At 32.7% G+C, this 264,250-nt stretch overlaps 12 protein-coding genes and 1 non-coding gene across 24 annotated transcripts; 6 read left to right on the top strand and 7 right to left on the bottom strand.

Moving 5' to 3' along the window:
* The first annotated feature begins 8,498 nt into the window (after nt 1–8,498).
* On the top strand, nt 8,499–18,517 carry LOC115876451 (akirin). Its single transcript, XM_030892231.1, has 4 exons — nt 8,499–8,941; nt 9,289–9,443; nt 9,509–9,671; nt 17,206–18,517. Exons 1-4 carry the CDS (start codon nt 8,725–8,727, stop codon nt 17,214–17,216), a joined length of 546 nt encoding a protein of 181 aa, XP_030748091.1. The 5' UTR covers nt 8,499–8,724; the 3' UTR covers nt 17,217–18,517.
* Nucleotides 18,518–20,870: 2,353 nt separating this feature from the next.
* Nucleotides 20,871–32,912, bottom strand: LOC115876450 (male-specific lethal 3 homolog). The gene is made up of 9 exons (XM_030892230.1): nt 32,710–32,912; nt 32,587–32,655; nt 32,422–32,531; nt 32,093–32,336; nt 31,830–31,993; nt 31,620–31,775; nt 31,328–31,537; nt 28,801–29,025; nt 20,871–21,135 (listed from the first exon to the last, which is right to left on the bottom strand). The coding sequence occupies exons 1-9, from the start codon at nt 32,809–32,811 to the stop codon at nt 21,069–21,071; spliced, it is 1,347 nt and encodes a 448-aa protein (XP_030748090.1). The 5' UTR covers nt 32,812–32,912; the 3' UTR covers nt 20,871–21,068.
* Nucleotides 32,913–40,609: 7,697 nt separating this feature from the next.
* LOC115876446 (ankyrin-3) lies at nt 40,610–69,258 on the bottom strand. Of its 3 annotated transcripts, XM_030892221.1 has the most exons (10): nt 69,052–69,258; nt 67,781–67,862; nt 63,435–63,655; nt 63,135–63,301; nt 56,889–57,001; nt 56,681–56,832; nt 54,211–54,451; nt 51,462–51,794; nt 45,478–45,581; nt 40,610–41,589 (listed from the first exon to the last, which is right to left on the bottom strand). In XM_030892221.1, the coding sequence occupies exons 3-10, from the start codon at nt 63,609–63,611 to the stop codon at nt 40,828–40,830; spliced, it is 2,049 nt and encodes a 682-aa protein (XP_030748081.1). In that variant the 5' UTR covers nt 63,612–63,655; nt 67,781–67,862; nt 69,052–69,258; the 3' UTR covers nt 40,610–40,827. The 3 variants fall into 3 exon arrangements, with proteins under 3 accessions (XP_030748081.1, XP_030748082.1, XP_030748083.1); XM_030892222.1 differs by lacking the exon at nt 67,781–67,862 and having other exon boundaries at nt 40,828–41,589; nt 69,127–69,258; XM_030892223.1 differs by lacking the exons at nt 67,781–67,862; nt 69,052–69,258 and adding an exon at nt 67,391–67,443 and having other exon boundaries at nt 40,828–41,589.
* Nucleotides 69,259–71,091: 1,833 nt separating this feature from the next.
* On the top strand, nt 71,092–79,664 carry LOC115876447 (mitochondrial uncoupling protein Bmcp). Of its 4 annotated transcripts, none has more exons than XM_030892227.1 (6): nt 71,092–71,314; nt 75,518–75,575; nt 75,636–75,915; nt 79,001–79,119; nt 79,176–79,236; nt 79,291–79,664. In XM_030892227.1, exons 1-6 carry the CDS (start codon nt 71,236–71,238, stop codon nt 79,498–79,500), a joined length of 807 nt encoding a protein of 268 aa, XP_030748087.1. In that variant the 5' UTR covers nt 71,092–71,235; the 3' UTR covers nt 79,501–79,664. The 4 variants fall into 4 exon arrangements, with proteins under 4 accessions (XP_030748087.1, XP_030748084.1, XP_030748088.1 ...); XM_030892224.1 differs by lacking the exon at nt 75,518–75,575 and adding an exon at nt 72,732–72,879 and having other exon boundaries at nt 71,094–71,314; XM_030892228.1 differs by lacking the exons at nt 71,092–71,314; nt 75,518–75,575 and adding exons at nt 71,557–71,800; nt 72,732–72,879.
* Nucleotides 79,573–81,013, bottom strand: LOC115876448 (membrane magnesium transporter 1). Its single transcript, XM_030892229.1, has 3 exons — nt 80,842–81,013; nt 80,714–80,766; nt 79,573–80,659 (listed from the first exon to the last, which is right to left on the bottom strand). The coding sequence occupies exons 1-3, from the start codon at nt 80,921–80,923 to the stop codon at nt 80,483–80,485; spliced, it is 312 nt and encodes a 103-aa protein (XP_030748089.1). The 5' UTR covers nt 80,924–81,013; the 3' UTR covers nt 79,573–80,482.
* Nucleotides 81,014–82,092: 1,079 nt separating this feature from the next.
* Nucleotides 82,093–98,439, top strand: LOC115876445 (probable serine incorporator). 5 transcript variants are annotated; one of them, XM_030892218.1, is made up of 10 exons: nt 82,093–82,165; nt 82,273–82,328; nt 82,580–82,744; nt 82,807–83,003; nt 83,063–83,357; nt 83,414–83,597; nt 86,352–86,528; nt 95,758–95,796; nt 95,996–96,137; nt 97,979–98,438. In XM_030892218.1, exons 2-10 carry the CDS (start codon nt 82,293–82,295, stop codon nt 98,112–98,114), a joined length of 1,371 nt encoding a protein of 456 aa, XP_030748078.1. In that variant the 5' UTR covers nt 82,093–82,165; nt 82,273–82,292; the 3' UTR covers nt 98,115–98,438. The 5 variants fall into 5 exon arrangements, with proteins under 5 accessions (XP_030748078.1, XP_030748077.1, XP_030748079.1 ...); XM_030892217.1 differs by having other exon boundaries at nt 82,111–82,165; nt 82,242–82,328; XM_030892216.1 differs by having other exon boundaries at nt 82,116–82,328.
* A 5,252-nt stretch (nt 98,440–103,691) lies between these two features.
* On the top strand, nt 103,692–114,909 carry LOC115876443 (succinate dehydrogenase [ubiquinone] iron-sulfur subunit, mitochondrial-like). Its single transcript, XM_030892215.1, has 5 exons — nt 103,692–104,082; nt 107,016–107,159; nt 109,571–109,763; nt 113,198–113,437; nt 114,702–114,909. Exons 1-5 carry the CDS (start codon nt 103,832–103,834, stop codon nt 114,837–114,839), a joined length of 966 nt encoding a protein of 321 aa, XP_030748075.1. The 5' UTR covers nt 103,692–103,831; the 3' UTR covers nt 114,840–114,909.
* LOC115876442 (EF-hand domain-containing family member C2-like) lies at nt 114,851–142,989 on the bottom strand. The gene is made up of 14 exons (XM_030892214.1): nt 142,823–142,989; nt 139,572–139,748; nt 137,191–137,341; nt 134,873–135,174; nt 130,599–130,771; nt 130,203–130,357; nt 125,626–125,896; nt 124,010–124,152; nt 120,888–121,084; nt 120,623–120,747; nt 120,301–120,414; nt 119,797–119,976; nt 118,158–118,260; nt 114,851–115,054 (listed from the first exon to the last, which is right to left on the bottom strand). The coding sequence occupies exons 1-14, from the start codon at nt 142,877–142,879 to the stop codon at nt 114,902–114,904; spliced, it is 2,301 nt and encodes a 766-aa protein (XP_030748074.1). The 5' UTR covers nt 142,880–142,989; the 3' UTR covers nt 114,851–114,901.
* Nucleotides 142,990–144,606: 1,617 nt separating this feature from the next.
* Nucleotides 144,607–205,946, top strand: LOC115876441 (extended synaptotagmin-2). Of its 2 annotated transcripts, none has more exons than XM_030892212.1 (20): nt 144,607–145,036; nt 156,890–157,087; nt 160,466–160,507; nt 160,572–160,712; nt 163,669–163,745; nt 164,674–164,740; nt 164,874–165,019; nt 165,087–165,207; nt 172,321–172,491; nt 179,795–179,892; nt 190,487–190,535; nt 190,616–190,705; nt 190,837–190,923; nt 192,191–192,502; nt 192,562–192,655; nt 197,680–197,848; nt 197,905–197,997; nt 201,904–202,000; nt 202,066–202,209; nt 205,602–205,946. In XM_030892212.1, exons 1-20 carry the CDS (start codon nt 144,947–144,949, stop codon nt 205,683–205,685), a joined length of 2,370 nt encoding a protein of 789 aa, XP_030748072.1. In that variant the 5' UTR covers nt 144,607–144,946; the 3' UTR covers nt 205,686–205,946. The 2 variants fall into 2 exon arrangements, with proteins under 2 accessions (XP_030748072.1, XP_030748073.1); XM_030892213.1 differs by lacking the exon at nt 179,795–179,892 and adding an exon at nt 177,339–177,424 and having other exon boundaries at nt 144,608–145,036.
* Nucleotides 205,947–209,246: 3,300 nt separating this feature from the next.
* On the bottom strand, nt 209,247–212,664 carry LOC115876440. Its single transcript, XM_030892211.1, has 4 exons — nt 212,539–212,664; nt 209,908–210,063; nt 209,622–209,775; nt 209,247–209,566 (listed from the first exon to the last, which is right to left on the bottom strand). Exons 1-4 carry the CDS (start codon nt 212,629–212,631, stop codon nt 209,460–209,462), a joined length of 510 nt encoding a protein of 169 aa, XP_030748071.1. The 5' UTR covers nt 212,632–212,664; the 3' UTR covers nt 209,247–209,459.
* Nucleotides 212,665–215,537: 2,873 nt separating this feature from the next.
* LOC115876572 (odorant receptor Or2-like) lies at nt 215,538–223,278 on the top strand. 2 transcript variants are annotated; one of them, XM_030892388.1, is made up of 7 exons: nt 215,538–215,653; nt 216,968–217,129; nt 218,746–218,990; nt 219,057–219,156; nt 219,578–219,682; nt 222,852–223,007; nt 223,076–223,278. In XM_030892388.1, the coding sequence occupies exons 1-7, from the start codon at nt 215,591–215,593 to the stop codon at nt 223,118–223,120; spliced, it is 876 nt and encodes a 291-aa protein (XP_030748248.1). In that variant the 5' UTR covers nt 215,538–215,590; the 3' UTR covers nt 223,121–223,278. The 2 variants fall into 2 exon arrangements, with proteins under 2 accessions (XP_030748248.1, XP_030748249.1); XM_030892389.1 differs by lacking the exons at nt 215,538–215,653; nt 216,968–217,129 and adding an exon at nt 218,677–218,707 and having other exon boundaries at nt 218,819–218,990.
* Nucleotides 223,279–254,285: 31,007 nt separating this feature from the next.
* LOC115876552 lies at nt 254,286–254,951 on the bottom strand. Its single transcript, XM_030892362.1, has one exon. It carries the CDS (start codon nt 254,949–254,951, stop codon nt 254,286–254,288), a length of 666 nt encoding a protein of 221 aa, XP_030748222.1.
* Nucleotides 254,952–257,897: 2,946 nt separating this feature from the next.
* Nucleotides 257,898–258,006, bottom strand: LOC115876575. Its single transcript, XR_004049168.1, has one exon. It is a non-coding gene; the product is annotated as a U6 spliceosomal RNA (small nuclear RNA).
* Between the last annotated feature and the right edge of the window lie 6,244 nt (nt 258,007–264,250).

Raw genomic sequence — 264,250 nt, 5'->3', positions numbered from 1 at the left:
AAAAGAGAGAGAACCGATTACCCGGCACCCAACTATTACCCCCCCCCCAAGAAGGATAGCTATCCCTTGCCGAGGATAGACACCTCACCACATCACACGACCACTGGCGGGGTAACCGATATCTTTACGTTAGATCTCGAGAGACTGGATATTGGCACCCCTCACACTTGGGCCAGAAGACAAGAGAACGCACAATTCTGGCGTCCGTGGCTCCGGAATGTGGCACTCCTACGTCTGCGCCTTCTGGATTGGCAATCGCGCCCGCTACCTTTTGAAGAGACTAATGGAGTCCCGTGTTAAAGGGATATAATGGACTACCTTTTTAGTGTACCTGGATGAAATCATAGTGGTTGGGAAACCCTTTGACCATCATCTGAAAAATTTGGAAGAAGTTTTCAAACGACTAGGGAGTTTTCTTGGTTTGAAAACCCTTTCTCCGCCCCCAAGAATGCTCACTCGCTGTCACAAAAGTACCTACTGGGCCACCTGATATCTCCTCCAAGAGTTTGCGGCTCACGCACTCACAGCCAAGACCCAAGACCAAGTGGAAGATGTGGCCCGAACCCTAAAGATATAAAATCAGAGAACTTGACAGTAACTTTTTGGGACTGAAGACATCTCTCGACGTTATGTCAGGGTTATTCGGGGTCCACCATGCGCAAAACCATTGAGCAGACTTATCGAAGGCGAGAGGCGTTTTTCTTGGGATTCAGATTCTGACGAGGCAATCCGAAAATTGAAGAAAGCCCTGACTAGTGCGCCCATACTTTGCTACCCTCTTGGCAACGAAAACATTATATTGGATACCGACGACGCTAGCAGAGTGGTGACAGTGGATGTTAAACGATCTCAAGAATCCCAGGAGGTCGAAAAGTCATTACAGGGTTATTTACACTGTAGATTGTCAAAACCGGATAGGAACTACTGTGTAACCCGACGAGAATTACTAGCAGAAGTTAAAGCAGTGGAACACTTCTAAAAGTATCTCTATGGAAGATAGTTCTTGTTAAGAACAGTCCATGCTGCTTTGAAATGACTGTTGGAGTTTAAGAATCCTGAAGGGCAGGTAGCTAGATGGATTGAATGATTACAAGAATTTGACTACGACACAGAACATCGAGCTGGGGCAATCCATCGAAATGCCGACGCTCTTTCCAGAAGACCTTGCGCTTAGGACTGTAAGCATTGTTTCCGAGCAGAAGAGAAAGAAGGGAAACTCCTAAGAACAACTGTGTTTAATGATAGTTGGCAACCCGGAGATCTCGCAAATGACCAAACCACTGACCCAGAATTAGGTTTAGAGTAATTAATTGGAAAAACACAGGCCAAGGACCAACGTGGGAAGAAGATTGCAGATATTCGCCGAACGTAAAGTCGTCCTGGGCCCAGTGGAATTCACTGGTTATTGAGAATGGACTACTTCGCCGTGTGATCGAGAGACCGGAGGGACAAGAAGAGAGAAGATAGATCGTCATTCCAAAGAGGAGGGTCCCAGAAGTCTTGTAGGAAGTTCACAATGGAAGCGGAGGACATCTTGGTGTTACCAAGACACTTGGCAAGGTGCGTTAACGGTTCTACTGGGTGAACTGCAAAGAAGTGTGCAGGCCTGGTGTACAGAATATGTGAACATTTGCGCAGCCCAATTTAATGGGGACAAAAGCAGTGGTAAAGCCCACGCCAGACTACATATGTTGGTAGCCCTTCGAGACGGGAATAGCGATCGACGTGGCTTGTTCTTTCCCGGAGACGAACGTTGGCAACAAATACATTGTTGTAGTAATGGATTACTTCGGCAAATGGGTAGAGGCCTACGCGCTGCCAAATCAAGAAGCGTCCACGATAGCTATCCCCTTGTTAAAGAATGGATCGGCAGGTTTGGGTCCATGGAGCCTCATTCAGATCAGGGAAGAAACTTTGAGTCCAATCTGATCCAAGGCGTCTGTGAAGTCCTGAACACCCGCAAGACCAAGGAACGCCTGCTCTGACACACCAAATACCGGATGGACTGTTCGAACGCATGGAACAGAACTATCATACACCTGTATCTGGCAAAGTGTTTGACCACGACAAGAACTGGGACAAATTCCACCTGTTCCTGTTGGCCTATCGTTCAGCCGTCCAAGAATCTACAGGGCAAACTCAGGCCAGCATCGTTATGGGAAGTGCGCCTACCCTATGATCTGAAATTTGGTTTCCGACCGGGAGAAGAAGTAGCCGGAGAAGATTATGTCAACACACTAATACGCTCAAGGAGCACGTGACATTGTCATCAGAGAAGCCGCACTAAAATATTTATAGGCTAGCAGACTCGAATTGAAGGACAACACTATACGACATTCAAGCTGAGCGTGGAGGATACCAACCAGGGAAGTTGGTGTGGCTATATAACCCGCAGAGACGTCGTGGGTTATCTTCGAAGCTACAATCCTCGTGGGAATGGCCATACGAAGTCATGGATAGAATTAATGATGTCGTATACTGTATCAGAAAATTGCCAAAGGAAAACCGAGGATAATCCATTTCAATCGTTTGAGCCCCTACCAAGGCGAAATAGAAGATCGTGCTTTGACCGTGAGAACCTGCAGTTTTGATCCCCCTGATTCGGAGAGGTCCTTTGACGATTTCATAGCCCGATACAACAGCAGTGAGAAAGCTCGCTATGGTGTAACCAAAGAAGATCAACGATAACTCTTTTCCGTGCCTCCTGATTGTTCGCTCGCTCACTGTGTAGCCCGAGATTTGCGAATGTCAGAGGAATGTGCCGACGTTCATTGAGAAGTTTGGGCGTGTCTGAGAACTACGCCGACAGGCTCCAGAGGTTGGAAGCGTCCTGAGGCTAACCGACAATGCACATGGTCAAGCAAGGCACATCTTCTACTTGGTCACCAAGGAATGATCCCCGAGTAAGCCGACTATCTCAATTCTATGGAAGACCCTTGTTGAACTGAGAGAAGCCCTTCTAAACAACAACATTGCATGATTAGCCATTCCGAAGCTAGCGTGTGGACTCGATGGTTGAGTTGGCGTACAATCCGGAAGATGATTGAAGTCTTGTTCAAGATTTTACGGGAACCGAGATCCTCGTTTGCTGCTACAACCGAAACCTGAGATCGGGAGAGAAAACAGTAGACTGCTAATTTTTACCAGACTTCTCAATGTATCAGGGGCCAGCTTTGCAATACCTTCATTCACCGTACACATCTCGGGACGAGCATATACCTAAGAAGGGGGCAGCGTTGCGAGCTCGGCTGTGGACTCGACCCTAACCTCAAATATGGCCCGCCCTCGGATGACTTTAACATCGCATATACACCGCAATGATTCATTCGTTCGAAAAGAATCGAGACCCACTAGAATGGACTTGTACATACGAGAACATTCTAAAACCTTCTCTATGCGGCCTAACGATCTTTGACTATTCTTAAGAGTTCTCTTAACCTGCGGATAAAAGCCTGGCGGCAGTGGGCCTAGAAGAGGGCAGTTTATTAAATAACAGTTGACGCGCGCTAAACCATTCAAAATAAATAGTCTTAGTTATAAATCGTTTGTAAATAGTTCTATAAGTCTTTTATCGTTATTATTTTGTTCATTAGTGTTAAATAAATAGTGTTTAAATAAATTGTGACTTTCTATCCACACGGAACCGACGAAAAACGTAACAATATAGTATATAATAATGTATTTTTTATGTGGTTTATATCTCTATTTAGTGAAATGTCGACTGTACATATTATTTTTTAAAGTTTATATGATAGGCGAAAAGTAGAGTAAAACAGACGACATTTCGACTAAATTAGAGATATTAACACATAAAAAAAATTATAAAAACGACATAATCACCATATTCTAATTTAACAAAACATTGAAACTCGAAATTCAGAACGAGAGAGTCATAGACACAATGATGACAATACACAATATAATACAAATTGTACACAAAACTTACAGCAACAGGACGGGCAAGGTAAAGCGTATGCAAAGTCCAGAAACTAGCATGCGTTTGCATCAGAGGAGCCATGAGAACCAGTCCAACAGCAAGCAATGGAGGTCATTCTAAATCTAACACCACTGCACATTGGCATTGGTAGATATGCCAAATGCGACAATGGATAGAATCGTCATTACGGAATTAGTACCTGGGAGCAAAAAATTAAATAAGAGTTGGAACACTCAAAAAGGAAATACCACTCATACACGATATGCAAGAACGTACAACTTTGACAAAAACATGTCAATGTAATTGAGCAATAAGAAGGATTGGAAGAGGAAACGCTTGCCGAGAAAAAGAGCCTATACCATAATAGGTATGCCTGATGTCTCTCCAAAACCAATAGCGGGAACAGGGATCGGAGTGTTGGGCCGAGAGCTAATTCCTCCGAACCAATGGGCACTTACCCTAGTATCCTACAGGAAGAAAAGTCTACTCTATCGAGAGATGCGTAAACTTATCTTAGATAGGAATATAGGCAAACAAGAAATAGCCATCTATCTGATAGTCAAAGGCAGCGTTAAAGGTCCGATCAACTCAGTATCACCTCAATTCGAATTCGGTCAATAGAAGCATCAACAACAGGCGTGAATAAATTAGAAGAACAAGCCATCCTAGCAACTGGGTGTCTGCTCAGCAAGGGATAGAAAGGCAATGAAAAAAGACAATAACTAGCTAGGAAGGAGCGAACACTCCACAAAATGAACCAGAACCGTTAATGCCTCTCGCCAAGTGGTAAACCAACTCAAGGCGACACTCAACGAACATTGGAGAAGAGTCCATTCTGCAAACCCTGGAATGGAAATCTTGAATGGTCTAAGACACTCGAAGAAGTTTCTGCGAGGGCTTAATATCAAGAAAAATCAAGATTTTTCTGGATCTGAGTAAAGAAACAATCTCGGGATTATCACTGGGTTTTAATAGGACACTGTCTTCTTAAAGAACACCTCAGTAGAATATGAAATAAGAAGAAACGTGAAATCAGATTCTGTGGAATGATGGGGAAACACGAGCTCAACCATCATCACTGAGTGCGCCGAGACGACATACATACTCGTGGCCATGACATTTTGGTTACGACTGATTATTGGAGATGAGAACTAACCCTTAGAAACGCCCAGATACTGGCTTTTGTCAAAGCCCTGGGACTGTATGATTAGTTATGATTCAAGAAAGGGGGACAAAATGGATCTGTAAGGTCGAAGTGATTAACCCCCCTCCCACTCATTCTAAATTCTAAAGCAGTGGGACACTTCTACATGTATCTCTATGGAAGAAAGTTCTTGTTAAAAACAGACCATGCTGCTTGGAAATGGCTGTTGCAGTTTAAGAATCCTGAAGGGCAGGTAGCTAGATGGATCCATTGTTCCCAAGCAGAAGAGAAAGAAGCGAAACTCCTAAAAACAACTGTGATTAATGATACCTAATAATAATAATACAAATTCTATAATTAATTTTATAATTTCAGATTTTTCTTGGTATCAAAAATTAAGATAAAAAGGATAATGAAGATTGTGAACTTAAGGTATTATGATTGTAATCGGAGTTGTAAGTAATATAATATTCGAAGTTGTAAGTAATGTAATAATAATAAAATTTATTTATATATTTACATTAGAATTAAAAATTATCATTTACGGATTTTTTCTTATTGGTTTTAAACATATTAGAATTATTTTGTATCATCAATATGACCACAGATAATATGACACAGTTATTACCTTGTTATTACATCCATTGTAGGTTGCAGACTTGGGTCGAATACTGAAATCCGGTATTCGAATATGAATCCTGAATACTGTGTTCTAAATTGTATTCGAATACTCAAGATTCGAATATAAAGAAAAAAAAATATTCGAATACTGCTGTATTTGAATACCTGGATTCATTTAAATATGAATACTTTTTGAATATTCCAACAAAAAAGACATATCCGTACTTTAAACTTGATTTTTATTTATGTGCTTAAGTTATAAAAATATGGAACACAATAAGGTAACAAAAAATAACTGTACATATAGCAAAAAAAGCTTATCTTCTAAAAAAAATCTTAAATAATAAATAAAACAATAACAACAACAACAACTTTTTGTTAAACGGACATTAAAAGAGTCAGGAATTAGCTTCAGTCTTTTTGCGCACTCTTGCTCATAATCCGAGTCGGACGAACCTCCAACGGCTCCAACAAACGGTTCTTCTGGCTCTGAACCATCAGAAATAGTTTCCCGGGTGACGATATCTTTCTCCATCGGTAATCTGCAAAAAAATCTCTACGTTAAATTTATAATATGACAGGTGAATCCATTACTTAACCATACATATATAGAAACTCCGGAATTAACCATTTGTAAGATATTTATTTAATAATTTTTAATTTCCTTGATTTTAAAATCCGAATATTAATTTGAAATATTCATCAACCAAATAAAAATTGCAAAATAAAATTATAAAAGGCTAATCATTGTTGCTTAGTGAAACAAAAGTTGACCTTTATCCAAATCTAAAATCTACAGAAAAGGAAATTTACAATCTCCACAAAATTGCTGATAATTTAGAGACCCGATTTTTTGAAACACCATGTATATATTTTTAAAAAATCCTAAAATATATCAAAAATAAAATAAGATACACATGTTGAAGCGTTTTTCCTAAAACTAACGGTTCTTCAAATAAAAAATATTTTAATATTAAAGGGATGATTTCAGTGAGTCAATCAAGCATTTTATATATTAGTATAGATTACTAGAATAAAACTTAATAGGAAAATACATGAATCTTACACAATGCACCCACTTAATTAAAAAATTAACTTACCTTTTCATATACCTATGTACTTCGTCTGGTTAGTCTGGTATCACACACAAATTATAAAGGTGCGTATTCATTATTCGAACGAACGAACGAATGGGATTCGGTATATTTGGACGGTGGACCGAACGCATGCGGTCGTTCGTTTGTTTGTTCGCTCGGCCATCAGTTTCGAGTCGGTACATCAAAGGCGTTCGCAAACGAATGGGTTAAGGTGTTTTCGTTTGGTTCTAAAATCCGGTCCCGTCCATACTACTACCGAACGAACGAATGAACATTCGTTCGTTCGTTCGGATAGTGAATACGCACCTTAACAGGTATTAAAATTTATAATAAAATACCTAGAATGGCGATACTGCACAAGTGCACACGTAATATCTAATCGTGATCCTTGAGCGACCTGTCTCGTCTCACGATTTGGCGACGATTAAATCATCCTATTGCTGCTAAAAGTCACTAACTAACATTTTTCCGAACAACCAAATTCAATCACTAAATATGTTTTGAAGCGGAGAATCGATTGCAAAAGTCATTAACTACGATTTCTGGCTATTTATGTTTTATTTTAATACAGAATAGTTACTAACTATAACATCTTTATGCAATGCAATTCATCTTTAGACGCAATTTTCTCGGAAGTAGTAAAAAGTAAGTTAGTGACTTTTGGCAGCAATGGAACGAAATTTAACCCGATTGTCGGCATCGCGAATTGAGAACCGTCCGCAACCCCCGCGAACGTGTTTTAACAAGCTTAAGTTGCGTAAAGCGTAAGGCAATATTCATAAACAAAATCAAACAGGATTCAAATACCGGGATTCCAATACAGGATTCGATACAGGATTTGAATACTGGGATTCAAAAACGGTATTCAGAATCCAGAATACTGATTACTGACCAAAAAAGTATTCAGTCGAATAACAAATACCAAATACACAAATGTATTCGAATAGTATTCGAATACCAGTCAAAAGTATTCTGAATAGGATTCAGAATACCGAGTATTCGAATACTACCCAAGTCTGGTAGGTTGTAGGCATATATATTTTATCGAAGAATGCTGATAGGAATAAAATATGCTTTATCTTTTTCTCTTTAGAAGTTATATGGTTTGTGTCGTAGAAGACATTACAGGTATTTAATATCCTGAATTTTGATTTGATATTCTTTTTCTAAATTTTTTGTAATTTCTTTCCTTTAATGCCAAAATCTTGATAATATGGCGAAGGTTCGATCATTTTTGATCTTATTAGATTTATACACAGACCAACTTAAGACTATAAGGTCGCGGTCGTCGCGGTGATTAACTCCCCCCTAGATATTCTACATTCTAGCCTATGACAGCCTATGATTCTAGCCAAAGATATTTAAACTCAGTTTAAACTTGAGTTTAGTTTTGTTAAACTTGAGTTTCACATCCAAACTTGAGTTGAAATATCTTTGATTCTAGATTCTAGATAAGGATTCTAGCTATAGGTGAAAGAAAGAAGTGTATAATAGGTTGCCTACATGCACTATGGAAAATTTGTGTAAACTGCTCCGTAGACGCAAATTATATCTATGGCATTCTATGGCCTAAAATCGTTCGGGATATTTCGACATGATTCGTCGAAACATTCAATCGACCGCCTCATTTTGACCAATAGAAATGTCCAGAATTCTAAATTTAGACATGCGTAGTGCGATTTTACAGTCCTTTCCCAAAATGTCAGTTTTGTTTTGTCAGTTCTCTGATTTCATTTCGCCATATTGGACTTCCTAGTGTTACATACCGAGAAACTTTCTTTAAAATTGCTAGCAGAGCATATAATTTTTTAATTTTTCTAGTAGTTTATTAAATCCTATGAATTGTTGGCAATTTTAGTGTTGCCTGTGAAAACAAGTGAAGTTTCTTAGTTTATGTGTAACCGTTGGTGACCCTACTACTAAAAATGGCGTGTGCAACTTTGAAGAGATCGCTGGAATGGGACTCGTACCTCGGGGGCGGCAGACCAGCAAAGAGGAGACGATGCGCTCCCTTTTGTACCAGTCCGACAAACCGAGAAAAACTCGGAGATCGGTCAACATCTAGTTCTCCTAGCAGCCCCATGTGCAGCAGTTCTCAAAAATCAGTTTTCCCAGATGTTCTTAGTAAAAAATTAACCCCCGGTAAGTGGACACTTCGGACATTGATGTTTTTAGAAGTTTATATAAAGGTTAACGACTTTCGTTTAGTTTTTTTTGTAATTAATTTTATTGGGTAATTAGTATTTTGTTTGTTTATATTTGTTGACATTTTATCTGTCATCAGCTGATTTAAGACATGCCCGTAGCATTTTCTTTTTTATTTGAATCTGACAATCTCTAGAGATGTCTGATAAAGATTTTTGTTTCATTGCTTGTTATTGAGACTAAAACCTTTGTAATTTGTGTACTTATATTGACTTTTATAAAGTTTTTTTTTCTTTAAAATAACTTGATTATAAACGAGTTTTAAGTTGTTATGGTTGTTTCAGAATATATGGCTGAAAATATTAAAGCCGAATTGAAGAGGTTACAGAGACGCAAGCAACTACAATACAGTATGATGGAAAATTCAGATAGTGGAAGTGAAGGATCTAATGATGTATTACCATCTCGAGCAGAGAAACCTATTTTTACATTTAAACAGGTTAACATTTTTCCACAAGTTCAATACCAAATTATGATAAGACGATTGATTTAATTTTTATGTAGGTTGGATTAATATGTGAACGAATGCTCAGAGAACGAGAGTCTGAAATAAGAGAAGAGTATGATAATGTCTTGACCACAAAGCTTGCTGAGCAATATGATGCTTTTGTTAAATTTACATATGATCAAATTCAGAAGAACTATAGTAGTCAAACTGCTCCAAGTTGTAAGTATTTACCTTCTAATTGATTTATCTATACATACACATAATATGTCTAACAAATCAACACTATAAAAAAAATTACAGTGTGTTATATATTTTAAATTATTTTATTCTTATTTAATTACATGAAACACTTACCTTTTAATTTATATTTTTATTGTTTATTACATATTACACAAGTGGTACATGGATAAGTACAAAATAACAGGAGAAACTTCCTTCCACTGAATAATGATAAAAAGTAGTGTTCAATAATAAAGTTTGGTGTATGGTTGTAACACCAAAGATTCCAAAATTGGAACTTGATTGGTAAATTGATCTTTGTAATCTTGTAAAAGTAATTCTTGTAACATCCTGCCAAGAAAATCAAAGCCATAGATCAAAGATTTCTTCTGTATTTAGTATTTTATACTAGGATAATATTCTTTTTATCCAATGATGGCTACTGAGTGACCCATTTTTGGTTTTCATCTACTTAGTACACCACAATTGGTTTTAAATAGAATAATTTAAAATGAAATATTTGATAATTAATTGAAATAATATCTGAAAAATTATTCTTTTTTACTATTGTTATTTATTTATACCAGGAAACTTATATAATACTTGCAATTAAAAATAATAAGAGTTTGTAGCTTTATTATTTTGGGAGAATTTTAAATCTGTACATACAAATACATCTCTAGTATACAAGTATGTATCACCTATTTTTTATTGTATAGGGTGGCGCCTCTCATACACTGCTAGTGATTTTATCTAGTTTATATCTAGTTTTAATTCTGTAATAATTAAAATATGTTTTAAACGTGTATTTGTATTGCCGTTGAATATTAATCTACAATCTTTACTTTTTGTTAAATTAACAAAAGTTATATCACAGCCACCCTAGATTTTTTGAAATAAAGATCTACTGACGCAAAATCATAAAAATTAAAATATCTAGGAAAATCTTTGTCTGAGGTAGGCAACCTTAATAATATTTTGAAAACGTATAAATTCCCCATTGAACACCGGAACAATATACTGGGTGTTCCATTTAAAATAAAGGAGTAACTTGCTTTTAAAAGTGACTAATGTTCCATATTAATTTTGTCTCGCCCTGTATAACTTTTCGGGTCAAATTTCAATTTGGTTTAACATACAATGGTTACTGTAATTAAATATCAGGTCAACTAAAATTTAGGTAGCTGTTATCGAAATTAAAAATTTACTCTTCATTTTCACAAAATGTGAAATACGCCAAAATCCTTAGATTTTAGGTATATCTTCTTTAACAAAACTTACCTTTATTTTTTTTCTAGAATCTGAAAATCAATTAATATATAGGGTGTTTCATTAGAAAAAACACAACACTGATGTGTAACTTTTCTGGGGGACACCCAGTATAATTTTATATATTTTTATAAAATGCTTTCAGTTAATCTACATATGCTGCCAAAATTTAATTTCGATATAAACTACCGTTCTCCTTGGGGCTTCCGCGGCGTATGAGAGGCGTCACACTGTATGTTAATAACGAAATTTTTGTGCTGCCATCTATTGTCAAACTTGTTCAGATCAACCTCATTCAAGGTCAATATAACTCCCCACGTCCCTTACCCGACCACTAGCTGGTTATTGAATAAGTTGTGGAGCTACGATTGCTGACATGGGGATAAAAAAGATTGGAATGAAAATTTCAAAACCAAAATATTTTGAACTACTGTATTAGGGATGTACCGGAATTCCGGCGGCACTACTAAATCCGGCCGGATCGCCAAGATAATTTCGCTGCAATTTTCAAAAAAAGAATTGGGCTAAATCTAAGTAGAAATCAAGAAAATAATTTTGAACTTTATTAAATTGAAAGTCTTTTTAAAACATAACATTATTTTTAATCTAAACATTAAATTTAGGAAATAGTTAATTATAACAAACTGCATAAGAAATAGATGAATGTTTTACAAACATATAAAAAATATAAACCAAAAACTAATATTCATAATTTATTTTATTCTGATTGTGGTGTATAAATAAGAGGTTTTCTGCATTTTGAAAACTTAGTCTACACCTTTTGTCAACATAATACATAATATACCTATGTTACCAATTTCTGAAATCTAATTCTTTCTCAATACACACAAGTTGCAGAGTTAGAAAAAAAGGAAATGTTCCATTGTTCCACCAATCAATAGGGTTTAATTTTTTTATCAGTTCTCGGCAACTTCAAGTTAATGACGTTGATGTAGGATGTTGCTTTTTGAACGACTCATAATAAAGATGTGGAAATTGGTATAAAGTTAGCATTTTCACAGTGTGAAAAGTAACTGTTGATTTATTTGGAAAAATATGCTTTATATCTGGGATATAAAATAGTCACTATAGTGAAGCAGTCCATATCCGAAAATCTTTTGTTCAAGCCGTTAATGAGACGTTCTTTCATAGTTCCAATGTTCTTTGAAACTTCCATACCGTGCTGGCAACTGTTACTTTTGGGTCGGTATTTACATGTGTGGAAGTAAATCGCATAGGGATCTTATTAAGTCGGAGTGAGAGAAATGCGACGGTGTGCTGTTGCGGCGTTGCCGGTACGCCTTTCCCTATCAAGTACAGTAAAATAACGATCGCAAACCGCTTATTTTTAAAAGACTTTTTCGAAAAGATAACTAGATAAAATCATTAGGTACAGTACGTCTGCTGGATCTGTGTCTATGAAAGGAATGCGGACAAAAAACATTTAAATAAACAACAATATATTTTATTCGTCGACTTGACGAGTACGTCACCGCAAATCGCTACGCCCACTCATTTTATTGGCTACTTGCAAATTTGTCGAATTTTTATTGATGAGACGCGTCGTCTAATTTTTTATGAAAAACATCGAGAGAATATCATTTCCCCTCTCACGGATACCGCGTTGCTATAGAACGGACAGACAAACTGTATATTTCTGAGCATCTGAAATGGAATTATAAGGATATTGTTAGAGTGTCCATTTTTTTTATAACGAGAGCGATAATTTAAAAACTCTACTTTTTAACACGTAACGCGCGATAACTTAAGAGCCACTTTAGACATTGAAACTTTTTTTATTTTGAAGACCGGTCTTTCACATACTGTCTGCGAAGAAAATATAGCAGAAATGTTAAGAAAGTTTTTGAAAAAACTACAATCAATTATTTTTAATAGATTTCGAGATATCGATTTTTGAATTCAGAGTTCTAATAGCGCGACCACTGTCGAACACACAAGCGTTTCTAACTTGCACTTAAAATTTTCAAGCTATAGGGAAAATTACAACGACTGGTTAATAAATAAACAAATAATCACGAGACGTAATTAAATCGTGAAGCTGAACCAGAGAAATAGAAGGGATAGAGAATGAGCGTCAACATGCGCAGAAGGTCTAATCAAGTTGGGCGCCATATTCCAGGTCTTCCTGTCATTTTGTATATAGGTGGTAATCTATAAGTAATCAAATATCAATTTGCTGTTTTCAACCATACGGGGGGCAATTTAAATTTAATGAAATTATATCATTTATTATGGTTAGTTAACATTAATATGATTTATTTAATTATCAGTTTCAAAACTGCGTACAATATTGGTATATAATACACTAAATATACGAATATTCTGACAAAAGACGCTACGGACAGATGACCTTTTCGTCGTAAAACACTCGAAATGATATTAAATAAGTATTTACAATATTTCATGTTTACTTGTACTGAATTACGCGTTTCAATTTAAAATTTTTGCAAATTTGGTAAAAATTGTTCTAAACAACTTTTTGTTCAAGTTGTATATTCATAAAAAACATTTGGTTCATAATTATTTTTGATGATTATCTACCTTGTATTTTTAATATAAACCTAGAAAAAATATGTTTTTGTTTTATTTTTTTTATTCGTCCCTTCAAATTATGTTTCAAAAACTGTTACATAACATGTCCTCTAACAAATATTTTCATAATACATAAACATCATTGATTTTATTAAGGGTATTATTATTAGTATTTATCCTGGTTTTTGTCGACAATAAAAACTCAATCTTGTAATAGAACATCAATTTTATATTTCGTAAAATTATTTTGATACAAATTCGATTTGTCAAAATTCAAGTCATTAATATATTGATAAACAACCCAAATTATTCCTAAATATTTTATTATAAACAAAAACTGTTACCGGTAAGTTTGTAAAACACATTATGGTTTGTCGTAATACTAGAAAAAATCATTTATTTTTTGCACAAAAGAAGCTTGTCGATCCTTATTTGTCCATAACAAAATTCTGTATGTACATATACCTAATTTATTATTAAGAAAATTAGATTATATGATCTCAGAATTTTAAGAAATTTTTTTTTAAGATAAAATAGTTTCTTCTCAACTGTAATATTGTCAACTTTGGCCTGTATTTTATCTATTTAAAAACATGGGATTGACAATCCCCTTACTAAAATACATACTGGAAGGTACCGATTAAGTTTCATTGCATCAAATACCTTTACTATAAATCCTGGCTCACAACTCACAATTTAAGGCCATTGCAAAATGCTTTTGAACTTCATCATAGATTTTACAAGAATAAAAGTGTAATATTGAAACAAAGTAACACTGTAAGCTTCATGACTAATAGTCTCATTTTTAACACTCTTTAAATATCATCTCGTTAACAATTATGAATATTATATGATTTTTCTCAGTGATTTGTGGCACAGATACAAATTAATATATGCCCCATAACAGTTTTTAAATAAGAAACTTCTGCCTACAGATTTAATTTTCTTCTTATTGGCATAATACCCTTTCTTCCTATATAAATCTTGCCATTTTTTCAGTCCAATGTTCCTTGTTTTTACAGTTGTAGGAATACTAAAAATGTTGACTATAGAACTTGATACTATGTTTGAAAAAGCCTTCATACCTGTAACTGTGCATAAATCTAATTAACTGAATTCTCCTCCTCTTGACACTCTGAACACTGCTGCTGCTAATGTTAGAAATATTTAGCACAAAACTACAACTACCTACAACAAACTTTACAATAAAAATGTTAAATTTCCGCTGTTCAATTAAAATACCCTATCTTATGTTTTCTTTTCCTCCAAATAATCTTCTTGTCAAGTAAGGACCAATCTTATTTGACATATTTCTGGTACACTTGAACTTGTGCTTTCATGGACACTATAAGAGTGCACTGTTTTACAGAAGCACGAACATTGATTCGAAGCATCTTCTTCCTCCACACGTAATAAAAACATCCTCTTTAAATGGCCACATCATACACTTATTTTTGACGATTCCCAATTACAATCACGATTTTTACAAATCGCCTTTAGGAAAACTAAAAATAAACAGTTTTGGATCATCTGTAAACACGATTATGTTGTATGAACTTACACATGAAAACTAATCATTTTTCCCGGCGTATTAGCTTTCTTAGAATGACTATGACAATATACAACAACCCTTTTTTGAATTAGTGTTTAAAATAATTGAGATAATAATAAATTTTAACTAGATAACAACACAAACGAAAAAAAAACAAAACAAACAGATGTCAATTAAAGAGGGGAAGTGACAGCGAGACCTGGAAGATGTCTGCCATCTTGCCGTCGACAAAAATTTGGATGCGCACTCGTCGAAGCTCATTCTCCCACTTCCATATCTCTGAGCTGAACGCATGATGTACGCCTTTCCCTAGAACTTTAAGTACTGACAGAGGTACTGATTGGGTCGACCAGTCGACTGCGACAAATGTGCTATATAATAATAATAATAATAAATTGTCTTTATTTCCTAAATGGGCGAAGTCTGGCTAAATAGCCACTCCACTTAACCCATAATCACCCTATATCCCCTAACACGTCTCTTAGCAATGTGCACAGTTTCTCGGTTTATTACATACGTTTGGCAAGTGTTTTTTACTGTTCTCTCTTTATTCAGTACATCATAAACGCATTGTACTCTTCTTTCACACGGAAATATCGACCCAAGACTAACCTTTGCCAGCCCTTAGTGTAATTGTTATATATTATTGGATAAAAGGAGAAGTTTTAAGACAGCAGTTGTTGGAATTACTTCTGAAATTACTCAATCCGTGCACCCCAAAAGTTTTGGTATCTCCTCAAAAGGTTTTAACAAAATTCCTCAGAATTTTATTTTAAGTCTATGGGTCTAAGTAATTCAGGGGTGCAACCTTTGAATAAGAAGACTAAGGAAGGAGCATATCAAAAATCTTAGGTCCACCGCGATGGGCCTCAAATATGGCCGACTTAATTTCCGGTTTATCAGTGCCGTTCTAATTTTATTTAAAAAATGTAAAACTATGATGTAGGGTAGACGTGGGGTAGACTCAATAATTTTGTTTTTATTTTACGTTGTGAATAAATGTTGGTAGTTATTAAAATTCTTATAAAATATAAAATTCTAATAAAAACAGATAAGTTATAATAATTATTTATAACCATAAACATCCGATACGCTACTGAAGCAGGTAAGTCAAATTGACGTATCTAAATTCTTTGACATCTAATCTTTGACAAGTAGTAAATAAAAGCAAAAATGCAAGAAAAAATATATAATTAGTTAATTTAAGTGAATTTCATAAACGATCGGTTTACTACACGTATGTATATTATATAGTCACCTACTAGCGAAAAGTTGTTCCATTATTTCACTCGATTTTTGCCGAGATCTACCGCACGCTACACAACCAACTATTTTAGAGTCATTTTTAATAAATCGCGATAGTGTCACTGTTAATTTAAGTTCTGCCACAATTTCCATCTAGATTTACTACCTTTATACAACTATTAGTAGTAGAATAAATAAATAACATAAAATAAGCTCCGTAAAGACTAACAAATCCACAAAATTTCAAATCAAATTCAATTGTGAAATGAATCGTCAAACAGAACTGTCAAGGATCCCCACCCTAGAGTCCTTTTTCCGCCCACCATGCATAAATACATGGATAGCATTATGCTCCTTCCTTAGTCTTCTTGTTCAAAGGGTGCAACTTTGTTCAATTTAGCAACCGATCGTTTAGAAGCGATGTCGAAGCCAGATCGGTACTATGTTCATTGCAAAACTATTGTCGCTCAAATGCTGCGAAATATGATATCACTATCATACTCTTGCACACGTGTGCGACACGGTCTAAGCTATGTCTAGGCAGTCGCCTCGACACAAAGCGAGAAATCAGAATATCGCTACGAATCGATGTTGCTATTGAACATAGTAGCTACAAATTACTTTACTATCGCTTTGAAACATGAACAAAGTTGCACTCCAGGGACAGAAATTGAAACAACATAAGAAATTAATCAAATAAGCCGAAATCGCTGCACTGTTACATTAATAAATATTGGAATACGACGGATTGGCCCCGATATGGAACCTGATCCGGCCGGAATACCGACATCCGGTCCGGCTAGCAGCCATACTTTCTGTTCTGGCCGGATCGGCACAATACCCGATCCGGTACATCTCTACTGTGTATTGATGTGGTGTAGTAATTTTTTTGCTAACGTTATATTTTTTTTCCAGATCTGTCGTAAATTGTAACAATCACATCAGAGTAGCGCTGTGCTCTACGTTAGATTTATATAATATACAGTCATTTATACATATACAACATAATACGGATGAAACAGTTGCATTTCAAGATGCCTTAGAATATAATTATTCAATACCTGGCGTTTTGTATATACCCCACTGTCTTTATTTTGTAACTCTAATAGGAATTGACATATAATATATTTGTTATTTCTTGTAAATATCGTTTCTTTATTACTTCTTTCTCTGATAATGGCGCTACAAAAATATTTAGATGTTAAGATTTTTTCAGTGATTGAGAAAATGTAATACGATTTTAAAATATACAGTATGATTAAGAAAAGGCTTGATTGATTAATACTGGATAAGGTGTGGTAAGGCCACATTTGAAATTTGATTTGATATGACTGATTTTTTCTAGATATTTTCTTGAGTGTATTGTATATTTACAAACAACAAATCGTTGATATTTTTTCTATAAATTGTTTAACATAGGACGGTAATATTAAATATTAATTTTTTCTTACTTTTAAAGAGGTGATTTAAAAAAGAACATTAGGTAGGTAGGTATGTCACTTTTATATTAACTAGTTATAATATTTGTAATTCTTTTCTGAACTGAAATTTTATATGTGAATTTTTTAAATTTCCTCACAATAATTGCCATAGATTAAGATGGCTTTTGAACTTTTTTATTTATTTAAATATTGTTTCACTGCTCGATGATAGTTTTGTTTCAATGATTGTTAATAGTATTATAAAACCATTTACCAATCATATTAGAATTTAACTGCATAAAAATGCTATTTTTTCTTTTAGTTTACAAATCTATAATTAGTATGTATCTTAGTCCCTAGATATTGAGCATTCAGTTTTTTCTAGTTTTTAAGTTGTTCACTATTATTATTGCAATAATTTAAAGAATTTTATATTCAGGTACCAATTGAGTCTAGGTACATATTTTTATTTCATATTTAATTGATATTGTTAATAAAATTGTTAAAATTCATAAATTATTGCTATAATCGCTTTAATTTTTATTTATTTACTTATATATAAATGCATATAACCTTTATTATCGTACTCTCTTCATTGGAAGTGAACTTTAATTTTCTAAATAAGATTTTTTGATCGAGAAATAATTAACAAAAAAACTATCACAAATTTGGTTACTCAGAGTATGTATGTGTAACGAAATTGTTGATATTTTTCTGTAAATACATAAAATTAACTATCTTGAAATGAAAAAGGTAAATTTTTATAGTTTAGTTACTTATGTTAGTTAATAAACAAGGGCTATTCATTTTAATTGTCTTATTTATGTTCCTATATATCTTTCTTTAAATCAGATTCTCTTTCTGATTTTTTTTCATGATCAACTCTTGAAACGATAAAATACAAAACTTTTGTGATTATTCTACTAGTAAAAAACCAAATAAATTCGGGACGCTCATATATAACAGTAATTATTTTAAAATTGTAAATCGATTTTTGAGCAAAAAATCGATTTTTAATTTTCGGTGTGCGGTACCGTTTAAAAAAGATTCCCAAGCTCATAATTTCACCGAAACTTGAATGAGGAATTAAAAAAAAATAGTTTCATATTTTCACGGTTATCGTAACATGGTTAAAGATTAAAATTAAGAATAAAACCTCGTTTTTTTAGGTTCCTGCGGACGGATATTGTTCTTATTTTTTTTTCGAAAAGCTACCATCATGCTCCAAAACATATCCGGTCGCTAGATTATTCGATACATAAGACGCTGAGAATAACATTTTTTACTGATTTTCAGTATTTTTTTTCGATTTATTCAGACAGGGTTATAGATAAAAATATTTCCTGAAGTTATGAGCCCAATTCCTTTCTGGGACCGATTCGGTATTCTTGTCGTCCCAGGGCCTTTGTCCTGAATGAATTTAATTATAATAGTTATTAATTACAGACAAGGCTAAAATATTTGAAAATTATAAGTATATATTGAGAAAAACAAATGTTTTATTGCCTCGAGATCATATTTGCTATGTGAATCAGTGCTAACAGAATACATCTGAGCTGCAGGCGATTTTTCGTAGATATTTTATTTAATTTATACAGTGTGTTTCAAAAAACATGTGCAATCTTTCGTAGGGATTGCCACGTTTTCATTTTGTCTATTTCGATTTCCTTGATGAGATAAACTCAATTTTATCCAATCACAATAAACTTAAAATGAAAATAAAATTAATAAATTATTTATTTTATCTAATTTATTATGAAATCATATTAGTTATTATTACTATTAATCCAAAATATAGTAAATTCAAATAAAAAAATAATGGTATTTAAAATAATTGAGGCTACCAGTGCAAAAGCGGCCTTAGTGTGGGTTTACATGCATCCGTAATGCGTCGTCCGTCGTTGATTTTATGTAATTTTATTGTTTTTTTTTTCAAAAATCACAGCTCATACTTGAATATGATTGGACTAACGGAACGACGGACGACGCATTACGGATGCATATAAACTCACCTTACAGCGCTTTCATGGAGCGGACCATCCGTCGTGTTTTTTCAAGATAGCCGTCTGACGAATTCCGTCGGAAAAATTCTCCTAAAAAAATACAGGGCGAATTTGTGATGCGCAGTAGTGAAGAGACGTTGAATACAGATATTATACGCAGTAGTGAACGCAAGGTAGTACCGGCAGCCAGACGGTCCGCACTTTGTTGAGGAGAGCATAGTAAAAGATAGAAAGTGACTCCGCTGACGGCTCCGGTTCCATTGGCGGCGGAAAGTAACGCCTGGCTATAGTCAGTTTTGCAAGGGCAGCTGTGGCTCCTGTGTTTTTACAACGGTTTCATTCTTTTTGGTTGGATTGGTTTAGTTATTTGGCGGGTTGGTTAGCGTGGTTATTTGTAGGGTTTTAATTCATTGGTTAGTTGGTTATTTGGTGGGGTTGGTTGGTTTTTACTAATTTATATTTGTTTTTTATATTTTTTTTATCTGTGTCTAGATTAGTTGCGTTGGTTATTTGGTGGGGTGGATAGCGTTGGTTAGTCCTTATAAAATTCATATATTTAATAAGGACTAACCAACGCTTTCCGCCGACATGAACGACGTCACAATATCTATTAACGGGATTTTAGTAGGCTACCGTTTAACGGCTGTTTAAGTACATCGTTTTTAAAATCTGTGTTTAAAATCAAGTAAACAATTTTTCAAATTAGGTTAAAAGTTAATCCTCAAATTTAACAATCAAATCTTTTGACTTTTTATGTCAAATAATTAAAAATTGAGTTATTAGAAAAATATGCGATTTCGCAATTCATCTTTTGATATACTGTAAAATCGACAATGAAAAAGGTACAGAAGAAAAAAAGCAAAAACATCGCTTCAGAAAAACCAAATTTGATAGGCTTTCATAAGTTCGATGTAAATCCGCGCATAAAGAAGGAAATAATACAATTATTTAAAACAAACAAGAAAAAAGAATCCTCAGATTATAAAGACAAATTGCCAGTATGGAAGAATTTTGAAGAACCTAGCGATTTTGAAAGAGGAGTCAAAATGCTAGCGTATTGTATGGATATACAGGTGGATCGTTTCTTCTAAAATAAAGAATTTTTGTATTATTTTATTTGAATTTTGAAAAATGTAAAAAATAAAACAAAATTTGGTGAGTCTTGTATATTATTGTATTATTCTAGTTTAAAAACTAAAAACTAAGCTTAACAGTCTCATTTTAATTAAAATACTACCTACTACAATGTTATATTTAATCATATTCCCTAGAACTACAATTTAATCTTACTGATATAGTCTTAACTTTTAAAATTTTATAATATATTTACACAATAATATGTATAATCCTGTCATTAGTTTGTACTGGGGGGGTCTTCATAGTACTTCTCTCCGTACCAGTCTTTATGATCATTCAGAAAACTGAAAATGATAAATAACTTTATAGTATTGTAGCACGGCATATAAATCACACGCAGGCTAAAGGCTGATTCATGGTACACCGGGCCGTACCCGAGCCGGGCACGTTCCGTAAAGTAGACACCGAGCCACGTCCGGGCCTTCAATATATGCTACACCGAGTGGACAACGGGGATCATGTCCGTGCCGATTATATTCTAGAAAACAGTGTTGCCGCAGTGGTACATTTGTACCAAATTTGATACTTTTAATTCTATTTGGTACAGTGGTACTACATTTTTAAATCCAGGATGATTTGGTACAATAATTATTTTCCACGCGCACCGAAAATGAATAGATATTTAATAATTATTGTCGTTGATATTGCATTAAACGCGCTTACCGATACCATTCGGAGAAAATCCGCATTAATTAACGACGTATTATAAACGTTGTAATGTCCATAGCGTTGCCTATATTAAATAACCCGAAAAAAAAACTTGAAAATTTACTGTTTCTAACATGCTTCTATATTTGCGTTTTTTTTTAATAAAATTTAAGTTTTCCAAGTATTGTGTGTAGTATTAGAATTACTTAGATTTCTTCAACCTATACATACTTATAATTGGGTTTTCTGAATTTCTATTTCATGTTTTTCGTCTCGATTTGTGTCTTTCTCCAGGAAGTTTTTTTATGTAGAAATTTATGAAGAAATTCACAGCGACCAAACCGGTTAAAGTCATATGCAGATGTATTTTGTTGTGCTTTAAAAAATTGTACCAAAGTGGTACATTTTTAGTTTATAATGTGGTACGCGCTAAAAGTTGGGTGCGGCAACACTGCTAGAAAACAGTCGCTATAGGCCCGTAGACGAACGAAGTATTTAGCCCGGGCGACTCATTTATGTTTGCCGCAACGGGGCCGGACCGTAGCGGATCCGAGGAAAAATGTACACCGACATTTCTCGGACGGGGCACGGACGCGTTCCGGCAAAGCTCGGCCCGTGCTCGGCTTAGCATGAATGCATAAGTATATATAACATTTGACAATGTTTGGCCGTGCCTTCACCGTCGCACGGCCCCGGCCCGTCACGGTGTACCATGAATCAGCCTTAACTCTGCCCAGGTCCCATTGTTTTAAATTTCTAGAAAATTTGACCTTGAAAACACCATTATGGGTGCCGAGTCAGGGCCGGATTAAAACGTATCAAAAAATTTCCCAGAAAATAAACTAATGATAGACAGGGTTGTATTAAAAAAAATACTGTAATTGACTGAAACTGAATTTTATTTACACCAATACTTTTATCTAAACAAATGAATCGTTAACCGCGCATACTCCTCGAAAAGTAACAATGAAAAAATCAATTAAACATTTAACTGTAGAGAATAAACAATTAAAATTAAAAAACATGCCAGGAGTTACAAACAAGAATTAAAGAAATACCCAATAAAATATCTATTGAACAATGTAAACAGGCTACGTACAAATTATGTCCATCAATGGACATAGCAAATTTTGTTAACATTCATCATAATATAATAATAATATCATCAAGTGCAATTTATTTTATAATAGTGGTCGTGATAATATTGTAGGTTTTGAGGACCAGAAGGGGAACAGAGAGTTTAAACCAGCTCGGGTGTCTAATGTTGTTATTGTAAGAGGTATCTCTACCAATGGAAAGCAGTTCCTAGCTTATTTTACAAAGCTTTTATTTAACTTGCTTTGTATGTATGTTTGTTCGGGGCAAATCTTTAGAAGCACTTCCTTTCATTGTAGGAAATTGAATTTTGGCATGTATGTTTTTGGTTCAGTCCCAATGACAATACATTTTCTTGCAAAGCATGACCCGAATTTTTGACAGCTGTCAAAAAAATTTCGAAGTTGTCCGATTTTGATAAAAATCGATATATAGGATGGCCATGGGCAAAAATGAAAGAAAAAAAAATTTCAAAGTTGTCCGATTTTGATAAAAATCGATATATTGGATGCTCCCTACCCCATAGTCGGTTTTCATTTTATTTGTCTCACATTTCAACTGTCAAATTTGACAGCTGTCGTTTTTTTTAAGTTCTCCTTTTTTAATGAAAATCGATATACATATTATTAGGATGCCCATAGGAAGTTATTTAAGAAAAAGAATTGAGTTTAAGTGTGTGGCACTGAGAAACCAGCATAACTAAAAAGTAAAAAATAAATTTAAGAAAAAAAACTTTTTAAAAGAAGGTTTTATTTAAGTACATTAAAAAGAAAAAAAATAAACTTTTATTATGGACTTATAACGTCATTACAGAATTTTATATTATATAAAAGCTTGTCGCGAGATTTGAGTGTACAGTTGCACTCATAAAAATCTGGTACAACTTTATCTTGTAATTCCAATATCTTGTAAACCTATCATTATTCCCATCCAGGATAAATTCATCCAGTTTAGAAGAACATTTAAAAAACTTTGTGTCCGAATATTACACACGGGTACTGAAAATTGCCAAAATGATCTGGCAAACATCTTATTAAAAACGGCAGACCTTATTGTTTACGTCGGAATCCGTAACATTATTATAAAAAAACGAGACCTCTGTTCTTTTCTCTCTGAATTGTCATGAGCTATCCGTAAAATTAAAAATAGATACGGATAATCAGAAAAACAGTAATTTAGAAATGAATCTTGTTTGTCATTTTGCAGGATACCTAATAATAAAAATTACTTTGAATGCCGTAGGCAATGATTGAGTATTAAAACTAAAAGAATTTCGGACTTCCATTGTACTACTAAACTACAAAAACCAAATATATCACACACAATAAACAAAAATAAAAAAAAACAAAATATATCACTCAAGAAAAGAATGAAATAAATTAAGCCGCACGCTACTGACTCAACGCTGCCGTAACTGTACGTTCTCGATGACAAAGACTACGACTGACTACGACACTGGTTAATTTCTGTTGCTGGCACCCATAATGGCGGCGTGCGCTAGGATATGCGCGTAGCGTTCCCGCCAAAGCGAGTTGGCCTGCCCTGTGATTTATATGCCGTGATTGTAGTTTATACTCTGTTTTTTTTCTCAGGTAAGATTTCGACAGACGATGACAGAAGAAAAGCAGATGACGTCCCATACCAATCTATTTATTTTACCAAAAAAATTTCTAATAATTTTTAAGTTATCTATGGATGGGTTTAAATATAAATCCGTCATACGTCGTGTCTTGTTGTTTTAACCAGTTTTATTGGTTTATTTAAAAAATGACAGATCGTATTTCAATTTTATTGGTTTGACGGAACGATGAACGACAAACGGACGCCGATGCGTATGAACTCGCCTTTAGATTTTTGTCATTTTTGACGCTTGTCAAAGTCTTGCCAAATTATAGGTTAGAATCACGGTGCAAAAACTTAAATGGCAGGATTTGGAACAAGAATTGCCAAATCCCGCTGTCAGAGGGCGCCACTGTCGATTTAAAAATACATGGGCGGAGTAAGAGGGAAGGAAAAGTTTCTTCCCGCCACCCGTCTCATCGTAATATTTCGTCATTTTTTTTGGGCAGCCATCAGTGCCTAACTTTTTCTGGAGCTGAGAGGTATGTGTTTTGTGGCTGTGAGTGTCGTAGTGTTCATTCCCAAAGTAAAGACGTTTTATGTTGTGTGCCCGGCCTTTTATAGTGTATTATTTTAAATTAAGAACTTTTATTTTGTGTATCCATTTAGAGTGAATTATTCTTTATATGTAAGTACCTAGAAATTAGTTTATAATAATATAACCTGCTCGATAAAAGCTAGGTTAGGTTAAGTTAATTGTACCTTGGAAATGGCTATCGATGGAAGATTGATATTCATTAATTGGTTAGATTTACTAATATAATTTACATTTTGAATGCCATCAATTGTCATTCCTAAGGTAGCTTGATGCAGCTTTTCGTAATCGTATGGTACAATATGATCGAAAAAAAACGGCGTCACCGTTGGCTATGAAATGAATATCGCTGTCATTCTCTCTCTATATGTAAAATTTTATGAGGAATGTCATCGACCGCGTCATTTCCAAGCCAACTTGACTCCGTTTTTTCGATCATACGGTATTACTTTAGTATTACCATGTACCTAGGTATAGAAATTTAGAAAACAAAAAAAATACAAAAAGAGTTGTATATATTTTATCCGAGCAATAATTGTAATGTTTAATTTTTAGTTGCCTATAAATTTAATGAGCCGCACTTGTATTGTAAAATTTCGAAATCTACAAAAAAATTAAAAAATAAATAAAAATTTATAACAAAAAATAAATGATTTTTATTATAAACTTCCTTGTCATATCTGGTATATAATCAATTCACATGTGTTATTAATCATACACCTATTATTAAGTTAAATCTGATAGTACTTTTTGATTTTGGTATAGAAAATATTGTAATGTGATTTTTACCGCATGTGTATTGTTTAACGATTATAGGCTAGATATTTGTTTGGCAAGTATATTAAATCAAACATCTTTTACAACATATTTTTTAAAAAATATATTGTATAAGATGTTTATTTAACTTTACTTGAAACAAAATATCTGGTATAAAATCATCCTAGTTTAAATATTGTATGATCGAAGAATACGGCTTCAAGTTAACTTAGAAATGACTATTGATGACATTAACCATATAACTTTACAAAGAAAATGTTATCGATCGTCATTTTTAAGTTAACTTGGAATCGTTATTTTTCGAACATACGGTATATTAAATTAATTAGGTGTAATATAATACTATAGATGGCGCTGCCAAAATTGCTTTGAATGCAATGTAGATTTCTTTTTAAAATTTAATTGCAGATTTCTTTTTTTTAATTTAATTTGTAGTTCTAAATCCGTGCCATAGATGGCGTATCAAAATGTTGTCCTAATTTTTTGTACGGAAGATTTCGTTCTGTTTTAATCTGTTCTGTGGTTAAATTTTGTGTCAACTTTTGTTAAATACCCTGCGTTTTGGAAGATGCTGCATTTTGATTCGTATTATTACGTGTGTTTTGTGTCTTTTGAAGTCAAGTGGAGGAAAAATCGAGTGAAAATTAACTGTAGACCCAGAGCACAGTTTATGGTTTATACTCGCTGCCCAGGCAGAAAGTTTTATACACCAATGAGGTTGCCATCGATAAAGTTTGTATACCATTTCGTCGTAGATAAGTGCATCTCGTATATGGTAGAAGGATCAAACTAAACACATACTAAAAACTGGAGTAGCTGTAAAATATCGACATCACACGATAGGTAAATAATGGATTTTAGTACTGCAGAAAAATAATGTCAAAAGGTACTGGTTTAAAAAAATTAAGATTAAAGTTAATTAATCCACCTTTAAGGTATAAAATTTGGTAGGTGTTATTATTAATAAAATAGTTTGTTTTATTTACCTATGTTGTTTTATTTATTCCTGTGGAATATTACAAATTTGTATTTGTACATAAGTTATATTGATAAATATAATCATAAATGCGGTAGTTTCATAAAGCTTGAAAGTAAATAATAGTTCTTTTTATATTTTTTGGTATGTAGTGTCTTGTTCTTGTTTGTTTTGTATTAACACATACCGTTTTTATTAAATAAAATAACTCGATTACATTTTTTCAGTTTTATACAGTTTTTTTCACAATATTTTGAAGTAATCACTTGTCATCTTGTCAATCAAATTTTAAATATATCCTGCCATGCGTTCCAGTTGTACCAACTTATTTCTTTGTAAAATAAAATAAACTACTTTGAAATTAAAATGACAGACACATCTATCACTGTCAAGGATCTTCTCGTTGGACAGACTATAGGCTTTCGCGGCCATCGTTTGAAGAAATTTGTTTTTTCGGGTTTTTAGGCCGTCGTCGGTTAGAATTGCTTATTTTATAGTAATTATAATATAGTAACAGAAAATCTTAGCTAAAATAAGTGGAAATATTTTTCAGGGTTGGTAGATCTCTCTCGATAAAAAACATATTTATAACAAATGGGAAAAAATATGATTGAGTGAACAAAGTTTATATGGAATCAGTTCAGAACACTCAATAACAATTTTGATAAAGGTTAACAAAAAGTGGGGCCTAGGTACAATGCAAAATATCCGATAATATCCAAATTAAAATTAATATTAAAAAAAAATGTTTTTTTTTATCATTTTGAAATTAGAAACCTTTCACTACGACTCTCATACTACTTAAAAATATAGTATAGTAAACGCCACGAATGTTTGAAAGTGATTCATCAGTCGCTACCATGTGAACTAATCTGTTCAAGGTCACATAAAACTTAATTCCAGTGCCGTGATGTTTCAAGTCATATAATAATCAATATATAATCTGTTGTAATTTGTTGTTTTAACTGTCAAAGTCTTGTCAAAACATATATTTGGTTCACAAAACATCCCCCTTTAGAACTTTTTCTTTAATGGCCATAAGCGGGAGTAAAAGCCCAACCGCCCGAACAAACACTAGAGGCGCCACCGGTCATCAAATGGTGTAAAAATTACGAAAATTTAATCATCTAATTTTGACACAAGGGATCGCGCTTAACTTTTTCAATTTTAATTCAATATTCATTGTTTTCAAACTATATTATTAGACTTTGTAGTATTTTGTGAATGTATAAATGTTTTCTTAGTATAAAGTTGCATAATAGTAATTTAAATTATATTACATACATATTTAAGATTCAAATATTATGACATATATGTCAGTTGCCGTCTAAAATATCATCTTGATATCAAAAAGTTAGTTATTGTCAAAAGTAGTTAAAATCATGTTAAAATATTAAAATTTACAAGTTATAATTAGATATTTTACATTATTTCAACAACAAACACATGATAGTACAGCGTAATGTTGATATGCAGGTCCAAAACAAAAAGTGCCGTTATATTTTTCAGTTTTCGTTGTCAGCCGCGGAAGTTTCAGTAATTTTAGTGTTGTCGGATATTTTTAATTGTGAAATAGAAATATTGCGTTTGGATTGCAAATCTAAAAGTGGAAGTTTTATTGCAATGTAAGTAAGCGTTTGTCCATTTTATATTTTACTTTTTTCATACCTACGACAAATATACATATATTGAAATTTTATAATTCGTTTTATTTAAAAAAATGTTAGAAAACAAGCTTGTAATCCTGTAATTGACATAATTGTTATGTAATATATTCCATTTAAATGTAATATATTACTTTACAATTAAAAAAATGTAAATTTAAAAAATATATTAAAAATATATACAGGCATTAATTGAAATTTTTAAGTGCGAACAAACACGAGAGGCGCTTTATTATTTACTTTCATTTCTTAACATGACAGATGAAGTTCTAAAGGGGGATGTTTTGTGATTTGGTTATAAATATAAACTGGAATGCCCCATTGGTCGCACTGCAAGCACACCAATGGACTGGCGCACAAAAACGAATCAATCAAAGAAACGCGATATAGTATCGTCTTTGTCATTCACGCTAACATTTTAGAATAAGTAGGAGGAGCGCAGGCAGATGATTAGACCGGGCCTTTAAAAACCTACGTCTGCGGTAAAAATTTACGTTTTTAATGTAAAAATGATAGCACGCGTGTCTATTCTAACTTCATTAAGCCATGAATCACTCCCAAACATTCGTGGCGTTTACTATATCAGAATTATAATCGTTATAACCGTTATCAGAATGATAATATAACCACTTACTCGATAATACAATCCACATGTCTCAAAATAATTTTCATTTTTGCTTCTGGAATACTGGAAGCAGTGAATAGCTCAGGTAACTTAACAAATAACCTTGTAAAATGAATAGCTCCATATGCCAAACATGGCGGTGGAGGTTGCTGACTGTACACATGTTCGGGCAATAAGCGCCACGATAGAGCTTTTGCCAGCGGACCATTTATATCAGAATTACTGCTTCCTACACTAAAAAAATACTTATTTTATTAAATACAGGCAAAAGATCGAAGAGCGAAAGTCATCTTCATACCCAAAATAGGCAAAACTGACTGGGCTAACCCCAAATCATTTAGGCCTATTAGTCTCACATCGTTCATATTAAAAACGATGGAGAAAGTAGTGGACAACCATATTAGAGTAAATCATCTACAGGTTAAACCACTGCACAATAGTCAGCATGCGTATAGAGCGGGCAGATCCATAGAAACTGCTCTGTACCAGTTAACTGAGCTAATACAGGCAAGCCTGGATAGCAAAGAAACAGCACTTTGTGCCTTCTTGGACATTGCAGGGGCGTTTGACAATATACCTCACAAGGTGGTCAAGCGATCTCTTGAAACAAGAGGGGTGAACAGTACGATAATTCGCTGGTTTTGGGAAATGGTATAAAAAAAAAATAGGTACCAAAACTGTAGTTGTTAAAACAACGCAAGGAACTCCACAAGGTGGAGTGACCTCCCCCCTACTGTGGAGCTTGGTAGTGGATGAACTACTGGAAGAATTAACTCTAGCGGGAATACACTGCATAGGGTACGCAGCTGACATAGTCATCATTGCACGGGGGAAACATGAAGGCACCCTGTGTGATATTATCCAAAGAGGACTCCGCAACGCTGAGAGATGGTGCAGGACTGTTGGGCTGAGTATTAACTCAGATAAAACCGCAGTAGTGCCATTCACCAGAAAGCGAAGTTTGAAAAACTTGAAAAGAATCCATCTAGATGGAAAGGAAACACTGCCATCACAGGAAGTGAAATATCTGGGAATAACCCTGGATAGTAAACTTCTCTGGAACAGGCATATTAAGAACATTACCAGCAAAGCCACAAAGGCTCTCATGATATGCAGAAGACTGGCGGGAAATAGGGTGGCTGCGCCCCTAACATTTTGCGCTGGATGTATACCATGATAGTAAGACCCATGATTACTTATGGAGCAGTTGCTTGGTATACAAAACTAGAGCAACGTACAGCAAGGCAAAACCTGTGCAAAGTACAGAGACTGGCATGTATCTGCATCACAGGTGCCATGAGAACATGTCCAACAGCAGCAATGGAGGTCATTCTAGACCTAACACCACTGCACATTGTCGTCGGTAGTTATGACAATGATTAGAATGGTTACTGACGGAAACAGTACTGGGAGAATTTTCAGGTCAGGGGCTTGGAACACCCTCAAAAAGAAAATTCCACTTCTCCAACTCCCAGTGGATGACATACCAAGAATTTACAACTTTGAGAAACACCTCACTGTAGTATTGAGTAATAAAAAGGATTGGAAGAAAAAAACGCTTACTCAGCATATAAAAGACCATACCATCACGTGGTATACTGATGCTTCCAAAACCAAAGCAGGGACAGGCATAGGAGTATTTGGGCCGAAAACTGAATACTCCGAACCAATGGGCACCTACCCCAGTATCCTTCAGGCAGAAATTTGCGCCATCGAAAGATGTGTACAATTTATCTTAGATAGGAACTATCGGAAACAGGAAATTGCCATCCTATCCGATAGTCAAGCAGCACTTAACGCGATCAACTCAGTAACCATCAATTCGAAGTTGGTCAAAGAATGCCTAGAGAAGCTCAACAAATTAGGCAAAGAAAATAAAGTCCTCCTACTCTGGGTGCCAGCACACCAAGGGATAGAAGGCAATGAAAAAGCAAATGATCTAGCTAGAAAAGGAGCGAACACTCCACTAACTGGACCAGAACCGTTCTGTTTTCCAAACGGGAACCAACTGAAAGCGGAACTGAAGAATCTGGAAGACTCCATCCGTAACTTGGAATGGGTGTCCTCCAACGGTCTAAGACACTCGAAAAAGTTCCTTAGAACTTATGACCGAGAAAAAATCAAAGGTTTTCCTTGATTTAAGTAAAAACAATCTTCGGATTGTCACGGGGTTTCTAACAGGACACTGTCTCCTCAACGAACACCTCAGTAGGCTGAAACTGAGAAACAACGGCGAATGCAGATTTTGTGGGGAAAATGGGGAAACACCAGAACACCTTATCACTGAGTGCGCCGAGACGACGACCATTCGTGCCATGAACCTTGGTACGTCTGATGTCGAGGATGGAGAGCTGGCCTCTGTGGAGCCGTCTCAGATACTGGCTTTTCTTAAAGCCCTGAGACTGTATGATGAGTTATAACTCGTTATAACTCAAGAAAGGGGAACACACAATAGATCTATAAGGTCGCGGTGATTAACTCCCCTCCTAAACATTCTACATTCTACAAGGCAAAAGATTCACAAATTTCCAAATACCTGGAGCATGGCTTTGAATAGTTTGTTCCATTGGTTTCTTCAACAGTTGAATTCCCATTTGTTTGTGGTTCGTTCTTGTTCGATCTCAATGTTCTTCTTCGAGCATTAACTGAAGAAGCATCGCCTACACCATTTTGATTTACCTGATCACTATTTTGTATGTTGTTTGAATTGTTTTCTGTACTATTGCTATTTGATTCATTTTTAACTCTAAAATTTTTTTACATAATATACTGGTCAGTAGTATTTTACAGGGTGATTACTTGGGTACTCTTGATTTAGGAACACTTACTCCAATTTTACTTCTGATGATCCCGGTGGTTGAATTACAGCTGTAGCTGTGACAAACTGTCCAGCATCTTTTTCTGCTCCATATAACAGTAGATCATTCAAGGTAAAATCAAAATATATTCTCAAACCATCTACCACTTCTCTACAAAGAGCTAGACTACAAAAAAGAGAGATAATAAAGTACAAAGAACATCTAACCTAAAAACTTTACTTTTTTTGTATGTCTTCTGTTTTAGGCTTAGAATCTTTATAAAAATTATTTCTGCAGCGATAATTTTGTTTTTCTTGAAGTCCACATATTTGATTAGTTGCATAATGTTTATAGTATGATTCCAAAATAAAAACTACATTTGGTTCTGCTGGTAACTTAACTCGCTGTAAAGAAAAACAACAAGAAATAAGCTAGTCATAGAAAAAGCTATGAAATAGATAAAGTCTATCCAGCAAAAGAACATATGATATCGAAGATCTTACTTTATTCTTGCCATTTATCAAGTAATAATCTTCTTCTAAGATCGCCCTAAGTTCTGGGATAATATCAATTTCAATACTTTCATCGTCTATAGAAGAATTTTCATCTGAACTCGTACTCATTTCGTGATCATCAGTATCAATTTGTGTGGGGCTTCCTGAACTACCTTCCTCAGATGATCCTGCTGTTCTATCTCCACTTTTTTGATTATGTTTCTTCCTTTCTTTTCTATAAAGATAAGCCCCTCTGAAAAAAAATAATAAAAAAATAAGTCTTACTAACTCTGATAACACAAAATGGTGTTTATATTCACAATAGAAGAATGGCTTACAACTGCAATTGCGCCTTTTCTGCTAAATCTTTCTGTAGTTGTCGATTCTCAGGTGTATCTTTTAAAACATACTCTTCTTTGACACATCTATCCCATGAAGAATTCCAGCCCTAAAAAAGTGTACATAAAAACGATATTTATATCAGGCAAACAAAAAAAAATAACCTGGAAATGAATCAAATATTCTACAACTTTTTTTCCTGCTTGTTCTTTACGAATAACAATATCTAACACCTAAAATATACAAGTATTAAAAATTCAAGAAAATAGAGGCACTCAAAAATTAACCTTAGAGTCGTACAATACTTTAGCTTTTGTCGGATCTGGTTCATAGCATAGCACTCTTTCTCCGATAAAAAACTTTAGTTTGATTCCTCTGGTTGAAACCATTTTTTGAGTATTTGCGATTTTTATAAACACATATTCGCTTGTTTTATTTGTGTTCCACCATTGTTCCCTCTTCTCTTCTCTTGTCTCTGGCTCTTGTCTTGTTCCACTAAAAAACATGACCACAGACCATAAAGAAATATAACCACAGACTAACCTAAATAAAAATAATTAAAAAAATTAGTTTGTGGTTGGTTTGTGGCATGATCAGAGATAAGGCATATCAGTTATTGGTTGTCTATGGTAAACTAATAAAAATAACAGCCTAGTCCGCCTAGGTGCCGCCTAGTCTCTGGCTATATCACTGGCCTAGTTAATTATAATTAATTTTTGATAACAGCTAATGGATAACAGCTGATAAATTTTGAGTTAATTATTTTGACGATTTTATTTTAAATGCGAAAAAGGTGTTTTTAAAGTTTTTAGAGCTATAGAGTTTATAAATACGTTCATTTTGTGTTGTGGATTGTGACTAAGTGCCTACGATATTTTTATTAATTATTTTAAAGCAAAACATGGAAGTAGGTACTCTAAAAATAACGCCTGCAAAAGGTGAAGCTGGGAACTGCTGTTATTAAAAATGCATTATGCGAATATTGGGCGCATTCAGTAAACACACCAGTTAGTCCAACGGTGCAGAAAATTAAATTGAATGCCAGTGGTAACTCACCGGTTGATTCACTGATCACTTGAGAGCCTACCCAGTGCCTTCTATTAAAAGATCAGCCTGGGGGCGAGATTTATGACGTCACGCTAGTTAGATATAATGGATTAATAAATATGTTGTAGAATACATGGAAAACATAATTATTCCTCGGATTTTTGGTTTGTATTTTAAAAATGATATAGTTTAAATTAAATATACATAATATACAGTTAATAACTACAACATATATACCTATTTATAGTAATAAATACTTTGGCAAATAAACTATGAACCATACAAATGCAGCAAATGTTTTACAATGTACAAATAATGTATAGGTACATAAGATAATGGGTAAAATGTAAAAATATTTTAAATTTTGGGGTTTGAAAATCGATCTAGTTTAACAAAAAACATTTAATATCTACTAATAGTGATGTATTATTATTTGCATTCACAAAATTTATATGTATATTTTGCAAGTATCAATGTTCGAAAAATTATATTTACAAATAATACAATATTATCTAAAAAAGGCGTCAGCGATGGCTATGAAATGAAGATCGCTGGCATTTTATATGTTAAATTATTCTAAAATTTTTGATTTTCTTGGGATTTTTAGGTTCGGGAAAACGCTGATTAAGTTTTCATTTGGGTTTTCATTATTTTTATTTGGTATAAACGTTTCGGCTAACTATAGCCTTCACAGTGTTGTGTCATATGAGAAAAAATAGTGTCGAATATAATCCAAAAATTACATATACAATATAATTCACACCTCATAATGTTTACTGCAATTAATAAACTAATATAAACTTATCAAAAGATGACCACATATTTTTTAAAATTATTATTCTTAACACTAAAATTATCTACATTGACTATGGAGTACGCAGTAAACATTATGTGCGTGGTGTGAATATTTTATATGCAATTCTTTGGATTATATTCGACACTATTTTTTTCATATGACACAACACTGATGGAGGCTATAATGTTAGCCGAACCGTTTTTTTTTAAACCAAATAAAAATAATGAAAACCAAATGAAAAATCAATCAGCGTTTTTCCCGAACCTAAATTCCAAGAAAATCAAAAAATTTAGAATATTTAGAATCAAGGTTCAAGAATATCAAATTTTCCAAGATTGTAAAATTCTAGTTAATTATTTTATGTGTACAGTTATTTAGGGAATGTCATCGATGTTCATTTCAAGCCAACTAGACGCCGATTTTTTCGATGATACGGTATAATTCTTACGTAAAATGTAAATAACATTAGACCAATTAAAACAAAGAAATATGAATTTCTTAGTATTTTTAGTAACACCTTTATTCTTAAAACTTAATTTTGTATTATGCAAATATACCAATTTTATTGTTATTTTATTCATATTGTATTCAGCCATCACTTAAATATTTGATATTAATTTGGTATTATAAATAATCAATACTATTCATTAAAAATTACTGAACAAATATATGTTATGCTTAACATACATTATATATTATCAAACAAAAACACATTCTTCTCTTAAACTGTATCAGTCTTGTCTTTACAAAAATCTTTTTAAAATTTGAACTCAAAATAATAATCTTTTCATGATCTCTAATACACATATTCTTTATTTTTCCCTAGATCATAATACCTACTTACGTGTTTGAATCTATCGAAGCTGAACCAGCAACACTTGGAGTGGAGATTCCACAATATGAATAAAATAAACATAATTGTCCAGTTTTCATTAATACCATCATGGGAGAATATTATTTTTAAATTTATTAAAGATATTTTCAATAAAATTCTCTTGATTTATAACTCGTACCCACTTTTCTTGCTCTTCCGGACACTTTAGGCTGCCTAGTATAATAACTATCCTTTCCACCAGGAACACAACAAAGATGAGGCATAGCACCAAAAACACACTCCACTTAAGCTTTATTGATGAATTGTTAGAGTCTTAAAAACACACACAAAAATCACGATAAGTAAAAAAAATGTATGGGCACTTTTAGGTTAAATCACTTACACAACGTGTAATTTTTAAAATTTCTATTTTTTATGCGAAACCGAGAGTGACCATATATCTGGTAGTAGTTTATGTCACTTCAACACCAAAATAATTAGTTTTTTGCACTACAATAATAAATAATACAAAAAATCAAAGAGTTAAAACCAAAAATCAACCGACAAAATATGAAACGGAATCTAACCCAATATCTAAGTATGTACAGCTGATGAAGTAAACAAAAGTCCGCCCGCAGGCTGATCTTTTAATAGAAGGCACTGGCCTACCGTCAGGGTTCGGAAAACTACATGTTACATTTAAAAACTACATAAACTACATTACATGTAGTTAATGTAGTTTATGTAGAGGATGTAGTTTATGTAACCTATGTATGTAACTTTCAAATATCAAAGGTTTGAGGTGAGGTTATAATAAGTTGAAGCTTTAAAAACACATAATGTATTTCAGAAAACAAAAGAAATATAGCTTTAAATATAATATTTACATCATATTATCTCTATTACACCTTATACAAAGGAAAATTATTCAGAATATCAATACATAGTTTATTAATGTAGTTTTCATGTAGTTAATGAACGGGAAAAGCCGTAGTTTTTGAAGAAAAACTACACGTAGTTAATCAGGTAAATTACGTCTTAATTAACTACTTCCGAACCCTGCCTACCGTATTTTGTTTCCGGTTTATTTACGTACCGGTAACAGAGCCGGTAACTTGATTGTTCAATGAAAAGTTATCGGTAGGTCTTTACCTTGGGCTGCCTTGGGTCTTTACCGGTTAATATCGGCAATGACCGACAGCCGTCCCGAAAGGATTAAATAAAAAATAATAACTCTAAAATATCTGGGGTGCGTTTGCACCCCGCACTGATTTATGCAGGTTAATTATGAAATAAAAGACGAAAGTAGAATTGACAATTTTTTATTAAAAGGATATAATTTCAAAATTTTATGTTCAACAAAATTTTACATACAAAACAATCAGATCATTTTAACCCAGGTCCACACAAAAAGCAAGTAAAGCGATTTAGCGTGTAAAGTATTTAAAGCGCCTCTTTTGCGACTAAAACTTTGGACTAGAAACAAAATAACACGAATATATACGAGTGGTTCAAACCAAAAGAGTTCTAGTCGCAGAATACGATTTAAACGCTATTCACCTATTCACGCTAAAACTTAGTATACTCTGTTTTTTTTCTCAGGTAAGATTTCGACAGACGATGACAGAAGAAAAGCAGATGACGTCCTATACCAATCTATTTATTTTACTAAAAAAAGTTTCTAATAATTTTTAAGTTAACGATGGATGGGTTTAAATATAAATTCGTCATGCGTCGTCACTTGTTGTTTTTAACCAGTTTTATTGGTTTATTTCAAAAATGACAGATCGTATTTCAATTTTATTGGTTTGACGGAACGATGAACGACAAACGGACGCCGATGCGTATGAACTCGCCTTTAGATTTTTGACGTTTGTCAAAGTCTTGCCAAATTATAGGTTATAATGTTGTGACAACTTTTGTCAAATACCCTGCGTTTTGAAAGATGATGCATTTTAATTCGTGTTATTACGTGTGTTTTGTGTCTTTTGAAGTCATATGGAGGAAAAATCGAGTGAAAATTAACTGTAGAACCCAGAGCACAGTTTGTGGTTAATACTTGCTGCCCAGGCAGAAAGTCTTATACATATACACCAATAAAGTTACTATCAATAAAGTTCGTATACCATCTCGTCGTAGATAAGTGCATCTCGAATATGGTAGGATACTAAACACATACTAAAAACTGGAGTAGCTATAAAATATCGACATCACACGATAGATAAATAATGGATTTTAGTACTGCAGAAAAATAATGTCAAAAGGTACTGGTTTAAAAAAATTAAGATTAAAGTTAATTAATCAATCTTTAAGGTATAAAATTTGGTAAGTGTTGTAAATAAAATAGTTTGTTTTATTTATCGACATCTCCAGTGCGATCGAGTCGGCCTACAAACACGTAAACGTTTACGTACGCATGCGCATTTCTTATATTTTTTATTTTTTATACACGTAAAAGATTCTTTACGTCTACGTATACGTGCCAGCAGCGGCCGACTCGACTGTATACCGTTGTTCTCTATTAACGACTGAATCCTAAGTTTCTTTTTGCTTTCATATAAATGTCGAACACAAATATTGTATTGACTTCCAGCTACTTTTTCTGAATAGAACTTTAAATAGAACTTTTCACCCTTCTATTATCGATTATAATTACCACGTCCACACACCTACCGATAAATCGATGACTGTCAACTGCGGCAATACCACTCCGCTACGACAGGCGCCGCCGCGCGGCACCGTCGCCCCCATAGACAAACTAACAAAAGCAAGACGCGTCAACGCTGTACTGCAAAACGGTAACAAGTTTGATAAGAGTTTATTACCGCGCTTGCGTCAACTGGCCTTTTAGACGAGGACGGTTTACTTATGGATTGTGTATTTTGTAGTAGCCTTTTAGACAAGGATGTTTAATTAAAAAGCGTTTATTAAAATCAAATAAATTTATTTCCATCGGTAAAATAAACAATAATTTCTGGACATAACAGATATAAAAACAAAAGTTAAATAAACGAAAACGTATTCCTCTTATTAAAATAACAAAAAAGATGATAAAAAAACAACAGTTATGGTAAACGAAATAAAAGCATTATTCTTCAAAAGGTACAAAAAAATAATTATGCATATTATAATATTAATAATAACAAGAAACAACATCTTAAAAAATATACAACTTTTTCAAATATAAAACAAAAACATAAACTTCACATTTTCACAAGAATTTGCAAAAATATTAAGAGTCTATTATAAAATATAAAGCACGAAAATTCAAATCATAAAAAGATTAAAAAGATAAAGATTCTTCTAACTTACAGTCAATTTGTAGGACCTTCGTTTTGTCTACGTTAGCGATGTAATCACAATAATATGTATAATCACAGTAATTATTATGTTCTTCATAAATGTAAAATGTATTAAATTATTTGTTTTCGTTTTGTACGCTAATAAAATAATAGTAATAAGCAAACAAAACGCAAAATCAGGAATTCAACAGTTCGTTCAAGGATGGTTCAAGGCAAAAACGTTTTTCGTTTTATTTAGGTTAGGTTTAACGAGTGCGACTGCGCGATGATTTCTGACTCAACTGGCCAGCGCAAAAACAATAGTTCGACTTCTTCAATCCTTTGAAAAGTCTTGCTTTTGTTAGTTTGTCTATGGTCGCCCCTGAGTAGGGGGCGTAAAATATCGATGAAATACATAATATATACAATAAAAAATATCTATTTTTTATTGTTTTTTTCTCATACTATACACTATTGGGAACATAAAATATTCCTTTAATAAATTTGATTGACAAAAAGTGAGAGATAAACATTTATTGACTAGTATGATTTTTTCCGTATTCTATTAAAACTATTTTTATATACTATAATATTTTTAAAAACTCGGAAAAAGACAATTTAAAACTTCGAAATATATCTGCTGAGTGAAAAAAGATCCACAATTTCAACTTTTCTCGGGTAATTATCAACGATGCTAAATAGTTAGGCCTCCAGTTGGTGACGTCACGAGATTTTTACGTCACAGCAGTCCGGCCTTGTTATTACGGTGGTTACGTTTCAAGTCAGTTTTTGTGTTCTCCAAGTGTGTCGTCAGAATTCAAATTACTTTACTCGTGTAAACGCGCCTTTAGTATATAAAAAAGACGACAAATAGCTTCACAGACAAAAATCGCTTTCTGTGTGTATAAAGTGATTAAAGCGTATTTTTCCACTAATCGCAAAAGGCGCTTTACACGCTAAAGCGATTTACTCGCTTTCTGTGTGGCCGTGGGTTTAGGTTAATAATGGTTCAGAAGACGTACAACTCAAGAATTCAAGAAGGGCTTTGCAAAGATGGAACAAATTACATTTCAGAATATTTTTCATTAATACAGGACAACCTTGAGACCATTACTTTTTTGACATTATATAAATAATTTATTTATTTTAACATTTAACATTTTTGATTTAACAATGATTATTCAGTTTTAAGATATAGGTACATTTATTTTCTTTAATTTCGGTATTTTTTTACGCATGAAACGTTCATTTTAAAGTGAAATTGTACTTTGGCTTATCTAAGGTTAAATATAAAATAAAAATGAGACATTTCAAGAGTTACATTCGAGGTTTATACTAAGGGCTGGCAAAGGTTAGTCTTGGGTCGAGATTTCCGTATACAATGCGTTTATAATGTACTGAACAAAGAGAGGATAGTAAACACGTTGCCAAACGTATGAAATAAACCGAGAAACTGTGCACATCGCTAAGAGACGTGAAAGGGGATATAGCTGATTTGTCGCAGTCGACCCAATCAATACCTCTGTCAGTACTTAAAGTTCTAGGGAAAGGTGTACGTCATGCGTTCAGCTTCACGATTTAATTACGTCTCGTGATACTTAATTTGTTTATTTATTAACGAGTCGTTGTAATTTTCCCTATAGCTTGAATTTTTTTAAGTGCAAGCTAGAAACACTTGCATTTTTGATAAAAATAAGTGGAATTGAGTGGGTGTTCGATAGTGGTCGCGCTATTAGAACTCTGAATTCAAAAATCGATATCTCGAAATCTATTAGAAATAATAGATTGTAGTTTTTTCAAGAACTTTGTTAATATTTCTGCTGTATTTTCTTTGTCACAGTATGTGAAAATCTTTATCAATAAAAAAATTACACGATTGCTGAAAATTGCTATGCTTTAAAAGTAAATGGATGGATTGTTTACAATTTTTGAATGGAAAAAACAACCTTATCGAATTGTTCTTATGTAAACATATTGTAAAATATCCGATCTTGAAAATAAAAAAAAAAGGTTCAATATCTAAAGTGATTCTTGAGTTATGGCCTGTTATGTGTTAAAAGTTAAGTTCTTAAATAATCGCGATTACTGACGTTTTCTCGTTATAAAAAAATGACACCCTAACGATATCCTTATAATTCCATTTCAGATGCTCAGAAACATGCCTAATGATTTTATCTAGTTATCTCTTGAAAAAAAAGTCTTTTAAAAATAAGCGGTTTGCGATCGTGATTTTACTTTACTTGATAGGGAAAGGCGTATCGGCAACGCCGCAACAGCACACCGTCGCGCGTCGCGTCGGTCGGTTGCATTTCTCTCACTCCGACACATCTCTCTCACTCCGACAAATAAGATCCCTATGCGATTTACTTCCACACATGTAAATGCCGACCCAAAAGTAACAGTTGCCAGCACGGTATCTCCAAAAGTACAATGCCAACATCCCCTTTTACTGAACAAAGATCATATTTTACGGATCAAAGTTTAACAGGTAATCTTTCAGTTGGTTGGGTAAATTCAACTTGTTTATGTAGAGTCCTGGACGTCGATCCAGACAATTGTGTATCCTCACTCTACAAATCTGTTTTAATGATCGAGGCCTATTATACAAGTCTCTTATAATACAAGTTAAGGGCTCGGTCATTTTACCAGGCACCAAACTCAGCTGCTGTGTATGCAAAATCTTCAAGCACTCGAACAACGGTTTGTGCTGCATCACCAGATAAAACAGCATAATTATTTTTGAAAACAACATGTTTGGATCGGTCATTAAGTTTTCCTTGCGCGATATTAACATGATATAGTAATACAAGATGTAGTTCTTTGTTTTCCAAATGCTTTGGGAGTGAAGAGAATGGTTTTTTATTGCTTCAGACATACTGAGCAGTAAATCTGGATTAGCTCCGTACTGAATTAAGGTTAGGGTTAAGTCATACACATACTGGATGTCCTTGCAATCACGGACGTTCTGAATCATGTCCATACAAGATTGGAGGATGTGTTGAGTGCGAGTGCTGACCCGTACGTTGGGGTCGAGTCCGTAGGTCAGCAATAATATGAGGAGATTCTTGATAAATTCAAAGTTTGTCTGCTTTTGCACATCACAAATGAGGGTTATGTTTTCGGACACTGTAAACACTAGAACATGTAAAGGTGTGAGATTGGCGCGGTAACTGCAATTTGGATTGGCGCCTTGTTTTAGCAGGAGTCTTATGCAGTTCAAGTAACACACCTGAAAAAGAGTATTAAAATTATAATGTTATAAATAATTTAATAGAATAGCCATTTATAAGCCGATTATACACCTAAAAACTTGTTACTATTCGTTCTCATTCAGTAGGAAATCTTTCTCAGGTTGTGCGAATGGGTTGAGTGCGAACGAATGCTTTCCATCTTTTGTCGATAAAAGCGAATAAATCAAAGAAAAATGCGAGCAGCGTGAACGTAGCAGCGAAAACGTTGCAGCGCGAACGTACTGATAAACATGTAAAAAGTTCGAATGGTTGAAATATTAGCGACAGAAAAGGATTCGTTCAAATGTGTCACCTCACCCGGTGCGAGCGGTCAGCAATGGGTACAATACGAATGAATGGCAACATTCGCCAGGTGTATCGACGCACAGTGGGGTATTTGACACAGATAGTTGATCGAAATTTTTATATGTAGAGCTTATATAAATTATTGCTATTTTCAATTAAAGAGGAAATAATATGAACAAAATAAAGGATAATTCGTCGATTCTAAAAAAAGAAAGAAAAATCACTGTTCCAGTGTTTCCACGGTTAATGCCACTAATGCCAGTAGTAATATCGCAACTAATACTACTAATGCTACGACTGATCCGCGAGCAATGCCCATGCCACTAAAGTCGCTACTAATGCCAAATTTTGCTATACTGCTAATGGCACTAATGCGATCGCTTTGTACACAACAATGCCATCGCGGTTTACACCTCGCATTAGTATATCACTGATTGGCAAATTAGAGGAAACCAAGAATGTTTTTCTCATTTTATCAGCAAAGTCGTAAAAAGTCGCAGTATTTTATTTTACTGTATGAAAGCCCAATGTTTACTAAGTAAAACGTATATAGACAATATGCTGAATTCTTTGAAATGCGCAACTAAATCTCTAAGTATAATAAAAATGTCACAAATTTAATCAAATTTTCTAAACGCCTAACTTTTAGTTGCAAAAAAAATCGTTAGTATAGAGAATATCAAAATAAATAATACGTTTTTGTAGAATACATACCTGCAGCTTGCTGAGCCATTTTCAATCAAAACAATAATATAAACGTAAAAAGAGCACAAGAACAACAATTTATAATTTTAAACATAAAATTTAGCCATTTACCTTTTATTTGTGAGAAGTAACAATTTTGACGTTTCATTGAAACAAATGAATGCAACTAAACACACCCATAGCAACGTCATTCATGGCAGAGATGATTTAACTTATCATTTATCTTTTTTTGGGAAATCTTAAACACATTTGCTTTTTCGAATTTCGATCACCTTTTTCATGCTAATACCCCACCGTGCGACGGCTTTAAAGAGATCAATTTTCAAACTACTTTTAACACTTACAAAAAAACTACAAGATTTTCCAATCTTTAACGATAAAATATGCCACGCTCTTTTAAACAATTGACGATCGCGCCATATGCGTCAAAACGAACGCGTGACAGTTCGATCGCAATGACGGCGCTGCAGCGACGGACGACGCATTACGGATGTAAATAAACTCACCTTCACGGTACGAATTTATTACAATATCCTACCTAATACGCCTCATATCAACTATACTATATGTCGTCAGTGAAACGTGATAACCTGATAACTCCATTTTTTACGTTAATAAGTTTTTTTATACCATTTTAGAATTTAGAATGAGTGGGAGGAGGGTTAATCACTTCGACCTTACAGATCCATTGTGTCCCCCTTTCTTGAATCATAACTCATCATACAGTCCCAGGGCTTTGACGAAAGCCAGTATCTGGGACGGTTTTATAGAGGGTAGTTCTCCATCTCCAATATCAGTCGTACCAAAATTCATGGCACGAATGGTTGTCGTCTCGGCGCACTCATTGATGAGGTGTACTGGTGTTTCCCCATCTTCCCCACAGAATCTGCATTCGCCGTTTCTTCTTAGTTTCAATCTACTGAGGTGTTCATTGAGGAGACAGTGTCCTGTTAAAAACCCCGTGACAATCCGAAGATTGTTCTTACTCAGACCCAGGAAGATTTGTGATTTTCTTCGAGTGTCTTAGACCATTGCAAGATTTCCATTCCAGGTTGCGGATGGAATCTTCCAAGTTCTTGAGTTCCGCCTTGAGTTGGTTACCACTTGGAAAGCAGAACGGTTCTGGTCCAGTTCGTGGAGTGTTCGCTCCTTTCCTAGCTAGATTATTTGCTTTTTCATTGCCTTCTATCCCTTGGTGAGCAGGCACCCAGTGTAGGAGGACTTTGTTTTCCTTGCCTAATTTATTCACCTTCTCTATGCATTCTTTGACCAATTTCGAATTGATTGATACTGAGTTGATCGCCTTTAACGCTGCTTGACTATCAGACAAGATGGCTATTTCTTGTTTCCGATAGTTCCTATCTAAGATAAGTTGTACGCATCTCTCGATAGCGTAGATTTCTGCCTGTAGGATACTAGGGTAAGTGCCCAATGGTTCGGAGTAATTAGCTCTCGGCCCAAACACTCCGATCCCTGTTTCCGTATTGATTTGGAAGCATCAGTATACCAGGTTATGGTATGGTCTTTATACCATTAGAAAGAGAAAAAAATACTCTATAAATAAGAGAAAAAAATACTCTATTCAAACCCAGTGATCTGAAATAGCCACCGAAATGCTGCTATCTCCATAATTTCCGTTACGATCACGCTAAAGCAAACACATGAATTCTTACTCGTATGTTTCTTTAGTACAGTACGTCGATCCAGGGTCGCACTAGGCCAAAGAGGCCCGGGTGGCAACATAATCTAACCTAACCTAACCGTTCTGTAAATACGGGGTATCAGTAAAGGGTAAGGGGAAAAACGAAATTCTCTATATACGAGCAATTCATCGGCGTGTTATAAATAGTTTAAATAACATTACTTAGTTGTACAAGCATTTCCATAATACCTAATCAATTGTTTTTTTTTCAACGTTTTTCCACGTAAATGATACATAATTTTTATAAAAATTTAAAAAATAAGGAGAAAAGTAATAACAATTTAATAGAATACGCACTGTTTTTCAAGCTCGGTCTACTACCGTTGTATAAAAATTAGGATAAGCATGGAAGGATTGATTCTACCATATCTTCTAAGAATTATAAGTTTAATTTTTAAATTATTTTCATATTCATTAAGTCCAAAATGCTGCGTCTTCAGTTCTTTAAAAATGCATTAAAAATTTATTCGTTTTTTGACTTGTATGTTTTGCTTCTAGACCGACCATATTCTAAACATATGGTTATGAATATCATATTTTTTAAATTTAATTCGTTATTTCTAAATCTGTTTGGGTAATATTCAATTCCATTTTCAAAATTTCAAACAATAAAGGTTGCTATCTCCAGAAGTATATTTTTATTTCTTATTTCTGCAAGACGAATATCTGCTATCTCCATATTGTGTCTGAAAAAAATTATGTAACACGAAATATTGAGTGTTATTGTTCCCCAGCAAATAAAATTCTTATCTCTGTATCATATTAACGCATGAAAATACTTCCTACATGTGTACATATATTTTTGTACCGTTTTTTTGCTCTCCTGTAAAATTAGGGATAATGGAGTTTAGTGGTTTATCACATTTCACCGACGATATAATCTCCTATACATGGGGGCGAAGATGACAGTTTGTATTGAAATAAAATTTTGTGAGCATTTTATGCATAAATTAATGTATTATTACTTATTCTTTTTTTTTTTGTTTTCACTCTTGGGTTTAGGTCGTTTGGTTTGGCGACCTAAAGCCAAGAGTGAAAACAAAAAAATATATAGTATACAGGTCAAAGAAACGAAACAAAAAAAAAAATTACTTATTCTTAGATATTATTTTAGATTTTTCTTAATTATGGATCAATTACTGAAAAATATAAAGAAAAATTTGTAAAGGATTACCTTCATGTTATGGGTAAAATGGTGAAGAGGGTCTTTATTTATTAAAGGTACCAAACAAACCATCAATGGAACTGATCCATCACGGCCGACTTCGTTAGGATTACCTATATAAAATAAAAAAAAATCATTACCTTGTGTCAATATTTTTTAGAGAAAAAAAAAAAGGAAATAGTGTCATAAGTAATCTAAGATATATAACTATGTATCTCACTCTAATTCATGTCCTGACATAATGTTTTTACAAGACATTTTTAGAAGAACAAGCTCAATTTTTTATGAAGAACGCATTTTTTATCAAAATAAAAAATGTTTTCTCTTGTAAAGGCAGAAAATCGGCGGGGACAGACTATATTTTTTGATTTCATTACGAATGTATAGTTTTCAGATTTTTCTCTATACTTGGTAGTTTACGATGATACAAAGAAAAGAAGGTATGATATTGCGCAGGTCGGTTGCTACGTCACAGGTGATATCGGCTCCGCGCGCCAATTTCATAGCGTCAAACTGATGACACATAATAAAAATGTGAAAATGACTTTTCAAATATCAAGCTTAATGATTTGACATAACTTTTGAGGTTATGTCCTAATTCTTCCCTATTAGCGGTCTTTTTTATTGGTGGTAATTGAACAATATGGATATTTTTGTATGGCGTACTGATGTCACAGGTGATATGCGCAAACTGAATGAAATTAGAGTCGCCATCCATCATACCTTGTTTTCTTTGTATCATGGTATAAGACGGTATTATTTGCCAAATTTCATAGTTCTAGGTCAATGGAAAATACCCAATAAATGTTGATTCCCTTGATCCGTATCTTTTTTTAGCGTCAGACACCAAATGGCACAAACTAATTCAATGTGTAAACAAAAAAAGAGGTTTACCTTTGAATTAAAATTTTAAGGAAGGAGCATATCAAAAAACTTCGTCGAGTGCGATGGGGACCAAAAATGGCCGACTTAATTCCGGTTTATCAGTGCCGTTCTAATTTTATTCAAAACGTGTAAAAATATGATGTAGGGTAGACTCAATAATTTTTGTTTTATTTTACGTTGTCAATAAAAATTGGTGGTTATTAAAATTGTTATAAAAATATATAATTTTAATAAAAAACTAATAATAATACAAACATCCAGAGGTTGGAAGCGTCTTGAGGCTAACCGACAATACACATGGTCAAGCAAGACACATCTTCTACCTGGTCACCAAGGAATGGTCGCCGAGTAAGCCGAATTATCTCAATCTATGGAAGACCCTGATTGAACTGAGAGAAGTCCTGCTAAACAACAACATTACACGATTAGCCATTCCGAAGCTGGCGTGGGGACTCGATGGTTTGGGTTGGCGTACAATCCGGAACATGATTGAAATCTTATTTAGATTTACGGGAATCGAGATCCCCGTTTGTTGCTACCAAAGCTGAGATCGGGAGAGAAAACTGTAGACTGCTATTTCTACCAGATTTCTCAATGCACCAGGGGCCAGCTTTGCAAATACCGTGTTCTAGATAAATAGTTTGTATATAGTTCTTTAAATCTTTTAATCGTTATTGTTTGTTACTTAGTGTGAAAATAAATTGTGTTTAAATAAATTGTGACTTTCTATCCACACGGAACCGAGGAAAAATATAACAATATAGTCACTTAGTAGCTAAAAGTTATTCCATTACTTATCTCGATTTTTAACCGAGAACTACCGCACGCTACACAACCAACTACACACACCGGAAAAGTCTAGGGATATTACAATTTTATCCAGCCATCGTCAGTAATTTTATTATTTGCATTTCTGATATAATAAAATTAAAACAAATAGTTTACAGGACGTATTGGAAATAAAAATGCGAAATTTACCGAATTTTTCAAATTTACCTTGATTTTTATTGAACTCAAAAAAATACACACATTTTTTTTTATTCTAAACTGTGAATTAAAAAAAAGATAAAACCATTTTTACTTAATAAAGGGTATGGCCTCCTCTACTGTTCATTACAGCCCTACATCGTCCCTCCATGCTCCAGATCAGGTTGTCGATCTCTTCTTGAGGTACAGCCTGCCACGCTGCATTCAAGGCCCGAACCAGATCCCTACGAGTTTCACGAGGCATACCCATTCTCAAAATTCTTCTTTGGACCGCGTCCCATACGTGCTCGATGGGGTTGAGGTCAGGAGATTGTGCCGGTCAGGGTAAGATGTTTAATTGAAGAGCATTGATAAACTCAGTTACCACTCTGGCTGTATGAGGCCGTGCATTGTCATGCATGAGAATGAAGTTTCTCCCAAAATCATTGGCATATGGTAACACGACAGGCTCAAGAATTAAATCACGATATGTGATTCCTGTTAGAAACCTTTCAAGAAAAACGAGATCGGTTTTTCGGCCTAACTGGACTACTCCCCAGACCATAACTGTTCCATCTTGATAAGGGTGCACTTGAACATGATCCAACCGAATAAGATTTCCCGGTTCTCTCCATACCCTAAGCCTTCTCGAATCCAGATGAATTCCAAAGCGTGACTCATCCGTGAAGAGATCACTGGCCCATTGTTCATTCGGCCACTGAACATGATCTTGAGCCCACAAATATCGTACCTCTCGATTTCCTCTCGTTAAGGGTTGAGCTCTCCAGAGGCGTCTGCTTCTTAAGTTGACCTCTCTTAATCTATTGCGAACAGTGTCAGGATTAACGGTTACATTATGTGTTTCCTGGAGAATTAAACTAAGCTCTGGTGCTGTAAGAGTCGGTCGGCGTCGAGCATTTAATTGTAAAAATGATCTTGCTGAGGGGTAGTAATGCGATGTCGCCCTGTGTGCCTTTCAGCAACATCGCCACTTTCACGGTAGCGTGCACTTAATCGCGATATTACACTTTGCGTTGTATTTAATGCTCTAGCTACGTCGATTTGGCGCATTCCAGCTTCGAGCATACCCATGGCCCTTAGCATTTCGTCTCTGTTAAGATGTCTACGCTCCATAATGTCATTTAATACTAAACAGAGTTATTTGATTGAATTCTGGCCAGTTATCATAAAAACATAGCCAGTACAGGTTAAATTCGAACAATTGATGCTAGGTGCTTTTTATACATTTGACAAAAAATGCACAGACACTTTTGCAAATATCCCAAATTTAGAAATAACTAGTGTGACTACTTCGTTTCAATCGAAGTAGAAAGAATCGGCCTACGAATATGTGGTTGTTTATTCAAAACATTTATTTTTAACTTTAATAAAATGATATCCCTAGATTTTTTCGGTGTGTGTATTTTACACTTTCTACCACAAAAAAGTTTCGTTCTAGATTTACTAGCTCTAAACAACTACCAGTTGTAGAATAAATAAGAATAAAATAAATAAGTAGGCTCGTAAAGTCAGACGACAATCCGCAAAGTTTCAAATCAAATTAAAATGTGTCAAATGAATCGTCAATCAGAACTGTCAAGGATCCCCAACCTAGACCCCCACATCCGTCTACCATGCATGAATACAGGGATATAGTAAACGCCACGAATGTTTGGGAGTGATTCATCGGTCGCTACCATGTGAACTAATCTGCTCAAGGTCACAAAAAAACTTAATTCCAGTGCCGTGGTGTTTCAAGTCATATAATAATCAATATATAAACTGTTGTAATTTGTTGTTTTAACTGTCAAAGTCTTGTCAAAACATATATTTGGTTATAAATTTAGTACAAAGTAGTTAGTTGCAAATTTAGTACAATTTAGCTTGCGCAAACCAGTTTGCGTAAATTATGGGTTTATGCTTCTGACCTTAGCCTTAACACTAACATTAGCCCTAACCCTAAGAATATGATTCAACGTTAAGGAACGCTAGCGTTCATGCTTCCGTTGTATCGATCCTAACATTAGCCTTAGTCCTAACAGGTTGGGATATTTTCTATTCTTAGGGCTAATGCTAATTCAAAACTGAATCGCGCATGCTCAAAACTAGAGGTTTTAAAAATTCTCGAAATAATGCCGACATGTTGAATATGACGGTTTATAAATGTTAATAAATAATGTATTTTTTGATCTAGAAATTATTAATGTAAAAATTAGTTCCTCTAGTATTAGGAATTTTAAAAATAATTGTGAATTTAGGTTAGTTCAAAACATATGTTTTAAATGAGCGCAAGCGCTTACGAGAATATCGATTATTTGGCTAAGGCAAGTAGAAGAAGTATGAACGGCATTTCCTTTCTCAAGGTTAATTTCTTAGGGTTAATGTTAAGGGTTTGGAATTTGGAATAAACTACAACGATGGAAGGAATACGTAGAAGAACTATTTAATGATAGCAGACCGAACACTCCACCGAAAGCGGATGAAAGTAATTCACGCAATAAGATCCCAAAAAGACGGAAAAGCAACTGGCCCAGACAATATTCATGCCGAAGTTATAAAACTGATGGCTGAACAGGACGGAAGGGGGTTGCAACTGCTGGTATTCATATTCAATACAATCTACCATACAGGGACTATCCCAACGGATTGGCTACGCTCGACATTTATTACCCTTCCAAAGAAAACCCACGCTTCGAACTGCGATGAATACCGCATGATAAGTCTGATGTCCCATGTCCTCAAAATATTACTCAGAATAATTCACACCAGAATTTATAAAAGATGCGAATACCAACTAGACGAAACTCAATTTGGATTTCGCAGTGGCCTAGGTACTCGTGAGGCGTTATTCGGATTAAACGTTATCACTCAACGTTGCAGAGACATGAATGTCAATGTAATCGCTTGTTTTATAGATTATAGAAAAGCCTTTGACTGCGTTAACCATCAAAAACTTATAGAAGTCCTCAAAACAACCGGAATAGATAGAGAAGAAATTCGATTTATTACAAATCTCTACTGGCAGCAAAACGCAGTGGTTAAAATTGAAGGAACATCGTCAGAAGAAATCACGATTAAACGAGGTGTAAGACAAGGCTGTGTGCTGTCACCGCTCTTATTTAATATATATTCAGAGGCTATCTTCAAAGAAGCTCTAGAAGGAATCGAATGTGGAATTAAGATTAACGGGAAAGTGATCAATAATATCAGGTATGCCGACGATACAGCTGTGCTGGCCGAGAATGAACAAGATTTGCAGAGGCTAATGAATGAATTAGTTCGGCATAGTGAAAACTGCGGTCTCCTCATAAATACCACAAAAACGAAGGTTCTTGCATTCACCAAAACACCTGTGCAGATTCACCTGGATATCAACGGTGACCCAGTAGAGCAAGTGTCTTCATACAAGTATTTGGGGTGTATTGTAAATGATCAATGCGACCCGAAGAAAGAAATTAGAAGCCGCATAGAACAGGCTAGAAAAACATTTATAAATATGAGACAATTTTTCACAAGGTCAGATTTGAGTTTGGAGCTACGGGTACGCATAGTCAGATGCTACATTTTTTCAGTTCTCCTGTACGGGTGTGAGAGTTGGACTCTTGACATATCGTTAGAAAAAAAAATAGATGCCTTCGAAATGTATATTTACCGCCGTATATTAAGAATATCATGGGTCCAAAGAGTTTCAAATGTGGAGGTTCTTAATCGAATGAGAAAACAGAAAGAACTCATGGTTACCATCAAAGAAAGAAAAACATGCTACATAGGCCACATAATGAGGGGTAAAAAGTATGAACTTCTCAGATTAATAATTGAAGGCAAAGTCCAGGGCAAAAGATCTATCGGCAGACGCCAGAATTCCTGGCTAAAGGACATTCGTAGATGGTTTGGTTGCTCATCAATCGACATATTTCGTATGGCTGTATCTAGAATGACGTTAGCTATTTGGATCGCCAACCTTCGAAAGGAGACGGCGTCGTAAGAAGAAGAATGTTAAGGGTAAGGTTAGAGCTAATACTCGAAGTATGAACCCACCATAAACCACCATTAATACATGAATATAAAAATAGTATTACAACTCCTTCCATAGTCTTCTAAGGTCTGGTTAATTGTATGCCATATCTGCCATCATTACTTACCCCCTTCCTGCAGCAACATGTTCAGTAGCTCATAACAAACGTCCCAATCTCGCACGTGCCTAAGAACACAGGCAACCGCCGAGTTCCCTGTGTGATTTATCGACTGTCTGGCACCGGCCTGGATGAGATACCGCACCAAATGCAGTATATCCCACTTGTTCCATTTGTCGTAACCGTATTGTGCTTCTTCTAGCGCGTAGCGGACTATCAAAGCGTGCAAGGGCGTGTTTCCTAAACTATCTGGAGTATTGATGAGTTCCTTGCAGCCATGTTCCAGCAAGAGTCGGACGGTGGCTATTGTGTCTTCGGCGGATTTGTGCGCCACTAATAAAACTGCAAGAAATATGTTGGTTATACCCTTGTATATGAATTTTTAAAGTAGCTCAACCTAAGACGTTTATGGATGTAAAGCACCAGATGGCGGGGCGTATTTCACGGTCTTTTACTACAGAAAAATATTTTTTGTTACTCTGAATTTTGAAGCGACCAATAAAAACAGAGAAAATAAAAATCGATAATTTTCGGACTGTGCCAATTGGTTACTAATCGACCAGATACTTTTTGTCTATTAGATATGCTATAAAAGCTGGTAATTATACAATTCGACCATTGTAAATACCCGACAAATTCCGCAAAGCCGAGGCCGATGTTTTTCAATGATAAGAAAAAAAAAATGTTTGTTTAGATAATTTTCGAGATATTTTTTCTTTCTGAATGCACATTTTTAAAGTATTTTATATTCTTTGTCCGCTTGATCTATTATACTGGTCGCACGTATCGAAGTTCTGTTTCTTCTAGTTTTAAAAAAATGTTCTTATTTCTTTGTAGTTGTAGTAGTTGTAGTGTAAAATAAGATTAATTTTATTAAGTTTAATTATAATGTTTAGTGTAGAATACCAGAAATACTTTAGTAGTAGTGTTTTTATAGTTTATTTTGTAGTTAAGTAGTAGGTGAAGGGATAATTTGGTTATTTTTTCTTTTTGTTTGATTAATTAGTAAGTTTGATAATTTTTTCAGTGTAGAATACAAGAAGTAGTTGTGTAGTGTTTTTATAAGAGATTGTATTCGTTTATTTTGTAGATGAGTAGTAGGTGAAGGTATTTGGGTATATTTTCTTTTTTTTTTCTTCTAATTTTAGTAATTCTATTAAGTATTGTGATAGATACATATCTTCCTTCAACTTCGTTGAAAAGTGCGTTATCATATAATTTTGATTTTCTGGTAGCAGAATATACGAAGAAAAAAATCTGATCAAATTTATTTCAAATTAAATTAATCGAGTCTTATTAATCAAATTAATCTAGTCAAATAATACATAATAATAGTTAGTTTCTAAATACTATACAGGGTGAGTTTCCTACGATGTTCTCTTTGGGTATCTCGGAAACTACTGGAGATAGAGAGTCGGTTAAATGGGGAAAGAATTGCAGTTTCGTGGGGTCATTAATATGCTCCTTACGGATTTTTCGGAGAAGTTCAAGGCTTATTAGATATTTCGAAAAAAAAAACAAATTTTGGCTATTTTAAAACTTGTCTCTAATTCCATTATAATCTACCGTATGATCGAATAAAAACGGCGTCAACGATGGCTATGAAATGAAGATCGCTGTCATTTTATATGTAAAATTATATGGGAAATATCGATCGTCATTTCATAGCCATCGCTGACGCCGTTTTTATTTGATCATGCGGTATTTTAGACAAAAAGTTTTCAGATGAAGTTGTAGATAATCACATACCTAATGAGTTTGTGTTTTCTGTTTTTTTTTCTAAAGCCTGTTATTTTTGACATATGACACAAACATATGTTTTTTTTTTAAATCGAAACCATAGTTGGCCATGACTTCATAAAAAGCGCCATTTTTTAAGCTTTTCAGCGATATAGGTAGGTATAATATGTTTTTTTTTCGAAAAATTACAAGTTATAGACAATTCTTTTCATTCTTGGCTAATTTCCATACCAATAATACCATACCAATTAGTTGGCATCAAAAATGTAAAAAGTTTTATGTTTTCAAAAAAAAAATATCGTAAAATTCGTAAAGCACTCAATTTAGAATAAAATAATCTAAGAATGAAATGATTCTTTTATAAACCTGCATTAAATCAAATTAAAATAGGTATGTAACTTTTTTTTAAATATTAATTAACAGCAATTAGCATTATCATAAATTATATATAATGTACCAACATATCGAAATAATAACTTCTTTGTTAATACGGTTTAGAATTCTTAAAATAACAGGCAAAAATAATCCATAATTTACAATAAAATACAAGTTTCGTTTAAATTTCTTAATCAGTTGATCACTATTAAAGTTCGCAGAAACCCGGGCTATATTATTACATTACTCTGAGGAAAATAACGAAAATAATCGATATTTTTGACTCCGCCCCGAAAGGTTCACGATTTGTCTTCCAGTTGGCAGCACATTTTGTCTAGTCGGTTAAGCAACTTTAAGAATATATAAACAAGGGATATACATATTATGTATAAGCTTGGTGCATTTCAGTTGATTTCAAAAAATTCCGACCGCAGCCCTCTATCGGCAGAAATCAGAAGATTAACATTTCATCTTAATTTAAATTATGTATAATCTTAAGGACATCAAAGTGTTTATTACAATAAATAAGATTAATTAAATTGTTTGAAGTAGGATTTAATTTTAATATTCACATATATATATGTATATATTTTAACATTTCAATATTTAGCTCTACGTATCTATGGTATCGATAAGTACTTACCGACGTGTAATAATGTCATTTGCTGAGTTGTGGTTCGTACGGTAGTGTTAGCCCCAGCCGATATTAGAAGTTCTAAAAACTTTAGGTCATTGGAAGCGGCGTAATGGATGGGATAATACTCATCTTTCAGAATGTGTATTTCTTCTGACCTGACATTGGTGAGAAATCTGGTACAGCTCCATGCTCTACGTTCGCATGCAGCGTGTAATAATAAGGGTTTCTTTCCTCTGAACATTGAATTCTAAGGGAAACACAATGTATATATTAGTAATAATTACTAAAATACATAGTGCAATAAAGAGATAATTATTATCTCTTTATTTTTGTTAGATTTAGTAATTTAATTTTAGACGATATTTTTTTCTTCATTCTTCTTATTTTTTTGGCCCCAGACGACCACATTTATCCCCGTTACGAAGTATCTTTTGTTGGTTAGACAAATTTGTACAGAAGAAGCCACTGAGGGTAAGTCCATACCCTCGTAGGAAAAGCAGTGCCAGCGCCAGCGTAACGGCAGTGAAAGTTGTAGCTGTCCATATTAGCGATGGGAACTATCGAATGAATTAGACTATCGAATGGTTAATGAATGAATGATTTCAACTATCGAATGGTTTTATTCGAATAAAATCATTCATTCATTTGTATACTAAAGCATATGTGACAACCTCGCCGTGCGACTAAATGGTTATCGTTGAGCCACGACTATCGAATGCTTTTGATAAATGAAATTTAGTATTCGTTTGATTTTTGTATGCGTCAGTGCATTATTAGTTCTTCCAAATTTTTATAACTTCACCGTATAAATACTGTGCTATTTTTGCGTTTACTAAAATAGTTAAAATACTAAAATAGTAGTTATTTTTTAATTTTATTTATTGACGATTGTGTGCATGTGCAGGTGGTCAAAATTTTTCCGAAAAGTTGTGTGGTTTTCCGTAGTCCGATCTTTCAATTATTTAATTTTATATGGTATATGGTCTATTTTTTAATGGGAAATTTTGAGAAGTAGCAATTTTTAAGAGAGATGAGATGAACTTAAATTAATTTTAAAAGTACATATTTGTATTTTAGATGTTTTAATAATATGAATTAGTTGAACTTAATAATCATATTAAAGTAATGTGGTTAAGTAAATGGTTATCGAACTCAAACTATGGGGTGAGAAAATTAAAATGAAAGTTTTACACGTGCCAATTTAAAAAAAAAGTTAACGATGTTTGTATTTTGTTTATGCTAATTCTCTTACATGTAGTTTTTGCGAAGAAATATTTCATTTATTTTTTAAAGTAAATGCCAGTAAAAGTAAATATAATTTTTAAATAGTAATATAAAGCACCTAATATAAATAATTTTGATTTCTAATTTTTATTTATATTTTCCTTCCATTACACTGCATGCTTAGAAAATTAATAAATGTTTATATTTCATGATTTTAAAATTTGTTGTTAATATAACAAATTAGTTCTGTAATTATTATTATTTAATAAACCAACGTTGCCAAAAAATTTAGAGACTATATTATTTTTAAATAGGATCTAATATAAATAATTTTGACATCTAATTTGTTGTTTATATTTTGCTACTACTTATATTTATATTAAATGATTTTAAATTTTGTTGTTAATAGGTATAACAAATTATTACTGTCATTATTATTTATTAAACCAGTCTTTGCTTAAAAACATTAAAAATAATTTTCCTACATCTAAAATAACAAGTATTATTGCAGTGTAACAACAGAATATTAATAAAAAAAAATGCAGAATATATAGACATACTATCCCTAATTAACTAAAGCCAAACAATAATATTCTTTGCTAATATCAACTAATACCAAAATATGGCAACAGCGCCTTTCATAATGTATTTTCTGTGTAAATACTAGTACCTCAATAAAAAATAATGTGTCCTTATCTATATCTGACTCCGCAAAAAATCAAAGATGCCGGCTTCTTTCATAGCATTGCCACCGACCGCTGTCGGGTTTCTCGGAAAGAAACCTACGTCGCCGGGCGACAACTAAAATTCAGTTAATATTTTATTATAATCGATCCTGACGAATAAATGAATTTCATAAATGAATGAATTTTATAAATGAATGGTTTTTGCTGCCGAATTACTAGAATACAATATTCCAAGGCAGATGACGGATCTATTCGATAATTTTTATTCGAATAGTTTTCAACGAATGTTTTCTTACTAACTATCGAATTATTCGAATGAATTGCAACTATCGAATGTTTCGATAGTATTCATTCGATAGTTCCCACTACTAGTCCATATCATCACTTAAATTATATGTTAATGTTGTCAATTTTTATACAGTTTAAATAAGGAAAAAAACATATAAAAATATATCAAAATGATTAAAACGAAAACATAAACATAGGAGTGAGATGGAGGTGATAATGAAAAAGAACAGAAAATATTTAAATGTAATATCTGTCAATTTACGCTTCTTGAAACTTACCCAGGGATCTTCACTTTTTTGTATCAGCATCACTAAAATGTTGACTTGATCACCGTCCAATGCATAGTATATCGCCGACTGCAGTTTGCTCAAAGGTCTTGTATCTCTGTTGTCCCTTTCGATGCACGTTTCTTCTTGCTGTATAGTTTGTGCTTGAAAAAGGAAGTCAAACTTTTTATAGTGATTTGTAGGAATCGGGGACTCTTACCATATTTTCCTCTTTCTTCGCAGTTGCTGCTGTGGGGTCCAGGCCAACACATTCGCGCCTCCACGTCGATCTTGGCACCGTGTTTGAGAAGTAGATCAACACATTCATCGTGACTAAAGAAAAGACATAAATAATGGAAAAATCTCACCATATACACAATGTATACAAGCTCAATATCACTCATGCAACAAAATCCACGCAAATTGTTTGCGTAGCTCTTAAAAGACCTCCAATAGATTTCATACAATTATGATGCTTTGTTGCTCTTTGGATGTCAATTGAGTGAGGGTGCAGCCACACTATCCTAAAAACGGCGTATCGGCGTAACGGCGTAATGACCTTGAATAGATTTCCAGTAATTCTATTGGCTGAAACATTCATCTGTCAGAAATTTTATCTGTCAAATTCATCTGTCAAATATTTCAGCCAATAGAATTACTGGAAATCGATTCAAGGTCGTTACGCCGTTACGCCGTTTTTAGGATAGTGTGGCTGCACCCTGAGTCGTTATTTTATTAGAGTTTTGTGGAAATTAAGAAAGTGGAAAAATTTTTCGTTAAAAACGGCTGGGAAATGACAATCCATGATAATTTTGACGGGGTCAATCTCTAGACGTTATTTACTAAAAATTGACATAAAACTTGTCAAAAATTAATATTAATTATAGAAAGATTAAAATAGGATAGAACGTTTCCAGACCCACAAATCTAATTCCAATAAACTATTTTTACTGGAATTTAAAAATAATTTTAACACAATATAAATAAATTTTATAAAAAAAACTTTTTTAAAAACAAGCTTTTATTTAAATACACTAAAAAGAATAGAATAAACTTTTTCTTTAAAACTTTTATTATGAACTTATAACGTCATTACACAATTTTAATATTATATAAAAGCTTGTCGCGAGATTTGAGTGTCCAGTTGCACTCATAAAAATATGGTACGACAACTTTATCTTGTAATTCCTGGTCTAGTGGTCTATCATAACACAAACTTTGAAAATGAGACAGGGTAGACACAGGTTTTAGTTAATTTACTTGATTATCGATGTAGAGAAATCTCGCGACAAGCTTTTATATAATATTAAAATTGTGTAATGACGTTATAAGTTCATAATAAAAGTTCTAAAGAAAAAGTTTATTATATTCTTTTTAGTGTATTTAAACAACTTGTTTTTAAAAGTTTTTTTTATAAAATTTATTTTCTACTTTTTAGTTATGCTGGTTTCTCAGTGCCACACACTTAAACTCAATTTTTTTCTTAAATAACTTTCTATGGGCATCCTAATAATATGTATATCGATTTTCATTAAAAAAGGAGAACTTAAAAAAACGACAGTTGTCAAATTTTGACAGTTCAAATGTGAAAGAAATAAAATGAAAACCGACTATGGGGTAGGGGGCATCCAATATATCGATTTTTATCAAAATCGGATAAATTTAAAAAAAATTTGACAGCTGCCAAATTTGACAGTTCAAAATTTTTTTCTTTCATTTTAGCCCATGGCCGTCCTATATATTAATTTTTATCAAAATCGGACAACTTTGAAAATTTTTTGACAGCTGTCAAATTTGACAGCTCAAAATTTTTTTCTTTCATTTTAGCCCATGGCCATCCTATATATCGGTTTTTATCAAAATCGGACAACTTTGAAATTTTTTTTACAGCTGTCAAATTTGACAGCTCAAAATTTGTTTCTTTCATTTTAGCCCATGGCCATCCTATATATCAATTTTTATGAAAATCGGTTGACTTTGAAATTTTGACATGTCATTAAACTGTCATTTTTTCAATATGGCCGCCCATATAATTTTTTTCATATGTATATACCCACAATATACCGTATGATCGAGAAAAAACGGCGTCCAGTTGGAACCTATATTATATAATTTCAGCCCGATCCATTCATAAATAGAATTTTAAAAAACCAAAAACCTCAAAAATGCCGCCATTTTGACAGCTGTCAAAAATTCGAGTCATGCCCAGGGCTGCCGAAGTTGCTACTTTAGTACTTTACTTTTATATATTTTCTGCTGCTCTACTACTGTTTAGTACAAATCTACTACTAATCTATAGTATCTACGTAATTTACACATTTACACATGATCGAATTTATTGTGTGTAATTTGGCAACATTGACAACCTGTAAGTTACGCCCTCAACGCCGAACGCGATCCATGCCATGCGCCCTTCACGTTCATGCGCCGAACGATGAGCAGGAGATATTTCATTTTATTTAGGTACTCTGATTTTATTACTCCGTTGTCAGTTATTAGTATCAGTAGTACCACAATTCTCCGACACCAATGACTAAAGAATATAAGGACATGTAACGCCCCTATACGGGCTGCAGCAGAATTTGTGACCTTTTTTTTGTTTTGGTGGCAAACAATGAGTCATCATTTGGACACCAGCGACAATTTTAGCGATTTTTAATAGTTTGTGTGTAGTAAACTTTGTATAATAGCTATTTATGTAACTAGTACCTAAAATGATGTTTTTTAGGACGAATCATTACTGTTTGCGGACGAGGCGTTAGCCGAGTCCGAAATAGTAGATGAGTCCTAAAAAACATAATTTAGGTACGTGTTACATACACTATTTTTTGTCATACGCTTTTTACAGTTTTTTAGAACGCATATTTGCAAATTTTCCATATTTGAAATTATAATGTTTGAAAAAGTTGGCTTATAAATTCATATCTTAGTAACGAGTTTGTTTATTTCATCGCATTTTGACATGTCATTCATAGATAAATGCAACAAGTTTAGATTGGAAAGCCCGTAAAAATTTTAGGTCGCGAAATTATTTTGGGTCGCGACCGTTATACGCGATCTGGCGCTGCTATAGCGGTCGCTAAGAACAACGGCAAACAAAAACAGAAATTATTTTCTCTTGTCAAAGTCAGAATCTTCAAAAATCATAATAATCTTTCAAAATCTAAACCGCTCTCATTAAAGAAATTCCGAAAAGTGTTTATATAGCGTCCATTTTCAAAGTAATTATTGCTATCTTGTGAGTTTAATTCAAGTTTTATTTACTCCAACCGGTGATAATTGTGAAAAAGTGGCATTAAAAACTTAAAAAGCTGTGCTGTGAACTGTGAACTGCAAAAACCATCGTGGATCGTGGCATAACATCGATTTCCAATGTTTCATAGGTATTTCATACATGCGTCCTTATATAAAATAAAGTTTCTTGTATGCAACACACTGTATTTTATTTATAAAATTAAACGAAAATTATAATAAATTTGAATAAACAATATTTGGCGATATAATTCCGGAAAAAGCCGAACCGCTCCGAAATTTTCAAAAGTTTTGGGTCGCGACCGTTGCAAGAATAGCGCCAAATAGTGTTTACATTGTCCTTATGGGCACTTTCCAATCTAAACTTGTTTCATTTATCTATGATGTCATTCGAAATTTGTCACAAAATCACACAAATTCATCAACAATTTTAAAATGTTCCAAAATCCCGAACATATTGCTAATAAGGCCAAAGAAATCGTGTTGGATTTACTTCCTGTGAAGTCTCGTGCCATTTACCAGAAAGAATATGATGTTTTTAATGAATGGAAAGACAAAAATGGCGTATTCGTTGTAAATGAAGATGTATTGCTAAATTATTTCCACGAAAAGTAAGTACCTAGGTACCTATTTAAAAGAGGCTTTAAATTAAAATATTCTTAAATTACAGTCACAAACATTCAAACCATCGTCAATTTGGTCGAAATATTCCATGCTGAGAGCAGTGTTAAGTGTTAAAGAAGATATTTATATTGACAAATTTCCAAAACTTATTGCTTTTTGAAGAGGAATTCGGTTGGTTACGAGCCTAAAAGTCTAAGGTTTTGTCCATAAAAGAGATCGGTGATTTTTGGCCACGGCTAGTGATGAAACTTATTTACTTACTAAGGTAAGTTTGCGATAATGATTTTTAAAATATATAGATGGTTTCTTATTCCATTGTATTTGATTTTTAGGTAGCTCTTGTCATTGGCCTTTGTGGAGCATGTAGAAGAGAAGAATTGTACTCTCTACGAGTGCAAGACATCATAGAAAAGAGACAACAGCTGCCTTTTAGTTACCCTTGCGGATACAAAAACTAATATCAAAAGAGTGTTTCCGGTGGTGAACGAAGGGAACGTTGTCAATCCAGTTGAGTTGTATAGAAAATATGCTTGTCTTAGGCCAAAAAATGTACCACATGATTATGTCTTGTTTGTGACTGTAATTTAAGAATATTTTAATTTAAAAGCCTCTTTTAAATAGGTACCTAGGTACTTACTTTAAACAAATAACTTAGCTTTTGATATTGTTAGTATTTAATAATTTAATTATAAATATATGTATAATTTTATGTGATTTTGTGACAAATTTCGAATGACAAAATAAAACAACCAAATAACGAATTTAGACATTTTAGTCCATAAAGGTTGCCATGACGACCTTTACGGCCTAGGCCGAAAAAGAAACATTTTACGGACTGAAATGAGTCCGTAAAATAGCTGTTTTTGGGAGCGTATGACAAAAACTTTATTACAATGGTGATGAGTTGTTCAGCTTTCAAGTGCAAAAGCAGCAGCTATAAGAAAGAGCCAGGAGTTACCTTTCATAGGTAAATAAACAGTCCACTCCAACTTTTTGGCGTTTTCTTATCGAAAACGTCGATACTAGTTTTGTACCTTTTGTTAACATTTTAATACGTTTTTTTCGTAATTAATTAGGATGATACACCATAGGCGTAGTCAAAACAATTATCAAAAATATAAATATTGCTTCAAACCTTTGAATAAGAAGACTAAGGAAGGAGCATAATGCTATCCATGTATTCATGCATGGTGGGCGGAAAAGCCACCATAAAAGCTCTCTAGGGTGGGGATCCTTGACAGTTCTGTTTGACGATTCATTTGACACATTTGAATTTGATTTGAAATTTTGTGGATTTGTCAGTCTTTACGGAGCTTATTTTATGTTATTTATTATTTATTCTACTACTGATAGTTGTATAAAGGTAGTAAATCTAGATGGAAATTGTAGCAGAACTTAAATTAACAGTGACACTATCGCGATTTATCGAAAAAGACTCTAAAATAGTTGGTTGTGTAGCGTGCGGTAGATCTCGGCAAAAATTGAGTGAAATAATGGAACAACTTTTCGCTAGTAAGTGACTATATAATATACATACGTGTAGTAAACCGATCATTTATGAAATTCACTTAAATTAACTAAATTATACATATTTTTCTTGCATTTTAGCTTTTATTTATTACTTGACAAAGATTAGATGTCAAAGAATTTAGATACGTTAATTTGACTGGCTTCAGTAGCGTATCGGATGTTTGTGTTAATAAATACTTATTATAACTTATCTATTTTTATTAGAATTATATATTTTTAACAATTTTAATAACTACCAACATTTATTCACAACGTAAAATAAAACAACAAATTATTGAGTCTACCGCACGTCTACCCTACATCATAGTTTTACATTTTTTAAATAAAATTAGAACGACACTGATAAACCGGAATTTAAGTGGGCCATATTTGAGGCCCATCGCGGTGTACCTAAGATTTTTGATATGCTCCTTCCTTAGTCTTCTTATTCAAAGCTTCAAACAGCTAGGTTAAGAAAAATATGTGCCACGGCACTGTTTGGTGACATCGTCACAATTTGCTCTCGGGTGTTATTTGTCCTTGGATTCTTTAGTCATTGTCCGACACGAATTTTGACAGATGTCAAGGATTTAAAAGAAAACGAATACCCTATGTTAATGCTAAGGTTAATACCTTATGGGCCTTAATATCGTCTATTTACTATTAATTTTTTCGACATTGAGAAAAAATAGCAACCTACTAAAAAAGGTTAATCAGATTCGCAACTACACTGCTACTACTCTTCCGCCTTGATCTACTACTCTTTTTTTTGAGGATCTAGTACTATTTCAATTAGTGTAGTGGCAGCACTGGTCATGCCTTGCAAAAAAATGTCATTGGGACTGAACCTACATGCCAAATTTCAATCTCCTACAATAAAAGGAAGTGGTTTTAATTTAGCTTACAAGATTTGCCCCGAACAAACATACATACATAGATAGTTACATACAAAGCAAGTTAAATAAAAGCTTATAAAATAATTACAACCTTTTTAAGGCCAACTCCTCAGCTGTCTTTGGTGCCGTTTTTATTCGATCTTATAGTACTTTGAAGATGGTATAGAAACAAAAAAATATATTACCCTTTCATGCAAGCTATATGAAGTGGCAAACTGCAGGGAAACCTGTTGACATCAGCAGCAGTGTGTCTAGCTAGTAACCAACGGACCAATTCCACGTTGTTGGCACCTACACATTTTTGTAATAGGTTGTAACCAGCCTCATCATGAATTGCTAGTATATTTTCATTCTGTAAATAATATCAATTTTAGTTAATACTAATAAATATAGAAAATAAAACGGATCTTCTAAGCCAAATCTAGTTAATAAGTTTCCATAATGTTAAATATGATAAAGATTTATTAATGTATAGGTATAATTACTTTTGGAATTTGTAGCAATAACCCCTCTAGTCTTTGAACTCCAATTTTCGGATTTGCTGTCAGGGCGTCAAAAATTGTTTGAACTTTTTGTCTAGTTGAATCAGTTACTTTATGACCATGACCATTGCTCAATAGTGCACTGCCAGATTGAAAAACTTGGCTCACCGAACCACCCATGATATTGATTGTTGGTCTACCTATTCATGTTGATCGTGTAACACCTAGAAAAATAAAAAAAATCCAAGGGCTAAATACCACAGTTGGCCAAACATTTTTATGATCAAGGACACTTAGTCGGAATGACAGTTAAAAATTTCACACAATGATTTTCTGATTTGGTATTACCCTTAAACAAGGGTATTACTATTCATATTTTTGGAGTTTTGGGGACTAAACTAATAGAAAATCGGTGTTTGGTTTGGTTTTTATTTATTGTTTCAAGGCTAAACGATGACCGATGGACGAAGTGAATAATAGAATGAAAACCTTGTTCATAAAAGATATCTGTGTTTCATAAAAGAAATGAAACGCAGATATCAAGGTGGACGGAACATTGCAATGATGGCTGATGACTGCTGGTCAGTAAAAAGGGACAATCTGGCTATGGAATACATAAGAAAATCCACTACAGGAAGTTTTTCTTTCAAGATAGGGTCCAAAATAGCCCAGAGCCTATACAGGCCGAGGTTCAACAAATTAGCGACAAGCTGCAATTTTTCATGGAGCTTCATTTTGTAGATCTATAAACATCCTAAAACCCCAGCGATGAACCGTTGAGCCCGTCACCCCAAAACCACCCCCACAAGGGGTAAAAATGGCCTTTTTTTACTTTTTCTTCAATAACTCTAAAACTACGAATTTTAGGAAAAAAGGTCACGAGTAAAAAATTGAAGAGAAGAAAATTTCATACCACACAGGTAAAGAACCAAAATTTTTAGAATTTCAGTGGCACAGGTGCGAATTTTTTAATTTAGGAGGATTGTTTTAATAACCCACTTCAAATGAAAGCATTTTTGAGATAAATCTCCAAACCAAAAAATGTATTATGATACAAGTTCCTATAAAACGATCTTTTTAATAAAGGTAAGTTACCAGTGGCGGAGATAATTTTTTTAAATGTGCGTTTTTTACCTTTTAAAAACATTGAATAAGAAAAATTGCGTTTAATAACAAAATAAGAAAAACCTTAGCTCAAAAATAGAATAACTTATCTTAAGGGTAGTCCTCACTCACAGTATCTGCTGGCGGAACGAATAGATATGTTACTAGTGATATTATTTTGTGAGTTTTATTCAAAATCTGAGCCAGATAGGTATAGGAAAGCCCAATATAGTTTGAAAGAGCATTTAAATCTGCTTCGACTTATTTAAAAAAAATACATAGTGTTGCATTTGAAATAACGAAGTTTTTATGTAAAATAAATATTTAAAATAGACCAGCAATTTTTGCTACCCCTGTATACATTTAAGGAAGGAATAACATTTTTCTGTAAAGTTTATTTCTCTACCTTTAAACTCAGCACAAGAACTAATTCTGAAAAGTCATGTACAGGGTGTTAATAATCTATTCTATTGTACGAGGCATGTTTTTTAAGTAAGTACCGTTTTGGAATTAAAAAAAAACGTGCTGAGATATCGCAATAATTTTATTTTTACATGAAAGCCTGTACCTTAATCTACTTTTCTACATAATTTCCGTGAATATTGAGGCACTTGTCATAACGTGGCACCAGTTTTTCAATACCCTCCTCATAAAATTCTGCCGCCTGACTGGTTAACCACTGTATCACAACTGTTTTGACTTCGTTATCGTCTTGAAGACGCTGACCGCCCAGGTGTTTCTTCAAATGCAGGAATAAATGGTAGTCACTGGGCGCCAGATCAGGGCTGTATGGAGGATGATCTAGAGTTTCCCATTTAAAAGATTTGATGAGATCTTTGGTCAATGCAAATCCGTCAACATTTTCGGAACCCAACGTGAACACAATTTCCGGTAATTCAAGTTCTCGGTCACAATGCGATACAAAACACTACGAGAACATTGAGGAAAGTAGTCGCACAATGATGAGATTGTAAAGCGTCTGATTTCTTTCACCTTTTCGTCCACTTTCTGCACCAAATCTTCATTAACGACCGAAGGACGCCCACTTCGTTCTTCATCATGCACATTTGTGCGGCCATCTTTAAATGCTCTCACCCATTTCCTTACCATTCCATCACTCATAATGTTTTGTCCGTAAACTTCACAGATCTAACGATGAATATCGATCGGTTTTACGCCTTTAGCACTAAGAAATCGTATGACAGCCCGTACTTCACAATCGGCGGGGCTCACGATTGTCGGAGGCATCTTAAACACTCAATAAACAACGTATACAATGAAGAATCAGACTGTACTGGCGTCTGTGCATAGACAAGAGATGTAGGTAACCAGCGCGCATGCGCGGAACGCCGACCGTAGCGCTGCGGCGGCGGAATCGCAAAACGGTACTTACTTAAAAAACATGCCTCGTAGCATGCAAATTTAAATATCTTTCAATATCTCAAAAACCAAAGATTTTAAACATATTTAACCCTTATAATAAATATCTTTTTTTGGGCCCAAGAATCCAAAAATGAAATAAAATACCGGGTGTTCCATAAGAAAAAATATAACTTTGGTATGGATCTTAGTTCTGAAACACCCTGTACATTTCAAAATAATTTTAAATTGTGCACATTCCCTCCCCACATATACCCATAAAATATTTTGTTTCTACATCTTTCCGTTTTCGTATAATCAACCGAGGCGAATGAGGTGCGCCACCCTGTACAGTACATCTGCTGGATCTGTGTCTATGAAAGGAATGCGGACAAAAAACATTTAAATAAACATCAATATATTTTATACGTCGATTTGACGAGTGCGTCACCACAAATCGCTCCGCCCACTCATTTAATTGGCTACTTGCAAATTTGTTGAATTTTTATTGATGGGACGCGTCGTCTATTTTTTTACGAAAACCATCGAGAGAATATCGTTTCCCCTCTCACGGATACCCCGTAGCTACAGAACGGACAGACGTACTGTATATGTACTTGACCTTATATGCTAGACGTCGATACTAGTTTTGTACCTTTTCTTAACATTTTAATACGTTTTTTTGCAATTAATTAGTATGAGACCACCTAAATAAGCAGCATACACAATAGGCGTAGTCAAAACATTTATTAAAAACATAAATATCTCTTCAAGCAGCTAAGTTAAGAAAAATATGTGGCACGGCACTGTTTGGAGGTATGGTAACAATTTGGTCTCTGGTGTTATTTAGTCAACTTTAGTCATTGAAAGAAATATTAAAAATTTCACCAGTAAATTTCATCATTCAAAAAAGTGACCAAGAAAAACAATAACATACTACCTAATTTTCCTTGTTTTTGCTTTATTGATATTTTGCTTATCAGTGTATTCACATATTGACATTTTTTTGTATATTATACAAAAAATATATTAAAAAAACAATACTTATTGTAAAATGTTAAGAATATTTATAAGGAAACCATTTTTAGCTGTTTATATTTCTTTCTAAAACTTATATATTTTGATTTCCAAAAAAACAATACACTTTATCCCTTATTTTTATATACTACCTTACTGGAGTTATAAAATTAAAACTCTCTAGTACATTATAATTCCAAAATATTGAAAAAATACTTATTCTCAGTATATTTTTGCTTTAATATAATAATAATAGGTAGGTATATAGTACCACTAGTACCCTTATTATATTATATCCTTCCTATTTTATTATTAAAACCTTTACTAAATAATTTTTGGTACCTATTTAAAAAAATAAAAGATGGCACTTTGCCTGTTCATCCCAGTGCTAGATTTTCATTTTCATTTTGCATTTAAATACACAAATTTTATATATTATTCAGATTTAATAGACATTGTAAATTTACTTAAATACTCACTGTTTTCCTAAAAGCCATAATCATAATTTATTTTAAAAACAATAAATAACTATTATTAACAATTGACGTTCTATCACACCAAACTATAATCAATGCTTGAACCCATAAAATAATAGCTTGAAACAAACCATAACACAGTTTTGGGGGCATTAGAATTATTCAACCATTTATGTCCACTAACTGTGAAATATGTGGTGGTATTCTTAATTTGAAAACAGCCGTTTGCATGACCAACTTAATTATAAATTCATTATAGAAAATCAAAACATTCTATTGGACATTTAAAGAGAACGAAAATGTATCCATACATCTTTCCAGTTGACTTCAATATTTATATACGAGACTAATCAAGTTCAAATTAAAAACAATCTATTTTGGTAAGCAACTTACGTTTCAAAGACAATAATTTAAAAAAACACCATGTCAAGGACCAGAGTTAAAACAAAAAGGAATGTAATCTCTATAATCAGTATAGTCTGTCCAACGAGAAGATCCTTGACAGTGATAGATGTGTCTGTCATTTTAATTTCAAAGTAGTTTATTTTATTTTACAAAGAAATAAGTTGGTACAACTGGAACGCATAGCAGGAAATATTTAAAATTTGATTGACAAGATGACAAGTGATTACTTCAAAATATTGTGAAAAAACTGTATAAAACTGAAAAAATGTAATCGAGTTATTTTATTTAATAAAACCGGTATGTGTTAATACAAAACAAACAAGAAAAAGACACTACATACCAAAAAAATATAAAAAAGAACTATTTTTTACTTTCAAGCTTTATGAAACTACCGGCATTTATGATTATATTTATCAATATAACTTATGTACAAATACAAATTTGTAATATTCCACAGGAATAAATAAAACAACATAGGTAAATAAAACAAACTATTTTATTAATAATAACACCTACCAACTTTTATACCTTAAAGGTTGATTAATTAACTTTAATCTTAATTTTTTTAAACCAGTACCTCTTGACATTATTTTTCTGCAGTACTAAAATCCATTATTTACCTATCGTGTGATGTCGATATTTTACAGCTACTCCAGTTTTTAGTATGTGTTTAGTTTGATCCTTCTACCATATACGAGATGCACTTATCTACGACGAGATGGTATACAAACTTTAACGATGGGGTGTATAAGACTTTCTGCCTGGGCAGCGAGTATTAACCATAAACTGTGCTCTGGGTCTACAGTTAATTTTCACTCGATTTTTTCTCCACTTGACTTCAAAAGACACAATACACACGTAATAATACGAATCAAAATGCATCATCTTCCAAAACGCAGGGTATTTAACAAAAGTTGACACAAAATTATAACCTATAATTTGGCAAGACTTTGACAAGCGTCAAAAATGACAAAAATCTAAAGGCGAGTTCATACGCATCGGCGTCCGTTTATCATTCATCGTTCCGTCAAACCAATAAAATTGAAATACGATCTGTCATTTTTTAAATAAACCAATAAAACTGGTTAAAAACAACAAGACACGACGCATGACGGATTTATATTTAAACCCATCCATAGATAACTTAAAAACTATTAGAAACTTTTTTTAGTAAAATAAATAGATTGGTATGGGACGTCATCTGCTTTTCTTCTGTCATCGTCTGTCGAAATCTTACCTGAGAAAAAAAACAGAGTTTACAACAAAAACGGGATAACATGCAACGCGTTGTATTTTAAACGAACATAAACAATCACTGACAACAATTATTGTACCTAAACGCGTATTCCGAATATTATTTAATGTTTTTAGTTATTTATCATATCTTCTCTGAATAAAAACAATTTAATTACATTTACGCAAATACGAACGTCGTCTACCTAACACTCCCCTCAACCCACAATCGATATTTGACAAACGGACTGACAAGAATAACAAAACGTAGTTCCATCTCTTTTTACCATAGTTTATTTTTAAAATTTTTTTAAATGACATATTACTAAACAACTAAATTTACCATACCTTCAAATAATTATAATATAAAACAATTTGATTTTATAAATTTAAATAATTTATCAGATTTCCTCAGATCCCAATCTGATCAATTATATCGGAAAATCTCATATAAGTATATGGAAATCTCAATAAAATTGTTTTTGTCTGTCTCTGTTCACAGCTCTCTGTCTAACTTATGACTAATAACAAGTGCTTCTCATTCCTATTTCTTATTCTCATTTTATTTGATAAATTGGGAACGTAATTCAAACAGCTGATTGCGGTAACCAGGGTTGGCACCTGGCAAACATGATATAATTATTAAATGTATGTTTTTTATCCCAGAATCTAGTGATCAATCAGAAAATATGATAGAGAGTATTTTCACAGACAAAGTTAGTTTAAAATTGTGGTATTTTCAGAGAATAGGTACATTAAGGTAATAGGGTATTTTTTTAATTAAATTAAGGTATTAGGGGTATTTTCTATTTTGACATATAAATAATTCTTAGGGCGGATTTACCCAATTTCTTAATTGCTATTCCTTAATTCTTATTTCTTAGTCTCTAATTTGTAATTCTTAATACACAATTCTTTATCCCTTATTTTTTTAGAGACAGTTATCCAATGTCTTAATCCTTATTTCTTAATTCTTAAAACTGACACTAGTAGATCAAATCAAATCGTTTTTATTTCGCTGTGTTATTGTGTGCAATGAGGTCCATACAAAAAAATGCAGCACTTTCGGGTTTGTTTATAACCATGGCTTGTTGTGTCGCTACTCTCGTGAATCGCCACCGAGGTTGTAGGCGATTTGGGGTTCGCCCCCTGAATAGAAGAAAGGACATGGAAGGCAATTTTGGAACTCTAATACAAGACATGCCTTCCTTGGAATGGGACAAACAACAGTTCACAAAATACACAAAAAATTAACATTTCAAAATTTCACGCATGCGCATCTACACGTTTTCCTTAATCGCTAATTCGTAATCGCTAAAAAGTTAAAAGTTGGGAACTTTCAAAATAAAGAATTACGAACCGTGGTTAAGAATTAAGGATTAAGACATTGTATAACCAAACTAACTGCATAACACGTATTTTATCTTTTTATAATTTAGCGAATAAGAAATAAGAATTAAGGAATACCAATTAAGGAATTGGGTAAATCCGCCCTTATTCTTATGAGAGATTGCATTAAAATTTCTGAAACGGTCAGGTCAAATAACTCCTCGTCTCATAAAACATTTTCAACTAAATATAATATGTACCTATATTTATTAAAATAATACCGTATGATCGAAAAAAAAAGGTGTCCATGTTGGCTTGGAAATGACAATATCGATGCCATTCTTGCCCATATTAATAGGACACCATGATAGCTAGAATAAAGTAAATAAAGTAAAATATATTCAGCATATTTCATTTAAAAATAGTTGTAAAAAGTCCAACTGAAATCAAAATCTTTAGATATTAGTTTTTAATAGACTAAAGGCAACTAAAAGGTTTCTATTTTTTATGCAAGAGTTTACAGAACATAGTATTTTCTAAATATTATACCATTAATAAAATTGGCTTTCTTCTATTAGAAAAATATCTCAGTATATTTGGTTTAGCCGTTTAGCTTTGATTTGGTCTGAGAGAAATAGGTTTTAAAAAAATATCAGAAATTTTCAGTACAAAATTATTGTACAAAATTCTGTACAATTTTTACTGTGGACATTCTTGACGTTTGTCCACGTGTGCGCTGCATTCTTCCCCTACTTTGCGCGAAAAAGTACAGTTCACTGTTTTCCTTGCGATCGTTAATAATTTAATTGACCTTATCCCGCGAGCTTTTCTTCTAACTAATTAATTCCTTGTAATACTATTCAATAAACTATTTAAATTCAATGGTTAAAAGTGGAATGGGAGATCGGGATTGGCGTCCTTTTATATACGGAGGCCTCGCAAGTTGTGTCGCAGAGTTTGGTGAGTGTCGTTTTTATTTTTGAAATTTGCGGAGGTGGTTTAAATATATTTTTAATTTTATTTTTATCGTCCCTTTTTCTATTTATACTACAATACAAGTATTATTACTTTCTTTTGCCTTAAATTAATTGATTTGTTTAATTTTTAGGTTATGATTTTTCTCCAAATCGATCTAATTTGCATTCGTAGTGTATTTTTTGTTTTTCATTCTAAAAATACATTAATATTTTGAAAAATATGTTATTTTTATGAGAATTAAGGTATTTATTTACGGCGTATACAAGAAATTTGTAAGTTCTATTTAAAATCCCCTTGGTGTTTTTATTTGTATCATGATGTCCTCAGACCAACTATAGATTTGTATCCCTAAAAATAAATTACAAAGGCATTCTATTTTTAATTAGAAGTAATTAAGTGCAATATTATGCCAAGAACAAAATAGAAGTACTAAAAACTAATAAATTTTGATTATAAACAGGTTTATAGGTACATATAAATGTTATATATCCATTCTTTATTGTTAAACAAGTTTTAATGTTGTCATTAGTGATGAAATATTTATTTAACTTTTTTTGTATTCTGTGTTTTATATAGATTTTTAATTTCAAAATGGCATGTTTTGATAATAACATTTATCTTATCTATTACTAATTATGAAATAATTACAAAAGCTTAGTGTTTCATTATCAAAATCAATTTAATTCTCATTAAGGTCATGTTACATATGGCTTCTGTTGACGTATCAAACTTCACAGGGGGTAAATATATAGGGTTTTTCACACAATAATTAATTTTTTTATGGTCTAGATACAGGGACGGATACAGAAATTTATTTTAGGGGGGCCCAAATAAAAAATAATGCAAAAAACGCGTTTTAGGACGCCATTTTTAATCCAAAAGCCTAATATTTAATCCAATTCACAGATTTTAGGGGGGGCCGGGCCCCATGGGCCCCCCCTCTGTATCCGCCACTATCTAGATAGGTACAAATCTGATTGTTTTATGTTTGGATTTTAATTATAAACATTTTTTTTTAATTCTATATGAAGTTCTATACACACTCTGTGATTTTGGACTTATGTGATGGTTCAACTTACCTTAATGTAAAATTAAAATTTGATAGTTGGCCATTTGGAGAAAAACCTAAAACTTCCATAATTTAATCTTTTTTCTAAAAATAATATTTACTGATTACTGATATAGAGCTATTGACTTAAAATATATGTGAATACCCTGTATATCTCCAATTATTTTTTAACCTATAAAACCAGATTCTAAAAAGACTTGTAAAAAATCTGTGTTAATAATTACATTACTAATAATTGCAGAGAAAAAATCCAATTTTATTAAACAATTTTTTTACAAAATTCCAATGGATGATTAAACACACTTACATTATTGTTTATTTCATTTTTAGGTACGTTTCCTATTGATACTACCAAGACCAGATTACAAATTCAGGGTCAAAAACTAGATTTGAATCATGCACAGCTGAAGTACAATGGAATGATAGATTGCTTTTTTAAAATAGTTAAACAAGAAAGTTTCCTAGCATTATATTCAGGGTAAGAATATAGAAATACAGTGAAAACTCAATTATCTGGCACTCAGTTATACAGATTCGCATTCCAAACTTCATACATATACCAGGTGACCAACTAAGAATGGATGCCGGCTGTATCTCAGAAACTACATATCTTTATTATAGAAACTACTTTGTAGTTTCTATAATTTTATATATTGTGTCAATAATATTATGTATGTAGTTTTCTTGGTGTAGCGCATTTTGCTCTATCTCATAAAATAAAGTGGTGGGGAAATGTTAAATTTACTTTTTTTTAAAATACAGGGTTGTTCACCACATACGACACTGAATATTGTAGCTAAACGATTAGGTCTTTACAAATTGTAAGTTTTGGGTTTGGTTTGGATTAGTCAAAATGTTAGGGCTTCATTTCTCCAAGGGTATCAAAGTTTTTAATACTAAATATTTACTGAAGTTTATTTATTGATCAGTTATTGTGTTGCAATAATAAAAATTATACTACCTTATACAGAGAGCTTGTACCACTAGCCAACTCGCATACCCAACAATGTTGCCGTTTGTTGTCCCTAAATTTCGCAGTTCGGAACGCGTATAAACGAAAATCGGTCTGGTATGTCGCGTGCAATCTTAACAAAAAAAAGAGAGGGAGTAACCAAGGCAACTAGACTAACCCCAGAGACTAACCAAGGCAATCAAAACATGCCTACAGCGTTTTTTGATTGCTATTACCGACAACTGTAAATTAAAAAAAAATAAAAAAGTTTGGTTTGGGTTGGGGCACGATCCTGGGATCTCTCGTTCCCGAAGCGACGGCCTTACCACTGGATCTACAGCTGCTCTTGTAAAATTGGCTATAGCTAGGCGTTACTTTCCGCCGTTCTTAAAACCGTAGGCCTATTATTATTATAGGTCTATAATAGTAATAATATCATAATAGTATAATTAATTAATCTAATTATATTAGTTATACAGGGTTGTTCACCACATACGACACGGAATATTGTAGTTAAACGTCGAAAATCGACAAATATGAAAATATGAACCCTTCCTGGACACAAACGGTACTTTGTGAGACAGGAAATTGTAGAGAGAAACAAGCCCTATAACATAGGATACAACATTTTAATGAACAGTGCTTTCCATAAAGTGAATAAAATGAAAAATATACGAAATAATATACATGTTCTGATTTCTTTCAAAAATCGACATCTATGAAACTATGAACCCTTCCTGGACACAAACGGTACATTGTGAGACAGGAAATTGTAGAGAGAAACAAGCCCTATAACATAGGATACAACATTTTAATGAACAGTGCTTTCCATAAAGTGAATAAAATCAAAAATATACGAAATAATATACATGTTCTGATTTCTTTCAAAAATCGACATCTATGAAACTATGAACCCTTCCTGGACACAAACGGTACATTGTGAGACAGGAAATTGTAGAGAGAAACAAGCCCTATAACATAGGATACAACATTTTAATGAACAGTGCTTTCCATAAAATCAATAAAATGAAAAATATACGAAATAATATACATGTTCTCATTTCTTTCGAAAATCGACATCTATGAACCCTTCCTGGACACAAACGGTGCATTATGAGACAGGAAATTGTAGAGAGAAACAAGCCCTATAACATAGGATACAACATTTTAATGAACAGTGCTTTCCATAAAATCAATAAAATGAAAAATATACGAAATAATATACATGTTCTGATTTCTTTCGAAAATCGACCTCTATGAAACTATGAACCCTTCCTGGACACAAACGGTACATTATGATCTAATCGTTTATTAGATTTTTACAAATTGTAAGTTTTGGGTTTGTTGAAGTACTATTAGAGCTGCAATTTAAAAATATTTTTACAAGATACAGAGTGTCCCAAATAAGTAAAAAATATTATAGTTGTATTTTTTTAAATGGAACACCCTGTATATTATTCTATTTTTGGATTCTACGATTTAAATAAAGGCAAATTTGATTAAAGTTTATCACACTTAAACCTTACCGTTTTTGAAAAATATTTTCAATTTTATGAAATCGCAGTAAAAATTTTAAGGCTTCATTTCTTCCAGGATATAAAAGTTTTTAATACTAAATATTTACTGAAGATTATTTATTGATCAGATATTGTTTTGCAATAATAAAAATTATACTACCTTATACAGAGTGTCCAAAAATGTATTTTAAATAATTACTAGCTTTAAACGACAATAACTTGTTTAATTTAAATAGATTAGAAAAAGAAAACACTAATTCACAACAATACACCAAAACATTTTACTTTTGCACTGGACACGCGTTTTCCTAAACTATCGAAACATCGATCTGTAAAGTGGGTAGTTTAATCATCTACTGATGATGTGTTGAACAAGATGCGTTCACAAATCGCGCGGCCATTGCGAAAGTAAAGTGTTGTGGTGTATTGTGGGGAATTAGTGTTTTATTTTACTAACATAGTAACACGAAAAGTTCAAAAAATGAGATAAATAATAGTAATTTCTCATGTAAAGTAAACAATATTATGTTTACTATATTTTTTTGATTGAGTAATATTTGATTTATTTTTATTTTGAGGATATTAAAAAAGGGAGCATGTTACTTACTGAACCTCAGTAACACTCTTCTAATAGATTTTCTTTCTAGACTTTTGCCTGGTCAAACAGTCCCTTTATTTGGGATATGTGGCTCATTTCTCTACGCGGTATGTTATCGAATATGCAGTTATTAAAACGATCCTGCCTGTTTTCGATTATTGTTGCAGTATCTGGCCGGCAGTACTAAGGCAAGCCACTTATGGAACTATCAAATTTGGAACGTACTACTCGCTGAAGAGGATAATTTTGGAACATAACAAGGGCAAGGAACACGTCAGCGTTAATATACTTTGTGCTGTGATAGCGGGCGCATTCTCTAGCGCCATAGCAAATCCTACCGATGTGTTGAAGGTGCGGATGCAAGTGCAGGGAACCACCGGGAACGTAGGCCTAGTTGACTGCTTTAAGGAGGTGTATACCCATGAAGGAATCTCAGGATTATGGAGAGTAAGGAAATTATAGAGTAAGAAATAATACAGAGGCCTTCCTGTTTACAAGTACAAAAGACAAAGCAATAAGACTCTAACTCTCGGTCTCAACATATTTTTCATTTTATTGTGAACATCATCAGACAAATATACTGTTAAGATCACACCACACACGTTCACATCTTACATATTAAAACAACACTAGTCAGTGTTAATACCGAGACTTAGAGTCGTATTGCTTTGTCTTTTGTATTTATAAAGCAGGTCTCTTTGGGATTAATGGACGTCTTTTTTAAACTATTTACAAATGTTTGATTTTAATTATCTCCTATTTTATACCGTGCTGGCAACTCTTACTTTTGGGTCGGCATTTACATGTGTGGAAGTAAATCGCATAGGGATCTTATTAAGTCGGAGTGAGAGAAATACGACCGACGGTGTGCTGTTGCGGCGTTGCCGATACGCCTTTTTATTGATAAAGATTTTCACATACTGTCTACAAAGAAAATACAGCAGAAATATTAACAAAGTTCTTGAAAAAAGTACAATCTATTATTTCTATTAGATTTCGAGATATCGATTTTTGAATTCAGAGTTCTAATAGCGCGACCACTATCGAACACCCACTCAATTCCACTTATTTTTACCAAAAATGCAAGTGTTTCTAGCTTGCACTTAAAAAAAAATTCAAGCTATAGGGAAAATTACAACGACTCGTTAATAAATAAACAAATTTAATTAAATGTCCCTAGAACTTAAGTACTGACAGAGGTATTGATTGGGTCGACCGGTCAACTGCGATAAATCTGCTATATCCCCTTCCACGTCTCTTAGCGATGTGCACAGTTTCTCGGTTTATTTCATACGTTTGGCAACGTGTTTACTGTCCTCACTTTGTTCAGTACATTATAAACGCATGAAAAAACTGCCTGTCGAAAAAATTTCTATAGCCTAAAAAGAAAGGCGTATCGGAAAAATGTGGCAACGCCGCAACAGCACACCGTCGCATTTTTCTCACTCCGACTTAAGATCCCTATGCGATTTACTTCCACACATGTAAATATAGACTCAAAAGTAAGAGTTGCCAGCACGGTATATGTATTTATGTTTATATTATTTGTGGAATTTTAGTTATAGTATATGAGGGAATATTTAGTGCTTTAAAACTTAAGAAACATAATTTAATGTATATAAAAAAATATTTTAATCTCCTGCATATTTATGGAACAATTTTAAATATTAAAAAGATTAGAAAGTAATAAATTTTGTTTTTACATATTTGTAACATTATTTATTAATTTATTTATTAATACCAGTTAATTTACAATGTAGAAATACATGATAAACCGCAGAGAGACAGAGCTCTGTACGCGGACCGGTTTAACTTAAAAAATTAACAACTAAAAACTAAAAAACTAAAAAACTAAGAAGTATGAAACAAAAATAAATATAAATACAAACAAAAATAAAGATCAATTACTTATAACAGGCGATCAGTATTCCGCTTTAGCCAAAACCTGATAGTTCTCTTCAAATTTTTCTTTTCCACTGTTAAATTTTTCAATTCAGTTGGTAAGAGATTGAAAATTTTTATCGCTTTAATGTAACTGTCTTTATCACTTATTCTTTTGCTATTTTTTGGTATAATTATGTTTTTGTTTCTTGTAATACTTTTGGAGTTTATATATTTGTTTTTTAAGATCTCATAGTGAAAAGTTATTGCTTCTAAGTTATAAATTTGTTCAATACTTAATGGATTTTTGTCTATTACAAAAGAGTTGTTGTTGATTACTTTCAGTATTCTTCTCTGTAATGTATTTAATAGCGTAAAATAGTTATCATAAGCACCACCCCATGCTATAATACCATAACTAATAACACTTTGAAAGAAGGCATAATAAATTGTTCTAAGCATTTCAACATCCATGTATTTTCTTAGTTTATAGAAAACAAAAATTAAATATTTAGTCTTGCTAATCAGATATTCAATTTGTTTATCCCATTTTACATTAGAGTCAAAAATAATACCCAAATATTTACAACAATCAACTCTTTTTACATATATGTCTTTAATTTTTATTTCAACTAATTTAGGAACACTATCTGAGTAATTTCCAAAAGTCATGAAAACAGTCTTATCAATATTTAAAGACAGTTTATTAAGTGCAAGCCAATTTGCAACCTTATCTAGTAGTTCATTCATTTTTTTAATACTTTGCTCCCAAGTGTCCTCAGTAGCAATGATTGCAGTATCATCTGCATACGATATTATACAACCATCCTGTATGCCAATTAATAAATCATTTACATATAAAATAAACATCAATGGCCCAAGGATAGTTCCTTGAGGCACTCCAATAGTTACATCTTTATTCTCGCTTATATAATCATTAATTTTAACTCTCTGCTTTCTATGCTCAAGATAACTTTTCATTAGTTCATTGGCCTTGCCTCTAATTCCCATACATGAAAGCTTATCCAATAATATACCATGATCTACCGTGTCAAAGGCTTTTGCCAGATCTAAAAAAGTTATTAATACTGGTTTGCTTTTGTCTAATTTGTTATAAATGATGTTAGTTATATGATTTAAAGCGTCTGCAGTTCCTATTCTTTTAATAAAACCAAATTGTTTTTTAGATAAAATATTACAATTTATAATAAATTTATAAATTCTTGAATGAACAATTTTTTCAAAAATTTTTGCAATATTCGAGATTAAAGAGATAGGTCTGTAGTTAGATACCATAGATTTACTTGAACTTTTATGTATGGGAACTATATCAGCTAATTTAAGTGCTACCGGCCAAGTCGATTTCTCGATGCATAAGTTGAATATGTAACTTAGTGGCTCTACTATAAAATCAGCAATGGTTTTTAATACTTTAGTATTGATCATATCGACTCCACCATTTTTGAATTCAAATTTAGTAATTATATTATAAATCTCTATAGGACTGGTAGGTTCTATGAATATAGTTTTCTTATTTAATTTTGGCATTCTCAATGACTGATCCAGTGGCTTTACTATTTTATTACTCAATTTTCCTCCAACTGATGATATTTGTAACATTCAATATTAACTTTTTTTAAAAATTCTTTAGGGTGTTAGTCCGACAGCTCAGAGAGCAGCAGTGATAGCAGCTGTAGAATTGCCAGTATATGACTTTTGCAAGAACTATTTATTGCATTTGTTAGGTGATAGTGCTTCAAATCACTTTGTGTAAGTCATTATACTTTTTTTAGAATTTCAAATTAGATAATTTCTTACAATTCCAGGTCTAGTCTTTTTGCCAGTTTAGGGAGTGCTGTTGCTTCGACTCCTATTGATGTTGTACGAGTAAGTTCGTCATTTTTAATGAAATTTGGTTTCTAATGCTATTTCTTTTCACAGACACGTTTAATGAATCAAAGGAAACTTAAAAACGCAGGTGTTGCAATACCTCATCACATTTACAAAGGCACTTTAGATTGTTTTATTCGAACCTTTCAAAATGAAGGATTCTGGGCATTTTATAAAGGATTTGTTCCAACTCTGTTTCGGATGGGACCTTGGAACATTATATTCTTTGTGACTTATGAACAGCTCCATCTCTTTTATTGAACGACTTAACTTTTTATTTTAAAAAAGGATTGGAAATCATTACTTAAATCTTTGAAAGAGAATTGTTTACACTTTTTTTATTTATATTTTATTTATTATCTAGCTATAATTCTGTATATAAATATGTGTACATTAATAGCTACAAATAAATATAATTATGTGAGTCATTGGTATAATTTTCTTAATAATAGAAGAATGGCTACAAATGTGACAATGCATCATAAAATCACTAAAAGTCTGTCCAACGAGTTGGGTAAGATTTTGATAGATGATATCCAAAGAATGACAGAATACAATTTTCCCAGGAATTAAGCCCCATTCTTAGAACTACATTCTGTCGCTGGCGATACTGTTAGACACTTCAAACAACCAATGAGACCTGTACTAAATTTAAAATTGACAACTGTATGAATTTTCTACAAATCTCATTGGTTCCTTTGACGTGTTGCTGGCGATAGTATGAAATTCCGAGAACAGTGCTTTAAGCTGGGAGCCATGTTCTCAGAACTTCACACGTAAAAAGGACCAATCAGATTAGTACAAAATTCAAACAGCTGTCAATTTTAAATTTAGCTCAGCACTCAATGGGTGCATTCAGTACACACACCGGTTAGTCCACCGGTGTAGAAAATTAAAGTGAATGCCAATGGTAACTCACCGGTTGTGGTCACTGATTACTTGAGAGCCTACGGTATTCTGTCATAATTGTCATCTGTGTCATAATTGTCATCTGTCACATTTTTTGTTGTCTCGATCATTCAATAAAAAATAATAAAAGTAATTGGTAGGTTTTTACCAGTTGATGTTGATACCGGTGTGTTTACTGATCGCGCCCATTGATTGTTTAAGTGTCTAACGGTGTCGCCGGAGACAGAACATAGCTCTGAGAATGGGGCTTTAAAATGACAGACTGTCACTCTAAGAGGACTTCTTGTTTGACAGACCATACATGTTTTTGCTTAATTCCATTCTATGACTATTCTTATGTTGAGAATGACTGTCCTCTGTGACAAAAAGTATAAAAAGCCTGAACATTCCTAAATGTTTCCCAAGATTTGTTTTCTAGATCTGCTGATGCTTTTATTTCTTTGAAATCTCCAACAACATGAAGGACTCCATATATTATTACAAAAAGACTGATGAGTGCTTGAATAAAAATCTAAAAATATTTAAATATTAACATCTATTATTTAAATATTTAAATTAATCTTACGTCTGTAGGCAAACGGGTAAAATCTAATTCGTTAAGCCTCAAATATGAACGATCTGAAAGAAGAAACTGATTTATAGTAGAATAAAATTGTTATTGATCTAGATAATAAAATAAATGGGTTTACATACGTTGTGCTGCCGAGTATGCAGCATGGAACAGTGATAGAAAACCTAGAGTTAAAATAAATTTATACAGCGCATTAGAACTCATTTTTATATAAAATATATCAGACGATTAAAACTAATTATTTAAACGATTTAATTTACCATCTGTCATGCAGTAATAACCTGACTTCTTCTTTTAAGTTTTTGGCTCATAGACTAACTTTTCTTCTATTAAAAAAAGTAAAGTTTCATGTACGTTTCCTTTTTGCTGCTAGGGTGATTCTAGACAGACCTACTTTGTTTACGCGGATTCCGAACCGCGATCCCCGACCACTGTCCTTGCCCGCTGATCATCCCTAAACGCGCCCTATATCTCTGGTTTTTACCATTAAAAATGAAAATAATCTTGTCATCTGTCATATGTCTGTCATCTGTGATTGTCTGTGAAGCCCCGTTCTCAAGCCCCGTTCTCAGAACAGCGACTGTCGCCAGCTACACGTCAAAAGAACCAATGAGATTTGTACAAAATTCAAACAGCTGTCAATTTTAAATTTAGTACAGCTCCCATTGGTTATTTGAAATGTCAAACTGTGTCGCCCGCGACACGACGTTGTTCTGAGAACGGGGCTTCAGAACTGCGACTGTCGCCAGCGACACGACAAAAGAACCAATCAGATTTGTACAAAATTCAAACAGCTGTCAATTTTAAATTTAGTACAGCTCCCATTGGTTGTTTGAAATGTCAAACTCTGTCGCCCGCGACACGACGTTGTTCTGAGAACGGGGCTTGAAGCCCCGTTCTCAAGCCCCGTTCTCAGAACTGCGTCGTGTCGACAGCGACACTGATTGACACTTCATACAACCAATGGGAGCTGTACTAAATTTAAAATTGACAGCTGTTTGAATTTTGTACAAATCTGATTGGTTCTTTTGTCGTGTCGCTGGCGACAGTCGCAGTTCTGAGAACGTGGCTTCAGAACTGCGTCGTGTCGACAGCGACACTGATTGACACTTCAAACGACCAATGGGAGCTGTACTAAATTTAAAATTGACAGCTGTTTGAATTTTGTACAAATCTCATTGGTCCTCTTGACGTGTCGCTGGCGACAGTCGCTGTTCTGAGAACGGGGCTTGACTGTTTTGGAATATAGCCCCGTTCTCAGAACAGCGACTGTCGCCAGCGACACGTCAAGAGGACCAATGAGATTTGTACAAAATTCAAACAGCTGTCAATTTTAAATTTAGTACAGCTCCCATTGGTCGTTTGAAGTGTCAATCAGTGTCGCTGTCGACACGACGCAGTTCTGAGAACGGGGCTTATTTTTGGAAATATCTTTCTGTCAAATAGGTATTGTTATTAATTTTTTTTTAGTGTTTTGATACATTAATCTTGCGTTGTTTTTATCCAAATCTAATTATTTTAGTGCACCAATTATTATATGATATTTTATTTAGAAATTGCAGTTTGAGAAATAATGGGAGCTGTTTTGGGTCTTTGTTCTGCAGCACAGGTACTTTTTTTTATCAATTTACGTTTCAAAGAAATTGTTACTTTGTCGTGATTACTTGAAATCTGTAGTAGTTTGAAATATATTCAAATACTAAATCCAAAACGACATATTGACATATTATATATCTGTATTAAGCCAGACAATAGATTTAAGAGTAAATAAGGTCCTCTTTTAACAGTATTTTATTCATTCAACATTATTAAATTCATAGGCAATAAGAACCAACTCATTTATATCTCTTTTTTATATAGCTAGCCTGTTGTTGTGGTAGTGCAGCATGTTCACTATGCTGTTCTGCTTGTCCATCATGCAGAAACTCAACCTCATCACGTATTATGTACGCATTAATGCTATTGCTTGGTACAATTGCAGCCTGTATTACTCTAGCTCCTGGATTGCAGGATGCTCTTAAGAAGGTCTGTATATTTCACAAGTATGTTTATTTCTTATAACCTAGTTTACTACCTTCAAAACACAGGTTCCCTTCTGCGCTAACAGTTCAAGCTCAGGACAAGCTGTTTTACCTGCATCTGTGGTATTTGATTGTGACAAAGCAGTGGGATACTTAGCGGTCTATAGAATTTGTTTTATATTAACATGTTTCTTTGCTCTGTTTGCTTTGATGATGATTGGAGTTAAATCATCTAGGGATCCGAGAGCTGGAATTCAGAATGGGTATATTTGAAGTTTTTTTGGTTATTATGTTCCTTTAGTTAATTTAATATTTTTACTAGATTCTGGGGCATAAAATACCTTCTAGTTATTGGTGGGATAATAGGAGCATTTTTTATTCCTGAAGGAACCTTTGGGATAACATGGATGTGGTTTGGGATAATAGGTGGCTTTATGTTTATTTTAATTCAGTTAATATTGATTATTGACTTTGCACATTCATGGGCAGAAGCATGGGTTGGCAATTTTGAAGAAACTGAATCAAAAGGATGGTATTTTGCACTGTTAGGTGTAACATTCTTGAATTATGTACTTAGTATTGCTGGTGTAACTTTATTATATATATTCTTTACTCAGGTAGATATAAAACACAGTAACAATCGATGTACATTTTTAACTATATTATTTTCTAGCCTCACTCCTGTGACCTAAACAAATTCTTTATTTCCATCAATTTAATTTTCTGTGTGATTGTTAGTATTCTTTCTGTTCTGCCGGCAGTTCAAGAGAAGCTTCCACGATCTGGATTATTACAGTCATCTGTTGTAACATTATATGTAACATATTTAACATGGTCAGCTGTTTCTAATTCAGCGAGTAAGTATAGTCTTAAACAAAGTTTATAAATTTAATTACAAATTACAATATCACTTAAAAGTTTACTTTGATTAAATAATCATATACAGTGACCCAGTATTCTGAAAAAGTTTCATATATCAGGATTCCTATTTGACATTTTTATATTAATTGATTTAATAAAATAAGCTAATAAGCAATATTATTACACATTTTTAAAAAATTAGATAAGACCATTTAAATTTATTTTTACACTAAAGTTGCAGTTTTTTTAATGAAATGCTGTATATTTTGTTACTTATTTTTTATAAAATTTACCTTCCAAAAATTCTACGGTGTCATATCATAATATCCTTGTATATGAATTTTTAAAGTAGCTCAACCTAAGACGTTTATGGATGTAAAGCACCAGATGGCGGGGCGTATTTCACGGTCTTTTACTACAGAAAAATATTTTTTGTTACTCTGAATTTTGAAGCGACCAATAAAAACAGAGAAAATAAAAATCGATAATTTTCGGACTGTGCCAATTGGTTACTAATCGACCAGATACTTTTGTCTATTAGATATGCTATAAAAGCTGGTAATATACAATTCGACCATTGTAAATACCCGACAAATTCCGCAAGGCCGACGAGGCCGATGCTTTTCACTGATAAGAAAAAAAAAATGTTTGTTTAGATAATTTTCGAGATATTTTTTCTTTCTGAATGCACATTTTTAAAGTATTTTATATTCTTTGTCCGCTTGATTTATTATACTGGTCGCACGTATGGAAGTTCTGTTTCTTCTAGTTTTAAAAAATGTTCTTATTTCTTTGTACAACCACTACAACGGTTATAGCGTAAAATTAGATTAATTTTATTAAGTTTAATTATAATGTTTAGTGTAGAATACCAGAAATAGTTTAGTAGTGTTTTTATAGTTTATTATTTTGTAGTTAAGTAGTAGGTGAAGGGATAATTTGGTTATTTTTTCTTTTTGTTTAATTAATTAGTAAGTTTGATAATTTTTTCAGTGTAGAATACAAGAAGTAGTTGTGTAGTGTTTTTATAAGAGATTATATTAGTTTATTTTGTAGATGAGTAGTAAGTAGGTGAAGCTATTTGGGTATTTTTTCTTTTTGTTTTTCTTCTAACTGTAGCAATTCTATTAAGTATTGTGATAGATACACTATATCTTCCTTCAATTTAGTTGAAAAGTGCGTTATCATATAATTTTGGTTTTCTGGTAGTAGAATATACAAGAAAAAATCTGATCAAATTTATTTTAAATTAAATTAATCAAGTCTTATTAATCAAATTAATCTAGTCAAATAATAATAATAGTTAGTTTCTAAATACTATAAGGGTGAGTTTCCTACGATGTTCTCTATGATCTCGGAAACTACTGGAGATAGAGAGTCAGTTAAATGGGGAAAGAATTGTAGTTTTGTGGGGTCATAAATATGCGCCTTTCAAAATATGGGAAATATCGATCGTCATTTCATAGCCATCGCTGACGCCGTTTTTATTCGATCATACGGTATTTTAGACAAAAAGTTTTCAGATAAAAGTTGTAGATAATCACATACCTAATGAATTTGTGTTTTCTGTTTTTTTTCTAAAGCCTGTCATTTTTGACATATGACACAAACATTATGTTTTTTTAAATGGACACCATAGTTGGCCATGACTTCATAAAAAGCGCCATTTTTAAGCTTTTATCAGCGATATAGGTATAATATTTTTTTTTCGAAAAATTACAAGTTATAGCCAATTCTTTTCTTTCTTGGCTAATTTCCATACCAATAATACCATGCCAATTAGCTGGCATCAAAAATGTAAAAAGTTTTATGTTTTCAAAAAAAATATCGTAAAATTCGTAAAGCACTCAATTTAGAATAAAATAATCTAAGCATGAAATGATTCTTTTATAAACCTGCATTAAATCAAATTAAAATAGGTATGTAACTTTTTCTTTAAATATTAATCAACAGCAATTAGCATTATCATAAATTATTATAAATAATGTACCAACATATCGAAATAATAATTTCTTTGTTAATACGGTTTACAATTCTTAAAATAACGGGCAAAAATAATCCACAATTTACAATAAAATAAAAGTTTCGTTTAAATTTCTTAATCAGCTGATCACTATTAAAGTTCGCAGAAACCCGGGCTATATTATTACATTACTCTGAGGAAAATAACGAAAATAATCGATATTTTTGACTCCGCCCCGAAAGGTTCACGATTTGTCCTCCAGTTGGCAGCACATTTTGTCTAGTCGGTTGAGCAACTTTAAGAATATATAAACAAGGATAATATGTATCACTGATTCAAAAATAACTATTTTTGACTATTTCTATACATTTAAGCTCTCAAAATTATAAAATTACAAATAAATATTTTTTTCAATTGTAAGTACTTTATAAGCAAAACAGCGTATTAAATTTAATATACTGTTTTGATTGGTATGTACAGGGTGAGTCAAAACTAGATGTAATTTTCTCTATTACTTTAAATTCATTCTGCATTCTGAATTCTATTACATTAAATAATGTAGTTTTTATCCAACTTTATGATTCAATAACTAATAATATTCAAAATCGATGTTTGTTCACTAATATTGTTATAAATATGAATCAATAAATATGATTTATTGTGCACCAGTCATTGATTCCTCAGGTGCCAATTATTTTATGAAATTAATTGAAAGTCTTTATCTTATTTATATATTCAAAAAAAATCAAATTCTATTTTATTTACTATGTTAATTTATATTTTTTAGAGGAATGCAACCCTGGATTATGGGGTATTTTTGGTGGAAAATCAAATGGAAATGATTTTGATGTTGTAGGTTTATTTATTTGGATGTGTTGTGTTCTGTATTCTTCTTTGAGATCTGCTAGCAAATCTTCGAAATTGACCATGTCAGAAAATATGTTGGCACATGATAACGGAGCAGGTATGTATATTCTTACATTTATTTTATATTTTGGTTGTTCCGCTTTCTATGGTTATTTAACATTGCTGTATAGATACCATGGCATTATGTAGTGAATTATTAAAAATTAATTTTATTGTATTTATTTTAAATGTTTTTTATAGTGTATTTGTGAAAGTGTAAATGTTATAGCAAGTGGTTAGTTGTCATGTTTTATGTCTTTAAGTGAATGATAGAGAGTTATTTAATAAATAGGAATAAGGAAAAAGGGCACTGCATTTAATAATTGAAGGGTCCAAGGGGAAAAACTTGATAAGCGATAAGTCAATTTCTTAATTTTACGATTTTACAATATATTGTTATTACAATTTTGATTTTACAATATATTAGACTTACTATAAGGTCTGACTGGTTCCTAAAAAATGTATAAACTCTGCAGGGCATTAATTTGTTAAATGCTATGATATATGCCATATAGATAGTAAAAATATAGAATACACGGAAAGAACCTGATAACCGCCAGCCGTCCAGTGCTCTACTGTAACGTCTCTAACTCACTGACGACCAGGTCGCAACGACCTGGCCGTCGCGTCGGCTGGCCGGATGTATTGCGTTTATAGCTGCGGCCAGATGGACGACCAGTTTCAACAGAGTTGTCAGATCCATAAAATAATTAACTAGAAAGAAGTGTCAACTCTGTGTTAAATCGTGGAAACACGATACGCCACCGAAAGCCTTCGTTGTCTTCTGGAGAACTAATTTTCCAATTGACAGGTTGACATGATAAGGACATGATGGCTTAATTTTCATTTCCGTTTCCGGTTATTCAATGGCGGGTCCTCTTTCAGTTCAAATGTATTTTGTATTTTTACTTTTCATAAATAAAACCAAAAAATAATTTATTCACATATATTTATTTGAAATATGGAACAACGTGACTAAATAAATATAAAAATATAGAGGATTGTATTGTTTCAATACCAATTAGTTAATTATATGTACTTTTAACGTAAATTAGTTAAGGTATAAGTATGACTTACAGTAATTTGTAAATAAACACACGTGTTCGCAGACTTCAAGAACAGAAAACGGACACACGAACATGAAAACGGGAGCCTTATACAAAAACCTGAAAACAGAAAAACAATTTTTTTTATACTAAAATTAACAATGTAAAAATATCAATAGGTATAAAATATAAATATACTGTTTAAAAAAGCGTCCATTATTCCCAAAGAGGCCTGGCTTATAAATCAAAAAGAAGCAAAAAGAGACTTTTAGTCGGATACCATAATCAGATTATCAGTCCGATTTATTGCATTATTGACAATAAATCGCACATACTGGAGATAACTAATGTTGACTATAGTTAAAAATGATCTTACCTTGCTGTAAATTGCTTCCATTTTCAGAAAAATCATCGATCAAAGATATTATAACACCATTTTCTTGCATCTAAAAAATGTAAAAACAGTGTTTATTTACTACCTATTTTTCATATACATGGGACATACCTACTACTGCAGAAACGTCGTTTTCTCCAGGATTCTTCATGTAATATATATTTTATATACTTTATTACCATTATATTTATAAATTTCAGCCGAAATATTAAATTGAACTTCCAAAACGAAACTAAACGGAATGAATTAAAATGGCGTCGAATATTTTCGAATTTGTTCTAGAACAAATCTGAAGTTGTCTCTGAAACTGAAATCTGTCAATTCTAAACTGTGAAGTTAGACAATAGTTAGACAAAAACAATGCTGTCCTTGTCTAGGCGGCCATACTTGTCGTGAGGAGAATGACAGGAATGACACTAATGACTGTTTCCAATTTTCCTATTTCACTGTCACCCCCCTGGTCAGATCTAACGATTTTTTACGTTTTACTTTTACCAATTAGAAAATATTGTTTCAGAAGGAATTAAGTTTCAGAAATGTTAAAATATCCGAGTTAACTAAAAAGCGAAGTTGCTATTCATGAGCTTATTAAATGTTCTAATATTAAATAATGCATTTAAAATATTCTTGGATTTTTCGTTAATAAATACTGGTGTGGTAAATGGAGTAAGTAAAATCTCCAACCCCGACTACACGATAACGTCGTTATTTCCATGTTTTTCAATTCCGCGATGCCTGCTTTTCCATCAGTCGTTTCATAACAGAATATTCTACATCCTACGTCTATGTAATTTAATATGTGTAGAGTGAGACATGTAACGCGTGAGATGTTCAGCATTATATCAATAAAGGACAAAAACAGTATTGTTCCTAAAGGCGCGTCCAGACTTTGGCATTTTAGCCCGAACGAACCGAACGCGCACGAACAAGCAGAACAAAAAGGCCGAACAAAAAGCATTGTGTACGCGCAACCGACAAAAAGGGAGATATTCAGTTTCTTTTTTCTACTGATATGGGCTTCTACTGATGGCTCTTATCGACTTTAGAAGTAAACATATTAGGGCCATCGTAAAAAAAAGTCGTTAGACACTGGCTCTAAATATAAGCAGGTAGAAAGTTTAGCTTCCACTTATTTCAATGTTTACAATATAAATTCCTCTTTTTTATTGTTACTGAGAACCTATAACAGTAAATATTTCTGTTTTTATGAATGTTTAAGTTACTTTTACTCTTAATTTTTTTTTAAATAATGTACCTAGTAGAAATATAGTTTAATGAACCCTGTTTGAAAAACGTTAAATTAAATATAATATTTAAAATACAGTTGTCCTCCTTGTACATGACTACAATACAACTAAAAATAATAATTTAATAAAAAAAATAAGTGGTTGTAGAAAAACTTTAAATATGATTTTTTAACATCGAAACTCGAAGGTATAATAACAGGTATCATACCGACCATAAATATAGTATGTCATATAAAAATGTTTTGAATTTTTACTAGAATCGACCCTTGATAAAAAAAAGGGACTAGATTTAAGTTTCCCTTTGATCCAGTCTGTATACTATTTCTTTGGATTTTCTGCACGTGTGCAAAAACTACACTAAAACACTATATCTTATAGAAAATAAAATATTGTGCATTGATTTTGAGGGATTTCATCTGAAAAATTATTAATTTGGAAGAAAACCGGCAACAAGCGTCAGAAAATTATAATATTTTAGTGCAGTCTACTGGTCGCAACCACCAACGGACGGCCAGGACCTTAGTGTGCGCGGTATCATTTGATTTAATGGTTTTAGAGGTAGAAGCGGCCTGGCCGGTGCGACCTGGGCCCGTATTCTGTAACTTTGAAAACGCTAAGCGCTTTTAGACGCTCAGCGTATATGACGTTAATTTTCGCTGAGCGCGCACTTTATCAACGATATCGGTATTCTCGTCTGACGTGCTTAGCGTCTTTACTGATTGCGCTGAGCGCTTTGAAAACGGTTGCCTTAAAGGATCGTTTTGCTTGTCGAACTGTCAGTGAAAATCGAAAAAATTGTGATTTTGTGCGTCATCTTGCTCTTTAGTGAAAATTACTACTTTTTTTATAAATTCCTCAATAAGTAATTGATAACTTACGACTTGACAGCTATAAATATTGTTCAAAACATCGAAAATGCTGAGAAGCGTCTTCAACACTTCCCTCGTATAATAAGAATAATGACATATCCATAGAAAAATAGCTTGACATAATTCAACAATAGGTTATGGAATTCACGTAACATTGACATTTTTCATTGTTACATCCGTCAGTTATTAATTTTGGCTATTAGCTACATTAGAAATTGTGATGTTGCCAATATGTGCTCAACGCGTATCCAGAACACGATTCGCATGGCAACGAGAATACCAAAATCGACTGCCTTGCGTTTCGCTGATCGAATACTTGCGCTCACCGCTTTGACAGCGTAACGTTTTCATGTCAAAGTTACAGAATACGGGCCCTGGTCGTCAGTGTGTTCGAGTCCTAAAATTAGTAAAATGGCGCAATCATGTTTTTCCTCTGGACCTTCAATTGAAAGGCTTATTGTAATAATATATGCCACAAATCCGTAATTCTGAATTATTAAACTTTGTAGTCTTTGAAAAAATGTGTAAATTTAAATATTAATAAATATAAATTTAAGACGTTTTAGAGATAGTTAGAGTTTAGTTTAACTGGTGTGTTACTAAGTATTTATCTTACGAATTTGTTGGATAAAAGGCAAGAAAAACGCTACTTACTAGTTAATGAAACTGATTTCTGGTTGAGTTGCTTATCATGTTATTACAATAAGCCCTTCAATTCATAACGTTTGTATTTTTTATGTTTTTAGAACGGACTAGTTTTTTGCTATGTACAGGGTGGACCATTTTGGTTGTTTCTATAGGGTATCTAGAAAATCGTGAGAAATATTCAAATTTTGATACTGCAGTCTCGGGTTCTTTTTTTGAAAAAATTACAATGGCGCAAACCGATTCCCAAATTTTGTACTTTTTGAAGATGTTCGATAGTATGTTTATTTCAGCAACCACGGAAAAATGAATTATACATTCTAAAGGCACTTTTCTGTGTAGAATGTAGTGGCGTGGTCAGACTTTTTTCGAAAAAAATATTTTTTGAGATATTAACCATACTTATGTTTTTTTTTAAATAGAACCCCCTGTATATTTTTAAATTTTCTAATTCAGCTTGGCATGGGCTTCTCGAATATATAACACTCTATATTTATTTTTACTATTAACCTCAACATTTCAAATTTTTCTTAAAATGCCCACTTAGTAGATAGTAGGCCGCGCCGAGTAACAAAGTATTCGGTTGTCATGGTGATCGGGACATACCTTTGATGGATGCGTGACATTTCATTTCAACCGATTGAAGTGTGTGTATTTTAAATAATAAAAAATGAGTAAATTTGAAAATTTTGAGAAATATAATGTTAGAATGTTATATTCAGTCTAACAAACATAAGCAAATGGCAGCTGATTTATATTTTGAGCGGTATCCAGAGCGCGAGCAACCATACCCAGCCATTTTTAAAAGGTTAGAAGATAGTTTAATCAATTTTGGATCTTTTCAAAAACCGCGTCCGAAAGATTATCAGAAAGAAGATGAAGAAAATCATTTAAACTCTGAAACGGGGCTCTGGTGCACAATAGGTCCCCACGCATTTAACACTTTTTTGGGATTTTTTTGCAAGATTATCTTAAACTGAATATTTTTAAGCATAAAAATTGTTGGATGAATGTGTTTTATCTTTAAAAAGCGGCAAAAAACGTATTTTAGGTACAGGCGACGGACAGTAAATATGTTAAATTTTCTACTCGGATTCAGTAAAAACATCACATATTAGTACTTTATTACCTTATATAGACGTGGAATGATCTAATTTAAGCACAAAATGTAACGAATCTTCTTTGTAAGCATAAAAATTAAGAAAATATATTTATTTACATCAGCTCAAGCTAGCAATTTTATGACTTTTTCGATTGACAGTTAATCGATCATCGGTATGTCATCTATGGCCTTCGCATAGAATTTGCGACGTTGTCAATAAAATTACTTTATATGATTTTCTTCTGAAATAAAGTTGTGGAGGGACTTAAAACGGTAAGTTATCACTTTAGTGCAACAAAAATTGAACTGTCTAGTAGCTTATTCGTTAGTGTGGATTATTTTAAAGCAATTTCTGAAATAAAATTTGCGGATTTTTCAGGTTCTACGAAAATATAAGTTTTTTTAATATATAGTGTTTTTCGACGCGTAATCAATGAAGTTTTGTCATTAGGCTCAATTAGGTTAGCCTGGTTATTTGGAGGGTGTTAATGCATTGGTTAGCCTGGTTATTTGGGGGTGTTAATGCATTGGTTAGCCTGGTTATTTGGAGGGTGGTAATGCATTGGTTAGCATGGTTATTTGGAGGGTGTTAATGCATTGGTTAGCCTGGTTATTTGGGGGTGTTAATGCATTGGTTAGGTTAGGTTAGATAGGCTGGTTATTTGGAGGGTGGTAATGCATTGGTTAGCCTGATTATTTGGAGGGTGTTAATGCATTGGTTAGCCTGGTGATTTGGAGGGTGTTAATGCATTGGTTAGCCTGGTTATTTGGGGTGTTAATGCATTGGTTAGGTTAGGTTAGATATTCTGGTTATTTGGAGGGTGGTAATGCATTGGTTAGTCTGGTTATTTGGAGGGTGTTAATGCATTGGTTAGCCTGGTTATTTGGGGGTGTTAATGCATTGGTTAGGTTAGGTTGGTGGGGAGTGTTTGGAAGTACGCAGATCACATCGATTTCGGAATCTTACTGAACAAATCCGGGAAAAATATATTTTTAAACAATTGTGCTAAATACTGTGTAATGATTTTATTGTCAATTTATTTTTATAGTGTTTTTGTTTTGCCTCGTTTATTATATTTTTAATTTTTCGTGTTCTTAAAGTGCGTACTAAATGTAAAAAAATGAATAGAAAGTAGAACGTTTTCGTCGATTTTACACAGGGTGAGTATGGCAACACTGTGCATAACCTTGTATTTTACTGTCTTTATGAAGGTTATAATAGGGAGTTTTCGCATTGAAATGTAGTGAAAATTTGGAATTTTCAATTATTTTTTTTCGTAGAAAAAGTGGTTCATCCAACAATTTTTTTCTTTTAAACCATTCCATTAACTATGGGATCCACATTAAAAATTAAAAAAACCACGATTTCGTGGGGACCTGTTCTGCACAAGACCCCTGAAACGGTAACGTTGATGTGCGGTTTTCACCGTCATGTTTTTGATGAAAATTGGGCTCCAGACACCGATATTAGTTCTCGTCTATCTTCTATAAAAAAACGGTGTTTCCCTTTAAAAGCTTTCAATTTGACCCACCCTGTACATTTAAATATTAAAAATATAATAACGATTATATAACTTAATATCATTTTTTCTATTTGTTGCAAACCTGGTGGATGACTTTACATGAGCACACGAATTATAATTATAATTTTATTTGCAATATACTCAAAAGTTTATTCTGAATTTTTAATCATTTTTATTCATTCAAGAACAAGCTTGTGGAATTTTAGAGCTTTTAATAAATAATGGAAAAAAATGGCGTCACTTGAGGAGCCTTTAAGATGATAATCTATAATAATTTGTGATATTGGGTTAAAAATAGCGCCTTAAAAAGCATATTCTACATTAATTTTTTAAAAAAACCTCATAGACTTATGCGAAAAAAAACTCAAAGACTTATTAAGACTCGTCCTATATAATTTATTAACAATTGATATAAAAACTTTTCAAGAATTAATAATTAAAACTTAATATAGAAAAGATCTTCTAGTCATAAAAAATCTATTTTCAAAAAACACCTCTCAGCAAACTTTTTGCTTTTTTTCCATATAGATATTAATTTTAGGAAGTTCTTATGTCAGTTTTTGATGTGACCCAACGAAATTATGACAGATTGACTCCGTTTTCATTTGATCGCATGGTCATTTGGCGATAGAAGTAGTTGCTAATATAGGAATAAAGCTTGATTTTCATGCATCCGTTGTCCGACGATGCGATGATACGATTTATTAATTATTAGACTTTAGCATTATTTGTATATATTATACAATATGGCATATTCCTGTCAGAAATGGAACTATTTCTATCATTTAGAGTACGTCCCCGGATCGTCTTTACAAGAGAAAAGACTTTTTCATCTCATGGTCTCGTATTTCTACAAGAAAATACATTTTCAAATTCCCATACCGTTTTTGAGAAAAATAAAAAAGATGAAAATACGGTGAAAATCTATTATAGTTCTTTTTTTTAGGTTGGCACAAAAAGGGTTCTCAAAATTACTGCATCTATTTTATTGCATCCTATACAAAAAAAAAACTGTAAATTGCGCGTGCCTAGGGTTTCCATACTTCCGGATTTTTAAAGTGTCCGGTCTGTTTAAAGTGTAAGTAAACTTAGTAAAATATTTTACCAGTTACAGTTGAATTAATTTCTCTGTTACATTGTTGAATATTTAGTATCTACGATCACAGATTAGGTATCCTATAAGTATACAGATAAAAATCTTGTCCCTAATTCGTGGTACGAAAATTGTTTTTTATGGCGATGTGCAAACGAGTAAAATTTCCTGTGCGCAATAATAAACTCGCGTAAAATAACGATAAACAGCGTAATAGAGAGATATCGCTAAACCGAATAGCGTGCATGGACGTTAGGGCCAGGTGTTATTTCCTTTACGTGGCGTGAGGTGGTATTAACTCTCTTCATTTATAGTTATCGGATCGGAAAGAATTCTGTTCGCGTCGCGTCCGCTATTTAAACTTAACTTAACTTTGAGTTTAAAACTTTGAAATTGTTTTGTTTACAGGTATTTTAAAATTAAAGGGCTAAAGTGCTTATTTCCAGTGCTTTATTGTTCAACGTCTGCCAGTGGGTTTAGGACAACAAGCAACAAATTCTCTTAGAAGGGCTAAGTCGTCATCTGCTGTAAACCTAAGCCTCTTTATAGGTTCTTTAATATTGGAAGAGGTGGAATCCATATTTTGGGCTATATTTATTTAATTAAAACTAATCCCAGCTACTTAAATATCAAATTACCTAATAAAACTAAAGTAACAATTCAAAACAATTCAAACATAACCTAAAATAAAAGATCTCGCCGGTCGGCCCCGGTTGTCAAATACCCGCACATGCCCATTTCAGCAATTTTAAAACGTTATTTAGAAATAGCGCTTGGTGTAATTGATCCGCAGACTACGTCAGGCGGTAACGTTATTAGCGGGTGTTGCGTTAAAAATTGACTCGCGCATATCGTAACCATGATAAGGTACGCGTAAACACTGCATGACGCTATTCGGTTTTCCGATATCTCTCTAATAACTGTGCCGGTCAGGCGCTGTGTACAATTTTAGAGGCCATAAGTGGGCGTGCTATGTGCGCAAACTAGTAACCTAACTAGTGACCGATTCAGAAAATTGGAACCACGAAAAACAATAAAGAAAAAACAAAGTTTATAATCTGTGCTACGATGCTACAGCTCTACGCATGTTCGAAAGTACCCATTTCTATACTTTGGCGCTCAAAATTTTCGCTTTTGGTGCACTCCTGGAAAGCGAATGTTTTTTTGGTTTATATTTTGTTGATTCATTGGACATTTAGAAATATTATAAGGGGATTAACTAGCAAATTTTTTTATAGCAAAATACATTTTTCTCAAGATGTTAATAATCCTTACGTTAATAAAAAAAATCCTCTTGCAAGGACGATTCGGGGACCGACTGTATGTAAAAAGTATTCCTCTTTTAACTTTAACGTTTTTTTTATTCAGTTAGAGGCTCTGGAACTGATAACCTAGTCGAAAACGAAGGTATGTTAATTTGTTTTTTTGGTAAGGAAAGTGTATTTTTTTGGTTATATTAGTTCACTATAAAGTAATTATTGCATACATTTAGATCTGATATTCACCATAATGCCTTGGGTGATTCAAAATTTTATTTTTTCGATATATTTTCACTAGTTTTTTTTTTTAATTATTTATTGTGAAGACGGCTATACTCCTATCGCAGGTAACGACGGAGGCGAAGGCGGTAATGGCAAGAAGGTCTGGGATAATGAAGACGAGAGCGTCGCTTATAGCTGGAGCTTCTTCCATGTCATGTTCGCTTTGGCCACCCTGTATATTATGATGACGTTGACAAACTGGTACAAGTAAGTACAAATACAGTGTTTTTAAGAAAAACAATAATTTGTTCAAACATTTTTATTGCATAACCATTTCCAAACAGCTTTTAGTACGTGAAGTTCGTACATAGTTTTCTTATCTTATTACATTAGCGTACACAAACAATGTGAAAAGAAAATAGAAAACAGTAGGGGAAAAAGGGGGTTTCTACATCAGGAGCAGGAGCAGAGCGCACTGCGCATGCGCGTAAATCAGCTAGGAACAGGTAAAATACGCTAAAAAACAAGAATAAACAGGTTTGAACCGCTTTGAACAGCTTTTGAACAGCTTTGAACCGCTTTTTAGCTTAAAACAACAGACCTGTTCATTTTTTGTTCATACCTGTTTATTTCTGTTCAAAAGCTGTTCAAAGCGGTTCAAACCTGTTTATTCTTATTTATTAGCGTATTTTACATGTTCCTAGCTGATTTACGCGCATGCGCAGTGCGCTCTGCTCCTGCTCCTGATGTAGAAACCCCCTTCTACCGCTACTGAAAACTTTACCGTAACGCATATTATATCGAGCGTCTAGAAATGCATGACAAATGCGATAAAGTTCGCCCGATATAAAATCAATGTTCGCATTATTTCGGGTAGTTTCGGTTCAACATGTCTTGCGATAGCATACGTTCTTTACGAAAATGCCACCCGGCATAAATTATTTATGACAAAAAATATTTTACGTTTTTCAGAAATGTTTATGCTTGACAAAAATCTATGCAGCTCAACCTTTGAATAAAAAGACTAAGGAAGGAGCATAATGCTATCCATGTATTCATGCATGGTGGGCGGAAAAAGGACTCTAGGGTGGGGATCCTTGACAGTTCTGTTTGACGATTCATTTGACACATTTGAATTTGATTTGAAATTTTGTGGATTTGTCAGTCTTTACGGAGCTTATTTTATGTTATTTATTATTTATTCTACTACTGATAGTTGTATAAAGGTAGTAAATCTAGATGGAAATTGTGGCAGAACTTAAATTAACAGTGACACTATCGCGATTTATCGAAAAATACTCTAAAATAGTTGGTTGTGTAGCATGCGGTAGATCTCGGCAAAAATCGAGTGAAATAATGGAACAACTTTTCGCTAGTAAGTGACTATATAATATACATACGTGTAGTAAACCGATAATTTATGAAATTCACTTAAATTACTTGTCAAAGATTAGATACTACTTGTCAAAGATTAGATGTCAAAGAATTTAGATACGTCAATTTGACTTACCTGCTTCAGTAGCGTATCGGATGTTTATGGTTATAAATAAGTATTATAACTTATCTATTTTTATTAGAATTTTATATTTTTATAAGAATTTTAATAACTACCAACATTTATTCACAACGTAAAATAAACTAAGAAATTATTGAGTCTACCCCACGTCTACCCTACATCATAGTTTTACATTTTTTAAATAAAATTAGAACGGCACTGATAAACCGGAATTTAAGTCGGCCATATTTGAGGCCCATCGCGGGGACCTAAGATTTTTGATATGCTCCTTCCTTAGTCTTCTTATTCAAAGAGCTCAACAAACTAGCAATAACTATAGTTTGTCCAACTAAAGATATTTGACAGTGACAGGTGTGACACTATTGCACATGTAAATTGTATTTTTTGTAATTTTTTGCATCTCGTTTATCGAAATCGTTCTTTCTTTCGATAGACAAGTTTTAGTGCAGATATGCAGATGTTAAACCTAGTAGAAATTTCAATAATTTATATTTACACAATGCAATTTTTGTTTACTTGTAACACGTAAGATTTTTTCGTTTGTTGAATTTATTTTTTCATATAGCATTTAATTTTTTTCAATTATTTTCAGGCCAAACTCTCATATTGAACAATTCAATTACAACGCGGCTTCTATGTGGGTGAAAGAAATATCAAGCTGGCTATGCTTGGCTCTGTACTCTTGGAGCTTGGTAGCTCCTGTTTTGCTTCCTGATAGAGAATTCTAAATTGTGATTTGTATTTCTAACCTTAATCCTATCTTCAGCTGTAATCTTAGCGTGTACATAATTATACTTACTCAATGTATCGACACCATGTGATCAAAAAGTTTTATAATCAAGTATTCTTTGTATGATGACAGATAAACGATCCTTATGAGAAATACATTAAAGATTTTCTAACTGTCAAAGTCAAAGTTCACTTGACTATGAATGTTTTTGATCCAACTACGAGCCCTAACAACTATATGTTGGGACAAGGTCTTTTTTTGCAATAAAAATAGTAATTTGTTAAAACGAATCAATTTATTTTGTTTATTATTCTAAATTCAAACATTACAATATGATCTAGACAATTTTACTATATTTTGATAACTTTGCAAACAAATCACTTTTGATAATAGCTTATTTTGCCAAAATCAAGCCAAATTTGCTGGCAACTATATATTGGGACAGCACAACAAGAAATTTGTTTAATACGGAGTTACATCACCTTGCGCCTTAACAACTGCCTGAACTCTTAATGGCATTGTATTTACCAAAAATTGGCACATTTGAGGAGAAAAATTATTCCAAATTTCCTGCAGTTTTGTCCGCAAATCAAAAATTGTTCGTTGAGGGTGGTTTCTTAAATATTGCTTCATTTTATGCCACCCAGTTTCTATAACATTGAGTCGGGACTACTTGCAGGATGGGATAGAACTTTTATATTATTATTACCGAACCAATTTTTAGTTGATTTTGCTGAATGGCACGATGCTCCATCTTGTTGGAAAAGATAGTCTTCGTTTGGAAACAATTCTTGAGCACTAGGCAAAAGTGAGGTCTCAAGTATATGTTGATATTTTTGGGCGTTAACAGTGCCATCTATAAAATTTAATTTGCCCATACCTCTTGCTGACATGCAACCCCAAACCATAATCCCATTAGGAAATTTAACAACCCTCTTTAAGCAATGTTTATGAAAGGCTTCTGCTTTATTTCGTATTATTCCTTTTCGATGATCTCCAACGCAAACATCAAATTTAGACTCATCGCTAAATATGACCTTATTCCAATCATTTTGTGTCCACGATAATTTAGATTTTACGGTATTTTTTTATTATATTAAAGACCGTGGTTTTTGGAATACCTAAATCATCAGAAATTTTTCGAATTGTTTTTCCCGTACTATATTGACGAATGATAATTTCACGTAGTTTTTGATTTGTAGCTTTTCCACGGACCATTACTTTAAATTAAATATTTAACAAAATTGAAAATTAAAAAAATTAAAATTACTTACAGTAAATCTCACTACTCAAAGTATTGAGTCACTTACAAGCTGTCAATGCTGAAGTAAACAGTTTGCGACATTTGTGACGTTTATAGCAAAACCGTCTATGATGATATTATTTATTTAAAAATACTTGTCCCAATTATTACTGTTTCACAATTTTATATGATGTGATTCACCGTTCTTTATTTTTAGTACACTCAAACAAATATAAGCCCGTGTCAAACAGAAATTGAACCACCTCATTTGAAGGTCTTTTTCACATCTTTTTCGAATGTTTTTAACTTGCAACACCAATATATATTTTTTTCCTTAAATTTGGGATTTTTTCGATTTTTTTTTCGTTTCTTCAAAAATAATCTACTACCATGTTGTCATATTATCGAGATTTTAAAAATTTCGCAAGCGAATTTAACATTATTTATTACTCCAAGCACCACCGAGTAGAGGAATATCAAGACAAGTCAAAAATTATAGATCTTTAATGCCGGATCCACACAGACCAAGTAAACAAAACAGAAACATTCATGTTTTACGACAAAATTGCGACAAAGCCAATATATTTCTGCGACATTTTTGTCTCATTCCCCGTTTCGAGTCGGTAAAGATCAAAGTGTCTATGTTTTGTTCGTATATTTTACGACAAGTTGTCGACGCAGTGTGGATGGCGTGTGCTGCCAACAGTAGGAGACCAGTGAAATAACACATGGTTAATAAAACTCATTCGCAACAACTAAACTTTTGACTTTGTTATATTTTTTTCTTTGCGGTGCACGGTGGGGTATTAGCATGAAAAAGGTGATCGAAATTCGAAAAAGCAAATGTGTTTAAGATCTCCCAAAAAAAGATAAATGATAAGTTAAATCATCTCTGCCATGAATGGCGTTGCTATGGGTGTGTTTAGTTGCATTAATTTGTTTCAACGAAACGTCAAAGTTGTTACTTCTCACAGATAAGAGGTAAATGGCTTAATTTTATCTTTAAAATTATAAATTGTTGTTGTTCTTGTGCTCTTTTTACGTTTATATTATCGTTTTGATTGAAAATGGCTCAGCAAGCTGCAGGTATGTATTCTACAAAAAAGTATTATTTATTTTGATATTCTCTATACTAACGATTTTTTTTGCAACTAAAAGTTAGGCCTTCAGAAAATTTGATTAAATTTGTGACATTTTTATTATACTTAGAGATTAAGTTGCGCATTTCGAAGAATTCAGCATATTGTCTATATACGTTCTTACATGTAGTTTTTTGCGAAGAAATATTTCATTTATTTTTAAAGTAAATGCCAGTAAAAGTAAATATAATTTTTAAATAGTAATATAAAGCACCTAATATAAATAATTTTGATTTCTAATTTTTATTTATATTTTCCTTCCATTACACCGCTTGCTTAGAAAAATTAATAAATGTTTATATTTCATGATTTTGAAATTTGTTGTTAATATAACAAATTAGTTCTGTAATTATTATTATTTAATAAACCAACGTTGCCAAAAAAAAATTAGAGACTATATTATTTTTAAATAGGATCTAATATAAATAATTTTGACATCTAATTTGTTGTTTATATTTTGCTACTACTTAAAAAAAATATTTATATTAAATGATTTTAAATTTTGTTGTTAACAGGTATAACAAATTATTACTGTTATTATTATTTATTAAACCAGTCTTTGCTTAAAAACATTAAAAATAATTTTCCTACATCCAAAATAATAAGTATTATTGCAGTATAACAACAGAATATTAATAAAAAAATGCAGAATATATAGACATACTATCCCTAACTAACTAAAGCCAACAATATTCTTTGCTAATATCAACTAATACAAAAATATGGCAACAGCGCCCTTCATAATGTATTTTCTGTGTAAATACTAGCACCTCAATAAAAAAAATAATGTGTCCTTATCTATATATGACTCCGCAAAAAATCAAAGATGCCGGCTTCTTTCATAGCATTGCCACCGACCGCTTTCTCGGAAAAAAAACCTACGTCGCCGGGAGACAACTAAAATTCAGTTAATATTTTATTATAATCGATCCTGACGAATAAATGAATTTCATAAATGAATGAATTTTATAAATGAATGGTTTTTGCTGCCGAATTACTAGAATACAATATTTCAAGGCAGATGACGGATCTATTCGATAATTTTTATTCGAATAGTTTTCAACGAATGTTTTCTTACTAACTATCGAATTATTCGAATGAATTGCAACTATCGAATGTTTCGATAGTATTCATTCGATAGTTCCCACTACTACTGTCTAGCACAAGGAGGTGGTCTTTTTGAACACTTGTTATAACTTTTTTTTATTTAGAGTAATATTATAGTTTTTTTTTTGGGTTTAGAGAATTTATTTATTTTTAGTTTTGGATTGTAAACACTCTCAAATAATAAATCTTTAAGTATTTTTATTTTAAATGTTACCTTAAGTGAAGGTAAACACTTAAATGAAAATAATAAATACTCGGCACTCCTCGCATCATATTCCTAGTCTGTCACCCGTCCAAGCACAACTGCAACTGCGTACTGCCTGACCAGCCGACTAGCCTGCAGTGACTCGAGTACGAACGCAAAACGGGTAAACGTAAATTCGTCCGGCAACTTGCTATGTTACTAGTAGCCTTGTCTTCTCTGTATAAAAATGCATAAAAAGCTTGGTTACTGTTACGTTAAATTATGTAAAATTATATAGCGTATGTTATATATGAACCTATCTATCAAAACATACCGTATGATCGAAAAAATAGCGTTAAGTTGGCTAGATAATGACATTTCAAAAACTATTTTTTTGGTAGTTTATTTTGTAGGGTATTTTATTATTCTAGGTATCCTAGGTACGAGGCATGTTTTTTAAGTAAGTACCGTTTTGCGATTCCGCCGCCGCAGCGCTACGGTCGGCGTTCCGCGCATGCGCGCTGGTTACCTACATCTCTTGTCTATGCACAGACGTCAGTACAGTCTGATTCTTCATTGTATACGTTGTTTATTGAGTGTTTAAGATGCCTCCGACAATCATGAGCCCCGCCGATTGTGAAGTACGGGCTGTCATACGATTTCTTAGTGCTAAAGGCGTATAACCGATCGATATTCATCGTGAGATCTGTGAAGTTTACGGACAAAACATTATGAGTGATGGAATGGTAAGGAAATGGGTGAGAGCATTTAAAGATGGCCGCACAAATGTGCATGATGAAGAACGGAGTGGGCGTCCTTCGGTCGTTAATGAAGATTTGGTGCAGAAAGTGGACGAAAAGGTGAAAGAAAACAGACGCTTTACAATTTCATCATTGTGCGACTACTTTCCTCAATGTTCTCGTAGTGTTTTGTATCGCATTGTGACCGAGAACTTGAATTACCGGAAATTGTGTTCACGTTGGGTTCCGAAAATGTTGACGGATTTGCACAAAACCCAACGTTTAGGCAGTGCATTGACTTTCCTTGAGCAGTACCACAATGAAGGTGAAGATTTTTTTTAGACAAAATTGTTACTGGTGACGAAACATGGGTGGCCTACGTCACACCAGAATCGAAACAACAGTCCATGGAATGGCGACATTCATCATCACCCAAAACAGTGAAGTTTAAGCAAACAATTTCTGCCCGGAAAATCATGTGCACAGTTTTTTGGGACAGAAAAGGAGTATTGCTAGTGGAGTTTCTGTCTCCTAATGAGACAATCAATGCAACATCTTATTGTGAGACATTGAACAATCTGCGCCGTGCAATCCAAAACATAAGACGTGGCAAGTTGAGTAAGGGTATTGTTTTGCTGCATGACAATGCCCGTCCACATGTGGCTAATTTGGACCAAAGATCTCATCAAATCTTTTAAATGGGAAACTCTAGATCATCCTCCATACAGCCCTGATCTGGCGCCCAGTGACTACCATTTATTCCTGCACTTGAAGAAACACCTGGGCGGTCAGCGTCTTCAAGACGATAACGAAGTCAAAACAGTTGTGATACAGTGGTTAACCAGTCAGGCGGCAGAATTTTATGAGGAGGGTATTGAAAAACTGGTGCCACGTTATGACAAGTGCCTCAATATTCACGGAAATTATGTAGAAAAGTAGATTAAGGTACAGGCTTTCATGTAAAAATAAAATTATTGCGATATCTTTGCACGTTTTTTTTTTTAATTCCAAAACGGTACTTACTTAAAAAACATACCTCGTATTACAAAAATATTTCTAGGTATCTCTATATATAGGTTGTTAAAGGTCGGCCAATTATTTTTAACAATTTTTTGGTTTGATTTTTATATGAATTTTATTTCATAAAATAATTTGGCTTTAATTACCTGCTCAAATGATTTACCTTACTGACGAAACGCCCTGTAATCAAACCGAAATGTGATAATTGAATAAAAACGTCATTTCATCATACGTCTGTTTGACAAAACTTGAAAAATAATTATAATTAGAGCGTTAAAAATAATGATTACTTTATCCAAAACTACGTTATGCTATGGATATGTTCAAAGTTTGGCTTTCAATACGCAATATGCGAGATTTTTGGCCACAGAAGCAGCAAAGAAAGATAAGGTGGAACCTAAGAAAGTCGAAGTAAAAGTGGAAGCCCCGAGAATGCCCAGACTGAAGCAGTTTAATATTTACAGATACAATCCCGAGGGTATTGAGACCATGAGGAGACCCCATATGCAAAAGTATACTGTAGATTTAAATGAGTAAGTATACTTAATGGAAATTACATATTATATATTATCTTTGATTTATGTTCAGTAGCATCCCAATATGCTTTAATTAACTGCAATCATGAATAAAATAGAAGAAACGATAGATAAAAATGTTATTATAAGTTTTCCATTTTTGGAGATATTTTAATATTTCAATAATGTACTTTGAAATAATCGAAGAAATTTTGGAATTTTTAAGAGGAAACATAAACAATTTATTTTTGAAAATGTAGATACATCTCGATTCGACCAATATACCAACAACTTGGTACAAGGCACAGCTCGTTTACGTCATTTACTGGCGACGATGAACTGTCTAGAATGCTAATTGCTATTAATTAATAGTTAAAAAAAGTTACATACCTATTTTAATTTGATTTAATGCAGGTTTATAAAAGAATCATTTCATTCTTAGATGATTTTATTCTAAATCGAGTGCTTTACGAATTTTACGATATTTTTTTTGAAAACATAAAACTTTTTACATTCTTGATGCCAACTAATTGGCATGGTATTATTGGTATGGAAATTAGCCAAGAAAGAAAAGAATTGGCTATAGCTTGTAATTTTTCGAAAAAAACATATTATACCTACCTATATCGCTGAAAAGCTTAAAAAATGGCGCTTTTTATGAAGTCATGGCCAACTATGGTTTCCATTTAAAAAAAAACATAACGTTTTTGTCATATATGTCAAAAATGACAGGCTCTAGAAAAAAAAAACAGAAAACACAAATTCATTAGGTATGTGATTATCTACAACTTGTATGTGAAAACTTTTTGTCTAAAATACCGTATGATCCAATAAAAACGGCATCAGCGATGGCTATGAAATGATGATCGATGACATTTCATAGACATCGTTGACGCCGTTTTTATTCGATCATACGGTAGATTATAATGGAATTAGAGACAAAAGTTTTAAAATAGCCAAAATTTGTTTTTTTCGAAATATCTAGTAAGCCTTGAACTTCTCCGAAAAATCCGAAAGGGGCATATTTATGACCCCACAAAACTGCAATTTTTTCCCCATTTAACCGACTCTCTATCTCCAGTAGTTTCCGAGATACCCATAGAGAACATCGTAGGAAACTCACCCTGTGTAGTATTTAGAAACTAACTATTATTATTATTTGACTAGATTAATTTGATTAATAAGACTCGATTAATTTAATTTAAAATAAATTTGATCAGATTTTTTTTTCGTATATTCTACTACCAGAAAACCAATATTATATGATAATGCACTTTTCAACGAAGTTGAAGGAAGATATAGTGTATCTATCACAATATTTAATAGAATTACTACAATTAGAAGAAAAACAAAAAGAAAAAATACCCAAATACCTTCACCTACTACTCATCTACAAAATAAACTAATATAATCTCTTATAAAAACACTACACAACTACTTCTTGTATTCTACACTGAAAAAATTATCAAACTTACTAATTAATCAAACAAAAGAAAAATAACCAAATTATCCCTTCACCTACTACTTAACTACAAAATAATAAACTATAAAAACACTACTAAACTATTTGTGGTATTCTACACTAAACATTATAATTAAACTTAATAAAATTAATCTAATTTTACACTACGACCACTACAAAGAAATAAGAACATTTTTTAAAACTAGAAGAAACATAACTTCGATACGTGCGACCAGCATAATAGATCAAGCGGACAAATAATATAAAATACTTTAAAAATGTGCATTCGGAAAGAAAAAATATCTCGAAAATTATCTAAACAAACATTTTTTTTTCTTATCAGTGAAAAGCATCGGCCTCGTCGGCCTTGCGGAATTTGTCGGGTATTTACAATGGTCGAATTGTATAATTACCAGCTTTTATAGCATATCTAATAGACAAAAAGTATCTGGTCGATTAGTAACCAATTGGCACAGTCCGAAAATTATCGATTTTTATTTTCTCTGTTTTTATTGGTCGCTTCAAAATTCAGAGTAACAAATAATATTTTTCTGTAGTAAAAGACCGTGAAATACGCCCCGCCATCTGGTGCTTTATATCCATAAACGTCTTAGGTTGAGCTACTTTAAAAATCCATATACAAGGCTAATACCTATAATATTTTCGTTTTAGTTTGGGATAAAACGCATTAAGTAAAAAAAGATACAACCAGTTTTCGATAAACACATTATTTTGCATTCCAGTGAAAACATAATTAAATTTAAATTAAATATAATAAACATTATATACAGTGTCCACCATAAAGTTGGATCCATATGGATGTTTTTTTTTATATTAGAGTTTTAAAAAATCTTTTTGTGGCAATCACTTCTGCTTTGAAAACAGCTTAAAATGCACCAAGCCAAAGTTGACAGCTAACATCTGGGAGCTGTCAGATACAAAATATTTAAAAGAAATTTTTAAAAATTGGTTAAATTATTATTTATTTTAAAAAAAGTGACTAACAAAATTATATTTCAACTTTGACTTGGTGCATTTTAAGTTGTTTTTACAGCAGAGTTGATAGCCTCAAAACGTTTTTTTTTAAACTCTAATACCAATATTACAGTTGAGGGTTGGAACCTTTGGTGTTACACAGCAAAATAAAAACACTAAATCACCACAATACACAAAAAAATACACCAAAACTATTCAGTTTATAATCATCTGCTGATGATGCTAACATGGTTAGCGAAACGCGCGTCCAGTGTAAAAGTAAAAGTGTTTTGGTGTATTGTGGTGATTTAGTGTTTTTATTTTGCTCTAATACCAAAAAAAACCGTCCATATGGATCCAACTTTATGGCGAACACTGTAATATTATTGAAGTGTTTACAAAAAATAACTATTTTATTTTGTAGATTTTCTTGCAGTGCAGAGGCGAAGGATTTTTTTTGGAGAAATTAAAGATGAATGTAACAAATTTTATTTGACAAGTTATTTTATTCTAGTTGCGGTCCGATGGTTCTCGACGTTTTGGAAAAAATAAAATCGGATCAAGACTGCACACTATCCTTCCGAAGATCTTGCAGAGAAGGTATTTGTGGTTCATGTGGAATGAATATAAATGGCGTAAACAGCTTGGCATGCACAACGTAAGAATAAAAATACACATTTTGCCAATTATTGTGACGTCACTGAATATGCAAACAACATTATGCAGAGCTCTAACGAATCAATTAAGAAGGACGAAACCTTGATCTCTAGATTTTTTTAGTCATATACAGGGTTGTTCACCACATACGACACGGAGTATTGTAGCTAAACGATGAGATTTTTACAGATTGTAAGTTTTGGGTTCGTTGAAGGACTATTAGAACTACAATTTAAAAATATTTTTACAAGATACAGAGTGTCCCAAATAAGTAAAAAATATCAAAGTTGTATTTTTTTAAATGGAACACCCTGTATATTATTACATTTTTAGTTTCTACGATTAAAATAAAGGTAAATTTGATTAAGATTTATTATACTTAAACCTTACCGTTTTTAAAATATTTTCAATTTTGTGAAATTGCAGTAAAAATTTTAAAGCTTCATTTCTCCAAGGGTATCAATGTTTTTAATACTAAATATCTAATGAAGTTTATTTACTGATCAGTTATTGTGTTGCAATAATAAAAATAATACTACCTTATACAGAGTGTCTAAAAATTTATTTTAAATAATTATTAGCTTGAAACGGCAATAACTTGTTTAATTTAAATGGAACACCCTGTATATTTTACGAAAATCAGATGCACAATTTAATTGTCTATCAAATTATATTATACCATTTTATATCTATCTCTTTAAGTTTCCGTAGAAAATGCATTTTCTTGTAATTTAGAACTTATTTATCAATATACCCATGGACTATTGACATTTTAGATTATTTTTAAAGATGTACCAAATTTTTAAAGAGTACAGATACTAATATTGTCGATATAATTCGTTTATTTCATTAAAAAATAAAAAAAAACTGTTTAAATATTTGTTAAAGAGGATCAGTTAATATGATTCCAGTATTCAAACAACATTAACTGACTGTTTGCTTTGATTAATAATAATTGCTCCAAATACTAAAAAACTGAATTTTGTATGGGCATTAGACAGTGTGATAAAAAGTAACACCTTAAAAATGATATTTCATTTTTTAATAAATGCTTATTTATAACTACAGAGACTTTAATTTGATAACTTATTATTATATTGATTTCTGACTCAAATCCACATTTATTTATAATAATTTAATAACGAACACAATTAAGTATGTAATTAATTAGTATATGGGCGCAAATAATGGTGTTATATTTAATTAATGGTATACTCTTTTATAAAGATTTAAATAGTTTTCTTTTTGCATACAAATGGGCTAGTAATATTATCGTTTTGCTAAAAACGATAATATTACTAGTCTGTACATTTTGTACATTTGTTGCTTTAAAAACAATCTAAAATGTCAATATTCCATTGATATATTGATAAATGAGGTCTAAATTATAAGAAAATGCATTTTATACGAAAACTTGAAGGGATAGGTAAAAAATGGTATAATACAATTTGATAGACAATTTAATTGTGCATCTGATTCTCCTAAAATATACAGGGCATTCTATTTAAATTAAAGAAGTTATTGCCGTTTGAAGCTAATAATTATTTAAAATAAATTTTTAGACACTCTGTATAAGGTAGTATTATTTTTATTATTGCAACATAATAACTGATCAATAAATAAACTTCATTAGATATTTAGTATTAAAAACATTGATACCCTTGGAGAAATGAAGCTTTAAAATTTTTACTGCAATTTCACAAAATTGAAAATATTTTAAAAACGGTAAGGTTTAAGTATAATAAACCTTAATCAAATTTACCTTTATTTTAATCGTAGAAACTAAAAATGTAATACTATACAGGGTGTTCCATTTAAAAAAATACAACTTTGATATTTTTTATTTATTTGGGACACTCTGTATCTTGTAAAAATATTTTTAAATTGTAGCTCTAATAGTCCTTCAACGAACCCCAAACTTACAATTTGTAAAAATCTCATCGTTTAGCTGCAATACTCCGTGTCGTATGTGGTGAACAACCCTGTATAAAATTGCTTATGTAGTCATTTTGTTGTTCTACTAGCCTTTTTGTTTCCCAATGTACTTTACATGCCACCTCATTATTATTACCACTATTATATCGGTGACTTTTCATTCTCAACCTTATATCAAGTATGCTTATGTCTGAAATTAAAGAAAAAAACTATTAGCAGACTATTAGAATTCTGTGTAATACCGTACGATCGAATAAAAACGGCGTCAGCGATGGCTATGAAATGAAGATCGCTGTCATTTTATATGTAAATCAATTATAATGGAAATGTACTAAATAAAGTATAATGGATCGTCATTTCCAGGCCAATTGGACGCCATTTTTTTTCGATCATACGGTATTAGTTGTATATCATTTCATATCGTTGATCGAATATACTAAATTATTGACTTTTCAAAGTTTTTTATGTATCTATTAGCAAAATCAAAGCCAGTGGTAGTACGAAAATCTACCCACTACCTCATATGTATGTGATCAAAGACTTGGTAGTGGATATGAAACGATTTCTCGATCAACACAGAAGGATAAACCCTTACCTGATGAGGAATGAAGAGAAATATGAGGAGGGTCAGGAGTATTATCTGCAGAGTATTAAGGATAGGGAAAAGTTGGTAAATGAACTTACATAACGTTTTAGTTCTTTTTCTCGTGGCATGCTCTATACAGAGTTTGCCAGATTGTTTCAGCTAAATCATGGGAAAGCAAAAAAGCGAGAGCAAAGTAAACTACAACAAAGCCCTAAAAAATACAAATCACCACCTATTCCTCATTTGCGGGAATAGTGTGTGGAAACTAAATTAGAACGAAGCATAGTCAAAATATGTTTTATTGACACAGGTACAAACGCAAATTAAAAACACTAAATTACCACAATACACTAAAAACACTTTTACCTTCACACTGGACGCGCATTTCGCTAACCATGTTAGGATCATCAGAAGATGATTAAGACTAACAGTTTTATTTTGCTGTTGTAACACCAACGGTTCCAACCCCCAACTAATAACAGGTACAAACACCATGAACCAAGGTATATACAGGGTGTTTCAAAACAAATGCGAAAAACTTCAGGGGGTGATTCCTTGTTCAAAATAAAGGGTAGTTTGCTTCATAAACATTGGGTCAAAAGTCAACCATTAGGGAGATATTGCGGTACAAAGATGGCGGAAAAATAATGTTTTTATTTTTTATCTTGAAAACGAAAAGAGATAGACTAATAAAATTTTATGGAAGCGTTACTGTTATGAAAACACACTTTCTGGTAATTTTTTCACTTTTTTAAAATGAGTGGAAGGGGTTGAAATAAACTAGCCCTATCATTCTTGTTAACGAAATTTAAAGAAAAATCTTATCAAACACATGCAAAAAAAATAATTTGGATAGTTTAGTTTGTTTAGAAACTTTTTTATCTCTTGTATTTTTTTGATAAAACTCACCGATTTGAAATTAAAAAATAAAATGTAAAGCATTACATGTCAGGACAAAAAACATTTTCTGATAAAGAATCTAGTGGGCTGCTGTAATTTTTTTAGGAAAAAATCTAATCGGTCGCTGGTACTTTTTATGATGTTCCTAATATTATTTTATTTGACATTACTCTACTGCAATACGTTATTATCTAGATGATTATTATTATCGTTATTATCACTAGATTCTTAATCTAAAAATGTTTTTGTCCTGACATGTAATGCTTTAGATTTTATTTTTTAATTTCCAATCGGTGAGTTTTATCAAAAAATCACAAGAGGTAAAAAGTTTCTAAACAAACTAAACTATCCAAATTAAAGCATTTGCATGTGTTTGATAAGATTTTTCTTTAAATTTCGTTAACAAGAATGATAGGGGTAGTTTATTTCAACCCCTTCCACTCATTTTAAAAAGTAAAAAAATTACCTGAAAGTGTGTTTTCATAACAGTAATGCTTCCATAAAATTTCATTAGTCTATCTCTTTTCGTTTTCAAGATAAAAAATAAAAACTTTATTTTTCCGCCATCTTTGTACCGCGATATCTCCCTAATGGTTGACTTTTGACCCAACGTTTATAAAGCAAACTACCCTTTATTTTGAACAAGGAATCACCCCCTAAAGTTTTTCGCATTTGTTTTGAAACACCCTGTATATAATTACCAAAATAACACAAATGAAGTTAAATAATTAGGTATGAACGAACGAAGCTTAATCGAAAAATGTAATGGAATAATGTTAAGCAAAAATGCGTATTTTTTTACTATATAAACTTTATAAGAACTTATAATTGGATTGACGCTTTCCGGGATGGTATTATTATTTTCCGGGGTCCGGAACAATTTACCTAAATCCGGGATTTTCCGGACTTCCTGGACGTCTGGCAACTAGTGATGTAAAAATTCTAAGTAATCGTACAGTACATCTGCTGGATCTGTGTCTATGAAAGGAATGCGGACAAAAAACACTTAAATAAACAGCAATATATTTTATACGTCGATTTGGAGAGTGCGTCACCGCAAATCGCTCCGCCCACTCATTTTATTGGCTACTTGTAAATTTGTTTGTATAAAAAATAGAAAATATAAGAAATGCGCATGCGTACGTAAACGTTTACGTGTTTGTAGGCCGATTCGACCGTATGCCGTTGTTCTCTAATATCGTTTCCCCTCTCACGGATACCTCGTAGCTACAGAACGGACAGGCGTACTGTACGTAATCGTAAGAGAGAGAGAGAGAGTTGTTTCATAAAAAAGTAGCACATTGATGCGAAAACCGCATCTTTGTATCTCTACTCGTAAACGAGAAACCCTCTAAAATACACGAAAATGGGACATCTGTAATAATGGGCTAATCTGAAGGGCACTATTTGAGAGGCTGTACTAGACAGATACAGTTAAGGTGGTTTGTCATTGCCTTCCTTGAGGTGGTAGCTCTCTGGCTCTATTTAGATAAATAATTTTATTTAAAAAAATAAAGCTCACATTTCAGGCACAGATTAGGTATCCTATAAGTATATGGAAAAAAATCTTGTCCCTAATTCGTGGTACGAAAATTGTTTTTTTATGACGATGTGCAAACGAGTCAAATTTCCTGTGCGCAAAAATAAACTCGCGTAAAATAACAATAAACAGCGTAATAGAGAGATATCGCTAAACCGAATAGCGTGCATGGACGTTAATAAGGCCAGCTGTTATTTCCTTTACGTGAGGTGGTATTAACTCTCTTCATTTATAGTTATCGGATCGGAAAGAATTCTGATCGCGTCGCGTCCGCTATTTAAACTTAACCTAACTTTGAATTTAAAACTTTGAAATTGTTTTGTTTACTAGGTATTTTTTACTACGTCTGCCAGTGGGTTTAGGGCAACAAGCAACAAATTCTCTTAGAAGGGCTAAGTCGTCATCTGCTGTAAACCTAAGACTCTTTATAGGTTCTTTAGTATTGGAAGAGGTGGAATCCATATTTTGGGCCATATTTATTTAATTAAAACTAATCCCAGCTACTTAAATATCAAATTACCTAATAAAACTAAAGCAATAATTCAAAACAATTCAAACATAACCTAAAATAAAAGATCTCGCCGGCCGGCTCCGGTTGTCAAAAAAAACCGCACATGCCCATTTAAGCAATTTTTAAACGTTATCAGAGGTTATTTAGAAAGAGCGCTTGGTGTAATTGATCCGCAAATTACGCCAGGCGGTAACGTTATTAGCGGGTGTTGCGTTAAAAATTAACTCGCGCATATCGTAACTATGATAAGGTACGCGTAAATACTGGATGACGCTATTCGGTTTTCCGATATCTCTCTAATAACTGTGCCGGTCAGGCGCTGTGCACAATTTTAGAGGCCATAAGTGGGCGTGCTATGTGCGCAAACTAGTAACCTAACTAGTACCCGATTCCGAAAATTGGAACAACGAAAAACAATAAAGAAAAAACAAAGATTATAATCTGTATAATCTGTGTTTCAGGTTTAATTGAAGAACATAATTTTTTATTTTCACTGTTTTCCTCAATTAAACGGCAAGGATAATGTTCAAGGAATAATACCAACCTGTAACAACTATTTATTTTTAGGACGGTCATATCGAGTGTATCCTCTGCGCCTGTTGTTCAACTTCCTGTCCGGAATATTGGTGGCACGGCCATAGCAACGAACCCAATGATTTCCTAGGTCCAGCTGCCCTATTGAATGCTTATAGATGGATCATAGATAGCAGAGATCAGAACATAGCCGGCAGATTGAATCAGTTAAGAAATTATTTTTCAGTTTATAGATGTCACCAGATCAATAATTGTACCAGTTGCTGTCCGAAAGTAAGCTGAACACTTGTGTGAGATGGTAGACAATATTTCATTTAAAAGAAAACTTTTACTGTACCTTATTTCTAGTACTCGTTTTGATTTTGTTACTGACCGATATTGATCAGTGCCGAAATCGAAAAAAAGACTGCGCTATCGAACAATATACAAATCCGTTTGTTTCTAAAAATTTTGTTACTAAAGTGATATGTTCGTCCCTAATATTGAGTACCTCATATATTGATATACAAAAAAGTCTATATCTACAGGGTTGTTCACCACATACGACACGGAGTATTGTAGCTAAACGATTAGATTTTTACAAATTGTAAGTTTTGGATTCGTTGAAGGACTATTAGAGCTAAAATTTAAAAATAATTTTATTAGATACAGAGTGTCTCAAATAAGTAAAAAATATTATAGTTGTATTTTTTTAAATGGAACACCCTGTATATTATTCTATTTTTAGATTCTACGATTGAAATAAAGGTAAATTTGATTAAGGTTTATCACACTTAAACCTTACCGTTTTTGAAATATTTTCAATTTTATGAAATTGCAGTAAAAAATTTAAGCCTTCATTTCTTCAAGGGTATCAAAGTTTTTAATACTAAATCTTTACCAAATATTATTTATTGATCAGATATTGTGTTGCAATAATAAAAATTATACTACCTTATACAGAGTGTCAAAAAATTCATATTAAATAATTACTAGCTTTGAACGGCAATAACTTGTTGAATTTAAATGGAACACCCTGTGTATTTTACGTGAATCAGATGCACAAGTTAATTGTCTATAAAATAGTATTATACCATTTTTTTCCTATCTCTTCAAGTTTTCGTAGAAACTGCATTTTCTTATAATTTAGACCTCATTTATTACTGTAGGTACCCATGGAATATTGACATTTTAGATTTTTTTTAAGGCTGTACTTAATATATATAGGTAATATAATAAAATAGGTATGACGTCGTTGATGTGACGCAATTGACAGCTTTATGAAATATAGAAATTTTATAAGGACTAACCAACGCTATCCACCTCACCAAATAACCAACTTAACCAACACAACTAACCTCGACACTGATAAAAAATATAAAAAAAATCACAAAACATATTCTTTATCTGCGACACAATGTTCACATCTACTAGTTCTAGCGTTTTGTTTTTGCATTCACTAGGTCATTCAGCAGCATACGTCACTTTATAATAATAATTGTAAAATCAAAATATCCAAATTGTGTTATAAACTAACCGAATGCTATGTCTTTTCTAGAAACTGAAACCTGGAGTAGCCATAGCTCGTTTGAGACTGTTTCTGGCCGGTTTCAAGAAAAAACGCAAAGGCGAAATGGAGGGTACGATCAAATCCGATCCTGAAAAAGGCGTTCGCAAGATCCAGAAATGCGAATAAAATCTCAAACGTAATATATAATAGAAGTATATTAAAATATATAATTTTTACATTGTTAGTTGTCATGTATTTTTTATATTTTCTAATGCTTTAACCGAATCCGGTTCAACGGTGTCTCGGAATGTCGATTCCAAGTCGAGGTATTTGTTGAAAGCACACCAATCAATCAGTCTTCCGGCTTCTGGTTGGGGTTCTGATCCCCACCACAGATCATTCTGAAATTATTTGTAAAAAATAACATTAGACTCAATTATTTTCAATAATTTTTTTATCCGAGCGGTAGATGAAGCCATAAAATAATTAACTAGAAAGAAGTGTCAACTCTGTGTTAAATCATGGAAACACGATACGCCACAGAAAGCCTTCGTTGTCGTCTGGAGAACTAACTTTCCAATTGACAGGTTGACATGATGGCTTAATTTTCATTTCTCTTTCCGGTTATTCAATGGCGGGCCCTCTTTCAGTTCAAATGTATTTTGTATTTTTTCTTTTCATAAATAAAACCAAAAAATAATTTATTCACATATATTTATTTGAAATATGGAACAACGTGACTAAATAAATATAAAAATATAGAGGATTGTATTGTTTCAATACCAATTAGTTAATTATATGCACTTTTAACGTAAATTAGTTAAGGTATAAGCATGACTTAGAGTAATTTGTAAATAAACACACGCATTCGCATACTTCAAGGACAGAAAACGGACACAGGAACATGAAAACGGGAGCCTTATACAAAAACCTGAAAACAGAAAAACAATTTTTTTATACTAAAATTAACAATGTAAAAATATCAATAGGTATAAAATATAAATATACTGTTTAAAAAAAGCGTCCATTATTCCCAAAGAACTTGGCTTATAAATCAAAAAGATGCAAAAAGAGACTTTTAGTCGGATAACATAATCAGATTATCAGTCCGATTTATTGCATTATTGACAATAAATCGCACATACTGGAGATAACTAATGTTGGCTATAGTTAAAAATGATCTTACCTTGCTGTAAATTGTTTCCATTTTCAAAAAAATCGCCGATCAAAGAGATTATAACACCATTTTCTTGCATCTAAAAAATGTAAAAACAGTTTATTTACTACCTATATTTCATATACATGGGACATACCTACTACTGCAGAAACGTCATTTTCTCCAGGATTCTTCATGTAATATATATTTTATATACTTTATTACCTTTATATTTATAAATTTCAGCTGAGATATTAAATTGAACTTTTTTCCAAAACGAAACTAAACGGAATGAATTAAAATGGCGTCGAATATTTTCGAATTTGCTCTAGAACAAATCTGAAGTTGTCTCTGAAACTGAAATCTGTCAATTCTAAACTGTGAAGTTAGACAATAGTTAGACCAAGTTAGACAAAAACAATGCTGTCCTTGTCTAGGCGGCCATACCTGTCGTGAGGAGAATGGCAGGAATGACACTAATGACTGTTTCCAATTTTCCTATTTCACTGTCACCCCCCTGGATGAAGCAATCACGGTTTTGTAGCATACCCAAAACTAGAGTTTTTAACAATTTTCGAAATAGTTAACATGTTGACGTTGACAGATTACAAATGTTTATAATTATTTATTGTAAAATGGAAAATAAATTCCTTGCAGTATACATGCATACATACATACATACAGCCGTTACCCGCTGACGAGTATTCGACACACATAAAGAAGATGGTCACGCAAGGCGTTTTCTTTCATGAGCTTTTCTGTGACTGAAAAGCCCGATACGTGATGTTATCTGCCTACCGCACTCCGGACATTCAAAAATCTCATTGCTTTGTTGCCTCTTTAACTGAGTTAACAACTCTTCTCCATTGAGTTCTATTGTGAGCTGCTTTTTCCCACTCATTCTGCATGTTAATTCCCTTTAAGTTTTCGTGGAAAATGTCCTTGTACCTTCTCAGTTGTCCACCCGGCTTTCTCTTACCGTCTACAAGCTCACCGTAAAGCAGAGATTTTGGTATGCGGTTTTCTTCCATTCTTACTTCGTTTTTTACTTATAGCATTGTTGTAATCTTCCGGGGGAGTGCACATGATTTTAGTTTTGTCGATGTTTAGCTTAAGGCCCAAAGCCTCGTATGCCCAGGTATATGTGTTCAACATTTCTTGTAATTGCTGTACCGTGTTTGCAACTAGAGCGCAGTCGTCAGCGTATTGAAGTTCTGTGATAAATTTTGTACGTGTTTTTGCCCTGAGTCTTTTTATGTTGAACATACCGCCGTCATATCGGTATCTAATGCCCAATCCTCTCTCTCGCAGTTTGCTGTCCACTATAATGGAGAGCGCTGCCATGAATATGTTGAATAGGAGAGGCGCTAAGACACATTCCTGCCTAACTCCTGTATTTGTTAGGAATGGGTCGCTCAGTGATCCATGATGTGACACTCTTGACTTGTTGTTGTTATGGAGGCTTTTACACACTGTAAGAAATTTGTTGGGTACTCCGAACTTTTTCATAATTGCCCAAAGCGCATCTCTGTTCACAGAGTCGAAGGCTTTTGTTAGATCGATGAATGCAACATAAAGTTTAGACTGCTGCTCTTTTACTTTTTCCTGTAGTTGACGGATGGAAAATATGGAATCGACGGTGCCGCGGTTGGTACAAAAACCCGTTTGCGATTCTGGAAGGATTCTTTCTATATATGGGTGCAGGCGGTTTGACATTATTTTTGCAAGAATTTTTCCGCAGATAGCCAATAGCAAAATTCCCCGGTAATTTCCGCAATCCGATGCACTTCCTTTGTTCTTAAATATATTCACTATATTCGCGTTGCAAAAGTCCTGAGGTACCTTTCCGCTTTCCCATACGACATCGAAGAGAGCCTTAAGATGACCAATAAGTTCTTTACTTGCACACTTATAGATTTCCGCCTTGCAGTATAGGTACCGTATGATCGAGAAAAAACGGCGTCAGCGATGGCTATGGAATGAAGATCGCTGTCATTTTATATGTAAATTTATATGGGAAATGTCATCGATGTTCAATTCCCAGCCAACTGGACGTCGTTTTTTTTTTGATCATACGGTACATGGACCGGTTATCTAAGTTGTCTCTAACTCGGCTTCAACTCCAACACATTGCAGGGATATGCGATAATAGGTATAGAGTTTATAAGTATATGGGTTTAGCGAGACTCCATTTCATGGTTGAGTTTGTATGTTAATGGCAATTCTTGCTTTGCTTTATCACCACCATTACAAATGATAAATTCGACGCGAACGAAATCGCTGGTACACGCTAGTATTATATATTTTTGGATGCTTTTGAAAATTATTTTTAAACATTCAAATCTTACTTTAATATTTAAAGGCATGGCATCAGGAAGCGGACATCGAGATCTATCCAAAAACTGTAAAATATCTTCATACCGTATCTTACAATCGTCGTCTTTAGGAAGCCTAAAAATGTAAAAATATATCAATTTTATTATTATAAGTTATATATATTATAAGTATAGTATCTGTATATACATTGTAGCGTTTTTTTTAAACATTAATAGCCCAACGTGGGGCGCCAAAAAAGGTGTAGCGTTTTTTTATAAAACATTACCACTGCGAACGGCAGCTTTTCATCGGAGAGCAGTCGTGGATAAGGTATTTCACTGGAAAGAAAACTAATTAATAACAATAAACAAAAAATATAGATATTGGGCGCCAGGCATGTACAGAGAAAGAAAACACAGTTGTATATTACTTAAAACTAATGGCTATATTTATTCATGATGAATTCTGATGGTAAATAGCATTGTACAATTTTAATAATTATTATAGTGGTTAAATACTATTACATGGCGTAATGTAATGGAACCTAAGATCTAAATCATATTGTAACTACTAAATCGACATAAATGTTCTTAATAATCTAACCACTAAATATAGTCTGTACGATATTATTTAAAATGTACGTTATTAAGTTAAGACTGAAAATCGACTGAAAACCAGAACCTAAATCTACACTTAGCTGTTCTCGAGGCAATCCTGTTTCAAAGAGTAGCAGCGTGAGGTAGGCTCATATCTCAGTACTGTCTGTCGGCGATCCTGTTGGCCAAAACAACAAAAGAGGCCAGAATGAGGACACCATGAATCAATACAGCCGTAGCTACTGACTAGGCTTAGAAATGGGAGCGAAGCAGCATGGGGCTTACGCTGTATCCATACTGTGACAATATGGGGACACTACCCGTACCTTGGAACACTACTAGGACCTTGGATAATGTCCGTAACTTGGACCATAACCTTGGACACAGTCCATCCATAAGATAATGTACGTCCATAAGACCCTAAAAATACGAAACTCTTGTTTAAAACCAAACAAGGTCTAATAAACAAAATAAACCTACCTCGAAACACTTCCGAGGGCTCAATAATAAACAAAAGAACTGTCCTTTCTTCCATTTAACATTCTGGAGGACAACAGCAAAAGTACACCAACGTGTCAGCAAAATACAAATACGAGTTAAGGTGGGTCAATCCAAAACTCGACCCTAAAAATATTCAATAATAATAACGAATCTAATAAAGATAATATCTCATCTTTACCTGTTGGTTTGAAATAGCAGCTGATTCAAATTATACAGCAAGATTTAAATAATCACCATTTCTAAAAGCCGGGATGGTTAGGTTAGGCTACAGAGCGCTAAAAGCAAAAGTCAGTCCACAGCACGGAGAGTTGACAGAAGCGATGTTGACAGCGCCTCCACAGAGCGATAACAGGGTTGTGTCAAACGATAACAGGGTTGTGGACTAGAGAACGTAAAAATTACGCCAAGCGCGTCAAATAAATTATCCGGCCTGAACGATAGGGTATCCGGTGATACGCCAGAAATCATATATTATATATAAAAAAGACATGTAACGAACTAAAAACGTTACAACATACTATAATTATTTGTTCTTGTGCTTAATAAATATTAATATATATATGTTGAAACTTACACCTCAAGAATTTTCTCTATTAGCTGAATATCAAATGGAAGTCTGGAACCCTTCATGACAGTGTAACATTCCTGTTTGGTCAGTTTGCCAGTTTTAGCGTTATCATTGTGGATGAAATATTCCTTTAAGCGGTCCAGGTCGTCCCACAGGAATCTTTTCAGTTCTGTTAGTGCTATGGCCCTGAAAAAAAACAATGTGAAACTTGAAAATAATTCATAAGTTTAGCATTGAGTCTTGTTCATTTTGATTAAATCTTTGAGGCATTTTTGCAATAAACAAATTTGAATTTTGTTTGACAGCAACAATAGATTTTTAATTTTGACATTGATCAAATTTTGATCATCAAATCAACTGACGATGTATGAAATGCCGTAATGACGCCACCAATCTCTTTTATCTCATTGTCGAGCGATTGAGAGAGTTCGACAATATATGACGTGACGTTGAACAATGGCTGAACATCCTTTATGTTACTATAAAATTAAATTAAATATGACGTTATACCTGATTTTTTCTCGATTATATTTTTCTTTATAACAACTAGCCGAAAATCCTCTGGCTATAGTTATCATCTCGTGTTCGGTGAAATCATCTCCCATCACTCTACATAACTTGTCCCTGAAATATAAGAGACATATAAAATTTCTCTGTCGATATAATGTGAAAAAGAATAGATTCTTTTAACATTTTGCCAGCCTTTCATTTCCTCTAATTTTTATATATTAAAAAATATACCCAGATAAGCAGTATTTATCAGTTTTGCGTATCTAACTATATCTTTTACGTATAGTATATGATTATAATATGATTTATATTTTAAGCTTACCTAAGCCGCTCGTAGGTTATAACTGAATTTTCCACAGGCATGTTTTCTGCTACAAAATCTTTATAAATCGGTTCTAGTTTTTCTTTAACCTTTTCCATAATTCGTTTTAAATTAGCTTTAGGAAACTAAAATAAATTTTTAACATTTAATCACAATTTTCTATAAGGATGTAGTTGATGGCAAAGTTGAGAAATGGTTTTTATCTAGTGTTAAATTAAGAACCCACGGAATCAGTAACACTATTTTAAGGAAGATAAAATTTTACCTGTCCACAATTTAGTTCCATATATCTTAAAGCATATTCGTCAGCGTTGGTTAGTATAAAGGTGAATCCGTTTATTATCAGTGTGGCTCCAACAAACATATGTTGTGGAGTATAACACAAAGGAGGTTTACTGGTAAATATTTTTTGACCGGCCAGTTGAACCTTCGATCTTGCTGCGAACATTGTCGATGCAAACCCTGAAATATTTTAACATTATGTTCTATGTTTTGTATCCGTTGTTTAAAACACTTTCGGAAAATTTTAATTTCTCTGTACTGTAATGAAGTTCATAAAATTTCTAGGACACCCTGTATATTGTGTTAATATTATACTAGAATAATAGAGACTTCATTCTCTTTTAATAATGACAGTCAATGTATTTTATTGTTAACTCATTATTGTAATGAACTTCATTAGTGTTCCTATTGTTGAATTAAATAAGTTAAATATTTAATTACAATTTTGTAAGAGAGTTTTGATCGGTTTTGATCGCTATAGTTTAATGCGAAGAAGCGAACTGTTTGCGCCGCTCGCCCTACTCTGCTAGTGCAGGCCGAGTGGAGGGGAGCGTCAGTCGAGTACCTTGGCTGCAGCAGCTCCAGTTAGGGAGTTGGTGGTCGCACGCGAAACAGTGAGGTTCGAGTCCGGAGTGCCCTGCCAAGTGTCCTGCTGCCAGCCGCCTGTCGCCACACTGTATAAGGTAAGCACCCACCGCCAAAGTGATCGAGAGTAGGTCGTATTCTTTTATTGTTAATGACGTTTACTTTACTGCCTTAACGCGTTACAGGGATAAGGGAGACAGAGATATGTATATTCGCTGAGATAGACGCAACTATGCACCTCTACGGAGGCTGGAGGCTATTTGAACGAATCGCGCGAGCGCAAAGACATAGAAAAACTTATATGCCATCAGGTAGATCAAACTGTGCACCTCTACGGAGGCTGGGGGATATTTGATCGGATCACGTGGACGCGAGGAACGATTTCTTTTGTTAAAAGGGTGAGAGTGAGACAGCTAACGGTTAAGGTAGTTCAGCAAACGCACGGGTCGCGAATATTCATGGAGCTAGAACAAGATCTCGCCCAAATCCCGAGGCTGGTTTTGTAGTTCCCGTATTTCTCTAGGTATGTCGTCCGGATGGCACCCTGCATCAGTGACGCTGGACGGGATCTCGCCGAAATCCCGAGGTTGTCCTGACAGGGCGGTGTGTGTGCGCGGGCTGCGCTTATTCGAACGACGTACAACTCGCGTCACTCCGGGACTCGCGTTTGTGTATCCCACGGGACGCTGTTAACTTCGCGATCAATCCAGGGCTCGCGTGTGTATATCCCACGGGACGCTGATAACTTCGCGATCGATCCAGGGCTTGCGTTTGTGTATCCCACGGGACGCTGATAACTTCGCGATCGATCCAGGGCTCGCGTGTGTGTATCCCACGGGACGCTGTTAACTTCGCGATCGATCCAGGGCTCGCGTTTGTTTATCCCACGGGACGCTGTTAACTTCAACATCGATCCAGGACTCGCGTTTATGTATCACGGGACGCTTTTAACTCCGACGCCGATCCGAGGTCCGTGTTTCGCTGTCAAAACGGACGCCGTTCCGATAAATATTTAGCTGTGACCATCGGGACGCCTGTAACGACGTCGCCGCCGTTTAGAGAGTCGCGTCGTGGTAGAGTGTGTTGCTCCGGTACCTACGTGTCTGTGTTCATTAGGACGCCGCTAAATCCGACGCCGATCAGGATCTCACGTCGTCGTGTTTAATAGAATGTCACTTCGGGAACGCGTTTTGAATTCGCGTGATAGAACGCGTCAGAGAGTTACGTATCGGGAATAATCGATCAAAACTCTAGAGGTACACGGTTGTTATTGTAAATTTTACTTTACGGGTCTCTAAATATACATTTTATTTCACTATTGTTACGATTCGAGGACGTGAATCTTCCTTGATTACTTTTGTACATAATTAATTAGTTAAATAAAAACCTAGTGTTACGTTATAGTTAATTGTGTGTTTTATTTTCTTTTCATCTCATCACTCCCTGGTATCTCCACTGTATAAAAGCTACCCGTATTGGCACTAGTGGTCTCTCAAACACTTTAAACGTAGGGGGTGGCGCCCGAGGAACCGAACCAAGGCAACTCGGCGTCCGTGAGCTTTCGCAAAAACGGGGGAGCCTCACAGTACCTCATGATATATTTAAAATTTAAAAACATTAGTTTAAAAAAATTGAGTGTGCACTCTCTAACTCACTGACGACCAGGTCGCAACGACCTGGCCGTCGGCTGGCTGGATGCATTGCGTTTATAGCTGCGGCCAGATGAACGACCAGTTTCAACAGAGTTGTCAGATCTAACGATTTTTTACGTTTTACCAATTAGAAAATATTGTTTGAGAAAGAATTAAGTTTCAGAAATGTTAAAATATCCGAGTTAACTAAAAAGTGAAGTTGCTATTCACGAGCTTATTAAATGTTTTAATATTAATTAATGCATTTAAAATATTCTTGGATTTTTCGTTAATAAATACTGGTGTGGTAAATGGAGTAAGTAAAATCTCCAACCCAGACTACACGATAACGTCGTTATTTCCATGTTTTTCAAATCCGCGATGCCTGCTATTCCATCAGTCGTTTCATAACAGAATATTCATAATTCGTAAGATTTTCAGCATTATATCAATAAAGGACAAAAACAGTATTGTTCCTAAAGGTGCGTCCAGAGTTGGTGCGTGGAACGAACCGAGCGCGCACGAACAAGCAGAACAAATAGGCTGAACAAAAAGCATTGTGTACGCGCGACCGACAAAAAGAGAGATATTCTGTTTCTTTTTTCTAGTGATATGGACTTCTACTGAAGACTCTTATCGACTTTAGAAGTATGAAGTAAACATATTAGGGCCACACAATAACTTGTATGGCTTTTTCCATAGTTTAATAAACCAGTTATCGTTTTGCCCCATTCCTGTTAAAGTCTCTACAGCAAGAGAATGGGTGATTTCGACAGATATCCAAAAAAGACAGGAAATACAAATTTCTACTTTTGAATTAAATTATTATATTTTTATTCCTGACTGCGGTTTAATATTCTTTCGATAGGAACAGACTAGAATTACATACCTGTGTTTCTTTTGGCCACTTCAAAAATGGACAGGCTGTCGTCCGTCAAGAAATAACTAATTATAAAATTGCGCGTGCAATTTTCTGGTATTTTTGACTTCATTTTGGCTTCGAAGCGTAGTATGTGTGAATCTAGTCCAAAACTAAAACATACAGAAGATATAGGGGCGTATGGCATATATTTTTTAATTTTTTTTTATTATAAAACAATGTTAGTTTGTCAAAGATATGTGTGTATGTTACTTTACAGGTTTAATATTTTGTTACGGTATTTTAATAGAAATATGGCGTATCTATCCAATAATACTCTTGAAGACTGAAGACAGCTTATTTGCAGTTGTATGAATTTAGTTCGTTTTTACTACAAGTATTATGCACTAATATTTTGATTTGAATTTGGTTGAACCCTGTTTTCGAGGTGTTCTTGCTTTTCAGAACATTTCTCACTTTCTGGTTTAACCGGAAGGGGCTATTTTATGCATTTTGGATTCCGGTAAAATAGTCATGGACCGGCAAATACAATAGAATTAAATGCAACTGTCGGAATGGTTGCAAAGCCGGCGCCGACTCCGGCACCGATTTTGCCGGTGTGTGTGCAAGCGCTCTTAGGCTATGCGTTGACAGGCAAATTTTGATCAGCCGACTATTTAGTTGCATATTTGTAACCAATATATCCTTATGGAGCCGCGCTCACATGCAATCAAATTGTCGGCCGACTAAAAATTATAAGTCAGCGCGTAGGTTTATTGTGTCGAATTTCACTTCACAGTTTTCCATACTATTTAAAATCGTAAGTCAGGGAATTCAAAGTGTCTTGTTTTTCAAATTAATATTTTTTTTAGAAAATATGCCATAATTGTAATGTTGAGTAGTTTATTTGCTGAGACTTTGCTGAGAAATGCGTATAGGATTACTATTTTTTTACGAAATACATGCATTTGGAATTGCCCACGAATATGTTGTGTTGAATAAAACTTCCCTTTTCCCCCTGGATCTCAAAATTTCCCACAAATCGGAAAATTTCCCACGTTTTGGCATAACTAATCTATACCCAATAACAGTTAACCTGGTAGGACTGCTCATTCAGCTGAGGGTGCAGCCACACTATCCTAAAAACGGCGTATCGGCGTAACGGCGTAATGACCTTGAATAGATTTCCAGTAATTCTATTGGCTGAAACATTCATCTGTCAGAAATTTTATCTGTCAAATTCATCTGTCAAAAATTTCAGCCAATAGAATTCCTGGAAATCGATTCAAGGTCGTTACGCCGATACGCCGTTTTTAGGATAGTGTGGCTGCACCCTGAAAGTGTCAGCCAGGTGCATGCGAAAACTCCTCGCTTTGTGACGTCATTGTAGTCCTTGTCATGGTTATTAGTCCTTATCCGGCAACCAATAATACACACACGTGCATTATTGGTTGCCGGATGCAAAACGTTCATTATTTAGTTTATTTATTTAAACACCTTATATGTATGCAGTATAGAAAATTAACTGTATAAATCGTATTAAAAAATATGATCTTGAATAAACAAGAAGAATAATAGAAACCATAATTCTGTTTTTTCGTTGGTTTTATTAAGTGACAACTATACCGCAATAATTAGAAAAGTACCTATCGTATAAAAGGAACTTTTTGAAATCCTTATGCGGCGGTTTGGGCTCCACGGTGATGCAGTTCTGCGCGGAATCCTCGTACGTGCCGAACCCGTTCCAAGGAGGTAGTTCCCTGTCCTTTGGTAGGGGTATATTAACGAAGTCCTTGTTGCTCTTCGGCTCGGCGATGGGTTTGAATTCGCTGATGCCGTACTTGGTAGCGTAGTACTCTTTGGTGAACGAGTCGCAGTCTGTGAGTACCAGTTTACGGCCGTAACAGTTGATTACAGCTGAAAAAGAAAACAATCGTTTAATGAAGCTTGTTAATAAGTTAATTAGTTTGAACTATGAATTAGAAAAAATAAGGAAGGATGCAGTCAAATACTAGATACTTCTAGATTGAAGCATTAAAAACGGAAGCTACGTCATAGTAGCCTCTCAAACATCGCAGTTTTAACAAAACGAATATTTGTCAAAGAACAGCAAAGAACACTCGAAGAATAAAATTGAAAATGTCAAATGTCAGATTAGAAAAAAAAATAAAAATGACAATATCAGATTACCAAAGAAAAGTTTCATGACAATCGGCAACATTGACCATGACTACCAACGTACATCCTTTTTTATATCTCAGTCTGTTTAGTTGACGCGTCAACGTTTTTTTAACCAGGATACGGGATTACGGTATAAGAAAAAGGAAAAATTGCGCTCCATGTTTAACAAAGGATTTTTGGAAATTTAATTTGCATGACATTGAATAATTTTTTTATAGGCCCTCAAAATTGCTTTAATTTGGAATAATTTTAAAGTGCCAATTGATGACGTATGAAAACTACGCCCAATCACATTGCAGAACCGTGCTCGTGCGCCAGCCAACAACTGGCAACATTGCGATTTGATTTGACGTGCATGTTGAGTGTTGAGTAATAAATTTGAGGTTAAATTTTTTGTTTACTCCGTTTGTGAAAGCTTGTAATCAAATTTTAAGTTTTAAATTGTTATTTTTTGATAATTTGTTCCATCATGGTCGTACCAGAAGCTGGATTCGAAAAGGCGTCATCTGATAACCTTACGCAGGTTAGCATGGTGGCCCACCAATCTCGTGGACAACCTGGACCAAATAGATGCAGGTAGGGCTAGGAACCACCTGTATCTAGAATGGTACGCAAAGGAAGTCAGTGGTGCAATATTGGATGCATATGAATCTAGTTGCCCCACAAGTAAGGGCATACAAAAAAGTAACAACAAGCCCTGGTGGAACAAAAAGCTGGCCAATCTTAGATCGGAGGTCCGACGACTCTTCAACAGAGCCAAACCCAGCGGCGAATGGCATCTCTACGCCGAGAAATTAACTGAGTATAATAAGGAGATTAGAAGGGCAAAGCGGTCTGACTTCAGACTTTTGCGAAAACATCACTTTAACTACTTATGCAGCTAGGCTACACAAAGCTATGGCCAAGAGTGGACCCATCCCCAACATGGCACTTAAGAAACCTGACGGAAGCTGCACGGAAGGAGATGAAGAGAGAGCTAACCTCCTACTTCATATACACTTTCCAGGTAGCATATCTATTGATACGCAAGTAGCTCCGACCGAACCCCACAATCCTCGCAGGGAAGACTGGGAGACGGCCAAGCTAGTAATAACAGAACAAAAACTGATATGGGCTATTGACACCTTTCAGCCTTATAAAACAGCAGGAATAGATGGGATTTTTCCTGCCCTTCTAAAGAAGGGTCAGGAAATAGCTACACTCCATCTATTAAACATTACAAGAAGCAGCTTAGCGATGGGATATATACCAACCATCTGGAGAAGAGCGAAAGTCATGTTTATACCCAAAATAGGCAAAACTGACTGGGCTAACCCCAAATCATTTAGGCCTATTAGTCTCACATCGTTCATATTAAAAACGATGGAGAAAGTAGTCGACAACCATATTAGAGTAAATCATCTACAGGTTAACCACTGCACGATAGTCAGCATGCATATAGAGCGGGTAGATCCACAGAAACTACTCTGTACCAGTTAACTGAGCTAAGACAGGCAAGCCTGGATAGCAAAGAAACAGCACTTTGTGCCTTCTTGGACATTGCAGTGAGGTACATTTGACAATATACCTCACAACGTGGTCAAGCGATCTCTTGAAACAAGAGGGGTGAACAGTACGATAATTCGCTGGTTTTGGGAAATGCTCTCAACACGAACAGCAGTTGTACCAAAACTGTAGTTGTTAAAACAACGCAAGGAACTCCACAAGGTGGAGTGACCTCCCCCCTACTGTGGAGCTTGGTAGTGGATGAACTAATGGAAGAATTAACTCTAGCGGGAATACACTGCATATGGTATGCAGATGACATAGTCATCATTGCACGGGGGAAACATGAAGGCACCCTGTGTGATATTATCCAAAGAGGACTCCGCATCGCTGAGAGATGGTGCAGGACTGTCGGGCTGAGTATTAACTCAGATAAAACAGCAGTAGTGCCATTCACCAGAAAGCGAAGTTTGAAAAACTTGAAAAGAATGTATCTAGATGGAAAGGAAATACTGCCATCGCTGGAAGTGAAATATCTGGGAATAACCCTGGATAGTAAACTTCTCTGGAACAGGCATATTAAGAACATTACTAGCAAAGCCACAAAGACTCTCTGATATGCAGAAGACTGGGGGGAAATAGGTGGGGCTGCGCCCCTAACATTTTGCGCTGGTTGTATTACCATGATAGTAAGACCCATGATTACTTATGGAGCAGTTGCTTGGTATACAAAACTAGAGCAACGTACAGCAAGGCAAAACCTGTGCAAAGTAAAGAGACTGGCATGTATCTGCATCACAGGTGCCATGAGAACATGTCCAACAGCAGCAATGGAGGTCATTCTAGACCTAACCCCACTGCATATTGTCGTCGGTAGTTATGTCAATGCGACAATGATTAGAATGGTCATTGACGGAAACAGTACTGGGAGAATTTTCAGGTCAGGGGCTTGGAACACCCTCAAAAAGAAAATTCCACTTCTCCAACTCCCAGTGGATGACATACCAAGAATTTACAACTTTGAGAAACACCTCACTGTAGTTTGAGTAATAAAAAGGATTGGAAGAAAGAAACGCTTACTCAGCATATAAAAGACCATACCATCACGTGGTATACTGATGCTTCCAAAACCAAAGCAGGGACAGGGATAGGAGTATTTGGGCCGAAAACTGAATACTCCGAACCAATGGGCACCTAACCCAGTATCCTTCAGGCAGAAATTTGCGCTATCGAAAGATGCGTACAATTTATCTTAGATAGGAACTATCGAAAACAGGAAATTGCCATCCTATCCGATAGTCAAGCAGCACTTAACACGATCAACTCAGTAACCGTCAATTCGAAGTTGGTCAAAGAATGCCTAGAGAAGCTCAACAAATTAGGCAAAGAAAATAAAGTCAAAACTTTTTTGACTCTGGGTGCCTGCTCACCAAAGGATAGAAGGCAATGAAAAAGCAAATGATCTAGCTAGAAAAGGAGCGAACACACCACTAACTGGACCAGAACCGTTCTGTTTTCCAAACGGGAACCAACTGAAAGCGGAACTGAAGAATCTGGAAGACTCCATCCGTAACTTGGAATGAGTGTCCTCCAACGGTCTAAGACACTCGAAAAAGTTCCTTAGAACTTATGACCGAGAAAAATCAAAGGTTTTCCTTGATTTAAGTAAAAACAATCTTCGGATTGTCACGGGGTTCTAACAGGACACTGTCTCCTCAACGAACACCTCAGTAGGCTGAAACTGAGAAACAACGGCGAATGCAGATTTTGTGGGGAAAATGGGGAAACACCAGAACACCTTATCACTGAGTGCGCCGAGACGACGACCATTCGTGCCATGAACCTTGGCACGTCTGATGTCGAGGATGGAGAGCTGGCCTCTGTGGAGCCGTCTCAGAAACTGGCTTTTCTTAAAGCCCTGAGACTGTATGATGAGTTATAACTCGTTATAACTCAAGAAAGGGGAACACACAATAGATCTATAAGGTCGCGGTGATTAACTCCCCTTCTAAACATTCTACATTCTACATTCTAGCATGGTGGCCCGGCGGTGTTGCCGCTTTTCAACATGCCAGGTGTGACGTATTAAAAATAAAGTGCGGATTTTTCATCTGGGCTTTTTTGTTTTTATTTATTTTCTTAAGAACGACTTCAAGTTTTTCGAAAGTGAGATAGCAGAAAATTCCAGAATTAATTGCTTTATTCAATTATGCGAATTCCAAAATTTAGTGAAAGAGCCCATTGTGCATGTGGTTCGTTCAAATGAACGAATCGTAGGAGTCGATTCAATATGAGAAATTGAATCGTGTGATTCGATTCACTAAAAAGAATCGTCGGATGCGGAATTTACGTCATGGTTTGATAAAAGAGAGGACTTGACGAAGGCACTTGACGTAGGAGAAGATATTAAAAAAAGAGCAGACGTAAAAAAGACATAGATGCAAATGAAAGAAAAATATGCAAGGGAGGCCTCACCATAACTAACACTAAAGTACAGTTGCATTATGATATTGATGATATGTATGCGTACTAAACGAAAATAATGATAAATGATTACCTCCTATACTCAAATCTCTCTCATCGTAATACTCAATGTTCTGTCTTCCACAATCAAGAGGATCTACAATGTATCTTCTGTTTGTCAATGCCGATCCCAAGACGTTTAAAACGGTATAATTTGAATTGCTACCTACTGGTGGCAGTTCTTTATATCTATAAAATGAAAAATGGTAAGAAGAAAGATTTGTTGTTGTTTATTGCTAAAATTTCTGCACTTTATTAACCTGGATTTCATTCGATTTGAGGTGTATCTCAAACTGTGACTTACGTACCTCTGATTTATTTCTTTTTTTTAATTATTGTGTTTAGGTTACGTAAATTTGCATTAGAGAAATTCAGGTAAAAAAGCACAGAGCAAAAGATTCTGCAATAAAGTGCAGAAGATGTTTAATACCGTTTCGGTAATTTTCCTTTTCGCAAGAACATGAAACTTGGTTCACCACCTGCCTCAGTTTGTAATTCTTTAATCTCTATTGTATCGTCAGCTAGATAATATCGAACTTCTAAATGGTGCATATAACCGTATTCTGTATTTTGGTCGTCCCAGTATGCAGTAAAATGTAGAACCTCAAAAATACAAAACAGAATTATTGTAGAACATTAGCACAGTACTCTTATTCAATAGACAACTCGATACATACAGGGTGGCCCATTAGTGCGAGGAAGTTCAATTTCTTCGCTGTTATACCCCGAAGATATGAAAAAAAGTTTTATAAAATGTTCCATGGTTTATACAGGGGCATACTATAAATATATTTTTTTAAATTATATAAGGATTCTTGCCACTTAACTGCTGATATAGAAATTTAATTCTACGTTGTGTTTGTCATAATGTGGATCAACCTGCTCTCAATACCGGTTTCGGAGCCCTACTACATCATTAGGTGAGCTTGGGCAGATCCACAAAATGACAAACACAGCGCAGAGATAGTTAATTCCGACTTGTCCGAAAGTGTCGGTTAGATATTAAGTCCCGAACGGGAGATAGCGGCCTGCGTGCAATAGTAGTGCTTTCGTACCACCGAGGCGAAACTATCGATAGTAAAAAGATAGTAAAAGGCTTTTTTTCAGGCAAGCCAAATTATAAAATAGAAAACAAATTTCTTGCAGTATAGGTATATAATAAAATTATATAAGGATTCTTGCCACTTAACTGCTGATATAGAATTTTTATAATTTTTATATCATATTTTTATAATTTGGCTAATAAAGGAGCCTTGGAAAAATATTTTGATCGTCTAATGTTTTTGTGTCTTGTCCTGTCTGGTCAAAAGATGCCCAAATCGTATAAATCGTATTTTTAATCATATCTCAATTATTTCAAATTGAACAAGGGTCATTAGCGTATTTGGAAAAAGCATTTTTTACAAATAATTTGGTACCACACATTTGGTATTTCGAGTCAAATTGTCGTTATGAACTGCATGTTACAATTTCAAATAAACCATATGCGACAATGTCAAAAGTTTACATATGATATGCCATTCTATTCAGAGAGTGTAATTTTCTATTCAATAAAGTAGAAATATACCAAGAGTGCCATTTAAAAATTAAAACTTGTAGTCATTTCCGGTGAAACAAGAAGTGACCAAAAAGAATTGAATACGTCAATCAATCCTGATTTCTATCATACCCGTCACTCGAAGTATTTCAGTCAGACTTTGAATAAGAAGACTAAAGAAGATGCTATCCATGTATTCATGCATGGTGGGCGGAAAAAGGACTCTAGGGTGGGGATCCTTGACAGTTCTGTTTGACGATTCATTTGACACATTTGAATTTGATTTGAAATTTTGTGGATTTGTCAGTCTTTACGGAGCTTATTTTATGTTATTTATTATTTATTCTACTACTGATAGTTGTATAAAGGTAGTAAATCTAAATGGAAATTGTGGCAGAACTTAAATTAACAGTGACACTATCGCGATTTATCGAAAAGGACTCTAAAATAGTTGGTTGTGTAGCGTGCGGTAGATCTCGGCAAAAATCGAGTGAAATAATGGAACAACTTTTCGCTAGTGACTATATAATATACATACGTGTAGTAAACCGATCATTTATGAAATTCAGTTATTCGTCAGGATCGATTATAATAAAATATTAACTGGATTTTAGTTGTCGCCCGGCGACGTAGGTTTCTTTCCGAGAAACCCGACAGCGGTCGGTGGCAATGCTATGAAAAAAGCCGGCATCTTTGATTTTTTGCGGAGTCATATAAAGATAAGGACACATTATTTCTTTTTATTGAGGTGCTAGTATTTACCTTAGAGTAAGGTATTTACACAGAAAATACATTATGAAGGGCGCTGTTGCCATATATTGGTATTAGTTGATATTAGCAAAGAATATTACTGTTTGGCTTTAGTTAGTTAGGGATAGTATGTCTATATATTTTGCATTTTTTTAATTAATATTATGTTGTTACACTGCAATAATACTTGTTATTTTGGATGTAGGAAAATGATTTTTAATGTTTTTAAGCAAAGACTGGTTTAATAAAAAATAATAATAACAGTAATTATTTGTTATACCTATTAACAACGAAATTTAAAATAATTTAATATAATTTTTTTTACGTAGTAGCAAAATATAAACAACAAATTAGATGTCAAAATTATTTATATTAGATCCTATTTAAAAATAACATAGTCTTTAAATTTTTTGGCAACGTTGGTTTATTAAATAATAATAATTACAGAACTAATTTGTTATATTAACAACAAACTTAAAATCATGAAATATAAACATTTATTAATTTTCTAAGCATGCAGTGTAATGGAAGGAAAATATAAATAAAAAGTTAGAAATCAAAATTATTTACATTAGGTACTTTATATTACTATTTAAAAATAATATTTACTTTTACTGGCATTTACTTTAAAAAATAAATTAAATATTTCTTCGCAAAAAACTACATGTAAGAGAATTAGCATAAACAAAATACCAACATCGTTAACTTTTTTTTAAATTGGCACGTGTAAAACTTTCAATTTAATTTTCTCATCCCATAGTTTGAGTTCAATAACATTTACTTAACCACATTACTTAAATATGATTATTAAGTTCAACTAATTCATATTATTAAAACATCTAAAATACAAATATGTATTTTTAAAATTAATTCTAAGTTCATCTCATCTCTCTTAAAAATTTGCTTCTTCTCAAAATTTCCCATTAAAAATAGACCATATACCATATAAAATAAAATAATTGAAAGATCGGGCTACGGAAAATCACACAAATTTTCGGAAAAATTTTGACCACCTGCACACGCACACAATCGTCAATTAAAAAAAACTACTATTTTAGTATTTTAAATATTTTAATAAACGCAAAAATAGCACAGTATTTATAAGGCGAAGTTATAAAAATTTGGAAGAACTAATAATGCACTCACGCACACAAAAATCAAACGAGTACTAAATTTCATTTATCAAAAGCATTCGATAGTCGTGGCTTAACGATAACCATTTAGTCGCACGGCGAGGTTGTCACATATGCTTTAGTATACAAATGAATGAATGATTTTATTCGAATAAAACCATTCGATAGTTGAAATCATTCATTCGGTAACCATTCGATAGTCTAATTCATTCGATAGTTCCCATCGCTAATAATAATCAATATATAATCTGTTGTAATTTGTTGTTTTAATTGTCAAAGTCTTGTCAAAACATATATTTGGTTATAAATATAAAACGGAAAATGACAAAATTGAAGAAACTAAACTAAAACTAGTTTTAGTGAACCCTAATCGACATTTGATTTCAAAAAATCGACTATACATAATATATCATATTTTACGCAAAATTGTAAAATTTCAAGGGAGTTTGTGCCTAAACGGTTGACTTTAGCGAAAATTTTCATAAAATCTTTTTTATAGGAAATTTTATTCTCTTTAATTTTGCTCTCTTCAAACTTTCGCGAAAAACAAATAGTTTTCGGGATAATCACAAAAAACCGATTTTGGGCGCCATTTTGGGAAGATGGCGGCGCCGGCGGTAAGTCTGGAAATGTGCATCTTATGGATTTTAGTTAGCGACCCCCAAAACCTATAAACCTGCAAAGTTGCAAGAGTAGCTGTAAGTAGCTGTAAAATATCGACATCACACGATAGGTAAATAATGGATTTTAGTACTGCAGAAAAATAATGTCAAAAGGTACTGGTTTAAAAAAATTAAGATTAAGGTTAATTAATCAACCTGTGAGGTATAAAATTTGGTAAGTGTTATTATTAATAAAATAGTTTGTTTTATTTATGTTGTTTTATTTATTCCTGCGGAATATTACAAATTTGTATTTGTAGATAAGTTATATTGATAAATATAATCATAAATGCGGGAAGTTTCATAAAGCTTGAAAGTAAGAAATAGTTCTTTTTTATATTTTTAAGTATGTGGTGTCTTGTTTTTGTTTGTTTTGTATTAACACATACCGTTTTTTATTAAATAAAATAACTCGATTACATTTTTTCAGTTTTATACAGTTTTTTCACAATATTTTGAAGTTCCTTGTCAGTCAAATTTTAAATACATATATTAATTCCCTGCTCTGCGTTCCAGTTGTACCAACTTATTTCTTTGTAAAATAAAATAAACTACTTTGAAATTAAAATGACAGACACATCTATCACTGTCAAGGATCTTCTTGTTGGATAGACTATATTACCTTTTTATCGTTTGCCAAAAATTTTCCTAGGGTATCTCTGTTCCTATTAGGTTTCTTGGGCTGCATAGCATCTCTATCGTGGGAGCGTATATCCATATACGGATCAGCGGGTGGCATTATAGGATCCGGTACCGATATTCCGCATCTGTTCAAAAACGTGCGCGTGAAGTGATCGCAATTGGTGATTTTGAACACTTTCCCATATAGCTCCACTTCGCGACCGATGTTAAAATCGATCAATTCGTAGAAATTGTCGTCCATTGGTGCGGGAATACGAATTCTTTGTCTTGAAATCAGAGTTCCTAAAAAGACAGTAAATTTACATCAAAGCCATCTAATGACTTTTTGTCTATTATTCTACTGTTGAAAGGGAATGTCTACGTTATTTTCTTCCGGATCACCAGGTGGCTCTAAACTTAGCTCTAAATGACGGACCCATTTGTTTTATATCGGTGTCCAATCTATCTCTAGTACGTGACATTAGTCTATGGTGAGAAGTAACAACTTTGACGTTTTGTTGAAACAAATGAATGCAACTAAACACATCCATAGCAACGCCATTCATGGCAGACATGATTTAAATTATCATTTATCTTTTTTTGGGAAATCTTAAACACATTTGCTTTTTCGAATTTCGATCACCTTTTTCATGCTAATACTCCACTGTGGGCCGGTAGGATGGGGTTTATACTATGATTTATAACATTTTAGTTCTTTGACTTAATGCTAGAACTAATAATTGCTTGACAGTATCATCAGAGTAGAACAATTCTTCTCAGATATCATTACTTGACTGAATTATTTGAATCAATTACTAATAATAGCTCCCGTATATAGCGTTTAACGCCTTGGGAGTAGCAAGGTACAGCTTGCTACACTAGAGCCGTTCGGTATACAAGAAAGGTAATGTGGCTATAGTAAACGCCACGAATGTTTGGGAGTGATTCATCGGTCACCATGTGAACCAGAGTAAGTAGAAACCGTTGGCTCTTTTGATGTGGTAGGACCAAAGTAGCGACAGAAACCACCGGCTCTTTTGATGTGGTAGGACCAAATTTTCTTTCTCTCTCTTTTGACGTGTTTGACAGATAGACTACGTATTTAACTGCTCAACTTATAAAGTGGTCCTATAAACATGGTATACATACTGCTCATAATTTGAAGTGGAATTAATTATAAAGTTTTATACATATTTTTTTTGTTTTGTTTTATCCTTATTTCTAAATTTGAATGTATAAAATATCTTACAGCTAATATATTTGATAAATGGCAACAGTGGCAACTTCGCTTCTTCATATGACAGATAACCTACATATTTCGCGCAGCCGCAAAGAAAATTGAAAACGGGACTGTCGCTACTCGTCGGTTTACTGATGTGAACTAATCTGTTCAAGGTCACATAAAACTTAATTCCAGTGCCGTGGTGTTTCAAGTCATATAATAATCAATATATAATCTGTTGTAATTTGTTGTTTTAACTGTCAAAGTCTTGTCAAAACATATATTTGGTGATAAATATAAACTGGAATGCCCCAATGGTCGTACTGCAAGCACGCCAATAGACTGACGCACAAAAACGAATCAATCAAAGAAACGCGATATAGCATCGTCTTTGTCAATCACGCTAACATTTTAGAATAAGTAGGAGGAGCGCAGGCAGATGATTAGATCGGGCCTTTAAAAACCTACGTCTGCGGTAAAAATTTACGTTTTTAATGTAAAAATGATAGCGCGCGTGTCGATTCTAACTTCATCAAGTGATGAATCACTCCCAAACCACAGATTAGGTATCCTATAAGTATACAGATAAAAATCTTGTCACTAATTCGTGGTACGAAAATTGTTTTTTATGACGATGAGCAAACGAGTAAATTTTCTTGTGCGCAAAAATAAACTCCCGTTTAAACAGCGTAACTGGGCCGGTCACAAGGCCGGTCAGGCGCTGTGCACAATTTTAGAGGTCATAAGTGGGCGTGCTATGTGCGCCAACTAGTAACCTAACTAGTGCCCGATTTCGAAAATTGGAACCACGAAAAACAATGCTTTTGACGATAACTTTATAATCTGTATAATCTGTGTCCAAACATTCGTGGCGTTTACGCTTCAACCGCCTATTATTACCTCAGGATTGTGAATCCCAAGTACTCATTTAAGGCTGAGTCGACCTAGGTACCCAAACTATTTTTATTTTAATAAAAATAGTCGGCTGCTGAAATGCCGGTTGTAGGATTCGAACCCACTACCTTGAGATTGGTAGACGAGAGCCTGTACCTCTACGCTACCGGGCACCTCTTTTCCGTATATTAAAATGTTATTACCTTGTGACACTCCACTATTTTCAACCTTAGGTTCGATCACTTGAATAGTACCATCCTCCAAAAAATAGTAAAGTTTTACTTTTCGAACTTGAAATGGCGATCCAGGTACTTCTTGCAGAGTCTCTTGAAAATATGCGTCAAAACATAAAATCTACAAATATGAAAAATGCATTTTTTATATTTTGATATTTTTTCGAAAAAAAACATTTTCGTCTTTTTCATTCACGGAAATATCATACGATCGAAAAAAAAACGGCGTCAAAGACGGCTGACAGTGGAGAGAAATGCGACCGAACGACGCGACGCGCGACGGTGTGCTGTTGCGGCGTTGCCGATACGTCTTTCCCTATCAAGTAAAGTAAAATCACGATCGCAAACCGCTTATTTTTCAAAGACTTTTTTTTCAAGAGATAACTAGATAAAATCATTAGACATGTTTCTGAGCATCTGAAATGGAATTATAAGGATATCGTTAGGGTGTCAAACTCAACTTTTTAACACATAACAGGCCATAACTCAAGGACCACTTTAGATATATAGTAAATTTTTTTTATTTTCAAGATCGGATATTTTACAATATGTTTACATAAGAAAAATTCGATAAGGTTGTTTTTTCTATTCAAAAATTGTAAACAATCCATCCATTTACTTTTAGAGCATAGCAATTTTCAGCAATCGTGTAATTTTTTCATTGATAAAGATTTTCACATACTGTCTACAAAGAAAATACAGCAGAAATGTTAACAAAGTTCTTGAAAAAACTACAATCTATTATTTCTAATAGATTTCGAGATATCGATTTTTGAATTCAGAGTTCTAATAGCGCGACCACTATCGAACACCCACTCAATTCCACTTATTTTACCAAAAATGCAAGTGTTTCTAGCTTGCACTTAAAAAAATTCAAGCTATAGGGAAAATTACATCGATTCGTTAATAAATGAACAAATTAAGTATCACGAGACGTAATTAAATCGTACTGCTGAACGCATGGCGTACACCTTTCCCTAGAACTTTAAGTACTGACAGAGGTATTGATTGGGTCGACCGGTCAACTGCGGCAAATCTGCTATATCCCCTTCCACGTCTCTTAGCGATGTGCACAGTTTCTCGGTTTATTTCATATGTTTGGCAACGTGTTTACTGTCCTCTCTTTGTTAAAATAATAAAATAATAATAATTAATAAAAAAACAATAAATAATAAATAGTCAACTAAATTAGAGGTGGCAAAATAAAACAATGATTCACCACAATACATAAAACTCTCAGTTTTAATCATCTGCTGATGATGCCAACATGGTTAGCGAAACGCGCGTCCAGTGCAAAAGTAAAGTGTTTTGGTGTATTGTGGAATTACTTAATTAGTGTTTTAATTTGCAGTTGTAACACCAAAGGTTCCAATCCTCAACCACATATTTGTTTCACATATATGAGCCGCGTCACTTTCTCGACCTTTCCAGAGAAATATCCCGATTTTGTGAGGGCCCCGTCCAAGATCCGAGGGGCCCTTTCGCTGTTCGAGTGACCCCCTTTATACTAAAGACGGCACTGCTCATCGGTTAGACAGCTAGAATATACAAGTTATGCCGTGCATTGGTTGTAATTTAAAATGTTTATTCCGTAAAAATAAATAATGAAACCATTGAAATATAATTTAATAGCTAAAATAAATAAATTCAGTTTCAAGTATATATTCATAATTTAAAACTTTAAATTATAAAAAAATAATTATTCGACAATCTAAACAAAAAAAATTACCCCCTAATTTAATTACCAAAATAGAAAAATGCCAATGACTGTTGAATAAAAAAATGCTCTTTAAGATCTGGAGGCCCCCCAAAGAGGCCGGGGCGGACCGCCCCTTCCGTCCCCCCCTTTAGTCCGCCACTGAGTGCAGTTTAAAATCCGAGAATTTTTTTTTGGAAATAAATTCTTGTGTCTGGAACGTTCTATTCTTTATTAATGCCTCTCTAATTAGTGTTAATTTTGAACAGTCTTAAGTAAATGACGTCTAGAGATTGATCTCGCCAAAATTATTATCGATTGTCATTTCTCAGCCATGATTGACCCGTTTTTTTATCATACGGTATAATATTTAATTGTGAGTGGCATTCATGCATGCTGTGGACGGAGGTGGGGACCTAAGGTAGGGATCCCTGAAAATAAAACAAGAAATTATTGAGTCCATATCATTTATCACGTTTTGAATAAAATTAGAATGGTACTGATAAACCGGAATTTAAGTCGGCCATTTTTGGCCCCATCGCACTCGATCTAAGCGTTTTGATGTGCTCCTTCCTGAATCTTTTTATTTAAAGCACCAAACCTATAGAAATTGAGAAAAGACAACATTTCTGTCAGAATAGTGACTATGATATACCTGTTTGTCAAAAACTATCCAGCCAGGTAGTTCCACGGATTGTCCAGGAGGGTAAATGGAGGGAAACTTGTCAGAAAGAGGTCCAAACATGTTGGGCTTCACTTTTTCAACAAGCGACCTGTTATTTTTCCCAATAAACCCGAAAATAGGGGTGCGGCCATATTGCGTTTTCCCAATCTGCAATTATTTTAAAAATATATACAGTGGTGGCCAAAAGTATGGAAACTTTTTTAATTTGTCATTTATTCTGGGAAATTAAAATATGAAATAAAACGACTTATATAATCGTGACCTACAAATAATTTCCTAAAAAACCTAATACATTTAAATAAAAAATTACAGCTATCAAAATATATATAAAAAATTATGAATATTTTTTTGGTCAAAAGTATGGAAATTAAGAAGAATGTTTATTAAAATTCAAGATAATATAAAAATTACTAATATTTAGTGGAATATCCCTTTGAATTAATTACTTCTCTACATCTTCGTATCTTCGTGGCATCGAATCTATCAATCTCGTACAATCTTTACAGGAAATGGCCGCCCATTCAGTTTTTAGCACTTCCCATAATTCATTTTTATTTGAAATAGAATGGCTTCGAATTTTGCTATCCAAATGCTCCCATAAATTTTCTATGGGGTTAAGATCCGGAGACTGTGAGGGCCAATCCACTAGTGGAACATTATGTTCATTTAACCAATTTTCAACAAACCGAGATTTGTGCTTGGGATCATTGTCTTGCTGGAACAACCATCTGAGTGGCATTTCTTCATCAGCATGAGGCAGCATATTATTCTCCAATATGTCTTTGTAAAAAAACGGTCCATTATCCCATCAATTTTAACAAGAGGACCAACCCCTGAGCTAGAAAAACACCCCCATACCATTATACTCCCACCCCCATGTTTTACTGTGGGCATCTGGTAGTTATGGCGGTACCGTGTACCTTTTGGTCTTCGGACATAACGTCTCCCGTCACTACCAAACAGTTGAAACTTGCTTTCGTCGCTAAACAGTACAGTATTCTATTTCTGATAAGACCAGGTGAGATGATCTTGAGCAAATTTAAAGCGGGCCATCCTATTTTTCTTTGATACTAGTGGTTTCTTCACCGCAACTCTTCCAAAAAGTCCTATGTCATCCAACCTTCTTCTCACCGTGCGTGCAGACACCGATATTCCCCTTTCACCCATTTCTCGAGAAATGTCTGTGGATGTTTTTCTTGGATCTCCCATTGATATTCTCTTCATTACTTTCATTGTCCTGTTGCACAACTTTCTTGATCTTACTGACTTAAAAGCTGTTGAAACGTTCCCTGTTTTATTAAATTTACGAATTATTTTCGAAACGGTGACTTTTAAAATGTTTAAATTTTTACTTATTTGAATTTGTTTATAACCGCTCTTGTATAATTCAACTATTTTATTTTTTAAATCCGTAGAGAAATATTTAGACTTGGGCATGATGTTTATATTTATCTGAAGCAAATTGTACCGTTTATCAGCTTAAACTAAATAATTTTAATTAATTATTTATGGTTTCCATACTTTTGGCCACAAGAAATCTATTGTTCTCCTACAAAAACTGCTAAACAGATTTTTTTCGCTGTGTAATTTTTGAAATACTTTTATTTGCTGATAAGCTGTTTATTTATATTCCTGAGAGTTTAAGCATAGCAATATTTTCTGTGATATTTTAAAAAGTAAAAAGTTTCCATACTTTTGGCCACCACTGTATAAACATGGATAAAATATGTAAAAAATCGATTAAATTATCCAGATTAATGTTATTTTGGGAGTTACGAAATTTTCCATATTAATAGTAAAGGAAAGTAACCAAATACATACCTGTATGAAATAGGTACCATTTAGTTTTTGAGTTATACAGGGTGTTTCAAAAACATGTGCCATCTCTCGTGGGGAGATTCCTCACGTAAAAATAAGATTTATTTTTCATATCAACATAGATCCGAATTTGCTTTGTTTCGTAGCTACAGGGTGTTAAAATCTTAATAATCTTTCGATTTATTATAATTTTCTTCCAAGTACTTTTAGCGATTTGAATGAAATTTTGAGGGTAAAAGTTACTATAAGTGCTATATATATTAATGCTAAAAAATGTCGATTAATTCATCAGGGTCATCATTAAAATATTTTTCAAAAAAAAATCATATGCGCCTCTGGCTTTTTTCTTTTGATATCAAAATTGTGGAGACCGTTTAATGCTACTTAAAAGTTAGTTCTTGTTATTTTGTCGAATTCGACCTCATTGTGAATCACAATTAGTAAAATAAAAATAAAAATAAAACTAATAAAATATTTTACCTAATTTACTATTAAATATTATTAATATTAGTTATTATTACAGTACGTTTGTCCGTTCTGTAGCTACGGGGTATCCGTGAGACGGGAAACGATATTCTCTCGATGTTTTTCGTAAAAAATTAGACGACGCGTCCCATCAATAAAAATTCGACAAATTTGCAAGTAGCCAATAAAATGAGTGGGCGGAGCGATTTGCGGTGACGCTTACGGTTTTTAAAACTTTCGCAAGTTAATGATATTAATATTTTTTAAAGGTTGCTATTAGACTTGGACCAAGGCAAATTAATAAAATTGCGTTTATCTCATCAAGAAGGCCGAAATCGACAAAATATCAAGAGACAACTTTTAATCGGCATTAAACTGCTTACACTATTTTTTTAAGAAAAAAAGTCAGTGGCGTACATGCTTTTTTTAGAAAAATATTCCAGTGATAACCCATATGCACGTCCCTGGTGAATATGTCGACACTTTTTTAGCGTTAAAATATGTCGCATTTATACCGTATGATCGAAAAAAAAACGGCGTCCAGTTGGCTGGGAAATGACGATCAATGACATTTCCCATATAAATTTACATATAAAATGATCTTCATTTCATAGACATAGTTGACGTCGTTTTTTCTCGATCATACGGTAGTAACTTTTACCCTCAAAATGTCATTCGAAACGCTAAAAGCACTTGGAAGAAAATTATAATAAGTAGAAAAAATAATAAGACTTTAACACCCTGTAGCTACGAAATAAAGCAAACCAATTGGACCTATGTTGATATGAAAAATAAATCTTATTTTTACGTGAGGAATCTCCGCACGAGAGATGGCACATGTTTTTTGAAACACCCTGTATAAGTAAAAATATCAGAATTTAAAAAAAATCAAGAAATAACTTTAAAAAATTACAGAGACATAAATATATTTAACTTACATTGGGATTGAACGAATATCCAGGCAAAAACGGAAGATCTGGACAACGCACCGACATGATGAACTTTTATTTCATACAACGAAAAAAAGTAGAATAAATACAAAACAGCGCAAATTTATACGTCAAGATATGATACAGCGGTCATTTTTGTCATTTTTGCGTTACTTTGGCAACAAGAAAAACTAACAGAAATTTTATTTGATCAATATACCTACAGGGTCGCTGATATGTATGGGAACGGTCGATTATTAGGTAAAATATACGAGGTACCGCAAAAAGTTAAATATAAAAATTATAGGGTTTCTAAATGTCTATTATAGTCTGCTCAACGCTTTGGCTCAACGAAAAAATCCTTGACGGTGATAGATGTGTCTGTCATTTTAATTTCAAAGTAGTTTATTTTATTTTACAAAAAAATAAGTTGGTACAATTGGAACGCATAATTAATATATTTAAATTTTGAGTGACAAAGTGACAAGTGATTACTTCAAAATATTGTGAAAAAAACTGAAAAAATCTAATCTTGGTTGATTAACATTAATCTTAATTTTTTCTGCAGTACTAAAACGTATTACTTACCTGTCGTGTGATGTTATTTTACAGATACTCCAGTTTTTGGTACCATATACGAGATGGTATACAACTTTATTTGTGGCTAATATAACTCTCTGGCCATAATCTCTGGCAAAGTGTATCTCTGGCGGTCTCTGTGCATCGAATATTAACTGTAAACTATGGTCTGCGTCAACACTTAATATTCCCTCGAGTTTTCTTCCACTTAATTTTAAAAAACATGAAACACAAGTAACAACACAGTCCAAAATGCAAAATGCAAAATATTTATCACTTCTATTTGACATAATTTGACATAACAAGTAATTTGGCAAAAGATTGACAACTCTCAAAAATCTTAAGTCGAGTTCATACGCACAGGCGTCTGTTTGTGGTTCATCGTTGCGTCAAACCAATAATATTGAAATATGATCTGTCGTTTTTGAAATAAACCAATAAAACTGGCTAAAAACAACAAGAGAAGCATTCCATATTTATTTATAAATCCATCCATAGTTAACTTAAAAAATATTAGAAACTTTTTTTAGTTAAATAAATGGATTGGTATGGAATTCACCTGTTTTTTTTCTGTCATCGTCTGTCGAAATCTTACCTGAGAAAAAAAAAACAGAGAAATTTTCCAAGCCAACTGGACGCAATTTTTTTCGATCATACGGTAGATTATGCGTATGTTATGCGTATTACCCTTGTAAATTTATAAACAAGTGTATTACCCTTGTATAAAGGATATTACGATTATTGCTTAAAATTAAGGAAGAATTCAAATATGCAATAATATATACCTTGGGGGGTTGCATTAAAAAAAAAATTGATGTGCTATAAGTTTATGACCGACACTGTATACTAAAATTTACTGTTATAATAGTATCTATATTGTATAATAGCTACTAAACGTTTAAAAACCCGATAATTTAACTTTTTGTGGTACCTTGTATATTTTACCTAATAATCGAACATTCACATAAATACCAGCGACCCTGTATATTTTAAATTTATCGCTAAAGAGTTTTGCTAAAATTAATTAAACAGAAACAGCCAGAAAATAAAACATATTAAACTGTGATTAAAAAAAATCGGCTATTTATTATTTAACGATTTTTAAAACTAGGTACTATTTATATCAGAGATTTATATCTAAAATAATAGTCCCTGATTCAGGCAACTAGTAATACTTTGACCCACATTTTCATTTAAAGAGCGCATGTCAGTGAAATTTCCTTAAATCGACAAAACGGCCGTGGAAACATATGATTGTATTGCGATTTGCGATAGTATTGCGTATTGCCTCTCTTATTGGAAACTGTGTAATGTTGTGGTAATATTCTATAAGCCGGTTCTCAGAGACTGATAAAAGAAATCAACTCGTCTAATATAGACATGACATCATCAAATTGTTTGTAGTTATCGTATCAAAATATTTTTGTTTATTTGAATTCTATCTATTTAGAATCTTGAAATTTAAGTTTTGTTTTCCGTATCCTATAAAGAATAACAACAATTTAAGTTGAAGTGGGTGCTGGATGTAAGTAAACAAAATAAACAAAAATAACCATGAGTGTTAGCAAGGAATCCGTTGATGAGAAAAAACAATACACAACAGAATCCAGTATTGTCAGTATTATTTGGAGTGCTTTAAAAAAGGTGCGTATGCCAATGTTTATATTTGAATACCTACTTAAAAAAATACCTGCTTAGATAAACTATAAACTTTGATATATCTGGAAAAGTTATAGAGAGGGTTTAAATTTTAATACTCAGTGTTGGTGTTAATGAATGTAACAACACAATTCCGAACTGTAAAACGGCCTAAAGATACTAAATTTATATCTAAGTACTTACCTACAGATTTATATTATTTTTTTATCCGTTAATATTTTTATTTTAGAATTTCTTCATTAATATTTTTTACTTTTGAAAAGCTATTTACCTATTTTAATTATAATTAGTATTTATTTTTCACAATAAATATTTACAAAAAAAACTTAATTAAATCTATTTTGGGTATACACTATTTTGTGTTTAAACTAAAACACATTAAGCCATAGCCAATAAAGTGCGTTTTTAATAATTTTGTTTAGTTTTTAGTTTAATATTTTCAAAATTTATTTGAAAACTGCGAATCTGTAACTTTTTTTAATATTTTTTTTTTTGAAAATAAGTACCTACTTAGCTATTTTTTTGTAACGATGACTTTTATCCTTCTTTTTATAGTACCCTATGATCGAAAAAAAAACGGCGCCCAGTTGGCTTGGACACAAACATCGATAACATTCCCCGTATAATTTTACATATAAAATGACAGCAATCTTTATTTCATAGCCATCGCTGACGCCGTTTTTTTCGATCATTGGTATTAGTAACCCATTTTAAACAATTTCTAAACAGGTAAATTGCATATATGAACTATGGGCGTATTTTAAATATTAATTAATTAGTTATTAGGTGAGATAACAATTTAAAATGCATTTGAATAGCATTGTGTAAATACAAATAGGTACCTATATTATTTCTACATACGTATCATTCTTTTTTGAATTTATCAATTTTATTACTAACTTTTATCGGTAATGGTGTGGATCCGGTGGCTGACCTTGAAACGAGTTTTTGCTGTATATAGTCACAGACACTACGCAGGCGCACATCTTCGATGTTGCCAGATTGCAAGTTATTTTGGAATTATTTTCAGTAGAAAACAATACAAAATATGTGCTTTTCAGTGTTTTTTTTGTCAATATATACAGTATGATCGAAAAAACGGCGTCTAGTTGGCTAGGAAATGACGATTGAGGACATTTCCCATATAAAATGACAGCGATCTTCATTTCATAGTCATCGCTGATGCTATTTTTTTCAATCATAGTACGCGGTATATTATTTATATTATTATTTTAATATTTCGCACAACACGTGAAACGTGAATGCTTATTATGTATTTTCATAGCTTAAATAGAAATAAAATTCTAGATTCCTATAATTAATCTAATTGCTCTAGATTATAATGCTACGTTTAAAAAGTGCTTTATTAAAAATTCGGGAAATTAAAAGGGATGTGTCCAAGTTTTTTCTTTTTTTTAATTTTTAATGCTGTAGCTCCATGTCATGTTCATAATAAGTTTTTTTAACATTCCATCAAAACTATGGAGGCCTTAAAAAGCCTGTTAGCTACCGTAATTAAAATTGTAGAATCAGCTTCAGCAACATTTACAGTTACCTTGTTTAATTCTGCTTATACATATATTGCATTAATTTTTCTGCTACCTTAAGATTTCTCTATTCTTACACCTAATTTATGTGATTTTCTTAGCATAATATGATTTATAAACCATATTTTTCCTAATGGAAGGATGGAATAGGATATGCAAAATTAAGATATTTTAACATTTATTTTCCAGACAAAGTATAATATAGTATTAAGATCAAGACATAACAAATATTATAAGAAAGATCTTAATATAAATCACAAACTAATTACAAACTAATCTTAATTTGGTCTTGTATAAACACAGGTATAAAACTAATAAGATCAAAACTCAACCTTCGCCATATTGTCAAGATTTGGCATTATAGGAAACAAGAAATTACAGTAAATTAAGAAAAGAATATCAAAGTACACGATATTAAATGCTGTAATGTATTCTTACACACAAACCATCTCCCTTCTAAAGAGAAAAAGATAAAACATAAAGCTTATTTTAATCTTATCAACACACTCTTCGATAAAATATATGTCTAAAATTGCTATTAATCCACTAACTTGATATTTTTAAGAAATTATGATACAAACATTATAATCAAAGTATATTATATTAGTAACATTATAGGTAAGATGTTACCTCTATCTCCCATTGACGTGTATTGTTCTATAAGACTCGTCATGGTAGTACCGTATGATCGAAAAAAAACGGCGTCCAGTTGGCTTGGAAATGACGATCCATGCCATTCCCTGTATAATTTTACATATAAAATGACAGCGATCTTCATTTCATAGCCATCGTTGACGCCGTTTTTATTCGATCATACGGTATTTCAAAACATCAATACATATAATCAAAACTATTGTTGCCTGTAAATAACTAGAAATTAAATAACTTGAAAGAAATAAAATAATTCTAATAAGTTTAAAACGATTAAGAAAAAATCCGTACATGATAATTTTTAATTCTAATGTAAATATATAAGTAAATGTTATTATTATTACAATTTTATATATTCATAATACTTTCATTTCACAATCTTCATTATCCTTCTTACCTTAATTTTGGATATCAAGATAAATCTGAAATTATAAAATTAATTATAGAATTTGTATTATTATTGATTAAAACTCAAAAAAAAAATTTTCAACTGCAAATAATTCGAAAATAAACTGCAATTTGGCAACATCGACGATGTGCGCTTGCGTAGTATCGATGATCAAATGCAGTAAATATGGGCTTCAAGGTCAGCCACCGGATCCAGACCTTTACTCTTTTTACCCTTTTATCTTATAATTTTAGTTAAAAAATAGAAATTCTATAATTTTGACCACAATAATTTTATCCGATTTATCAAAAAATAGAGAAATTCTAAAAATATACATATATTCCTGAAATAGGCGAGTACAATAAACAGCGGGTTTTAATTATATATAAAATCTGGTAGCCAAAAATGTAAACATTTTTTTTAAATTTATAGTCAGGGACGGCTTTATGACCCCTTCTAAAATATTTAAACATAGTAATCTGAATAGACAGTAACAACTTTGAGAAACATCTCACTGTAGTATTGAGTAATATCACAGATTGAAGAATATAAATATATACAGTTGGCCCACTCTAAGGAATTCTATTGTTATTTTGACTTCAAAGGCGGCCCGTGACCCTTCGAGGTGACAAAAAATTTGTACGTTTACCGGGTGCAGCGGAAGTGCTATTTTATAAGTCAGAACGCTGGCGGTATACGAGGGATCAACTAAAAATACTAAGGAATTTTAATATAGCAAGTAGAAAAATAAAAATACAGTACTAGTTTTATTGATTGACAGTTTTAGGCGTCTTTAATAATTGATCAATATTTATTTACTTTCTTCTTATTATTATTTAATAACATATCTCTCTTTAGCAAATTATAATACGGTTATGATATTATTCTGGTGTATAATTTTCATATCTGTGGGATCCTATAAATTCTAAGGCACTTTTCCAGGCTCCACACCTACAAGTTATTTTCCTTATCAGACTCTACTTATACATATTATGGTGAAAACATTAATATTAAAATATTAGATATATTATTCTATCCTAATTCTTTGGAATATGGAATTGTCAATATGAAAGTACCAAAAAGCTACACCTTTTGGTACCTAAATAAACGGGAATATCGATAACGGCCACATAGAAACAGGCATTTAAAAATGGGAAAACGATATAAATGACCATGCGTAATTTGAATTAAAAAAACGCTTTCCTGAACATTTATCATTTCTGGATACTCATCGTTTTTCCCATGTGCTCGCCAATTGTTATATTTACTGTTACATAAAATTTAGTAAAAAACTTGTCAATAGCAGAACAAGTTGTATGAACGTATTTTTATGACCTGACGATAAAATTTGGACTTTACGGTAGTTAAAGTTAAATGTAAACATCTAAAAAGCAAAACATGCTATTTAAAAAATGCAAATATCTTAAAAAATAATTTAATATGTACTTTGCCAAACCGGTAAATACTGCAAAATCCAAAACATAATAGTAAAGTATCTACAACTACTCTAAAATATCTACTAAAATAATAAACTAATTGTTAAAAATAAATATTTTGTGCATATTTCGAGTAAAATCTTTTCTTAATTTATATGTATATTTTTAAAACCATTTTTTCATAGTTAGGTTTCCATAATTATAATATACTTAATATGTCTAATACTTTGAATAAGAAGACTAAGGAAGGAGCATATCAATAATCTTATGTACACCGCGATGGGCCTCAAATATGGCCGACTTAAATTCCGGTTTATCAGTGTCGTTCTAATTTTATTTAAAAAATGTAAAACTATGATGTAGGGTAGACGTGGGGTAGACTCAATAATTCGTTGTTTTATTTTACGTTGTGAATAAATGTTGGTAGTTATTAAAATTGTTATAAAAATATATAATTGTAATAAAAATAGATAAGTTATAATAAGTATTTATATTAATACAAACATCCGATACGCTACTGAAGCAGGTAAGTCAAATTAACGTATCTAAATTCGTTGACATCTAATCTTTGACAAGTAATAAATAAAAGCTAAAATGCAAGAAAAATATATAATTTAGTTAATTTAAGTGAATTTCATAAATGATCGGTTTACTACACGTATGTATATTATATAGTCACTTACTAGCGAAAAGTTGTTCCATTATTTCACTCAATTTTTGCCGAGATCTACGATAAATATATAAATCGCGATAGTGTCACTGTTAATTTAAGTTCTGCCACAATTTCCATCTAGATTTACTACCTTTATACAACTATCAGTAGTAGAATAAATAATAAATAACATAAAATAAGCTCCGTAAAGACTGACAAATCCACAAAATTTCAAATCAAATTCAAATGTGTCAAATGAATCGTCAAACAGAACTGTCAAGGATCCCCACCCTAGAGAGCTTTTATGGTGGCTTTTCCGCCCATCATGCATGAATACATGGATAGCATTATGCTCCTTCCTTAGTCTTCTTATTCAAAGGTCTAATACTTTAATTATTATATACTTAATATCCTATACTATATAAACACATACCTTCCTTCATTTTTGGGCACCTAAAGAACGATATATTGTCTGTCATTCTACTTTCACAACCATCCACTGCACAAATATTTCTAGTAGACATTTTATTCACAATTCGAACAACTAAAACACTATTTTTGGTTCACCCTGTGCGTCGAACCGAAAACAAAACAAAAATAAACTTGGAACGCTGTGTACACGTCGAGCAACGGATGTAGACTGACCCAAGTCTACAAGACAGGCGGGGAGCGGCGGGAGGAATTTTGATACGGGCGAAGAGTGGGCCAACTGATATATTTATATTCTTTAAACTGTGCCAGAACACCGTATCAGAGTACCTAAACCGACGAGTAGCGACAGTCCCGTTTTCAATTTTCTTTGCGGCTGCGCGAAATAAGTAGGTTATCTGTCATACGAAGAAGCGAAGTTGCCACCGTTGCCATTTATCAAATATTTCTATATAATTTATTTCAAGTATACCTCAGGCAACGATCGTTTTTTTAATTATTTATTAGCAGTAAGATATTTTATACATTCAAATTTAGAAATAAGGATAAAACAAAACAAAAAAGATTTGTATAAAACTTTATAATTAATTCCACTTCAAATTATGAGCAGTGTATATCATGTTTATAGGACCACTTCATAAGTTGAGCAGTTAAATACGTAGTCTATCTGTCAAACACGTCAAAAGAGAGAGAAAGAAAATTTGGTCCCACCCGTCCCACCACATCAAAAGGGCCGACGGTTTCTGTCGCTGCTCGGCGATCTACGTACTCTGACCGTATCTCTGAGGGTGCAGCCACACTATCCTAAAAACGGCGTATCGGCGTAACGGCGTAATGACCTTGAATAGATTTGCAGTAATTCTATTGGCTGAAACATTCATCTGTCAGAAATTTTATCTGTCATATTCATCTGTCAAAAATTTCAGCCAATAGAATTACTGGAAATCGATTCAAGGTCGTTACGCCGTTACGCCGATACGCCGTTTTTAGGATAGTGTGGCTGCACCCTGAGTGCGCCGAGACGACAACCATTCGTGCCATCAACTTTGGTATGGCTGTTGTCGAAGCTGGTGAGCTGACCTCTGTGGAGCCGTTTCAGATAGTTGCTTTTTGCAAAGCCCTGAGACTGTAGATGAGTTATAACCAGTTCTAATTCAACATTCTACTGACCACATCAATAATCAATTATTAGTTGGCACTGTCAACTTCTACATCAAAATACCGTATGATCGAAAAAAAAACGGCGTCTAGTTGGCTTGGAAATGACGATCGTTGACATTCCCCATATAATTTTACATATAAAATGACAGCGATCTTCATGTCATAGCCATCGCCGTTTTTTTCTCAATATTTCCCTTCCGCCGTCCCTGTTTATATCGCCAGATAAATTACCATAGTAATTACTTCACATGACTCATTAATACAATGAGTGTAAACAATTCTGATAATATTCCACCTGTTCACATGTTTGTTGTTTGTATATACAGTCGTATATTATAATAACTAAAATCTGAACGCACACATCGTGACTTCGTTTGTATACTTAACAAATAATATTATACCTATACATACCGGGTATTTCTCAAAAGTTATAACTTACCCTTATAATTTTTTTATGTTTTTCCGATAAAAACTAAACAATAAAGACTGGACTGTTTGCACTTTTTACTGAGCCTACACTTTACACTTTTTACTGAGCTAAATAGTTGTTCACTCTGGACCAATTTTCTGACAAGGAAACGATTCTTTTATCAAAAGTATTAATCAATAATAAATATGTAAAAAGTAAAAATAAATATGTAAAAATTAAAAAGAAACGATTAAAAAAAAGTTGTCTTGACTAGGATTCGAACCTGCGTTACTACGGCTCCAACGTCATAGCAGCTAACCTTCAGCTAACGCCTTAACCACGTGGCCACCGAGAACTTGAAAGATTCTATGTAAAATTCTTACTTAAAAGATAATGTTTAGTGAAAGTACTTTTTTATTTATAAATATTTATTTAATTCTGTTTTTAGTATTTGTTCTTATAGCGGCAACATAGATACATTATCTGTAAAAATTTCAACTGTCTAGCTATAACGGTTCATAAGATAGACCTTTGTGACAGACGGACGGACGGACGGACAGCGAAGTCTTAGTAATAGGGTTCCCGTTTGGGTACGGAACCCTAAAAAAGATCGATTAGCAATAGCTGGCACAAAATAAGCTGTCGCGGGTTTTAATGGGACTAGTACTAGATACTGAATTCTACTTTTTTTCCTCTTAACTGCTGTATGTAGAAAAGGCGCATATATTATTTATATTTTTTAAAAATACCAATTTTTTTGCTTTGACGAATCGTGTTATACAGGGTTGTTCACCACATACGACACGGAGTATTGTAGCTAAACGATGAGATTTTTACAAATTGTAAGTTTTGGGTTCGATGAAGGACTATTAGAGGTACAATTTAAAAATAATTTTACAAGATACAGAGTGTCCCAAATAAGTAAAAATATCAAAGTTGTATTTTTTTAAATGGAACACCCTGTATATTATTACATTTTTAGTTTCTACGATTAAAATAAAGGTAAATTTGATTAAGGTTTATTATACTTAAACCTTACCGTTTTTGAAATATTTTCAATTTTGTGAAATTGCAGTAAAAATTTTAAGGCTTCATTTCTCCAAGGGTATCAAAGTTTTTAATACTAAATATTTACTGAAGTTTATTTACTGATCAGATATTGTGTTGCAATAATAAAAATAATACTACCTTATACAGAGTGTCTAAAAATTTATTTTAAATAATTATTAGCTTCAAACGGCAATAACTTGTTTAATTTAAATGGAACAGCCTGTATATTTTACGAGAATCAGATGCACAATTTAATTGTCTATCAAATTATATTGTGCCGTTTTTTACCTATCTCTTTAAGTTTCCCTAGAAAATGCATTTTCTTGTAATTTAGAACTTATTTATCAATATACCCATGGACTATTGACATTTAGATTATTTTTAAAGATGTACCAAATTTTTCAAGAGTACAGATACTAAAATTGTCGATATAATTCGTTTATTTCATTAAAAAATAAAAAAAAACTGTTTAAATATTTGTTAAAGAGGATCAATTAATATGATTCCAGTATTCAAACACATTAACTGACTGTTTGCGTTGATTAATAATAATTGCTCCAAATACTAAAAAACTGAATTTTGTATGGGCATTAGACAGTGTGATAAAAAGTAACACCTTAAAAATGATATTTCATTTTTTAATAAATGCTTATTTATAACAACAGAGACTTTAATTTGATAACTTATTATTATATTGATTTCTGACTCAAATCCACATTTATTTATAATAATTTATTAACGAACACAATTAAGTATGTAATTAATTAGTATATGTGGGGAAATAATGGTGTTATATTTAATTTAATGGTATACTCTTTTATAAAGATTTAAATAGTTTTCTTTTTGCATACAAATGGGCTAGTAATATTATCGTTTGCTAAAAACGATAATATTACTAGTCTGTACATTTTGTACATTTGTTGCTTTAAAAACAATCTAAAATGTCAATATTCCATGGATATATTGATAAATGAGGTCTAAATTATAAGAAAATGCATTTTCTACGAAAACTTGAAGGGATAGGTAAAAAATGGTATAATACAATTTGATAGACAATTTAATTGTGCATCTGATTCTCCTAAAATATACAGGGCATTCCATTTAAATTAAAGAAGTTATTGCCGTTTGAAGCTAATAATTATTTAAAATAAATTTTTAGACACTCTGTATAAGGTTGCGACACAATAACTGATCAATAAATAAACTTCATTAAATATTTAGTATTAAAAACATTGATACCCTGGGGAAATGAAGCTTCAAAATTTTTACTGCAATTTCACAAAATTGAAAATATTTCAAAAACGGTAAGGTAAGGTTTAAGTATAATAAACCTTAATCAAATTTACCTTTATTTTAATCGTAGATACTAAAAATGTAATAATATACAGGGTGTTCCATTTAAAAAAATACCTTTAATATTTTTTATTTATTTGGGACACTCTGTAAAAATATTTTTAAATTGTAGCTCTAATAGTCCTTCAACGAACCCCAAACTTAAGCATATCGCGCACTTATGCGAAGCGCGGCGCGGCGCAGCGCGGCGAATTTTTGATGGGTCCGCTAACTTATGCACGGTTTTGCGTACGCGGTTGGTATTTAAAGTTTAAAATTGTTTTGAGCTGACCCTTTCAATTTTAGTATTATCTCTGTGACGGTTTGATATAAAGGTGTATTAAATCTTCATTATGTCCTCACGTTCCAGCAGCAGTTCAGAGGGAGATTTTCTTATTTTATGTACAATAACTAAAGAAAAAGATATGGGTGAGAACAAAAAGAGAAAATTTTGGATTCATAACATTAATATAAAAAGAAATGCGTACGGAAAATACACCTTCATTCAGATTTAAAGCGGCCCTCACACGATCAATAATATTGTCAATATTTTTGATTATTGACAATATTATTGAGCGTTTGAACGTACATATTGATGTACTTTCAATATATTGATGGATTTTCGGGATCCTGAAAATACTCGACAATATTAAAGGCGGAGCTAGGCGTATTGACAATATATTGATCGTTAGGTCGCATGATTGACAAAATTTGACTAGTTTATTCGTAACCATGGCGGAAGACGGAACATCGCCGTCATTGTTTTCACCAGTTTTAGATCGCAATCATCAGGCTCCCGTTTCTTAACGTACTCTAGAAGATTTAGTTGGCCGAACCTTTCTCTTTTTCGATATCCATTTTTTATATAACGTCTTTTCTTAAATGCTTTTCTCTATTTTTTCTCACTGACTGACACTCACTGCCAAAATGCCAAAATGACACGCTTTTTTTATCTTTAATTTTTTGGCATAGGGTATAATCGAGGGTATAATTCACACTTAATATCTGCACAAAACTTAATATTGATATATGTATTGACCGTGTCAGGCCAACTTTCAAATATTGATAAAATATTGACAATAAAAAACATTGACAATATTATTGATCGTGTGAGGGCCGCTTAAGAAAGACGAAAGCTGGAAGTCAAAAGAAAATTTTTATTAAAAGTATTATAGAATGACCCACCAAAAACTTGCTGAACTTCTTTCTTTGTTAATACCAACTATAGAGTGTCAAAAAACTAGATTTCGCTGCCCAATTGGCGTTAAGAAAAGACTTTCAGTTTCAAGTTTCAAGCAAGTTTTTAATAATGTCTAAATAAAACTAATAGAGAATAATTTATATTATTTTATGTAATGCCATCTTTTCTTAAATGGGTAGATCTTTCCGTTATTCTAAATTAAATAGTCCGTACATTGGTGGAACATATTTTATTTTATTTATGATCTAAAAATAACAATAATAGCTTATTTTCTTCACAGATATTGTCTCATCTCAATTGGTTGTGATAATTTGGGTCCCCAACATCATATAACTCTTTGTAGCTCTGTATAATCAAAATGAATGTTTCATCACCCATGATCTCAATAATTAAATTACAAGAAACAAATTCAAACAAAATAAACGGGTTCTTGACTAAACACAACCTAAATGCCAATTAGTAATACATCAATCGTAGAATCATTAATCCGAAGACACCCAAAATAAATTCCGAAAATGAGCAAAAACAAAGAAAGTTTCCGCTGACCACCGCGCACTAGGGCACGCGAAGCGGCCCGAAGAGAATTTCTTCGCTTTGGATTCTAGGTCTGCAACGAACGGCGCTTCGGCGCGCGGTGCAAGCGGTTGCTTCGCTTGAGTCAGCGGACGTGCATTATATAACACAAATTTAATCCGTTGCACGGTTTTTCGCCGCGCTTAGCCGCGCCGCGCTGCGCATAAGTGCGCGGTATGCTTAACAATTTGTAAAAATCTCATCGTTTAGCTACAATGCTCCGTGTCATACGTGGTGAACAACCCTGTATAAGTTATAAATAGATTGTTTTTTATGCTGTAATCAGATTTGACTTAATTGACTCTAGGTGAGGCATAGGATTAAAGATAAATGGTTGTACCGATGTTTTCAATAAAACCAAATAAAGACGCCATTTATAATCTTGACATGTAATTAAAATTGCCAGTGAATTTTAATTAAATAACAAACAAAAAATCCGGCGACGACAGTTTTTAGAAGAGCCAATTAGCTATCTTTTAGTAAAAAAAGCAACTTTCTAGAGTAAGTCGTTACTTCAGTTGAGACGACACAGATAAATATTAGCATTTTATATATTATGTATGTAGATTGTCTAATGTTTTTCTTGTCTTAGCCGGTTAAAATATGCCCAAATCCTATTTTTAATCATATCTCAATTTTTTCAAATTGAAGGCACGATCTGCCACATAAATGTTATAACAATAAAAATTACAGGCATTTTTAATAGCGTCAAATCTAGATAAATATTTCTTTTTTGAAAATAAATTAATATAAAAATAACAAGTACCTATATGTGCGAAAATTCAGTGCTACATTTTAGTAAAAAAATTAATTTCAAATAAGTTCCTTTAAACTTCTAGGTATTCAGTTTAAATTTGGAATAAGGCTATTGACAGGAACAAGCCATAATTCATTTTTTATGTAATGCAATTTTAGTTAAGGTGCTCTAGATATGTCTGCACTTGATGAATTTTTCATAGCAATTCAAAGTAGATTTCGCTTCATTTTATCACTATTTCTCTAATTTCAGGCTTCTATAATAGGCATCGTGTATTTGGCTGGGTATATGCAATGGTCAGTTGCGTGGTTTATCGGTCCTTTGGTTCTATCCGTCATCAGGGACCAATGGAAGAAGACAAGTGTGAGTCGAAGGAATACGGCCAAAGCTCAAGCACTCTCCAGTGAAAAAGATGTAATTTTGGCCAGATTGAATGATCTTCCAGCTTGGGTAAGATATGAAATCTTGTTTTCAATTAACGTCTATTAAGTTTAACCAAAGTTTAAATATTTTCAATCGGAAATATTTATTGATCAAAAATTATCGACAAAAAATTTACAATTATGCATTTTTATATACATAATATGTCTTTTTTAACCATCCCTATAACTTTTATATTAAACATTTTTTTGTAAACCTTGAAATAAATGAGACAATGGACTTTACTCTATCGTTGACTCACCCTGTACAGGGTGGGTCAAATTCGACGCTTTTAAATGGAAACACCCTTTTCTATAGGAGATAGAAGAAAACTAATATCCGTGTCTGGAGCTCAATTTTCATCAAAAACATGATGTGAAAACCGCACATCAATATCTGTTTCCGTTTCGGAGTTACGGGGTATTTTTCAAAAATGTGCATTTTTAACAAATCGCTGTAACTTTTTGCTATGGAAAATTTTGCATTTTTATGAAAACATTTCCAAAGCACCTTTTTACGTGGAATTTAATGGTTTAAGTATAATTTCTTCAAAATTAATAATTTAAGAGTTATCAACAGAAAAATTGATTTTTTATTTGGGACACTCTCTATATTTTTAATTAACTGAAAAGAATTTAAAATTACCTTCCCAAAAATATAGCACACTTGATATTTTGTTATAATCCCCTTCGAAATACAGAATTTTTAAAAGTTCGCCACTTTTAACTAGTAGGCTTTGGACCCCTTATTGATGATATGCCCTTAATGGAACTCGAAAACATATTTTTTCAGCAAGGCGACGCACCGCCTCTGAACGCTGAAGTTATCAGCAAATTTTTGCAGCCAATTTCAAGAATAATTGAATAGCTAACCAAGATCCCAGCCGTTGGCCGTCGAGGCCGCCTGACTTAGTGCCCATGGATCTAATCCTATGGATATATTTGCGGAAGAATAAAAGTTCCTTATTCTTCCGTATAATCTAGACAAAAATTAGAAATACTTAGCAGTTATGAGAGGGTATCTCTCACCCCCACAGAGTTAATGAATTCCGCGAGAAATGTTCAAGAACTGCCTCGTCTGTCCAACACGGTCGATATGTCGAACACCTGTAGCAAAATCTGACGTATTGGTTTGCTATTTATTTCTATTGTTATTATATATAGTTTAAATGTGTTGATGTTGACTTAAATATATTTTAAATTGTTATAAAATTTTGCATCTCTCATAGCAAATATTATTTTTGTTTTAATTGATGCTCACAGGTAGAATTTTTAGAAGCCTACTTATTTATAGCGGGCGAATTTTTATATACTCTATATCTCGAAGAGGAATCGAGCAAAATATCAAGTGTGTTATATTTTTGGAAAGGTAATTTTAAATTCTTTCCAATAAATTAAAAATATATAGGGTGTCCCATATAAAAAATCAAATTTTCTGTTGATAATTCTTAAATTATTAATTTTAAAAAAATTATACTTAAACCATTAAATTCTAATAAAAATACAACATTTTCTATAGCAAAAAAGTTACAGCGATTTGTCAAAAATGCGTGTTTTTGAAAAACACCCCGTAACTCCGAAACGGTAACGATATCGATATGCAGTTTTCACCATCATGTTTTTGACAAAAATTGAGCTCCAGACACCGATATTAGTTTTTGTCTATATCCTATAGAAAAGGGTGTTTCCATTTAAAAGCGTCGAATTTGACCCACCCTGTACACACAATTTATACTGATTATAATACACAATTTATGCAACTACTGTTACTCTAACTTTTCTGGCACCTTCACCAATTACTTCACAATTTAAAACGCGGTATTTTTAAACTTCAAACTGTCCCAACTGCCGAGCGCTCACCTTTTATATAGCTGTGGTGAGTGTTTCTGGAACGTTCTAAAATTATCGGTAACTTTCTGCCATCTACTAGTGTATTCTATTGCTTGATTCGCTTACTACTTATCGACTTGATTAAGAGATGGCGCCCCAACAAAAATGTCTTCAGATTTCATGACAATGTAGGCAACCAGCAATACACGTTTTTTAGTTACTCGATTCTCCGACAGATGGCGCCACATACACCTTGACAGTATATTAACGGTAATATTAGAACCTTTGAATAAGAAGACTAAGGAAGGAGCATAATGCTATCCATGTATTTATGCATGGTGGGCGGAAAAGCCACCATAAAAGCTCTCTAGGGTGGGGATCTTTGACAGTTCTGTTTGACGATTCATTTGACACATTTGAATTTGATTTGAAATTTTGTGGATTTGTCAGTCTTTACGGAGCTTATTTTATGTTATTTATTATTTATTCTACTACTGATAGTTGTATAAAGGTAGTAAATCTAGATGGAAATTGTGGCAGAACTTAAATTAACAGTGACACTATCGCGATTTATCGAAAAAGACTCTAAAATAGTTGGTTGAGTAGCGTGCGGTAGATCTCGGCAAAAATTGAGTGAAATAATGGAACAACTTTTCGCTAGTAAGTGCTATATAATATACATACGTGTAGTAAACCGATCATTTATGAAATTCACTTAAATTAACTAAATTATATATTTTTCTTGCATTTTAGCTTTTATTTATTACTTGTCAAAGATTAGATGTCAAAGAATTTAGATACGTTAATTTGACTTACCTGCTTCAGTAGCGTATCGGATGTTTGTGTTAATAAATACTTATTATTACCAAACCAAACCAAACCAAACCAAAACTTATCTATTTTTATTAGAATTATATATTTTTATAACAATTTTAATAACTACCAACATTTATTCACAACGTAAAATAAAACAAAAAATTATTGAGTCTACCCCACGTCTACCCTACATCATAGTTTTATATTTTTTAAATAAAATTAGAACGACACTGATAAACCGGAATTTAAGTCGGCCATATTTGAGGCCCATCGCGGTGTACCTAAGATTTTTGATATGCTCCTTCCTTAGTCTTCTTATTCAAAGATTAGAACGAAATATTTGCATGTTAACATTTTTTATTACCAAAGAGGTATTTGCTAATGTCTGTCCAACAACTGTCACTCTCATGTATCCTCTCGTTGTCTATATAAGACAGTGTTGCCACAGCTACCCCATTCGGGGTAGATTCAGGGTAGAACCAAATCAAACATATGGATTGATTTTTACTACTTTGGATGAATAGATAATTCTACACTTCTAGGCTAGTCTTACTTCTTTCTCTTGTTAATTACAAATATGTTTAAAGACAAATCATTTTTTTCTTTTTTGTATTGACTGTATTTTCGTTTTTTTGTGACACTTTTGTTTATTATTATAACTAATATATTTCGTGGACGATTTTCTAAATAACTTTATAAGTTTGCTGGGAAAATTCGTGATTACATACAATTATTAACTAATGTTTCTTTCTTTTTATTCCAGGTGTTTTTCCCTGATATCGAACGAGCAGAATGGCTGAATAGAGTAAATAAAAACAAAACTACTCTTACGATCTTAATTGTAATATCGATTTTTATTTCTCTTTTAGATAATCAAACAAGTGTGGCCAAATGTAAATCAATACGCCAGACAGTTGGTTAGAGATTCCATACAACCAGCACTAAAGGAGAGCTTAGAAAAATATAAATTGTCTGGATTTAAATTTGAAAGAATTATTTTGGGATCTGTGGTAAGTATAGTTGAAAGTTTTTCTCATTTTGACATTTGACATCTTGTGTGGTAACCATGCCCTAGACACTCAATGGTAATTTTATAGAACTACAAATTTAGTTTCTTCCGCATCGCCAGACGGCGCAAAAGACATTAAAGTACAGGTTTCTAATTTATATTATGAAGATGACATGACAGTCTCTATGTTAACTACTGTCTATGGTCTAGTTTTTGTCTAGTTGACAAAATGTTGGTGATCCGTCAAGTTATTTTTAAATCATTATTTAAATAATTATTAATTCAGATATTCCGAGATATTCCCGATTTGTCGGAAAGTTCAGTGATTTGTGTTTATACCTAGTTTGTGTTTTTATTAGTTTGTGCATTCTGATACTTACAGTCTATCATCATTTTCGTGTTAGATACTAAACTTTTTTATTAAAGTCATTTTGATATTTTAGAAATAATAATTTATAAACCAAATAAAAAAATAGTTAATAAGTAAGTACATAGTTGGTAATATATAGTATTTTTAGTAACAGTTAATTAGTCTATACTATTTTTACTATATTATAATTTAGTTAAATCAAAAAAAAATATGCGCTATGTGATCTATTGTTGGTGTTTAAAATGTATGTATTTATAATTTTAATTTTGTTTTAATTATGTTACACTTCTAATGATCTAATAAAACATAAAATGGCAGTAAAAAAGTCTATATTTATTATTTTATATTTTACAAGGAATAATTTTGCGCTTGAATAACGTTACCGTTTTAATTAGCGTTAATAAGTAACGGAACGCTAAAATTATGTTATGCCAAAACTCTCCATTAGTTTCTTCCGGATCACCAGGTGGCTCTAAATGACGGACCCATTTGTTTTATATCAGTGCCCAATCTATCTCTAGTACGTGACATTAGTCTATGGTGGTAACGCTCCGGTTCCACCAAAGAATTCTTAAATATTTCTGTAGTGAACACATTTGTTTATTCATTAGTTATAAATGTTATATAGTTTTTTAGTGTTATTTAGTGTTAATAAACTTCGTTAATTAAATAAGACTTTTCGACGCTGAGCACGAATCCGCTATCAGAATTACGCATCACATTTTTTTTCTAACCTCAAAAACTTGGTAAAAATCCGTAAAAATTCAGGAAAATGTAGTAAGGAAAAATAAAAAAAACATTCCAGGGATAGGCGATGGTTTATTTACGCTCTGTACTATCAAAGTTTGGCCTTGTAAGAAGCTCACATAATTCTGAAGCAAATCTCATATTTTTGAAGCTCAACGGACATAAATATTGCTAATAAAAAAAATTAAAAATATTTTCTGTATTTTTTTTATGTGGTCTGTCGAAAACATCTACTTTCGTAACTACTCGCTGGGCAGACTATACAGGGTGGGCCACTGAAAACTTACAATGGCTATAATTTTTAAACCAAAAAAGTTATCAAAAAATAAAAAATACAGTTTTTATAATATCGAGGGGGAATACATATGACGTATTTTTTGAACCACCCCGACCTACCCCTAAGGCGGCACCCCTACTCACTTGAAAATCTTAAATGGCAACACCCCACTTGTAGCGTCTTTTTGAAAAGCCCATGAAAAATGCTAAACGATGATCATAAAGTTTTTAGGGTGAAATTGAAAAACTACCCTTTACACGAAAAATTAGGTGGACATTAATGAAAAAAGTGATTTTTTCAGCATACGTTACAAATTAGGACCCAGCTAAATGAGGTATATTTCAAACCAGCCCGACCCACCCCTTCACTTCTAACCTCAAGATAGCGATACTCCACTTGTGACACCTCTTTGGAAAGCGTATAAAAAATGCTGAACGACTGTCATAAAAAAGAACGAAAAAAATGGAGCTAAAAATAAAAAAAATGTCAAAACGTGTCAAAATCAATAGAATGAATTATTTTTGTATCCATGTACCATTGCGAGAAAAAAAAACTGGTACAAAGAAATTTATTATAACTCTTAATGAAGACCTCATACACTTTCAGCAAGATGGAGCCCCTCCGCATTATTCTATTGTCACAAGGCGGTGGTTGGATAAATAATTATCCACAGCAATGGATTGGCAGAAGGGGTCCAATCGAGTGGCCGCCAAGGTCACCTGATCTCACTCCTTTAAACTTTTTCTTGTGGGGTTACACTAAATCCATAGTCTACAAGACAAAACCAGGTTTGTTGCACGAATTGCGGCAGAGGAGAACTGAAGCATGTCGAAATATTCCGAGAGAGACTTTCCAAAAAGTGAGAGAAGAATTTGAAAATCGTTTTTATTTTTGTATGGAACAAAACGGCTGTCATTTTGAGCAATTGTTAAAATAAATTATTATTTTAAATTTCTTTCAAATTGTCACACCTACATTTCTTATCACTAGTTACCAGTAACTAAGTTGAAGTCTGTATGGCCATCGTTTTGTAATTTCAATTAGCTTTCCAAGGAAGTGTCACAACCGGGGTATCGCTATCTTGAGATTAGAAGTGAGGGGGTGGCACCTAGGGGTGGGTTGGGGTGGTTTGAAAAATACCTCATTTGTCTCATTTAGCTGGGTCCCAATTTGTAACTTATGCTGAAAAAATCACCTTTTTCATTAATGTCCACCCAATTTTTCGTGTTAGGGGTAGTTTTTCAATTTCACCCTAAATATTTTATGATCATCGTTTAACATTTTTCATGGGCTTTCCAAAAAAGCGCCACAAGTGGGGTGTTGCCATTTAAGATTTTCAAGTGAGTAGGGGTGCCGCCTAAGGGGTAGGTCGGGGTGGTTCAAAAAATACGTCATATGTATTCCCCCTTGGTATTATAAAAACGGTATTTTTTTGATATCTTTTTTGGTTTAAAAATTATAGCCATTGTAAGTTTTCAGTGTCCCACCCTGTATAGTTTATTTGTAGTTTGCTGGTACTTTTATTAGGTAACATAATTACTAAGAAATTTTATTTTATTCCAGCCATTTCGAATTGGCGGTGTAAAAGTTTACGACAAAAACATTGATAGAAACGAAATAGTGATGGATCTTGATATTTTGTAAGTAGCTTTGAATAAGAAGACTAAGGAAGGAGCATAATGCTATCCATGTATTTATGCATGGTGGGCGGAAAAGCCACCATAAAAGCTCTCTAGGGTGGGGATCCTTGACAGTTCTGTTTGACGATTCATTTGACACATTTGAATTTGATTTGAAATTTTGTGGATTTGTCAGTCTTTACGGAGCTTATTTTATGTTACTTATTATTTATTCTACTACTGATAGTTGTATAAAGGTAGTAAATGTAGATGGAAATTGTGGCAGAACTTAAATTAACAGTGACATTATCGCGATTTATCGAAAAAAACTCTAAAATAGTTGGTTGTGTAGCGTGCGGTAGATCTCGGAAAAAATTGAGTGAAATAATGGAACAACTTTTCGCTAGTAAGTGACTATATAATATACATACATGTAGTAAACCGATCATTTATGAAATTCACTTAAATTAACTAAATTATATATTTTCTTGCATTTTAGCTTTTATTCACTACTTGTCAAAGATTAGATGTCAAAGAATTTAGATACGTTAATTTGACTTACCTGCTTCAGTAGCGTATCGGATGTTTGTGTTAATAAATACTTATTATAACTTATCTATTTTTATTAGAATTATATATTTTTATAACAATTTTAATAACTACCAACATTTATTTAGAACGTAAAATAAAACAAAAAATTATTGAGTCTATCCCACGTCTACCCTACATCATAGTTTTATATTTTTTAAATAAAATTAGAACGACACTGATAAACCGGAATTTAAGTCGGCCATATTTGAGGCCCATCGCGGTGTACCTAAGATTTTTGATATGCTCCTTCCTTAGTCTTCTTATTCAAAGGTAAGTAGTGAAATTTATACTGTGCCGCTATAATGTTGGTTTTTTATTACTTGCTAATTACTAACTTATATTTTTTTCTTTATTATAGTTATGCTGGGGATTGTGATATTACGTTCTATTTATCGGGCATGAAAGGCGGAATAAGAGATTTTCAGGTATGTCAAATTAATAATTCTTATCAGAATTTATCGCCATAAGTAATTGTTACTTGCCAAAGTGTCATAAAAATACTTATTTTAAAAGTAATGATTAATGATGGTATACATTATATATTAAACTCATTTGTAGTTGCATGGTATGCTCAGGGTCGTCATGAAACCTCTCATTACATCAATACCACTGGTTGGTGGATTGCAAGTATTCTTTTTGAATAATCCAGACATAGATTTCGATTTAATCGGTATTGCCGATGTACTGGACATGCCTGGTTTAAGGTAACGTCTCTTAAGCTTTAATATAATGTGAGGAATATTTAACCTGATCACTCTATCTTATTTTTAGTGATATTTTGAGGAGGATAGTAGTAGAAACAGTGGCTAATATGATGGTTCTTCCAAATAAGTTCCCTATTCAGTTAAGTCAAGAAGTAGAGGCCATTGAATTGAAAGCTCCAGAGCCTGAAGTAAGAATCTATAGAGTAATTTTATACAGAGCTGCAACAAGTCAGTTTCAAAAAGACTGATATAAACCTTAACTCAATTTTGAATCTCGCTATACCCATATAACACAATATCCGCAGGATATTCATAGAATGTCGGAATGTCCCATTATAAGATCATCTTATAAAGACATCTATAGGATATCCTCCAGACATCCTGAAATCCTGTAGATGTCTCAGGATAGAATATCCTATGGATATCTCTGTCGTATATCTTATGTACATCCAGCTGAGATATCCAAACATGCTCATGATAATAAAATATCCTAACAATATCGTCTAGATATTTAGGAAAAATAAATAATGTACTACTTTTTATATTACATAAAATGCAATAAACCATACAGATAGATATATATTACGTGAAGGCAACAAAATATCCTGTTGGTATCTTCTGGATAATCTGGATATTTATGAGCTTGGCCACTCCCAGCAATACAGAGAATTTAAAACGCCCGCGCAAAAAATTTCCCACAATCCATCTCGACAGTTGTTTGTTTTTGTATCGTGTATAATTCAGTTCTTTGATTTAGGGAAATTCGAGGTGAATTCGGTCGTTTGTCGATATTGAATGGGCTTAAAAATGACTGAAACTAATAAAACTGGTTGAGTTTGACTTAGTTTTTTCTTATACTCATAGTTCTAGCCTTGTTCTAGCAGAAATTCTATCCTAACCTCAACTAATGTCGAACGACGAACGACTCAGGGTTTCACAATGAAAAATTTGTGACAAAATTATAGGTGAAAATTTGTTGAAAAGCGCTTGTTCTTTATCCCTAAACCCATTTTCGTGTTTGATCTATTCGAACAGAAATCCTATTTTTGTGTTTAAATTGTGAGTTTCTGGAATGTGTGTTGTTAGAAATTATACCTGTATCCTGTGTGCCACTGTGTGCTAACTTTGATGTAAACGTTTGCTGCTAGACATAAACTGCTAGACTCCATAAAGGGTAGTATAATCTGGTATAATACCAAACGATCGAAAAAAACGGCGTCAGAGGTGGCTTGGAAATGAAGATTGCTGTTATTTTGCATGTAAAATTATATGGGGAATGTCATCGATCGTAATTTTCAAGCCAATTGAACGCCGTTTTTTTTTCGATGGTACAGTATAAATTGAAAGGTCTTAACTCATACAAATAAACTTCTAAATTTTGACGCAAAATTCGTTGACATAATATGTAGGTATATTTTAGAGCTGTTAATAAAAATATCCAATGAATAACGTCAAAATGTGTGGCTAAATAAAACTAAATTGGGAACGTTTTTACTGTAAACTAAGGATGAAGAAAGTATTGTCAAATAACAGTCCTCAAATAATGTCCTAAAAATATTCTATAATGCTCCCAACATCATCCTTGTATTATCCTATAAATATCCCAAATAATCGTAAAAGGCTTGCCTAGGGATGTCTTGAAGATGACTTTTTTTGTCCCATCTGGATATCCCATAAATATCCTCCTCTGGTTTTTGGATATCCCTAAGATATTTACTATATCCTTGGTGGATATCCTCAAGATATCTATAGGATTGTGTTGTGTTATATGGGTAGGCTTGGTGCATTTCAGTTGATTTCAACAAATTCCGACCGCAGCGCACTCTACGGCAGAAATCAGAAATTATCATATCATGTTGATAGCATTAAAATAATATTCAAATCGTGGTTTTGTCATAATATTTAAGTACCTATTTAAGTTTTTTGCTATAGTCTATAAAATGAATAACTTTGAATTTTGACCGTTATTTTTTACCAACATGGCAAATATAAAATCCCTCTGTCAAATAAGTTACTGATATTCTTTAAATTGAGTGCCTGAACAAATCAGATAGGTAACTCTTTTTACTTTCACGAAATAGAAAAGGAAAATAATAAAACAAGTGACAGTTCTTCCTCTTCTTGCAAAAATCAACACGAAATGTCATAATTTTCAAAAGTAAAATGTCATCAGCTTTAGACATTTCTAAATATCAGACCAATGCCGTCTCTAATAGAACAGCCTCGGAGCGAGTTTTATGACGTCACGCTAGTTAGATACTACGGATTAATTATTATGTTGTAGAATACATGGAAAACATTAAATATTATACACTAAAACTATCTACATTGGCTATGGAGTACGATTTCAGTCATAGTCAATGTAGATAGTTTTAGAGCTAAGAATAATAATTTTAAAAAATATGTGGCCATCTTTTGACAAGTTTATATTAATGTATTAATTGCAGTAAATACTATGTGGTGTTAGGTTAGGTTGTGAATGTAATTTTTGGATTATATTCGACACTATTTTTTTTTCATATGACAGAACACTGATGAAGGCTATAATGTTAGCCGAAACGTTTTTTTTAAACCAAAAAAATAATGAAAAAACCAAATGAAAACTTAATCAGCGTTTTTCCCGAACCTAAATCTCAAGAAAATGAAAAATTTTAGAATAATTTTACATATAAAATGACAGCGATTTTTATTTCGTAGCCATCGCTGACGCCTTTTTTTCTATGATATTGTATTATTGGCAAATATAATTTTTTGAACATTGATATTTGCAAAATATACATATACATTTTGCGAATGCAAATAATAATACATCACTATTAGTAGATATTGAATGTTTTTTGTTAAATTAGATCGATTTTCAAACCCCAAAATTTAAAATATATTTTACATTTTACCCATTATCTTATGTACCTATTCATTATTTGTATGTCGTAAAACATTTGCTGTATTTGTATGGTTCATAGTACATTTGCCAAAGTATTTATTACTATAAATAGGTATATACATATTGTATTTATTAACTGTATGTTATGTATATTTTATGGAAACTTTATAATTTTTAAAATACAAACCTAAAATACGAGGAATAATTATTATGTTTTCCATGTATTCTACAACATATTTATTAATCCGTAGTATCTAACTAGCGTGACATCATAAATCTCGCTCCAAAGCTGTTCTATTAGAGACGGCATTGCGTCAGCATGGCCGCAAGTTGCTAACCTAATAAAATTAACACTAGAAAAGCCCGCGGGAACTGTCAAATTCAAAGTTATTCGTTTCACAGACTATAGTGCAGTTATTGAGATTCTAAAACACTCAGGTACACACGAGGTTTGTATGATGTAACGCTGTTTCAGGTCGTAAAAAATAAGTGAAAAATTAATTCGAACTAGGCGTTGTGTTGTGTTGTGACAATTTCAAATGTTAATAAAATTGCCGAATAACGCGTAAACGAGAGCGTAATTAGGGCGTTTTTGGGTGCAATAACATTCAATAATTCAACTTTCCCGGATATTTAACTCTTCCGAAACAACATTTTATAGGTTCATAGTTTCTCATACCGATTTGATCAAAAGCAAAAATAAATTCAAGATTCAAGCAGTTCGACGAAACAAGTGAGTAAACAAAGTGCTCGTTACATAATCAAAAAATTAAATAGACATATTATACTATGAGGGGATGTAATATAATTTGTGTGCAATATTAATGGTATACTTTTTAATATCAACTAGTGATAATGTTTTATAAATATCTAAAATTATAATTATATACCTTTAAAAAATTTCGTTATAGCCAAAATAGCCCCAATTATGCCCCACTAGCCAAACCGGTAATTAAAACTATGCTCGCTACCGTAGTTGAACTCATCTAAAAAGTGTTTTTAACTGGAATAATAAATTATAATACAAGTTAAACCTGCTTCTGCAGATATCAAAACTAGTAGTGGGAACTATCGAATGAATACTATCGAAACATTCGATAGTTGCAATTCATTCGAATAATTCGATAGTTAGTAAGAAAACATTCGTTGAAAACTATTCGAATAAAAATTATCGAATAGATCCGTCATCTGCCTTGAAATACTGTATTCTAGTAATTCGGCAGCAAAAACCATTCATTTATAAAATTCATTCATTTATGAAATTCATTTATTCGTCAGGATCAATTATAATAAAATATTAACTGAATTTTAGTTGTCGCCCGGCGACGTAGGTTTTTTTCCGAGAAAGCGGTCGGTGGCAATGCTATGAAAGAAGCCGGCATCTTTGATTTTTTGCGGAGTCATATATAGATAAGGACACATTATTTTTTTTATTGAGGTGCTAGTATTTACACAGAAAATACATTATGAAGGGCGCTGTTGCCATATTTTCGTATTAGTTGATATTAGCAAAGAATATTATTGTTTGGCTTTAGTTAGTTAGGGATAGTATGTCTATATATTCTGCATTTTTTTATTAATATTCTGTTGTTACACTGCAATAATACTTGTTATTTTGGATGTAGGAAAATTATTTTTAATGTTTTTAAGCAAAGACTGGTTTAATAAATAATAATAACAGTAATAATTTGTTATACCTATTAACAACAAAATTTAAAATCATTTAATATAAATATTTTTTTTAAGTAGTAGCAAAATATAAACAACAAATTAGATGTCAAAATTATTTATATTAGATCGTATTTAAAAATAATATAGTCTCTAATTTTTTTGGCAACGTTGGTTTATTAAATAATAATAATTACAGAACTAATTTGTTATATTAACAACAAATTTTAAAATCATGAAATATAAACATTTATTAATTTTCTAAGCAAGCGGTATAATGGAAGGAAAATATAAATAAAAAATTAGAAATCAAAATTATTTATATTAGGTGCTTTATATTACTATTTAAAAATTATATTTACTTTTACTGGCATTTACTTTAAAAAATAAATGAAATATTTCTTCGCAAAAAACTACATGTAAGAGAATTAGCATAAACAAAATAAAAACATCGTTAACTTTTTTTTTAAATTGGCACGTGTAAAATTTTCATTTTAATTTTCTCACCCCATAGTTTGAGTTCGATAACCATTTATTTAACCACATTACTTAAATATAATTATTAAGTTCCAACTAATTCATAGGTATTATTAAAACATCTAAAATACAAATATGTATTTTTAAAATTAATTGTAAGTTCATCTCATCTCTCTTAAAAATTGCTACTTCTCAAAATTTCCCATTAAAAAATAGACCATATACCATATAAAATGAAATAATTGAAAGATCGGACTACGGAAAACCACACAAATTATCGGAAAAATTTTGACCACCTGCACATGCACACAATCGTCAATAAATAAAATTAAAAAATAACTACTATTTTAGTATTTTAACTATTTTAATAAACGCAAAAATAGCACAGTATTTATACGGCGAAGTTAAATTAAATAATCGATATATTTTACTCCTCTAAATTGGGAGAACAAATCTTGTGTAATATCAGTGGGCAGGACAGCGGTCTACCCAAGAAATTAGGTTACGCGATAATTTGTTTTATCTCCTTTTTACATTCGGTCTTCAAGTCATTTTGGTCTATAAAGTATTATCTGACAAACGAATCTAAAACAGCGGAAGGAATTCGGGCAAAAAAGTCGATGTTGTCACGTTTAATTATAGAACAGCAAAGTTGCTCGATATTTTAGTTCATTTTAGCATACATAATTATATATATGCTAATATGTTGACGTAGTTCTTATTGTAATAACGTATCCTATTGTAATAATCTATCTAATTAACTGATTTCGTTCATTCTACCTATAATAAAAGGTAAAGTATTTCCTAAAGATAACGTCCGCTTAGGGTAAGCTGGCAACGCTGGCAAAATTCATCATGGCATCGCGGATTCAACCAGTCTGATTGGTCGAGATTCTCGCACGTCTTTCCGCCATTACCCCCAACTTCATGCCCCTCTCTAGGAATAGTAGAAACAGTCACTACTATTGAAAAATCCAGTGGCGGTGTTATTGTATTGTGTTTTATATCTTTAACTTGATTTGTGTTTATTGTAATTACTACACGCGTTTTAACAAATATTACTATATTTGGCAAACGACTAAACAAAATGTAGGTACATTTAAAGTAAAATAATATTATAAACATTACTAGAAAATATAAAAATTCCTGATATATTTTTATGAAACACCGCACGCTCGTGGATATTTTATGAATGAAATCGGTCATGATTTTAGAAAATTGCGATCCCCTTGCCGTTGCCCCGTTGTGTCAGATCCGTTTGTCAGACTTGTATCACAGATTATACAGATTATAATCTTTGTTTTTTCTTTATTGGTTTTCGTGGTTCCAATTTTCGGAATCGGACACTAGTTAGGTGACTAGTTTGCGCACATAGCACGCCCACTTATGGCCTCTAAAATTGTGCACAGCGCCTGACCGGCACAGTTATTAGAGAGATATCGGAAAACCGAATAGCGTCATCCAGTATTTACGTGTACCTTATCATGGTTACGATATGCGCGAGTCAACGCAACACTAACCGCTAATAACGTTACCGCCTGACGTAATTTGCGGATCAATTACACCAAGCGCTCTTTCTAAATAACCTCTGATAACGTTTAAAAATTGCTTAAATGGGCATGTGCGGGTATTTGACAACCGGAGCCGGCCGGCGAGATCTTTTATTTTAGGTTATGTTTGAATTGTTTTCAATTATTGCTTTAGTTTTATTATGTAATTTGATATTTAAGTAGCTGGGATTAGTTTTAATTAAATAAATATGGCCCAAAATATGGATTCCACCTCTTCCAATACTAAAGAACCTATAAAGAGTCTTAGGTTTACAGCAGATGACGACTTAGCCCTTCTAAGAGAATTTGTTGCTTGTTGCCCTGGAACTAAGCACTTTAGCCCTTTAGTTTTAAAATACCTAGTAAACAAAACAATTTCAAAGTTTTAAATTCAAAGTTAGGTTAAGTTTAAATAGCGGACGCGACGCGATCAGAATTCTTTCCGATCCGATAACTATAAATGAAGAGAGTTAATACCACCTCACGTAAAGGAAATAACACCTGGCCTTATTAACGTCCATGCACGCTATTCGGTTTAGCGATATCTCTCTATTACGCTGTTTATTGATTATTAGGTAAGATTTATTAAGATTTAGGGACAAGATTTTTATCTGTATACTTATAGGATACCTAATCTGTGATAATAGTAAGAAATAACCCTAAATTGGCTGGTCACTGACTATAGCTATTTCGTCGCCTATTGATTTTTATTGATTTCTTAGGGAGTTTTAAGAGTACACGTTGTCGAAGCAAAACATTTAATGAAGAAAGACATCGGAATGTTGGGTAAAGGCAAGTCGGATCCCTATGCTATTATCACTGTTGGAGCTCAAACATTTAAAACCAAAGTTATAGATAACACTGTCGATCCAAAATGGGACTATTGGTGCGAGGTATGTGATGTTATGTATGTTTGTTCCGATTATATGTTTTTAAGTTTATATTTTACTTTTTGTTTGTCATTTTTTACTTTGTGACTAAGATTTTACATTGTCAGAAAGATTTAAATAAGAAAAGTCTATTTAAAAAAAATGTAATTCGTTAATTCTAATGAAATTTTTTTTATATATTATCATATTAGAACAAGGTATTCATAATTTTTGTATTTTATTATTTTTGATCACATACTTAGTATATACCGGGTGCGTCTCAAAAGTGGCTCACTCCTATAACTTCTTTATTTTTTCAGATAAGACAACAAGATTTGGTATGTTAGTATATGACATAAATTGGGATTGATTGACGTATTCAATTGTTTTCGGTCACTTCCGGTTTCACCGGAAATGGCTACAACTTTTGATTTTTAAATGGCAGCCTCGGTATATTTTTACTTTATTCCATAGAAAATGACACTTTCAATCGAATGACATATCATATATCAACTTTTGACATTTTGGCATATGGTTTATTTGAAATTGTAACGTGCGGTTCATAACGAAAATTTGACTCAAAATACCAAGTGTGTGGTACCAAATTATTCGTAAAAAAATGCTTTTTCCAAATATGCTAATGAACCACCCTCGTTCCATTTGAAAAAAATGAGATATGATTAAAAATACGATTTGAGCATGTTTTAACCGGCCAGAACAAGACAGTAAAACATTAGACGATCAAATCTATTTTTCCAAGTCTCTTTGATTAAAAATTAGTGTTTTTAATACAGCCTCTAGATTGAAATTTAAAATAAAAATTATTTTTGAGTGACTATGTCAAAAATTGACATATGATATGTCATTCGATTCAGAATGTTATTTTCTATCGAATAAAATAAAAAAATACCTAGGGTGCCATTTAAAAATCAAAAGTTGTAGTCATTTCCGGTGAAACAGGAAGTGACAGAAAACAATTGAATACGTCAATCAATCCTAATTTATGTCATATACTAACATACCAAATCTCGTTGTTTTATCTGAAAAAATAAAAAAGTTATAGGGGGTGAGCCACTTTTGAGACGCACCCGGTATATATAATAACTAAAAATTTATGGAAAAATAAGTAGTAAGAGATATTGACCAATCTTTATTTTCGTTATTTGTAATTTTAATGATATTATAAAGTCTTATTATGATCAAGTGTGTTTTATATGATGATAAATAAATTGTAATTTTAATTGTCATAGCCTGCTTGATCAATTATTAATTATACGGTATATTTATATCCTTTACATATATGAACAAAAAGTAAAACTATGTTTATTTAGAATACACTCATAGCGCGCACAAACCAAACTGTTTCTTAAGTCGTACAGTAATGTAGCTTTAACTACTAAAATTTTTTAATTTTAAAACAATAATACACATTTTATAGGACGTGCCAAAGAAAACACATTATAACAATTAGTGCAACAATTCTTTAAAAATAAGTTATGTTATAGCATTGTTTTATGAACAAGTTTAAATTATAAAACATTATATTGACACATCCTATACAAATTGTGTGTGCTTAAATGTTTACCTTAATGTATACACAAAATATGTTTATTTGGGTACCTTATTAACTAAACTTATATTGTACTGTATTGAGGATGGTTGACAACATGGGCGCCACCATGGAAGTGAATCGGAAGAAAATAAAGGAGGTTACGGTTAATATATAGAAAAATTTGAACAGCATAACAGATATTTTAAATTTCTGTTCAAACTAATTTAAAACAAGTAAAAAGCGGGGTTTCCACATGCAAGGATTACTGGCGCCAGTGTTCGCCAGTTTATTGGCGCCACAATTAAATGGCGCCATTACCCGTTTCCACAGGTCTATAGTAAATTTAAAACTGGCATGTCATTACGGTCAGTTTTATGAGATTTTAACATCTTGTTATGCTCTAGAGTGTAAGCATTCATAATACTTCGAATTTTGGCCTTTGCAGAATTTACTTCACAGTTGCTGAGAGAATCAGACATGACTCTAACAATCCTTCTTAAGGCTTCATTCCTTTTATTTCGGTCCTTATAATCACTTATTGTATTGTTCCATAAGCAAGGATGTTGTTCGTAGGCTTCCAAAAACTTTATTATTAATTCAGTAGACCACTTTTTTGAAACAAACGACATTTTTACGACTGGAGATGCTCGCTGTATTGTTTACACACAAAATTGGCGCCAAAAAGTACAGGAGCGTTGAACTTTACTGGCACATGAATTAGTGGCGCCACTAAACTTGCGCCAGTCGATATTTTACAGGTTTCCACATACAATAAAACTGGCGCCAGTTGAATGGCGCCAGTAATCCTTGCATGTGGAAACCCCGCTTAATTCTTAATCATTTTTTGCGTATTTTGTATTTTGACAGGGGCATTAGTACACCCCTGGCACCTTCCTTCCGGTGCCCATGACTGACAATAACACATTTTCTGTTCGTAGTTTGAAATTAATTTTTGTTATATTCTGTTGGGTAAAGTAGACGTTTTTAAGAGTTAGACTTAATCTAATGACTAACCCAGAAAGTAAAGAATACACTGAGAAGATCGATTCATCAAAATAAAAATAAGTTAACAATAGAGATATGTACAGGGTGAGTCAACGATAGAGTAAAGTCCATTATCTCATTTGTTTCAAGGTTTACAAAAAAATGTTTAATATAAAAGTTATAGGGATGGTTAGGATACACATTTTATAATTATTATAGAGTATACAAGGTGCTTCAAAAAAGTGGCGGCTTTGTTGCAACATATGTTTTTTTAAATGCAACACCCTATTTTTTATTTTATTTTTAGATTCTGCGTTAAATTCGATAACTTTTTTATATATAATGTTATATACCTAAAATTAATAGTTTTTGTAATATTTCAATTTATTTAAACAGATGTTAAATTGCAGTGTGGTAAAAAATTGTCAGTGGTGCTATTGTTTCTGATGTTGGAGTACCAAAATTTGGTAGGAGAGTTTTATAGAGATGAAAAAAAAGATATATGTATAGATATTTTAGTTAAATGATACAGGGTGTTCAAAATATATTTCTGAATTTCAACTACTTAAAATTAAAAAGTCTCAATTTTTTTAAATGGGACACCCTATATATTATCATTTTTTCTGATAGATTTTACAAAACTCTTCAACTTTTATTAAGTATGTCATACCTATTTTTAATTGTTTGGGATTTATTCCCATTTTTTCTATTTTTACCTATATTTTTAATACAATTACCCTATAGAATCATAGTTGCCATGACAAAACAAAACTCTTTATTGCTTACCTTTAACAAGTAGCTTCATAATTAGTTACAATTGCTGGTATTAGTTAAAATTGATTAACTTTACTCAAATACACTAAATCGCAGTAGTGAATTTCTTGTGTATTTCTATATTATGATAAATGACACTTGGGATTTTTCGTCGAGGCGAATAGCCACAGATTAGCGTCATACTAGATTACCTAATTGCTAAAGACTACTGATATAGGAATTTTCTTCGACACACAGTAAAGTTTTTTCTCGTAGTAATTCTGATTTATAAATTTGGTAAAGCCAATTTAGTACTGCCGTGAAACCGACCCATTACAAACTGAAGATGTTTTCTAGATAATATACATCTATTCTTATAGTAGTTAGCAAAGTACTATATAATATATAGTACTGAACAAAAAATGTGGTTTTCTAGGCTTGTCCGTGTATATCAGTCACATTGACTAATTCGTTTGAAGAAAATCTGTAATTATTATCTCTACCATTTATACTTATTACAACAAATTAAACTAAAATTCAAATTTTGTTCTTAACTTGCTTAACGGACATGAAATTGTGATAATTATTACTTTTTGTCATGGCAACTATGATGCTAGAGCGCAATTGTATTAAAAATATGGGTAAAAATAGAAAAAATTGGAATAAATCGCGAACTAATAAAAATAGGTATATGACGTACTTAATAAAAGTTGAGTAGTTTTGTAAAATCTATCAGAAAAAATGATAATATATAGGGTGTACCATTTAAAACAATTGAAATTTCTTAATTTTAAGTAGTTGAAATTCATAAATATATTTTGAACACCCTGTAGCATTTAACTAAAATATCTTAACATATATCTTCTTTTTAATCTCTATAGAACTATCATACCAAGTTTTGGTATTCCAACTTCAGAAACAATGGTACTACTGGCAATTTTTTACCACACTGCAATTTAACATTTGTTTAAACAAATTTAAATATTTCAAAAACTGTTAATTTTAGGTATATAACATTATATATAAAAAAGGTGTAAAATTTTACGCAGAATCTAAAAATAAAATAAAAAATAGGGTGTTGCATTTAAAAAAACATATGTTATATCCGCCACACTTTTTTGAAGCACCCTGTATACTCTATAATAATTTTAAAATGTGTATCTTAACCTTCCCTATAACTTTTGTATTAAACATTTTTTTGTAAACCTCGAAACAAATGAGATAATGGACTTTACTCTATCGTTGACTCACCCTGTACAGGAAGAAAACTTAAATATAATTTTGTCCATATTTTTTTAAAATATCTACCACATTAAATTCATTTTGAACATCTTACATCATCTGAATTATGGTAAATCAATTTTTCTCTTGAATATTTATTAAATTCTGTTATAACCAAAGAACCATAAGAATATTTGGTATATATTGATAAACATATTTTCTGTATGATATTAGAATAATAATTTCTAAGGGGGGGGGGAGGTTTTACACAAATTATATATTGAATAATTGTGTAATATCTCTAAAGGTTTTCGCTATTTAAATTTGCTGATTTATTTTTTGTTTTGCGATTAATACACAGTTCAATATACTGGAATCGAATGGCCAGCAACTTTACATCCACCTGTTGGATAAAGACGATACGGGGGATGATGAAAATCTTGGAAGGTGGGTTGTAACTTTGTTTATGTTTCAGATATGTAGTAATGGTTAAGGTAATTTCTAAGTTAGAATGTAATTATTGTATAAAAGAAAATAAAAGTATTTTGTAACAAATATGAAGCTATCGAATTCTCTCAAAGACAGATAATGTGGCTGGTTTAAAAAAGACAGATAATGTGTGCTTGTGTATCGCTCGTATTTAAAAGTACGGTTTTCACCCGTCGCATGTTGTAAGTACTCGTTAACGCCAAGCGCCAAGCAGTAAGTTGCGTGCGCAGGGCACATATTCTTTCGGTAATGAACGGCAAGTAGTAAGCGGCGAGCGATTCGCTTGTTCACTTGATTTAGTTTATTTCGAAGCGTTGTCGATGTAGGACGTAAAATTTTGTCCCTCAGATACGCACCCCTATAACTTTTTTTTATTTTTTTCAGACAAAACAACGAGATTTCGTATATGACATAAATTAGGATTGATTGACAAATTCAATTGTTTTTGGTCACTTTCGGTTTCACCGGAAATGAGTACAACTTTTGATTTTTAAATGGCACCCTCGGTATTTTTCTACTTTATTCGGTAGAAAATGACACTCTGAATAGAATGACATATCACATGTCAACTTTTGACATTTTCGCATATGGTTTATTTGAAATTGTAACATGTGGTTCATAACGACAATTTGACTCGAAGTACCAAGTGTGTGGTATCAAATTATTCGTAAAAAAATCTTTTTCGAAATATGAATGAGCTACCCTCGTTTTATTTGAAAAAAAAATATAAATATAACATATTTATTATATTTTTTATTATATTATATATAAATTAAAAAAAAAGGGCAAGACAATAAAAACATTTGACTTAGCAAACATTAGACTTAGCAAAACATTAGCACTTCTTGCAGCTAGCTTTTTCAAGGACCGATACGTCTTCGTTATTATGTTTTAATAGTTACAGATTCTGTCTTTGAAGAATTATAGGTTTAAGCTATACAGGGTGGTGCACCTCATTCGCCTCGGTTGATTATACAAAAACGGAAAGATGTAGAAACAACATATTTTATGGGTATATGTAGGGAGACAATGTGCACACTTTAAAATTATTTTGAAATATACAGGGTGTTTCAGAACTAAGATCCATTCGTGTCCTATTTCGCAGAGCTGGTAGTGTGGTTTATAAAAAAACCTATTAGGCAGAAACCTGTCGTTGGAAGTGAAGAAAATGAATTTGCCGTAATTGGCTCTTTTATAGAAAATCTATATATCTATAAGTCATCGTAAAATAATTCAAAGAACTACTTCGTTTTTCTATAAAAATAATAAACACATATTTAATAAATATTATTTATTAAACTATTGTAGGTAAATTAAATAAAAGTAAACTGGTATAAATTTAAATAAGTCCATAAACTAATTTCGATTTTGAAAATAGCTACTAACTGTCACTAAAAACTTGCCATGACAACACTATAGCCGTCTTGATTACAGTTTTATTGAAAAATCGCTTTTTATTCAAAATCTGAGCCAGATAGGTATAGGAAACCCTAATACAGTTTGAAAGAGCATTTAAATTTGCTTCGATTTATTTAAAAAAATACATAGTGTTGTATTGGAAATAACGAAGTTTTTATGTAAAATAAATATTTAAAATAGACCAGCAATTTTTGATACCCCTGTATACATTTAAGAAAGAAATAACATTTTTCTGTAAAGTTTATTTTTCTACCTTTAAACTCAGCATAAGAATTAATTCTGAAAAGTAATGTACAGGGTGTTAATAATCTATTCTATTGTAGGATGCAAATTTAAATATCTTTAAATATCTCAAAAACCAAAGATAACATAAAACATATTTAACCCTTATAATAAATACCTTTTTTTGGGCCCAAGAATCCAAAAATGAAATAAAATACAGGGTGTTCCATAAGAAGAAATATAACTTTGGTATTGATCTTAGTTCTGAAACACCCTGTACATTTCAAAATAATTTTAAATTGTGCACATTACCTCCCCACATACACCCATGAAATATTTTATTTCTACATCTTTCCGTTTTCGTATAATCAATCGAGGCGAATGAGGTGCGCCAACCTGTATACATAATTTTGGTGAAAGTAAAATTATGTGCTCTCTATATGATTTTCCGTTACAAATTATTTATATTTGGTACATAGCTTAATATAAAATGTGTAGTAAGTAGTAACAACCAGGAGCCACGAGTATTTAAGGTAAATTATTTATTGTATGTATCAAGCTATATCGTAAAATAAAAGCTTAAAGTATGACCACTTGCTTGTGCACGAATAGGATTAGGTATAATAAACTAAAAATTACGCTTTATTTTTTTAACGGAATATTAATGTAGACATATTTTTGTGGTAGGCTACTGTGAGCTCAAGCGAGGCTCAGTATTTGGTTTGCAAGTTATATGATTGGGATCCCAAAATATCAGGCCAAACAGCACACGATTTTCTAGGAAGGTTGATATTTTTAGATTTTTATTTGAGTGTGTATTTTGTTGTGTGATCAAACTGAAACGATGTCACAATATGCGTAGAAATGCTATTTTAGTTATGCATAATAAACTAGAGGTGTGTAGTTCGTGAACGAACTAGTTCCAATGAACTATTCCGACCCCGGAATGAAAGGAACTAGTTCCTGGTTTCTCAAAGAACTAGTTCCTCAGGACCTATTCTCGGATCGAGACTGTGACCGATATAGAATGATTTGCGACGGCGACGGATCGGCTAGCGCGCGTAGCCCGATGGTAGGCAGGAGTGGGGAGTGCCAGCCGCACGTTATCGGATCCGGACCTAGAGGAACTAAACTAAATAAAAGACTAGTTTACGTACGTACGAATCGGACCAGCGCGATCGATGCTAGGCAGGAGTGGGGAGTGCCAGCCATATGCCGTATGTTATCGGATCCGGACCATAGACAAACTAACAAAAGCAAGACTTTTCAAAGGATTGAGGAAGTCGAATTATTGTTTTTGCGCTGGCCAGTTGAGTCAGAAACCATCGCGCAGTCGCACTCGTCAAACCTAACCTAAATAAAACGAAAAACGTTTTTGCCTTGAACCATCCTTGAACGAACTGTTGAATTCCTGATTTTGCGTTTTGTTTGGTTATTACTATTATTTTATTAGCGTACAAAACGAAAACAAATAATTTAATACATTTTACATTTATGAAGAACATAATAATTACTGTGATTATACATATTATTGTGATTACATCGCTAACGTAGACAAAACGAAGGTCCTACAAATTGACTGTAAGTTATAAGAATCTTTATCTTTTTAATCTTTTTATGATTTGAATTTTCGTGCTTTATATTTTATAATAGACTCGAAATGTTAATATTTTTGCAAATTCTTGTGAAAATGTGAAGTTTATGTTTTTGTTTTATATTTGAAAAAGTTTTATATTTTTAAGATGTTTCTTGTTGTTCCTATTATTAATATTATAATATACATAATTATTTTTTTGTACCTTTTGAAGAATAATGCTTTTATTTCGTTTACCATAACTGTTTTTTTTATCATCTTTTTTGTTATTTTAATAAGAGAAATACGTTTTCGTTTATTTAACTTTTGTTTTTATATCTGTTATGTCCAGAAATTATTGTTTATTTTACCGATGGAAATAAATTTATTTGATTTTAATAAACGCTTTTTAATTAAACATCCTTGTCTAAAAGGCTACTACAAAATACACAATCCATAAGTAAACCGTCCTCGTCTAAAAGGCCAGTTGACGCAAGCGCGGTAATAAACTCTTATCAAACTTGTTACCGTTTTGCAGTACAGCGTTGACGCGTCTTGCTTTTGTTAGTTTGTCTATGATCCGGACCTAAAGGAACTAGAGGAACTAAATAAGACTAGTTTACGTATGGATCAGCCAGCGCAATTGATGCTAGGCAGGCGCGGGGAGTGCCAGCCGTACGTTATCGGATCCGGACATATAGAGGAACTATTAAAAGTCTAGTTCACGGGAATCTATTCCGTCGGCAGATCCGAGATATAATACAAGGCGACGACGATGGATTCGGCCTTGTCTATTGCCACAGCCGCACGGTGGGGTATTAGCATGAAAAAGGTGATGGAAATTCGAAAAAGCAAATGTGTTTAAGATTTCCTAAAAAAATATAAATGATAAGTTAAATCATCTCTGCCATGAATGGCGTTGCTATGGGTGTGTTTAGTTGCATTCATTTGTTTCAACGAAATGTTAAAGTTGTTACTTCTCACAGATAAGAGGCAAATGGCTAAATTTTATGTTTAAAATTATAAATTGTTGTTGTTCTTGTGCTCTTTTTACGTTTATATTATTGTTTTGATTGAAATGGCTCAGCAAGCTGCAGGTATGTATTCTACAAAAGCGTATTATTTATTTTGATGTTCTCTATACTAACGATTTTTTTTGCAACTATAAGTTAGGCGTTCAGAAAATTTGATTAAATTTGTGACATTTTTATTATACTTAGTTGCGCATTTCGAAGAATTCAGCATATTGTCTATATACGTTTTACTTAGTAAACATTGGGCTTTCATACAGTAAAATAAAATACTGCGACTTTTTGCGACTTTGCTGATAAAATGAGAAAAACATTCTTGGTTTCCTCTAATTTGCCAATCAGTGATATACTAATGCGAGGTGTAAACCGCGATGGCATTGTTGTGTACAAAGCGATCGCATTAGTGCCATTAGCAGTATAGCACAATTTGGCATTAGTAGCGACTTTAGTGCTATGGGCATTGCTCGCGGATCAGTCATAGCATTAGTAGTATTAGTTGCGATATTACTACTGGCATTAGTGGCATTGTCCGTGAAAACACTGGAACAGTGATTTTTCTTTCTTTTTTTAGAATCGACGAATTATCCTTTATTTTGTTCATATTATTTCCTCTTTAATTGAAAATAGCAATAATTTATACAAGGTCTACATAAAAAAATTTCGATCAACTATCTGTGTCAAATACCCCACTGTGAGCCGGCGCGGCGTAATTGAAGTGAGGAAAAATGCAATTTTTCGTAAAATTTTTGTAATATATATAGTTTTTTAAACTCTGGTTTGAGTTTCTTTTTTATATTTTTTATCTGCAATAAAACTTACCTATAAGAGAAATTAAAATAACTTTCGTTGCACATCATAATACGACCACCAGCAAACTCCATAAGACGACGCATGGTGTCATTAATGACGTGCAACGAAAGTTCTTCCAATTTCCCTATATATGTTTTTAACATACACAATTACACGTCTCGTTATATCTCCGTACATTATAAAAATTATACAGATCATACTGTGAATAGTTCTGACTGACAACGAAACGCATTAGCAAGCAAGGGGGCTGTCAATGTTAGTCGGGAACTATTGTGAACTAAAGACCTAGTTCAAGGAACTATTCCTCTGGAGGAACTAGAACTAAGGAACTAGTTCCTCCCAAGGAACTAGAATTCCCACCTCTATAATGAACTGCACAGTTTTTACAATAGTTATAATATATATATATATAATTATTCGAGCATGAAAAGTTTATTTACCCGTGAGATTGAATTCGGTAATTAAATTCGAATTGATTGACCTATTTAACGTTTTGATCACTTCCTGTTTCACCGGAAATCACTACAACTTTTGATTTTTAAATGGCAGCCTTGGTTTTTTTATTATAGTCTGTCCAACGACAAGATCCTTGACAGTGATAGATGTGTCTGTCATTTTAAATTCAAAGTAGTTTATTTTATTTTACAAAGAAATAAGTCGGTACAATTGGAATGTATAGCAGGAAATTGATATATTTAATTTTTGACTGACAAGAGATTACTTCAAAATATTGTAAAAAAACTGTATAAGACTGAAAAAATGAATTCGAGTTATTTTATTTAAAAAAAAAACGGTATGTGTTAATACAAAACAAACAAGAACAAAACAGCACATAGGTACCAGAAAAATATAAAAAAGAACTATTTCTTACTTTCGAACCTCAAGAAACTTCCCGCATTTATTATTATATTTATCAATATAACTTATACAAACAAATACAAATTTGTAATATTCCACAGGAATTATAACACCTGCCAAATTTTATACCCTAAAAGTTGATTAATTAACTTTCATCTTAATTGTTTTAAACCAGTACCGTAAAATGGGGTGAATAGAAACAGTTTCGTAGGCTATTAGCGATATACCGGTTGATAAAAATGTGGTATTATTTTCCCGAATATTTTAAAACATGGGCCTTTGTTTGTTCTTTGCGTATACATATAATTTGATTTTTGAAAAATATGCATATAAATATTAAATAAAAATAACATTTGTGTTTCTATTCACCTGCTATTCGGGAGAATAGAAACACACATTGATGTTAATGTTTTTATCTATTCTACTTCCAACAAGGTGATTAAAAACAGTAAATTATTACATATTTAAGTAGGTTTAACAATAATTAACAATACATATAATATGACAACTTACATGTACCAGCTTATGTATTACTTTAAAAATAAATATTTTATTTATAAAGTTTTCGCGCCATACAAAATAGGTGATAAATCGGTCTCACATTTATTGATCAGCTGATTGACAGAAACAGTGCTGCCACAGATAAAAATATAGTTTTTACATTTTATTGTGTATTACCAATCATAGAAAAATTAGATATGTCGACTCTTTTTACTTTGAATATTTTTAATCGTGATTTGATTTTTTTCAGAAATTTTGTTTCTATTCACCCCATTTTACGGTACCTTTTGACATTGTTTTTCTGTAGTACTAAAATCCATTATTTACCATGCACTTATCCACGACGAGATGATCTACAAAATTTAATGATGGTAATTTTATTGGTATAAGACTTTCTGCCTGGGCAGCGAGTATTAACTATAAACTGTGCTCTGGGTCTACAATTAATTTTCCCTCGATTTTTCCTCCACTGAACTTCAAAATACACAAAACACACGTAATAACACGAATCAAAATTCATTATCTTTCAAAACGCAGGGTATTTGACATAAGTTGACACAAAATTATAACCTATAATTTGGCAAGACTTTGACAACCCTCAAAAATCTAAAGGCGAGTTCATACGCATCAGCGTCCGTTTGTCCTTCATCATTCCGTCTAACCAATAAAATTAAAATTTGATCTGTCATTTTTGAAACAAACCAATAAAACTGGTTAAAAACAAGAAGAGACGACGCATGACGGATTTATATTTAAACCCATCCATAGTTAACTTAAAAAATATTAGAAACTTTTTTTAGTAAAATAAATAGATTGGTATGGGACGTCATCTGCTTTTCTTCTGTCATCGTCTGTCGAAATCTTACCTCAGAATAAAAACAGAGTATATACTAAATGAGAACCGTAGAAAGAGTAGATATTTGTATGTGTAGTTAATCATTCTGAATCAACGAAAAGCCGCCTAAAGTGCTAAAGTAAATCTATAGTAATTCTCGGACAGAATTGTTATGTCTACGTTTATTGTGACATTGATTTTATTCGATCACACGATGCTTTATTGACTTTATAAAATTGACGTGTAAATTATTTTTGTAGAGCTAGTAGCTTTGGATTTAACTGCATGACGTTTCATGGCAATCATCACTCTCTTACTGTTTGGTGTTGTAGTGGCTTGGTTTGACTTTTTCTTTTGCTTGTTTCTTTTAATGCTAGTTTGACGGTTTAGTTTGAGACTAATCTGAAAGGTGGTCGCAGTTTGTCATCGAGTCGATCGCAATCTCAATGAAAAAGTCACTGCTGGAGCTGCGCTTATTTGATAAAGATAGAGTTCAAAAGGATGATGACCTAGGAAGGTATCTTCTAAAAGATAATTTATTTTTAATCTTGAAATTTATAATCTTTGTCGTGTTTGTATGCTATTTTCAATAGATAAATCGAAGACCAAATATACACGAATATTTACGAATTCTGTTCGCAGACAAATAATACGAGCCCTAACAACTATATGTTGGGACAAGGTCATATTTTGGAATTATTGCCCTGGTTTTTCAAAATGACTGAAAAATATATGTTTAATTTTTTAAATATAAAAATAGCCATATATCCTAAACAACTTGACAATATTTTTATGAATTTGTAAATCAATCCATATTTACAGTAGCGGATTTTGTTCATAAAAGGACAAATTTGCTGACGACTAAATGTTGGGACAACTTTTTTTAAATAATTAATATCATCATAGGCGGCTTTGCTATAAACGTCACAAATGTCGCAAACTGTTTACTTCAGCATTGACAGGTTGTGACTCGATACTTTGAGTAGTGAGATTTACTGTAAGTAATTTTAATTTTTTTAATGTTCAATTTTGTTAATTATTTAATTCAATGTAATGATCCGTGGAAAAGCTACAAATCAAAAACTACGCGAAATTATCATTCGTCAATACAGTATGGGAAAAACAATTCGAAAGTAGTATTCCAAAAACCACGGTCTTTAATATAATAAAAAAAATACGGCGAATCTGACAATGTAAACGTTAGAGGTAAAAGTTCGGGAAGGCCAAAAGTTGTATCTCAGAGAGATTTACGAAATTTAGTAAAAATTTGCAAGTCTGCGAGAAGTACTCTTCGCGAAGTAACAGTTAAATGGAATACTGTAACTGGTTTAAATATATCAAGAGAATGTTGCCGAAAATATATCCATAAATGCGGTCTGGGGTTTTACAAGGTAAACTTTATTTTGTGTGAATAATCAATTACCTGAAGATTATTGATACAAATTCTTATTTAGGCCAAAGAAAAACCGCTACTGACAGAAATTCAAAAGAAAAATCGTTACACAAAATGATTGGAATAATGATGTTTGTGTTGGAGATCATCGAAAACGAATAATACGAAATGAAGTAGAAGCCTTTCATAAAGATTGCTTAAAGAGGGTTGTTAAATTTCCTAAGGGGATTATGGTTTAGGGTTGCATGTCAGCAAGAGGTTTGGGCAAATTAAATTTTATAGATGGCACTGTTAACGCCCAAAAATATCAACATATACTTGAGACCTCACTTTTCCTAGTGCTCAAGAATTGTTTCCAAACGAAGACTATATTTTCCAACAAGATGGAACATCGTGCCATTCAGCAAAATCAACTAAAAATTGGTTCGGTAATAATAATATAAAAGTTCTATCCCATCCTGCAAGTAGTCCGGACCTCAATGTTATAGAAACTGTGTGGCTTAAGATGAAGCAATATTTAAGAAACCACCTTCAACGAACAATTTTTGATTTGCGGACAAAACTGCAGGAAATTTGGGATAATTTTTCTCCTCAAATGTGCCAATCTTTGGTAAATACAATGCCATTAAGAGTTCAGGCAGTTGTTAAGGCGAAAGGTGATATAACTCCGTATTAAACAAATTTCTTGTTATGTTGTCCCAATATATAGTTGTCAGCAAATTTGGCTTGATTTGTCTGCAAAGTTATAAAAATATAGTAAAATTGTCTAGATCATATTGTAATATTTGAATTTAGAATAATAAACAAAATAAATTGAGTCGTTTTAACAAAAATTACTATTTTTATTGCAAAAAAGGCCTTGTTCCAACATATAGTTGTTAGGGCTCGTATAAATAGACACATCTTACTGTGCAAAATGATCAAGATATACAAACAAGATGTAAACATAATATTAGGTTGCGATGGTTGTATATGATTATTATATAGTAATTGTTGTATTTCATTAAATTATACAGATATTTTGCCACTTTTTTTTTAAATATTTATAGATTTTTATTTATTCATATATATCGTATGATAAAAAAACGGCGTCAATTCTTAATAATATAACTCAAAATAGAAAAACAATTATAGTCAGTTTTTGGCTTTCAAACTTCAATTTGACAACACCACAGAAAAAAACACCCAATAAAAAAAGATAAAAAGTTAACAATGTAAACAAAGCAAAAACCTTTGTGGTGTTGTCAAATTGAATTTTGAAAGCCAAACACTGACTATAATGATTGTTTATCTATTTTGAGTTATATTATTAAGAATTATTGACACAGTTACAAACAAACAAAATACCATATGATGACGGCGTCAACGATGGCTATGAAATGAAAATCGCTGTCACGCTGACGCCGTTTTATTTTCGATCATTCGGTATATTTATAAATCTATAAAAATCTATAAATCTTTAAATAAAAAAGTGGCGATATATACTATTTTTAATACCCATTTAGAATAACACCATCCTTATTTATTATTAATAAATCAGTTGAAACAAAAAATTACCAACAAAAATGAACGTCGATTATTAATAATTTGTTAGATGTCACGTTTTTGAAGTTACATTTCATGTTAATGTCATAACGCAAAATAAGATATAAAAATGCGATATTCTGATGAATCCAAAAAACTTATGCTTAATGTAGTAAACTATTTTCAAAACGATTTAGGATCTCGATTTAAGGCAATTCAAAAAGCGTCCGAAGCACTAAAAGTTCCAGAATGCACATTATATAATCTTTGAAAAACCAAACAGAGCTACAGATTTCGAATTTAGAAGAAATATGTCTGCAAGCGTTTCCCGGAGCAAAATCCGAATTACAAAGAATACCCTAGATTGTTTGAGGGAAGTAATTTACAAAATGTATGCGCGAAAGGATAAAATCACAGTAGAAACTATTTTCCGGCAATTTATCGAAGAGTCTCCAGAAACTAAGATTTCCAAAAGTTTGTTATATTTGGGCATTAAAAAAATGGGTTTTCATTTCAAAAAACGGGATGGAAGAAAACAGTTATTGGAAATGCCTGGAATCAGATTAAAAAGAATATTATTTTTGAACAAATACCATGCTGTTAAAAGCGAAAAGCTCTTTAAACCTGTTTTTCTGTAGAATTTGTACTTAAACGAGCCCTTAAATAAATATTATTACTGCTTGCTCGACTTCTTGTTATATTATTTATTATACTTTTAGTGCATCAGACGCTTTTTGAATTGCCTTAAATCGAGATCCTAAATCGTTTTGAATATAGTTTACTACATTAAGCATAAGTATAAGTTAAGATATTCTTTGGTATAAGCCTTAAATCGAGATCTTAAATAATATAGGTATTTTTTAAGAAAACTCGGTATCTAGTTAATAAAACAATATTTTTAAAATTAGTGCGCTTCTTTTATATTTTTTTTATTACGTCAACATCTTTAGAATTTTATAAAATTAATTTTTATTATTATAAACCGCCACTGATAATATGAAATTTCAAGTCACTCCGCCAATGCAATAAGAAATATGTCAAGCATTTGACATGACAAAGGTCATAACCTAATTTTTTTCATGCGGGTTTAGATGGTGCAAGAAGCCGCATACGTTAAGTTACTAAAACGACTGGTACCTCTAAATAGGTATTAAAAATACTATATCTGTATAATTTAATGAAATAATATGTGTAAGGACGAGAACTGATACTAACTATCTTACTAAAATTTTATAAGAACTTTTAATGAATAAAAAAATGACTGAATATTAGGTCTTTGATTTGTCAATTGAAATAGTTTTGATTATGAACTTAAAGGAGATTAATGACATTTAACATTTAAAGAGGGCCCTTGATCTATCCTAAGAAAAAAAAAACTTTATATGAATGTTTATCGTAAACATCTTAACTTTTCAGATACAGGTTCGGAAATTTTTTCTACAAACTTTTTTTTCATAATAATGTTATAGTGGAGTGCCCAGAGACTTTTACCTCGGAATTCAATTACTGTGAATGTATTAATATGAAACCTTCTGTATTGTGTTTTATAGATAAAATACTAAAATGTTTACCCATTTTTTTTCGTTGCTTTTAATTTTTTATTTTAGTAATTTTAGTAAATTCTTAATTATTTCCTTCTTAATATTTTGATTGTTTTAATTCTTTTTCTAAGTAAATTTATTGAAATAAATAAATCTAATGTGTGCATAATAGGTGCATATTATGCATCTATTCTGCTTATATTCTAATCATTGAAATTTTGATTGAAATCGAATTATACAGGGTGGCCTGCCATCGCAACACTGAAAAATATTTTTAGCAAAATTTACACTTTTTCTGTAAATTTACACTTTTTCTGTAAAGGTTAAATTTACACTTTTTCTGTAAATTTACAGATTTTCTGTAAATTTACACTTTTTCTGTAAAGGTTAAATTTACACCTTTTCTGTAAATTTACACATTTTCTGTAAATTTACACTTTTTCTGTAAATGTACACTTTTCCTGTAAATTTACACTTTTTCTGTAAATTTATACTTTCTGTAAATTTACAGATTTTCTGTAAATTTACACTTTTTCTGTCAATTTCTGCGTTAGTGGAAACAGTGGTGCGTTATTCTACGAGTAGTTTCCATCGAACTCCATTCTACGCCAGTTTATTCACAAAAGTTTTCATCAGTTTCTTAAATTTGCAGAAAAATTGTAAATTTGCAGAAAAAGTGTAAATTTACAGAAAATCTGTAAATTTACAGAAATTTTGTAAATTTACAGAAATTTTGTAAATTTACAGAAACAGTGTAAATTTTGCTAAAAATATTTTTCAATGTTGGGGATTATATATTGGATTTCGAATGTGTGTGATATAGTAGTATGCGTTTTTTTTTGTTTAATATGTTTTCTAATATGCTTTTAATCGACCCGGAAAGTATCGTCACCCTTTCCGATGCATTAGTGTTTGCAACAGGTAAATTTACAGAAAATGTGTAAATTTAACATCTACAGAAAAAGTGTAAATTTTGCTAAACTTATACTTCAATGTTGCGATGGCAGCTCTACGCTTTCGTACAAAACAAATATTTCGATGCATAGAAAATGTATATCAACTTTCAGTAAGATATCGATAGAGTTATTATGAAAAAAACTTACCTATATCGCAAAAGTTAAGATGTTTAGGACATACATCCATATGAAGTTTTTTTTCTTAGAAAAGGTCCAAGAATCACATCCTTAAATGTTTGCATTTCATTAAGGAACACCCAGTATAATAAATAATTATAAAAATTTTATATACCTATTACTAAAAATTTTCTTCTTTATATTTCGAGCAATTAATACATAATTTTTAATGTGTTATAGGGCCACAGTGGAAATATCGAATATTGTTGCCAAAGGGTTTGAAAATAGTGTAAGTCTATTATTTTTACTATTTTTTAGTTATATATTTAAATAATTGACAGTGATATAATTTTATGTTTGGTTCTTCAGTGGATAACGTTGGAACAAGCCAAGCATGGGATGGTACACCTCAGGTTTACTTGGTTAACTTTGAGCAAAGATTACAACGATTTCCAATCTGTAAGTTGTTAATAAAATTATGCATAAATATGTAAAGTACTATTAGTTTATTACTGTCTATAAATTAAGTTTTTTCTTGGTGTTACTTTTTATATAAGTTTCTAAATAATTTCTTTTCTTTTATCGTTTAGATTTTAACTGAGACACAATTGCTACAAGTTTCAACGTTAAGTACTGCCATTTTGACTGTGTTTATTGATTCGGCCAAAAATTTACCTGTAAGTATTCAGCTCAGTTTACTAATAACGAGCGCGTTCAGGGACGGTCAGCGGCTGAGTCAGCTGAGTGGCTGAGTAAACGACTTCCCTGAACGGTCTATTTTTGCACACAAAAACGGTCAGCCGCTAAGCGAAATTCGCAGCGATCGGTCAGCGGTTGTGTTCCCTGAATCCACACAATGGGCGCATTCAGTAAACACACCGGTATTAACCGGTAAAGACCCAGCGATAATTTTTCATTGAACGATCAAGTTACCGGTACGTAAATAAACCGGAAACAAAACACGGTAGGCTCTCAAGTGATCGGTGAATCATCCGGTGAGTTGCCATTGGCATTCAATTTAATTTTCTGCACCGGTGGACTAACCGGTGTGTTTATTGAATGCGCCCAATGTTACTAATGTCGAAAGAGAAAAAAAGGTAATAATAAAAATAAAAAAATAAAAATAAGTATAATAAAAAAAGTATAATAAAAAAGTATAATAAAAATAAGTATAATAAAATAAATATAAATAAATGAAAAATAATGTAATTGAAGGCTTATTTTTTGGTATTTATTATAATTTTGCTAATATCTTCGGCTTGAAAGAAGATATCAAGATGCGGTTTTCGCTAACTTTTTAAGCTTTTACTACTCTTTATGATCAGCTAAAGTTACATATATGTTGCATTTAATTTTTTTGAAAAAACGCGCAATGTTTGTTAAATTGTAAGACAACGCCCCCTAGCGTCTACGCTCAAAAGCTTATTATTATTGTTTATATTGTATAATATAGAGCATGAAACGCTCTTTTAAACGAGCCCTTGCTTGTTGAATTCCGATCATCCAGTCCAGAGTTATTAATATTTAAATAAAAACAGATCTAACCTTCCCCCACCACTTTATTTTGCTAGATAGGGAAAAATGGCTTTAACAAAAAATATTCAAAATTCACTGAAGATTATAAAGCACCTTATCTGGCAAAATTGTGTAAAAACTTCATTTTCTTATTTTTTGTTGCAGTTGCGCCCCCTAGCGGTCGTTCTACAAACTTGAAAATCATTTCCAGCAATTTCTCATAGCCTCTTTAGTTAGAAATATTTTTTTCCGCAGCCCCTACGGCTAATACTTTCCGAGATACAGCCGAGAGCTATTCTTAGTGGGACACCCTGTACTTAAGTAGGGGCCCTTTTACTGATATCACTTCACGTTCCGAATCTATTTTCTTAACACTACAGAACTCTTAGGAAAATCGCAAAATTTTGCAAATTTGTATATTTATTTTAGCAAGCCAGATCTTCTACAAAACCAGACCCATATGCTGTATTGCGCGTCGGAGGCAAAACTGAAAAAACCGATACCGTTATGAGATCGATACACCCTGTGTGGGAGAAAGGATTTACCTTTTTAGTTGGGAACCCCGAAAACGACAGCTTGTATTTAACTGTCACCGACCAAAAAACAAATTCAGATATAGGACAACTCACTTATAAAATTAAACAGCTTTCAACTAGGCCCAACTTGGAGTTAAGCAAGGAACCTTTCACTTTATTAAAATCTGGTCCAGAAACTAGAATTGTTCTGTCAATGCATTTGAGGGTAAGAAAAATGGATATTTTTGTAATATTTTCTTTTATTATTAATAGTCTATTTGTTAGATATTAAAAAGAACTGCCGAAGAAATAAGTGAAATGCAAGGAGATCAACCACCACTGCAAAGAACAAGTTCTACAATATCTAGTGCTTCTATAGGTAAGCAACAAGAAACTGACTAAAACATGATTTAATACTGTTTACTTTAATCATTTCATTTAAATAAATAAAATACGTGTAGGTACCGAAAACCGTAGATATATTTTTATGGTAAATGAAAATTATACGTCAGTTTTAGAGAGTTTGGTATAAATAATATTAAAAAATATCTATACCTCTGTGGCATATTAATCTCTTCAAAAACATTTTAGTTTTTTTCAACAGATACTAGCTTACTACGAGCCCTAACAACTATATGTTGGGACAAGGTCTTTTTTTGCAATAAAAATAGTAATTTGTTAAAACGACTCAATTTATATTGTTTATTATTTTAGATTCAAACATTACAATATTGTCTAGACAATTTTACTATATTTTTATAACTTTGCAAACAAATCACTTTTGATAATAGCTTATTTTGCCAAAATCAAGCCAAATTTGCTGACTATATATTGGGACAGCACAACAGGAAATGTGTTTAAAACGGAGTTACATCACCTTTCGCCTTAACAATTGCCTGAATTCTTAATGGCATTGTATTTACCAAAGATTGGCACATTTGAGGAGAAAAATTATCCCAAATTTCCTGCAGTTTTGTCTGCAAATTAAAAATTGTTCGTTGAGGGTGGTTTTTTAAATATTGCTTCAGAATGGGATAGAACTTTTATATTATTATTACCAAACCAATTTTTAGTTGATTTTGCTGAATGGCACGATGCTCCATCTTGTTGAAAAATGTAGTCTTCGTTTGGAAACAATTCTTGAGCACTAGGCAAAAGTAAGGTCTGAAGTATATGTTGATATTTTTGGGTGTTAACAGTGCCATCTATAAAATTTAATTTGCCCAAACCTCTTGCTGACATGCAATCCCAAACCATAATCCCCTTAGGAAATTTAACAACTCTCTTTAAGCAATCTTTATGAAAGGCCGCTTCTGCTTTATTTCGTATTATTCATTTTCGATGATCTCCAACGCAAACATCAAATTTAGACTCATCGCTAAATATGACCTTATTCCATTTATTTTGTGTCCACCATAATTTAGATTTTGCCCAATTGTAGCGATTTTTCTTTTGAATTTCTGTCAGTAGCGGTTTTTCTTTGGCCAAAAATAAGAATTTGTATCAGTAATCTTCAGATAATTGATTATCCACACAAAATAAAGTTTACCTTGTAAAACCCCAGACCGCATTTATGGATATATTTTCGGCAACATTCTCTTGATATATTTAAACCAGTTACAGTATTCCATTTCACTGTTACTTCGCGAAGAGTACTTCTTCTCACAGACTTGCAAAATTTTACTAAATTTCGTAAATCTCTCTGAGATACAACTTTTGGCCTTCCCGAACTTTTACCTCTAACGTCTACATTGGCAGATTCGCCGTATTTTTTTATTATATTAAAGACCGTGGTTTTTGGAATACTTAAATCATCAGAAATTTTTCGAATTGTTTTTCCCGTACTGTATTGACGAATGATAATTTCGCGTAGTTTTTGATTTGTAGCTTTTTCACGGACCATTACTTTGAATTAAATTAACAAAATTGAAAATTAAAAAAATTAAAATTACTTACAGTACAGTATCTCACTACAGTCTGTCCAACGAGAAGATCCTTGACAGTGATAGATGTGTCTGTCATTTTAATTTCAAAGTAGTTTATTTTATTTTACAAAGAAATAAGTTGGTACAACTGGAACGCATAGCAGGTAGCAGGAAATTAATATATGTATTTAAAATTTGACTGACAAGTAACTTCAAAATATTGTGAATAAAACTGCATAAAACTGAAAAAATGTAATCGAGTTATTTTGTTTAATAAAAAACGGTATGTGTTAATACAAAACAAACAAAAACAAGACACCAAATACCGAAAAATATAAAAAAGAACTATTTCTTACTTTCAAGCTTTATGAAACTTCCCGCATTTATGATTATATTTTATCAATATAACTTATGTACAAATACAAATTTGTAATATTCCGCAGGAATAAATAAAACAACATAAATAAAACAAACTATTTTATTAATAATAACACTTACCAAATTTTATACCTCACAGGTTGATTAATTAACTTTAATCTTAATTTTTTTAAGCCAGTACCTTTTGACATTATTTTTCTGCAGTACTAAAATGCATTATTTACCTATCGTGGGATGTCGATATTTTACAGCTACTCTCAGTTTTTAGTATGTGTTTAGTATGGTCCTTCTATCATATTCGAGATGCACTTATCTACGACGAGATGGTATACGAACTTTATTGATAGTAACTTTATTGGTGTATCTGTATAAGACTTTCTGCCTGGGCAGCGACTATTAACCATAACCTGTGCTCCCTACTGTTAATTTTCACTCGATTTTTCCTCCACTTGACTTCAAAAGACACAAAACACTCGTAATAACATGAATCAAAATGCATCATCTTCCAAAACGCAGGGTATTTGACAAAAGTTGTCAGAAAATTATAACCTATAATTTAGCAAGACTCTGACAAACGTCAAAAATCTAAAGGCGAGTTCATACGCATCGGCGTCCGTTTGTCGTTCATCGTTCCGTCAAACCAATAAAATTGAAATACGATCTGTCATTTTTGAAATAAACCAATAAAACTGGTTAAAAACAACAAGTGACGAATGACGAATTTATATTTAAACCCATCCATAGTTAACTTAAAAATTATTAGAAACTTTTTTTAGTAAAATAAATAGATTGGTATGGGACGTCATCTGCTTTTCTTCTGTCATCGTCTGTCGAAATCTTACCTGAGAAAAAAAACAGAGTATACTCAAAGTATCGAGTCACTTACAAGCTGTCAATGTTGAACTAAACAGTTTGCGACATTTGTGACGTTTATAGCAAAGCCGCCTATGATGACATTAATTATTTAAAAATGCTTGTCCCAACATTTAGTTGTCAGCATATTTGTCCCTTTTTGAACAAAATCCGCTACTGTAAATATGGATTGATTTACAAATTCATAAAAATATTGTCCAGTTGTTTAGGATATATGGCTATGTTTATATTTAAAAAATTAAACATATATTTTTCAGTCATTTTGAAAAACCAGGGCAATAATTCCAAAATATGACCTTGTCCCAACATATAGTTGTTAGGGCTCGTAGATATATTATTTTTAGGTTTTTTAGAGGTATTTGTTGAAAAAAAAACGGAAGTGTTTTTGAATAGTTGTATTTTAGATATTTTAAATAGTTTTTTTCTTGTGTTCCTTTTGTTTTTTTTTTGTTTTCGACGACGGGAAGAGATATATTTCCCGAAACGTTAATCGAGTCTACCTCCCGCGTAAACAAGGTATGACCCGTCCAGATTGGCTCTCCTAGCAGAAAAAGGAGACGAAAAAATACTTTAACTTTACTTTAACCTATCTTTGTAACATATATATAATAAAACAAAAAGTATATTGATACATTTCTATGCGGTGTCGCTGGATTTTCCACCAATAATATTAAACCGTCCAAGAGACGATTCAAAAAGCATTGCAGCTAAGATTGGACTATTAATATATCAACAATTAGTCATTGTATTATAGTTGTAATACCTCATATAATATTTCGAATCTTGTGCCCGCTTTAATCCATTTTATTCTGACATAACCATAGATAAAAGAAAATAATCTACTATTAAGATAGATATGAAACTTAATAGTAAAATTTTGGGTCAAAGCGCCCCTCCGTGTTTTTAGTGGAGACTACGTTTATAACCCAGCGCCTTCGCCTTTTCTGCTGTAAATGTTTTTTATGTTTATATTTGAATTCAAAGGATTTATTTTTAAAGTTACACTGATATATATCAGAGTAACTTTAATAAAACATAAGAATATATATATTTTACAATTTATTTTTTTATTTATTTTACAGAGTTTCATGTAAATGATCGTAAGTCGACTGGCTGTCTAATGAATAGACCGAGATTTATAGATTTTAAAGCGAACGGAAAAAAAATCAAACAACGAATACATACCATATATTTTTCTTTTATCTAAGATACATACCTTATCGTCTTTTGGAAACACGTACATTTTTGCAGTTTTGTTAGTTTCTTTGCAAGATGCAACACAACAAGAAAACACCATTTTTACAGTTAATAAATAATAAAACTATTTCTGACTATGATATTTAAAATTTAGATAGATAGAAAATTAAAAAACAAACGATTATTTGCAAACGCAGACCCAAATTCAATAAAAATCAAAATTTTTCCTGCAAAAATCAGGCTTTTTTCACTGAAAAGGTATTTTTTGATTTATCAGCAGTCATTGTCAAGTTGACAATATACAGGGTGTTTTCGAATTAGGCTAAAAAAATTATGGTGTGATTCCTCATGTGTTCTTAAAACAATTTTTATATAACCATTGGGTCTAAAGTACTTCCTTTCTGATCTACAGGGTGTTAAAAATTAAAAAAAATCGATTTTTTTGCTTAACATAAATGGTACAACACTGCTTTTTTAAAGAAAAAACATTTTTTTTCTTGACTGGCCATCCTTTTTCAACAAAATTGATCTTTTGAGTTTTTCTTGTTCATCAAACGGTTGTCGAGAAAAAAATAAATATACTTATTAAGAGCCCGACTTAATTCGTTTTCTAACGATTTTTTATATTTTAGATTAATTAGGAAACACCCTGTATATGCATATCACAGGCAACCAAATAAACTAGTAACCTCTAAAAATTATTTTTCCTACCACTAGCGACATACCGTGTTTTTAGTGTGTACTAAATTATTTTATCAAAATTTCAGCATATAAGTTTCCAGGCAATGGACATAACTAACCTTTAAAGAACAAATGTGGTAGACATACAACACGCTGGAACTGACAGCGTTACAATTTTTTGTATCTCTATATCTATCTTTCATTGTAAAATAGGTAACTTAACACAGATTTAAGATGACCAGCTCAGTATAACATAACTTAAAAGTGTATCTATTGTTTTGTGGTTATATGGTTTATATTAATATTAAAGTTAATTATCTATTTTAAATTACCACGTTTATTTCTATAGATTCGAAACAGTCTTTTAAAGGATCTGAGGAACCAAAGTCTCTACCTAAAGATGTTAGTGAAGAACCAACAGAAGAACTTATTGAAAGCAGTAATTATTCATCTTTGAACAGTTATTCGGAAACTGCTCCCGGTGAGCAGCTCCTTCATAGGTCTGTAAGCGACACCTCGTAAGTTTTATCCATGTACTACAAATGGTATGATTTATAAGACGTGCGTTTTATAGGTATGCAGGCGATGCCGGATTAGGTAGGATTCAACTCACATTGAGATACAGTATTCAGAGGCAAAGACTTATTGTGGTTGTGCATAAAATTTCGTAAGTTTGAAAATATGGCAAACGGTATTTTATTTAAAAGAAAACTCTTATGTTGAACGCTTTTGCCTATATTTGTTCGTTTCCACAATTGCAATGTCTTGGTTATATTTTTATCATTAAACAATTTAATTTGATATGACTAAACAAAGAACGGCGTCAGAGTTGGCTTGGAAATGAATGTTTAATGCCGATCTTTGAATAAGAAGACTAAGGAAGGAGCATAATGCTATCCATGTATTCATGCATGGTGGGCGGAAAAAGGACTCTAGGGTGGGGATCCTTGACAGTTCTGTTTGACGATTCATTTGACACATTTGAATTTGATTTGAAATTTTGTGGATTTGTCTATTTTATGTTATTTATTATTTATGCTACTACTGATAGTTGTATAAAGGTAGTAAATCTAGATGGAAATTGTGCCAGAACTTAAATTAACAGTGACACTATCGCGATTTATCGAAAAAGACTCTAAAATAGTTGGTTGTGTAGCGTGCGGTAGATCTCGGCAAAAATCGAGTGAAATAATGGAACAACTTTTCGCTAGCAAGTGACTATATAATTTACATACGTGTAGTAAACCGATCATTTATGAAATTCACTTAAATTAACTAATTATATTTTTTTTTGCATTTTTGCTTTTATTTACTACGTGTCAAAGATTAGATGTCAAAGAATTTAGATACGTCATTTTGACTTACCTGCTTCAGTAGCGTATCGGATGTTTGTGTTAATAAATAAATATTAAAACTGATCTATTTTTATTATAATAATATGTTTTTATAACAATTTTAATAACTACCAAAAAGTTAATTCACAACGTAAAATAAAAAAAAATATCGAGTCTACCCCTCGTCTACCCTACATCATAGTTTTACATTTTTTAAATAAAATTAGAACGGCACTGATAAACCGGAATTTAAGTCGGCCATATTTGAGTCCCATCGCGGTGGACCTAAGATTTTTGATATGCTCCTTCCTTAGTCTTCTTATTCAAAGATGCCGATTAAGTTTCCTCTTGATATTTTGTCGATTGCGGTCTCCTTGACGACATAAACGCAATTTTATTGATTTGACTCTTTGAATAAGAAGACTAAGGAAGGAGCATATCAAAAATCTTAGGTACACCGCGATGGGCCTCAAATATGGCCGACTTAAATTCAGGTTTATCAGTGTCGTTCTAATTTTATTTAAAAAATGTAAAACTATGATGTAGGGTAGACGTGGGGTATCCTCAATAATTTGTTGTTTTATTTTACGTTGTGAATAAATGTTGGTAGTTATTAAAATTGTTATAAAAATATATAATTCTAATAAAAATAGATAAGTTATAATAAGTATTTATTAACACAAACATCCGATACGCTACTGAAGCAGGTAAGTCAAATTAACGTATCTAAATTCTTTGACATCTAATCTTTGACAAGTAATAAATAAAAGTTAAAATGCAAGAAAAATATATAATTTAGTTAATTTAAGTGAATTTCATAAATGATCGGTTTACTACACGTATGTATATTATATAGTCACTTACTAGCGAAAAGTTGTTCCATTATTTCACTCAATTTTTGTCGAGATCTACCGCACGCTACACAACCAACTATTTTAGAGTTTTTTTCGATAAATCGCGATAGTGTCACTGTTAATTTAAGTTCTGCCACAATTTCCATCTAGATTTACTACCTTTATACAACTATCAGTAGTAGAATAAATAATAAATAACATAAAATAAGCTCCGTAAAGACTGCCAAATCCACAAAATTTTAAATCAAATTCAAATGTGTCAAATGAATCGTCAAACAGAACTGTCAAGGATCCCCACCCTAGAGAGCTTTTTCCGCCCACCATGCATGAATACATGGATAGCATTATGCTCCTTCCTTAGTCTTCTTATTCAAAGATTTGACTTAATGCAAGTTTTTTTTTCTAATTATTTTAAATATAGTCTGTCCAATGACAAGATCATTGACAGTGATAGATGTATCTGTCATTTTGTTTTCAAAGTAGTTTATTTTATTTTACAAAGAAATAAGTTGGTACAATTGGAACGCATAGCAGAAAATTAATAAATTATTATTGTGAAAAAAAACTGTATAAAATTGAACAAATCTAATCGAGTTATTTTATTAAAAACAATTACAGTATGTGTTAATACAAAACAAGCAAGGGTGTATTTTAAAACCACCACATACCAAAAAAAAGATATAAAAAAGATTTTCTGCTTTCAAGCCGTGTTTCAAGCTCAAGCAACTTCCTGCATTTATTGTTACATTTATCAATATAATTATTGAATACGATGATTATTTATCTAATTAATTGTGTGCTGCTATTTTATAGACACTCCAGTTTTTTGTATCGTATACAAGATAGTATACAAAGTTTATTTGTGGCTAATACAACTCTCTGGCAAACTGTCTCTGGGCACCGAATATTAGTCTGTGTCAACACTTAATTTCCCCTTTGAGTTTTCCTCCACTTAATTTTAAAAAACGCGAAACACACGTAATAACACATTCCAAAATGCAAAATGCAAAATATTTATCATTTCTATTTGACATAATTTGACACAAAATTATAACCTATAATTTGGCAAGAGTTTGACAACTCTCAAAAATCTTAAAACGTATCGGCGTTAACCTTCTGTAGCTACGAAACAAAACAGAATCGGATCTATGTTGATACAAAAATATAACTCTGTTTTTTTTCTCAGGTAAGATTTCGACAGACGATGACAGAAGAAAAGCAGATGACGTCCCATACCAATCTATTTGTTTTACTAAAAAAAGTTTCTAATAATTTTTAAGTTACCTATGGATGGGTTTAAATATAAATTCATCATGCGTCGTCACTTGTTGTTTTTAACCAGTTTTATTGGGTTATTTCAAAAATGACAGATCGTATTTCATTTTTATTGGTTTGACGGAACGATGAACGACAAACGGACGCCGGTGCGTATGAACTCGCCTTTAGATTTTTGACGTTTGTCAAAGTCTTGCCAAATTACAGGTTATAATTTTGTGACAACTCTTGTTAAATACCCTGCGTTTTGGAAGATGATGCATTTTGATTCGTGTTATTACGTGTGTTTTGTGTCTTTTGAAGTCAAGTGGAGGAAAAATCGAGTGAAAATTAACTGTAGAACCCAGAGTACAGTTGATGGTTAATACTCGCTGCCCAGGCAGAAAGTCTTATACAGATACACCAATAAAGTTACTATCAATAAAGTTCGTATACCATCTCGTCGTAGATAAGTGCATCTCGAATATGGTAGAAAGACCATACTAAACACATACTAAAAACTGGAGTAGCTGTAAAATATCGACATCATAGGTAAATAATATCGATAGGTAAATAATGGATTTTAGTACTGCAGAAAAATACTGTCAAAAGGTAATGGTTTAGAAAACATTAAGATTAAAGTTAATTATTCAACCTGTGAGGTATAAAATTTGGGAAGTGTTATCATACTATAAAATAGTTTGTTTTATTTATGTTGTTTTATTTATTCCTGGGGAATATTACAAATTTGTATTTGTACATAAGTTATATTGATAAATATAATCATAAATGCGAGAAGTTTCATAAAGCTTGAAAGTAAGAAATAGTTCTTTTTTATATTTTTTGGTATGTGGTGTCTTGTTTTTGTTTGTTTTGTATTAACACATACCGTTTTTTATTAAATAAAATAACTCGATTACATTTTTTCAGTTTTATACAGTTTTTTTTCACAATATTTTGAAGTTACTTGTCAGCATATATGCTATGCGTTCCAGCTGTACCAACTTATTTCTTTGTAAAATAAAATAAACTATTTTGAAATTAAAATGACAGACACATCTATCACTGTCAAGGATCTTCTCGTTGGACAGACTATAACTTAGAAGATTGGTTATTTTTTATTTTATTTAGAAATATTCCGCTGAAAGATCCATCCAGTATTCCAGATCCATATGTCAAATTGTATCTTTTACCGGAAAGAGCTAAGGACAGTAAAAGGAAAACTCAGGTGCGTATATTTTTTTCGTTTATTATAGAACAAGACTAATTGTGATCATTTTTGACGTTTCATAGGTGGTAAAAGACAATTGTAATCCAGTCTTTGATGAAAGTTTTGAATATATTATTAATCAGGCTGAAGTGTCGAATAAGAAATTGGAGATTACTGTAGGAACGCAAAAGCAAGTTTTTTACTCTAGCAGTAACGTTTTAGGCCAGGTGAGTAATCAAAAAATCAAAATTTCTTTTTGTTTGTAGGACCAAACCAAACACCAAATAATGCTCTTGTTATATCTGTATAATTTTCGTATTTTGTGTAAACAAAAATTTAATGGTGATGGTATAATTCATTTAAGCTACCAAAGCTAAATCTACACACACCGGAAAAATCTAGGGATATCATTTTATTAAAGTTAAAAATAAATGTTTTGAATAAACAACCACATATTTGTAGGCCGATTCTTTCTACTTCGATTGAAACGAAGTAGTTACACTAGTTATTTCTTAATTTGGGATATTTGCAGAAGTGTTTGTGCATTTTTTGTCAAATGTATAAAAAGCACCTAGCATCAATTGTTCGAATTTAACCTGTACTGGCTATGTTTTTATGATAACTTGCCAAAATTCATTCAAATAACTCTGTTTAGTATTAAACGACATTATGGAGCGTAGACATCTTAACAGAGACGAAATGCTAAGGGCCGTGGGTATGCTCGAAGCTGGAATGCGCCAAGTCGACGTAGCTAGAGCATTAAATACAACGCAAAGTGTAATATCGCGATTAAGTGCACGCTACCGTGAAATTGGTGACGTTGCTGAAAGGCACACAGGGCGACATCGCATTACTACCCCTCAGCAAGATCATTTTTTACAATTAAATGCTCGACGCCGACCGACTCTTACAGCACCAGAGCTTAGTTTAATTCTCCAGGAAACACATAATATAACCGTTAGTCTTGACACTGTTCGCAACAATGAACAGTGAACAATGGGCCAATGTTCTCTTCACAGATGAGTCACGCTTTGGAATGCATCCGGATTCGAGATGGCTTAGGGTATGGAGAGAACCGGGAAATCTTATTCGGTTGGATCATGTTCAGGAAGTGCACCCTTATCAAGGTGGAACAGTTATGGTCTGGGGAGGAGTCCAGTTAGGCCGAAAAACCGATCTCGTTTGTCTTAAAAGGTTTCTAACAACTTAAAGGAATCACATATCGTGATTTAATTCTTGAGCCTGTCGTGTTACCATATGCCAATAATTTTGGGAGAAACTTCATTCTCATGCATGACAATGCACGGCCTCATACAGCCAGAGTGCTAAGTGAGTTTATCAATGCTCATCAATTAAACATCTTACCCTGGCCGGCACAATCTCCTGACCTCAACCCCATCGAGCACGTATGGGACGCGGTTCAAAGAAGAATTTTGAGAATGGGTATGCCTCGTGAAACTCGTAGGGATCTGGTTCGGGCCGTGAATGCAGCGTGGCAGGCTGTACCTCAAGAAGAGATCGGCAACCTGATCAGGAGCATGGAGAGACGATGTAGGGCTGTAATGAACAGTAGAGGAGGCCATACCTTTTTTAAGTAAAAGTGGTTTTATCTTTTTTTTAATTCACAGTTTAGAATTAAAAAAAAATGTGTGTATTTTTTTGAGTTCAATAAAAATCAAGGTAAATTTGAAAAATTCGGTAAATTTCGCATTTTTATTTCCAATACGTCCTGTAAACTATTTGTTTATTTTAATTTTATTATATCAGAAATGCAAATAATAAAATTACTGACGATGGCTGGATAAAATTGTAATATCCCTAGACTTTTCCGGTGTGTGTATTTAGCTAATACAGTTAAATAAAAAATATTTCGCTAACGCATCTAACATATTTGATTATTGTTAGTTTACACTGTTTGCTAAAAATATTAACAACAGTATTAACATGTGACTACTATTAACTATTATTGTTGTTATTAAGGGCATTTCCTAGCAAAATTGTCTCTATCAGTACGAGTAAATTGGAATTTTTATGTATCAATTTGGCATTTGTATTTTTATATACAGTATGTCCCCTGATTGTCTTGACGGGAAAAACTTTTATTGTTTACATTTTGAGCAATGAATTCTTTATAAAATTGTTTGTGTGTTCTAAAATGGTAAACCTTGGTATACTTCTTCAAATTTCCATACCGTTATGGTTGAATATGGCTGAAAAAGTCCTAAAAAACAGTGTGTGCGCTATGTGCGCATATTTGAACTAAAACTTCTTACTAACATCTATTAAATTGAAGGATTTGAATTTTATAATGTTTTTTTAATTTTTATTAGAAAACGCTAATTCTATCACCCGACCGGATAGCCCTGACAGCTGTTACTATTAAACCAAAATATTACTACATTTATATCTCTGTCTACTTCTAACTTCTAATCAACAATTTGTTTTGTGTGGTCTGTGGTCTGTTTTGTTTGGTTTATTATTATTTGTAGTGATTTACAGTAACTTTATTAAATTATACTTTTGAATAAGAAGACTAAGAAAGGAGCATATCAAAAATCTTAGGTCCACCGCGATGGGACTCAAATATTGCCGACTTAAATTCCGGTTTATCAGTGCCGTTCTAATTTTATGTAAAACTATGATGTAGGGTAGGCGTGGGGTAAACTCAATATTTTTTTTATTTTGCGTTGTGAATAAATGTTGGTAGTTATTAAAATTGTTCTAAAAACATATTACTATAATAAAAATAGATAAGTTTTAATAATTATCTATTAACACAAACATTCGATACGCTACTGAAGCAGGTAAGTCAAATTGACGTATCTAAATTCTTTGACATCTAATCTTTGACAAGTAGTAAATAAAAGCTAGTTAATTTAAGTGACTTTCATAAATGATCGGTTTACTACACGTATGTATATTATATAGTCACTTACTAGCGAAAAGTTGTTCCATTATTTCACTCGATTTTTGCCGAGATCTACCGCACGCTACACAACCAACTATTTTAGAGTCTTTTTCGATAAATCGCGATAGTGTCACTGTTAATTTAAGTTCTGCCACAATTTCCATCTAGATTTACTACCTTTATACAACTATCAGTAGTAGCATAAATAATACATAACATAAAATAGACAAATCCACAAAATTTCAAATCAAATTCAAATGTGTCAAATGAATCGTCAAACAGAACTGTCAAGGATCCCCACCCTAGAGTCCTTTTTCCGCCCACCATGCATGAATACATGGATAGCATTATACTCCTTCCTTAGTCTTCTTATTCAAAGGAAAACGTAGTTATATTACCATAGAAACGCGTTTTGATTTTTTGGACCTATGTTTAGGACTTTAACTAAAATTTAACTATATTTTATCCTCATTTTCTCTAAAACGGTATGGAAATTTAGAAAATTATATAAACGGGATTAAACCATTTTAGAACAAGCAAAAATTTTTATGAAGAATGCCTTTTTCTCAAAATGTCCATAATAAAAAAGTTTGTTCTCTTGTATAAACAATCAGTGGACATACTGTAGTTAAATTCGAGGTTAATAAGTTATTCAATAATTAACCAGAGGACGTTATTTGAGGTCTTAACATAACTTTTTTATAATTTTAGGTTATTATTGATTTAGGCAAGTTTAATATAACTCAACCCTACCACTCTTGGTTTGATTTATTACCTGAAGGATCTGCAGAATAACAACTTAGATGTTATCAATATTTATATCTTATAGTTCTTAATATTTTATTAAACTTGTTTGTCAATGTTACTCTCTCTAACCCTTTACATAGAAAAAAACTTTTTTTATATATTTTTTATTCGTATATGCAGTGCCTTTTAGCTAACATTTTTTATTTGTTATACATGTAGGTATTTTTATGAAGAAATATTTATATTGCATGATTGTTATATATAGAAAGTTGTTTTGAGTAAGTATTTTAATAAAGTTATATAAATTTACTTTAATTTTTATTTTGCCTAATTTTTAAAATAGGCTAAATTTAACATTTTGATGAAAAAATCTTAAAAATTCGGTGATAATACTTTGTGATATTTTTCTAAAGAATAGAATGCAGAGAATATTTATGGAAAAACTAAATAAATATACATTTTTTGAATTTTATTAAAAAATATACATAATAAAAATATATACAGAATTCCTATGAAATAAGTTTTAAAATATACATATATTCTTAATTTGAATAGTTATTCTTGAATTTTTTTAAGACTTTACCAACTTCTTGTGAATGAGGAAGATGCATATATTTTATTTTTCGCCAGAAACTGTTTGTAAATTCAAAAAAAAAATTCTTGAAAGCAGTACCACAATTTTATAAAACGGGCCATTAAAATACTATGGATAACGCAAACGACGCCTCGCGAATTGAAACGGTATTCTATTGGTCTGACGTCACCCGCCGCACAGTGTTGCACCTTATTGGGAAATTGGGTCAAAATTCATATTTTGAAAACAAACTAATATTAATTATTGCGACTATTTTTATTTCTTTTGTTTATAAGAGAGCCAACTTTTGCTCCAAAAATGATTGCAAAATTGTCATCCCCTATGCGAGGGTGTCATCCCCCAAAATTTTTCACATGGAAAGAGGGGCCAATTTATACCTTATTGAAAAGGTCTTTTATTTACCTAAATATTGGTGTATAGTTCTCCAAAATCGATAAGCCCCTATTAAAAATATGGAGGTTTGAAATATCAATAATAAGGAAAAAATGCAAAATAAATTATATCAAGAAATTTGGAAGGTTTTTAAACAAATTTTAAAAATACGTTATTTTAGGGTAAAATCCATAGAGAAATCTTCAACATTCAAGTGGGGTATCATCCCCAATTTCAAACCCTACTATTTTCCTAAGGGGTTGATTAACTTTCAAAAAATAACCAGCATTATATAGATAAATTAAAGTCCTCTTAATAAAATATTACTTGACCCCTATTTCCATTGGAAATAAATTGGGGATGATACCCCCACTTAGAGGGTTAAAGAATTTGCTATGGTTTTAATACATTTGACGTATTTTTGAAAATGTGCTAGAAACTTAAAAAATATATTATAAATTTAAAAATAAATATTTGGCATTTTTTGGTATAAAATCCTAAATTGAAAATAGCAGAGGATTTCTTTAAAAATAGAAAATTAACAAAAATCGCAAAAATGCGCAAAACATGATGTATATTATTTTAATTCTACAATATTACAGTTGAGGGTTGGAACCTTTGGTGTTACACAGCAAAATAAAAACACTAAATCACCACAATACACCAAAACACTTTTATTTTACACTGGACGTGCGTTTCGCTAACCATGTTAGCATCATCAGCAGATGATTATAAACTGAGTTATTATTTTACAAGTTATATATATATATATATATATATATATATATATATATATATATATATATATATATTATATTATATTATATTTTTTATTACAAGTTATTTTTTTTACAAGTTACCCATTTTTCGTATAACATGCTGTTGGGAATAGCAGAGGATTGTTCTAAAAATAGAAAAATAGCAAATTCCGCAAATCTCCGCAAAAAATGATTGTTATCATTTTAAACTAAATTGTTTAAAGATTTTATTTTCAAAATTTCTTCGGACTATATTGATATATTTTTTGTAATTCTAAGTCAAAGTTGAATTTTTTTTTTTTTTTTTTTTAAATTAAATAAATACTAAAGGCAAATAACGTAACTGACTGCTTACCTTCTAAATTAATATCCATAGTCTCCTTAATGTTAAAAAATAATAAAAAAACTTAAAATGACAAAGTGCCTCTTATAGAATAAATTTTACACTAATCTTTCAATTAACGCACAAAATTATTTTCGTTTCTTTATCTCTGTTTCTTTGGAATTCGTAAACAATAAAAAAAGAACATTCTATTTTTATTATCAGCAGACATTCCTCTAAAGATAGGTGTATTTACAAACCCAAAAATAAATACATGCATTTTTGAATTATGTCCATTGAGCGCAACAGTGTGCGCCGTTCTCGTCGACGCGCGATGGCCAGCAGCAGCCAGACGTGTTCCGTTTATGTACGTATTTAGGTGGCGTACTAAGACATTTTTGTTGCTTTTAGCGTTGATTGAAGGAGCTTTTTTTGCTTTTTTGTGCAGTTATTATTTGTATGTGTTGTGTGTTTTGAGAATTTTTTAAGTAATGGCAGATTCCGGGTTTGTAAAAGCACAATCAGATAAATTGCCAAAAGTCGATCTTTTTATGTTCGCTGCTTTTATAAATACAAATTCCCAATTTATTGGTGCTGAATTACTAGGAAAAAACAGAGAGGTATGTAACATTTATTCTTTGTAGTACTGAAGCATATTTAAGTATAAGTAGGTACCTACTGTTACGAACTTTTATATAGTTATAAATATTAATGTTATAAACTTATTTTTCAGATCAGGTAGGGAGACGTATGGAGATAATGCTGTAGGTTATGTAGAAGTGAAAAGAGACAAAAATATTTGTTTAGTACGTGGAAAAATAACTCCAGAGCATAGCGTGAAAAAGAAAGTTTTTTTATATATTGACACCCCCTTACCCTTGTTATTTTTAAAGATTGTCTTTTTTTACGAAATTATAGGAAATAAATTGTTTATCAGTAATGAAAATATTATACAAGGTGTCCCATAAGCAAACGCCAAAATTAAGTTACTTTTTTAAGTGAAACACCCTATATATTTTTGGATTCTTCGGAAATTTCTAGATATTCTAGATATATTTCATGTCTAATATCCTATGCCTATCTTCAAATGTTTACGAAATATTGACAGTTGAAAAGCGAAAAATACCTACTATTTTCTGGACCACCTTTTTTGAGACACCCTGTATAACTAGAATTAATTTTAAAAGAGAGTATATGAAAAGCCATGCAACTTTTTTATTTAATGTTTTCTTCTAAAACTTGCAGTTAAGGCTGTATGTGGGTGTCAAAATATAATGAATAACCCTGTACATTCAAATTTCATATACCTATGTAAGACAATATACATAAATATATGAACTTACATCAAAATGATCTTCATAACAATAAATCGTAAAAGTAGAGGATAATTTAACGTTTTTCTTTTTTCATCTCTTCTCATGGCCTTGGACCATTTTTTTCTGTTTTCGCTCATCCATTACCATTTATAAATATCACTAATTACTAATTATGTATTAATTAACACAAATAACTAAAATTTTGACTCGGATTCAACAGTGTTTAAAAGCAAACTGTGTAAAATAAACAAGCGTCTGGCTCCACTCAACCAGAAGAACGGCGGGTGACGTCACAGCGGCAAGGCGCGGTAGAGAGCGTTTGCCCGGCCATTTAAATTAACAATATTTAATTATTTTATATTAGAGGCATTTCTTAACCGATTTCAACGATTTTTTTTGTTCAGTTTGTAATTATATGAACTATTTTTTAAAACCATTATTTAAAAACATGCATTTTCCTCATTCTGACAGAGACATATTTCTTTCTCCATTTGGTCTGAAACTGTCCACCTCTTCAAAATCCTTGTACAAGAGAACATGGTGTAGCCAAATTAGGAAGGCAATGGCTAAAAAGAAATATCAGCATGAAAAAAAGAACAGAATGAATAACTAACTCTTTACCTATAGATATAGCCGTAACAAATATGAACAAAAATCCATATCCAACTACTGAAACTGCAAATAATAGCATGACTATCGCTGATACACCTATAACTCCGATTGTCATTTCAGTGGCTAAAACTATTATGTATCCTAATACAAAACATTTTCTTCTCTAAAATATTAAACAAGTATAAATGATAAATTATAACTTACTAACATTTATAACGATTAAAAACGATATATCAATAGCATTTTAGTCCTTAATAAGGATCTCTAAAACTGGTCTTTTATTTTTTATACCCACCTTGTAGATTCCCCATACAAAACATCCATTTAATACTATTGACACTAAGATATATGTTAAAGCAATACAATAAAAAACGTAGAATGCGTATACGTCATAAACAGTATGTGTAGATATTGATTTTGAAATCATTCCCATGATTACTATTCTCCATATCTAAAACAAAATATTAATTTGGTATTAATTTATCAAATAATACGGTGCGGTGGTAGGTTGGAACTATAATTAGTTAAATATTGCAAAAATAATAATTGACATATTGTTTTTAGTAAACTTTTGTACAGGGTGAGTCAACGATAGAGTAAAGTGCATTATTTCATTTGTTTCGAGGTTTACAAAGAGGTTTTTGGCAGCAACACAAAAATTACAAAAATTACATTCCTTTTTTTCACACCTTATATATCATAGAAAACTAAATCTCATACAAAATTTAGAAAAATCAGGTCAATTTACGAAAACCGATCTTTAATATGCTAAAAAAATCAACAAAATTGGTCCATTTTTTTCAAAGTTACAACTCGTTGAAAATGAGTAAAAAATCGCTATGGTATTTAATTTGACGGGCAGTTTATATATTTTTTTTTCTACTATTTCCAGTGTTATGTTATTTATTAGAATGCCTTTTCTGTCTACCAGTTCTATATACATTACTTTAGTAATTTAGAAAATTACAGTATTGGCCATAAGTGGATGAACTTTGTTAAAATAATGGGTTTTTCCTAATATGTTTAAAATTAAAATTTGAGCTATATTTACTTGAAGTCTAGTGTCAGTGCTATAAAAATAAATAGCATTGTTTTTTTTTAAAATGTGCTTTAATAAGGTAGCAAAAAATTTAAATTGAAAAAACTATTGGACAAAAGTAGATGAACAAAATATATATTTAATAAAAAAAAATCTTATGTTAACAAAAACTGAAAAATTAACTTATAATTTACTAGTACTTAGTGTAATAACCCTTATTCTTAATTACTTTCAGACATCGCTTAGGCATGGCTCCCAGAAGATTCTCAATTATAGAAAAATCGATATTTTACCAAGACTCTTCCAAAGCTGCAAATAATTCTTGCTTATTTTTGTAGAATTTGGTCCTAATGTGTTGATCCAAAATTTCCCACAAAGTTTCTATTGGATTCAGGTCTGGGGATTGCGATGGCCATTTGAGAACAGTCACCATTTCATCTTCCAAAAACCTTTTAACCAATTGTGAGGCATGTTTCGGGTCGTTATCATGTTGGAAGTAGTGTACAACTGGCATTTTTTCCTCCAAATAAGGCACTAAAAGGTTTTGTAAAATGTCTCTGTAGCCAAACCGATCCATTATGCCCTCAATTTTATGGAGAGGCCCCATCCCATACCCAGAAAAACACCCCCATACCATGATTGAGCCCCACCATGTTTTACAGTGGGTCGCGTGTACTTTGGTAGCAATCGTGTGTTGGGAGGTCTTCTTACATGTTGAATTCCATCTGATGACACCAAATTAAACTTTGATTCATCACTAAAACAAACTTTTTTCCATTGTGCCACAGTCCAGTTTTGATATTCCTTGGCAAATGCTAATCGGGCCTTCAAATTTTTTTTGATAGCAGTGGTTTATTGGCGGGTCTTCGGGAAAACAACTTCTGGTCAACTAATTTACGTCGGATCGTCCTTGTACTCACTGGTGGATAGCCCATTTCTTCAAGTTTTGCTTTTATCTTCGTTGACGGCAAAAATGGATCTTGTGAAGAAATTCGTTTTATGGCTTTTATCATATTGGGACCAACTTTTTTAGGTCGTCCTGGTTTTCTTTTTATAGAGACATCTCCTCTCTCATTATATCTCTTTAAAATATAATGTACCGCTGATTTTCCAAGGCGTAATTGCTGAGCAATTTCCGATTGCTTCAAACCATCCTTAAAAGCATTCACTACTCGCAACTTAAGATCTGCAGACAAGTTAATTCCACGTGGCATGATATATCACAAGAGCTCAAATGTTTTTAAATCGCAATTGTTCATAAAAGCAGAACAAATGAAACTAACGATTTTTAAAAATATTTGGTTCATCTACTTTTGTCCAAGACAGAAAAGCAATATTTGCCAATTCTTATCTATAAATGATAAGACTAACAGAAGAATTTATATTTGTTTGTAGTATTTTGGTGAGAATGTATTAAACTTTTAACATACAAAGGTACATAAAATAATTTTGATATTTAACACCTCAAATCTGATTTTCTTCGCAATTATTGGTATTGGTTCATCCACTTTTGGCCAATACTGTATATTTTCTTGAGTATCAATAAAAAATACTAGTGTAATCAAAGAAATTTTATTGTTGTTGTATAGTGAAGTATTCAAACTAAAGAAAAATTCTTATGCACGAAAGTAAAATTTTATTCAGACATCATTCACACTCATTCAGCTCCTTATTTTATGGGTACTTTTGGCTATTCTATTTATATTCCTTAAACCATTCAAAAAATAATTTTGTCTAGTATTTAAATAATAATATTTGGAGAAATAGAAGATACAAATCATATGGTAAATAAACAAAAGGTCAACAAGTACCATACATATTTCTTTAATTTCTAGACATAAGAACTGGAGTTAGCTCTGCGCTTGTAAAGTTAAAAACTATTCTTACCAAACCTATACATCCTGATATATATGCTACAAGGGTCAAATTACAAAGTTCGCCAGAACACAATTTAACAAAATTGTTGCAGTCAATAGACATTTTGACTAACTATTGAATACTACCCACAAAAATGTGCGACATATCTTATCTTATCTGGACGTTTACTTTAGGCTTACAAATTAACTCACCTTTTCTGATAATTATAAACTAATTCATGACGTATTGTTTTCTTAGAAGATGCTTCAGTACCTATTAGATCGAATTCTTTGATTAATAAAAAAAAAATAAAGTGAAATTAACAATAAGTCTAGATCTAGCTATATTTTTAAGTAAATTTATAGAGCCCTTACAGTGGTGGCGATAAGGATTTGCAGGTCCACCCGCCAAATAAGGGTAGGGTAGGTACGAGTATTCACCAAAATAAAACACTAAATCACTACAATACACCAAAACACTTTTACTTTTACTACAGTTTAAAGAATATAAAATATATCTTTTCATCTTTTGGGCACCTAAAGAACGATATATTGTCTGTCATTCTACTTTCACAACCATCCATTGCACAAATATTTCTAGTAGACATTTTATTCGCAATTCGAACAAAACAACTAAAACACTGTTTTTGGTTCACCCTATGCGTCGAGCCGAAAACAAAACTAAAATAAATTTGGAACGCTGTGTACACGTCGAGCAACGGATGTAGACTGACCCAAGTCTACAAGACAGGCGGGGAGCGGCGGGAGGAATTTTGATACGGGCGAAGAGTGGGTCAACTGATATATTTTATATTCTTTAAACTGTGCTTTTACACTGATATTTTTGCTGTTTTTGACACACATTCAGACACCATAGATAATTTTATTTCTAAGTTAAATAATCGTTTTCCTTCCATTAAATTTACGCATGAAATTGAGAACAACGACAGATTACCATTTCTAGATGTATTAATTATTAGAAATACTAATAATTGCCTGGAATTTGATATCTATAGGAAAAATACCATCACACGCAGATATATTCCCAATGAATCACATCATAGTGTTGAACATAAAATGGCTAGTTTAAATTTCTTAGTTCATAGATTACTTAGTTTCCCACTTTCCAACGAAAGATATGAAATAGAAAGAGATTACAGTAGGAATGTAGCTGAGTGTAATGGATATTCTCCTTCACTAGTTGATAAATTAATTAGAAATCGTAGATATAGGTTAATGATTTCTGAAAATTCGACTTTTCAAGTGGAGAAAGATACGTCTAAATATTTTTCAATACCGTTTGATAGAGAGTTATCCCGTGGTCTAAAAGTAATTTTTAAGAATGTCAATTATAAACTTGTGTATAGTGCTAATAATAAATTACAACAATTATTAGGTAATCCAAAGGATAAAACACCTCCACTGGAAAGGTCGGGTATTTATGAAATTTCTTGTAAAGATTGTAATCAGAAATATGTTGGGCAAACTATAGAAGATCAATATTAACTAGATTTAAGGAAGATTTAGCTCAGATAAGATATGGTAGACCGGATAAATCTTGCGTTGCCGAACATATTGTTGATAAAGAACATTGTATAGATCTTAATAATTTAAAATTAATTAAACAAGTCTCAAATTACAGGCAATTAGATGCATATGAAAGCATCAGAATTAATAAATGTAAAGATAGTATGAACAGAGATAAAGGTCCAATTCCTTCAAGTTCTTTGTTCCTACTACTCTAGTGGCGGAAATCTAACTGTTACGCTCAGTGGGCTCTGACTCGGTTGGCTAGATTTTGCCATGCCCACTCGGTGCCCACTGAGCGAGTATATAAACGCTCAACTTGTTGATTGTACTTTAGTTTATAATCATCTGCTGATGATGCTAACATGGTTAGCGAAACGCGCGTCCACAGTGTAAAAGTAAAAGTGTTTTGGTGTATTGTGGTGATTTAGTGTTTTTTAAGGGTGAACTCGTATGAAGTTATGCTTATATAGTGTGAGTTTCCTACGATGTTCTCTATGGGTATCTCGGAAACTACTGGAGATAGAGAGTCGGTTAAATGGGGAAAAAGTTGCAGTTTTGTGGGGTCATAAATATGCACCTTTCAGATATTTGATTTTTGATAGATATTTCGAAATATCTAGTAAGCCATGAACTTTTTCAAAAATCTGAAAGGCGGTATATTTATGACCCCAAAAAACTGCAATTCTTTCCCCATTTAACCGATTCTCTATCTCCATTAGTTTCCGAGATACCCATAGAGAACATATGTAGCGTTTTGATATTTTTTTTTTGATTTTTCATATTATAATTTCATATATATATTATATTTTTTCTTTTTATTATATATTATAATTTTTCGTTATATTTTTCCTTTAGTGTTCGATAAAACAAAGTATTTTTCGGAGAAAGAAAATGTCGTTATAAAAACAAATATATTCTTATTTGAAAGTCGATACTGTTGTTTTTGAAAACAAAATAATATAGCCTGTCATTATTATTTTTTGAGATATATCATTTAAGACAGAAAACATACTCAAACTTTGGACGTTGTGGGTGGAATAATTTAATACAAAATAACTATTTTCATATAAAAGTACGTGTAACATACGTCTTTTATTGCTTATGTTATATTTCTAAGTAATAAGTAATTTTTCTTAATACCAACAACTCTTTTTCTAACAAGATTAATTTAATGATGGAAGGCGATACAAAATTAATTAATATACTGAAGAATTTAATGATGATTAATGGAACCTGGCCCTTTGACATATCAGAAAATCAATTGCTCAATAAGATATATAAATTATATTCTTACATCCCGAGAATAGTTTATGCACTGTTTTATATTTCTCTATTATTAGAGTTTCTTAGAGTTCTTGTACAAGGAGAAGAGCTATATATGTTTAATTTTGGAGTAAGACCAAGAAAACAAATATATTATATTTTACCCTGTCGGTGTGTTTTCGTAGATGGTTATTGATGCAACAAAATTTACTATTCGACTGATTATTTATTGGAAAAACAACACGATATTGTTGTTAAAAAATATCATAGATGAAGAAAAGGCTGTAAGAATGTCTGCAGAGGATGATGTTATAAAATATTACTTTCATCAAATAGCTATTTGGAGAATTGTGGTACGTTATCTTCTGGAAATAACCTAATGACTATAGTGATGGGCCACACTGGACTTGCCCAGATGGTATTTGTGAGTACAGATACATACATACATACTGCCATTACTCGCTGACGAGTATTCGACACGCATCAGAAGATGGTCACGCAAGGCTTTTTCATTCATGAGCTTTTTTGTGATTGAAAAGCCCGAATCCAATTTTGCTTGCGAGTGGCATTAAAAAGTTTATTAGTCGTTAAGCTATTTTCCCATTTACCAGATCTTGTTGCAAATGTATCTCTATTCCAGTTCTTCCAGTGCCTTTGGTATTTCTATATTTATGTGATCTACTCCTGGTGACTTATGGCTTCTGTCACCTCATCCTCTTTTTAGTATGCTGGGTTCTACACCATCCTCGTTGACTTCCGAGTTTTGTCTTTCCAGATCTCGATCAGCACTGTAAAGTTCTTTGAATTTCACTTTCTCTATATCCCCTTGCGCGACATCATCCTCCACAAGTGGCACCCAAGCTACCGCCTCCTTCAGCAAGGGTCGGGAGTGCACCTCTAAATTCAATAAGCGACACAAGCTACCGTTTCGTCTACGCGCCCTGGGTCAACCAGGCGGGCTAGACGATCCTCTGAGAGTAGGTCTTTGTGGAGCAGAAGCACGGAGATATCCCCGACTGCCCCACGAAGGACTTGCTCCAGAGGAACCAAAAGCGAAAACACTCCTTGAAAAAGGGGAGAGTAAAGGAACTAAGAAATAGCGTGGTGCATCTCCACCAAAGGACAAGAGAAGGAGTGAGAACTACTCACCTCTGCTCCGACAAGGTGAGAAAAAAGCGCCAGGATGAAAGACGTCCAACACCGGGAGGCAGGCAGGGACGTATCACCAACTTTGGCGCTATTGCTGGACAAGTGAAAATGGTGGTGCTGCCAAAGGATTATCCAGAGGTAGTACTGACCACTGACCAACAAACGGCTCTAAAGGAGGCGATACAGGATGAAGTCTAGTAGTGGCGACCGGATTGCAACACAACGATCTACAAAATGTGGGTCAGCTGCGTTTTGTGGGGTGTTGTTGAATGCACACTGCATTCACCAACTGACAATACCAACGTGACCAACCAACGTACAATAAAACAACAAATTATTGAGTCTACCTTGAGACTACCCTACATCAAAGAATAACCATAATGTCAATAATATAAAAGTTCTTCCTCTTTGTAAAGACAAGCTGGGGACATACTGTTTATAGAAACAAATTATAGGGACAATAATTAATTATTGTGACAGTAATCTATTGTCTGATTATAATAAAAATTATATTTTAGACATGGACTATAGTGACACTCTTGTATATCGTAATATATTCATATATTTTCTTTGGCATATATGATAATATCGAGAAGAACAAATTCCACAAAATAATGAACGAGTCTTTGGAAATACCTAATATATATCCAATATTGTTTCCTGCAAAGACCGAACACCTTGTATGTATATTTTAAAATAATTTTAGAAAGTTTTGGGGAAATTATTTATAAATAATGTCCGCCCGAGCCGATTCAGCAAGATTTCGCCAGACGGCATCCAAAAATGACAGGCAATTCAATTTACCTGTTAACAAAAATGACAGAAAAAAACCTTTCAATGTTGTTTATTCGTTAGTTGGGCAGATTTTAAATTTGTTTCTTAGTAAAAACCAAAAATAGTGTAGTCTCTATAAATGTAAATTTTGTCATGTTTGGATTTAAAATTCTTTAAACGATTTTTTTTGAGAACTTTACTTGTTAATAGGGTAATTATTGGGAAAACTGGAAATCGTCAGATTTTCACCAAAATTGGTATACACCCTATTTTGAGGTCGTAAATTACCAATCTGAACTTTTTCCTTGGCGGTCTCTTACCGATTTTCAGAAAAACGGGGAATTATTTCAACATCGAATTTTTATTAATTTCTCATATTTTTAAGGTTTTCTAGCACATATTTTGTTAGGTATTCAATAAACAATGATGTTATTGCTATTTTCTGTTACATTTTTTAACCAATTCTATGCATAATAGAGGAAGATTTGCTAAAATAAATTAATAAACAATCTGAAAATGTTGGGTTATGTGTTTCTGGCATTTAAAGCAACGTTGCCATTGCTAAACCTAAATTTAGCGTATTTTTTTCGCTCATTCTGGGATTACGAAAGGCGGTCGCCAGAAGAACCCATAGTTGCTATGTTACCAACAAGATCTGACTATTTATAACCACGAAGTTGCACGAAAGAGTTTTGATTGCATTGGTTACAACTTCTATGCGGAGGGTGTTAATCTTTTGTTGTTATATTATATCAAAAAAAGATCTCTATAACCCCCTCCGCAAAGAAGTTAAAACCAATGCAATCAAAACTCTTTCGTGCAACTTCGTGGTTATAAATAGTCTTTATATAACTTCTTTGCGGAGGGGGTTAGTCTTTTTTTGATATAATATAACAACAAATGATTAACACCCTCCGCATAGAAGTTGCAACCAATGCAATCAAAACTCTTCCGCGTAACTTTGTGGATATAGGTAGGTATATTTAATTATTGTCGATCTCATAATAGGTAATTTATTTAAAATCCCTAATCACCCGAAAAAATAGAAGATATGGCGACGTTGCAAATTTTCAAATTTCTGATTAGGTCTAGAATATATTTGTCTCTCTCATTACATAGGAGGGAGAACGAAGGATATATGTGGGATATATCAAATGTCAAACTTCCATCTGGTCTCAATTTTCTTTGTTATTTTGTTAAGAAAAGTGTGTTTCAGTAAACTTTTGGACATTTTTCTATCCCCAATCAAGTGTGACTTTTAGATAAATTATAATATAATGAAAATATAGTGAAGTTATTACTTTATAGGGCCGAAATAAAGAAAAATTCAATGTTGAAATAATTTTCCGTTTTTCTGAAAAACGGTAAGAGACCGCCAAGAAAGAAGTTCAGATTCGTAATCTACGACCTCAAAATAGTGTGTATACCAATTTTGGTGAAAATCGGACGATTTCCAGTTTTCCCAATAATTACCGTTAATAGATGTAAATATTTTTGTCATTAAACTTTTTTTAACTCGTAGACCTCCTTCTATTACTTAAATGTTTTCCTGGCAACTGTTGTTGCCCCAACATATACAAGCTCATTCTTTATAGTAACCACTTGCATGATATTTGGTGCAATCCAACTAAAAATCTTTCAAATCAGAATTAAGAAGATTCATGAAACTGCTAAAAGTGCCCAGTACGAAAGTAAAGAAGCCCAGTACGATGGTGATGTAGCATTGGTTTTGAATGAATTTATTAGAAAACATCAAGAATTAATAGAGTAAGATTAACAATACCTCAATATAATAGAATTATGACTATTTCTGATACCTACTAATCTTTTTAGGTTTATTACAAACTTGAATAAGACTACAAAATATATTACATTTGTAGAGTTTTTAGTAAGTTCTCTTAATTGTGCCTCAATTGTAACTTCTCTTATTAAGGTAAACTAAAAATATCAATAATAAGTGTTAGATACATGCTACTTAGATACATATATAGTCTGTGAAACGAATAACTTTGAATTTGACAGTTCCCGCGGGTTGTTCTAGTGTTAATTTTATTAGGTTAGCAACTTGCGGCCATGCTGACGGAATGCCGTCTCTAATAGAACAGCCTGGGATATAAATAATAATTGGTGTGAATATTTTATATGTAATTTTTTGTATATATTAGAGTATATGCCTTACCTTTCTGCATTCTCATCTTCTGAAGCACATTTTTCAATAATATAAAATAATATTGCTTCTTCTTCAGAGCTACTAAGTATACAATAAGTACTGAATACATAGATACAAAAGACGAACTTTGCTCTCGCTCATCTTGAATAAATTCGCTTCAACGTGTGGATATTTTTATTTTTAGATTAAGTCTTGGGATGCTAATTTACTTATTATAATCACATATATTTTGGCTTTGACAATTCAAATTTTTGCTTATGCCTGGGCTGCCAATGAAATTAAAGTACATGTAAGTTGGTATTAAGCTCCGGGCGCACTGAAGGGGTATCGGCGCTACCGACACGACCGGTCGGAAAGTCGATTGTAGCCGCGCACTGGAGTCGCACGATCGACGGTCGAGAGTACGTCACTAGCATAAATTTGAGCATAGACGAGTAGAAGTTTATTCAAATTTAGTCAAATTCATTCGGCATTTCAAAAAATTATAAAGTATTATTACTATTTATATTTTTATGCAACTTTTTATATTTTATGCTTTATGATGGAAATTAATATTATTTAGATCTTAGCCAAACATACAAAAAAAAAAAAGATCTAAATATATTTAGATCTTAACAAACCACATAAAATTAGTGAAATAGAGTGGAAGATGGGGATAAAATATACTATAGTCTGTCCAACGAGAAGATCCTTGACAGTGATAGATGTGTCTGTCATTTTAATTTCAAAGTGGTTTATTTTATTTTACAAAGAAATAAGTTGGTACAACTGGAACGCATAGCAGGATATATTTAAAATTTGATTGACAAGATGACAAGTGATTACTTCAAAATATTGTGAAAAAAACTGTATAAAACTGAAAAAATGTAATCGAGTTATTTTATTTAATAAAAACGGTATGTGTGAATACAAAACAAACAAGAACAAGACAATACATACCAAAAAAATATAAAAAAGAACTATTTTTTACTTTCAAGCTTTATGAAATTACCCGCATTTATGATTATATTTATCAATATAACTTATGTACAAATACAAATTTGTAATATTCCACAGGAATAAATAAAACAACATAGGTAAATAAAACAAACTATTTTATTAATAATAACACCTACCAAATTTTATACCTTAAAGGTTGATTAATTAACTTTAATCTTAATTTTTTTAAACCAGTACCTTTGACATTATTTTTCTGCAGTACTAAAATCCATTATTTACCTATCGTGTGATGTCGATATTTTACAGCTGCTCCAGTTTTTAGTATGCGTTTAGTTTGATCCTTCTACCATATACGAGATGCACTTATCTACGACGAAATGGTATACAAACTTTATCGATGGCAACTTCATTGGTGTATAAAACTTTCTGCCTGGGCAGCGAGTATAAACCATAAACTGTGCTCTGGGTCTACAGTTAATTTTCACTCGATTTTTCCTCCACTTGACTTCAAAAGACACAAAACACTCGTAATAATACGAATCAAAATGCATCATCTTCCAAAACGCAGGGTATTTAACAAAAGTTGACACAAAATTATAACCTATAATTTGGCAAGACTTTGACAAGCGTCAAAAATGACAAAAATCTAAAGGCGAGTTCATACGCATCGGCGTCCGTTTATCGTTCATCGTTCCGTCAAACCAATAAAATTGAAATACGATCTGTCATTTTTTAAATAAACCAATAAAACTGGTTAAAAACAACAAGACACGACGTATGACGGATTTATATTTAAACCCATCCATAGATAACTTAAAAATTATTAGAAACTTTTTTTAGTAAAATAAATAGATTGGTATGGGACGTCATCTGCTTTTCTTCTGTCATCGTCTGTCGAAATCTTACCTGAGAAAAAAAAACAGAGTATACATGACTCTTAGCTTGACCGATTTTAACAAATTTGGTATCATTCAAAAGGGTTTAATTTGTTCTTTAAAAACAAAGCTAGATATGAAAAATAGTCAAATAAAACTTCTATTTTTAGTTTTTTAATCTAAATAAGTGTCATTACAAACATTTATATATAGCTTTTATTTTAAGTTTTTAAAGTCTTTGTTTTAAGTCAGTAGTAAATAAAACGAAACTTGTGTTTACATTTTGTTTAATGATTGACGTTTCGACCAATTTTAATTCGGTCTTTTTCAGAATCTATAATATACGTATTATATATAATATATATATCTATTTATATCTATTTATACTATAATATAAATAATTTTCTACGTTTGTGGTAAGAAAAAATTATATATTAAACACATTGTTAGTGATAAAATTGTATTGTATATTATAGATTCTGAAGAAGACCGAATTAAAATTGGTCGAAACGTCAATCATCAAGTCAAAGAAAATTGAAAAAAAATATAAATAGTTTTTATAGTACCGTATTATCGAAAAGGAACGGCATCAGCGATGGCCATGAAATGAAGGTCGGTGCCATTTTATATGTAAATTTATATAAGAAATGTCATCAATCGTCATTTCCCATCCAACTGGACGCCGTTTTTTTCTATCATACGGTAGATATATGTACAAATATTTTATTCAAACATAAATATTATTTTCTCTATTTGTACCTTGTACGGAGCGATCAACATAGTAACATTATTTATCAGCTGTTATTACTAACGTCAAAACAAACCAAAAATTAAATAATATGATAAGTTTTTGACGATATTTAAATTCGATTTCCAAAATAATGTGAGATAATCAAAACGAGATGAGAAATAAATGGGTTTAATCGGAAGGTTTTCTAATTCGGTTATTGAATAAGTGTAGTAAACAATATATGCTACGTGCTTGTAAGAAATTTTTATAAAAACCGCATATTAAGTATGATATGGTGTAGTACACTTTCGATTAATAATTCATCGGACATGTTTAATGTAAAACCGCTCCACTAAAAACAGTCGCTCGGCGTAGACTATTCGTCCCCCTCCCATGCATTCTCTAATTTCGCCTGATGGCGCGAGTACCGCCGATAGCTCGAAGCGCACCGATCGCACCGATCTAATGCGGTGCGCGGGCTTACATTTATTTCAACGTAAACTGAAAATTACGTGCCGCTCGCTCGCGCCGATACCCCTTCAGTGCGCGCGGAGCTTTAAAGGATATATAACTAATTATGATATTTTTAAGTTGTCACTATATTATATTTGAATAAAATATTTTTTTTATTATATTTTTGCACATTAAATGAGAAATACTTTCTTGTTAAATTTCTGTTGCACATACCTACTATAAATTCATGGTCTGTTTAAGTTTCTGATTAAAAAACTAAGCAAGGAGCCAAACATGGAGATTCTCTAGGCATTCTAGAGAAGCTGAACACATTATGCAAACAAAAAATAAGTAATAATAATATACACCTTCCTTAAAGTTTTTTTATTCAATGGTTCAATTATTGATTTCCGACAAACATTAAAACTGATGCAAAAGGAGTTACTTTTTATATATTGCAGAGTCTTGGTATTGCCGATGCACTGTTCGAAAGTGATTGGTATCACTTTAACAAGAAATGCAGAAAGATGGTCCTGATAATGCTAATGAGAGCTCAAAAACCATTGTATATGAGTATTGGTCCATTTGGATCTATGACAAATGAAACTGCACTACTGGTATTTAAAGATTAATATTACCTAAAATTTAGTTCATAGTATGTGGAATTTGGTTTTTACTTTTTCAGATGATAAAGGCGTCCTATTCGTATGTTGCCTTTATGAAAGATTAGAAAAGGAACCCAACCTAATATTTAATGAAACTACTGAAACTAGGTCCTTAACCTGGTTTAAAATGTACTTAAGAGAAGCATTGAAAATATTATAAATTATTTTGATTTTATTAATTTTTAATGCACGCCACATCACATTTACTGTATTTTAGTTACGATGTAATAGAAGTTTTGAAGAATATATAATATGTTGTCTTATTTAAAAATACTTGGGAACGAATTTCATCATCTTGCCTGAAATGCAACTTCATCTAAAGGAAAAAATCTTTGATTATACAGGGTTGTTCACCACATACGACACGGAGTATTGTAGCTACACGATGAGATTTTTACAAATTGTAAGTTTTGGGTTCGATGAAGGACTATTAGAGGTACAATTTAAAAATAATTTTACAAGATACAGAGTGTCCCAAATAAGTAAAAAATATCAAAGTTGTATTTTTTTAAATGGAACACCCTGTATATTATTACATTTTTAGTTTCTACGATTAAAATAAAGGTAAATTTGATTAAGATTTATTATACTTAAACCTTACCGTTTTGAAATATTTTCAATTTTGTGAAATTGCAGTAAAAATTTTAAGGCTTCATTTCTCCAAGGGTATCAAAGTTTTTAATACTAAATATTTACTGAAGTTTATTTGCTGATCAGTTATTGTGTTGCAATAATAAAAATAATACTACCTTATACAGAGTGTCTAAAATTTATTTTAAATAATTATTAGCTTCAAACGGCAATAACTTGTTTAATTTAAATGGAACACCCTGTATATTTTACGAGAATCAGATGCACAATTTAATTGTCTATCAAATTATATTATACCAATTTTTACCTATCCCTTTAAGTTTGTAGAAAATGCATTTTCTTGTAATTTAGAACTTATTTATCAATATACCCATGGACTATTGACATTTTAGATTATTTTTAAAGATGTACCAAATTTTTAAAGTGTACAGATACTAATATTGTCGATATATGTAATTCGTTTATTTCATTAAAAAATAAAAAAAAACTGTTTAAATATTTGTTAAAGAGGACCAATTAATATGATTCCAGTATTCAAACTACATTAACTGACTGTTTGCGTTGATTAATAATAATTGCTCCAAATACTAAAAAACTCAATTTTGTATGGGCATTAGACAGTGTGATAAAAAGTAACACCTTAAAAATGATATTTCATTTTTTAATAAATGCTTATTTATAACAACAAAGGCTTTAATTTGATAACTTATTATTATATTGATTTCTGATTCAAAAATCCACATTTATTTATAATAATTTATTAACGAACACAATTAAGTATGTCATTAATTAGTATATGGGCGGAAATAATGGTGTTATGTTTAATTAATGGTATACTCTTTTATAAAGATTTAAATAGTTTTCTTTTTGCATACAAATGGGCTAGTAATATTATCGTTTTGCCAAAAACGATAATATTACTAGTCTGTACATTTTGTACATTTGTTGCTTTAAAAACAATCTAAAATGTCAATATTCCATGGATATATTGATAAATGAGGTCTAAATTATAAGAAAATGCATTTTCTACTAAAACTTGAAGGGATAGGTAAAAAATGGTATAATGCAATTTGATAGACAATTTAATTGTGCATCTGATTCTCCTAAAATATACAGGGCATTCTATTTAAATTAAAGAAGTTGTTGCCGTTTGAAGTTAATAATTATTTAAAGTAAATTTTTAGACACTCTCTATAAAGTAGTATTATTTTTATTATTGCAACACAATAACTGATCAATAAATAAACTTCATTAAATATTTAGTATTAAAAACATTGATACCCTTGGAGAAATAAAGCTTTAAAATTTTTACTGCAATTTCACAAAATTGAAAATATTTCAAAAACGTAATGTTTAAGTATAATAAACCTTAATCAAATTTACCTTTATTTTAATCGTAGAAACTAAAAATGTAATAATATACAGGGTGTTCCATTTAAAAAAATACATCTTTGATATTTTTTATTTATTTGGGACACTCTGTATCTTGTAAAAATATTTTTAAATTGTAGCTCTAATAGTCCTTCAACGAACCCCAAACTTACAATTTGTAAAAATCTCATCGTTTAGCTACAATACACCGTGTCGTATGTGGTGAACAACCCTGTATAAAGCCGGCATCACACGACGCGGGATTTGGCGAGTTTGGCGCGCGATTTGGCGAGCCACTAGAGATGGGCAAAAGTAACCGGTTTTTTGAATAACCGGTATTTTCCTCTAAAATAACCGGTTATTTAAAGGTAGTTTTTTTTCACCAGTTAACCTAATAACCTTGCATTACGTTCAATAACCTATAGCCGGTTATTTTTTAAAAAATCGTACTTGTTTAAAACAAGTAACAATTAAGTATTGGCTGTTTGAATGGTAAATTTCGAAGAAGCGAACGGTACGGATCTTTCAGATATTACGACGATAACGGGAGATCCCGCTCCCGCTCCCAAAACGAAAATATATGACATCAAACATCAAATGTCAAAATTAAATCAGGCATCAGGCGAACCCTGATGATAATAATCAAAACAACGGCCGAATGGCCCTGACAGGTCAGGCCGTAAAACAAAGTACTAATGGCATAGACTACTACTAGCCACCAGCTAGCCAAGTGATACGAACCTAACTTCAAATAGATTCTCTAAATTCTATATTTAAATTTTAACCGACTTTAACGGATTTTCAACGGTTCTTCAAAAGTCTTCCATGGTTTCGCCCAGTTTCACCCACGTTTCACCGTAAATATATTTTATTTGTAGTTTGAAGTCTCTCTTGAAGCTTAGACTAAAGAATACAAAATTGAAGTTCAAGTAATGAATGAAGATAATCTTTCATTATCTATTCATTCAGTCTCCTTATTTTTCTTTGGTATTTGATTAAAATAACTTGGTTGTAGATTGTAGAACTTGTGAGTTGTGTGGTTTATTTGAACGTTAAGTAATTACTAGTTTTAATATCATATCCATCTCTACTCAAAAAAGTGAGGTTAGCATTTTTATTTAAATTCATTTTGTATATATACATACTTACATTGCTACAATCTCTATTTAATCATGCGATTTAACTAAGTTTATTATCTAAATTTGAAGTAGACCTATGGAGTGTAGAAGTAAGTAAACCTATAGGAAAACTAAATATTTAGTTTTGCTAGGTTAGGTTATTTGAATAACCGGTTAATTTGTGTCGGTTAATTTTGTCAAGTTATTATTTTTTAAAGATAATTCCGGTTAACCTATAACCGGTTTTTTACCAATAACCGCCCATCTCTACGAGCCACGCGTTGTGGGAATGAGAGCGCTCGTCGATACGACAAGCGGCTCGGCTCGGCGCGGTCTTCCGGTCAGTTGTCGGTAAAAGTGGTACAAGTCAAAGGATGAACGAGCATCGCAGGCTTGACTTGTCTGAACTTGTTGAATCATTTCCTACCATTCCCACGTAGGCTTGTATTAAACAAAAATGTTTTGCAGTCTCAGTAGCGTTCTTCATATCGTCGCAGGGGTAATATTGAATAATCCGTTGAAAGGGTCTAAGTTATGTCATTTATTCTCATTTGCCTAACTTATCCCGTTTTTCATGTACCTAATTTACTCCGAATAGAAATTTTTCTGTGTTTTAGTAAATCACGTAATTTTAGAGGGGTTAATCTACAATAACTATACAATTAAATTAACCATTCTATAATATACAGGTATATGTAATATTTCTTCAATAATATCCATTGTATTAAAACGTTTGTCGTTTACATATAATAGCTATAGCAGTTTTCGTGTAAACGAAGTCGTATTCGCTTCTTCAATTATAGTTTGTTCAATTAACGGTTGCCATTATGACCGTGTGAAAGTTAAAACGCTTCAGCTCCGCCGTCGTTTATATTTCCGCCAAGTTGTAAACTTCGCCAGTAAGCAAGTGAATTATTTTGCTCGATTATAAATTCCGGATTCTGGCTAAACTTAATTAGGAAGTCGGTGGGGCTGAAATTATTAGGTGTAGCTGGAAATATTTGTTTTTTGGAAAACAAACAAAAAGCGATAAGTTGATCTATGGATTAAGTTATTGTAACATTAAACATTATATATCAATATTAATAACTATTATGTATCATTATTAAACAACCTAGTAATAGGGGAGAAAAAAAGTTGTGGGTGTAATTATAAGTATTTTGATTTCTTTCACATTTTATACCGGGTGCGTCTCAAAAGTGGCTCAGCCCTATACTGCTAAATATCTGAATGAGTATGAGGCGGTCACCGCCAGGCGTATTAACGCAGTTGCAAGTTGCAACAGTGCTCGGTGGTAGTATTTCCAGGGTGTCAAAACATTTCTAAATATCGATTGTTATCTAAAATATCTCTCTAAAAACGGTGTTTGTTTACAAATAAGCGCTGTTTACAAATTGCGATATAAAAAAAGCCAAAATTCCGCTACTCGTCTATACCTATACATTCCGATCTACCTACGCCCTGCCCCTCGATCCAAGTAGATCCTGAATTGCGTATCAGTGTACAGGGTGCATCTCACTCGACGGGCGAGAAGCTCTTAGTTATGATTTTACCATTTACGGTAAAAAATAGCAATATAACAAAATGTGTAGTATATTCTTCATAAGTAAACCAACTACACACTAGAGTTCGAATTAATTTTACACATAAATTAGCGTGTACCCGCGACTTCGTTCGCGTCGTATTAATAATTTGTAATGGTGATGATAAAGCAAAGCAAGAATTTCCATTAACATACAAACTGGACAAAATTTTCTCACATTTGCCAAAAATAAGTTTTAAACGTCAAGCAGTTTAAGCAGAATCGCGATTACTCATATTTTATGAAATACCCTGTATATATTTTTAAAAAATCTTAAAATATGTAAAACAACAAAATAAAATATACGTGTTTAATAGTTTTTCCGAAAAACTCACCGGTTTTTAAATAAAAAATATTCTAATATTTGAGGGTGGTTTCACCCCCTTAGAATTCTAGTTTCGAAAAATTCCTTCTTATCGAACCTCTACACCCTAAAGTCAATCCGTTTTCCGAAAATCAGCTTTTTACGTCAAGCGCTTTAAGCAGGATCGTGATTAATTAATGACCAGATTTTTCAAAACACCCTGTATACATTTTTAAAAAATCTTAAAATATTATTCTGAAAATTTTTCAGAATAAATAAATACCTAAATATTAAACTTAATAAGTAAGTACTGAAACATACAGCGCCATAATATCTCGACCTCCGCCCGTTATGCTCGTAACAGTAACAGATTGAAAAACAATGTATCTAAAACAACTGATGCGTTATTCTCCAACCTGTTTCGAACCTCCATCGACAATCGACCGATGCAGCAGCGTTCCTTTCCCACTCCTGTTATCTCGACCGCCAGCCGCCAGGCGTTATGCCCGCAACTGTTTCAAAAATGCTGCTTCTTTTATATCCTATTATTTTTAAGCTGTTGCAAGCCCCACACGACCATCGACCGATGCAGCTACGTTCGCCGCGCCGCGCCGAAGCGCATTCCCCACTCCGTTGTCCGTTGTATCTCGCCGCCTGTATCGATGGTTGTCGAAATAACATGTTTTCCATCCATACTAGTTGTTTTTTGGAATTGCTTCGAGCAGCATCGAATTTCGTGGCGGTGCAGAGCGCCCACTTCGTTTCACGAACGGTCGATCTCTGTGTATCGTTATTTTATATCTGTTAATTTTTAAAAGTAGTAACGGTTGCGTTATGTTATTTCTAAATAATTGTTATAAAATAACAGATAGTTAAATAACAACCCATCACTACTATTTAGAACTTCGCTGAAAAATCAACAGCGAAGCCAATATCTGGACAGTTCAAAATTTGCATGGGATTTCCTGTTTCTAATGACGGTGCACCCATTAGCGTAACTACAGGGGGGCCTGGGGGTGCTAGGCTCACCCCAGGTTACTGGTTCACCCTAAGTTCTGTATGCAAAAAATGTTTATTTTTTAATATTAGGTACCCATTATTTAAAAAAAAATGTCCTATAAGGGGGGCTTATAAGACATTTATGGGCCCGACCCTATACACTACTGGCAAAGGAATATTAGCAATAGGAGGTTTTCAATGCGATAAAAAAAGATGGTAAGGCTGCAAAATACACTGCAGTGCAACAGAGACGGATAAAGTGTCTTTTCCCTACCATCGTATAGGGGAAGTGATCATAGAAGTGATACGACGAGAGAGCCCCTGCGAGAGGGGGCGCCGGGCGGGTCTTTAAGACGTTTGTGTGGGGGCTACCGCCTACTAATAGAACAGAATCGACAAAATAGAAACAGGACGGACAGTGTTGCCATTCAATTAAATCGAAATTATGTTGGCTTGTCAAAATCCTAAATCTTCTAATCCCATTATCTTGCCTACTTAATGAAATATTAAATAAAGTACGAAACAATTTTACGAATATTTTCTCTAGGCACATAACTTCTTTCTAAAACGAAAAGTAACATGCAAAACTTTGATATCATTTCTAAAATAGCAAGTGCAATTCTATGAAATGGCAATACTGTACGATCTTCCTAGCAGTCGCCCCGACACAGTCGGTCGGCGGCGGCGCTTCACAAAGCCGCGGCTGTGACAAAGGAATTAGGCCGAAAAAACTTTATAAGGAGTAGACGAACAGGGTTGCCGGGTTTGTTAGATTATAATTCCATACGAGAACAAAATTCTCGGTAGATCTTCAACAAAAATTAAAAGTACAGAAACGAAATAAAATATAATATTTAAGTCCAAAATTAGCATTCCTATGTGTCGTAATAATAGATCACTCAAATAAAATACAAATATAATAAATATAACAAGAATTAGAAATAGCTAGGTATATTATTTAATATTAAAAAAATATTGAATTAAATAATATTAATATATTAATAAAAACATATAAAACTATAACAAGTAGGGATAGCAGTCACAAATTAGTGTAGCAGTCACTTTTTACCTTTGTACAAATTTTGATCAGTGATATCTAAAATTAATTTCATTTCAATGGGAAAGCTGTAGCAACTCTCAACTCTTTTTTCATATTAATATATTTTTTTGACGGGAAAATCACTAAAATATTTGTCCGAATTTAGGTTGTTTCTTAACTTAAATTTTGTTTTTTGTTTGCATTTTTTGGGGGAAAATATGGGTTCAACTTTAGTAGATGAATGAAATAAAATCTTTTCAAAAGATATCAATTTCTTCGGGCATGTCGCCAATACCGCGCCTAATAAGGAGTAATAAGGATTTTTAGGAATATCTCTGTAACTCTGCAACTAGACAGAAGGATGACCTGTATGTGTGTTATTACTAAATAAAATTTAATGAAACAATAATAAAGTCAGATTATACAAATTCCAACGCGGCAGTCGCTTAATTTTTAGTCAAATAAGTCAGCTTTTTAAAAGTGCTTCTATTGTAAAAACTAAAGACGCAGTTGAATATATCGTTAGATTTTTCTTTAAATCGGTAGATCGGTAGCTTACAGACGAAACCGGTAGACCTGGCAACTCTGTGATGAACTGACGGGAGTCGCAATAGCGGGGTGCGGAGGCGCGGGAAAGGAAATAAAATAATGGCGATAAATAAAGGGCAGGGAGATGGGTATCATGAGTGGATGGGAGGTGGCGGAATTTCCAAAATTTGTTATCTTATTGGAGTTTGTCTAAGTAGACAGTCGTAGTGGAAGTGGAAACGGGGAAGTTGTTGTCCATCTCTGTTTAAGCATAGACTTTTTATAAGCGTTTCATTCCAATGCATGTAATTCCTATGCCTAGAGATCCATTGCCGAGCCTGTATAAGCTCCCTCCAGGATGAATTGCTAGTTACGCTAATGAATACACCACCCGGTATATTAAGTCTAATAACAATAGTTTTTAATGAAGAACCAGTTTTCGATGTATTTTACTAAATATTAATTCATAAGAGGTAGATCTAACAGATCTGACTTTACCTTAGCTCTCCGTACACCACCTTTTGTAAAACAATCAACTTTCAACACGCTAACTTAATAATTCTTGCATAAATGAGAGACGGCAGAGCGCATATTCAAGATAACATTGGAAATATTCCACTTAATTTCAAGAAAGTTTCGGTTTAATGGAGTTTGGGTAAATTTTCTATTCTTTAAGATGAATTTCTTCAGTTGGCAAAAGAAAGGATAAACTTGATGATTAATTTGGTTGGTTAATTTTGAAGTTTTAAATGTATACATAATATAAAGACTATTATTTAAAAACAAACAAAAAATTAAACAATATAATATAATATAATAGATAATAATAGATATTATAGTCTATAAAATGAATAACTTTGAATTTTGACCGTTATTTCTTACCAACACGGCAAATATAAAATCCCTCTATCAAAAAAGTTACTGATATTCTTTAAATTGAGTGCCTGAACGAATCAGATAGGTAACTCTTTTTACTTTCGTGAAATAGAAAAGGAAAATAATAAAACAAGTGATAGTTCATCCTCTTCTACCAAAATCAACACGAAATCTCATAATTGTCAATAGTAAAATGTCATCAGCTTTTGACATTTCTAAATATCAGACCAATGCCGTCTCTAATAGAACAGCCTGCAGGCAGGATTTATGACGTCACGCTAGTTAGATACTATGGATTAATAAATATGTGTTAGAATACATGGAAAACATAATTATTCCTCGTATTTTTGGTTTGTATTTTAAAATCAATGTTTGTTTTTCAAATACAAACCAAAAATACGAGGAATAATTATGTTTTCCATGTATTCTACAACATATTTATTAATCAGTAGTATCTAACTAGCGCGACGTCATAAATCTCGCTCAGAGGCTGTTCTATTAGAGACGGCATTGCGTCAGCATGGCCGCAAGTTGCTAACCTAATAAAATAAACACTAAAAAAGCCCGCGGGAACTGTCAAATTCAAAGTTATTCATTTCACAGACTATATCTATTATTCATATTATTTGATTCATATACAGGGTGGTCCGAACGGTATTCCGGAAACTTCGGCAGCATATTCTGCAGATAAAAATAAGTAAAAAAGTTTGTAGAAATGTATGTCCTAAAATGATTAGTTTCGGAGATACAGGGTGTAGAAGTTTCATTTTTATTTCGATTTTTTCCAAATAATTTCTGAAATAACGTCAATATTTGGATGAAAATTGGTACCTGGGGGTTTTGTGACATGAAAAATTTGATTTTGATGTCAATATGACTCCTATTTGTAGGGGGCGCCACCTACATGTGTTTTAACTGTTTTGAAGAGTAATAACTTTTCGTCCGTATCTGTCAGAGAAATAGAAGGGATAGAGAAAGAGCGTCAACATGCGCAGAAGGTCTAATCAAGTTGGGCGCCATATTCCAGGTCTTCCTGTCATTTTGTATATAGGTGGTAATCTATAAGTAATCAAATATCAATTTGCTGTTTTCAACCATACGGGGGGCAATTTAAATTTAGTGAAATTCTATCATATATTATGGTTAGTTAACATTAATATGATTTATTTAATTATCAGTTTCAAAACTGCGTACAATATTGGTATATAATACACTAAATATACGAATATTCTGACAAAAGACGCTACGGACAGATGACCTTTTCGTCGTTAAACACTCGAAATGATATTAAATAAGTATTTACAATATTTCATGTTTACTTGTACTGAATTACGCGTTTCAATTTAAAATTTTTGCAAATTTGGTAAAAATTGTTCTAAACAACTTTTTGTTCAAGTTGTATATTCATAAAAAACATTTGGTTCATAATTATTTTTTATGATTACCTACCATGTATTTTTAATATAAACCTAGAAAAAATATGTTTTTGTTTTATTTTTTTTATTCGTCCCTTCAAATTGTGTTTCAAAAACTGTTACATAACATGTCCTCTAACAAATATTTTCATAATACATAAACATCATTGATTTTATTAAGGGTATTATTATTAGTATTTATCCTGGTTTTTGTCGAAAATAAAAACTCAATCTTGTAATAGAACATCAATTTTATATTTCTTAAATTATTTTGATACAAATTCAATTTGTCAAAATTCAAGTAAATAATATATTGATAAACAACCCAAATTATTCCTAAATATTTTATTATAAAAAAAAACTGTTACCGGTAAGTTTGTAAAACACATTATGGTTTGTCGTAATACTAGAAAAATCATTTATTTTTTTGCACAAAAAGAAGCTTGTCGATCCTTATTTGTCCATAACAAAATTCTGTATGTACAACATACATATACCTAATTTATTATTAAGAAAATTAGATTATATGATCTCAGAATTTTAAGAAAAATTTTTTAAGATAAAATAGTTTCTTCTCAACTGTAATATTGTCAACTTTGGCCTGTATTTTATCTATTTAAAAACATGGGATTGACAATCCCCTTACTAAAATACATACTGGTAGGTACCGATTAAGTTTCATTGCATCAAATACCTTTGCTATAAATCCTGGCTCACAATTTAAGGCCATTGCAAAATGCTTTTGAACTTCATCATAGATTTTACAAGAATAAAAGTGTAATATTGAAACAAAGTAACATTGTAAGCTTCATGACTAATAGTCTCATTTTTAACACTCTTTAAATATCATCTCGTTAACAATTGATATTGATGAATATTATATGATTTTTCTCAGTGATTTGTGGCACAGATACAAATTAATATATGCCCCATAACAGTTTTTAAATAAGGAAATTCTGCCTACAGATTTAATTTTCTTATTGGCATAATACCCTTTCTTCCTATATAAATCTTGCCATTTTTTCAGTCCAATGTTCCTTGTATTTACAGTAGTAGGAATACTAAAAATGTTGACTATAGAATTTGATACTATGTTTGAAAAAGCCTTCATACCTGTAACTGTGCATAAATCTGCAACACTGCTGCTGCTAATGTTAGAAATATTTAGCACAAAACTACAACTACCTACAACAAACTTTACAATAAAAATGTTAAATTTTCGCTGTTCGATTAAAATACCCTATCTTATGTTTTCTTTTCCTCCAAATAATCTTCTTGTCAAGTGAGGACCAATCTTATTTGACATATTTCTGGTACACTTGAACTTGTGCTTTCATGGACACTATAAGAGTGCACTGTTTTACAGAAGCACGAACATTGATTCCAAGTATCTTCTTCCTACACACTTAATAAAAACATCCTCTTTAAATGGCCACATCATACACTTATTTTTGACCATTCCCAATTACAATCACGATTTTTACAAATCGCCTTTAGGAAAACTAAAAATAAACCGTTTTGGATCATCTGTAAACACGATTATGTTGTATAAACTTACACATGAAAACTAATCATTTTTCCCGGCGTATTAGCTTTCTTAGAATGACTATGACAATATACAACAAGGGTTTTTGAATTAGTGTTTAGAATAATTGAGATAATAATAAATTTTAACTAGATAACAACACAAACGAAAAAAAAACAAAACAAACAGATGTCAATTAAAGAGGGGAAGTGACAGCGAGACCTGGAAGATGTCTGCCCTCTTGCCGTCGACAAAAATTTGGATGCGCACTCGTCGAAGCTCATTCTCCCACTTCCATATCTCTGGTATCTGTATAAAACCTACTGGGTGAAATAATATACATTTCCGTGACTTTTTACGTAAAAAATGTCTCTTGGTAAAAATGGCTAAGAGCAACCGTTCTCAAGATATTTAGAATGGAAATCGTCAATACATGTCATTATTGACAAAAAAAAATAAAAATAATCACGTTATTATTATTAGATTAAGATAGTTATTTGACTGAAATAATAAATTTGGAAATTTTTTATTTTTTTAAATTAATCATAATTTTTTCTACGAAAAAATGATGATAAAACAGTTTCTGTTGAACCTTTGGCACAAAAACATTTCAAATTTATGATTTCAATTTAATAACTGTTAGCCAATATGTTTAATTTATGTCGATGATGATAGGTCTTGACGATTTTGATTCCAATTATCTCGAGAACCATTCCTTGTAGCGATTTTTACCAAGATATATTTTTTGGTTACTGTTATTAATTAGTTTTTTTTCCAGTGAAATACCTTATCCACGACTGCTCTCCGATGAAAAGCTGCCGTTCGCAGTGGTAGTTGTTTAAAAAACGCTATAAATGTTTATTTGATATGAACTATAAATGAGAAGCCCCATAAAACACACGAAAATGGGCACCGTGATGTACTTCGATTAATGTAAGCTTTGTAAATACAAGTGTTTACTTAAAACTGAAATGTTGAACTTAAGTTACCAAGTCCTTTATGATGCTTTTATATAAATTCGATTTTCTGTATTTGTCGCGATACATTTCAAAAATTCTTTTTATTCGCCACGTCTCAGATGCCGGAACCATTTAATTCCAGCCTTTTCTCCGAAAAGACATTATAAACCTTTACGTCAAATAAATATTATGCGGATAACGTAGCACTTTCATAAATGTCTTCAGGGTGATTTATTATTAAAAGACTATTGAAGAAGAAAAAGATAATGGATATTTTTATTATTCAGACACTTCCGTTATGAAGTCTCCCGCTTTTAATCAATCATTCAAAAAATGGCGAGCGACTGCAGACCCGCTGCTGTTCTTATCTTGTGCTGGCCTCGAATCGAATTTGTTTTTCAGTATTCATTTAGCAAAGTCATCTTTTGTTTTAAAGCGTCATCGATTAAATAAAGGGTATGCTTTTTGTTTTCAGCACAATTCTGGTATTTAGAGCAAAAAATATCGGGGGATATGTGAGTGACGCGACGGTCTAAAAAAACACGCTGATGGTACCAAAGATACTATGGTAATGTCCATTGACATGTAGTGATGGGTTGTTATTTAACTATCTGTTATTTTATAACAATTATTTATAAATAACATAACGCAACCGTTACTACTTCTAAAAAATAACAGATATAAAATAACGACACGTAGAGATCGGCCGCTCGTGAAACGAAAAACAAAGTCGGCGCTCTGCATCACCACGAAATTCTATGCTGCTCGAAGCAATTCCAAAAAACAACTAGTATGGATGGAAAACATGTTATTTCGTCAACCATCGATACAGGCGGCAAGACAACGGACAACGGAGTGGGGAAAGCGCTACGGCGAACGTAGCTGCTTCGGTCGATACCGTCGATGGTCGTATTTACAACAGCTTAAAAATAATAGGATATAAAAGAAGCAGGTTTTTTGAAACAGTTGCGGGCATAACGCCTGGCGGTGGAGATAACAGGAGTGGGAATGAACGCTGCTGCATGGGTCGATTGTCGATGGAGGCTCGCAACGGGTTGGAGAAGCAGTCATTTTAGATATGTTGTTTTTCAACCTGTTACGAGCATAACAGGGCGGCGCGGCGGTCGAGATAATCGGTGTGGGAAAAGAACGCTGCTGCATCGGTCGATTGTCGATGGAGGTTCGAAACAGGTTGGGGAATATCGCCATCAGTTGTTTTAGATACATTCTGTTTCAACCTGTTACGAGCATAACGGACGGAGGTCGAGATATTATGGCTCTGTATGTTTCAGTACTTACTTATTAAGTTTCAATATTTAGGTATTTATTTATTCTGAAAAATTTTCAGAATATTTTAAGATTTTTTAAAAATGTATACAGGGTGTTTTGAAAAATCTGGTCATTAATTAATCACGATCCTGCTTAAAGCCCTTGACATAAAAAGCTGATTTTTGGAAAACAGATTGACTTTAGTGTGTAGAGGTTCGATAAGAAGGAATTTTTCGAAACTCGAATTCTAAGGGGGTGAAACTACTCCTTAAAAACCGGTGAGTTTTTCGGAAAAACTCTTAAAACACGTATATTTTATTATGTTGTTTTACATATTTTAAGATTTTTTAAAAATATATACTCAGGGTGTTTCATAAAATATGATTATTGAGTAATCACTATTCTGCTTAAACTGCTGTACGTTTAAAGCTGATTTTTTGCAAACGGATTGACTGTGGGGTTGAGGTTCGATAAGGAGGGGTTTCTCGAATCTCAAATTCCAACAGGGTGAAAACGCTCCTCAAATATTACAATATTTGTTATTTCTCGCCCGTCGAGTGAGATGCACCCTGTACACTGCTACGCAATTCAGGATCTACCTGGATCGAGGGGCAGGGCGTAGGTAGATCGGAATGTATAGGTATAGACGAGTGGCGGAATTTTGGCTTTTTTATATCGCAATTTGTAAACAGCGCTTATTTGTAAACAACCACCGTTTTTAGAGAGGTATTTTAGATAACAATCGATATTTAGAAATGTTTTGACACCCTGGAAATACTACCACCGAGCACGTCATTGTTGCAACTTGCAACTGCGTTAATACGCCTGGCGGTGACCGCCTCATACTCTTTCAGATATTTAGCAGTAAAATAAAGAAACCTGTTATTTTTAAGCTGTTATTTTAAGCTGTTTTAAAAAAGATATCAAAAAAAAAATAAAAAATACCGTTTCTTTAATATCGAGTGGGAATATATATGACGTATTTTTTGAACCACCCCGACCTACCCCCTAGGCGGCACCCCTACTCCCTTGAAAATTTTAAATGGCTACATCCCACTTGTGGCGCCTTTTTGGAAAGCCCATGAAAAATGCTAAACGATGATCATAACGTTTTTAGGTTTTTTTTAAGTTACAAATTGGGACCTAGCTAAATGAGGCAAATGAGGTATTTTTCAAACCAACCCCTAGGTGCCACCCCCTCACTTCTAATCTCAAGATAGCGATTCGGGACAAAAACGTAAGTCATGTTTATGTTAGATATTTGATTCTAAAGTTTCAAGAAACTGGATCGGTCAAAAATAAGAAAAGGACAGGGCCCAAGGCACTGAATGAAGAAATGCAGATGGAAGTTATTGGTTAGGTATCGGTCAATCCAGAAGCATCAACACGCCAGTTGGCATCAATCACAGGTATACCTCGAACATCTGTCAGAAGAGTATTGAAAATGCCTAAATTCCATCCCTACAAAATGAAGATTCTGCAGGAACTTGGCGACGACGATCCAGATAGAAGTATTCAGTTCTATGAACTAATGACGGAGGAAATTCGAAGGGAACCTTAATTCACTAAAAATATTTGTTTTAGTGATGAGTGCACATTTTCTTTAAACGGAAATCTGAATAAGCAGAACTGCAGATACTGGAGCGATGAGAATCCGTATATTGTTGTTAAAGGACACACCCAACATCCCCAAAACCTCAATGTTTGGTGCGGAATACTAGACGATAAAATTATAGGTCCATTTTTCATCGACGGAAATTTGACTGGTGATGCTTATGTAGAAATGCTGAACAATTTGATAGGGCCATTGTAAATGAGGTTGAAAATCAAAGAGATTTGGAAGGAAATTTAACTCTTAATGAAGACCTCATACAGATTCAGCAAGATAGAGCCCCTCCGCATTATTCTGTTGTCACAAGGCGGTGGTTGAATACATATTATCCAAGGCAATGGATTGGCAGAAGGGGTCCAATCGAGTGGCCGCCAAGGTCACCTGATCTCACTCCTTTAGACTTTTTCTTGTGTGGTTACACAAGATAATCCACAGTCTACAAGACAAAACCAGGTTCGTTGCAACAATTGCGGAAGAGGATAACTGAAGCATGTCGAAATATTCCGAGAGAGACTTTCCAAAAAGTGAGAGAAGAATTTGAAAATCGTTTGTATTTTTGTATGGAACAAAACGGCTGTCATTTTGAGCAATAATTGTTAAAATAAATTATCATTTTAAATTTCTTTCAAATTGTCACACCTACAATATTTTATAATCATCATCAGTAATTAAGTTGAAGGCTGTATGACCATCGTTTAGCAATTTCAATTAACTTTCCAAAGAAGTGTCACAAGTGTGGTATCGCTATCTAGAGATTAGAAGTGCAGGGATGGCACCTAGGGGTGGGTCGGGGTGGTTTGAAAAATATCTCATTTGCCTCATTTACCTGGGAATTTGAAACTTATGCTGAAAAAATCACTTTTTTTCATTAATGTCCAGCTAATTTTTCGTGTAAGGGGTAGTTTTTCAATTTCACCCTAAAAACTTTATGATTATCGTTTAGCATTTTTCATGGGCTTTCCAAAAAGGCGCGACAAGTGGGGTGTTGCCATTTAAGATTTTCAAGTGAGTAGGGGTGCCGCCTAAGGGGTAGATCGGGGTGGTGCAAAAAATACGTCATATGTATTCCCCCTCGATATTATAGAAACGGTTTTTTTTTGAAATATTTTTTGGTTTAAAAATTATAGCCATTGTAAGTTTTCAGTGACCCACCCTGTATAGAGACGTGAGAAATATAAAATAACGCGCGACCGGTGCTATCCCCAAGTCTCTTCCTATATTTGTACAACTGTACCTTACCAAGATAGCCTTTACGTAATATGGCTAATTCTACGTTTTACAAACACCTATTAATTTGCATCTTAAAACTCTATAATTACATTGGCCATTATCAGTTCTTTATCGCATACACCCCTTGTTCAATTGCTTACTGCCCTCATACCCTCTACCACAGGTTCAAATTGGTCCATAAAAACCATAGTCTTACTACCCCCGACTAAGCTTTAATTAAACACATTAAACTGAATGGATTAAGCGATTGTTTGAATGGCGGGAATTGTTAACCCGACCTAAAACTAAGAATATTCCCGCAGTCGAAGGGTAATGTCGTAATTAGGTATTCCCTCTCTATGCCTCTCTCTTGTCCTCGTCTACAATTAGGGCGTTACGCAAACACTCACTTCAGCGCAGATGTCGCCACACTCGCGCTTTCCTATGAAATGTGTCAAGACGTTGCCGCACGTCACTGAAGTTTGGGGAATACCGAGCCACGTATAGTGGTCCAAGATACTAAAAAGAGCCATTAGTTACATTTTTGAAATATATTGTTATATAGGATTCCCGGATATTGAAATATGGGTAAATATCCAAGTTTTTGCGCCCGGTATATACCCAAAAGGTCAATAAGTAGTATATTGAATTTAAGTCTTTGAATAAGAAGACTAAGGAAGGAGCATATCAAAAATCTTAGGTACACCGCGATGGGCCTCAAATATGGCCGACTTAAATTCCGGTTTAGCAGTGTCGTTCTAATTTTATTTAAAAAATGTAAAACTATGATGTAGGGTAGACGTGGGATAGACTCAATAATTTGTTATTTTATTTTACGTTGTGAATAAATGTTGGTAGTTATTAAAATTGTTATAAAAATATATAATTCTAATAAAAATAGATAAGTTATAATAAGTATTTATTAACACAAACATCCGATACGCTATTGAAGCAGGTAAGTCAAATTAACGTATCTAAATTCTATGACATCTAATCTTTGACAAGTAATAAATAAAAGCTAAAATGCAAGAAAAATATATAATTTAGTTAATTTAAGTGAATTTCATAAATGATCGGTTTACTACACGTATGTATATTATATAGTCACTTACTAGCGAAAAGTTGTTCCATTATTTCACTCAATTTTTGCCGAGATCTACCGCACGCTACACAACCAACTATTAATCGCGATAGTGTCACTGTTAATTTAAGTTCTGCCACAATTTCCATCTAGATTTACTACCTTTATACAACTATCAGTAGTAGAATAAATAATAAATAACATAAAATAAGCTCCATAAAGACTGACAAATCCACAAAATTTCAAATCAAATTCAAATGTGTCAAATGAATCGTCAAACAGAACTGTCAAGGATCCCCACCCTAGAGAGCTTTTATGGTGGCTTTTCCGCCCACCATGCATGAATACATGGATAGCATTATGCTCCTTCCTTAGTCTTCTTATTCAAAGATTTAAGTAAATACCATTATATCCGGTATATACCCAATCATACCCACGTTTTTAATTTAAGGTATTCCAACAATTTTTAAAAACAATTTGTTGTTAAATTAAAATTATTTAATTACTAATATACAGGGTGTCCCAGAAATAAGTGCAAGTATTTTAAGGGGTGCTAGATCTCGATAAAAGAAACATAACATTTTCTCTTTATCGTTTTTCAAATAAGTCCAAAATAACGGAGTTATTTTTCTTTGAAAATTTCCCCAAAAAAATATTATATTATTAAATAAAAATAAATTATTAATTAATACATTAATTATAAAAATATATTATAAATATTTTTACAATTTTATTTATATAACAACCGATTCTCAGACCTACTGAATATACATATAAAATTTCATCAAAATCGGTTAAGCCGTTTCGGAGGAGTATAGTAACAAAAACTGCTACACGAGAATTTTATATATTAGATGATAAAGTTATATTTATTTATGTTTTGACCATTGTTAGGTCTTCTTCAGAATTTATTAATTTTTCAATATAAAATGAAAAATTTACATAAAAATGATACAAAAACTTTTATAGAATAACAAACACCCACATTACTTTTGTATGTCACAGGTTTAAAAATAAATTCACATTTAATATTTCATTATTAAGCGTATATTTATTTTTAAAGAAAATAATAAATTCTGAAGAAGACCTGGTCGAAACGTAAATATATGTAACATATAATAATTATATGTATTTATATTGTTTTCTATATTATAGAGTAGTTGATAATTATAAAAATATAAGCAATGTTTTAGATTTAAATTATTATGTAATTATGTATTATTATATAATAAATATTACAGTTGAGGGTTGGAACCTTTGGTGTTACACAGCAAATTAAAAACACTAAATCACCACAATACACCAAAACACTTTTACTTTTACACTGGACGCGCGTTTCGCTAACCATGTTAGCATCATCAGCAGATGATTATAAACTGAAGTACAATCTACAAGTTAAACAAGTATACTCGCTCAGTGGGACCGAGTGGGCGTGGCAAAATTTAGGCAACCGAGTCGGAGCCCACTGAGCGTAACAGTTAGATTTCCGCCACTAGACAACTTGAAGGAATTGGACCATTGTCTCTGTTCATACTATCTTTACATTTATTAATTCTGATGCTTTCATATGCATCTAACTGCCTGTAATTTGAGACTTGTTTAATTAATTTTAAATTATTAATATCTATACAATGTTCTTTATCAACAATATGTTCGGCAACGCAAAATTTATCCGGTCTACCATATCTTATCTGAGCTAAATGTTCTTTAAATCTAGTTAATATTGATCTTCTAGTTTGCCCAACATATTTCTGATTACAATCTTTACAAGAAATTTCATAAATACCCGACCTTTCCAATGGAGGTGTTTTATCCTTTCGATTACCTAATAATTGTTGTAATTTATTATTAGCACTATACACAAGTTTATAACTGAATGAATGATTTCTGAAAATTCGACTTTTCAAGTGGAGAAAGATACGTCTAAATATTTTTCGATACCGTTTGATAGAGAGTTATTCCGTGGTCTAAAAGGAATTTTTAAGAATGTCAATTATAAACTTGTGTATAGTGCTAATAATAAATTACAACAATTATTAGGTAATCCAAAGAATAAAACACCTTCACTGGAAAGGTCGGGTATTTATGAAATTTCTTGTAAAGATTGTAATCAGAAATATGTTGTGAAAACTAGAAGATCAATATTAACTAGATTTAAAGAACATTTAGCTCAGATAAGATATGGTAGACCGGATAAATCTTGCGTTGCCGCCAAAGAACATTGTATAGATCTTAATAATTTAAAATTAATTAAACAAGTCTCAAATTACAGGCAGTTAGATGCATATGAAAGCATCAGAATTAATAAATGTAAAGATAGTATGAACAGAGACAACAGTCCAATTCCTTCAAGTTCTTTGTTCCTACTACTCTAGTGGCGGAAATCTAACTGTTACGCTTAGTGGGCTCTGACTCGGTTGGCTAGATTTTGCCACGCCCACTCGGTCCCACTGAGCGAGTATATAAACGCTTAACTTGTAGATTGTACTTTAGTTTATAATCATCTGCTGATGATGCTAACATGGTTAGCGAAACGCGCGTCCAGTGTAAAAGTAAAAGTGTTATGGTGTATTGTGGTGATTTAGTGTTTTTATTTTTGTTATAATAAATAATTAAAAAAAACAATGTGTGGACTATGTGCGCATATTTGGGGTGAAACTTTTTTGGATTAATATTAAGATCTATACAATTTTCTTTATCAACAATATGTTCAGTAACGCAAAATTTATCCAGTCTACAATATCTTACCTGAGCTAAATGTTCTTTAAATCTAGTTAATATTGATCTTTTAGTTTGTCCAACAATTTCTTTACAAGAAATTTCATAAATACCCGACCTTTCCAATGGAGGTGTTTTATCCTTAGGATTACCTAATAACTGTTGTAATTTATTATTAGCACTATACACAAGTTTATAATTGACATTCTTTGACACAGTTTAAATTGTAAGTGTAATTGACACAGTAAAATAAACGTGTTTTGGTGTATTGTGGTGATTTAGTGTTTTATTTTGCTTTATTTTGAAATGTATTCATATTTAGAACTGCTAAAAGAAATAACTTACATATCTAAGTTAAGCCAGTTTTGCTAAGATATATCCAAGAGTTTTGGATATGTAACCACTGCGTTATCGTGGCAGTGAAGCATTGATGGTGCTGCTCTAGAGTTAAAGCACCGGCTCAGACATCCTTCCCTAAATTAAAGTGCTATTCAAATGAGTAATTATCCTTGTATTTGGTCTGGTTTCGCTGTTTATAGGTTGGGTAATGGGGTGGCGAAGGCGGGCGCCAAAGATGAAAAACGACGATTATCGCGAGAACGTGTGAAAGTGTCAGAGTGGTGGGGATGTTGAATTTGTACAAGATTAATTTAATTTAAATGTAGCATTTGCGTTAGTTTAAAGATGGATTAATTTATTGTAGGTTTGTGAGAGCATTTTTTCTAGTGCATACACGTTTACCATGAAGGTTTATCAGTAATGTTTTACTTTAAGATACCTTTTTTAAGTAAAAAAACGTCGTAAATGTATATTTTTTTACTCAGTACTTTTATACAGGTACGGACGAAAAGTTATTACTCACTATTAAATTGATATAAAGTGTCAAATTCAACGAGTGTAACCATTGTTTCTCTATATATAATTACCTACGAGGTACTACTTTTAAATTTGTTTATATTATTTGGCAGCATTTGAAATCTGTACTAATATATAAAATCCTTAAGTGACTGACATACTGATTAATCACGATCCTGCTCAAACCACTCAACGTAAGAAGCTCAATTTTGGCATACAGGTTGATTCTAGGGTGTAGAGGTTCGATAAGAAGGGATTTTTCGACATTCCAGTTCCAAGAGGGTGAAACCACCCCTCAAATATTACAATATTTTTTATTTAAAAAACGGTCAAGTTTCCGAAAAAACGCTTAAACACGTATATCTTATTTTGTTTTTTTACATATTTTAAGATTTTTTAAAAATGTATACAGGGTGTTTCGAAAAATCTGGTCACTGATTAATCACGATCCTGCTTAAAGCGCTTGACGTGAAAAGCTGATTTTTACAAAACAGATTGACTTTAGGGTGTAGAGGTTCGATAAGAAGGGATTTTTCGAAACTCGAATTCTAAGGGGGTGAAACTATCCCTCAAATATTAAAATATTTTTAATTTAAAACCCGGTGAGTTTTTCGGAAAAACTCTTAAACACGTATATTTTATTTTGTTGTTTTACATATTTTAAGATTTTTTATAAATTCATATAGGGTGTTTCATAAAATATGACCATTGAGTAATCACGAGTCTGCTTAAACTGCTTGACGTTTAAAGCTGATTTTTGGCAAACGGACTGACTGTGGGGGGTAGAGGTTCGATAACACATATATTGTTCGATACACCTCATATTGCATTTCTTATTAATAAATGTTTGTCGTTAAATGAATTTCCATCTGCTTGGAAGCAGTCTCAAATAATACCCATTCCCAAGATTTCAAAACCTACTTTAATTTCTCATTTTAGGCCCATCAGTATACTGCCTACACTTTCAAAAATATTAGAAAAAGTAGTCCATGAGCAACTTAGTCTGTTTTTAGCGAAAAACAATATACTTCCAAGTACGCAGTCCGGATTTCGCCCTCATCATAGTACTAATACAGCTCTGCTAGATGTCACTGATAATATTTTCCGAGCATATGATAAACATGAAAACACTTGTTTGGTCTTGCTAGATTATAGCAAAGCATTCGACACTATAGACCATACTATTTTATGCAAAAAATTGTCATATTTTGGATTAGATAGTAGCACAGTTAATTTCTTTCAAAGTTATTTAGAGAATAGAGAGCAGAAAGTGAATTTTAGTAATGGTAAATCATCAGATACTGTATCAATTACTAGAGGTGTTCCACAGGGCAGTATTCTGGGACCACTATTATTTACAATTTACACTGCAGACTTTTGTAAATGCCTCGAATATTGTTCCTCCCATCAATACGCCGATGATTTTCAGTTGTATTTTTCTTTTGAGGAGGTTCGATCTAACAGTGCAGTGGCACTAATTAATTCAGATTTGGCGGAGATATACAAAATTTCTAGTGCACACGGTCTAGTTCTTAATGCAAAAAAAACTCAGATGGTACTGCTTGGGAGGAATAGGAAAAATATTATTGATAATACTAATTTTAAGATCAAAATTAATAATGATATTATAAACAGTACTGACTGCTGTCGTAATCTCGGTTTATATTTGGATGTTGGACTTAGATTTGAAACTCATATTTCTAGATTGCTTCAGTCAAGTTATGGTAAACTCAAACAACTGTATTTGCATAAAGACTATTTAAATTCAGATATTAAACTTAAATTGTGTGATGCGTTGATTCTTTCTTGTCAGTCCTATTGTGACACAGTGTATTGGCCAGCTTTGACTTCAAGTCAAAAATTAAGTCTGCAGAAGCTACAAAATTATTGTTTGAAATTCAGCTACGGTATTAGAAAGTACGACCATGTTACACCGCTCTTTGGCATGTCAGGTTGGCTTACTCTGGAGGAACGATATACTGCTCACTTGTCAACTTTGGTATTTAAGATATTGAGTACCGGTCTTCCAACTTATCTTCGACAAAAGCTTATAAAGGGGTCTGAAGTTCACGGCATGCACACCCGCTATAATAATAAATTAGTAATACCAAAACACTCCACTGCATTATTCCAAAGGTCATTTAGCTACAACGGCGCTAAACTGTTCAATTCGTTACCAGATACTGTAACAATTCGCCAAGTATAATTAGTTTTAAATATAAATTAAAGGAAGTACTATTTAAAAATAAAATACATTCTTTTTTAAGAAATGGGAGAACCTATTTGCATATAGATGGATAAATATTTTGTTTATATCTTTATACATATTTCCTGCGACGGTTAGATGGAGTAGCTATGCTAGATCTCGCCGTCTAAAAATTTATGTAATCATTATTTGTTATTATAACTGACTTAAATAAAGACATTTATTATTATTATTATTATTATTATAAGGAGGGGTTTCTTGAATCTCAAATTCCAAGAGGGTGAAAACGCCCCTCAAATATTACAATATTTGTTATTTAAAAAACGGTTAGTCTTTCGGGAAAACGCTTGGACAAGCATAATTTATTTGGTATTTTTACTAATTTTAAATTTTTTTAAAAAATTGTACAGGGTGTTCCAAAAAGTTGGGTAATTTCTTAACCACGATTCTGCTTAAACTGCTTGACGTAAAAAGCTTATTTTTGGCAAACGGATTTTTCGAAAGTCAAATTCCAACGAGATGAAACTACCCCTCAATTATTACCAAGTTATATAATAATATCGCCATATTATTTTTTCTCATGCTGACATAAATGTGAGAAAATTTTATCCAGTTTGTATGTTAATGGAAATTCTTGCTTTGCTTTATCATCACCAAACTACGGTGATCCGGTCTGTATATATAAACCCCTTTTTTCTTCGTGAATTCTGATTCTTTTAATGAAATAATAAAATAAGACAAATTAAAAAAGTTTTTCACTAATACGTATAAATTAGGAACTATTGTACCGCTAATTTCCTAATTGAATCGTGATATTTCACAACGCAGAGTAATTTCAACCAAACAAAGAATTATTTGATATTCCCTCTGAGCAACGTTTAAAACTTTTCTAAAACCGTGACTTTATTCGACTTCCGATGGAGTTTTTCCTTATTCTCCACCAGTTCCTTTCTTCATTAATGCTTTTTTCTTTCACTATTGGATCTGAAGGAAAACTGAATACGATGCCCAAAAGGCCGTTCGCTGAAAAGACACTGATGAACTGTAATGTATCCCTGCGGCTTTGCCTCTTTCACTTAATTATTTTATTTGTTTGTGAGAATTTTGTTAGAAGCTGCTTGATTAAGCTTCTCGGCTTGTAGGAAATAAAAACAATTTTTGTACGTGGATTAGACTTAAATATACCAATCAAAACTTATTTGTACCATATTTATTAGTTAAGAAAATAGAAAGTTTTTCTAAAACTAAATTATAATAAGTGCTTTTATACCTCCATTATGGCTATTGCGATGCGAAGTTACTCTAGTAGAGATTGTCCCCAAGTAGCATTTTCACGACTTGCGACCACATGTTTACTAAACACAACGTTGGATTAGTTACAAAAAATAGTTAGCTCTGTACCTTGGGTATTAAAATAAATGTAAACGTTGTTGTAACGTTGTGCCGACGTTGAACTAGTACCACAACGAAGTAAAAGCTTCTGCGACGTCGAATAAACGTTGTCTTGTAACCTTTTTTGCTTAAGTGATCTTTAGGTGATTCGGACAACGTAGTTACAATGTTGGGCAATAAAGAGTTTTCCGACGTCACTTTCAGGACCTATTCCAACGTTATGCAAACGTCGTCTGTTTTACTAATTCCAACGTTGTTTAGATTTCCTTATTCTTACGTTGGTAAGACGTCGAGCCACTACCTTTTTGCAACTGTATTGAACCATAACCATAGACAAACAGAAAAATTAAAAGACTGCCAGAAGACATACGACGCGCAGGCAAATGTTCCTGTAGCGCATCGACGCAAGTGCCGAAATACGTCCATCTAGCTATCTGTGTTTCGACACTAGTCGAAAGAATTTTGTGGGGATTAGCAATAGGCGGCGAAAATAAGGGGAGTTATTTTAAATTTTACGCAATATGGCGTAAAATTTTTAGCTTTAAAAACGGAGCGGGACGATATATCTTTCCCAACTTAAAAATTATAATCTGCTTTTTACTTGTGCTTCCCTTTGCAAATGCTTCAGTTGAAAGAAAATTTAGTGACCTCAAATTATTTAATGACTACTAGGGAACGGATTAAAAAACAAGGAGGTAATTTACAGTTTAATCCCTCTAACATATAAAATATTGTATTTTTACTAAAATTATTTTTTTTTGTTAAAATAATCATATGGGGAATTTTTGGTCAATCGGGACATTTTTCTCCCCAAATTGGCGAATTTAATTTAGATTTTTGGGTAGTTTAGAAAATTGACATTGGCAACGCCGCTAACCTCATTCTTTTGTTTGTTGTTTGTTCAAAAACCGGCACATGGCGTAGTAAAAGGCTTGGTCATTTTTTAAGAAATTTTTGATTGTTAATTTTATTTTTGTGCAAACTAAACAGTTGTTTTTTATTAAAAAATAGCAGACAAAGGTAAGAAAGGTAATGTCCATGCAGAAGTTTTTATTTCACAGGCTATTCTTTCTAGAAATTATACCATCCAGCCCTCCTATTTAATTATTATATGAAAGTGTGAAAGAGATATCAAGGGCTATTCTGTTAAAATATCATCCGGCCAGTCTAGGCCCTGTTGTGAACCAGAAGGTCTGCTAAGTTGGATGTTGGATATAGAATGGAAGGAATATCATGGCTGAGAACAAGGCATAATTGTATGTCCCTTTATGTAGGAGGGTAGGTTTGTTTCTAATAGGCAGTAAAACCAAAAATTCTACTGTGAATCTTCATATTCTAGGCCTGTAAAGATAAATAATTCCTGGAGCTATCTCGAGGTATAGTACTCAAGTCGGAGCGAATCAATTGATAGCACGATGAAAAGAAATAATAGCCATCATAAAACTGTAAATATGTATATAACTAGTACAATGTAGCTATTTAACTGTAAGTACAATGTAGCTAGATATTTAGTAGAATAGGGGTATTATAAATTAATACAAAATACAATAATTGGTCATTCTTTCCATTCCCATTCAATTCTTCCCATTTAATCGTTTTCCCATAAAAAAAGGAAAATTAAAATTAAGAGTGCCCTTAACCAAAAATAGTGAAATAAATGGAGAGAGTCAAATTTTATATTAACATGTAAGACTTTGAATAAAAAGGTGTAAAAGGATTATAAATGCTGTATTTATATCCTTTAGTATCATGATAATATAAAATTTGAGTAGGTATCTCCATTTATTTCACTGTTTTTGGTTAAGGGCACTCTTAGTTTTAATTGCCTTAAAATAATAAGTATAATAATAATTTAAATCTCCCGCTCTTTCATAGTTCGTTCCTGTAGCCAACTAGAGGGCGCTAAAAGCGCAATCTCCCAACAGTTTACCCCGCGATTCACCACTCTCTAAACTATTATTCATTGTTCTGTTCAGTTAGACAGTTCAGTGCTGTTTTTGGTTTTATAAAAAAAAATTAAAATGGGACGTAAGAAAGGCACATATAAAACTAAATTTAAATATAAGTGGTATATCGACATATTACCGATACTTTATCCACTCCCTCGTTTATTTAGAATATAGAGGGCGGCACAAGCTAGACTCTAGGATGGCTAAATTAGGCAATCTTGCGACTAGTATACTACCTGTTAAGGCTGAACTGCGACTTTATTAGTCCAGGTATGCGACTACTCGAACTACTCCATCTTAATCTCCAAAACAACAAAGTGAAAGCCGCCGTGTTGTTGAATAAGAAAATGTTTCGTTCCTAAAATAGCAATTCCTGCTTTTTTAATACATTAGAGAACAACGGCATACGGTCGAGTCGGCCGCTGCTGGCACGTATACGTAGACGTAAAGAATCTTTTACGTGTATAAAAAATAAAAAATATAAGAAATGTGCATGCGTACGTAAACGATTATGTGTTTGTAGGCCGACTCGACCGTATACCGTTGTTCTCTAATAACTTGAAATATTTGACCCTAAACAACACGCGGAATTTTTTTTCGACTGCCAATAAATTATTCACATTTTACTAAAAAAAAATCAAGAAATTTGTTAAAACTTCTTTAATTTTAAGGCCCATTAGTATTTTTCAAAGTAGAAACAATACATTTATCAATAAAGTTGTTTGCGTTTAACTTTTTTGCCTTAGGTGACGAGTTACAGAGTTGGTTAAAGTGTTTCAATAATTATGATCTTCAAACATCCTCCACACTTAAATACTTTTGTTTTGTTTTCCTTTACTGCCATCTGGCATATGTCTCTAACTAAATCATAAAAATAACATTTTTACTATAATTATCCCAATTTAGGATAAAACGCGACTTAGACGCCATATTATTATAGTTTTGTATTTCTGTGAATTAGGATTTTAAATAACGTTGCAGTTTGTACTAAATTAGGCTGCTAGCTAACGTAGGTATCCAACGTCGTTTCGACCCAAAAATTATTCTCCAAACTAGTGCAGACTAGGGTTGGCAGGAGGTTGGGCCGACGTTGCGCCCCGACGTTTGGTCGCGTGACACAACGTTGTCCTGACGTCCAAATGCTGCTTGGGTCTTAAGTCCAGAAGTTGTATCAGTTACAGTTGCTTTAAATTCAAGTTGAGAGAAAACAAAATTATGTCGCTAACAGATATAGGTGTGTACAACGTACAATGCAGTCACTTCTCCGAGACAAGTTCACATGCTAGATGTCCAGAAACCTTCGTATGAGAACTTCGAATCGAGACGATCGACTTATTGTAAGTTTATCGCTAAAAATCCGGCGTTTGCCAGCTTTTCAAATTTCTAATAAACTGCACCTAAGGAACGTACATGTAAGTGAGTGGACTGTAAGAAGAAGATTAAATGAAGCAAATCTTATGTCAAGAAGGTCTGTTTCGAGAACACAACTTACTTTATATTGACTAGGACCAAAAGCAAAAGCATAGTTTTAATGCAAAAATTACGAAAAAATGTTGGTGTCTTCTTCATGGTAATTTTTGTTTTTTACATTAAGGTTTGTGGGATTGTTATGTTATATTGTTTGTCTTAAGCTGTTGAAATATGGTTGATTAGGAGTAACATATAAAAAAAATGATATCAGTATACTGACTAATTATAGTTCTAATTAAAGATTTTCGAGTATATAAATATATTACATAAAGTGCGTATCATGATTGACAAAATTGTGACGAAGAAATTGAAAAAAATGAATGAAATTTATTTTGTATTACTTTTATACAAGGTGTCCAAGAAATAAGTGCAAGTATTTTAACTGGTTTTATAGTTCAACCCCAGAAACACGTCTATGAGGTTTTCTTCGCGAAAAATTCGGAATTTTTTTTAGTTTTTAGTTAAAAAACATAATTTCTTCTTGCCTTTAGCTGTGTATTTTTTCTAATTTCGAAAAATCGAAACTAGAGAAAAAAAGAAAATAAAAAGTAAAAAGAGAAATTGTTTTACTTGTCGTAAAGTTTTTACTTTTTTATCTTTTTTCTCTATTTTCGATTTTTCGAAATTAGTAAAAATACACAGCTAAAGGCAAGAAGAAATTTGCCTTTAGCTGTGTATTTTTTCTAATTTCGAAAAATCGAAACTAGAGAAAAAAAGAAAATAAAAAGTAAAAAGAGAAATTGTTTTACTTGTCGTAAAGTTTTTACTTTTTTATCTTTTTTCTCTATTTTCGATTTTTCGAAATTAGTAAAAATACACAGCTAAAGGCAAGAAAATACTATTTATTAATATACACAAAAAAATAAAATTAGTTTTCAAAAAAAATCCGTTTTTTTCCAAAAAACTCAGCAATCCTTGAATTTTTTAAAACTTTTTTGATGGCATCTTGGTGAACAGCCCAAGGCGCAACTTTGCCCCAATTTAATCATCTTCGTATCTATTACGGTTTCCGAGATACCAATGCTCGTACCTCGAATTTGTAGCACCCTGTATACAGCTCTTTACAATTTTATATCGCAATTCTTGTTGATTTATGGTATTTATAAATCCCGATCTAAATTAAATTAATTTAGCAATTTCGAAAATGTAGTCGATACAAAGTTCCAGACATAACTCAAATTCTTCGAGCAGAATTTCCTGCTTTTCTCGACAAAGTTAAATTAAGTTCCAAAATTATATATTTTCCGGTTTTAAATTTTCTATTATCGATAATGCTGTATAAAGATGGGAAAGAATATATATTTCGTCGGGGTCTTTCAAGACGAAACTTGTTAAAAAGCCACCGTTATTAGAAGATCGTAATTTTCTCTTCCATTGAGCTTTTCACTTCTCTGATATTGGATGCGGTTTAAGTAACTATTTCGTTTTCCAGTTTTGTAAGTTCAGTCGGTTGAAAAGGTATCTTAAAAAAGTATGTTATTAAATAAGGAAATGTTAAAAATAAAATTGTTTCTTTTTAAGTATATTAGTTGCAAGGTGACAAAAGAGAAGTATAAATTGAAAAAATCAAAAACAAATTTGTCTATCTAACAAAAAATGATTAACGTTTTAGAGGTTTTATCTTCCTCCGATGAAAAGTAAAAAAAAAGAATATAGAAAACATAATTTTTATCACAGCTAATATTCTGATAATCCAATCTATACTAATATATAAAATCCTTAAGTGACTGAGATACTGATTAATCACGGTCCTGCTCAAACGACTCAACGTAAGAAGCTCAATTTTGGCATACAGGTTGATTCTAGGGTGTAGAGGTTCGATAAGAAGGGATTTTTCGAAATTCCAGTTCCAAGAGGGCGAAACCACCCCTCAAATATTACAATATTTTTTATTTAAAAAACGGTCAAGTTTCCGAAAAAACGCTTAAACACGTATATTTTAGTTTGTTTTTTACATATCTTAAGATTTTTAAAAAATATATACAGGGTGTTTCGAAAAATCTGGTCATTGATTAATCACGATCCTGTTTAGAGCGCTTGACGTAAAAAGCTGATTTTTGGAAAACAGATTGACTTTAGGGTGTAGAGGTTCGATAAGAAGGGATTTTTCGAAACTCGAATTCTAAGGGGGTGAAACTATCCCTCAAATATTAAAATATTTTATATTTAAAAACCGGTGAGTTTTTCGGAAAAACTCTTAAACACATATTTTTTATTTTGTTGTTTTACATATTTTAAGATTTTTATAAATTTATACAGGGTGTTTTATAAAATATTACCATTGACTAATCACGATTCTGCTTAAACTGCTTGACGTTTAAAGCTGATTTTTGGCAAACGGATTGACTGTGGGGTGTAGAGGTTCGATAAGGAGGGGTTTCTCGAATCTCAAATTCCAAGAGGGTGAAAACGCCCCTCAAATATTACAATATTTGTTATTTAAAAAACGGTTAGTCTTTCGGAAAAACGCTTGAACAAGTATAATTTAATGTAGTTGTTTAGGCTTTCGCGGCCATCGTTTGAAGAAATGTTGTTTTTCGGGTTATTAGGCCGTCGTCGTTTGGAATTGGTTCCTGACGTTTCGCTAGCACGAGTGGCTAGCATCTTCAGAGGTGTGTTTGCTCCGACTACTCACACTAGCCTGATGCCCCCGCGTCGGCGGAGGGGGCGTGGCTTGTTCCGGTGGTAGTTCTTCCGGAACTGGTCTACTTCTCTGTGCTGCTACTTTGGTCCTAGATATAGCTGGATGCCAAATTCTGTTAAGGTAGAAAGTTTCTTCCTTCCTGTTGAAATTATTTGGATGTTTGTGAATTTCAACAGCTTCCCTGACAAGACGAGGATGATATCCAGATGTTGTGGCAATGACTTGGGTGTCTTCGAATTGGATATTGTGGTCACCAAAAATCTCTTAGAGCATGTTCTGCTACGGCCGACTTCTCTGTTTGACCTAATCTGCAGCTTCTCTTGTGTTCTGTAAGTCTCGTTCCTACTGAGCGTTTGGTAGTTCCAATACATACGCTACCGCAGGAACAAGGTATACGGTAGATTCCTGCAGAGGATAATGGTTCCCTTTTGTCTTTGGCTGGTCTTAATCAGTCCTTTATTTTCCGGGTAGGTTTGTATATGGTTTTGATGTTATGCTTCTTGAGAACTTTACCAATCCTATCGGTGACCTGGTAGGAAGGCCTTATTAACGGTGTTTTCCTGTTCAGGTCTCCCCTGCCTAGGTGCCAGCGCCGCATTTATTTCTCTGTCTTTATAGCCATTGACAAGAAAGGCTTTATTTAAATGGCTTAGTTCCTCTTGGATGTGTTCCTTAGCACAAATGCGTCTTGCCCTATTTGCTAATGTTCCGATAATCCCCTGTTTTTGGCTTGGATGGTGATTTGACAGTTTGTGCAAGTACCGGTCTGTATGAGTGGGTTTTCGATACACTGTGTGATCTAAATGGTCGCCATTTCTCTTGACAAGCACATCGAGGAAGGCCAGTTGGTTGTTTACTTCGGTTTCCATGGTAAATTTTATGATCCAAACAACAAATGTATCGTCCACATAACGAAACCATACAGCGGGCTTCAGAATGGATGACTCTAGCGCTTTTTCTTCGAATCTCTCCATAAAAAAATTAGCAATTATTGGGCTGATTGGGCTGCCCATTGCGACACCTTCTGTTTGTTCATAATAATTGCCGTTCCATAAGAAATAGCTACCCGTCAGACACACTCGGAAGAGCTCCGCGATGTCAGGTGGGAATGATTCCCTGATTAGATACATTGACTCGCCTAGGGGTACTCTCGTGAATAGGGATACCACATCGAAGCTTACCATAATGTCAGATGGTTCCAGTTCTAGATCTTTTAGCTTTTGAACGAAATGCGTTGAGTCCTTCACATAAGAGTTTGTGTTGCCGACTTTCGGTTGAAGAATCGTAGTCAAGTATTTGCCAAGTTGTAAGTAGGCGATCCTGGAGCACTCACTATTAGTCTAAGTGGGACACTGGCTTTATGAATTTTTGGTAGCCCATAAAGGCGTGGTAGTTTATCTTCCGAGTTAATTAGTTTTGGTTTCAGATTTTCCGGGAGTGAGGAGGCCCTGATGAGTCTGTTGGTATTTCTGACAATTAAGGCGTGAAATTTTTTAAAAAATCATACAGGGTGTTCCAAAAAGTTGATTCTGCTTAAACTGCTTGACGTAAAAAGCTTATTTTTGGCAGACGGGTTTGTTCGAAAGTCAGATTCCAACGAGATGAAACTATCCCTCAAATATTACCAAGTTATGAAATAATATCGCCATATTGTTTTTTCTCATGCTGACATAAATGTGAGGAAATTTTATCCAGTTTGTATGTTAATGGAAATTCTTGCTTTGCTTTATCATCACCATTACAAATGATGAATTCGACGCCAACGAAGTCGCTGGTACACGCCAGTATCAAATAAAATTAAAATTAAAATTAATAATTACTACTAGATGACAGTTAACTAATGAGGTAAGACCAAAAGAGAGAGAGAGACTTGTATCGGAAGTATTTTCTAAAAAATGAATAAAAAATGTCTGTATAGGAAATTTTAACAAATACGCTTGAGCAATTCTTTATTTATATTTAATTTGATTAGAGAAGCTTCTTTAATTTTATATTTAGAGCTTTTTTTGCTGATTTTTGGGTTTCAACCCTAAAGCTGCATTCGTAATGAATTCGCTGGCCGAGTAGCACTTTCACACGCAACCTAGAAAACATGTTTACGTTTGTAATATAATTCGACGCCAGCATTGAAGTTCCACTTCGGCTAGCGCATTGCTTTGGTTTGATGTTTTCATATTTCAAGTTTAATATGGCGGTGGTGTTTACAATTTGTTTTTGTACTTGTTCTTGTAAATTTGATACGTTTCTCTTGCGTTTTTTTTCTAATTAAACACATTTGGAAAAAAATTACCGAAGAAAACAGTTTTTCAATTTTACTGCCACAATTGAGTTTTGCTACTAAAAAGAAAACAGTTATTGATGCAGTTCGACAAAAAGAGTTGTCCAGCAAGGCCAAACAATGGGGCATTTGTCCAGTGGTAATGGCACGAAAAAAGCTAAAACACGGGCATGCTTTGCACTATAACAGTGGCAAACGATTGACAGTTTTTAATCATCTGCTGATGATGCTAACGTGGTTAGCGAAACGCGCGTCCAGTGTAAAAGTAAAAGTGTTTTGGTGTATTGTTGTGATTTAGTGTTTTATTTTGTCGTATTTTTTGCTGTTGTAAAAGTATCACATTTTCCGATAATAATTATCACCTTTTCCTATTGAACTAAATAAATTTTGTGCTTCTTTGATGTCTTAAAACAGCAAAAAATATGAGAAGTGTCTAGCCCTAGCAGTCAACTATTAAGCTTGACCAATCAGGTTGGTTAGCGTGGTTATTTGAAGGGTGTTAATTCATTTGTGTTTGTCAAGAACTCTAACGTGATTGGTCGGGCTTAATAGTTGCCTGCTAGGGCTAGACACAAGTAAAAATATGACTCTATCAATAACAATCTATAGTCTGTCCAACGAGAAGATCCTTGACAGTGATAGATGTGTCTGTCATTTTAATTTCAAAGTAGTTTATTTTATTTTACAAAGAAATAAGTTGGTACAACTGGAACGCATAGCAGGAAATATTTAAAATTTGATTGACAAGATGACAAGTGATTACTTCAAAATATTGTGAAAAAAACTGTATAAAACTGAAAAAAATGTAATCGAGTTATTTTATTTAATAAAACCGGTATGTGTTAATACAAAACAAACAAGAATAAGACACTACATACCAAAAAATATAAAAAAGAACTATTTTTTACTTTCAAGCTTTATGAAACTACCCGCATTTATGATTATATTTATCAATATAACTTATGTACAAATACAAATTTGTAATATTCCACAGGAATAAATAAAACAACATAGGTAAATAAAACAAACTATTTTATTAATAATAACACTTACCAAATTTTATACCTTAAAGGTTGATTAATTAACTTTAATCTTAATTTTTGCAGTATTAAAATCCATTATTTACATATCGTGTGATGTCGATATTTTATAGCTACTCCAGTTTTTAGTATGTGTTTAGTTTGATCCTTCTACCATATACGAGATGCACTTATCTACGACGAGATGGTATACAAACTTTAACGATGGGGTGTATAAGACTTTCTGCCTGGGGAGCGAGTATTAACCATAAACTGTGCTCTGAGTCTACAGTTAATTTTCACTCGATTTTTCCTCCACTTGACTTGAAAGACACAAAACACACGTAATAATACGAATCAAAATGCATCATCTTCCAAAACGCAAGGTATTTAACAAAAGTTGACACAAAATTATAACCTATAATTTGGCAAGACTTTGACAAGCGTCAAAAATGACAAAAATCTAAAAGCGAGTTCATACGCATCGGCGTCCGTTTATCGTTCATCGTTCCGTCAAACCAATAAAATTGAAATACGATCTGTCATTTTTTAAATAAACCAATAAAACTGATTAAAAACAACAAGACACGACGTATGACGGATTTATATTTAAACCCATCCATAGATAACTTAAAATTATTAGAAACTTTTTTTAGTAAAATAAATAGATTGGTATGGGACGTCATCTGCTTTTCTTCTGTCATCGTCTGTCGAAATCTTACCTGAGAAAAAAAACAGAGTATATCAAAGATTGAAAACGAAATTATATCACTATAGAAACGCGTTTTGATGTATAGGAAAAATTGAACTATATTTTCATGTTTTCTCTAAAACGGTATGTGGAACGCTTTAGGATTTTGCGTGTCATCCTTGCGCAGGGGCCATGCTAATATTCTCTGTATCGTTCCAATTTTAGTATATATGTACCGTCGAAGCGAGTACTCGGAAGGTATGGAAATTTGGATAAGTATAAATGGGATTAACCATTTTAGAACAAGCAACATTTTTTATGAAGAATGCATTTTTCTCAAAATATCAATAATAAAGATGGCTTTCCTCTTGTAAAGACAATCCTGGAACATCATATGTAATGTAGAGTAGGTAGTCATGACTAGGGAATGCAATCCCGCACCAAAATCTCAATCCCGCAAACTTGCGGGATTAAAGCAATCAATCCCGCGGATCCGCAAAGTTACGGGACTGTAAACAATAATCCCAAACTAAACTTGAGCCTTTATTCTCTTTGTAAACTAAACTGACACTCATTTTAGTGATTAACTGGTTTACATTCCACGTAATACTATACGTAATACGACGTAATAATAGTGTACAAATTTGTCCAAGAATCTTTTTAACCGAAAATTCACAATTTTTGAAAAATCGAAATTTTAACTATGTACAATTAATCTGTATTGAAATTAGAAAAAAACAATTTGGTGTTTTTTTTTAAATTTTTTGTTTTAAGGAAAACACGAGGTTTTTTCGAAAAATATGCATTTATTGTCATAGATTTGGTCCTAAATGGTACAAAAGGCATTGTACATTTTGCATAGGCCCACAATATACTGATATAGCGTGTATCTTAAACTAGCTGTACAGAAATTTGGACCGATGTATACAGGGTGTTCAAAAAATATATTTAATATTAAATAAACTTAATGTAATTATAATTTATCTACTTATTTTATAAATAACAATATTTTTCTGATGTTGAAGTTTTTTAACTTGTGTTAGTTATCTGCTTTTAGATACACTCTATATCAATAATTTTTTGGCATATGCAGAATGTACAAAGCCTTTTGTACCATTTAGGACCATACGTATGACTAAAAATGCATATTTTTCGAAAAAACCTCGTACCCAAGCAGCATTTGGACGTCGGGACAACGTTGTGTCACGCGACCAAACGTCGGGGCGCATCGGTACAACCTCGTGCCAACCCTAGTCTGCACTAGTTTGGAGAATAATTTTTGGGTCGAAACGACGTTGGATACCGACGTTGGCTAGAAGCCTAATTTAGTACAAACTGCAACGTTGTTTAAAATCCTAATTTACAGAAATACAAAATTAATATGGCGTCTAAGTCGCGTTTTATCCTAACTTGGGATAATTATAGTAAAAATATTATTTTTATGATTTAGTTAGAGACATATGTCAGATGACAGTGCAGGAAAACAAAACAAAAGTATTTAAGTGTGGAGGATGTTTGAAGATCATAATTTATTGAAACACCTTAACCGACTCTGTAACTCGTTACCAAAGGCAAAAAAGTTAAACGCAAACAACTTTATTGATAAATGTATTGTTTCTACTTTGAAAAATACTAATGGGCCTTAAAATTAAAGAAGTTTTAAAAATTTTCTTGAATTTTTTTTTAGTAAAATGAGAATAATTTATTCGCAGTCGAAAAAATTGTTTCCGCGTGTTTTTTAGGGTCAAATATTTCAAGTTAATGTATTCAAAAAGCAGGAATTGCTATTTTAGGAACGAAACATTTTCTTATTTAACAACATGGCGGCTTTCGCTTTGTTGTTTTGGAGATTAAGATGGAGTAGTTCGAGTAGTCGCATACTGGACTAATAAAGTCGCAGTTCGGCCTTAACAGGTAGTATACTAGTCGCAAAATTGCCTAATTTAGTCATCCTAGAGTCTAGCTTGTGCCGCCCTCTATAATCTAAATAAACGAGGGAGTGGATAAACTATCGGTAATATATGTCGATGTATATTTAAATTTAGTTTTATATGTACCTTTCTTATGTCCCATTTTAATTAAGTTTTTTTTATTAAAACAAAAAGAGCACTGAACTGTCTGACTGAACAGAACAATGAATTGAAAATTTAAGATTTAAGGTTATGGTTCAATACAGTTGCAAAAAGGTAGTGACTCGACGTCCTACCAACGTAAGAATAAGGAAATCTAAACAACGTTGGAATTAGTAAACCAGACGGCGTTTGCATAACGTTGGAATAGGTCCTGAAACTGACGTCGGAACACTCTATATTGTCCAACGTTGTAACTACGCTGTCCGAATCACCTAAAGATCACTTAAGCAAAAAAGGTTACAAGACAACGTTTATTCGACGTCGCAGAAGCTTCTACTTTGCTGTAGTACTAGTCCAACGTCGGCACAACGTTATATAAACGTTTAAATTTATTTTAATACCAAAGGTAGGGAGCTAACTATTTTTTGTAACTAATCCAACGTTGTGTTTAGTAAACATGTGGTCGCAAGTCGTGAAAATGCTACTTGGGTAATTTTCTTAAAACAAAAAAAAATTAAAAAACCGCTAAATATATTTTCGAAAACCACATAGCATCTTAATCACAATAGATGCATCTAAAACCTGGTCCAAACCGCATCCCAAAATCTTTTTTAGTTCAAGAGATATTCAACTTTAAATTTACCCTAAAATTTTGCCTGTCCGGATAATTATGTCCGGCAGTTTATTTGACGAAATTGTCCACACGTACTTGTTAAACGCTTTTCTTCACTTACGCACATACGCCTGGATTCGGTTACCCAGTAGTAATGTGTCGGTCCCGCAAATCCCGCAGATCCCGCACGGTAAATCCCGCAAGTTTGATTCCGCGGAATTTCAGAGGGATCGGGATCCAGCATTTGCGGGATTGCATTCCCTATTCTGGACGACTTAATTGACAGCATGCCACGTTGTCTCACAGCTTGCATTGAGGCTCGAGGAGGCCTCATTTTTTTGCAGTATTTTTGTTTTAACACTAGCTTTTTCCCCAATAACATTTCTTTGAACAACAAACAAGGTATTGCATAACTAATCACTGTTTGGTGTTCGGCGACACTGAAAATAAAACAATTTACGAAATCAATGATTATCGTCTGAAACAGGAAGTCGCAGTAAAAACTATCGCAGTTGCCTAATTCCCACTACAAAATTCAATTACTATAGCAGACAACTGCTATGTGAAACTGCCGCTTTAGGCAAATTTGTTTGTTAGTAAATAACTGCTGACAAGCTTGTCAGTGTTTACAAAAAATAACTAGTTATTTTGTAGATTTTCTTACAGTCCAAGTGGAGAAACATCGATTGGACTACTTTGAAAAGGTGAATTTGCCACAGAGGTATAGACATTTTTTAAGAAAATTTATTCTGCCTGTTTATGCTGTCTATGTTTGCAATATTTTCCGTGCGATAGCGAAATGGCCTCTAATTAAAGCCGAGTGATAACAGCTTATATAAATGTTGAATTTGTCACGGGAATTTATTAGAACGTCTGTGCAGTAACAAAAGGGCGTGGCAACAGCCATAATATATGTCACGCGTAACCGAGGACAGGGTCGGGTTTGTAGCAGTTCACGTTTTGTTACCCATTTCTTTGCGGTAATAAATTACCTTTTATTGCGCATTAAACTATAAATTAATTACAATGGATGATAAACTAATAACTTTTCTAATCATATGTATATCAGAGTCAGTGCTATAGAAATTCCTTATACACTCAGCGGCACATAAAACGGGTACCTTAATTAATTATAGGTACCTACCTATATCAAATGTGTATTTATATTGTTACGTTTTTCGTCGGTTCCGTGTGGATAGAAAGTCACAATTTATTTAAACACTATTTATTTAACACTAATTAACAAAAACAATAACAATAAAAGACTTATAGAACTATTTACAAACGATTTATAACTAAGAATTTATTTTGAATTTTAGCGCGTCAACTGCACTGGTATATTTATAACTGCCCTCTCTAGGCCACTGCCGCCGGCTTTTATACCTACAGCAAAAGAAATCTAGAATAGTCCATAGATCGTTAGGTGCGTAGAGAAGGTTTTCGAATGTTCTCGTATGTACTAGTCCATTCCAGTGGGACTCGATTCTTCTCGAACGAATGAATCATTGCGGTGTCTATGCGATGTTAAGGTCATCCGAGGGCGGGCCATATTGTGAGGTTAGGTCGAGTCCACACCGGCCCGCAACAATATTTAATAATGGAAAATAAATTTCTTGCAGTTTTTAGGTATATAATAAAATTATATAAGAGTTTCTTGCCTTGAACTGCTAATATAGAAATTAATTCCACGCTGTGTTCGACATAATGTGGATCAACCTGCTCTCACTACCGGTTTCGGGGCCCTACCCCATCATTAGGTGAGCTTGGGTCATTTCCACAATATGTCGAGCATAGCGCAGAGTATATAAACACTTGTCGTAAAGTAGCGGTAATATATTAAGTCCCGCATCGGCGAGATAGCGGCTTGCGTGCAATGGTAGTACTTTCGTACCACCTTTCATACTCTGCGCTGTGCTCGACATATTGTGGAAACGACCCAAGCTCACCTGATGATGGGGTAGGGCCCCGAAACCGGTAGTGAGAGCAGGTTAGATAAGGCCAGGATATAATCAGGATATTTTCATTGAACGAATTGAAATGATTCGCATTGAACGAAAAAAAAAAATCGATGATGGTGGCACTGTTTTATACAAAAAACGACCAGGATCAGAACTAAATCAGTCATCAAACGATCTCAAATTACTAAAAGCACTTGGAAGAAAATTATAATAAATGCATGGAAAAAAACTAACACTTAACCTAGGGTTGGCAACTTTGAAAATAAAAAATACGGGCGAGAGGATAAAAACAGGCACAGGCGAAACATTTTTGAAACGTCGCTCAAATGTCGAGACTTTACCAAAAAGTTATATAAACGGTATGCGATAAATATTTAAAACAAACAAAAATATTTATACTCAAAACTTATTAAAATAAAGCAAACCATTGTCAACAAAACTTTTTTTCAAGACATAAACTAACAGTAAGTAAACATATAATTACATAAAAGACACAGATTAACAATTCTTTAAAGCATTGTGGCGATAAACGAATATTTTTTAGATTTTGAAGTTGGTATGCAACAAAGTTTTCAATACATGAGAGAAAAGAGGACAATCAGATCAAAAAGAGGACTGTTTCTGGAATAGAGGACGGTTGGGAACCCTATTTTAACCACCTGTAGCTACGAATCAAAGCAGAATTGGATTGGTTGATATAAAAAATAAATCTTATTTTTACGTGAGGAACTTTCCTACGAGAGATGGAACATGTTTTTTGAAACACCCTGTATATGTTTGTTTAATTTCAAAATAGGTAAAAAAACAAGCTAGATAAATTAAAGGAATTCATGATAAATTTAAATTATATTCGGACTGTTTACATTAAAAAAAACTGGAGAACGCCGACTGAGATACCTGGAGATAACGGCACGGCAGCGGCGGCGGAGCCTTCTGCCAATGCCGTTTTTTTTAATCTTTAATTATTTTATTCAATAATATATTTTGTATGTGGTTTGTATATCTATAAAAACTTTAAATAGAGTAACAGCGCTTTCAGATGGAGCGGACCGTACGCGCAGAGCGTCCGCACGGATGTTTTTTCAAGATAGCTCATCCGGACGGAGTATACGCGACCTATGTGAAATTGTTCATATAAGCTCATGGTACTTGCTCGAAGTCGCGGACGGTCCGTCACGGACGCTCCGTTCCATCTGAAAGCGCTGTAAGATAAGACCTAATTCGACTTGCTTTACATCTTTAATTCCTGTTTAGAGCAGAAATAGCGCATAATTTACGTTTGAGCCGTTAATAACTCGACGAAAAGTTCATTACGTTTATTCATTTTTCATAAAATTTTCATGTTTTTTTAAAAGAAATCACTAATAAATCTTTGTATATGAGATTTACCTACTTTGGCTAACATACCTATACTATTTTAGAGAAGACAAAATTGCATCTTTCTAGTTAGGATGCATAATTAACATTATTAAAAATAAAGGAAAGCATTATTTATTTTTATATAAAAATGGGATGTGGAATCCGAGCCCATTGAGACTCGAGGCCCTTGTTCCGCGGAGCAGCGGTGTATACGCCACTGGTTAAATAGACGCCCCAATCCTTTTGATGGTTCGCCAAAGGCTCCGGAAAAAACGGAGACAACGCCGTCCGGCTGGGCATTGACTCGGCTCGAAGCTCAGACCCCGTCCAAATATGACGAGTCAACCTCAAATCCGCTTGAGGTTGACTCGTCTCGGGCGTCTCTCGCACTCGTTTCGACATATTTATACGCAGCTTTACCGCTACTTTACGACAAGTCGTGTTTATATACTCTGCGCTGTGCTCGACATATTGTGGAAACGAGCCAAGCTCA

Source organism: Sitophilus oryzae, unplaced genomic scaffold (assembly GCF_002938485.1).
Source record: "Sitophilus oryzae breed Bouriz unplaced genomic scaffold, Soryzae_2.0 scaffold_1436_pilon_pilon, whole genome shotgun sequence".
Taxonomy (NCBI): Eukaryota; Metazoa; Arthropoda; class Insecta; order Coleoptera; family Curculionidae; genus Sitophilus; species Sitophilus oryzae.
Note: the sequence above shows the minus strand (reverse complement) of the source record. Positions and strands in the feature narration are given on the sequence as shown.

Coding starts and splice junctions, on each gene's coding strand:
- LOC115876451 (XM_030892231.1), top strand. CDS start 8,725: ATGGCGTGTGCAACTTTGAAGAGATCGCTGGAATGGGACTCGTACCTC. Junction 8,942..9,288: donor TAGTAAAAAATTAACCCCCG/GTAAGTGGACAC, acceptor TGGTTGTTTCAG/AATATATGGCTGAAAATATT. Junction 9,444..9,508: donor CTATTTTTACATTTAAACAG/GTTAACATTTTT, acceptor ATTTTTATGTAG/GTTGGATTAATATGTGAACG.
- LOC115876450 (XM_030892230.1), bottom strand. CDS start 32,811: ATGGTTTCAACCAGAGGAATCAAACTAAAGTTTTTTATCGGAGAAAGA. Junction 31,776..31,829: donor ACAGAAGACATACAAAAAAA/GTAAAGTTTTTA, acceptor TCTTTTTTGTAG/TCTAGCTCTTTGTAGAGAAG. Junction 21,136..28,800: donor CATGTGGATTGTATTATCGA/GTAAGTGGTTAT, acceptor TATCATTTTCAG/TTTTCTGAATGATCATAAAG.
- LOC115876446 (XM_030892221.1), bottom strand. CDS start 63,611: ATGGGTGGTTCGGTGAGCCAAGTTTTTCAATCTGGCAGTGCACTATTG. Junction 54,452..56,680: donor AAAAAAGTGAAGATCCCTGG/GTAAGTTTCAAG, acceptor TGTTTCCCTTAG/AATTCAATGTTCAGAGGAAA. Junction 45,582..51,461: donor CATGTTGCTGCAGGAAGGGG/GTAAGTAATGAT, acceptor TATTTTATATAG/GTAATCCTAACGAAGTCGGC.
- LOC115876447 (XM_030892224.1), top strand. CDS start 71,236: ATGGTTAAAAGTGGAATGGGAGATCGGGATTGGCGTCCTTTTATATAC. Junction 72,880..75,635: donor TTCCTAGCATTATATTCAGG/GTAAGAATATAG, acceptor TTATTGTTGCAG/TATCTGGCCGGCAGTACTAA. Junction 79,237..79,290: donor CTCCTATTGATGTTGTACGA/GTAAGTTCGTCA, acceptor TTCTTTTCACAG/ACACGTTTAATGAATCAAAG.
- LOC115876448 (XM_030892229.1), bottom strand. CDS start 80,923: ATGAGTTCTAATGCGCTGTATAAATTTATTTTAACTCTAGGTTTTCTA. Junction 80,767..80,841: donor TGCATACTCGGCAGCACAAC/GTATGTAAACCC, acceptor TTCTTCTTTCAG/ATCGTTCATATTTGAGGCTT. Junction 80,660..80,713: donor TTACCCGTTTGCCTACAGAC/GTAAGATTAATT, acceptor AAATATTTTTAG/ATTTTTATTCAAGCACTCAT.
- LOC115876445 (XM_030892218.1), top strand. CDS start 82,293: ATGGGAGCTGTTTTGGGTCTTTGTTCTGCAGCACAG. Junction 82,329..82,579: donor GTCTTTGTTCTGCAGCACAG/GTACTTTTTTTT, acceptor TTTTTTATATAG/CTAGCCTGTTGTTGTGGTAG. Junction 96,138..97,978: donor ACGTTGACAAACTGGTACAA/GTAAGTACAAAT, acceptor AATTATTTTCAG/GCCAAACTCTCATATTGAAC.
- LOC115876443 (XM_030892215.1), top strand. CDS start 103,832: ATGATTACTTTATCCAAAACTACGTTATGCTATGGATATGTTCAAAGT. Junction 107,160..109,570: donor AACAGCTTGGCATGCACAAC/GTAAGAATAAAA, acceptor TGTATCTATTAG/CAAAATCAAAGCCAGTGGTA. Junction 109,764..113,197: donor TTAAGGATAGGGAAAAGTTG/GTAAATGAACTT, acceptor ATTTATTTTTAG/GACGGTCATATCGAGTGTAT.
- LOC115876442 (XM_030892214.1), bottom strand. CDS start 142,879: ATGTCGGTGCGTTGTCCAGATCTTCCGTTTTTGCCTGGATATTCGTTC. Junction 118,261..119,796: donor ATAGAGAAAATTCTTGAGGT/GTAAGTTTCAAC, acceptor TTACATTTTTAG/GCTTCCTAAAGACGACGATT. Junction 115,055..118,157: donor CCATGCCTTTAAATATTAAA/GTAAGATTTGAA, acceptor AAATAATTTCAG/AATGATCTGTGGTGGGGATC.
- LOC115876441 (XM_030892212.1), top strand. CDS start 144,947: ATGAGTGTTAGCAAGGAATCCGTTGATGAGAAAAAACAATACACAACA. Junction 160,508..160,571: donor GAGCAGAATGGCTGAATAGA/GTAAATAAAAAC, acceptor TTTCTCTTTTAG/ATAATCAAACAAGTGTGGCC. Junction 160,713..163,668: donor GAATTATTTTGGGATCTGTG/GTAAGTATAGTT, acceptor ATTTTATTCCAG/CCATTTCGAATTGGCGGTGT.
- LOC115876440 (XM_030892211.1), bottom strand. CDS start 212,631: ATGTCTATTGACTGCAACAATTTTGTTAAATTGTGTTCTGGCGAACTT. Junction 209,776..209,907: donor TTGTATGGGGAATCTACAAG/GTGGGTATAAAA, acceptor TTAATATTTTAG/AGAAGAAAATGTTTTGTATT. Junction 209,567..209,621: donor TGTTACGGCTATATCTATAG/GTAAAGAGTTAG, acceptor ATTTCTTTTTAG/CCATTGCCTTCCTAATTTGG.
- LOC115876572 (XM_030892388.1), top strand. CDS start 215,591: ATGTCTGCAGAGGATGATGTTATAAAATATTACTTTCATCAAATAGCT. Junction 218,991..219,056: donor AAACATCAAGAATTAATAGA/GTAAGATTAACA, acceptor TAATCTTTTTAG/GTTTATTACAAACTTGAATA. Junction 223,008..223,075: donor CAAATGAAACTGCACTACTG/GTATTTAAAGAT, acceptor TTACTTTTTCAG/ATGATAAAGGCGTCCTATTC.
- LOC115876552 (XM_030892362.1), bottom strand. CDS start 254,951: ATGGTAAGCTTCGATGTGGTATCCCTATTCACGAGAGTACCCCTAGGC.